Source organism: Hydra viridissima, unplaced genomic scaffold, assembly GCF_058129835.1.
Source record: "Hydra viridissima isolate aposymbiotic clone 2 unplaced genomic scaffold, HvirCarnegie_v1 scaffold_2, whole genome shotgun sequence".
NCBI lineage: Eukaryota > Metazoa > Cnidaria > Hydrozoa > Anthoathecata > Hydridae > Hydra > Hydra viridissima.
Window position 1 is genome coordinate 10,308,673 of NW_028324301.1, and position 219,563 is coordinate 10,528,235.

The 219,563-nt window shown below is 30.1% G+C and overlaps 15 protein-coding genes, 1 long non-coding RNA gene and 8 pseudogenes across 41 annotated transcripts; 12 read left to right on the forward strand and 12 right to left on the reverse strand.

Moving 5' to 3' along the window:
• Positions 1-287: 287 nt before the first annotated feature.
• On the forward strand, positions 288-21,417 carry LOC145196429 (S1 RNA-binding domain-containing protein 1-like). Of its 3 annotated transcripts, XR_016450235.1 has the most exons (19): positions 288-3,518; positions 3,756-3,867; positions 4,017-4,155; positions 4,246-4,345; positions 4,421-4,544; positions 4,692-4,815; positions 10,247-10,328; positions 10,432-10,589; positions 10,797-10,884; positions 14,594-14,695; positions 14,781-14,872; positions 14,971-15,053; positions 15,277-15,383; positions 15,562-15,763; positions 15,861-15,988; positions 16,106-16,203; positions 16,354-16,443; positions 17,634-17,736; positions 20,089-21,417. XR_016450235.1 is itself a non-coding variant. In XM_090080344.1 (18 exons), the coding sequence occupies exons 1-18, from the start codon at positions 3,265-3,267 to the stop codon at positions 16,880-16,882; spliced, it is 2,364 nt and encodes a 787-aa protein (XP_089936470.1). In that variant the 5' UTR covers positions 288-3,264; the 3' UTR covers positions 16,883-17,009. The 3 variants fall into 3 exon arrangements, 2 of the variants coding, with proteins under 2 accessions (XP_089936470.1, XP_089936471.1); XM_090080344.1 differs by lacking the exons at positions 17,634-17,736; positions 20,089-21,417 and adding an exon at positions 16,602-17,009; XM_090080345.1 differs by lacking the exons at positions 4,017-4,155; positions 17,634-17,736; positions 20,089-21,417 and adding an exon at positions 16,602-17,009 and having other exon boundaries at positions 3,160-3,518.
• Positions 17,648-18,800, reverse strand: LOC149891847 (uncharacterized). The gene is made up of 2 exons (XM_090080350.1): positions 18,293-18,800; positions 17,648-18,157 (listed from the first exon to the last, which is right to left on the reverse strand). The coding sequence occupies exons 1-2, from the start codon at positions 18,518-18,520 to the stop codon at positions 17,984-17,986; spliced, it is 402 nt and encodes a 133-aa protein (XP_089936476.1). The 5' UTR covers positions 18,521-18,800; the 3' UTR covers positions 17,648-17,983.
• On the reverse strand, positions 18,915-21,232 carry LOC145186802 (histamine H2 receptor-like). The gene has a single exon (XM_090080346.1). The coding sequence runs from the start codon at positions 21,230-21,232 to the stop codon at positions 19,883-19,885; it is 1,350 nt and encodes a 449-aa protein (XP_089936472.1). The 3' UTR covers positions 18,915-19,882.
• Positions 21,418-22,998: 1,581 nt separating the features above from the next.
• On the forward strand, positions 22,999-54,654 carry LOC149891848 (uncharacterized). 3 transcript variants are annotated; one of them, XM_090080348.1, is made up of 3 exons: positions 22,999-23,269; positions 47,875-48,949; positions 49,081-53,676. In XM_090080348.1, exon 3 carries the CDS (start codon positions 52,807-52,809, stop codon positions 53,662-53,664), a length of 858 nt encoding a protein of 285 aa, XP_089936474.1. In that variant the 5' UTR covers positions 22,999-23,269; positions 47,875-48,949; positions 49,081-52,806; the 3' UTR covers positions 53,665-53,676. The 3 variants fall into 3 exon arrangements, with proteins under 3 accessions (XP_089936474.1, XP_089936473.1, XP_089936475.1); XM_090080347.1 differs by having other exon boundaries at positions 47,875-53,676; XM_090080349.1 differs by lacking the exon at positions 22,999-23,269 and adding an exon at positions 41,799-42,049 and having other exon boundaries at positions 47,875-54,654.
• Positions 24,323-25,551, reverse strand: LOC149891849 (uncharacterized; annotated as a pseudogene).
• On the reverse strand, positions 24,323-40,502 carry LOC149891850 (uncharacterized; annotated as a pseudogene). Its single transcript, XR_016450237.1, has 2 exons — positions 40,012-40,502; positions 24,323-26,255 (listed from the first exon to the last, which is right to left on the reverse strand). The product of XR_016450237.1 is annotated as an uncharacterized LOC149891850 (transcript).
• LOC149891851 (uncharacterized) lies at positions 29,396-39,358 on the forward strand (annotated as a pseudogene). Its single transcript, XR_016450236.1, has 7 exons — positions 29,396-29,596; positions 36,064-36,212; positions 36,482-37,147; positions 37,313-37,503; positions 38,342-38,451; positions 38,681-38,878; positions 38,971-39,358. The product of XR_016450236.1 is annotated as an uncharacterized LOC149891851 (transcript).
• On the forward strand, positions 32,242-35,530 carry LOC149891852 (uncharacterized; annotated as a pseudogene).
• Positions 43,097-44,401, reverse strand: LOC149891853 (uncharacterized; annotated as a pseudogene).
• A 10,736-nt stretch (positions 54,655-65,390) lies between the features above and the next one.
• LOC145188576 (uncharacterized) lies at positions 65,391-102,795 on the forward strand. Of its 2 annotated transcripts, XM_090080732.1 has the most exons (28): positions 65,391-65,545; positions 67,372-67,478; positions 79,313-79,416; positions 80,123-80,312; positions 80,742-80,953; positions 81,043-81,209; positions 83,487-83,765; positions 83,951-84,216; positions 84,407-84,609; positions 85,336-85,556; positions 85,829-85,894; positions 86,002-86,130; positions 86,282-86,617; positions 86,747-86,920; positions 90,135-90,279; positions 90,484-90,575; positions 90,718-90,921; positions 91,017-91,237; positions 91,388-91,673; positions 99,238-99,401; positions 100,181-100,387; positions 100,486-100,621; positions 100,734-100,864; positions 100,953-101,286; positions 101,463-101,621; positions 101,846-101,905; positions 102,068-102,288; positions 102,577-102,795. In XM_090080732.1, exons 1-28 carry the CDS (start codon positions 65,500-65,502, stop codon positions 102,694-102,696), a joined length of 4,980 nt encoding a protein of 1,659 aa, XP_089936858.1. In that variant the 5' UTR covers positions 65,391-65,499; the 3' UTR covers positions 102,697-102,795. The 2 variants fall into 2 exon arrangements, with proteins under 2 accessions (XP_089936858.1, XP_089936859.1); XM_090080733.1 differs by lacking the exons at positions 65,391-65,545; positions 67,372-67,478 and adding an exon at positions 74,768-74,910.
• On the forward strand, positions 96,014-98,464 carry LOC149891854 (uncharacterized; annotated as a pseudogene).
• A 1,106-nt stretch (positions 102,796-103,901) lies between the features above and the next one.
• On the reverse strand, positions 103,902-105,323 carry LOC149891855 (uncharacterized). Its single transcript, XM_090078014.1, has one exon. It carries the CDS (start codon positions 105,267-105,269, stop codon positions 103,902-103,904), a length of 1,368 nt encoding a protein of 455 aa, XP_089934140.1. The 5' UTR covers positions 105,270-105,323.
• Positions 105,324-109,748: 4,425 nt separating this feature from the next.
• Positions 109,749-110,229, reverse strand: LOC145189767 (uncharacterized). Its single transcript, XM_090078015.1, has one exon. It carries the CDS (start codon positions 110,196-110,198, stop codon positions 109,749-109,751), a length of 450 nt encoding a protein of 149 aa, XP_089934141.1. The 5' UTR covers positions 110,199-110,229.
• A 1,332-nt stretch (positions 110,230-111,561) lies between these two features.
• LOC149891856 (uncharacterized) lies at positions 111,562-114,740 on the forward strand. 11 transcript variants are annotated; one of them, XR_016450197.1, is made up of 10 exons: positions 111,573-111,984; positions 112,172-112,321; positions 112,515-112,652; positions 112,774-112,795; positions 112,892-112,929; positions 113,019-113,081; positions 113,425-113,524; positions 113,657-113,846; positions 113,964-114,225; positions 114,430-114,740. It is a non-coding gene; the product is annotated as an uncharacterized LOC149891856 (long non-coding RNA). The 11 variants fall into 11 exon arrangements; XR_016450196.1 differs by having other exon boundaries at positions 111,574-111,984; positions 113,019-113,054; XR_016450198.1 differs by having other exon boundaries at positions 111,574-111,984; positions 113,019-113,047.
• A 948-nt stretch (positions 114,741-115,688) lies between these two features.
• LOC149891857 (zinc finger BED domain-containing protein 4-like) lies at positions 115,689-117,710 on the reverse strand. The gene is made up of 2 exons (XM_090078016.1): positions 115,894-117,710; positions 115,689-115,698 (listed from the first exon to the last, which is right to left on the reverse strand). Exons 1-2 carry the CDS (start codon positions 117,708-117,710, stop codon positions 115,689-115,691), a joined length of 1,827 nt encoding a protein of 608 aa, XP_089934142.1.
• Positions 117,711-126,956: 9,246 nt separating this feature from the next.
• LOC149891858 (uncharacterized) lies at positions 126,957-127,334 on the forward strand. The gene has a single exon (XM_090078017.1). The coding sequence runs from the start codon at positions 126,957-126,959 to the stop codon at positions 127,332-127,334; it is 378 nt and encodes a 125-aa protein (XP_089934143.1).
• A 314-nt stretch (positions 127,335-127,648) lies between these two features.
• Positions 127,649-133,478, reverse strand: LOC145180925 (uncharacterized). Its single transcript, XM_090080339.1, has one exon. It carries the CDS (start codon positions 132,947-132,949, stop codon positions 128,990-128,992), a length of 3,960 nt encoding a protein of 1,319 aa, XP_089936465.1. The 5' UTR covers positions 132,950-133,478; the 3' UTR covers positions 127,649-128,989.
• On the reverse strand, positions 128,017-128,986 carry LOC149891859 (uncharacterized). The gene is made up of 2 exons (XM_090078018.1): positions 128,872-128,986; positions 128,017-128,597 (listed from the first exon to the last, which is right to left on the reverse strand). Exons 1-2 carry the CDS (start codon positions 128,984-128,986, stop codon positions 128,017-128,019), a joined length of 696 nt encoding a protein of 231 aa, XP_089934144.1.
• A 2,752-nt stretch (positions 133,479-136,230) lies between the features above and the next one.
• On the forward strand, positions 136,231-175,523 carry LOC149891860 (uncharacterized). 3 transcript variants are annotated; one of them, XM_090078429.1, is made up of 19 exons: positions 136,231-136,374; positions 137,074-137,183; positions 141,626-141,729; positions 142,011-142,200; positions 144,724-144,932; positions 149,989-150,167; positions 151,555-151,833; positions 152,021-152,286; positions 152,546-152,748; positions 153,468-153,688; positions 153,887-153,967; positions 154,046-154,174; positions 154,507-154,842; positions 154,994-155,173; positions 163,975-164,119; positions 169,723-169,814; positions 169,964-170,167; positions 170,421-170,643; positions 170,782-171,061. In XM_090078429.1, exons 1-18 carry the CDS (start codon positions 136,329-136,331, stop codon positions 170,615-170,617), a joined length of 3,171 nt encoding a protein of 1,056 aa, XP_089934555.1. In that variant the 5' UTR covers positions 136,231-136,328; the 3' UTR covers positions 170,618-170,643; positions 170,782-171,061. The 3 variants fall into 3 exon arrangements, with proteins under 3 accessions (XP_089934555.1, XP_089934556.1, XP_089934557.1); XM_090078430.1 differs by lacking the exons at positions 136,231-136,374; positions 137,074-137,183 and adding an exon at positions 140,252-140,663; XM_090078431.1 differs by lacking the exons at positions 136,231-136,374; positions 137,074-137,183; positions 141,626-141,729; ... (12 more) ...; positions 169,723-169,814; positions 169,964-170,167 and adding exons at positions 171,478-171,641; positions 172,909-173,115; positions 173,214-173,349; ... (4 more) ...; positions 174,796-175,016; positions 175,305-175,523 and having other exon boundaries at positions 170,782-171,067.
• Positions 164,842-167,077, reverse strand: LOC149891861 (uncharacterized; annotated as a pseudogene).
• Positions 175,524-176,234: 711 nt separating the features above from the next.
• On the reverse strand, positions 176,235-178,652 carry LOC149891862 (uncharacterized). Its single transcript, XM_090080502.1, has 2 exons — positions 177,612-178,652; positions 176,235-177,089 (listed from the first exon to the last, which is right to left on the reverse strand). The coding sequence occupies exon 2, from the start codon at positions 177,068-177,070 to the stop codon at positions 176,645-176,647; it is 426 nt and encodes a 141-aa protein (XP_089936628.1). The 5' UTR covers positions 177,071-177,089; positions 177,612-178,652; the 3' UTR covers positions 176,235-176,644.
• Positions 178,306-181,028, forward strand: LOC149891863 (uncharacterized). Its single transcript, XM_090080501.1, has 4 exons — positions 178,306-179,836; positions 179,932-180,154; positions 180,232-180,349; positions 180,799-181,028. The coding sequence occupies exons 1-3, from the start codon at positions 179,378-179,380 to the stop codon at positions 180,324-180,326; spliced, it is 777 nt and encodes a 258-aa protein (XP_089936627.1). The 5' UTR covers positions 178,306-179,377; the 3' UTR covers positions 180,327-180,349; positions 180,799-181,028.
• A 4,939-nt stretch (positions 181,029-185,967) lies between these two features.
• On the forward strand, positions 185,968-215,024 carry LOC149891864 (uncharacterized). 7 transcript variants are annotated; one of them, XM_090078435.1, is made up of 29 exons: positions 186,203-186,335; positions 187,068-187,177; positions 189,520-189,565; positions 196,826-196,929; positions 197,317-197,506; positions 198,728-198,936; positions 201,899-202,077; positions 202,876-203,154; positions 203,341-203,606; positions 203,864-204,066; positions 205,166-205,386; positions 205,655-205,735; positions 205,861-205,983; positions 206,124-206,459; positions 206,596-206,751; positions 209,276-209,420; positions 209,798-209,889; positions 210,030-210,233; positions 210,326-210,546; positions 210,686-210,971; positions 211,313-211,476; positions 212,327-212,533; positions 212,634-212,769; positions 212,890-213,020; positions 213,112-213,445; positions 213,622-213,780; positions 214,003-214,062; positions 214,223-214,443; positions 214,821-215,024. In XM_090078435.1, the coding sequence occupies exons 4-29, from the start codon at positions 196,895-196,897 to the stop codon at positions 214,938-214,940; spliced, it is 4,758 nt and encodes a 1,585-aa protein (XP_089934561.1). In that variant the 5' UTR covers positions 186,203-186,335; positions 187,068-187,177; positions 189,520-189,565; positions 196,826-196,894; the 3' UTR covers positions 214,941-215,024. The 7 variants fall into 7 exon arrangements, with proteins under 7 accessions (XP_089934558.1, XP_089934561.1, XP_089934563.1 ...); XM_090078432.1 differs by lacking the exon at positions 189,520-189,565 and having other exon boundaries at positions 185,968-186,335; XM_090078437.1 differs by lacking the exon at positions 189,520-189,565 and having other exon boundaries at positions 186,232-186,335; positions 203,341-203,657; positions 203,817-204,066.
• Positions 190,038-190,941, forward strand: LOC149891865 (uncharacterized; annotated as a pseudogene).
• Positions 215,025-219,563: the final 4,539 nt, after the last annotated feature.

Here is a 219,563-nt window from a genome sequence, read left to right on the forward strand (position 1 = left end):
ACAAATCTCAAGGTTAGCAAATAATTCACTTCTCAACAAAAAAAAAACAAAAAAACAAAAAAACAAAAAAAAACGAAAAGAGAATTTGATTACCAGAAAAGAATATTACAAGAAAAGAATATTACAAGAAAAGAATATTTACAAGAAAAGAATATTTGGTGGAAATGGAACAGGTTTGCATTTTTATTGAAAAAAAAAAAATGAACGAATATGTTTAATGTGTGATGAAGAACTCAGGAATAAAACAGGGAATGTTAAACGCCATTACGAAACATAACAAATTTTTCTTAGGAACATCCATTAAATTCAAATTAAAGAAAAAATGAAGTTGACTTGCTCAAAATAGTAATTTACAATCAAATAAATTTTTAGTCTTTCAACAAATAATTAATTATTACAACAGAAACAAATTTTGATATATAATGGAACATTACAAGTCTAGAACAACTTTACCCTGATTGAGAATTCGTAAAGCAAATATTTGAACGCGGCTATCGTGTCAAAAAGTTTGTCCAGAGTTGCAATATATTTTGTACTTGTGAATCCGCCATGTAGAAAAAAAAGCAAACATAAGTCAACTGAAACTCTTATCAAACTTTTATTTACTACTTGCCAAGAATGAAAAGTTGTAATGAAACAATTTTCCCGTCAATCTACGTACGCAATTTATTAAAATATATTAGCAGTTGTATTAAGTAAAAATTGTATTGATGTTATATTTCCCCGAAAGTATAGTTTTGATCAAAAAAAAAAAGTTGAAAGATGTTAAGTTTTCTATTACATAACATTTTCATAGCTATTATCAATAATTTTGCTAAGAAGTCATTTTTCAGAGAAATTTTATAAAATTCCTTATTATAAAATGAACTCTAATCATGCTTTTATTAAAATTCCAAAGAAGAATTACCTTCAATAAGTATTATCAGGCATTTTGTTTCTACCTGTAACCAAATGTCACAAATAAATATTTTCTGATTTTAACTCCAGTTAATCAGCATGCTGGTTCTAACCATTAAGACTTCTTTTCTCTTCTTTTCCGACGAAAATTTCGATTAAGAGTAGATTGAAGATTAAATTTTTCTCACGCACGATAATTTTTTCCCACGCACGATATAATTTTTCTCACGCACAATATAATTTTTCTCACGCACGATATAATTTTCCATTCTGATTTATTGCCGCACTCAATTATATTTAAGGGCATATCATAAAGGTTGAAGATTGAGCAACGCAGATAAATAGTAGCTATTTAATCTCCTCGTTTGCAACTTTTTTTGACCTCAAAAAAAGCTCCACTATAATTCGTTAACTGGATAACTACTTGAAAACTGTCCTTTTTCAGTTTTTACCTTATGTTGCGCGGTTGTTTGGTCAGTCAAAGAAATACTCCTGGGGATTCTACTATCAAACTCATTTTGATCGGAATTCACAACAATTTCATCTGAAACCCGCTGAAATGTGCGTATTGCTTCTGCAAACGTTTTATTTTGTAATTTCCACCAATTTAAGTATAAAAACTCAATAAACATTAACGCAACCATTGTGTAGCGCGGAAATCATAAATCCAAAAATTTGAGCTATCTCAACCCAACTAACAGTTTATTGTTTTGAAAATAAAATCAGAAATCAAACCCAATCTCAAATATTTCTCATTGACATAATTATAGTAACAAGCTCCACATTTCATTTTTCATCGTTTACCTCGACAACAGTTGGTAAGAAATTTAAAATATAAATTTGGGCACGAATGAATTTCAAACTTTTTTTAGACCTAACTGTATTTTCATATGAATTTCTTGACAAATATCAAACACCAAGTTAATCATTAAATGTTATTTGCAAAAAAAGAGACTATTAAGGTTAGTGTCACTAATAATGAAAGAAAACTGCTTTGCCAATTACAAATACTTTTATTTAGATTTCTTAATATTACAGTGGAACACAATGAATTTGACTATAAAAACTCAGAATTTAGTTCTAGAATAGTTGTACTAAATTCTATTGAACTAATTGTTAAATTGGTCAGAGCAAGCTTGGTTATTACTTTAGTTTCTGCTAAAAATTTTTTTAAAAGAATTGAATTGTTCAATTTTAGTTTGCTAGAACAATTTTTAGGACGTTTAATGATGCTCTTTAAGTTATTTATTATTATTAAAAGAGTAGTAGAAGTAGAGAAGGCTTCCTTTTAATGGCTAATAATAACATGCATTTCAGGACCTATGCATTTTGTCAGGTCAAAATAGATCCTGCTTCTGACAAAACAAGCTAACATCTAACATGAATAAAATTTGATAATCTAACTTTTAAGCAAGGTTTTGAATACTTTTGGAAATGTAACAAAGTATTACATGTCTAAGATGGTAGATGTTTGAAATGGGGAGTCCATTTGCAATAGGTTCAGAACAGATAGCTTCCCATGCCTGGGTTTTTTCAGGATTGGTAACCTCTGCTGTTTTTGAGCTGTGAACTTGCCACCAAATCTTTCCATTGAGACTTCTTTGCGTTGTCTAATCCAGTCTGCGAAAAGAATTTTTTATGACAAACTCAATGACACTCGACCTGCTTAGGCATCTAATAGCTGCTGTGTGCCTGTCTTTATTATACCTTAGAAAAAAAAATTTTTTAAATTGGAAATTCTAAGATATATAAATATTGCCTTTGTGATGTCTATAACAGACATATCACTAAGGCAATTGTAGAGAAAAATTACTTAAAACTATTTAATGGTTTTAATCGTTTAATGAAACACTCATTACCTGGCCTTATAAAGTGATAAAGAATTTCTTAAGACTCGTAATATAAACGAAAGTTTGAAAGTTTAATCTTCTTGTGGTACACATTATGCATGAATTCGCTAATATTTTTGCCAGCAACTATTCACGATTCGAAAAAAAATATTTATGGTAGAGCTAATTTGGGGTCATCGAGTTTACGCCAATTTCGTCGGATCCGAAGAAATCATTGGTTTTATTTATTGTGGTAAAAGCCCTCATGTACTCCATGCGTCTGAAAATTTGAAGTTATTAGAGCCTAAATCAAAAATTTTTTATCCCTGCAAATACTTATTTTCAATTATAGTGTTACTAGTTCTAAATTTTTTAAATAAAGTTATTTAAGTATGATAAAGATGCAATTTTTTATATCATTTTAAGTTACTATAGCTATTTGATATTTTTAGAAATTAATTTTTTTACTAATGCTTCTGGCCAAATTCACGCATCCATTTTCAGAGTTTAAACCTCTTTAAAACCTTTAAAAAAATCAATGGCCAGTGTAGTATCATGGGTAGTTGATGAATTTTTAACTGACAATCTTCAAAGAGAAATTGAAAAAGAAAAAAACCCTGGAAGCTTTTCACAATTGCCTCAAACTGATAGACAATGTCAAGTAAAAAATGTAATTCATTTATTAGATCAAGACTTGACCATACCCTATATTGCTCGATATCGTAAACATGAAACTGGAAGTATGGAAGCAGGAAATATTCGAAAAGTTCAAGAAATTTATGAGAAATATAAGTGGGTGTTTTATGTAAATTTTTCTAGATATTGAATATTATTTTGTTTATTACTATTCTAATGTCTTTTGTTTATTACTATTTTAATGATGTTTTGATATTTTAACAAATCTTATAACTTACACTGACAAAAATATCTCATAATGATAATAAAAATAATGCCGTTTAACATTATAATTACTAAGTTATTACAATCTTTACTGAAGCATTTATGCAATTGTTTAAATATTTAATATAGAAATGTTAAAATTGAAGCTGAGAAAGTTATCAAAAAAGTTGGAAAAGAAGCATCTGAAGAATTTATTTCAAATATTAGGTCTGCAAAATCTATTGAAGATATTCAAGAGTTGGTAAAAATTTGATTCATGAATTCACATACAGCTTCAAAATTAGTTTACATAAAAAGTTTAAATGTTAAATCACACACACACATATATATATATATATATATATATATATATATATATATATATATATATATATATATATATATATTTAGTATGCTCCTTTTAAAAAGAAGCGAAAAGGTACTCTAGCAGAGAGAGCTCAAAGTTTGGGTTTAGATGCTGCTGCCTCAGAAATTTTACGCTATCCTGAAAAAGAACTATTATTTAAGAAGTATCTGCATAAATCAAGTGGTATCTTTTCTAAGTCCATTATACACTAGGCCTAAATTTGAAATACAAAAGAATATCTTTAATGCTTGCTAAACATTTTTTTTTCCCTAGAGTTAGCAACAGAACTTCAAATTAAGACTGGAATTATGCACATACTAGCACATCAGATATCTTTAGATTCAAAAGTAAAAGAAATTTTGGAGAAGGAAATGTGGGTTTAAAGTTAATTTACTGTGACAAGTATCATTTTTTATACTAGCAATTTGATTATTATATTTTTTTTTAGAAAATCTTGGAATATTTTCCTGTCTACAAAAGCATCTCAGAAAGGCATTGAAAATGATAACAAGAAACTTTATGAAAATTACTATAAGTTTAGCAGTTTGATATCTCGTCTTTATTCTCACCAAGTAACTCTTTTTTGATTTTTAATGTATTTAGTCAGGCTATATCTGTAAACAAATAGCTTGCATTAGATAGTAGCTATTTAATCCATTGTACATATATTTATATTATGCTAAATAATTTAAAATGATATATATTTGAATTTAAAAAAGATAATGGCAATTAATCGTGCCGAGCATCAAAAAGTCCTTTCAGTCAAACTTGAAATCAAAGAAGAGTGTAGGCAAACAGTTATCAATAAAATAATAAAGCTGCAGATTCCAAATAAGTGCTCAGGTATACGCTTTATATTTAATAAGTGTCCAAATATAAGCATAATAACACAAAGTAATTAAACTTACATGGTTATCATGGATCATAATAATGCCAACCTAGCTGATCCAAGAACGCCACTTTTATGGGGTGATAGCTTACACATCAAGTTACCTTATAATGCAAATTTTGAAATCTTTTTTTTTGTCTGCAGAAAAATAATTTCATTTAAATGTTCAAATTGAGTGAAATTTTGGCTTCATAGTGCGCCAATAAAAATACCTGTAGAATGAGACTGCTCTATGTATTTCGATAAAACTTGGTGCAAATGTTTCCTGTATCCACACCAAACTCTGGATAAAGTTTCAGTCAAATTGGTTAACTGGTTAAGGATTTATTTTTTAAAAAATTTTTAGTTTAAATTTTGTTTTTTTTAGCGCTTGTCTGGTTTTGCACCTCCCTATTTTTTTTGCAGATTCAGGGTGATCTTTGTCTGAAACAGAAAAAAATGGTATTCATTTTTATTTTTGACAAAGAAAAAGTACTTTAATTCGCATTTGAATATTCCATTTTTCCCATAAAAAGGCGCTTCTTTTATCTTGTGAAACTTTTTAATGTTAGTTTTAAAACTATTAATTCAAACCGCTGAAACTATTTACTTGGTTTTTACAAGTGCTAAGAAATATAAAGATTGGTGCAAGGTTTATGAATAGTTGCAAAGAATGCATAAAGTGGTTGAGAGAATTCCATTTGCTTGCTTCTGCAATGATTTGTCCCATTTACAACCTACAGTGTAGCCAACAACTGTACACATTCAGTGTAGATGGAAAAACCTTGAGATGTGCTGTGGAAAAGTGTAAAAAGACTATAAACATTCACAAAGGCAGCTTTTTTGAGAAATCAAAACTGTAGTTGTGGAAGATCATTGTTCATATAGGCTCGTAGTGCTGGCAAAAGTTGTGGACTATTGCAAGAAGATATTCAAAAAGAATTAGATATTGGATGCAGGGAAACTATTAGTGATTGGAACCAGTTTTGCAGTAATGTTACAGTAGATTACTTTTTGAATAATCCTGTACAATTAGGCAGCCCTGGCTGTGTTTTAGAGATTGGCGAATCTCTTTTTGCTCACCACAAATGTAACAGTGGCAGAATTGTAAGGCCAATGGATATTTGGGGGTTACAAGCCAACAACAAAGCAAAGTTTTTTAATCTCTGTAGCTCAACGTGATGTAGCAACTCTTTTGCTGATTATACCTCGATAGATAAGGCACTGAAATTTGGAGCGATATGTGAGGTGCTTATAACACTCTTGGAGCACAAGGCTTTCAGCATGTTACGGTGAACCACATGCTTCACTTTGTAGATCTGACAACAAACATGACAACCAATCGAAATGAAGCTATGTGGTGTTGCAGCCAAGCAAAGTTTAAAGCAATCTTTGGAATACGTAGATACATGATCTCAGCGAGTTCATGTGGTTCAAAACAGAGGTTTAAAGAGCATGCATTTTTTCTCATTTGGGATCAAGTTGCTACTAAATACCCAGTAAATTAGGTGTTCATAAAACTATTTGATAAACACAACTCATTATTTGTTGGTTCATTTTTTTTTCCATATTGTAGTGAATAAATTTAGTAGCTTTTCAGTTAATGTTACAATTTAAATCTTTTTTTTTTGTTCTTTGTATTTCTTAACGCTTGTAAAAACCAGGTAAATAGTTTTAGTGATTTGAATTAATGGTTTTAAAACTAACATTAAAAAGTTTCATAGTGGAGTTAAAAGAAGTTTTGTTTTTATCGGAAAAATGTAATATTCAAATGTGAATTAGAGTACTTTTTCTTTGTCAAAAATAAAAATGAATACCTTTTTTTTCTGTTTCAAACAAAGATCATTCTGAATCTGCCAAAAAAATAGGTTGTGTGGTGTGTGTGCATAACCAGACAAGTGCCCAATTTTTAACAAAATTGTTTAATTGCTACATGTGCTGTTTTCATTTTATAGACCAAAATATTGGTTTGCTATTTAAAGTGCCATTTGACTTACACATAGCGTGAAAATCACAGTATTTCCTAAGGTATAAACTATTGCCAAAATTCAAATAAACCCTAAAAAAAAAGCGCAAAACCTAATCAAAGGACTGCCAGAAAACAAAAAAAAAAAAGTACTAATGGTAAGTGGGGGCCTGCCAGATGCTTTAGCAAGTCAAAGAGTTTCTTCTGAAGATAATTCTTTATTGGAAATAACTCAAGATGCAATTTGTTCAGCTGCTTTGGCATCATTTGCTGCTAAAGATTGAGGGTTTCCCCTGTACTTTATTTGAGAGCATTAGTGTGGCAAACCTTTTCCTAAAGGACTGAGGCATATGCTGCAATGCACACTTGGTCTTTTTTCAATGGTGGTTTTCTCTTCAAGAGGATGTTTTTCTTATAGTTTTGAATTTTGCAAGTTCTTTCCCCTTTTGTTTCTTGCACAAAATAGTTCTGCATGATTCACAGAGTCTTTGTGGTACCTAAAAATCACTGATATTGATCTTGGTCTTGTACAGTTGGCATATTCAATCTATTTGGAAAACAGTAAGCTGTCTCATACATTTTTTTAGACAGAGCAAGCACACTTTCGATTTTCATTATGATGCTCTTCTTGATTTGGCATTGTGTTAATTCACTAAATCTAATTTCGTTAAATCAAAACCTGTCTTTTACAAAATGTTACCTAACTCTATGTTGGATAAAAATCCACTTAACATACTTACAATTATTTACATACTTATAATTATTTAAGTTAGTGATGCTTGTGAACAATTAATAATGATACTTGTTAACAATGACAATTTTTAACTTACTTACAACTATTTAAATTAATGATATCTTATTTTATGAGACAGTCCTACAAACGATTTTTACTGCTCTTCAAAGGACTATTCTTCCCTTTTTAGCATTTCTCTCTTAAAAAACTATTACACTTTTAGAAAACTTTTAATAGAGATTTTCTCTTTTTGTGCCTCTGCAATTATTTTTATAAAATCTTAACAAATTTTTTCTCAAAATAACCCTATCTGTAAAGATTAATTTTCGTCAGACTGGCCCTTCAAACTTTTTAGCATTCAGTTATTTTATCTAAGTTTTTTAAGTCAATTATCTTAGTTAATGTAACAAATATTTTGTTTTCTCAGTTTTTTTGTTTTAACATAAATATTTTTTAATTTCTATGTAGGAATCCTTAGAAAAGCTTTTCAATCATTTTTTAGCATTTTTATGCATTTCGGCAGTAATTTATACCTTAGGAAATGCTGAGATTTTCACGCTATGCAGAAGCCAAGTCAAACCACATGTTAAATAGCAAATCAATATTTTGGTCTGTAAAATGAAACCGGTACATGTAGCAATTAAACGCTTATAATAAAAATTGTTGGTATTGTATCGTAGAACACTCATGTAACCATTATTTTAAAAACAGTGACCGAATATCACAGTAATTGGTAATGTTTTGAGGTAAAAGTAGTAAAAAACTAATAAAATTTAAGCTAAAAAAATTAAATCCTTAACCAGTTAACCAATTCGACTGAAATTTTATCCAGAATTTGGTGTGGCTACAGGCAACATTTGCACCAAGTTTTATCATATTACATAGAGTGGTTCTCATTCTACATGTATTTTTATTGGCATACTATGAAGCCAAAATTTCACTCAATTTGAACATTCAAATGAAATTATTTTCCGCTGACAAGATTAAAAGATTTAAAAATTTGCATCACTAGGTACCTTGATGTGAGCGCTATCACACCATAAAAGAGGTGTTATTGGGTCAGCTAAATTGGCATTATCATGATCCATGATAACCATGCTTAATTGCTACTTTACATGCATTTATCAGAAAATGAAAATAAAAAATTACTCTCAAAAGGTTTTAATTTAAAGTATTTCATTCATTTGAGAATAAAATCTTATGAAATAAATTTACAGTAGAATACAAAAGTAACCGTACAAGTGCATAACTTGAGATTAATAACAAAAGTATCTGGGCAGAGCTAAAATGATAAAATTCCAATGCTTTTGTTGGCTATTATTTAATGTTTAAAAACGGTAAATAAAACATAAAGCATTTTTAATTGAAAAGAAGATTGCTTTGAATAAATTTTAAAAATGACAAAGTGAAAATATACTTTAGCTGTCAAACAAGCAGTATTGCATGCAATTTAATAAGGCACAACTACAAGAGATATAGCGGATCAGTTTGATATAGGAAAATCAACAGTAGGGGATATATATAAAATATGTAAGGAAAGAAATAACAATAGAATCTCTCTAAAGTCAGGAAGGCCTCAAAGTACATCTAAAAGACAAGATAAAGTTTTAATTCGTGTCATGAAAAATGATCCATGCAAAAATGCTGTCTTATTAAATGCTGAAATGAAAGAATTTTATAATGTAAAGTGTTGAAGACGTCCTGCATAGAAACCTTTTATTTCTATAAAGAATCGAAAAACACGCATGAGGTTTGCAAATGAACATCTGAATTGGTCAAGAGAACATCAGTCGAAAGTACTTTTTAGTGATGAATTTAAGTTTATGTTATTTGGATCTGATGGTATTAGATATGTTCGTCGATCAAAAGGCCATTGAAACGATCCTAAATACCAGCTACCAACTGTAAAGCACGGAGGTGGAAACGTTCTGGTTTGTGGTTACTTTAATGTCGGTCCTATCCATTTGATTGATGGCACAATAGATAAAAATATGTACAAAGATATTATTAAGAATCTTATGCTACCACATGCTAAAGACAAAATCCCTCAAGGATGGATATTTCAGCAGGACAATGACCTAAAGTACACTTCAACCCTTGTGAAAGACTTTTTCAAGACCAAAAAAATTTGATTAATGGAATGGCCTTCGCAAAGTCCTGACCTTAATCCTATTGAACATCTATGGGAACACCTCGATTGACAAATTTCAGGCCATAAACCATTAAGTAAACACGATTTATTTAAAATTCTAAAACAAGAATGGGAAAAATCGACAATTTGCTTATAAACCTGGTGTACTCAATGCCTTGTCGCTGTCAAGCAGTAATCAATGCCAAGGGTTTCCCGATGTTATGTTAAAGAAATTAACTTTAAATTACAATATTTTTAAACATTTTTAATTAAAAAAGTGTTTAAAAAAAAATCTACTTCAAGTATTTTTTTCTGCCCAGATTACTTTTGCATGCGCATATTTCAATAAAATAAACTTTTAGGAGTAGATTGCTTAGATTTAGTTGAAATTCATTTGTTTTTAGAATTGTAATCAATTTTTTGACATTCCAGTGAAAATTTGAAAGAAATTAGACTTTTCTTTTAAAATTTGTCTCAAGTTATGCGCTTGTCCAGTTACTTTAGCACACTACTGTATAGGTTTTTAGATATGTTTATATAGTGTGCTAAAAAATGAGTTTTCTTTATATTTTTAAGAAAGCTTTCAGAACTTTATACTTGAAACTGTTAATGATGCTTTTGTGAGGTTAATTGAGAAATCATTCCTTCTTCGCACAAGGTGAAATTTTGGGGTTTTTTAGACACTCCTTTGCTTATTGCTATTCTTTTTAATAAATTAATTTTTTGTTTCCAGGATAAAAAATCATTTTTTTTGTTTTCAGGACAAAATTAACTAAATCCGCCGAGAAGGAATCACTTGATGTGTTCACACAAAATCTAAAGCATCTCTATCTTGTTGCTCCAGTAAAGAATAAATTCATTCTTAGTATTGACCCAGGTTTTAAAAATGGCTGTAAAATTGCACTTCTAGATAAAAATGGTAACAAAGTTCTTTTCCTCTTTTTTTTTTTTCTTTTCTTTTCACAAAAATCTTTTTAGTTAATTATGTTTATAAGTGAAACTATTTAAATCAAATTACAAAAAAGAAGAAATTATAAATATTTTTTTTTTTTTTTTTTTTTTTACTATGTATTACCTTTTCTCATTATATTGCATTAAAATAAAAAAAACCCTTTTATTTGTTTAGGTTCTGTTCTTGAAACTTGTGTTATTTTCCCATTTAAAACAAAAAAGGATTCTACTCATACATTGTTAAACCTAATTAAAAAATACCAGTAAGTCTTTTATCCTTTGTTATGCACATAAATTTCTTTTTTAAGAGATTGCATCTTCAGTATTACAGTTAACTGTAATCATAAATTGTTATGCTGTAATTCACTATTGAAGGAGTTCTATGGGTGTGGCTTTGTATATAAATATTATATTATTTATAACTATATTATACTCTTGGACATTATAAAAAACGTATATATTCAGGTTTGTGAACAGAATCATTACACTTAAAAATATTACACAAGCTGTTTTGACAATGAGTGTCATTGTCAAGTTTGGAGATTTGATGTCTCAATATGATGGCTTCGGAAAATTTTCTGAGTCGATTTCGAAATTGGAACCTTTAGTGAAGCTTCAAAAAGAGATGATTTGGATGTAGCACTGTCATTATTCTTGTCAGGAGGGGCATTTGTCAAGTGTTGAATAAAGAAAATGTAAAAGAAGATTAAACACGAGAAATAAAAAAATTGAAAAATTGTTTGACCAGTAAATGAAAAGGTTATTATGATGAAGGGGACTTAAACTGCTGTAAACCACAGGGTTGCTGTTGGTGTAACTGTAAATGGAATTACCATTGGTCTAGAGTGCTTGATTGCCAAAATTGATTTTAGATTTCAGATGCTGCTTGGAATGGATGCAGTACAACTTCTTGGAGGTTTTCAGGTCAGCATGGTTTGCCACACCATTAAGTTTAATGTAAAAGAAATAAATGTTGGTACAACTGTAGCTTCTTCCCTAGCAACCAATTCAATTCATTTACCTGTTTTAGAAAAAGTGATTGATAAAGCAGAATTCAAGAATGGTAGTTGGTATGTATACTGGAAATGGCTGATAAAAACACCAACTTTAAAATCTCTGAAAGTATAAAAAGTGAGTATACAATGGAAGTGGAAAAATGAATAAAACAAAGGTGATTGATACTGTTTGAAGGGAAGTGTAATATTATCATTTTATTAATGGCAGTAGCTCAATGGAACAAATCAAAGGGGCATTTGGTGATGGACTGTTGTGAACTAAATTTATTTGTATCCAGTCACACTTCAAATGGTGTTTGCAGTAACAAGCTTTGCAGCTGGAGAAAGTTGGGAGAAGATTTAGAGATAATTGATATAAAAAAGGTGTATTTACAGATCTGTGTTTATGAAACATTGTGGAAATATCAAGTCATCAAATATGAAGGACAGCAATACTGTTTAATGCAGTTAGGTTTTGGATTGAATGTGGCACCTAGAATAATGACGAAAATTTTAATAAAGGTTTTATCTTTGAGCAGTGACATTGAGTCTGGAACAGACTCATTCATTGATGAGATCATTATTGACACTCATATAGTCTCAAGCCTTAAGATTTGAGAGCACTTGAAAAAATAGGGATTGGGCTCCAAAAAAACTTGTTGGTGGTTGTGTCCAGTGAGTGATAATGTTGTCAAATTAGTGAGTAACTTGAAGCAAATCACCAAACAGGACTGTTTGAAATACCTCTAAAGTAGGGGTGTGGTGTGATACAAGTTGTCTAGCTATTGGCACAGTTCTTGAAGTAGCTGGAAAGGTATTCAAAGATTGTTCATAGCTGAGAAAACAAATTATGCAGTTCATTTTAACCCAGCACATCTGGAAGCTGTGATCAAAAAACTTAACATCGTAAAAAAATGGAAATTCCAAAGTATTATTGTGATAATCGGTTTTGCAACTGTTTTTGGTTGGTTAAACTCTTTAATGATTGGAGACAAACCAATTTGTGTACGTAGTCTTGGAGAGCTACTCACTCATTGCTGCCTACCATATGTAGAAGGTCTTGTGAAAGAATGTAATCTAATAAAAAAAATTTATCTTGTAAAGTTGGCAGAAATTAAAGCTAATGCTCTCACTAGAATGCCTCAAAATTGGCTGCAATCAACCCATTCTGCTGTAGCAGCCAATATCTCACCAATTGACATAAAATATTTCCAAAATATTCAAAAATTTGGATCAATTGGACATTACATCTAATGAAATGAACCTACCTAGAAGAAAATATTTCCTGAGATGATTTGGAATCAGTCATAGGAAATTGTGCAAGATATCATTCAGTGGATCCTGCACCAATTTGTTGAGAAAAAGAAAATCTTGAAGTTGAAGTTGCATTGCCTTGTAATCAACATGACTCATTACAAATCTGAGATCTGCTTATTGATTATTAATAGATTCAATTGTGGTAAAAACAATGCAAATCGAATTTTTTTAAAATATCAGTAAAAACTAGTATTTACCAGTAATGGGATATCTATCAAAAAACTGGTAATCCGAAATTCTGATAAAATTCCCAACGATAATGATAAACAAAACTGAACAACAGTTCTTTAGTTACAGCTCTTAAAATTAGTGAAAACTGACCGGTTTCAAAGTTGAACATAAAGTATATGAATTTGAAAACCGTGGTTTGATTGTTTTATCTCTAAAAATATCTTACTTATTGTTTATGGAAAACTTATGGATGTTTAAATAAAATGTTTCAAAATCTTTTAACTATCCAAAACAGGATCTCTGATCATATGTGATCATAAGACAATTAAATACATTGCTACCAGGAGCAGTAAAGATCCATTAAAAAATGGTGTATTGGTATAAGATTAAGTCAAGAAAAAATACTGCAGAAAGATTGCTTTCATATAGAGGAATATTTTCTTATAAATGAAAGCCACACATAGTTTTTGCTGAAAATAACAAGGAAATTCTCCGTGCTTAGATGAAAGGACTAGGAATATTTGTGAAACCGCCCTTTTCAAAATGTAAAAGCAAGTGAAACAAGGGAAAAGATTCAGATGAAGAACAAGGAGCTACAATTAAAGTAGTTAGACTTCTATGATACAATTCCAACATCTGCCCTGCTCCCAAGATAAGTGACATGAGCACCAGTTAGACAGAAACAACTCATCATGAAAAGCTCAGACCCCAGGCAAGCAGCAAGAGTGGGAAAGTTCTCAAAAAAGTATATAGACTTTGTGATCTACAGATCAAGGGGTATTGAAGCTATAAACTATTAGGTGGTAATTCACTATTCATTGTGTTCGAAAGAGTTTGTGGGTATAACTATAATATTGTACTCTTAGGCATTACAAGGAATTATGTCTTAAAAGTATTTAATGGTATGAATTACTTGTTAAGATTGCTAATAAAGTATGGCAGAGAATTCTAGAATAAAGCTTAATAGTTGAATAAGTAATTGTAAAAATAACTTATGTTTTTCACTTTGCAATTTAATAAAAATTGCTTTATTATTAAGTTACTAAATAGAGAACTCAAACATAACTCAACAAATGCTAATGAATTATTTATTCAGCAGTGTGGAGCATAAAGCTAAATCAAATTTCATTATAATTTTGACTACTTATCTAAGTTCTTTCTGTTTTTACTTTTTTTGTTCTCATGTGTTTCTGAATTTTTTCCATTTAACAATACTAAGGATACAATTTTACTTATTTCTATTATGATCTATTCAGTCTGACATTTTTCGATTCTGAAATCTTCTATTGACTTAATGTAGCAGTCTGATTCATTTTTGTTCTCAATAAATGAATTAATTCATCACTGCTTCATTATTGAATTGATTCATCACTGATTCATTAATGAATTGACCCATCACTGTTTCATTAGTCAATTTCTTTTAGCATTTACAATTTAAAAAAAAAAAAAGCTTTTAATTTTTTCAAATGAAATTTTTCTCAAAATTTAGAGTTGAAGTTGTGGCTTTGGGTAATGGAACAGCCTGCCGTGAAACAGAGCAGTTTATTAGTGATTTAATTAAAGAAGAAAGACTTGTCAATTTGCATTATTGGTACTTGATTTTTTTTATTTTAGGTTTAGAAGTAATGAAAATAAACATTTTAAGTTCATATTAAAATTACTTTTTAAATCTGCAGCATAGTATGTGAGAGTGGTGCATCAGTATACAGTGTCACTGATGAAGCTAAACTTGAGTTTGGGGACATGGACCCAAATTTGATCAGTGCTGGTCAGTTTTGATTCATTTTAATTGAGTATCAGTTGAAAGGTTTTTATAAATGTTTACCAAAACTTATTCTTACATCTGGATTAATAATTTTTCGTTAGTCTCTATCGGTCGTCGCCTACAAGACCCTTTGTTAGAACTTATAAAGATAAATGCTAAACATACTGGAGTGGGAATGTATCAGGTAGAAACCAGTTTCATTTTTTTTTTTTTTTTTTTTGGTGATATACTGCCATCTAAAAAGTGCATTTTTATAAAAATGCTTATTAATGCTTTTTTTCGAACTTTCACTTTCTTAAAACTTTATCTAATTTTTTAAAAAATGTTTATTATGAGATGTTAATTGCCTATACTCTTTTTTAAGTTATTATGTAGGTTTATTGAAAATATGCTTTAATATTTAACAGCATGATATAAACACTGGTCTTCTAAACAGTGCCGTTAATGCAGTTATCGAAGATTGTGTCAGTTTTATTGGCGTTGATATTAATGCATGTTCAGCACGTATACTAAGGTAAGTTTAAAACTTTCTGCAAAAAAGTAAAATTTTCCATATTATGTATTTCATATGGCAAATATATATATTTTTTTGCCATTATAAATACTTAGTTTTTATACTGATATTAATAACAAGTTAAATCATGTTTGCTCGATAATTATAAATACTAAAAGTTCACTTTCTTATTTCTCAGGTGCGTTTCTGGTATCAATAAAAAACAGGCTGACGCAATCATCGAGTATAGAAACAAGCATGGTGGATTTATCAACCGTGAAGAATTGAAGTCTATCAAGGGAATCGGCCCTGTAACATATCGTAACTGTGCAGGTTTTGTCAGAGTAAATGTAAACCCTAAAAATGCATACAAGGCTCAAAAAGTGGAAGACGTTGATGCTGTGAGTAATTCGCTATAATTGTAAAACATATTTACGTTGTTTTACAAATCTCTTTTTGTTTTATTAAATATATTAATGGAAGTTGACACTTTTTAAGAATAATTCTTCAAGTTCACGTAAACGAAAGCAAAAAATGGATGATTTTGCTAATAAAAAATCTCGACTTGCCGTTGAACCGTTAGATAGAACATGGATTCACCCAGAACTCTATCCTTTAACCTATAAGTAAGTTTTTAATATTAATTTTGATGTTTTTAATAATTTTCTTTATTGTTTCGGACAAAAGCCGCAACATCAGAGGGAGAAAAAAAAAATTCTTAAAGTAAATATTGCATATCATAGTTTGCTTGGCCACTTGGGAGTTTCATCATCACTTATCGGATCTCATGATATAAAAAGTATTCTAGATAAAAAAGTTGGAACAGATGAACAATTTCAGAGTATGTTCATTCTTTAATACAAGTTCTGTATAGCAAAAGTATTTAAGTTGTTTTTAATTTTGACATTAAAGTGGACAAATTTTTCTCCAATGGTATCTAAAAACCTATATGCTGATTTTTTTGTTTTTTTGTTTGTATATTTCTTTACAGGAGTGCTCGATGTTTTACAAACAGATAGGGAAGTTTTAAAATTAGTATTAGAGGGGTTAACACAGCCTTTTGATTTCGATCCTAGAGAAGGTTGGTTGTTTTTATAAAACATTTCGACTGATAATATTTCATTTTAATATTACTGAAGTTTTTTTTATAATTTATTGTTTAATCATTCACAAAAACGAAATTGTGAGGGTTTAGAAAATATTTCAATTTAACCAGTTATTTTATTTGCCATTTCGTAGGTTTTGAAATCCCAATATTTAAAACCGGATTGACGTCTATAGCTATGTTAACGGTAGGGTGTTCGGTTTCTGGCGCAGTTAGAAATTGCACTTCGTTTGGAGTGTTTGTGGACATAGGCGTTGAGAGCGATGCTTTAATACCTAATCGGTATATGTTGCCAAATATTTTAGTTGGTCCAGGTGATCGAGTTGAGTGTACAGTATTAAGTATTGAAATGGAACGAAAAAGAATTTCTTTGTCTTTGACAAAAAAGCTCTCGCTGGAATTGTGTTTACAATGAAAAAAACTTTATGATGAATAGTTATCTTACATAACATCATATATAACGTAATTTATTATGAGGCATGAAAATATTTCTTTGGTAATAAAAAAGTATAAAAAATTTTTGTTGATATATAAATATCCTTCCCAATTTTTCCTTTCCCTTTGATCAGAAAGAGTTTATAATTAAGAAAAAGTCTTAAAACTTCGTCGTATTACAGCAATTCTGACTTCAATTTCTTCTGATATGATGTGTTCTGAAGACGGTTGTTCTTTACTATGAAGAGTGAGTATGTGATGCTGACCCTAATGTGAAACTGGGGACTATGAATAACACATTTAAATACACAATTCCAGGCGCATTTTTCCTCGACGTTTGAAACCTCGTATCCCTATAAAACCCTCTGGTTTTAGACAAATTGTGAGGTTCTCAAGCAGGTTCAGGTTATTATTATTTCCTAAAGTTTTGCGCGTTTTTAGTTTTAATCACCTGCTTTTGAGCATCAATAAAATCCATAGTTAAAAAATGTAAAAAAATATAAACAAAAAAAAAAAATTAAAACGGTTTTATTACTAATATCCCACTCCAATTCAATTTTACAGTTTTAAATCTTTTTTCAAACTCAAATTGTTAGCTTTAGGTCATGTTGTACAGTCTTGTGCAAATTAGTTGCATCAAAATAAAATATAATAAAAATCTAGGAAATTTTAAGTTTTCTAACTGTAATAAAATAAAAACTCATACACTAATATTTTGTGTGTCCTCCTAGTGCTGTTATGACTTTCAACACACTATTTGGCATGGAATCTACCAAATTATTACCAATGTTTTGGATTTCTGTGTCTTCAAACCAAATCTAAAGGATGGTGGTGGTAAGCTTAGTTTTAGTTGTGCAGTCATGTTTTCGCAGTCTTTTTTTACAATTGCCCAGAGATTCTCAATTGGATTAAGATCCTGGGGAGTTGCCAGGCCTTTTAAGTGTTTTAATATTATTTTTTACCATGAATTTATTGACTTTTTTGGATGTATTCCATTATATTCCGTTTCCATTTGGAAGCTCTTTTAACATCTCTGGAACTAAATGTGTTTGCAGAACCTCAATGTAAGTGTTAAAGTTTATCATGCCAGTAACTGGGTAGAACGTTCCTGGTTCAAAAGCAGAGAAAAAACCTTTTCTGGATGCTTGGCATATTGTCCAGTCTGTTCGGGTCGTATAGGCTCACCATCAGAACGATGGACAAACTGTGACCGCTGGCATTGCAATTCAAAATGTGGTTTATCCGAAAATAAAACCTGCAATCAATAAATAAACAAGTTAACTGTTATCAAGCCTTTTCAATTTTCTTGCCTCAATTTTTAAAAATAGTATCATTATATAAATATAATAAATAAAATAGCTGTAAATTTAACAAATACATTTTGTCTTACCCTTCTCCGATGTTCTTTTGTCCACTTTTTGTATTCTTTTGCCCACAAGAAATGCTTCTTCTTCATGACATTTGTAAATAATGGTTTTTTAAAAGGTTTTCTGGCAAACCTTCTGACAGCTATCATCCTCCTCCGCATAGTACTCAAGCAGACATGGATATCATGCGTAGCTAAATTATTCATTAGTTGGTCACTTGTCTTTTTCGGATTTTTGATACTCTCCAGCATCAGATATTGGTCATCTCTCTGAGGTCTTTCGTTTTCGACCACATTTTCCTTGTCTTAATGGTGATAAGCTGCCTGTTGCAATTTAATGCTTCTTAATCCGGTTAACTGTAGATTGGTCTACTGAACATAATGTGGCTATCTCCCGTTGAGATTTATCAGAATATTGAAGTAAAACTAATATTTTAAATCTTTTTCTTGGTGTAGTGTCCATCTTTGTTTATTTACTTTTTTTAAATTTATTTATCCTTCACAGTTAAATTATAGAAAAAGTAGAATAAATAACAAATAAAAAGAAAAAAAAAATGTTTGATGTAATTAATTAGCACAATATCATATTAAAATTAAGCTTTAGTTCAGAAATTTGGCGATAAATACACAAAAAAACAACAACAAATAATTGTTCAACACAGGCCAATTTCTTTAAATGTACGATATTTCTTTTTTGCAATCTTTTAAGCTTAACTTGTCATTTTTTACATTTAGACATTTAGATTTACAAATAAAGTTTTGTACTAATTAAAATATGGATTTTACTTATTAAATAACAAAGCTAAAAAGGTTGTGGAGTGACTATCCTGACTTGGGAAACCTGTCTCTGAGATTGGACATAAGCGTATACGACAAAGTTTAAATTTGCTTTATACCCCTAAAAATATCTATGTAAGAGCCTACCATGATAACACAGTTCTACGCTATTTTACATCAGCTTTATATCAAGTGTATTTGTTAGCAGTCCAAAATTACCATTAATAGCAACTAATAAATTATAAAGTTACTAGTAACTACGCATGATCGAAGAGTTAAATATTTTCGCAAATTGACTTCCCCAGATCGTCACAAAAAATTATAGCTTCCAAGTACACAGTAATACTTCTGCGTAAATCTAAAAAAGGAGGCGTTATTGTTATATTTGAAAAAGGGTTTTCTGCGGATACCCTTCAATGGTTGACGCCGCTGATAGATGGCAATCAACTGATGTTTTAAGACACGTTAAAAACGCTTGTTACTCGCGAAGGAATTCATGTTCTTTTATTAATAAAGTTTGTTTTCTTTCATATTATATATACAGTGCGCTTTATCTTTTATACAAGAAATAAAATTATTTATGACTTTAACTTTTTGCTATTTTAAATAATAACTTTAGGGTGGTAATCTTCGATAGAAATCCAAAAGGCGTCAAAATTCAATAAATATTTGATTATCTTAACTCGTCCATTCTTTTTCTAGTGTTATTACCTTTTATAAAGATGATAAAATCCTCATATAATGATAATGGTTTGTAAGGTGCTCGCAAACAAGAGGATTTTAGTTTTGGCTCTCTGATGTTTACTATTCTTTCCATGTAGTTTAATGCGTATGTTGTTAATGGTCAAATCTATTGCGAGGTTTTAAACTAATGGAATCAGTACGAGTATTTTCAATGACAGTATGACTTGAAATACTGCGATTTGATGTTGTTTTTGTGCTGAAAGAAGATGTCAAATACTTTGAGGTCTTGTTTTCTTTAGACTTATCTCTGCTTCTTGTAATTTTAAGGAAAGTTTTTATTACTTCGTTTCTGATTTCAGCATGCGAAACGGAATAAAGTATAGGATCAAGAAAGCAGTGGCAGTAAGACAGTAGCTTTGTCCATTTATATGAAATTATCACTTCGGCACTTTCACTTGTTAGCTGCAACATGAAAGAAATAAAAAAAGGTATCCAACATACTAGGAATACAACAATTAGTTTAACCAGCTTGATTGTCACCACCAATTGTTGACTTCTATGAGTGTTCGAAGAATTTGCAGAACTTTTTTTAGCTTTCCGAACTTCATAAATGATTACAACATATGTCGATATCATTATTAGTGTGGGTATACCGTATGCCAGAGCAAAAGAAATATATATTGCCTTCTGTTTTTCAATGACATAAAAATGTAAGCCATATATAAGCATTGTATAACCCCATACAAATCCCAGAGAAAAAATACATTTTACGTGCGTTACACTTTGTAAGTGAAAAAATGGTTTAAAAATGGCGATGCATCTTTCCGCAGATAAAACCGCTAAATTTGCAAACTGTGCATTTATTAGTATAAAATCTATGTGATTATACCAATTCGAAACAGAGTTGTATACATTTTTTGAAGCAAGTTGATAACCGTTAAACCAATTCTCTTGAGATATTACGAGCAAAGACAAATACATGGGTTGTGCGGAAAGTCCCAATAATAAATCAATCAGGGCCATATGAACTGCATAAACAACAGTGTTGAGTGATTTAAAAGGTTTAGACGTAGCGACTGCAAATAAGATGACGAAGTTCATGATAAGCGTTACGAGAACGATCAGAGCTCCTAGTATCACAAACAAAATGTAAATTCCATACTTTGAAAATACTGGATCTGCGTAGAACTTCCACGATGAGTAAGACAAACACTTTACGCTAAAGGTATATAAACCAAACTCATTAACTGTTTGGCATAAAAAAGAGGCGCTGGAATTTGAAATAAGAGTGGCTTCACAAAAGTAGTAAAAGAGGTTCTTGTTGGCAGAGCAATTAGGGGGCTGAGATCGAAGCAGAGATATAGTGTAATTTTCCAAGCATAAAGCTCTTTCCCCTTCAATTCTTGAGACAATTGAAAAAGGCTCAAGGAAATAGAGCACCGCGATTAAATTCTCATGCAAGCATAAATTTACAATTAATTTGAAAAACTGTGGTAAAGCCATTCTGTAGATCTAAGATGATAAGAAAATTACATTTTTAAGAACAAAACAGGTATATAAGTCTTTCGATATTATTTATTAGTTACAGGTTGGATAATATTCAAAGCTTTTGAACTCACAAGAATCTTTATCTTTCTCTGTTAGATATCAAAAGCAATCAAATAAAAAATCTTACTTTTTAAAAAAAATTATTTTTTCTTCTTAAAGATTTTGCTAAGCAACTTTTCTTTTTCTAAAGCCTTTGTAATTATTTGTGATAAATGTGATGAAAAACGTGTTTGCAACTTTCTGGGTTTCGATATGTTGCACACTTATGCAGCTAAATAAATTTTACATATTGATTAGGAAATTAATTGACTTAAAAAGAATAAAAGCTTAGAATCAACACGAACACAAAAACTTGAAAAAAAAAAAAAAAAAAAATTCTTAAAAATAAAATCATCAGCTTCATTTTGATGATAAAATGTATTGAAGATGTCGGTAAGCGCTGAGAGTGAACAAAGAAGAAAGCGAATAATAAGAAAAATAGTGTTTGTATGCGCATTATTCAAATATAGAAATATGATAATTAGCAACAATGTTCAAATAGGCGCTTTTTCGTGTTTCCTTTTGCTCTCTTTTTCTTTTTAGTAAAATCTTTACATCCTTTCACAAACAATTAGTGAAAATAATAACTACATTAACAATAACAATTAATGTAGTTTCAAACTCGTTTCAACCTTCAGCTGATCATAGTAAAATTTTTTGCTAAATAAAGATAAAGTACTTTGCGTTAGTCTAAAAACATAATGGACACCAATTATATTCCTTTTTAAACGACGACCTTTCCTCATTTGTAATAAAAAAGGAAGGAAGGGGGTAGGGAGATAGGTGAGTGCGAAGGTGCACTAGCGCCTTTTAGATTACACCTTAGAGTAATCAAAAATTAAAGATCAGCGACAGAACTTCTTTCGTACCTCCCCTTTTCTTCTTCTCTTTCCTCAATCATTATAACAAATTTTCAGCATTAATTTATGTTAACATTGATTTTTGGGTATTTTGGCACACTCTATCCTAACTGTTATTCTGTGAGATAAAATCTTGAGAAGACCCTGGCAACCAAACTGTCGAACGGTTTAATAAAAATCTAATAACTGTTATGTAACTAAACTTTACCCACAAATTCTAATAATTGATTATGAAAGAGAGTCTTATGCTGACAAAGAATCGTATAAAAATAAAGGGCAAACTTTCACAGTAAAACACTCTAATCTGATGTTGAAAGTCGAAAAGTATACAATAAATGCTCATACTCGCCATTTTTCTCATAGTTTTACTCGTTTTTTTAATCCTTACTAAAACTGATCTCCACACATTTTCAATTAAAAACAAATTTTATAACTAAAAAAATGTGGGGATCAGTTTTTTTTAACAATCAAGTTGCTAACAAATTATGAAAGGTGCAAGCGAAAAACAGGGAAGTTCAATTTTTATATCGCAGAAAAAAATTCAGATTTAAATCAAAATCCAGTAAAAGATATACATCTTCATTTAAAAACTTATTAATTAATTAAGGAACGGTCTGTTCAGTTCACTTGGAGTATACGTGAAAGGTCTTTTGAAGTTGTAATATCTTGAAGTGGCTGGGCTTGAATTGGGTGGTAGCAAAGAAAATGTTAATAATGAATCTACATTTAACTGATCTTTGAAACAACTAAATTTCTAATTAAGAATCAGAAAAGTTCGTTAAGTCAAAAAAAATTTCATCATTTTCTAATCTGTATTTATTTTAAAGTGCTTTTGACAAGTAAAACATTTGAAAATCACTGGAGTATTTAATTTGATGCATAAACTTTTTGCATGATGGTTTTATATGGCATGAAAAATGCTGAATATTTTTCATGAAGAATGCCGAATCTTTATAAGCTCGCGTTTGATTAAATTAAACCTATAGTTGTGTTGGTGAAATTTTGATGGTGAAAGTTTGATGGGCAAATTTTTCATTCAGCGGTAAAGATGAAAGTGAAGAGGTTACTTTTCCATTCAAAATTAGTTTATAATGTGAGTGAAAATTATTTTTTTGTTAAAATACTGAGACTTTCTTTTTTGGTTTGAGTTTGGTTTATGTTTGGTTTGGTTTGAGTTTTTTTTTTTTTTTTTGAGTTTGACTTGGTTTGAGAATTTTGTTTGAGTGTAACGTTTTGATAAGAATATCATATTGAAAACGACTATAAAATTTAAATACTTTTTTTTCGCCTTGAAGGTTAGCTTTTTTGACTGCCCAACAGTCAAAGAGATTTTGCTGATTCAACGTTAAAAAATCTTGCAAAGTGAAAAAAATCTTGCTGATTTTAAGAAAGAAGAGAGCCAACTACATTGTTCCACAAGAAGCAAACCAACTCTATAGTTCCTATTATAGCCCCATTACCTTCTCACTGTTCCATAATTTGGGGGTGAGTCATCAATGAAAACACCCGAAAAAATCCTTTGGAGAGATCAAAGTACATACCCATTGGATATCAGAACAAGTGATTTTAAAATCAATGATTTCCGTCCGTGAGAGAAATTTACATTTTAAGTTCTTTTCCTAAACCGGCTAACTTTGAGAGATTGCTTTTTGACAAATTTTTAACTTTGGCAACTATACAAAGATTTTTTCTTTCAAAATGTTTATTTTTTGAATAAATAACAAAGGAACAAGAACAGACCATATACATTAGGGTAGGTCGATTTTAATTCCGCATATTGCGTAATATTGCAGTAGTTGGAGACAGTTAAAATATGATTACTCTCAAAATTTGAGAGATTTTGGATGAAGAATCGCTTGCGGATTTAAATTCTAAGATTTGTAGGATTATGCGAAAAAACACCTTAAAAGGCGTTATATGCAAAAATTGACGTTTTCAATATGTTCATATTTAATCGTTTTTTAAAATTAACTGCATTTCTGAATGATTTAAGCTTATAATAATTTATAACACTTAAGCTAATTTTATAACAACTTTTTAACTAATTGAAGATTTAAAAAGTGAAACTTTTAATTTTATATTTACATAAGAATATCAAAATAAACATTATTTTTACAATTTAAAACATTTTGAACATGGTTATATATATTCAGGAAAACATTTTCAATTAAAAAATATCATCATAAGAATGGAAATAATGCCCTTTTGAAACATATGGTTTACGCATCTTCCTGCTAAGTAGTTTAGTTAAAATGCAGCTGTGTCGATTCTCGAATCCATAGACATATTGGGATGCTTCCGAGTCGGAAGTTCCGACACAAGTTTTACCGCTTGCTCAACACTCTGGGAGTGAGAAGGAAAGTCGGGGATTTCAGGTTCAACATTATTGTCAATCATATATTGGATTTGCTCAATTGAAAAGTTTTGTGTTGTTGGGGGCTCCGTAAATTTAGTATTGATGATGTCAACCAACTCATACCAATGATTAGCATTAAAATTAATTTCCGGAATTTTCTTCAAATTTACCACCTTGCATGGTTAAGCGGTCCAATTTTATAGGCAGCCCATTTATCAGAAACTTTACCAATACCTATTCCTTTGCAATATTCAAATAAAAGTCTTTGATCGCAACTAAGGTCTGTTAGTATTTCTTCTGGAATATATTTATCTACTATTGGGTTTTCAATACATTCAAAAAAAACTTGATTTCTATCCTGAATATTTTCAGCACATCTTTTACCAAGTAGACCACTGAAGCTTCTTGGCCCGGTTGTGTCACCATCAAGTTTCACAAAAAGAGCTCGTAACGGAAGTTCATTTTGATGTAAGGCGCATCCAATTAGATGTAGTTTTCTTTTTAAAAACTCTTCTAGTTTTACAACTAAGCCACTTATTGGTCCAGTATTGGTAGCAGTATTATCAAGAAGAACAGCTTGTATACTTTCCAAACTGTTATGTTCTTGTAAAACACTGAACGTTTCGGTAGCAAGAACTAAGCCTGTAGCACCAGTGACAGGAATCGTCCTATGAGTCAAATAATTTCCACTCGATTCTCCATCTTCATAAGTAAACGTGAGGTGATGTTCAGGTTTAATGCATTTCTTTAGTACTTCTCCTTGAGGTGAGTTTATTACTTTACTTGTTTTAGTTATCTGATCGAGCTTGCTATCAACCCCAAGACAAATTAACTGTTTTTTTTGTTCTGAGTCCACTAACGATTTTTACTTTTGACTTGGCCCTATCTAATTTGCATTTATCAATCAAAATATCTTTTATATCAACATCATTTTTCAGGAGATATTTTATGTCATATAGTAAAGCATTTGCAAGGGCTGCACCTACGTTTGACGAACACTCGTTTCTGACTAGTTCCATTGCAAATCTTGGAAGTTTAACTAAGTTGTATTTTCCAATAGGATTATTTATCGGTTTCCATTCACCTTCATCCTAAAAAAAATTAATAAAATAAAATACTTTTTGTTTCACCTACTACAAATTTTTCATGTATTTATAAAATATTTACCTCCGTATTGGTTAAATCACTTGTTTCTTCTTTTAAGTTTACGTGTCGTATGAGGGATTCATCTTCATCAACTTGCTTATGAGTTTTTTTTTTTCGTTCTTTATCAAGTCTTTGAATCCTTTTGACAGAAAATCTATCAACGGAAGAAAGTTGATATGCACCTTTTGGACCTATTTTATTCCTCTGATCACGAAGATAAGCTCTGTCTTCAAGAGGTACTTTATTACTTTGAGAGCAAAGGCATTCAATATGTTCTTCTATGCAATTTTCTTTATAACATGAAACTTTTCTGTCACTACAGGGAAACACATCTAATGAACAGGAACATGCAGAAATATCAAAAAGTTTGTCTAAGTTCGCATCAAGATTTCTTTTAGCGCTTGCTTTTCCGTGCTTGCGATTAATATCCTTAACTAGTACGAGAAGATCTTTAACTTTCCTATTAATGGATTTGTCCGTTATAAGAGGTAAACTTGGGTTTACTGTAGCCCAAATTGATTTTATGTTATTGCTTATTTGGTGAGTCACTAATACGATATCTGCATTTGGATTTATACACTCAAAAAAATCTTTCCTTGCAAATTAAGGGAAAAAATTTCCTTACCGATTTTTCCTTAAAAATTTCCTTTACCGTAGTAAAAAGTATTCCTTGATTTAAGGAAACTTATTTCCTTATGTCTAAATTAAGGAAAAACATAGGAATTGTTTGAGTAGGTACAAACGGCGGGGCGGGGCGGATCAGCGGAGCGGATCATTCAAGTGACATGGCACTTTTAATAGTTAAATTTCTGCTAACGAATTCAACCTGAACAAACATATTGCTAAATTTTTTTATGATGACTTTTTAGTAAATGGCTGTGCCTGTTTTGATAGGTAGCATAAAGCACCTTAAAATAGAGGTTATTGCAAATCTTATCGCCAAGAGCAATAATGAAGATAGAACAACTACACTCAACAATCCTAAGGCAGGCGAAGTTTATGTCATATAAGTGAATCATGAAAAAGGTTAGGCAGCAATATTTCAGTGCACTTGTATAGTATTTGTATTTTTAAAATATATTTGTATACTAAAATAGTATAATGTAGTAAATAGCATAGTTTTTGGATTATACTAGTCAAAATCAATTACGATGCCTAAAGTAAAGTTAGACTTTAAAGAAGTTATACCTGTAATCTACAATGTAGACTGTAGCCTACATGTAGTCTACAAGACTGTATATAGCTTTGTTTCTTTTAATATGTTTAAAGTAAAATCTAACACTACTTAGGCATAGTTTATCCTTTACTTAAGGCTATGCTATAGTAAAGCAAGATATCTTATTAATAAATATGTAAGGACTTCTAAATGTCATTTAATATTATATTGAATATTTTCAAGATGTCATTTAATATGCAACATTTTTTTGAAGCTAAAAATTGTCTTTCCTATTATAATTTATTTGAAGATTTATTTATTAGTGTAAAATGGCTCCATAACAAACTTACATGCTTGTGTCTATTTTATATTATGTCAGTGTAAGACATGCTATAGAAAATAATCTGCAGGTTTTTAAATGACCTTTTTTATACATGCTGTTTAAAAGTATCTGTGTTATGATTTTAAAATGTGAGCACCAATGTGCTTTCATTGTACTTGCCTAAAAACAATCATAAATTATAACAATATAGTAACTGCTATATTATTAAAAATATTATTATAATTTAGTAGTAGTATATAAAATGTGTATTATTATTATAATTATAATTATAATTTATTAGTAGTATATATAATTTAGTAGTAGTATATAAAATATGATTTAGTAGTAGTATATAAAGTGAGTTTCTAATTCACTCGCTGTTAACACATAGCTATGTGTTAACAGCGAGTGAATTAGAAACTCACTTTGACAACTCACTTTTGATAATATAGGTATGTATTAATAAAAAGAATAAAAAATTTAAACAAAAACTTCTTAGAAGACTTAAGACCAAAAGTAATTTTTGTTTAAATTTTTTATACTTTTTATTAGTATTAAAAAATTTTATTACTATTAAAACTCATTAAGTTAATTTTTTTAATGCTAAATATTTGTCTAATTTGTTCTTGAAACTGTTTACATTTGCTGGCAATGTTGGGGTGTTAGCCAGGAATATATTTTATGATAAACAGAAATATATCTATAATCCCGGTTCGAAGCCCTCATGTAACCCAAACTTCTAGCCCTAAAATGGGTGAGACATGTTTTCAAAGTTATAACTTTTCAAAACTTTTTTATAAAATTAAACTTATAATTTTGCAATCAAAATGAAATTATAATATTTTTTCTTTTTTTGATAGAGAATTATCTCTAACGCAGATAAGACTAAATTACCATGCTTGCTACTTTATTACTCCTGATTCTATTCTTTATCTCTGTAAGTCTCTATTAGTTATAGTACCAAAAAAACATAGAACTTACATCAATGAGGACCTCAAAGGTATTATTAATTAGTATGATTAGTCAACAAAAAGTTCAATAACATTGTTGGTTTAACAATAAACACAGATTAATTACTACCTAGGTAGCAATAAATTTATGTTTATTGCTGATAATAAAGTTAGATTAAGGTATTAGTTAACTTTATTATCATTCTAAATAATATATTGTCAATATCATTATTCAATTTATTTTAGATATTATTACATATATGTTCAACATAAATATTATTTATTAATATGTTATCATTCTAACTATATTATCAATCTAAATTTATTACTATATCAATCTTAATCATTCCACTAATACATCAAACTTTGCCATGTTTAAATTGACTATTTGCTTGCTTAATCGTTTATCTTAAAATAAATAACTTTTATGACAAATGCCCTGATGTTACTATGTAGCTTAACATGAGTGCAGTTTTTGCCCTCATGCTATGCACATTTTGTGACATAAGGGCAGATTCGTAAGATGAGAACATTCTGTGTAACTTAATATTGTTACGCAGGCAAAATATTGTAACATGAGGGGAAAATTTGTAGCGCCAGAGCTAGGCAAATCGTAAAATGAGGCCAACTAAGATTACTACTACTACCACTACCACTACCACTACCACTACCACTACCACTACCACTACTACTACTTAAAAAAAAAAAAAAAGAGGTATTGAATTTTGGAAACTTTAAACCCATTGGGAATTCTACAGTATACTCGGTGCCATTTGGCTAATGATTAGGCTAGCTAACACCCTGAATATGTTCCATAAATTTTCTGTTTTGTTTATAAGGAATTTGTACCTTGGTATAAACTTGGTTTGTTCTCAGCTGTATTTTTTATTATTACCTCTGCATGTTTTGAACTTTATTTGTTTGCTTATATTTTTGCTCTTTTTACTCAACAATTTTGGTTGTCCTGATTACTGTCACTTAATTTATATGATGTGAAGTTGTTCTCCATGTATAAAGCAATTTCAATAATTCCAGCAATTTCCACCTTTTTGCCTGCCATATCTATTTTTATTTTATACTGTGGAACCTACTAACTATACAATTGATGAGTTGTTAAATGATGCTCTTTTTAGTTCACACAAAAGTTTAAATTCTCCTTATTTGTTACCAAGTGATGTTGCATGTAAATATTGTGGTTGTTTATTGTATATGCAATGTATATGTGTGTGTATATATAAATATATATTATTATTATTATTATTTTTTTTTTTTAAACGATTGGCGGGCAGATGGGTATAGGTGGAAGCAAAATGGTTCCAGTAAAATTCCTCGGGCTTTGCCACTTTACACAAAGATCCATTTTGCCACAGTTATACCAACAGGAATTTCAAATGATTTCCAGAAGTTTGTGTACTGTGACCTGAGTCGGACAGATCTTGTTGTTATCCATTACATCGGTAACCACAACCTTGCAGTTTTAGTTCCTCATGGTAAATATATCTTGCATTTTGATAATGGTTTTTGTTTTTCTTTTAAAAGTTTTACGTAAGTTTACTACTAAATAAAACCTACTTTAAATAAAATCTTTTAATAATATATTTAATTAAAATTCATGTTGTGTAGCCCCCTCTCTTTTTCATTCCAAACTTTGCTTTGAGTTTTTTTTACACTGTCAAGTAACATTTTGTTTTTAAGCAATAAACATTCACTCTGGCTGATGACAACAGTAGGCGGATTATCTGATATAAATCGGCGGATCACGTTTTTTTTTTGTAGAACAATCATTAAACTTTACAGAATTTCATTTAAACAATAAAAATATTAGGCGAATCACTTAATATAAATTGGCGGATCACTTTGTTTTTTGGTAGAAATATCATTAAAACTTATAGAGTTAGACTTAAGCAATCAAAATATTAGGCGTATCACTTCATAAAGTTTGGCGGATCTCTTGATATAATTTGGCGGATCACCTTGTCTTTTTGTAAAACAATCGTTAAAATTAAAGGAGTTTGATTCAAATAATCAAAATATTAGGCGGATCACTTGATATAAGTTGGCGGATCACCTTGTTTTTTTGTAAAACAATCATTAAAATTAAAGGAGTTTGATTCAAATAATCAAAATATTAGGCGGATCACTTGATATAAATTGGCGGATCACTTGATACAAATTGGTGGATCACGTTGTTTTTTGAGTTCATAAAATTTATAAAATATTATAAACTTATATACTTTTTTTTGTCGTTTAATAAAATTGTAATATGCAAATTCCTTCTAAATATTATATCGTTAGTGAATTTAAACTATATCTGAATCGTTTTTTTAAATGAAATATAACTCGCTTTAGTAACGTTTAAATGATCTGCCCCGCCGTTTGTACCGTTTAAATGATCCGCCCCGCTGATCCGCTCCGCCCCGCCGTTTGTACCTACTCGAATTGTTTTAAGGAAATATGCTTCTATCGTATTCTATAAAAGCGTATTTCCAAAAAAAATGTGCGCCTTTGGTGTATTAGAGTGAAGTGCGCTGATATCATGAAATGATAAAGATACATTATACTTAAAAATTTATTAATTTACAAAAATAATTGTTATTGTTATTATTAGAAAACAGTAATTTGTTTCCCAATCGTCATGGAGTATTAAAAAAAAATAATCGAAGCTGGTGTAAATTATACCAGCTAGTTTAATTTTTTTTCTTTACTTTATGACAATTGGTAAAATAATTATACTATGATTATATAAAACCTACTTTCCTATGTTAATCTAAGGTTAAAAGTATACGTATAAACTTCACGAGAATATATAGGAATGCTTTGAATATATATATATATATATATATATATATATATATATATATATATATATATATATATATATATATATATATATCAAGTAGTTTAATGGTAAATTTTAATACATTTTAAAAGATTAACTTGTATAAACTTTAACAGATTAACTTTGATTCATAATTGAATCAACAAATGTTTTGAAGTTGATTTTGAAGTTTGATTTTAGCTCAATTTTTTGAGATTTTTGTTAAATTGGTAAGTAAATTATACTTTTAAGTACATTACTTTTGAAGTGAATGTATACTTTTTATTCATACTTGTTACAAATATAAGTTTTTTTTGCATCATTAAAGTGGAAACCCTCTCTCCCTCCAAAAAAATTTTTTTTGTGTAATTAATATTTTTCAAATTTAATTTCCTAATCATAAAGTAAGTTACAAAATTTACTGAAAATAGCTACTTTTTTTTCTGGGTAAAATGGTACCTGTAGCCAGTGCCAGAAAAATGTTGAAAGACACCAGCCAATATATCTAAAGATTTTAAAACAAAGTTCTAACAAATTTTGCATACTTATTCTTGTAAAGTTGGTATTTGATATTAGTAAAACAGATTTTTCATATGAATTTTTAATAGGCTAATATATTTAGACAAAATTGTGGTCAAAAAGTAACTAAATTTTGTGACTTGGTTTCCTGTGTTCTAGGATTTAATTGGATTACTGGACTTTATTTTATCAAAAATATTTCATTTAAATCATAGAAGACAACAAAATGCATTCATACTCAAAATTTTATCTTTTTACCACTTTTATTTTTTCAGATGTTGACTAGTGTCTTTTAAACCCTTTATCTGCTAAAAACAGCTTTTTATTAAAAAGGCTTGTATTTGAAAATGATATAAATATATATGCAAATTTTGATAAAATATAAAAGTTAAATGTTAAAATGCACTAGTTTGATATGAAAGATTCTAACTTATTTTTAACAAGGTTAATAAAGAGTATTCCAGTGTTTGTTTCTATTCTAAAGTTATATCAAATAATGGAAAATAAAAATACTTGAAAAATACAAAAAGTGATAATTTTAATAAAAAGGAAAGTGGTAAGATTTTAAAAATAACTTGTTTTTTTAATATTTTTTCCTTATGTAAAAAAAATTTTATTTGTAAGGAAATTTAAAAGTTAAAAAAAAGTGCTGTTGCTATTGTGGTTATTAAGAAAGCTAAAGCTTTATAAAATTTAGTTTTATAAAGATCTATAGCAAAATTTCAAAAATGATTTGAGATAGTAAATCTCTTATAAATTTTGCACAAATTTAAAAAAAAAATCTTTTAAAAACTTACATATTTCTGAGGGGTTTTCCACTTTAATCTTGACTCTTAGTTATAATTTTTGTTTTGGTGGAAACACTTTTTGTTTCCTGATAAACTGTTTTGAAAAATATGTTTTTTTACATTATTTTGTAAATATTTATAGTTAGTTTGATTGTTATGGACAGCAGCCTAAAACTAAGTTTTTATGAGTATTGAAAACAGTAAATACTAACTGTATTTTAAAGCTAACTAAAATAATATATTCAGCACTAATTAGTCTAGGTTTTTAAACTATTGTTTTGCGCTTGAAAAAGGTTTGAGAGGTTGTTGTTTTTTAAGGTCCATGTTAGACTGGATTTAAAAAAACACCATTCAGCAATAGGTTTATAAGTGGAACAAATTGCAAGTGAAAGTAGTTAATTCTAAACATTTAAATTAGTTAAAATCAAGTATGAACTGCTTTTTTCAGATTAAATAGGATTGATAATCATCAAAAGCTTTCAATCTTTATTTTTTTACCTCTGCAATTGCAGTTGAATTATTAAGTTAAAATATATTTTCATAATTTAACTCAGCAGCCCACATCATTTCATATATCACATCATTTCATATATCACATCATATTCTTTTTGGTGTATATTTTAAGAACAAATTAACAGTGGTTCTAGAATGACATTGCATTGTTATGTGTGCCAAAAGTCCTTCAGGTCTGTTAATATAATGTTGTGGCACCTAAAGCGTTTGCACACAATTTATCCCCATTCTGATGTTCAATGTGGACAAGGTGACTGTCCTAAAATATGCTCAAGTTTTTTCAATTTGAGATTACATATTGTGAAACACCATAGAGAATTATATGTAGGTGATTTTGCACCTGTACTATGCTCCTCCAGTCAATGCAATGATTGTGAAACAAACGAAATCCAAATAGAGGAAAAAACTATGACCAATATTGATTGTGATAATGTAAATGATGCAGTTTTTGGTGATCAAACTAGTATACAGGAAAGCATGCAGGGTTTTTTTATTGCATTCATTACTAAGTTGCAAGCACGGTCTAATGTTCTTTTGACAAATGCTAAATTTGTAACTGAGAATGTTCAGGAATTGCTACAAGATTCAACGCATCTTACAATCCAGCGTATTCAATCCATTTTTAAAGAACTAGGTATTGATGAAAATGTTGTCTGCATTCAAAATCCTTATAAAGATCTTGAAACAGTGTCTACTGCTATTGACAAAGTTGATACGGAACATAAACAGCTTGCTTATTTAAAGCAGCGGCAGTTGTACATTGAGCCACAGCCTGTACCTGTAGGAATTAGGAAAGAGAGTCGTAAATCAATTTTATCAGGCAATCGAGAAATGAAGAATGTTGTTGATACTGCTCAATACATTCCAATTGAAGTATTATTTGCACGTATAATTATTGAATGCAAAATTAATTCTTTAAGTTTAAATTGTAATAGTCATGCCAGTACTGATGGAAACATAACAGATTTCTTTGATACTAACACGTACAAGAAACATCCATTTTTCTCCAAATTTCCTGATGCTTTAGTTTTACATTTGTACATTGACGGATTTGAAACTACAAATCCACTCGGTCCACATATACAGATACATAAAATGGAGGGTCTGTACATGATGGTGCAAAATTTACCTTCCAAGCTACTTTCAAAAGAAAGTTCCATTTTTCTTGTGGGTATGTGGTATGCCCAAGATGCTAAAGATAACGCACTTAAATACGATATAATTCTCGCTCCCCTAGTAAATACACTAATGAAGTTAGAATCGGATGATGGCATAGATGTATCTGTGTGTGTAATCAAACAATAAAAGTAAGAGCAGCATTAGCACTATTCTCAGCTGATAATTTGGGGTACCATTCATTCTTTGGCTTCTTAGAAAACTTCAATTCACGCAAGTTTTGTAGATTATGTGAGGCGTCTAAAGATGAGAATCAAACAAAATTTTATGAAACTTCTTATGTTAAACGCACTAGGGAGTCATATGATGAATCGGTTAACTCGTTAGGTCAATTTGGGTATAAAGAGTCTCATACCAGTATTAAACACTGTTGCATTTTTAACAAGTTAAAGTACTTTCATGTGATGGAGAATTTAGCAGTTGATGCCATGCATGATCTACTGGAAGGCATTATTCCTCTAGAATTAAGTGATATTTTAGGCAAACTAAGTGATGATGGATACATATCTCTAAACGAATTTAATTTGTTGTTGACAGAATTTAGTTTTGGTTCTTCTGATGTTAATAGTCGTCCCACAACTTTTGCATCATTGACGCATTTCAAAATGACTGCTGAATGTTGGTGTCTAATGCGAAATCTGCCATTTATAATAGGACACAAAGTACCACGTGATAACCCTCATTGGAATTTACTTTTATTGCTCATGGAAGTTGTAGATATTGTTTTATCTCCAAGGGTTATTGAAGGTTTAGCAAAGTTATTTGTCACATAATAGCTGAACATCATCAAACTTATCTCAATTTATTTCCAGATAAGCACTTGACACCCAAACATCACTATTTGTTGCATTATCCTACAGCGCTCATTAGATGTGGTCCACCGTGTCAATATTGGTGCATGCGATTCAAATCTCGGCATAATTTTTTTAAACAAATTTCAAGGGGTTCTAATTGTTTCAAAAACATAGGGTTTTCATTAACAAAGCGTTCTCAAAGTGCACTAGCAATTGCGTTTCTTGCTCACTCTGTGTTCAGCAATCATACTGTTATTGGAACAACGAAGGAGAAGATTGTATGCTAAATTGAACCATGTGATATTTATCAGTTTTTGTGCAATAATTTTCTGTTATCAAAAACAGAGACAGTACATGTTGCACAATGGATTGAAGTTGGTCATTACAGAATTGAAAATACAAGTATAGTTGTGTGTGGTTTCTGTGATGGTATACCTGAGTTTGGTTATGTTGAATGCATTGTTTACCTTGGTAATAATGCATTTATGTTGTTAAGGAAGCTTACTGTTAACTACTTCGATAACCATTTTCATGGTTATATGATTGATTACAATCCCTGCTCAAAGCTTTTTAGCACTCAAGTCCAAGACTTAAAAGATAACATTCCATTAAATATTAATAGTGTCTTTTATGAAGGTAAAAAAATTAATTTTGTTAGTCCTAGATATGTAATCTTTTAGTCAGCCTTTTTTTTTTGCTATATTTTGTTGTTTCTTCACATTGACTGTTAAATTATGTTGACAATCAATATTCCCAATTTGTGTAGTTGGGATTTAAACTTAAATTTAAGTAGTCTTAATAATGAACCAAATATTGTACTGTATCAATATAAACCTTTTATATATTTGAATCTACAATTAAAAAACATGAATCTATGATAAAAAAAACCTTTTTTCAACAGGATAAGTGAATTAAATTTTATTATTGAGTTTATTATTTTTGATTCTTCTACTAAAACATCATATAACATGTGCAGAATTATGTGTGTTAAATTTTTTTTTCTGCTTTAATTTATTTTGAATCATTACATGCATTTAGCTTTCTTTATACAAAAATTATATCCCATGAGATAAACTTCTCTCAATAATTTAGTATACTAAGAAACAATAATAGTAATAATAATAATAGCAATATTTCTTTATTGGCAATAAAAACATACATAAAACATAACAGCTTGCAAAGAGTAAACAATCCAAGAAGTAGACTAATTACAGCTAATATGAAAATAAAATGATTTATAATTAATTTTTGTTAAACTTTTCTAATTTACAAATTTTATTAAAAATGCAAATAATTTACAACTTAAATTTGTTATTTACTAATAGGCTAATAGCTGCATTTTGTCTTAGTATGTCGGAAATTTGACATTGGTGCAGATAGCACTCTAAAGTTTGTGTTGGAAAGTGATGGATGTGAAATCGATCCGGAGGACTTTTCAATAGTGTTAAGGTCTGATATGTCGGTGGTTATACTCAAACCAAGCAAATGTTCGAAAGAGGCATTGTATTATATTTCATGTCACTGTGTACTATCATAATAATTTATCAGTATAACATTGTGTACAGGATGAAAAATGTAATGCTTTTGCAAAATCATCAATTGTCATGCACTTTCACATTACTTTTATAAAAGTTGTATAAATTGAAATGTTAATGCTTAAAATATGTTATTGTTTGTAGAAAATTTTCAGAAACTGTGTACTATAAATGCGAGTGAAACAAGTTTGTGTGTGTAAGCCATATTGTTATTGTATTACTGTTTGTCTAGAATGCACGAGAATGTCAATCCATAACAAGGGAAACTTCACCATCAAGATCTTTTGTCAACGATGAAAATAGCTATACTTCGCATGTCACCACTCACACCACTACATCTAGCAAGGCTAGTAACGGAGGCGTAACTGATGTCAATGAAAATACTCCTAATTCTTCTGCATCAGACATATTATCTAACCAAGTGTCTTTAGAGTCATTCTTGCTACAGCATCCAAAAACTAAACACCATATGATGAGATTGAAAACTGGAAGCTACGAAATATCTGAAAGACAAGCTATAACATATGTTACTGCTGCTAAAGTTGTTGACTGTTATGGGAATTATCCGCCGAAAGATAAAATGAAAATGGTTAGTACATTTCTTGCCGGGATTACAGGACTCAAACCAGAAGATTATTTTGAATAAAATCTCACAAGGGGTTTTTAGCTAAGTGCATTGAAAATGCACGTGCTAAGCATAACAGCAATGAAAAAAGATGGACTTGGACTCCAAAAGAGGAAAGGGATAAAACTAGACAAACTTTGGTACTAACTACTGGAGCACTGTCCAATTCACCCTCTACGAACTCATTGATAACTATAACTACTATTCTACAAAATGATGAGTTCATTTTCACAGGTTGCTGTCGAGGATTGGAGGAGTGTGAATTCTGTGAAGGTAATTACTATGACAGGCTCAAGTCAAAAATGTGTTAATATTGTTTTTAAATAACTGTTTAACTAATGAGTATTGCATAGACTTATTCATGTAGCTCATGATTTTCATTGAAAATTAATTACACACTGTGTTGCATAAAACATAAAATCTAGTTTTGATTTACAGGTATAGCAGGCTATGATATAAAAACCGAAATGGTCAAGTTAACCACCTTGTCTCCATCAGTGTTTGCTGAAGACCTCCTACTAGCAGCAAAAATAACGTTTTGTTACAGGCGAAAAAAAATTGAAGAACGTCATCCATCATATTTAGAATGTGTACAGCAAATGCCATGTTACTTATCCTTGCCACAAATGGTAAATATTTTCTAAATAGATATTGAAAAGTAAATAGAACCTTTTTCAGTAAGTAACTTGGTATTGATTTAGTTATCTATTTTTTCATTAGTAAGCCTATGTTGTAGAGATTTAGTGATCTAAGAAGTGTTTTGCATTAGGATGCATCAAAAGCCCCATACTTTCAAAAACAGATATGTACCTATTCTTAAAACTTTCTATTGGTTCTTACAAGTAACTTTTAACTCTGTTAAGTTTTTTCGAAGTCTAACAAGATTTAGGCGGGCCATCTTAAGTCTGAAATTTGCAACGAGACCCTAAACTCTGAAAAAAAAGTTTAATAATGTATATTGGATCTCAAAAGAAGCGAAATTTTATAAAAGTTTCAAAAATAATTATCTTTTTTTTTTATTAAAAGCACTATATTAAAAAAATTAAACAAAAACTATTAAAAATTACACTTTTTTTATTTTTTGTTTAAAAATCATAGCTTTTATGCAATAAAACATGAAATAATAATGTTTGTATAAAATATTTATTTATAAAATTCATAAAAAATTTTGCTTCTTTTGAGACCCAACATGACATTAACTTGAAAAAAATTTTTTTTTGCCTTAAGGGTTTCATTGCAAATTTCAGACTCGAGGGGGGCCCTTAAATCTAGCTACGCTTTTAAAAAATTTAACAGACTTGCTTGTTAGAACCAAAAGAAGTTTTAAGAATAGGTACATATCTGTTTTTGAAAGTATGGGGCGATTGATGCACCCTATTAGGCATATGTAATTTAAGGTTGACTTGTTAATAAAAATAAGTTGCATATTGTATAGTGAAACTAGTAGACTTATCGCATTTTTTATAGATGGACAGACTACAGCTACTGTGAAAGCATTGCTATACCTTTTGCCGATGACAGGAAAGAAGCGCCTAACTGCAAAGGAGTCGTTTGATTTGCTGATTGCATATGGAACGGTAAGCATTTTGGATGCCTTGTTATTCATATTTATTAAAATATAATGCCTTGTTTTCTCTAAAGTACATAAATCCACATTTGTTTTATATAGTCTTTATTTTCTCAAGTTAAAATAACTTAAAACTAATTTAGTTTAGTATTTATAGCATGAATTGTGAATATTTTAAATTTTTATGAAATTGGAAATGTCCTAATTCATATTACGTTTACTTATTTTTTTATATTTAGCCTGGCACTGGCAATTCTGTAGATGTTCCGCAAAACTTGGCTCATCTCAAGCGGTACCTTGAATATTCGTCAAATGATCTCAACAAAATCACTGGGAGAATTGTGACGGAAAAGTTTGCTTGGCTGGATTTTCAATTGTCGAATGTTTGGATTACATGTTTAAGATGTTTTGGATTTTTAATTTGGAGTATCCTAGCGGTATAGAGATGTTTTTTAAATTTTTGCAATTTAAAATATATAAATTAACTTTTGATACCATCAACAGTGTAGCTCGTCTTTTTCATCTATAGCTTATGCTATCTAGTGATCACCACTGATGATGTATGAAAGCATGGCATAGTTAAATGAATATAAGTGTCAACAAACTTGTATAATTACTTCAGTTTTGTTATTTTGTTTGCTCATCATGCTACAGATATTAGATTGTATTAACTTGAATATTTGGTTGTGTAAGTGGTCTTGTTTCATTGTATTTATACGAATATTTTACTTTTTAAGTTACTTTGTAAATTTCTATGCATGTGCAGCATTTATTACACTGTATTCACTTAAATTACAATTGGCTAATATTTGGCTGTACAAGTAGCTGTGTTATTTTGTGTGCTCTTGCTACAGTTATTACATTGTATCAACTTATTTGTATAATATTTAGTTGTGTAAACAATTTAGTCTACTTTAGTACTTGTAATCTTGTTAAAATTCTTGCGACTTGTTCCCCAATTAGTCATTACTATAGCAGCCATTTTGCTGTACACTTGTTACTTTTTGTGATTTGTGAATTTCTTTAATGCGCTTGATTTGATTATTATTTGGAACTTTGGTGCTACTCATCGTGCAACTATTTTGTAATATAGCTTTGGTATATGTTTCAAAATACTAACCAACGCTTTGCTTAATGACACAATTTTGTTTTGAATGTAAGCGATTAAAACAATTCTTTAATATTGATATTTGAAACCAGGAAATATGCTCTTAATTAGCAGGAATAATTGCCTTAATTATGTTCCATGTTGTCCGGAAATTAGCCTAAATTACAATCCTAAATGTGAGTAAAAATTGCATTAATTACACTCCTTAATGGCAGGAAAAATTGCCTTAATAACAATTCTAAATGTAAGGAAAAATTTCCTTCAAGTTTACATTCAGGAGAATATTTTTTTAAGGAAATTATTTACTTAATCATTTCCTTTTTTTAAGGAAATTTTTTTAAGGAAAACTATTTCCTTAAAATTATTTTTCCTTATTTTAAGGAAATCTTTACCAGTGCTGATTTTGAGGGATTATTTCCTTATTTTTTCCTTTAAATATAAGGAAATTTTTTTTTGAGTGTATGAACAAGGTAGTAATAGTACTGAATAACCTGTCTAAAAGTGCTTGGATCTGTTATTGATAATTCACATGGGCCACCACAATATTTTTTTTCACTTTTCATCCGTGTAATTGTAGCCTTTACTTTTGGCATTTCTCGTGGACTAATTATAAATGTAAACTGTATTAAAGTATAACACTTAGAGTCATGGGTAACAGCGTGACTTTTTAGTGGTGGTGAAAGCACCAAAAAAACCTAAAATATCTAAACTTACTATTAAAAATCGGCTTTGCTTAAAATTAAAGAAATAAAACCCTCTTGAAAAAATTTGGGGGCCCATGGCCTCCTTGTTTACAAAATGAGGGGGCCATGAGCCCCAATCATTTTCATTCAGGAATTTAGTAAAACCATTAGTTCCTCCGACTAAATTAAGTAAATCCATTAGTTCCTTCGAAAAGTTGCAAAACAAAAATTATTTAGTATAAATAGGTAAAAACATTACTCTAAATATAATAATCATAAGTATTTACCTTTAGTATTAAAAGATTTCTTTAATTTGCGATTTTTTTTTTGAACCTACTTTTTAATACTTTATATTTAATTTTAAAACCAACTTTTAAATACAAACAAGTTATAATACTTTTATATACAAACAAGAACTTTTAAATACAAAAAAGATTTGCAAAATTTAAACTTAAATGCGTGTAAACGATTTAGAGAAAATTTATTGGCTTCTTAAAACAATTGCGCATTTTAAGAAAACGTTGATTGGTTACTTTATTAATTCGAAACGAGATATTTTAAAACGAGATTATTATACTTAAAATAAAATATTTCAACATTTAAAATTAACAATTTAACTAAACTAGTCCAAAATTAAGACTTGAAATGGAAATCCGCAAGCCATTTTTAAACCAGGATACTTGAGATTTGGCAAAACCTCATTTCTAACCTAGACACAGTAGCTGCAACATTACGCAACTTAAAATTCAAAAAAAAAGCTAAAATCGACCTACCCTAATATACATACATAATGATTTTTATATATAAAATAATTTAAATAAAAATATGACATAAAAATGATTTTTACTTCAAGAATGACTTCTTAGAATTTTTTACTCTAACAGCAAAAAAGTCATTTTTTAAAATATTTCTAAACATGTTTACTGTTATAATCTACAACACAGTTAGCCAAATGAGATCCATATTCTGGGTGAGTCCTGTCTCTCTTGTACTGCTGCCATCTTTGAATTTATCAATGTGCTCTTGAAAATTGTCATCCAGTTCTGTTCCAAAGCAAGCTGTGACTACCTTTTCAAATTGTTGAAATGCTTCAACAAATGGAAGTGCTTCATTTACATAGGGATGGCAATCCCGGGACCCCGGGATCCCGAAATCCCGGGATTCTGTGCAAATTTTTGATTCCGTAATCCCGGGGTTTTTCACAAAAATTTCCCGGGATTTCGGGAATGTAATAAAAGAAAATAAAGATAAATAAGGATTAAGTTATTATCTTATTTTTACATTATAAAGTGTCTAGTAAATATATTCTTTGGTAAAATATTTGTTTCATAGCTATATTCTCTTTGCAATGATTTAATTTAATTTCAAATTTTCGGCTTCATTTTAATTCCAAATCATCGCAGAATTAAAGAGTTCTATCTGCTTTTTTCATATTATAAGAATTTAATAAAAGTTTTAATTAACAATTTCTAATAATAAAAAACAAAAAATTTAAAACATTTATAAATAATACTATCGGTTTAATTATGAACATAAATAAAAAAAAGAGTTATAATTTAAATTTAAAAAAATGACAGGAATAAAAACATATTAACTAAGAAAAATTGAAAGTTAAATTCTCACAACAGCAAAAATTAGATAGAACCCTGCAATTCTTATGCGACGAAATCTATGCGTGATTCTCAAAAATTTTTCAACAATGCACAGTGGGCCAGAATGCACTTTTACTGGACAAAATTCATAACTAATTTAATATTAGAGCTATATTCACTAAAATTAGTATGAGTACTAATATGATGTCTGCGCTTTTTATGAAGGTAATATTTTTTTATTTCGTTGCTATGGATACCTTTATTTTGCTTAGCAACAACCTACTTTTGTTATCTGCAGATATTTTATAAGTGCTATATTCACTAAATTTGGCATGAGTACCAATATGAGATCACACTTCTTACAAAAGTGATAATTTTTTAAATTTAGTTGTTATGGATACTTATATTGCTTAGTTACCGGATACTTTCCTTAGTTACAAAGTGGTAAATTGATATTTGAATATCTTATCGGATTTTTGACCCACCTATATTGAATAAAAATTGAGTATTTAGGTAAATAATGTTTTAGGAATAATAAAAGCAAAAAATAGTGCAAGAAAACGTTATCAATTTCAAATTACATCAAAAAATTATAAAACAATAATATCGTTTGAAGATTGTTTAAGTAATTGTAAAACATCTGAAGGAAATGCTTTATGATTTGTTTGGTGTGATGTTGATTTACGCAATGATGAAATAACAGGATCACTGGAAACTAGGAGTCTATTGATAAGATCAGTATTTGTTGCTTTTCTGGATGTTTTTCGGCTGAAATTTTCGCGATAAGATTTAAAGTCTTTATTTCTAGCCTCTTGAGCTTCCTCTGACATAAGTCCGATGGGTAATGTAAGGCTTTTAATTATGTCATGTCCATGTATCAATACTTTGTGAACTGATTGAGCCATGTAATACCATGGATAAAGGGACACATATAGTCTAAAAGTGTCAAAACAATAATCCTTGAACTTTAAGCAGTCTATTTCATATCCTGAAGAGAGCGTTACCAAGATAATGTAAAATCTGAATATAAGGTTTTGGTCAATACCCAGAATTTCAGCTGTTTTTTCATATGCTGCAAAAGCACGCCTTGAGGTATTGCCATCATTACTTGTTCCAGAACCACCACTTTTAGGGAAATCAACAACAAGTCCCATTTTGTTCATAAAATCAGTCTGAATCTTTTGTTTAGCTACAGATGCCTTTTCTTTGTGTTCTTTAGATCTTGCTTGCCACTTTCTTGTTTCTTTTTTATATGCAATGTGCAATAACATCTCAAAAAATCGAATGAAGACTGGAAAGACCATATTTGAACTCTCTGTTAGTATAATCTATATTAAGGATATCAAGACTATTCATATTTTTTGGAGAGACACCACACACTGAACAGCATTGGTATGAGTTATTTTTTTCAAATAATAATATTGTTTGAACCTTCCCATCAATCATTGTAAGTTCAATAATACAATTCACTTCAATAGAAGATCCGCAAACCTCTAATAAAATCATACCCAAGCTTTCTATCTCACTTTAAATGTACTGATCTTCTTCAATCACAGATTCCTTGGATTCCATTTTGTATGCAAATCTTATGGGTCTACAATAGGCTGTGGAGGACGACTTTTGATTTCTCCAAATAGGCACCTTTTCGTTGCTGTTGTTAAATCCAGTCAAATCCAATGGGACAAGACAAGTAATAAATAATGATTCTTCACGCTTTAAATCTCTGTTAATGTCGGGTTCTGATAAAACTTGTTTATAAATGCTTTGGCCAGTAGCACCATCAAAACCAGCCTTACACGTTAGTGTCATTGTTTTTATTGCTTTGTCGTTCAATATCAAGTGCCTTAGCACAGGTTCCTGAACTGCACAGATTCTTTGCAAAGTATGAGTCATTAAATCTTTTAAAGGAACTGAAGCTGAATAGTCCTCCACTGTTATGTTTGCAGGATAACATTTCAATTTTGCATCTCTGACATCATTGTAAGCGGGGTAGATGTTATATTCTTTCTCCAAGGCTCCGCTTCTAATCAATTGATAGGAAGCTTTTGTCAGACTTGTGTCAATTATTAAAGCCAGTGCTTCGTGTGCTGAATATTTAGTTGCTTTATCTGTATTTGATATATTTAAAACATTCTTGGCAGCAATAACAACAGATTCATCTCTAAATTTTTTATTAGCAGCAAAAAATAATTCATTGGATGAATGAGATTCAATTAAACAAGATACACGCCGTTTTTTAGTTTTATTAGAACTATTATCAAATGCAACTGGTTTTCGACCACGTCTACTTGCAGTTGGTTCATTGTCTTTTTTTCTGACAACTAAATATTCATTAAGCCAGTTCACAAACTTCTTTTCAAAATTTTTCACAGTATAGTTTGCAGATTTCCACTTTTTTTTATACAAGTAAACAAATCGTTGAACAGCATGTCTAAAATCAACGTCTTTAAAATCAGCAAATTTTGGCTGAATAAATTTTAATATATCTTCAGTAATATTTTGTTTTGAAATACTAAGATTGTTTTTTTGGAGAAAATTATGAATGTCTAAGTTTAACAAAACCATATCTAAATAATTATTGTAACAAGTATTTTGTATTTAAAAGTAAAATGTTATAATTTATATGCCGCCTGGACTACTAATACTTGTTAGTAATTAAGTTACTACAAGTGTTAGTAATTAAAATTAAAAGTAATTAAATTACTGTCAGTGTTAGTTATTAAATTACTAACAACTACCGAAAATATGTTGTTGCTATGTTATGCAAAGTAAGGTATCCATAGTAACCAAAAAAAGTTAACCTCATAAGAATTCTGAATCTCATTTTAATACATACCCCCAATATTGTGTATTTAGCGCAAGTAAAATACTGTTAAAACAACGTTAATGTAAAAATGAGTTGTTGCTATGCAAAATTTAGTACCATAGCAACCAAGTTAAAACATACATAAAATCTGAACGGGGATTTAAGGGGACGAGCAATCAATTAAAACTCGATTGAAGTATCATATAGCTCAAATAAATATAAGACAACACATGGCAAATTGTGGTAATTATTAGTTATTGTGCGGCAAAAAATAAGTTTCTTAAGAAATTTTTTTTTTTAATCTGTGATTTTCAAAGTATAACTGAGATAACATGCTATGACAAATTTATTTCACACATTGGTTTTTCTTATCTCTAAATACTCTAGAATAACATGTACTAATTTTTTGTTTCAAAAACGTAGATGTAATTGAAATATAACACAACGTTGATGTCACCGTTAATTACTTATTTATAATTTTTTTTTTTTAATTTTATCTCAATATTCAAATGCTTAGAGTCCTGGTAACTAAGGGATTTAATATAAATAAATTATCAATAGATTTCTCCTAATATATGTAGATACTAAAATTAAATAGGTTTTTAAGATTAGACAACTAAAATTTTTCCCATTTTGTCCACCTACTGGCCCACTGTCCAATGGTTTAAATTAATGATGTCAAAATACAGAAGGTTTTTTAAGTAAATAAGCTTTTTTTGCAGTTATTCAAAGTGATAATCATTTTCACAGTAACAGTAACAAATTCAGTTAGAGTTATAGATCTGATAAAGAAACGTAAGTTGAAATAATTTAAGAACTTTAGAACTTTAAAAAAAAATTGAACTTAAGTAAATATCATGACGAACTACGCTGAATTCAATAGCACAAATCTGATATGGAGACACTTTTTAAGAGGAACAGATGAAACAGCCATGTGCAAAGTTAATACATGCAAAAAAATATTGAAAATTGCTGGTGGTTCATCAAAAGGTCTACATTCCCATTTACTGTCTAAACATAAACTTAAAGCAACATTTCAATCGCAAGCACCAAGTTTATCCACGAGAGCTTCAAATTCGAAAGATTTAGAAGAAAAACCTCAAAACAAAAAGCTGAAAATTTCGAACTTTTTTTCAACAACATTGAAAAAAGAGGAAAATCTGTCTGAAGTGTTGGCACGTATGGCAGCAAAAGACGGTATATCATTTAGTACAATTTGTAATTCCATTGATATACGTTGCACGAGGTTATAAAAATGTCCCTAAATCACGTAATACGATCAGAAAAATGGTGTTAGACTACTACGAGCAGATTAAAAAGCAAGTTATAAAGGAAATAATTGATCAAATATCAAGAGGCTATAAATTTTCCTTAACACTTGATGAGTGGACTTCTTTTGGAAACTCCAGATATATAAATGTGAATGTACATGAGTTGAAAACCTATTGGAACTTAGGCTTGATTCGCATTTTAGGGTCTATGCCAGCAGAAAAGTGGGTTTCACTTCTAAAAGAAAGACTCCACAGCTTTAAAATAAACCTTAAGGATGATATCATTGGTATTACAACTGATGGCGCAAGCGTTATGAAGAAACTTGGAAAAATTCTAGAAATTGATCAACAATTATGCTTTGCCCACGCTCTACAACTGGCAGTTATATCAGTTCTTTACAAAAAAGACGCTAGTCACTCGAAAATTGATGAAAGTTTAGATGATGAAAACACTGTTTTTGAAAATTTAGAAAACAACGATGATGAAGACGATGATTATGAAAGTGAACATGTTTATGAAGAGGAAGATTGTACTCGAGATTCGAACGATTCATTGTTAATTAATGAAACATCTGAGGTTACAATTAAACATCAAATTATTGGACCTATCATAACCAAAGTCAGGAAAATTGTAAAAATGTTTAAAAGGTCCCCAACAAAAAATGAAAATTATTTACAAAAGTACGTAAAAATTGAGTTTGGAAAGGTCATCCATTTAATCATGGATTGCAAAACCCGATGGAGCAGTTTGTTGCTTATGCTTGAAAGATTTGACAAGTTAAAATATTGTATTAAAAAGGCATTTCTAGATTTAGAATTGGATTCCAATTTTGATGATTCAATTAAGATGAACGAAAACGAATATCAAACAATATCAGATTTAGTGGTACTTTTGACTCCCGTTAAAGCAACTGTGGAGGCACTTTGTCGACGAGACGCAACTTTAATTACAGCTGAAATTGCATTAGAGTTTATGTTGTCCAAAATAAAACAACAAAAATCCGAAATTGGAAAACAATTGTATGCCGCTTTGAGTCACCGAATAAAAGAGAGGAGAACACCATTAAGCAGCAGAGTTTATTATCTTCATAATGGCCAGGTTACTTCATCGAAAATCCCAGATGTTTTTGTACCAAATACAAGTGCCCAAAACAAAAAAATTATAATAAACCTGATAAAGCGTCTAAGCTCGGCAAATATAATTACATCAACAGACGTGAATAGTGATAGTGATGCTCAACTGAGCGAGGCTTTATCAAGCAAGGAGTGTGAAAATAAAATCAAAACTGTTAGTGAAGAATTAAACGCAGTTATGGAAAAAGAACTGGCAGCAACTCAAACACTACCTATAAGGGTAGAAAGTATAACTTCTAAAATTCAAAGAGAAATGTTGTTGTTTGAAAGTGGTGCTACAAGAGGTAATCATCTTCAAAAAGCATATGATTATATGCTATCTATACGGCCGACAAGTGTGGAGTCCGAATGAGCATTCTCAGCAGCTGGGTTTTTATGCTCAAAAAATCGAACGCGATTAAACGACGAAATGATTGACGCTTTAATTTTTTTAAGGTGGTACTTTCAAAAATGAATATAGTTCATGTATACTCATTTATATTCATACTATTTTTACTTATACTGTGTTATCTTTTTAAAGCATTATTTTATAATTTAAATTATTTAGGTTAATTAGTAAATGAATTATTTTACTTAACTAAAAAATGAAAAATGATTAGTTTATTGATAATATAATTGTATTATCAATAAATTAATCATTTTTCAGTGTTTAATGAGTACTTAAAAATTTGTTCTTCACAGGCTTCACCGCCAATAATTTTTTCAGCTTCCTAATTAATCCCGGGATTTCTCGGGATTTCCCGGGGATAAATATCTCAATCCCGAAATCCCGGGATTGAGAATGTCCGGGATTTTGCCATCCCTACATCTACAGCTGCTTTTTGAATTTTTTGTTTTAGAATATCAACATTTTTCAAAAGCTTGTGACAGTGTTGTCCATGAAAATGACCACCATGAAAGGGTTGAAGAGGTATGTTTAATTCCATAGGCCAATCCTTCCCATCTGGCCAAATGTTGATCAGATTCTTGTACAGATGGTTGACAACTCCCAACAACAAATGTAACTCCATAGATGGAATTGCTTTAAAAACTAGTGTCTCATCTGTTGCATTGAGCAGAGGTGTGTTGATGACATTTGTAAAATGCTTCGCACTCTTCAAGTCACTTCCTTTCTTAATAAATGCTTGATGAGCCTTTCTGATACTTCCAAAAGTTCTCAAGGAACCACAAGTGCCAAGGTTTGAGGAGTCAGCATCACACCAACAGCAAGGATGTCTGCTGGCAAGGGATTGAAGACCATAGAAAATGTTAGCTACTTTCATGTCACATGACAAGATATAGGAAATAGAATTAGCTCTGTCAGCTTCAAAAGGTTTTTGATCTTCTCATATGTCTCAGACATTTCTTCTGATAGAGCTGTTATTTGCTGTTTCTTTACTCCTGAATCCTTTAATGAAGAGCTGCAAAGCCTAGGAGACTTCAAAACAGGACTGTTTGGTGCTGCAGCTATCTGAAGAACACCCAAACTCATCTTTAGAAAGTCACCTCCACCATCTAATCCAACTTTTACAATGTGTTCTTCAGATACAGCTCTTGCTGATAAAACAAATTGCAATAGGTGACCAACATTTTTACAATGCACAACATCTCTTAGAGTCTCATTGGTTGAACATTTTATTTTAGAAACAGTAAAATGATCCTTGAGCATCTGTCCGTGTTGTGCAAACTTCTTAGCAAAATTTGGCTCAACAAGTCTTTGAGGGGCAATAGAGTTAAGAGTTGAGATAAGCTGTGTCATCTTATTATTGGACAGTCCTGTATTAAGTTGTACAGTTGCAAGGCTTTCAAATGGAAGAGGATCTCTGAACAGTCGAGTTGGAGTAGCTTTGCCTGAAATTTTAAGAGACTTAGTGCATAATCTAAAGCATGTGCATTTAATTAGTTCCATTAATGCAAGGAGAAATCATCAAATAGGTAAACCTTGCACAAAATAATAAGTACTTTCTTATCTAAGAGTTTATTCTTTCTGAAATTAGAATTTAAGGTTGAGTTTTAATGAATATTGGCACATATAAGAAACTTACCAAGTTTTAATGGTAATTTAGGTCCTCCACCTGATTGGCTGAGTCGAACTGTTCCATTTGGAGATGCATCTTGAGTCCCTAACACTGAAGATGCCACAATTTCAGCAGTTTTTGTGTTTGCTTTTGTTAGGGCAATCAGATTTGAACTTCTGGCTCCAGCAGTGCATTTATGGGGTAATCCTGGCCCAAGTAATGTTAGACATTTTGCACATCTTTTTTCAGTTTAGTTGACTTTTCATGAGTTGTATCAACTGCCAATGGAGATGGTGCTTTGCATTTTGTTTTACCAATTTGACAAATGATACAATCACAAGGCAGAGAGTTTCTTGTTTGTTGCTTCACAATGATTGAGTTAAAATCATAGAGCTTGGGAAGAGGCTTTGTTGATGTTCCTTTGTCTATTTTTTGCAAGTGAAAACGACAGTTTGTACACATGCCATATGGAAGGCGATCAACTGCAAAGTTTAAGGGTATAGGGCTATGTTTTGTCAATCTGTTAATGAGGAAAGGTGTTAAGCAGCGATCACTCTTTGACATGCAGAGAATGCAAACAGAGTTACGACATTCAGAATGAGTTTTTGCAGAATTCGGCATTTTCAATAAATTTAAAAGTTTTCTATGAAATATTTATGTCTCCTAATGTGAAAACAAAGTAAAAATGGTAAAAATTATCAAATGTTTAGGATTAACTGGAAATCAAAACAAAAGTAGAGTAGAGTAGGGATGTGGCAACTCTAATTTTAAGAAATGCATTAAATTATAGTTTTTAATTATACATACTATTGCTCAGAAATTCCTGTAAAATAAAAATGTTATTTTTGTTATCAAAATAAAAAACTACATTTTTAAAAAATAAAAAGAATTGAATTATAGCCAAAGTTGAAATTTTGTCAAAAACCCATCTCTCAAATTTAGCCAGTATAGGAAAAAACTTAAAATGCAAATTTCTCTCACGGACGGAAATCGTTGATTTTAAAATCACTTGTTCTGATATCCCATGGGTATGTACTTTGATCCCTCCAAAGGATTTTTTTGGGTGTTTTCATTGATGACTCACCCCCAAATTATGGAACAGTGTTCTCCTCGGTTGCCCTGATTTCATTTTTCTGTTAAAAATAAAGAGTTTGTGTCACCAAAAAAGATACCATTATTTGACCAATATTTCAATAGACTTTATTTGTTAAAAATCAGAAAATACTTATATACTTGTGTGTAGCTAAACGACTGATCTCATCATTCGATCTCTTTTTTCCAATACTAATGAAAGATTTTTGGTTTTTGAGAAGAGCAAATACATATAAAAAAAGCAACTTCTATATTCAAACTTATATCTTTAAATAGAAATTTAGATCGTAAAAATTGGCAAATCAGTATGGTATAATATCAATTTTCTCAACGGTTCTCATCAAAATTCTCAACGGTAATGAAATTCATATTTTTTATACAAGAAACCAAATCCTTTAACTCATTTTTTCAAACGTATCAATTCTTTATTATCTACCCATGAGTTAAACAAGTCTGGATATCCTAACCATTTAACCAATGATTTGCTCTTTGTTTTGCGAATGATTTTTTCAATTCTAAATATGTCTTGATGCGTCTTTTGCATTTCCTGTTCGTAAAAAGTGCCTTGAATTTCTTCACCATTAGCGTCAGTGATTTTATACGTGGGTGGATCCGTGTACTGAACTTTTGACACGGTAAAAACCTCTTCAGTCCATCTCGGCGTATACCCTTTTTCAAAATTAGACTTCTTTTTAGTGATTCGCACTTTGTCACCCATGGAAAATTTTGGTTCTTGTCTTTCAGTTTGCGTCTTTCCATACAGATTCATCCAAACCTTGCTCTTTTCTTCGCTGGCTTCAACTGATGTCATTTTTATGGAAGAGTGCTTTGTGCTGTTGTAATCTTTCACCATTTCATTTAAAACGTCAATGTATTTATTGGTGTTGTTAGCTAAAAAGTATTTAAACATTTTCTCTTTCATCGTTCTGTTCCACCGCTCAGCGACACAACTTTTTTCCTCTTTTTCAGTAGAATACAATTGCACACCCAGCGCTTTCACATGCTTGTTGTAAAATTCTTTTCCTTTGTCCACCCACATTTTGGTGCACTTTCTTTTTTCGAAAATTTTACTGAAAGCTTCAGCCACATCAAGACCCGTTTTGCTTTTTAAGGGTGCAATCCATCCATACTTTGAAAACACATCAATCACCATGAGCAAATATTTTACTCCGTTGTTGAATTTTGAAAACGATTGCATGTCTACCAAATCTGCAACCCATATTTTATCAATGTCATTCACAATCACCCTTCTTCTTTTAAAATGACGAATTACCGGTTTATGAAGCTCCTCTGCAAGCTGATCTGTCCATTTCAGACGACTCTCGGGAATTTCTTTTTTTATTGCTAACACCTTATCCGAATTTAGCTTTTGCTTTAATTACAGGAGAAATCAAATTTCTGTCACTTATCTCTTTTGACGTTGGGTTAGGAATAGAATTCATCTCCTCAAGCATCATTTGATCTGCCAAATTCCTATTTTGCTTGTCACTAAAATATTTATAAGACAAACCGTGATGTTACGCTGCATTGTCCACTCTGTCCACCGGCTTGCTACACTCCTGATACATGTCCGTGGAAGTCAATCTCTTGTCTAAATTTGTTTCTGGACCTGCAAAGTTCATCTCGGGAATATGCATTTCTCCTGGAAACTTGGCCCATGGAAGTTTGACTTTGCTTGACAGTTTATTAATTGACTCTACCAAATCACCTCCTTTTTTCAAGAAACAAACTTGCATTTGGTCGTTGTCGATGGAACAAACTTGCATTTGGTCGTTCCGCAAGAGTCACAAGTCCCTTTTAACATATTTCGATTATTTTTTGTCATCTCGTTTCTCATGTGAATGGTTCCTGTTTCTCTTTTACACTTGACGCAATACATTTTAAATACATAAAGAAATTTTTTTTTATATATATATAAAGATGGAAGTTATTGGCTTATCGTGGAACATCGGTAAAACCAAAAGAAACAACAACAAACTTTTCCCGAGAAGCATTCGAGGTATCATTGTTGGAAAGTCTGGATGCGGAAAAACAACGTTGCTTCTCAATTTATTGCTTAGACCGGGATGGCTCGATTACAACCGATTGCAAGTGTTTGGAAAATCCCTGTTTCAACCTGAATACAAAAAACTCAAAAGGTCCTTCGAAAAAAAATTACCAAAAGAAATCATACTCGAACTTTTCAACATTCAAAACAAAATTGAAGAATTAAACTGCAGTCCTGAATGTGTCATTGAAGAAATTTCTAAAAATTGGGAAGGAAAAACAGATACAGAATGTCAATTCTTTGAAACTGAAGAAGACGTTCCTGAACCTGAATCCTTAGATTCTACCAAAAACAATTTAATGATCTTTGACGAAGTGTGAAAAATATTACATCCGAGGAAGACACTCTAACGTTGACTGCTTTTATCTCGCTCAAAACTATGTCATGCTCCCTAGACAAACCATCAAAGAAAATGCTAATTTTATTTGTCTCTTTCCTCAAGACTCTAAAAACGTCGATCACATTTAAAGAGACCATGCTGCTGTAGACATGAGTAAGGAAGAATTTAAAATGTTCTGCAAGTACTGCTGTTCTCAACCTCATGGGTTTGCTGTCATTGATTTGTCTTCTAAAAAGAATCAAAGAAAATACCAAAGCGGGTTTAGCGATTTTTATTTTCCAAACGTATAAAAAACATGTCCGGATTTTATTTTATCGTTAAATCGAAAAAAGAAACTTCAACGGTAGATAGCAGTGTCATTAGAACCTACTTTGACGCAGCCATCGATCTTGACGATGGCAAAAAATACGAAATGGCCTTAGTGGGACTAGAAACTTATCGCACCTACCCCAATATCACCTCAAAAAATAACGTTTTCAGATATAGTCCTAATTTAGGATCAACCAGTTACACCATTTACATTGAAGAAGGGGCTTACGAAATAAATGAAATCAACGATTACCTGCAAAAAGAAATGAAAAAACAAGTCGGATCTCTATACAAAGCAGACGGAGTCATTCTGGGAACAAGCGATACTACTTCAAGATCTACTCTCACTTTTGGAAAACCTGGAACGAACACTCAATATTGGGTCGACTTTAACGTTAATAACAGCATAGCGTCACTTCTTGGATTTGATAAAAAAGAATACACTTACGTTGAGAAAAAAGAAGATCCTGTTGACCCTGATAAAGCCACTAGCGTTTTTGACTACTACGAATCTGAAAGCATTGTAAGAATTGAAGAACTTGCAGTCATTAGAGTCACCAACGACATTATTGGCTCTTCCTATTTAGATAGAAAAACGACAAACGATATTTACTCTTTTTACCCTGACGCTCCTCCTGGATACAAAATCAGTGAAAAACCTTTCCATCTCATCTACTTGCCCATTGTCGAAAACAAAATATCAAGAATGGAAACGCAACTTATTGATCAACATGGAGATTTAATCGACTTTAGAGGAGAAGACATCATTATTCGATTTCATGTCAGAGAACGAATATCTTCTGTATTGCAAGATCTATATACAAGCAGCGCTGTTGATCGATAAATTTTACATGTTAAACTTTTTTTCTTTTCTTTTAAAAAATGAGCAGCTATCGAAATATCAAAATTAACATCTCACAGGGTCAAGCTGATAAAATTAAAAAAGCCGTTCAAGATAAAACTGACGCTAGCATAAAACTCACTCATCAAGACTTAAATGGAGATCATGTTCTCGCTGTCACAACGTCTCAACTCAACAAAATTAAAAAAGCATACAGCAATGGAAAAGGAGTCACACTTAAACTCAGCAAAAGACAAGCTGCATACAACTCTAAAGTGGAAGTAGGATTTATCGGTGCATTACTCCCCTTATTAGGAATGATTGGAAGCACCATCGCCGCAAGGGTCGTTTCAGCTCTTGCCACTGGTCTGCTTGCAGGTGTTGGCTCTTCTGCCGGTTCAGCTATGGTTGACAAAATCGCAGTACGAGGAATTGTATTCATGAGCAAATATGGAAAAAGGGGAAAACTCGCTGCTGCCGGTTCTGGTTTATACTTAAGACCTTGGACTAAAAACAAACCCATTTACGGAGATGGGCTCTTTATTAAAAAAGGAAAAGGATATGAACCTATTGGCTCTGGTTTGCTGCTTGGACCTAATTCACCCTTCTCAAGCATTCCATTCTTAGGAGCAATTTTATAAACTTGTTTTAAAACGTTTTTAATGTTTTTAAAGAAATTACTACTCCAATTTTATCAGTAGACAAAAACATAAGCGGATTATCCTTCTCCACAAAAACATCCAACACGCTCAAAAATAAAACAATCTTTGAAATTCGATACAACTGGTCTAAACGATACACGCTGTGAACTTTCATCTCATCTGACAAATCCTCTACTCCAAATTTAAAACTCTCTGAAAAAATATCTTGAGTGTCGATTGAAAAAATAAACAACCCTTTTTCCCTTGTAACGCTAAATTCAGAAGTAGGCTTAATCATCCTACACATGTCGCTAAATCTCGAAACTGAAATTCTTCTTTTAGACGCTAAAAATACATACGAAAAATAATCAAGAAAAAACACATTTTGAACACTCTCTGTTAACACCTTAATGCTGTACTCAAAATTTTCAGAAGATTTTACATCAATTGTCAAACTTACTGGACTAAAAATCGATAAAGTCACCATGCTCCTACCTTTCATTGTTTAAAAGCCTTGCTAATGTAACTCTCAATGCCGATATTCAATGGCTCCTCAAAATCAAACACGTACTCATCAAACTGATCAGCTAAAAGATCAACTTCAAACATTAGATTAATAGTCGTCTTTGCTTTTAAATGAATCCCTTTTTTGCTGATATTCAAACTCACCATCTTCATATTATAAAACAAAAGATCAAATAAAGCTTCCAACTCACTTGCATGCTTTGTTCTCGCTAGTAACATTTTTTTTTATCTTAAAGATTATTTTATTTAAATCAATTTTCTAATTATTGAAAAATTTAGTCGTTGCCGTAAAATAAGACGGAAATGTACATCAATGCGTCAGAACTCTCATCTCTCTAAAAGGTGACACGAATATCAAAAATTAGCACGAATCAAAAACTTATGTATAGAAAAAGTACCAATGCGCCAGAACTCTCATTTTCCTATTACTAATGTTGGCTCGTTATCAGTCAATATCTCAGACAATGTTCCACGTACACAAAAAATAAGACGGAGTATTCAAACTATGGTAACACTTCTGTATGAACTTGATAATTGTCGCCGCAACGTGTCATTTGAAGGTCCGTAATCAATAACACTCAAAACTTGTCAGTACTATAATCCATGGCCAATCTCTCCCAGCTTCCTTCAACACCCAATTTTCCTTTTACCCACAGTATAGGCACTGGATCTATCGACTGACAAGGTTCGCAATTTTTTATCACGTTTCGAACATCGTTTTCAGTAGCAGTCGAAATAGTTTTACGAACAAACTTTAACGTTCGATTCACTCCAAAGTATCCAGTTCTTTATTTATGTATATCGGAAATAGATTCAGCTTTCATAACTGTGACTCCCATACAACAATTCCGACACTCTGCCACAGTCAGTTTGTTGAGCCATCTGGTGCGAACTCTTGTTAATGGGTCAGCCAAATTATCTTTACAAGGAATGAGTTTTACCTCAACGCTGACATTTTATTCTTTATTTAGTTGTTGCAACACGCTCAGTCTTCTTCGAATCAACATTTCACCCATCGTTTTTGATTTCAACCTTGATTTTCCAGTTAGAGCCTCAGAATACTAATGGAATACCTTCAAGGGATTGGTAAAAACAATCGTTTTATTCAGCTTCCACATCAGAGCCATATTCATTCCTAGTATCACAGCGTCTAAATCTGCCATGTTTATACGAACATTAGACGTTTCTTTTCGAAGCCTCCACAGTGGTTTCCCCAACTTGAAAAAGAGCACCAATCGCTAAAGAACTGGCATCGGCTCACACTTTTCCCTTATCACCACGCACAGCCCAATCACCACAACCAGGCGCAACGTTCCACCTCACACCTCCCGTTCTAATCACAAACTTCATCGTCCCAACTCTTCGTCAGACTGACAAATTTCCTTTTTAAAAGACTACAAATCGCTCATAGCCAACCACACTCCGGTAAATGTCCTACCAACTGTCCACAGATTTAAAACACTACTCTCCTGGTTATTTTTTGAAAAATAGACTTAACTCAATTCCCTCTGGACCACATCAGTTTGTAACTTTACGCACCCACAATCCCAACACACGAGACCCATTATCACCAATCTACTCACCTTCTTTACTCTCTAAACCATATTTCAAAAACTCCCTCTTGACACAATCAAGACTCACCACACTTTCATCAACAAAAATGTCATCTACATAACCGAACGTACCACTCTTCACTGATTCGTTTTGATCAATAAAGGCACTCACAACGGATTTCATGATCCTTGGCACAACATTCAATCCAAAACCAAGTCGTTCCAAAATATAGCTTTTAATTCGAAACACCATGGTTTGGAACGGCCGCAGAGATTTATTAATTTTTAGTTGAAGACAAACCTTGCGCAAATCAATGATTGCTGGTTTGTTAACCATTCTTCTCCATTCTCCAAGCTTTTCAACACAAATCTGCATCTCTCCTATATGCTTATATGAAATCGTTAGCTTCTCTCCAGTCCAGAACAGGTCGGATTTTGTTGTCTTTGTTTCGCTGAATGACAGCCATTAAAAGAATCTGCCCTATGGGCGGCCCCAATTCATTTTTGTTATACTCTAACAACCATTTCCGATCAATCCAATCCTGCAGCTCGTTTTTATAGTCTGCATTAGTATAAGATGGAATTCCGTACTGTGCCACTTTATTATACAATCGGTTGAGGCCTTCTCCATCTCTCCATTTCCATTTGACTCTCCATTTAGCACCATTAAAAACTACTTCATGATTTTTCTTTTTAATTTTCTTGACTTTGTCCATGTTCGAAACTGCTGCCCCAGAATAACTCAACCCAAACTTCACTTTTCCCAAAGGAGAAATGGATACTCCTCTTAGTAATTTAATGGAACTCATTCCGAGCATCATATCAACTCCAAACGGTACGAAATCCATAAAAATAACTTCATCGCGTACTTTAATGCCATCAATCTCAAGAATCACAACCACTGATCCATTGCACTGATGAACCTTTCCTTCAAACGCTTCTACCTTTAGAAAGTTTGAGTATCTGCATTGACTTTTGGGCAGTAATTTTTTATTCAAACCTGTCTTCAAACACCCCGTGTCTACCAAAGCTGTCGCTACCATACCTTACTACACCGTTGTTCAGGAGCGAGGTAGCGCATATTCCTCGCTCCTGCAATCGTTTCCCTGCATTTTCCAACATTTCGATGCAATGTGTTCTTCCTCACCACATTTAAAACATCTTAAAAGCTTCGGAGACAAGTTCTTCGCAAGCGGACAGTTCTTTGCAATAAGGTTCAAACCTTTTCAGCGGTAACATACTAAAGCAGTTTTTGTGGCATGGCGTCTAGATACAGCGCCAACAGCATCACTCTCATTCACATTTTTACAGTTAAAAGAAGCTCTCACTCTAAGTAACATTATATCAATCGGGTCCACAACGGCTCGAAATCTTGATGATAAGACTTCTGGCAAACCCACAACAAACGCCAAACACACAGACTCCTCTGATAATTTAGCATGATGGGCTAATCTTCTTAAATCAGCCAAAAACACGTCTGCTTTTTCTCAGTCACATAATTTTCGTTTTGTTCTTATGCAGTGTAGACATCTATAGAAAACACCGCTAATAACACACGCTCGACTTCTACATCTTTGTATCTTTCGCAGTTTAAGCATTGTACACTGCGTAAACAGCTTCTCTGAGAAGAATTGGAAAAACTAGTTCAAGCTTAAAGTTCTGAATTTCAGCAATCACTTTCGTTAGTTGAATTCAGATAGCAGCATCCGAAGTGCCATCATATGTTTCAAACATATCAAATAATCTCATACTTGGTTCCATGGCCCGGTTAGCTTGCAGTTTTTTCTCGCAATAAACAAGTCAATATTAGCAATAATCTTCTCTCCTAACAAAAAACTCTTGTTTACAAATTTTTTCCCTCATTTATACCATTTACTCTTCCTAAAATATCCTTCAAAAACCGCCATTAATTAACGTAAACACTTATTTACAATTTTTTGGTTTTCACAAGTAAAAACTATTAAAGCTATTTAATCCACAACGTAAATAAGTCTAGGACTTTCCGCAATGAAATTACAGAAATTAATCTTCCGCCCTCCTCATCAGAGCTATCCATTTCTCATCCAGCAGATGCAAATTTCCTTTAAGGAAGAATAGCTTCTCAAAGTTATCAGCCGTCAGGGAGGATCTTTTTGGCCTCAAAATGTCTGATCCCCTACTAAAGAGCTTCTCCACGGCCGCAGAAGAGGGCAAAGGGGTATTATATTTTATAATCATAGCCAACCAGCCTCTTCTGTGGAACTGCGGGAACTGTTCAAATGAGGCGTGGGTCCTGCTGTTGCCCCTGACCCTGTTCCATCAAAGATTTTCTCCGTGTCCTCTTCAGGTGGCCCTGAGTGGCCACCATATCATCATTCCTAATATAGTTGAAAGGGTTATCTTCAGCACCTGCTATCACTTAGATTCCGCTAATCTCCTCAACAGGTCTTGCCTTCATTACTGCCTCAGTGATGATGCTTCTCTTGATGCCGCCCTTCATCAGTATGTTTATGTACCCAACAACTCCGAGCTGGAAGTGGGGGTGGAGAGCTGTGAGAAGGTTCTTATCACTGAACATATACTCAAACCTTCTCTTCAAGGCCATCCAAGGGTTGTTAGGGTACTCCAGCAGCAGGGGCAGTTTAAGGATTTTTTTTTTATATGCGAGATCAAGGTTTTGCGCCCCCTATTATAAAAAAAGGTGTAATCATTTAAAACTCTAAAAAGTATTTTTAGGGTTTAATATTTTTTAAAATTTTTAAATAATAAGATGAGTATATTTGTATGTGATTGTTTCTTAAAAATTAAATGAATAATCAAATATATTTTAGTAGAGTAGGTTATATAAATAAACCAATAATTTTTCACGACAGTTGTAATAAAAAAATCAAAATAAAATGATATGCGTATCATTAACTTATCATAAAATGTGTTTTCGGTAAATTGCGCATGCTTATTAAAACCCCTAGAATACATTACAAAAGTAATATCCTATTAAATGTTTACCGTACATTACTTAAAAATTGAATACATAATTGAAAACTTCTTTCTCCAGTGGCCACTGACACGGGGAGGGTAAGCAAAATTCTCAGTGCTACATATGCATTGGGAAAGATATCAAATTTTAAATCTTTATCAATTGACATCTTTAAAACTTAAAAAAAAAAAAAGAAAAAAAAACGTTAGCTACGGCAGCGTGGCGCCCCAGAAAAGCCTGCGCCCTATGCGACCACCTAATTCGCATAGCCCTTGCATCGGCCCTGTCCAGCAGGTAGTTGATAAGATTCTGCCTCTCTACGATGCTATTGTTATTCTTCAAGACTACCACCTTGTCCTTCATAAGCTTGATGGTGGGCAGGAAAATTTCCATGTAAATCTTTTCCTCAGACTATAGACTTTCAAGGCAATCGGCAACTGGGTTCATAATCTTGCAGTACTGAGCCAGCAGAGCCTATTCAGTCTCATAGAAAGGCAACTGGTTTTGCTTGCGCATGATGATGTTCAGCTTCTCTCTCTGATCTGGTTCCTCTAGCACCTGAAAGAGCAAAGCACAGGTTGTAGTATGAATTCCAGTTGGTCACACCTGGAGTTGGTATTTTCCTGCCAATGATTTCCTTAATCTGGTTTGCCACTACAATCTTCGTGAACGGCGCCATCACACCAAAGTTCTAACCTGGTAACTTAAAATATTTAAATTTATTTAGTAATTTCTTTATAATAAGTTTAAAGTATAAAGCATTACTAGCTATAACTAATTCAAAAGTTAGGATTTAAATTCTGAATACTGGGACCTGTTCATTGTTAGGTAGGTATGTTAGCTACATAGACAGCATAGTTACCAGGGGTGTAACTAGATTTTTTTTCCACAGAGTGGGGAGTAACTTTTTTTTCCTAACCTACAGTAGCCTAGCCTTGCTAAACCTTTCCTAATTATGATTCGCTAAGCCTAATCTATCCTACCTTAGCTTAGCCAAACCTAATTCAGTTCGGAAAAACATTAGTTCAGTTCGGAAACGCAGCTAAAACTAATGAGTAAAAAGTCACCTTGCTAACATCTACTGTCTCCATTAAGTTGACTGAGTGGGCACAACAGCGGCGGTGAGTGGACAGCTCCAGGTAGGTCTCTTCATCCACCATGTGCTTCAAGGCATCCTCCACCTCGATGGGCTTGAAAACTGCCTCGTCTTATTCATTGTCAGTCTCAGGATCAGAATCCTAGGAATGTTTTCATATAAAAAATGAATTTAGTACAGGTTAGGTACCTCGGCAATAAAAAATATATTTTACTATTTAAAATTTACCAAAAAACGAAATTAAAAGTCATGTTCAGATAAACCTACTAATAGAAAACAATCCCTTTCATGTAACTTTAAACATATTCTCTAACATTGTCTCATTTTTAAAAAAAGTATAAAACCCATCAATCATTATTTTTCAAATAATTAATTATTTATTAACTCTTACATATACCGTACAATCTCACTAATTCAAACTTTATGGGGAAAAATAAAAGTTAAAATTAGAGAGATTTTTGTATTATAGAAAGTCGACTTTTCTTATGTGTATTATACGGTGATATATATCGGAATCTTCTTAATTCGAAAACCTACATAGTTCGATTGTTACTAAGTAAAAACTGAAAAAGGCGCAAAGAGAATATGGCATAATACTGCGAAACAAATAAATACACTCAAATGTCGTCGTCACAATGTCTGAATTTAAACTTTTTAAAAAAAACAAGATTTGTTTCATATATAAATATTAGGAAGACGGAAATACGGAATTTGGATGGTCCGATAGTCGAAGTCAGATGAATATTTTTTTAGTCCAATAGTCCAATACTATTTGCTTAGTTTGATAGTTATCGAACTAAGCAAATTCTAAGTAGGTACCTAAAAGATTTATCTTGTTTCAAAAGTTTACCTCGTCCAGATCCTATTGAGATTTTACACACCGGTTTGTAATATGTTCAACGGGTTTAAAGTTTTTCGAGTTATTGCAAATAAGATTCTGATTTGTTCAGCTGAGGCTGTGGTTAAGGCTTCTCCTGTTAAAGACTATAAATCTCCTATTAAAGAATATCAATAAGAAGAAAGTTTTGTTTTTTAAATTGTTATCAGTTTGACAAAACTGCAACTGTGAAATTCAGTTGATGGATGTTTAGTTACCGACCGAAATCGAAATCTTAGCCGAAACCGAAAGTACCGAAATTTCGGTTAAGCCGTAAAGCTGTAGCCGAATCCTAAACTGAAATTTCGGCCGAAACCGATACAGCCGAAATTTGAAAAAAAATGTTAAAAATTCCTGAACCTTTTATGATCACCAAGTTAAAGCAAAAAAAACTATTTTACATATATCTAAGCAATCACCATGTACTATAATTTAATAAAAACTATGTCAAAAAAAAAAAAAAAAAGAATATATCTAGACATTTTAATAATTAAAGTGAACAATTGAAATTTTTCTCTGCAGAATAAAATTTTTTCTATGTTTTCTGGCAAAAGTCTGTTTCTTTCATTTGAAAGAATAACTCCAGCAATTGAAAACAACCTTTCAACTTCGGTAGATATTGATGGAGGTGTAAGGAATCTCTTTGCTACTTTTGCCAAACCAAACTTTGCTTTTAATGTTGTTTTACTCTTTCCAAAACTCTAAATAGCATGAAGATGTTGGGCTTTCTAATTACTCTTTTAAAACTTCCTTAGCCAATTTGGAAGTTTGATTTTTGGACCTTGTATTTTGTGACTGTGCAATGATATTTTGCATCATTAAAGAAAACCCAGTGTTCTCAATAGACGTTCTTTTCATCCCAGGAGTAGTTTCATTTCGGCTCAAAATGGAAGTGTCTAATTCCAAAAAAACTTGTTTTTCAGCAGATTGAAAGGCTTCTTGGGATCTAAAGAAGTGGTGTTTGAATCTGGGATCAAGAAGTGTTGCTATTGCAAAATGATCAATGGTTTCTAAGTCAAAAAAACCTGCCTCCATTACTTTCTTTAAAGCATTTTTCATGCCAATCACTTCTTCGTTATCAGAGGGAACTTTAAATGACTTCAGGATAGTTGTCACAATTGGAATAAATGCACTGATGCAATTATCCTTTCCAGAAAGAAATTTGGTGGCTTCTTCGAAAATTGCTAAGATGTTTAATAGCTTTTCACACAGGTTCCAATCGTGTACAGTGAACTCAATGCCGCTGGAAGGACGGATTAGCTGTGTGGTAGCAATTGCTGATTCGTGTACAGTGAACTCAATGCTGCTGGAAGGACGGATTAGCTGTGTGGTAGCAATTGCTGATTTCAAGTACAGAATTCTTTCAAGCATGTAATAAGTTGAATTCCAGCTTATTGGGGCATCTTTTTTAAGCCCGAGTCTGCCAAAGTTGTACATTTGAACCTCTTGTTGTTTGTAAAGCTCAGCAAAGAAGGAGTTTGAATAAGAAGCATGAGTGCAAAGCTTTCGTTATTTTTCTATCAAGTTTACAGCTCTCTGGAGTGAAAAAAGTTCTTTTTTAATCACTAGTTGAAGTAAATGATTTTGACACCCAGCATTGTTTCTTAAACAGACTGTGATCTTGTCCTCTTTCACAGCATTCTCAAGTCTTTGAAAAATGTTTGAAGCAGAATGTTTTTCATCAAGTTTGGGACATGACAGGCAGATTTTAATCCACTTCCATTTGTCTTTTGAGATATTGTCAACCCAGCCAGGCATTGTAAATTGCAACATTTCAGTCCTCTACCGTTTTGTTCTGATGTCAAATAAGGTAGTGCTTTTTTTTTTACTTGTAAGAGGCTCAGGTTGATCTGAAGTTTGGATAATTTCAGGACTGCTGGTAGTTGTTAATAAAGCTTTTTCAGTTAGGAGTTTTTTTTGAGAAAGCTATGGGTTTTGAGTAAGTTCTTAAAAGAGATTAAAATACGCTAAATGGATTGAGATATTTTTTAGTGTTGTTACGAGTTTGAATTTATTCGACTGTCGACTAAATCGATTTTTGTATTTTTTAAAGTCGACTAAAATCGACTAATACATTTTTAAAATCGACTAAGTCGACTGAAAGTTGATTTAGTCGAATGTTTGAATAAAAAATTTTATCATACTCCTATACTTTAATATTGCTTGACAATTCACTTTTTAGATGGTATGAAACAAATAGAACTTTAAGAAAGTAAACAAAAAACCTAGGTGATATGTAATACTGTTGTAATAATACATGGTGTTATAACAACATTAAAGTGGCACCTTAAAGGAATTGAAATTGTATCAGAGAACAAGGTTACAGAGGTAGGAGTAGTTCAAAAGAAACCTTTCTTAACTGCAAAACAAATGAAACGTCAATAAGAGTTTTCAAAGAAGTAACAAAAACTGCCGAAATCAGTAAAAATATTTGTGATCGAAGGAGTAAAAATACAATCGAAGGAGTAAAAATCGCCTCAAATCTTTAAAAATCGGTTGGAGTCCAGAAAGTGTGGTAAAAAGAAAGAAAAGCTTGTGAGTTGAGTTGTTTGCGAGGTTCTATAAAGGAGGAAATGTTATAGTTTGGGGTAGTAAGAGTTGAAAAGGAGTGAGAATGATATTGGTATTCTGGTGTATACTTAAGATTTTTTTTGTTTAGATTTTACCTGATTAGTACAAATATTTTGGTCATAACCTTAAAAAATGATATTTTTTTAAAGAGTGCATTTATATTTTTTCTATACTGTATGTCTATTAACTTATGTCTATTAGGTAAAATTTTATTTTTATACCGCCGCACTTCGTGTGTTATTTTGCTTACAACTTCACCGTCGAGTCCAAGTTGGTCTGACGTCTGCCGGATATAATTGATATCTGTTAAAAAGATGTTGTTCCTACATTAATAATAGTTAGATTATAATCGTAAAAAACCAGCAATATTTATCATCTTTTAAAAAGAAAAACGTCAAAATGAAATATTTTATCCACGAAAAATTCTTCGTGCGGTGTACAGGTGTTGAAAACTCTTCTCAAATCTTAAACTTAAATCCAGCGGGTCATACACATACCCATATTTTTGCATAGTTAAGTCAAATTCATATAAAAGTTATCATTTTGCATCTTTTGGAAATTAAAAAGTGAAAATGGAAATTAAAAAATAAAAATCTGTATTTAAAAGTACTGAACACAATCTCCTAGAACTGCTTAAAGTTAAATCGCAGAATTTGATGTCTGTTCACTTCAGAAGTCCGTTATTCGGATGCTTATTTGATATATTGTTAAGAAATCTGGAAAGAGATCAGGTATTTTAGTTAGCAAACTAGAGAAACTTTTCATACCAAGTGAATGTGTTTACAAAGTTCAAATTATCAAAGGACTAACACCATAAAAAAAAAAAAAAAAAATTAACTTAATAGAATCATCAACCCTTACACTAAAAAGAAAGTTCAGTTTACATTTTTAATACTTTTATTGTTATTATGTGCTTTTTTTCTTTCTTTATTATTCTAGAAAACTTGGTCTTGATTCTGATTTTTCTTCGAAGCATTTAACTTACATTCAAGACAATTGTGAGTTGTTAAAAGTTAGATTACATAATACAATTTATCCACTCAAACAATTTTATTTCAAACAGTTCTCAAGAAAATCTTTGATTTTTTTTGCATAAAGGCTCCCAGTGGTATACTTAATTGATTAGCACTTTGGTTTTGAACCAATTGAAAGAAATTGCATCAAAAGGCTTGCTTGTTTGCAGTTCTCAGTTTTTTCATACACTTTTTTTTTCATATAATAACTCTATATAAGTATATCAGCTAACTTTATATATAAATTCAATAAAAACATATCAGTTTTTAACTTTATATATTGTTTTAATATAATTATGCTTGGAAGTTAGGATATTAATAGCAATTATTGAAATTGACAACCTCGCGGCTTAAGAGCTTAAAAACTTTATGACGTTAAAAATCGAAAAGTGCTTTAAACAAGTAAAACATTTGAGAATCACTGAAGTATTTAAGTTGATGCATAAACATTTTGCTAGATGGTTTTAAATGGCATGAAAATGCTGAACATTTTTTATGAGAAATGCCGAATTCTTTTTCTTAAGTGCGCGCTTGATTAAATTGAACTTTTTTGTGAGTGAGTAATTTTAATGTTTTAATGGTCAAGTTTTTCATTCCGCAGTGAAGATGAAAGTGAAGAGGTTACTTTTTCTTTCAAAATTAAGCTTATTATGTAAGTGAAAATTGCTTATTGGTGAAAATATTTTTTCATATTTTAAAAAATTAGCTTTTAATAAAATATTTTTTTCAAGTTGCTTACATTCTCTTTGATTTATAACTCTTTGTTTGAGCTCGTTTTAATTAGTTTATCATGATGAAAAAGGATGATGAAATCGGAATACCTTTTTTTGACTTGAAGGGCAGATCTTTTGACTATCTAGTATTTGTCAATGTGATTTGAATGATTAACTCACTGAGATATCTTGGATGCTAAGAAAGACACAATAAGGACAGTCTTAAATACAAAATGCGCAGCTCCAAAGATAAAATAACTTACCTTTTTAAAATTGTAGAATGTTCAAAGTATGACATTCCAATAAATCATAAAATGTTTAAAATATTTTATTAAATTATGAAATATCTGAAAAATTACAAAATATCCTAAATCTGAAGCTCATGCTCAACATGTAAGAGAGTATTAATTGGTATCACAATTTACTTAATGGGATCTCTTTGTGTATTTATTAACATGACTCAAAAAAGAGAGTGGATATCAGTGAGTAAATTTACATTTATTAAATATATTCAATTACTAAGATCTATGAAAAAACCATTAACATGGCGGAATGTTATGTATTTTTATTCTAAACGTTAATGAAATAAAAGTTAATACATCAGGCAATAGATAATCGGCATTGAATCTCGTTAATCGCCTGGAATCGATACCATACCTTACAATATCAATATCGAGATCATAAGATATTAATTATGAAGGTATCAGCCATATCGGTATTGCTTAGATACCGATGGTATCAATTGGTATTGCAGCTTCAAATCGTTTCCGTAATTTAATTTCTCATCTGGTATCGTTATTTCAACTAAATCTCGCGTTATTCGAAGTTATTCATCTAACTTCAGGTGTATAAAAAGTTAAAGTTTGAGCTAAATGTTGCTAACACTTTAAAATTTGAGCTAAATCTTACTGACATTTTGGTACGAGAAAGCAGCATGCATTTAACTGCCTTTCCTTTCAAGTGTTGCAAGATTCTGGTTATCAACTCCATCAACTTCTGCATCATTAAAAAGGGCTTTTTTTACTTGTGGCCTCGGATTCACTAATCGTGGATACAATCTCAACAGTGAAATGGTAGATAAAGTTATTTTTTTTATACAGAACTACCCCAATTTTAGGAACCATGTCAATTTAATACCCCATGGAACCAGCATGGTGGAAGCAGATTTGTCAGAGCCAATATAAATAGAAGAAACTCCTCAAATACAAATAAAAAATACAACAAAGAAAAGAAGCAACAAATGGAAGATAGCTAAAGTTTTCAAGATGGTTAAAAATATTTTCTAAACCTCTAAAAAGTTATCTTATTTGTATTTTGTTCATAAAAAGTTAAAAAATTCACATTTTCAATTTTTTTCTTTCCAATAGATACCATACGATTTTTTTATTCATGAAACAAAAAAAAGCAAAACAAAAAAAAACATTAAATAGTCTTTTTTTGTTTGAATTATAATATAATTAAAGCATTTTGTCAACATTTGTTAACATTTTGTCAACATAAAAATAAACATATAAAATTTATTCGATATCACACGATATTGATATCGTGAGAATAATTACCAAGAAATAAAGATACTAAGATATAACTAAACAACTTTTCTCTGCAATTGATTAATCTTTAAGCATTAAAAAAATCTTTTGATCTTTGAAAAGAACAAATACATAAATGTAAAAAAATATCGAAAGTAACTTACATTTAGATTTATACTTTTAAATTTAAGTTGTAAACAGACATGGTGTATACAGATTTTTTATTTCTTTTCTAGTGCTTTATGTATCAGCATACTCAGGAGAATCAGAATACGCGGATGAATTAGAGTCAGAATTATCAGGTGACTCCAGAAGCATTGACAAATGTATGCCAATAAATAAGGTGAAATTTTTTCTTCATATATTGCTTTGAGCGTGGTTTGGTTATTTTATGTTGGAATGTGCGTTCAAAATTCTTATCTGCAATTTTTGTTTTAAGTATTGCCTTAAACTTAAAATTTCTTATCTGTAAACTTCGAAGTTTTGCACATAAATAGAAAAAGTTTCGATTCCAACAGAGTTTGGATTTTGCAATCAAATACGATTAAAATCGGGTGAAATACAGACCCCTCAACTTAGTTTAATTATTCAACAGAATTAGCTCTGTGTTAATTTTGTTTAAATTTAATATACGACTGCGCTGATTCAAAGATTTCTAGTTATTTTTAGCCGCAAACTCTTAAAATAATTTGCTTGATTACACTAAATGGTGAGTTTCCACTCATCCATTTTTGCTACGGGAATAGGAAAGGGACGGGAAAATTAATCACATGAGCGTGCGCAGTTTGTAATCTAATTTTGAAAATTAATCACTGCGCATGCTCAAGTAATTAATTTTCCCATCCCTTTTCCTTTCAAAAAATGGGCTTGCAGTCTTTCTTTCAAACGTGTGCTATACATACGCTTAGTTGGTGTAAGTAGCCTATTTTCATTTAGTTGGGACAAGCGATCAGCATATAGTCTAGCTAGATCACCTAGTTTGAAGATGGGTGTGATACCATTCTCTGATCTTGTTTCTTAAATGTAAATGAACAACTGAGCAAAAGCAATACCATATTCACAGTTAACTTCATTTTCTACTTGCTGCGTTTTAGCACGCATGTGTCAATCAAAAGTACGTTTTTTGTTGTACATTTAGCGTAATACTTAGCCTCTTGAGCAATTAAACCTGTGTCGCTCAACTTGGTCAATAATGTAGAATCACCCAAGGAAATAGTACACTCGCGGACTTTAATATCCAGATCCGTGGTACAGACGCTGTGCAATTAGTCTTTTGACTCACTGGTATCACAAATTAAACAAACCGGTTGTGTGTAAACCAAATTTGATTTTCTCATATCACTTGACATTGATAGCATGAATGAACTGTGCTCAACATTAAGTGCCTGGGCATCATTTAAAAAGGATTCATCTTCTGCAGCTAGGGATACGCAACGAAGACGTTTAGCTGCTCGATTGAGTTCAGTAGAATAGTAAAACATTCTGCAGGGTTTATGCCACTTAGCTTTGTTCGCAATCAAAGTACTTTTAAAGCCATTGCCATCATCTAATCACTGAATATAAAATCCAGGCGGTAGCAAATCTGCCTGTACAAATTTTGGTAAAAATTCGGCAAGTGATTCGTGACTTGTCAAAAAATCTGAACGCTTAGGATTAGCGGGGCATATCAATTTGTTTGCAGAGGTACTTTGGCAGAAAATACACTTTGCCCAGTCAATCGGATTAGGTCTGTCGAAAACCTCATTCTCCGTAGAAATCGCTTGGCCATAATATATATGTATAGAAGCTTAGGAATAATATATATACATACATACGTATATATATATATATATATATATATATATATATATATATATATATATATATATATATATATATATATATATATATATATATATATATATATATATATATATATATATATATATATATCAACGCATTATAGAAAATACCTATAAACTTACTTTTAATCGATAAATATTTGTTTATCTATTTTTCAAAACTTTTATATTTTATTTGTGATGTGATGTGTTTTTTAATCTTTATTTTTTAAGCGTTTTTTTAAAAGTGCAATATGATTGGATAAATTTAGAATATGCGGTAATTATACGGTAAGTTATTAAAAATTTTTTTGCTAAAAAGAAATATTCCGTGAAAAGTGACGTAATTATTCTTTATCTTTCTCCAGCTCATTTACCATACCTTTTTGGTAAAACTGGAGGTGCCACCATATCTTAAATGCATTGGATACTTACTTTTTACATCTAAAAAAAGTTTCATGCTTTAATCCACTCTTGCACAATTGTTATGCTAATCTGCTTACATTACAGTTGTTCAATCTCAGTTTAATCTTCTTGATCGCTTTCTCGTTAACCTGCATTTAGTGCTCATTCTTCAATATTTTTAACGGTGTTCGCATTTCGCTGTTGTTCTTGAAAAAATTTCAAATTTTATTGGAAATTTCAAATCAAATATTGCTGAGTTGATAATACCTCCCAGCGGCAAAGCAACATTCTGCCGAAAGGCCAACTTTTTTTGGTGGCAACCGCCAATGACCGCGGAAAAATGTTAGCGAAAGATTTCCGTCCCTATCATTTTGCTAAATAATTGCATTTAACTAGTATTAAAATTGTTAATTACAACATTCCGAAATAATTATACGACAGACATTTGATTTCTAAAAAAACATTTAGCCGTATCCTTAACAACACAAAACTAAAAAAATCAAGTTAAAAACACAGTACTGTGGTGTTTAAGTTCATTAAAAAATAATTAATTATCTTTATTTACTCTTAAACGATATAATTTCCTATCGCTTTCAAGCAGTGAACGACCGAATCCGAAATTTGAGCCAAAGCTGAAAGTACCAATTTTTCGGTTTATTAAAACCGTAACTGAAACCCAATCCAAAATTTTGGTTGAAATTTTGGCTGTAACCAAAACAGGCCGAAACTTGAAAAAGAATGTTTAAAATTCCTGAACCTTTATGACCGCCATATTTAAGTCAAAAAAACTATTTTACATATCTCTAAGCAATCACCATTAAACATAATTGAAAGAAAATAGAATATGTCTAGACATTTTAATAATTAAACTTAACAATTGAAATATTTTCCAGCAAAACAAAATTTTTTTCCATGTTTCCTGGCAAATGTCTGTTTCTTTCATTTGAAAGAATGTCTCCAGCAGTTGAAAACAACCTTTCAACTTCTGTAGATGTTAATGATATTGTAAGCAATCTCTATGCCACTTTTGCCAAACCAAACTTTGCTTTTAATGTTGTTTTTTGTTCATATTCTTTCCAAAACTTTAAACAGCATGAAGATATTGGGCATTCTAGATACTCGTTTAAAACTTTCTTTGTAAATTTGGAAGTTAGATTTTTGGGCCTAGACTGTGCAATGATATTTTGCATCATTAAAGAAAATCCAGTGTTCTCAACAGAGGTAGTTCTCATCACACGAATAGTTTCATGTTGGCTCAAATACAAAGTGTCGATTTCTAAAAAACAAGTTTTTAAAAGCTTGGAAGGTTTTTTTTCATCTAAAGAAGTGCTGTTTAAATTTGGAATCAAGAAGTATTGTTATTGCAAAATGGTCTGTAGTTTCTATGTCAAAAAAACGTGCCTCCATTGCTTTCTTCAAAGCATTTTTCATGCCCATCATTTCTTCGTCATCTGAAGGAACGTCAAATGACTTGATAATAGTTTTCACCATTGGAATGCATGCGCTAATACAAAAATTCTATCCAGAGAGTAATTTAGTGGCTTCTTCGAAAATTGCTGGGATGTTTACCAGCTTTTTAGACAAGTTCCTATCCTGTGAACTCAATTCCGCTTGAAGGACGGATGAGCAGTGTGGTAGCTATTGCAGATTTCAAGTACAGAATCCTTTCAAGTATGTAATAAGTTCAATTCCAGCGTCTTTTGACATCATATTTGAGCCCAAGCCAGTCAAAATTTTTCATTTGAATGTCTTGTTGTTTGTAAGAACTCAGCAAAGATGGAATTTGAATAAGAAGCATAGTGCAAAGCTACCGACATTTTTCTATCAAGCTTAAATCACTCTGGAGTGAAAAAAGATCTTTTTTGATCACTAATTGAAGTGAATGATTTAGACACCCAGCAGACTTGTGAACACACAAGTTCCTTGAAAGCTGCTTTTATATTTGCCGCATTGTCTCTTAAGAAAATTGTGATCTTTTCTTTTAGCTCCCATTCTTTCACAACATTCTCAAGTCTTTGAGAAATGTTTGAAACATTATATTTTTCATCAAACTTGGAACATGACAGGCAGAACTTAATCCGCTCCCATTTGTCGGAAATGAAGTGTGCCATCATGCCCAAATATTAATGATGAAAAGATGCCTAAGCGTCCGGATAGATGGAAACTGTTTCAGCATTTTTTTTGTTAAGCATAATTTTTGTTGTAGGCTTAATCTTTTCATAGGCGAAATTCCCACCCAACAACAAGTCGTCTTAAAAACAAATTGAAGACGTCTTGAAATTGGTCTTAAAGTTGTCTTAAACTGGTCTCAAATGATACACAGTAAGTCTTCTTATCTAAGACGTCTTAAAGTTGCTTTATTTAAGACATCTTAAAGTTGTCTTAAACTGGTCTCAAATGAAACACAGTAAGTCGTCTTAACTAAAACGTCTTAAAGTTGTCTTAATTAACACGTATTAAAGACGGCTTAAACTTGTCTCAAATGAAACATAGTAAGTCGTCTTAACTAAAACCTCTTAATATTATCTTATTTAACACGTATTAATGACGGCTTATATATATATATATATATATATATATATATATATATATATATATATATATATATATATATATATATATATATATATATATATATATATATATATATATTATCTTTCAGTCTCGTGCCAATTTAACATAAATATATATATTTATATTGTATTAGAAGGAGACTGGAAGATGGTGACAGAAAATAGAAAGGTGTGAATGTATGAACTATCCAAATGCAATAACTAAAAAAAGAGACATGATTTACTATAGAAAAATACTTCACAGCATCCAGAAAAAAAAAGTACATGACTGTAAAACTTAATATTTAGGTGATGCTGGTGCGTTTTTTAACACACCCTAAATAAATTTATGGACTGTCTTCTCCGATTCCTTCGTCTTTCGGACAGCTTCTAAAAAGAGAAAATTAATGAAGCAATAAAAGGTCAAGAAACTCATTGTTTTTTTGGAAAGCAGCGTTAGAAGACACTTACCAATTATACATTTATAAAGGTGGGTTTCTTTAAAATTTCTCTGTCTGCCTCTCTGTCTATCCATGTTGAAATTTATCATCAGCGAACAATGTAATTTCTAAATTCGATTAGTTTCTCAGATATCTGTAAAATATGTGCTTGTAATAACCTAGCCATAGGCCCTTTACGGAAATAGTTCAAAATTCTTTTGAGTAATTAGTTGGTCTTTTGCATATAGTCAACGCAGAAATCCGGAAACATATATAATACCAGTAGAAACATATATAATACCAGTAATGATAAAATAGACCTGTAAGGATAAACTTAAAATGACTAAAAATAGTATAGCTAAATATAAAAAAGCTTAGATATACTTTTTTATCAAGATCTAATTTCATTCAACTCTTTCGTCCTTCATTCGCCAGCTTAGTCCTTCATTCACCAAGCTATTTTATAATTCATGATAATTATAAATTTAAATCATTTTTGATAATGCAAAACCTTTTCAAAAATGATTTAAATTTATAATTATCTTACAAAATGCGGCAGATATTTCATGTTTTCGTTTTTCATATTTCATATATTTTTTCATTTATCATAAAAAGCACATAATAACCCATTAGTTTTTGTCAAATAAAATTAAGATTATATATAGCTGGTAAATCATATTATGTTAATATTAAGTTCTTAGTTATTCTTGCGGTTTGCCATAAATTGGCTTTGCTAAATTCTTTTAAACTGTGACAAATTATTTTTGCTTTCTTTTATTCATTTTGTTTAAGTTATATATATATATATATTGCACACGATTTTTTGAGCCGTCGTTAATAGGTGTTAAATATGACAACTTTAAGACGCTTTAAATAAGACGACTTACAGTGTTTCATTTGAAACCAGTTTAAGACATCTTTAATACCAATTTCAAGTCGTCTTAAATTTGTCTTTAAGACGATTTGTTGTTGGGTGGGAAACGTCCATGATTAAAGACATCTTAAACTGGTTATTCCGAAAGACGTCTTAAGCTGGTTATTCGGACAGACGTCTTAAACTGGTGTTTCCTACAACCGTCTCGTTAAGATGTCTTACGGACGTCTTAAACTGGTAATTCTGACAGATTCCTTATTAAGATAAGTTAAAGACGTCTTAAACTGGTTATTCTGAAAGACATCTTAAACTGGTTATTCCAATAGACGTCATAAACTGGTTGTTGCAACAGACGTTTTGTTAAGATGTGTAAAAGACGTCTTAAAATGGTTATTCCGAAAGACGTTTTGTTAAGATATTTTACGGACATCTTAATCTGGTTGTTCCGACAGACGTCTTGTTCAGATGTCTTACGGATGTCTTAAACTGATTATTCTATTAGACGTCTTGTTAAGATGTCTTGCGGACGTCTTAAACTGGTTGTCAGAAGACGTCTTAATGAGATGTGGAAAAGCCATCTTAAACACGTCTTTAACTAGTTGCAGACGTGTAGACGAGTTAAAGATAAGTTACATATGTCTTAAAGTCGTCTCATGTTGGGTGGGTTGAGCATGCTACGGTAGTATTTCTCACTTCTAATGTAAAAGTGTGGTGTAAAAACTGCATGATGGCGTAAAAATCTCGGATCATTCACGATTGACCAAGGCTGTAAGTCGATGACCATTATTTCAAATATAGATCTATAAAACCTCAGACCGTTTTCGGAGTTTGAATCAATTTTTGAGCCATTGTCAATCCAGGCAGGCATTGTAAATTGTAATATTTCAGTCCTCTGTCGTTTTGATCTGATGTCAAATAAGGGTATTGTTCTTTTTTTAATTGTAACTCAAGTTTATCTGAAGTTAGGATATTTTCAGGACTGCTGGTAATTGTTAATAAAAATTTTTTCAGTTAAGAGATTTTTTTGAGAAAGCCGTGGGTTTTGAGTAAATTCTTAAATGAGTTTAAAATCCGCTAAATAATTGAAGTTTTAGATTGAGATATTTTTATATTGCAGACATTGCAAGTTGCGTATTTGGAATCACTGGCTGTTAAAGTAAAATGTTTCCACAAATAGCTTTTCTTTCGATTATTTTCCATGGTAAAGTTAGCAGTGAAAAAGTTTTGATGAAATTATTGATTTGGTTACTTCACTTAAATGTTTGTTCACATAAAGAATGATTTGAGAATACTTGAATCCATTATGTAACGTGATTTCAGTTATAATTACTAGAATTGTTGTAATTAAAAATTGATTTACTCACAAACGATTACAATTAGGAAGTCGTCATATTTAATACTAAATTAAAAACAAGTATTTAAATATTAAAAAAATCTTGTCATAAAAGTTTCGGTTCATTTCGGTAGTGGTTTGAACCGAAATTTCGGCCGAAACCGAATAAGTAAAAGGTTGTTGAAGAATAAATTTCGGTTTCGGTTTTAGCAGAAATTACAGCCGAAGCCGTAAGTTTCCGTTCACTACTCCTAAGTTAACAGGATGGTTAACAGGATGGTTAGATGGTCAGGATTTTGGAAAACTCATTAAGTCAAGAATGAATATGTGAACAAACTGTACTTCTCACAGGTTCTGCAATTTTAAAAAAACATTGCGGTTTTCTAAAAATTAAAGTTAAACTCTAATTTTTTTTTTTAACTCATGTGCAGTAACACATTATGTAATATGTCGTCGGCTTACTATCAAAACCTCCAAGTCCGATTTTTTAATTTTTGAAGTTTTGACTTAAATTGGTTGGTTTTCTTAATGCACAGCTCTATGCAAAATTTGTGTATTAATTATTAGTAATTACACTTATTAATGAAACTCAATTTAAAAAAATCAATTTGTGGGTCTATTGTATTTATTATTAGTTTTTTGTGTCTCCTGTAAAATTTGTAAAAAAGGACATAGAAGGTATTGATAGTAAGCCGACGATGTAAAAATATTTTATGATTATTTATTACAAATGGCTGATTGATTAATCAAAAAACTGGTAACCAAAAATGCTTAAAATAAAACAGTCATCCCCAGGTAAAGAAAGTTCAATCATTGAGCTTAAGAAGATTAGATGATCTAAAAAAAGACTTTTGCTACTCAGTTGGAAGTATCCTTATTAGCTGGATCTTGTCGTATAAAAAAAAAATATGCAGCTGATAATATTACCAGCAACTCTATTTGCATCAAGTTAAGTATCAAATTATTGTAAACCGTGCTATAAAATGATAACCTAATAGGTAGTTATCGTAAATGAAATCTATATATAGTCGCTTTTTTTAAAACAGAAGACCCTCTTTCCTACTTCTATACTTCTGAAAATCGTTTCAAAGGAAGGATCAGAGTGACACTTGTTCATAAACTTATCAATTAGAAATTTAAATACTTTAAATCCTATTACACTGTCGCAGTTCGAAGTCATCTATTTCAATAATATTTATTATATTGTGCTATAACAGCACATCAAATGGATGTGCTGCCGAATTTAAATCATAAATTTGATACTTCGTCATGCTTGATTATTTTTTTTCGATTTTAGATTGTTAAGGAAAAAAAAAGTTTTCTTTTTAATGGGAAATTCATAAAAAGCAACTGCAATTTTTTTCTGGTCAAACATGCTTGACCAGAAAAAACCAGGCCAGAGTCTTCAGTGAGAAAGACAAGGAGGAATATTTCAAGATTGACTAATATTTGATAAAGGGAAGTAATAACTTGTTTTTTTGTATGAGTTAAAACCACTGTTTTTTAACTAAGCTACATAAAAAAGTTTAAATTGTGCTAATTCTTTACATTTTGTTATTTTAGTTTAACGAAAATCCAAGTAACTGAAACATTAGTAGCAGCTGTTGCAGCCCACACTAAATCAATACTTGTACAATGATAATTGTTTTTTAAGTTCAACCATCTATTTAAATTTTAATAGGAAAAAACCAACTGATAGATCTCATGGGGAGAAACAAGTTTTAATCATCTCAAAATATGATTTGCTTCAAGAAAAAAAGAAGAAATCATAATTAAAACATAAAACATTACAGCATTTTGATGGCTTGATAAAACACATTATTAGTCTATTTATAAACTTTTGAATATCTAGCTGAAGTTTTTTGAAAGTCAATTTGCTTTTTTGTTTTTGCCTGTGAATCAAGTAGTTGTATTGATTGTGTGTGGGTCTTCAATAAGTGGAAATAACCGATTCCCTACTTTTATTATTACGCTACTTAAGAAGTAGACAAATGTGTTTTCAACCAATTTAGTTAAAATACTAAGAAATATGGTTCAGCTATGTGAAATTCGTTTAGTTCAAGATATATTACTTGCAATCAGAGCTCCATTTACTATGCAGGTTTCAAAGTTTTAGGATATTTGTTAATTAATCCGCAAATTAGATATCAAACTTTAAGATATGAAATTTGTGGATTCATTACAACTTTTCATTTTATAGACAAGATAAACAGGAAATGACAGCCAAATTTTGCACTTTTTCAGTGTTCTAAAAGTAAAAAAAAAGTAAAAAAACATTTATTTACATATAGACAACTTTTTGCTGCTATAATGTTAAGTATAGTACGAAAAGACACAACAAAAAAAAATTTAATCTAAAAAATACATAAACTGAAAATTTCAATCTTGATGAACTTTTTTTAATATCTTTAAAGTTGAACAAACAGGGGAAACTTACTTTTTCTCCCTTTGAAGCTTTTCTGTGTTGTAAGTGTTATATGGCAGCCAAAGCAAGTCCCAAACGGAACTCATGGTATCACTAAAATCAATTGATACTGGAAGGACTGCTAAACTTTTTTATTTAAAACTTACTAGTTTCATGCATAGAAAGCCAACAGCTTCTTAATTTTCTTCGTGTGTTCTTACTAGAACCATTTTTCAACGTTTAATGAAATGAAAAAAAAAATAGATTGGCTTATTCATTTTTGAAAAGAATTACTTCATTTCGGATTAACATGTTTAACATTGAGTTGTCTAAAATTTAAATTCTATTTTTTTAAATCAGGACATCATTTGTGAAAGAAGTAACGTAGCTCAATATTTGGAACATCAAAAAAGATATAGTTATAAAAATATAGATTAAATCTATCATTCACGAAATTATTTGAGTCAATGTTATTTTTAATTTGTCCCATTTTTCTTTTTGCGCAATACTTAATATCATAACAACTATATGCTACCAATAATGTCTAACAATCTGATATTTGTTTTAAAAACTTAACTTATTCATTGTAAAAATGAAAAAGTTTGAATGTCATTTGCTGCTTATCTTGTCTAAAGAATAAAATTTTTTGAAACAACTTTCTCACATATTCTAAGAGATTAAATTTGAATTAAAGCATATATTTGGTCCACTTTGTGTAGCTTAATATGCTACCAAAAGACTCGGCTGCTTTTTTTTAATTGTCAATAATATCAAAAAAAGTCAGAAATATCCAAAATATTTCAAATTATTAACAACTAAAAACTTTTAACTTCTGGGCTACCTAATATCATGTATAGAATGTATAGAAATAAATTATATTTTAATTTAAATTATTCATTTACTTAAAATTTAAATAAAAAATAAAACAAAAAAAAGTTGCAACGAATACCGAAATTACTCGAAGTATTTGACTAGTTTTTTATACTAGTGAATAAATATTTAAAAATCTGTCCATGTGCCATTATTCAATTTACCAAATGCACTGAGAATAAATACCTGACTTAGAAATCTATTACTAAAAACCTGAGTTAACGTTAATTCTCCTGCCCTTCTCTCAAAAACCTTCTTTTTTTACTAATAAGGTGTTTCTTTAAGTTTGTCATACAAAAAATAACTATTTAAAATACAAAATATTAATAACAAACATAAAATACAAAATAATTATAAACTATTTAAAAAATTAGAATGTTATTTTCAATAAAAAGTTATAAAAATTACAGACCAATGGCTTTGTTACAATCATTACATACTGACAGTATGGTTACATACATCTGTCTGCTATGAGCACTCATGAAAAAAATCACTGAAATTTTATCTTTTTCTGGCAAAATTTTGAGACAGAAAAAAAATCGTTTGAAAGTTACTTTGAAAAACAGAAAAATCAAGTACAATGGTGATCAAGCATCTATTAAGTCAGCTTCAATAGATAAGTTAAGCAAAAAATACCTGTAGAACCTGATACATCAAATGATTTAATTATAAAATACATGAGCAAATAATGGGAAAATTTTAAATCCATGACAATTAAACAATATCAAGAGAAAAATTGTTTTTTAAAGCAAAAAATAAGTCAAATATTGTGCTAACATCAAAGGCAAATACCAAAAAACTGTTGCATTAAATAAGCATCAAAATGCATTATTCAAGAGTTTCAAAATACTCCTACAGTAATTATGGTTGATATTAAGTTGATATTAAGGTTGATATTATTGATATTGAGAAATTCAATTCAAAACATTATAGGTTCTTTTACAAATGTGAAAGATTTTCTTTATCTAAAACAACTTGATCTTGTTAGCACATGATCAAACAAAGAATCAGTTTATGTTGTTCAAGTTTAAGCTAGGTGGTCTTGCCTTTTTGCTTTAATATTTACTTATCAATTAATTGCAACAAATGGGTTTGAGCCTCTAGTTAAGTATTTTGGTCAGACGTACATCAAAGAAAAATACTAAAGAAATAAATCTGATTAAAACTTATGCTTGCATTCATTTACATAAATCTATTAGTTTAAATTTCTAAACATAAAAACATGCCAATGTTTTAATGAATAAAATATTAAATTAAATATTCAGTTCTTTTATTTTCTTTTATCAGTATATTTTTAAACAGTTGATAATTTTTAAAGAGATTAAATAACAGGTCTAAAGATTTTCTTAAAGCCAAAAAATTTTAATTTGTTAGTTTGCATTTTCAATTAAAAGCAACCTTGTGGTTGCATTAAAAGTAAAGATAAAAGAGTTTCACTTGCTGTTCAACAAAGTTATAGCTGATATTTTTATGGTTTAGAATAAGAAAAATATTCGGTTTGGTAATCAATGTACACTTGAATCTTTATTTCCCACATATGTTGGACAAATGGATTTAACTTCTAGTCAGTTTTTAACTCCAAAGTAAGCTATATATATTTCATTTTTATTCTTTAGATTGTATTGATAATCAATTCTATTTTAACTTGGTTTGTTTTGGTGAAGCTTGTTGCCCAACTAGTTACTTAAGTCTTATTGAGCCAATACAAGAAAATTTTTGCAATTTAAAATGACTTAATCATTAAATCACACTGTTATATATCATAATTAAAACTATGTAATTTAATTATATAAATGCAACAAAAATTTTAAATTTTTATTTTGAGTTTCTGAGTAAGACACTAGCTAATGATCCCAGCTATAATAAGTATATAAGCTAGATTTTTATTATCTTAAGAATTTTTTCTCTCTGATTCTCCATGTTAAAATCCCAATTTTTTTTTTTAATTTCATGTGTTGATAACATTAGTTACTACAGAAATTTATTTTTTTCATTTTGATGAAAAATTGTTGTTTAGAAGTTTTATGAATCTTTTAAAACTTACAGTTCAATAAAATAAAAAGCTTATTTTCATATCATTCAATGTAATTAGAACCTTTTTTTTTTTATCTTTTTTTTATAAATTTCTAATGGATTTCTTAATACACTCAATTTAGTATATGGATATATGTTCTGAAATAGTCCTTAAATAGAAAATAAAATACAATTATCATGCTTTTAGTATTAAGTAAATAACCTTATAATTATCCAGTTTTGTCTTCATGCTCAACAGCAACAATTTTTTTTTAGGAACTTTCTGTGCCAATCTCTTTTGAATGAAAGAGAATCAAAGACGTTTAACTGCCTTGCTGAGAGTTTTTTGATTTTACCAGTTGATCAAGGAAACATGAGAATTAAAAATGTAGCGTTAACGCTGAGAGTGAAAGATACAAGTTATAAAAATATGGAAATTAAAATGAGAGGGAGTAATGAATCTCAGGTAAGAATTGTTGGTAAGAATATCTTGATTCATGTGGGGATGATAAATAGTGTTGGAGACTATTTAACCATAAAAGTATTAGTTTTAAATGATTTTTTTGAAATGATAAGATATTGATATTTTTGTAATTAACATGATTATTTAGAAAATTGATAAATTGAAATTTATTCATATACTTAAAAATTACCTAATCTTCAATCTTCGTTTTGAAACTAGTTGCAGTTTCATATTTAAGTTTTAAGCATCAATTTTAAGCATTAAATTTTAATGGAATCAGTTTTTTTTACATAGTCTTCAAATATCTCTAAGACAAAGTCATTAAATTTGTTTACAACCAAATAATTTATTTTTTTACAAATAGTTTATAAACTTTGATTATTTGTAATTGCTGAAAAAAAAAATTTTTTTTAACTCAGAATTTTTTTTCAGGTCTTAAAAAATGCTGATAGCTATGATCTACAAGTTAATCTCTCTCTTGTTAATATTCAAATAGAAAACTTTTTGAATCAACATTTTAAAGTTGAATATGCTAAACTAAAACCAAATTATAACAAACTAGATGAACTTTTTCCAACTGACTTCAATAACGCTAAATTGTCAGCACTGCTCAACCCTTACCAGTATGTTGAAGTTATACTTTGGTAAGTTGAAATTTATTTTGGTATAAATGTTTTTTACCATGTAAGTAGTATGAATTGGTTTAAACATTCTGGTTTATTATGATTGTTAGGCCTGATGACAGCTCATTCTTTGTCCTCCAAAAGTTTCAAAATTCATCTGAACATTCAGCAGGATATTTTAAAGTCATTACAACTGATAGTGATAAAAAAATTGTGCAATTCAAGCAGAACTTTCAAAATAAGATAAATGAAGAATTTCTTAAAAATTCCCCTGAATGTAAGTATGTTAAATGAAAAATAATGTGTTAGTTTTGTAAAAAAAATTACTTCATAACTCTCAAGACTCTGCTCATAAATTCTTTTTTTTTTCTTTAGTTATAAATATTTTTTCTATAATAAAAATAAAACATTATTAGTTATACTTTAATTTTTATATTAGTAAAATAATTGTAACAAATATTTTATTCTAATTTTCTAAACGAAACAGTTTCTGTTTGAGTTGACAGATTTAAGTATTGAAATAAATTAAAGTTAATCTTATCTGGGATTGCAATTTATGTAATTGTTTTCAAAGACTTAGATTTATGTAATTGTTTTCAAAGACTTAGATAAAATTTGTAAAGTTTTTTTAGTCTGTATATTTGAAAAGGGAAATCTTTTCCTTTGGTTTTTTTTTTCTATCTTTGTAATAAGTTTTTTTATCTTCTTTAAAAACAATATATATTAAAGCTAATAAACAAATGGGAATTTGTTCGATATATTGCCAAATAAATGCTGATAAATATTTTCAGAAAAATTTAGCTGCAATTTCATTAAATATTTTTCCTACGTTTATGTTTTGTAACCATTTGAAGAAAAAAAAAATTAATTAAGAGTGTTAAAAAAATGTAACTTGTTATACATACTACTATTTGTGCATTGCTGCACTCCTGACATAAGAAAGATTGTTCCTCTGTCATATCCTCACCTCAAACAAGAATTAACTTATTTAAGACTAACTAAGGTGGGATCCTCTCTCGGCAGACCCAAATGAACCATATCAGAAGTTGCCCAAAACTGACCCTATCCTGCAAATGCTTCTCTCATACATTTTGTGGGTCTGACGTAGAGTGTTTCATAAAGTAATAAGAAGCAGGCACATAATTACTGCAGAATTTGAAGAAAAAGGACTCTAACAGGTGCTGAGAGAGCAAAATGTGAAGTTCTCTATTAGCTCTCTAAATTTGCCAAACAAACCTCCAAGATATAATCATTTCCTTAGAGTTGAAGTACAAAGATTTTCATACTGATTCAGAGATTTTCATACATAGACTCAGAGTGTTTTATTACTAACCAATAAGAAACAGCCAAATAATTACTTCAGAAATTGAAAAAAGAGGACTTAACAGAGGATGATAGAATGGGAATGAGGACCCAAACATCCCTCCTACAGATTATCATTTCTCCAGAGCTTTGTACAACTTTATGAAGAACAAAAAATTTTTTACTGAAAATAAACTTAAACAGGAGTTCTTACCTTGCCAGAACAGATTTTTGGGAAGGTGATTAATGTAAATAATAATCCTTTTTGTATTTAGATTTTCATATTGAACATAAACTGAAACAGGAGTTACAGTTTATGTTCAGTATGAAAACCCTTTTAGTTAATGTTAAGGATGAATTTCTCACCCTCCTAGAAAGGTGACTTTGAATAATAAACAATTGAATTCAAAATATAGCAGACCTTATCAATGGGCTATTTTTTTCTGAATTGTTTTTGACAGACTTAAAATTACTCAATAATTTTTTTTTTATTACATCTGACACTAAGCATGTCTTTCATTCTTGATTTGGTAAATTTTAAATGAAAATCTTCTCATTTATACAAAAAATAATATAAAAAAAAGCAAATACTTCATGCAATCCTTTTACACTTTCCTCAGATACATTTTTTTCTGTGAAGGTTTTAATTACATGACATAAATTAAACATGCTTGGTTTTAGTCATGTCACTTAGTTAAATCCTTTATCACTAGCTAAATAGTGTAAGTGCATATTGATTTTTAAAAGTATTGGTGAAATTTATATGTTTTGTGTACATCTTTAAAGGAGGATCTTTAAACCTAAAACATATAATTTATAATTAGGGTGAAATAAAAATGTTCTTGTGAGAAGACGTCAGTTCTTCTTTTGTAAAAAAATAATATAAACTATCAAAACCTTATTAGCTATTATCCAAAGTATGTGCCATTATTTGTATCAATCTTGTAAACTTATGTTTACCAACTAGTGCAGCTATGTAGGAGTATATTTTTCCACAAAATTTGTATTATTTATCTATTTGTTGTAGCAGTTTTCTTTTGTCTAAATTAATGCTGCAGGAAATTTTGGGATTTAACTATTTCCCTGTTTGTAAATGTCAGTTAAAATGCATAATTGGTTGTTATTCTCAGGTTTTTTTAAAAGTCTCAGAGGATCATTTTCAATTTCCACATGATATTTTTTAGAAATTTCATGCACATTTTAGTTATAAACAAATAAAAGTTAGTTGTTGAATGTTTTTTTGTCATGTTAGGTTTCTCCTCTTGCACATCAGAAATTTCTATGATTATGAGCAGCAAACATCGCAATCTCACTCAAGACTTTATAACAGAAATGAATACTGTGATAATGCCTAAAGGAGCAACTTTACGGTGGCGTCAAACAGATCACAAATCTATAAAATCAGTTTCTCTAGACCAACGTGGTAATGGAATTGTTGATAAATTACCAAATGAAATAGGATATTCTGCTCTATTTTCTCAAGAAGGGGGGATGTTACCTATAAAAGTTTATTCATATGATAATATAACAGGTACTTCATAGACATTGTTTTTTCTCAATTTATATAAACAACAAAACCGGTTTTTTTTGGTAGTTTAAGTTTTGTATATAATTTTTTAAATGCATTTACTGTATTAAATGCTCATTTAACAGCTCTTTATGTTTGTTATTAGATTTTTTGAGCACTAAGTTTCTAACGGTTTTTTTCTGTTTTAGGATCGTTTTCAGATATTATTAATAATTTCCTAATGCCTTCTACAACGTTTGATAATGAGCCTTATAAATCTATTTTACAAAAAAGAGTAGTGTTTAAAGAGCTTGTTTTTAATGAAAACAGTGTTTCACTTAATTGTGAAGTTGACGAAGATTGGAATATTGTTAACAACTTGGTTAATTTGAGAGGAATGAATTTAACAGTTGAACTGAAAGACAATAACCAGTTGGTTTCAGGGAAAGGAGATATCTTAGTTTTAGGAAAAATGGTGTGTTGCTTTCTATATGACTTAAACACAACAGTATTTTTATGAATTTTCTGTAGTTTTTTTGTGCAAAAGTTGTAGGAAAATGCTTACAGTTGTAGATATTTGCCTTTAATATATTTATATATACAAGGGTTAAAATTCAAAGCAATTGATGAAAGTAGAATGTTTTTTAAATACCTAAACTATTTAGGTCGTTGCTAAAATAAAAAAAAGTGGCGATGGATTCAACCTAATTGGTGATTTTAGTGTTAACAACATGAATGATTTGACATCAGCTGCCAGAAATGTGTCTTTTTTTCCTGAAAATGAAAACCATAAGAACTTTGAACATTTGAAAAATCTACCTTTGTCATCCTTAAATTTGGCTACAGCATTGACTTCTGATGTTTTAGTGTGAGTAAATAATATTTTTTTATTTGCATACAATCTTTTTTTTTCTGACCTTTAACAATGACTTCCACTTACTTTTGCAATGTATTTGACATTAAGTTAACAGCTGTAAGTCAACACTAATGTTCAAGAGTTTCTGTAGCTTTGTTTTTATACTCTTCAATGACAGAATATCTAAAAGATTGCTAACTAAAGGCAAAACAGTTAAAAAGAAAAAGTTCTACATACTTAATGATACTTAGAGCCCTGCAAAATTCCCTATCTGATTTTTTTTAGTTCTCCAGCTTGCTATTGGTAAAACAATTGTTACAATAAATGTGATTGCTAATAATTCTTTTTGTTGACTTATAAAGCAACCAGCTCTAAACTTCCGTACAAAACTTTTTCATTTGCAGTTTTATTGATGCCTAAACCTGTCAGCCTTTCAAAAGAGTGCGCTAACAAAAGTTTATTTGTCACTCACTTAAATTTTATGAAATCAAAAAGATTTCATCTGATTTAAAGTTTATGAAGTTTATAAATGTAATACTTTTATAATCTGAATGATGTACTAAAGTATAATGGAAAAAATATTTAAATGAATATTATTAATCTTCTGTTGAGTTGTTTATAAAATAATGAAACTAAAAGCTGTTTTGTTTGCTAGAGGGAAATAAATCAGCATCTGCAATGTGGTGTTCACAAAGTTTATGTATTGTTATAATTTTACTGTATTATTTTTAAATCAAGGTTTAAAGGTGCTTCATTATCATATGCAAATGCTGAAAGTAGTGGATCTCCATCAAGCACATCATTAGATATTATTGTATATAATAAAAATAGTAACAATCTGGATGAAGCAAGAATGTTTGTTAAAATTTGCCAAAAAAACGTCTTGTTTGAAAAGTTTTTTGAAGAAGTTTTGAATGTTACACTGGAGGGGGTTCCTTGGTTAGCATTTGAAAATTTGTGTGAGTTTTTGATTTTATGTGCTGGAAATTTTTATTCATCATATACTTAACAGTTCTAAAAATATGTTTTAAAACAACTTTTTTCTTATATCTAAATTAAAGTTAGTTACTGCTTGCATGGCTGCAGTGTCTTTTATGCATCAAATCAGTATCTAACGAAGTAAAAATTGAGAAACCTTTTAGATTGAAAAAGTTTTTTCCTCTACTGTTTTACCTACATTAATTTGTCAACAGCACTTTTTACTGCATTCATTATTTTAAAATTATTTCAGGTTTTATCATTGCAAAAGAAAAGAGTAATATTAACACACCAACATGGGTAAAATTGGCAAATCCAGGTTTTTACATAACCTTTTTTTTAAAATTTAACAAAAAAAATGTTTAACTACAGCAAAAGTAAAAAAACTTTTTAAAAACTATGAAATGTAAAAATACTTTTTTTTAGGAATTCATTTTTCTGGAAGTATTTCATTTCAACAATCTAACTGCGAAAGGGAAGGTCAAAATATACAAGATATTTGTTATTTTATTCAAAACAACTCTGAAATATTTTCTACTTTTGGTAAAGGAAAAGGTAGGTGTTTTTTTTAGTGTGCAAAAAAAAACAAAACAGTTGTTTTGAAACCTATTATGTATTTTTTTTTTCAGTATGAGCTCAATTATTTAACTAATTACATAATTTTAAGTACCTTTATCTATTATTTTGTTAAGTACCTTTTTTGTAGGCAGCATCTCTCAAGCATCATTTGAATTTATTGCAAAAAATAAACTTCCTAGATCAGAATATGAATTAAAAGAAAATCCAAATTTAAAAGTTAAAAATCCTTTTATTCGTTTGAAAGAAGTATTTCAAAAGACGTATGAAACTGTATCAGAAAATAAACCAGTGTCTTCAGTCAGTCGTCATCACAAAAAGCATACTAAGCATCATAAAAAACAAGAAGTGCAATCAGTTAAACAAGCCAATGCTGTTAAAAAGCCAGATATTATACGAATGATTGGACTATCTGTTGAAGGTGGTATAGAGTATATTGACTCAGCTATTAGCTTAAGTTCTGAAGGTACTTTTTTTTTTTTTCTGTTACACAGTGTATTCATAGATAATTGTTGCTTTTATATTGATTATTTCTATGTTAACCAATAGTTATGTACAGTTATTTTAAATTTCTAAGGGTTTTAAACTATTTTAGGTATAATTACAAGCTCTGATTCTGGTCAACTTGTTCTTAGCTGTGAAGATACTGAGTTTAACTTGACTAGAGAGTCAAGTTCAGATGTAGAGAGTCAAAAACCTGACAGAATTGTGACGTTTAAAGCATACCAAGGAAAAAGTATTGCAAAGAATAATGTTTTCTCCATTTTCGGTAAAAATTTTAAACTTAATCTTCATATTTTCTTTTATCTCATTCGAGAAGTGTAAAAGATTTTTTGTAAATGATTTAGCTTTTTTTTAATATGATCAAGACTTTTAATCTTTTTTTGTAATTGATATGGTAAAGGTTTTAAGTAAACTTCAAACATGGTTTGAATTCTGCCATTTTGATAATACCAATTACACAATATTACCCTATATGAAAGTCATGTTAAATATTTCTGGTTTGTGTTAAAGTCTACAGTAAGTTGTTGAAGTTTTTTTGATATTATCTCATCTACAGTAAAAAATGAAATCAAATTTACTGTTTTTTTTTTTTCTTTTTTTAATTTTTCTGCTGCTTTAAAAAATACTATAAAGTTTTTTATTAAAATGTTTTAATACTAACTAAGCACTTTTCTCATATTTTAACTCCCATGTTTCTTTTTATTGTGACTTTTGAACACTATAATGCTTTCCTCGTATTAATATCATCCATGACACTTGTACAACAACAAAAGTAATTTATGTAATATTTATGAAAGTCAATTTGATTGATATAGTAAATATCAGTTATATATTGTTCATATACAAATCAGCGAACTTCAAGTTACTCTGAACATACTTTTATGCAGGTCTTCTCTTTGTCACCCACCCACAATAAAAGTGTTTGTCTCATGAAGCCTGCTTTTTATCCACATTAGGATTAAAAGCAGACTTCATGAAACATTGTGCTGCATCCAACAAAAAATTTGCTAAGCATTCCATGTAACCATTTGCCTTTGAAGCACTTTTTCATTGCAAATATTTTTTGGTGAAGCCTTTAACTGTACTCATCACTTACAATACCCATATTAAGATAAAAAGTCTGTGTGTGACATCAGGAACTGTACTTTCAGGAACATGTTGCATTCAAGAGATTTGTATGGTAGTAGTAAATCTTGAACAGTATTAACATATTTTGGAGAACCAAAGTTGCCATAAAAATCTGTGTTAATTGAACAGAATGCCTTTCAAGCAGCCAATCAAGTGCTATCCAATGTGTGCTGAAAAATGTTGTCATTATTTAGCTACCTTATGTCGGAAGATGGGGTGGTCACTAGCTGGGTAATTGAATGAACCTAATAATTTGGTTATTAAGAAATTTTAAAGTGCTAGGACTAGAATTGGCTGTCAAAAATATTTTAACCCCATGTCAGGGAATGAAATTACTGAAACTTTTTGCAGAACAAGCTAAATGGTGTTGAGTTTACAACACTATGCCCAGAGATTGAGATTAACACACATAATTAATGCTTGTGACTAACATGATTACAAGGAGTTCCTAGAATTGTCAGTTAAGTGTTCATTGTTTAGCTGTGTTTCAAGCAGATTTTGCTAAAACCATTCCAACTAAATGTTAAGAATATGTTGAGTTAGCAGGTTGTAACAAAATGCAAGTAGAAGTCTTTTACTTCTGTTGCTTACTTTCAATAGTCTTGTTAGTATTTTGCTTCTGATTATTCGAAACATTCAAGTATACTAGTAATTTTTTATTGACCAGATAATAGCTATTCTCATTAGAAAATGCTTTCAAAAGTTTACAAACTCAGTCTGAGCAGCCAAATTTCTAAAATTTTGAATTCAACTATCATCACAAATACTTGTTTGAAACCAGGAACATTTGGTGCTCTTTTTCTAAAACAATCCAATGGTGAAATTAAGAGACCAGAGTCCAACATGTTTGGGAAATAACTTAACCATCAATTTTTATCAATTATTAATATAGACTTTTTTTTTGGAAGTATTTTAAATGCCAATTACTCCTTTTCTAGAATGGTTAGCTAACTAAAGTAATGTTTTCATGAAAAATCATGAAAACTAAATAGATTTTGTTTCTTTAAGGTTCTCTCTCTTTTTGTTTCAGTTACTTAAAAGCTTTGAAATACCTGGTGTGGTGTCTGCTTATAAAAAGTATTGTTAAAAAGCTCAAAAATTGTGATGAATTTTTTCAGGCATTTATAAAGTTTTTAAATTTCTTGTTTACAAAATTTTCTTTTCAACTAAAAACTGCTTAGAATCTTTTGTAATTGCATAATGACACAACTTTAAGATGGGGCTCTAACTATTAACAGTACCACTATTATTGGTTTTATAGTGGTATAAAAACTGTTTTATGAGTTTAATGTCTGTTAAATACTTTCTTTGTTTACTGCATATTTATGATTTATAATTTTTTTTTCTGTCTTTTCACCGAGTTACAAAGGTTATTTCATGTAATAGATTCTTCACTGAGTAATAAATTTTTTCACTGGAAAATAGTTTGTTAAATTGGGTAATAGTTTCACTAACTAGAATACATTTTTACTATGTAATGGATTATTGAGTTGAAAAGTTTGAGACCTGAGAATAAGATTACCCACAAATGTCATTTTTCATGTTAAATGTTGGCCTTTTCTTAGTTTTACAGAGCCGCTTGTCCTGAAAATTTCCTCACCCAAATTACTAAAGATTTTAAGTTAATCTTAAAATACCAGCCATTTTTGCCAAGAATATTTCCAGAAGATTTAGAAGTTTAGACTATTAAGGACTTTAAGTTCAAAATGCCAAATTTATTTTGCAATCTATTAGTCTTTTATCTTAACAAGCTCCTGATAAACCCTTATGTTTGTTAAGTTAAATAGTTATTGTGCAGCAAACTTTCTTATTTAGCATTAAACACCTGAAAAGTGACAAACAACGTAATTTGCTAAAACGTATTTCTCAACTAGAACAGTTTCCCTGCTATATATAAATAATTATGTAATGATCTGAGTCCTAAATATTTTGCTCTAAGTTGAGTTTCCCTGATGCAAAAACCAATAACTCTATAAGTTTTTAAAAGAGTTAATTTCCTATTATCAAAATTAGAGTTGAATAATTTCCTAAAAGTAATAAATAGGTTAGAATCAGTTACATTTTTATTCTTAAATATTTTTACAAACAGTTTTATAGTTCTTTATATACAGAGAATTCTTAAAAAAAAAAAGTTTGGTTCCTTATGAAAAGAATCTTCCAAAAGTTCTGCATGGCTTTTTTAAATTTATTTTTTCATGTTTCAAAAGAGCTTTTTAAGACACTTTTGAAGATAAACTTTTGTTCTGTTTCAGTAGAGTTTTTAAATGTGTTATAAGTGTAAAAAAAAATGAAATACTTTTTATGGTTTTTGATAAGTAAAAACATTATATACGTCTTTATTTATTTATTAGATTTTGCACCTCAAATCTCGATAATATTCAATGAAAGAAATTCAACTTTTCTGAATGGACACTTGTCCTTAAACTTGGCAAATGTTTCAGAAACCTATTTTTCAGCATTGACTAAATCATTTGAAAACTTTAAATCAGTACTAATGTGAGTTTTTTGTTATAATTTATATTTATATTTTAAAATTTTGCTATAAAAATTTAGTACTATGATATTAAATATTTTATAACTTTGTGCTGTATGATAAATTTATTTAAGAATATATATATTTATATATATATCATGCATGGAGTTATAGATGATGTCATATTATTTAAATTGTTGTTTATAGAAGTTTAATTTTTTCTTTAGAAAATTTCAATTAGAAAAATTTTATGAGGAAAGCTTCATATTTGCTGGTCTTAATTTTCATAATTCATCTTTACTGGTTTGGACTGCACAAGGCTAGAAAATTGAATTTTTTATTTTTTATTTTTTACAATAGAAGCATTTTTTCTCATGATACATTTATGATAATTGAAAGCTTAATAATACACTTTTTACTGTAAATAAGATTTGATTCACCAAAGGGTAATATTTATTTAGATTCTGTAATTGTTGATGCTAGCAATCGCACTGCACGAGCTTCAATTTTAACTTTGTTTGGGACTGCAAATCGATTTTCTAAAGCAGTTGATTTCAAGATGGAAATAAAGCGATGTTTTTTAAGATATGAGGAATGGCTCCCAGTATTAAATGTTTCTAATGGCAATTTTAAAATGTTCCACAAAAAAGATCGTTCCAAAGGCCGTAAGTGTAACTTTTGTTGGAAATTTTCTGCTATATTATTTATTACTACAAGTTTCAAATGTGAGAATTTTAAAATTATTTCCTTTTTTTTTTAGCAAAATTAAAGTTAAACTGGAATTTTTGCCAAAAAAATTTTGCGCCTGTTTTGACTGGATCACTTGAAATAATAGGGTTTTCTAACAAAACAATTCTTCCGATAGAAAGAAATGGTCACTTCAAATTAGAAAACAAAGTTATGTTTTTTAATGAATCAAAAAGCTTTGTTCTCCTCCAACAGGAAGATGAATTGACTTCTTTTGAAGCTATTAATCCTTTAGTAAGAAGCACTTTAACTATACAGTAACATAACATGTGTACATAATGATGCTGTTTTCTTTTTTAAATCAGTTTATCTTTTTTTTTTCAATGATGATATACGTGTCTTTAAGCAATTAAATAAAGTATTTCAATCAATAATTTTATTTAGCTTCATGTAAGCTTGATTGATGAAAGTTATGGGGATGAATCTCACATTGTAAACACAGTGGAAAGCCATTTCAAAAGTTTAGCTGAACAATTTGTTAATGCATATAGTGGAACTTTTTTTTTGCTGCAACAAAAAGCAGCTGAAGATCTTTTGTATAATCCTGCTAAAAGTGCTGCAGATGCTTTAGAGCCAGTAAGCAACATGATTGAAAATCAAATTTTAAAGTTAAATGAGATCAATAGCGTTGCCAGTCAAGATTGCATTGAAACATGCAGACAAAGTATAGGTATTTGGTCATGAAATTCTTTTTACTTTTAAGTGGTTTTAATTTCTTTTAATTTTTGTTATTTTCTCTTTAAGAAATTAGAAAGTTTTATTATAAAAAAATTCGACAAATTCTTAGAACATTTTTCAACTCCTTTTGAAAAAGTCAAACTGGTTCATAAAACACTATTTAAATGGCGCATGATCATTACATTAATTAAAAAAATAAATATTTGTGTTTAAGTAAACTTAGAAATATATATATATATATATATATATATATATATATATATATATATATATATATATATATATATATATATATATATATATATATATATATATATATATATATATATATATATATATACACAGTGGTTTTCATAAATTTAGAAGCACTCATATTTGAGAATAGAAATTTTTAGTTTTTTAAATGAAAAAAGATTTCGGTTTAGTTTTCTTTCTATTTATTAGATAAATACATACAGAATACAAATTATAAAAAAATTTTACAAAAAAAATACAAATACTAAGTAATATTTAGCTACAACTACACGATATTAAAAAGTTAAGACAAAAAAAATAATTCATAAATTTAGACGCACGATAGATTAGGAGGCGTAATTTATGAACCAATCAATATTTTGTGTATCCACCTTTTGCTTTAATACAACTAAAAACTCTTCTAGGCATAGACTCAACAAGATTTTTGCACATCGCTTCTGGGACCCTATACCAGGTATCCTTAAGGACGTCTTTCAGCTGGCCAAGTGTGGAAATTTGAACCTTTGCCAATTCACGGTCAATCCAAGCCTAAATGTTTTCAATCGGGTTCAAATCAGGTGAGTATGGTGGCCACGGTATTGTCTTGATATTATTATCGTTAAACCACTCCTTTGTATAGTATGCAGTATGTGCAGTAGCGCTTTCTTGTTGAAGTTTCCATGGTTTATCATTGAGCATAAGCAGGTCAGTTGATGGAATTAGGTTGTTTTCCAGTACTTCTACGTATATTCTGGAGTTAATTCTTCCGGTGTATGTTTGGCACATACCAACACCTTTGTAATTGAAGCATAATCAGATTCCTATTCATTTTTACTGGTTTGGACTGCACAAGGCTGTACAAAGTGGAGGAGGCCCAGAGTCTCCTCCACTTTGTACAGTCGGTCTAATGTACCTGGTGTAATAATTTCCGTTAGCTATTCTTTTGACTGTTATGTTAGATTTGCAATTGATAAGCTCAAAGTTACTCTCATCACTCCACATAATGTTTTCAATTGTTCTATTTCCCGATACCTTCTTTCACGACACCATTTTAGTCTCCTTTGTTTATCATATGGATGCAGGAGCGGTTTCTTCAAAGCAGAGTAGACTCAAATCTTACATTTGATAAGTATTCTGCGGACTGTGGTTTGAGAAATAGATGTATTTCGCATTGTATTGAATTCTGTGGTCAATTCTTTGTAACTAATTCTTGGATTAGCTCTGACTGCTCTAAAAAGGGCTCTATCGTCCTTTCTGGTGGTTGACAAGGGTTTACCTGGCCTCGTTTTCTTGCTGGCACCACCAGTGTGAAGAAAGTTTTGCTTCATTGTCCGAACGCATTTCTCAGAAACTCTAACCTGGCAATTTCTCTATTACTTTTGGTTCCTTCTTTGATGTGAGCAATAATTTGCCTTCTTTCACCTTGAGTGATACGTCTTTTGCCCATTTTTCGCGTCTTTTTAGTGCAAAACTAAGTTAGCTTTTGTTTATTTATTAAATAATGATTAACTAATTCCAGGTAAGTCATATTTGCATAAGGTTTTTTGACAAAATCAATTAATTTAGGCCTATTAATGAGAAATATGGGAAAAAAACTTCTAATTAACTATCAATTAACAAGATGTAAGACTTTTTAGATTGTGCGTCTAAATTTATGAATAAAATAAAGTCAAGCTTATCAACTAACGTTTTTTTGTTAATTGGTATAGAATGAGTAATAAGCCTCCTGTAAAAAAATTAAGGTACTCTAATAGAGTTTCACTTCCTCTATTAAATTATATATCAAACATAGCGGTAACACTTTTATTTTATTTTTATTTTAAGTATTTTCTTACATATATGTAAAAAAAAAGAGTGCGTCTAAATTTATGAAAAACACTGTGTGTATATATATATATATATATATACACTGCCGCTCACGGAAGTTAGGACAATGGAGATTTTTTCAAAAAAGCAATATTAGCATGTAATTACGTTATAGAATTTTTGATTTATATTAATAAAAGTTATATTTTTTATACATTTTCAATATAAAATATATTATTAGTCAGTTTTATGTAATAAAAATTTACAAAAACCATTATAATAATTAAATTTTCTTTTCGTCAAAAAAACCACCCTTTGATTTAATAACTGCTTTAACTATTCTCGGCATTCTTTCAATTAATTTTCTAATTGTTTCTTTCTGAATATTAATCCATTCCTGTTCTATAATGTTCCATAAATGAGATTTTGATGTTGGACATACAGTTCTAATTTTTCTATCCAGTTCATCCCAAAGTAACTCAATGGGGTTGAGGTCTGGGCTTTGGGGAGGCCAGGTCATTACACGTAATACATTTTCAGCTTTTTTTGATTCTAAATAATTTCTACATAACAATGCAGTATGTTTAGGGTCATTATCATGCATCAGAATAAAATTATCTCCGATTAATCGAAGTCCCGAAGGGATCGCACTTGTTTCCAGGATATCTCTATAATGTTCTTTTCTCATTATACCATCGATTTTACGCAAATCTCCCACTCCACCCAGAGAGAAACAACCCCAAACTATCACAGAGCCTTCACCATGTTTTACTGTTGGAACCAGACATTGAGTTAGCATTTTTTCTTCAGCAGATCTTCTGACGTAAACTCTTCGCTTATTTCCGAAAACTTCAAATTTTGACTCATCGGTCCAGAGTACTTGTTTCCATTCATCCATCGTCCAATTTTTGTGGAACTGTGCCCAACGGAATCTCTTCTGTCGATTACCTTTTCGTAGATATGGTTTTCGGATAGCAACACGACCATGCAAATTAGCTTTTTGCAACCTTCGTTTGATTGTACTGACAGAAACTTTTTTTTCTCGATCACAGTTGAAAATAGCTGTTATTTGTGGAGCAGTTAACATTCGATTACGTTTACTGATGACTTTTATACGACAGTCATCAGTTTTTGTTGTTATGCGAGAAGGACCTGGACGATTTCTGTCTTCCAAACTTCCAGATTCTCGATATCGACAAATTGTATAGCTAACTGTTGATTTACTAAGATTTAATTTTTCAGCTATTTTTCTAACTGTATAGTCTTCTTGAAGCAAAGTGAGTATTGCTGCCCTTTTTTCTACACTTATTGGCTTACCTTTAGGCATATTTTTTTCAATATTTTGAATTTACACTAAAAAAAATAAATTTAATTACACCTTTTTATATATTTTTAAAACACTAACACAAAATACACAAAATATCTGCATATAAAAACTCAGTAAACAATAGAAATACTAGTTAAATGACAAACTTAAAAGATTTGAATCAATAATGTAAAATACAGGTTCATACGTGAATTTAATATGTTTCTGGGTTCTCTGTTTATTAATTTAAAATTTTTTTACTTTTTTACTGACTTTTACTTGCGTGTACAATTTATGTTATTTTAATGTATTTACATTAAAATAAACTTAATTTAGAACTTTTTTATACAAGTTTTATTTAACTTGATTAATTTTTATATAAACATGAACTTTACTAATATAAGTTAATAATTTTATAACGTTATTACATTTTAATATTGTTCTTTTGAAAAAATATTTTTTGTCCTAACTTCCATGAGCGGCAGTGTACATATATATATATATATATATATATATATATATATATATATATATATATATATATATATATATATATATATATATATATATATTAGGGTGTCCCAAAAAAAAAAAAAAATTTTCCTTTAGTTTTGTGTGTAGTTTTGTCCGTTAAAAGTGAAAATAAGATGATTTTTGGAAAATTATAAAGTTTGACCCCCGCCCCGCCCTTCTTTTAAAGTTTTTACCCCCTCTGCCACCCTTTTTTTCAAAATTATTTACTTATAAACTGTGATTTTAGGCTAAATATATAAATGTATTATTGCAGCTAAATATGTTTTGTATCACTATTAATTACTATTATAATTCTAATCTATGTATCATAGCTTATTTAGTAAATGTAATTTGTTTCAATTCAATGACTCTCAAAAATTACTAAATAATATTACTCGCAATGTTTGAGATGAGAAAATTTTTTATGATTTTTTGTTAATGTTACATACATTATTCAAATAATTTATAATTACTTTTTATCTACAGATATAATAGCATATATAAAAAATATTCGATCAGTTTTGAGGAATAGTAAATTGAGGAAAAAGGATGAGAAGTTTGATAATATTATTGGTAAATTATTACCTACCCTTGAAGCAAAGATATATTGTCAACTTCCAACAAATGGAGATGTTGTACGCCATTATCTTTATCTTACAAGATTTGATTTGAAATTAACTGGTAAAAAAGAAGTTGCATCTGTAGTTTGGGAAAAAGTTAATGTTTTTTGGAAAATGGCCGGAATTCCAACAAAACAGAACAAAGACATTGTTAAAATGATATTGCATCTGATTCATCTTAGAGAGAACTTGATTAAAAATGCAAAAAAAAAATGTTATCAGCTCAACTTCTCAGTTTTACTAATAAACTGTTATCGTTGTTTGATATAGCAGCATCAAATGCAGAAAATTTGATAAGAAAAGATACCTCGCGTAGTATCAATAGTCAGATCTCAGATATAGATTTTCTCTTAGATCAGCATTATTTTAAAAAGCAATTTTCGGACCCATTAGATAAGAGTTATGCTATGAAAGTGAAAAGAAAGGAGGAGAAAGAGAAACATAAAATCAAGGCTATTAAAAAAGAGAAATCTAGAAAGGAAAACATAAAAGAAAAAAGTTTCAATGTATTGGCAGCATTTGATAATGAAGACAAAATTCATAATAAAAATAAAGAAAGCTAGACAGAACAAAAAAATCAAGATATTAGAACACCCTAAAGTTTCATTAATGGCTGATAGGTTAAATCTATCCAACAGAGAAAGATCTGGGATCATTTTAGCTGTAGCTGAAGCATTAGGTCACAATTTAGATGAAACATCTATCTCAAAAAGCACAGCAAACAGATCAGGTAATCAAATTCAACAGCAAGTTTCAAATGATATTAAGAAAACATTCATTTCACCCATGTACTCTTCCATTCACTGGGATTCAAAGCTGGTATCTGAGGTCGATGGTAAAGTGGAACGTTTGGCTATTGTGGTAACAGGAAAACCAAGTGCACCTGAAGGGAAATTGTTGTGTGTATCCAGGATTCCTGATACAACTGGGCGAAGTCAGGCAGCAGCTACCATAGATGCTGTAAAGGCATGGAAACTAGAAAAAACGCTTGTGGCAATGATATTTAACACAACTCCATTAAATTCAAGTTGGATAAATGGTTCTGCAAAGTTAATTGAAGAACACTTTAATAAAAAGATACTTTGGTGCGCCTGCTGACATCATATTTTTGAAAGAGTTTTGTCTTCTGTTTACTTAAAAGTTTTTGAAGAATGTAGATCTCCAAATTACGAGCCATTTAGACACTTTAAAAATGAGGTATGACCTAAACTTTCATTAACTTCAGATACTAATTTTAGAAAAATAAAAATCGAAAAACCAGTATTAAAGACCAAGCAAGCAGAAGTAATAATTTTTTTTTCTAGTTTACTTAACCGGAAATCTCGAAAAATATTAAGAGGTGATTATCGAGAATGTTATCAACTTGCTTTGCAATTACTCAATCCAAAACAAATATACAGTGGCACAAACCTGGAGTCTTCCATCATGCTAGATGGATGTGTACAATCTTGTACACATCAAAAATGTTTGCTTTTGCTGACCTGGCAGAGTATGAAGAAAGTTTTATAGAGAAATTATCACGGCTTTGTAAATTTGCTTTACTTTTTTATGTAAAAATATGGCTTATGTGCACAAGCACAATCGCTGCCCCATTTAATGACTTGGAATTCTACAAAGAAATGCTTATTTATAAAAAAGTTGACAATGATGTTGCTGTTGCTGCCCTGGAAACATTTAATCGGCATCTTTGGTATTTAACCGAAGAGATGTCCCCTCGTTAATTATTTTCTGATAAGGTATCTGATCGTGATAAAACTAAAATTGCTAAAAAAATTCTGAAAAATATAAAAGAAAACTGTGAACATGATATAGGCTTTCCGCAATTTCCACTTCTAAACCAGAGTACTTGTTTGACTGATTTAATTGGACCAAAATCAAGCAACATTCTAAATTTATTGGGATATCTAAACAAGGACGGTGGTTGGTTGGCAAAATCCCCAAAGTTTTGGCAAGCTAACACAAACTTTAAATACATGTTTGAGCATATCAAATCACTGAGATCTGTAAACAATACAGCAGAACGAGCTGTTGAACTAATTCAAGACTATGCAACATCTATTACAAAGATGAAGAGCAGAAAGAATTTCTTTTACGTGCAGTAGAACACCATCGAAAAGTTCTTTCTCACATAAATAAACAAGCGATTCAAAAACTTAATTTTTGAAAATATGCTATAAACAATCTCTTTTTTATTACACCTTTAAAATATTGTTATTTTGTTATTATAATTTTAAAAAAATGAGATTTTGAATTTTTTAATACTTATTCCCATTGTGCTTTTACATAATAAATTTATACCAATCATTTCTTTGCTTCTTTGTTTAATAATTTAGTATTTATCAAGTTTTTTGTTTTAATTAAAAATTATAATTTATAAAGTTCCATATTTAGCCAGAAAAAAATCATACGGCAAGGGTATTATGAGAAAGGATGGGGGGATGGGGGGGGGCAGTATGGTCATAAATCAGGTGACAATTTATTTTTAATAGACTTTTATTTTTATTTATTACAAAACTATTTGAAATTATAGTAACAATTACTTATATTGGATATAAATAGTAGATATATAAAAGGAGTATATTAAGGATTTTTTTGGGGCAAAAACACTTTAAAGGGGTTGAGAGGGGGTCAAATATGAAATTTTTTTGAAAATAACATTTGATTATGTTTTATTAAACAAAATTACACAAGAAAATTATAAAAAGTGCAATCATAGTTGATTATCAAAAATGATTTTAGTCCTATTTGTCATTTTTTTAGAAAAGAAAAACACGAAAAAAAGAGCGGCGGGGGGGGTCAAATATGAAATTTTTTTACTTTTTTTTTTTTTTTTCTTGCTTTTAGTAGATAAAAATACATATGAAACTGATTGAAAATCTAAAAATAGTTAAAAACTAAAAAAATTTATGTCATTTTGGGACACCCTAATATATATATATATATATATATATATATATATATATATATATACACTAGTATAAATGTTGTTAAGCTTTTTTTGTCATTTTATAAACTATTTTTTAATTTTTTTTTAAATTTTATTTTCACTATAACATTTTAATACTTGTTTTTTCCAGTGAAAATTCCTGGTATTGATGTTCAGCAGAATGCTGAAAACAATGTTATTTTCAATTTGAATCCAGAAGATAAGGAGGCAGTTAATGTCACATGTATTGCTGATTGTGAAATTAAAAAAAGTGTTGTAACCAAGGACTATGACTATAAGGTCAATGAAATCAAGGTACTATCTCTACCAAGTATTGATAAAGAAACTTGTTGGTGTTATTGTTGATGGTGTTGTTTAAAAACAACATTTTTTCTGTTGCTTTTTAAAAGTCCTTTGGGGGGGGGGGGGGGGTGTTATTTGTTTTATTAGAAACAAAACTACTCTCTGGTTAATGCTTTAAACCTTCTATTTAATGCCCTTTTCACCTTAATTTCAAGTATTTTGTGTTTTAATCAGATTCGTTATGTTTATCAAGTTGATGTTAGGGGAGGGGGAGGGGTTGTTATCAAAGTTTTGATAATTTATCTAATTACTGTTTTCTTTACTATTAATTACAAAGTTACGAAATATAAAAAGAATTCTTAGTTACGAAAGGTAAATAACTAAATAGAATTTTTCAATAATTTTTAAAGTTGGTTGATCAAGTCAGTAATTATAAAATTAGTTTAAATTTAATGCCGTTATAATGTTTTCTATTCTAATGATGAGCTTCAAATTTGATAAATCTTTTACCAGAGAAAGTTTACAGTTTTAAAAAAATCAAAACATCTTTTTGGTTCTTCAAAAGCTAAGAACAAATAAATACTTTCTATTACAAATCTTTATGATCAAATCAAAAGAAGAAAACTATTTAAATGCCTAAATGTCGATAATGCATTTATTAACTCGGTTTCTTAGCTTGTACACATTTTTATTTATTGTAGCTTTCTTTTATACAAATGCATGTAAAGAATTTAAACGCATTAAAGATAACTTCCTTTTTTCATTATTTACTTGAACCTTTTTTTTCAAAGAAACTTCTATTAATCTTTGATCAATTGGATAGCCAAGTCAAAGAAATTCACAATATATACACAAAGTATGAATCAGTAACCAGATTACATACTCAACGTTTCAATAAAGAAAAAGTTAAATATGATAATCTTTCAGTTATTATGGATGGAATTAACTCTATACACAGTCAATTTTTCAGAATAAGCAAGTTTGAAATTAAGGCAAAAGTAAGTAATAGATATCCTTTAATGTTTTTAGAAAACATTTTTCTATTTTTTATACCTAACTTAATGATTACTTAAAAAGAGGAACTTTTCTTTTTAAGCTTGCACAAATTGTTATGCAAGGGGACAACTGTGTTGAGAACTTCCAAGCTAGTTATACAATGTTTGAACAACCAGTCCGGAACTTTCAGTTATGTCAATGTTTTAATGGAGAGTATGCCACATACTTTGCAAAGAGTAAGTTTCAGTTGACTTGTTTTCTTTTTGTTACAATTTGGGACATTTTCATTTGATGAGCAAGTTTCCTCAATTAAACTCATACATAATATGTTTAAAAAATATTTTTTAGAGGTAGCTGAAAACTATTTCGGAAATCGATTTGATGACCTTGATGAGTTTTACAAATTTCACAGCAGCTATGTAGCGAGTCAAGAGGAGAATCTTAACCTACTAGAGACTTCATTAGTAGATTTCTACAAAGTATGAAGAGTTTTTTAGTTGCATAACAGTTTTGAACTTTAAAAGTTTTCCTTGTGATGTGAGAAGCAGTATTACATTTTTGTTTTAGAAATATGAAAATGCACCAGTACAATCTGCTGAGCAGTCCTCTGACCAGCGTTTTGTTGTTGAGCACAAAGGTTCTCAGCATCATTCGATCGCCAAAGACTTAACTGATTATCTAAGTAGGCAAACTTTGACTTTTTATACGCGATCACTTGATCTACCACAAATAACCTCAAGAAATCGTGCTCTATTAGAAGAGAATCAAGTCACAATAACCCGTAGCATGAAAACAAAAAAGGCTTTTTTGTATAGTTCACCTTGGGCAGCTCTAAGTGCTTTTGATCCCGAAAGCTCTTTCAAAAAAGCTGAAGTGGTTGTGCGAGCACTGCCGTCCAACAGTAAGAAGTTACTTATAACTTGCACTTCAATTCTTTGATGGTGTTTATTAAGGTGTTCTTACGTTTTCGAGTTTATTCATTGAAAATCATAAGTTATGCATTATTTTAATAAATTCTGTCAAAGTCATCTTTTAAATTACACATAAGGTATGAATTTAAACTTCATTTGTCTTCAGAATCTCACTGTAATGCCGTGACCGAGGCTGGAAATCAATACGTTGATTTGTACAAAAGCATTCGTTCGATTTCTGACTCTTACAGTCAGACTATTGATCAATTGAATGGAATCTTTCAATCAATGCAGAGAGAAACTAGCGCTTTAAAGGAAAAAAGAGGTTTACCTTTAAGATTTGTTAAAAAAGGTCTTTTTCTTTTATCTAGTATTGACATAATTTAGATCTTTGGACCTCCTATCAGAACAATATTTTGTAAATAGAAAAACTTTTCTTTTTTTCTGGAATGTAGAATATGCATTAAACTACTCATGCTTTATTACTCATTTGTGACTTCATTTCAGTAGCACGTTTTTTTAAAAAAGTTCTTTTTGTTAACTTTAAAGTTGGCACGTCAAATGAAACAACCAACGATCAGTTATATTGGATCAGACAGTTAGAAAAAGGTGAAGAGAGCTTTTCGTGCTTTTTTTTTGCTAACTTTTCATGTAAATGTTTTTTTCGTCTGAAAGATTCAAAAAATACCTTGGTATAGGAACTCTTCTTTGAATTAAGGTCTATTTATTTTCTGCTTTGAGTTCTCAACTCTTCAGACTTGAATGTTTCAGGCACACAGTTTTTTTCGGATTTGATAAAAAAGAAGCTATCGAAGTACAGCGCTAACGCTTTAACTTCGTTTAAGTCAAAATTTGAAAGCGCCTTAAAACGGAACGGAGTTCGAAATATCAACAGATTTGTTCGACAGTTAAAACAACAATTGCAATGGATTCGGACGTCTTCTTCAACTAAAAGAACTAAGGGATTGACTGCAGCTTCTAAGTTATCCGATGTAAGTTTGTTTTTGTTTTAAGAAGTTTATTTTTTAAGAGTTTGAGCGTTTTTCGTGTGCTACCACAGGATCTTGAAGAAATTGGTTTAAGTTCTATGTCCTTTGTATCATAGACATAACGTTTATTTTTTTCAATTATCTGATTTTTCATTATGTTGTTACATTATCGTAATTTAATTGGAACTGCAAAAGTATGAGCATTGAGAAACATCTCAGTGATGGTATTATTGCTTTAAGGTTGTCTTTTTGATTTTTATTTCAAATGTGATCTAAGACTTTTTATTGCAGGAGATCGTGGCCCTATTTAAAAATCCCAAGCTAAAATTAGATGAAGCTACCAATCGTATTAAAGTGATGGAAACCTATGTGACGAATATTAATGGAATGGTTCGCACTTGCAGATCTTAAGAATTGGTTTTACATAACTTTTACATGATTTAAAAAAGTATGCATAGAATGTAGCTTTGTTTCAAAATAAACAAAAAAAAAAAAATAGAAATCAATAAACATTTTTTTCTCTATTCTAACATTGTGTTGAGTTTGTTTTCTATAACAGGAATTGAAAGCAATGCTAACTCACCTACAATAACATTGTGGAAATAAACAATTTGTTGCATTGATTCTTACCTATTTGTGTGTGTCAAATTGACATTTGCGGTTAGGTTCTGCAAGTTACTATGTTTTTGAATATTCTCATTTTTGATATCTGCTAAATTTAGCCCTTTATCATTGCTTATGAACAGATCCTCGTAAATCATCCAAATATGAAATGTGTTCAGAAATACCTGTTAGGTGGTTGTTGTTAGACCTAGAGACTCTTTAAATGCATTACATTAGCAATCTTCACAAAATGATAAACTTTTTGAAGGTTTTTTTTTTTGCAAGTTATTATAAGTTTAATTGTGTCACTGCTTTTTAAAAACATTTCTAATTCTTTTTTAATTAAGACCACGAAAAATGATTTTCAGTTTTAACGTATCGTTAGCAGGAGATCACTTGTCATTTAACAAGCTTAAAACCTGGTCAACCTGAGCCTGTATCATGCAAGGTGTAAAATACGTAACAGAATCATTTATGATATATAAGATTAAACAATATATAAATAATATGTAACATAAGAATATATATTAATATATTTGCCAACCATACGGCGCATTAAATTAATGTCTTTTGGATCAGGGAAGTTGATATTAGAGTTCAACTTTGTAAAATATCACTTTTTCGTATGTCAAAGATTTCTTGCATTTGCGTGTACGTTAGATTTAACGCGATTTAATTTGGTAATTTTTATCTTGAAATATGAGTTTTTTGATCCCGAAAAGCTCTATTTTAGTGTATAGCATGTTTTTGTTTGATTTTTTAATTAAGTTTCATCACTTTTATCTTTTAAGATTTTTGCGCTGCTTTAATGTATATATAATATAGTACAAAATATATGTAAACAAAATAATAAAGATTAATTTTGTGTTGATAATTTTGACACTAAGTTACTATGTTTGGTTATATTTAGTATATAACATAAAAAAGTGTAATTTTAAATACGACATAAGTATTCATACACTTTGAATTATTTAGAGCTGTAAGTTTACTTTTTGATTTTTGTTGCTGGTAAGTTATTTAATTTTGTCAACGTAGTTCCATAAACGAGGCATTACAGATGCACGAACAAGATCTCCTTCTGCAGATTTAACTGCATTTCGAAGTGATGGCAGTAATTGCTTGCAAAACACACTCATTGGCCAAAATGAAACAGTAGCATGTAAAGTATTCTTCACATAATTTAGTTTTGCTTTATCAGGTGCACTTGTAGCATAAACTCGAGCATCTGAAATTGAAATACGCAAAACATCTTGAAGATCATTATTTCTTTTGATCATAGTAAATGCAGTTGACCATCTTGTCGGCATACTTTGTAGGCAAACAAGTTTAGACTTTTTCAATGTCATTTGATGTTCTAACATCACATGCTTTAAAACTTGCTTCTTTCGAAAGAAACCAGACACTTTCTTGTGTTGAAGGTGGTTAAAGTGAATAGAGAGAATCTTAAGTATATCTGTAGCCAGGAGTTCGAGTGCATGTGCCCCACAGCCATAACAAAAAATTTCTGGGTGATCATGTTGTAGCAGCTTCCATGCCTTTGTCATATTTGATGCATGGTCATATATAAAGGCAATAGGTTTAACATGAACTTCCTTAATTACAGAGTTGGTAATATTGTATATATATTCTGCTGAATGACGGTTGCATTTGGGATGAAATGACTTGAGAAATATTGGTTTTGGAGTAGAAAGAAGAATTTGTATATAATTATCATAACAAACATCTGACCATCCATCATACATCAAAACACACCCAAGAGACTTTTTTATCAGAATTGCATTTTCACTTTCAATCCGTAAATGCCACAATTTTAGCAAAGGCCCTGCAAGTTTATATCGAGATGGCGGATTCCAAGCAGGTCTTAGTTTTTTAAAAAACTCTATCCATAATGGATTATCAGTCATCGAAAATGCAGTTGCAGTTCCATAGATTGCTTTTGCAAAAGTTATTTCTAAATCCTCTAGGTGTTTCCGGTCACAAGTATCCATCCAGCGTTTTATACCAGGTAAATTATGACCTGATAATGAAGAAGATCTTGGAAAAAGTTCTGTAGCAGTTGCATCTACCGATAAAGAATTCAAAACAGATTGACTACTAGCAGAAGGCATTACTAGAGAAAAATCTACTCGATCACGAAAAACTGTATAACTATTATTGCTTACTATATTTTTATTCTCGTTATCAAGATCTTGGTCGTCTTCATCTTCAGTTGAACTAACAGCAATTTCTGCAACTAGTTCAGTTGACAATAAACTTCCTTTTATATTAAATTTCTGTTTGACATCATTTGTTACATTTTTACAGTTCTTAACTAGGTGCCGCTTCATCCGAGTTGCATTATTTACAAACTGCTTCCCACAGAAGATACACTCACCCAGCATTTTTTTATCTGTGATTTTACATTTGAAATAATTCCACACAAGTGTTTTCTTATTATTCACCATTTTTTTATTTTAAAATAAATATATATATATATTTATAACAACATACAATTATATAACAACATACAATTATACTATATATTATTATAATATATAACAACATACAATTATACTACAACTCTTTATATATTTATTGTATACAATAAATATATAAAGAGTTGTAGTATAATTGTATGTTGTTATGATTATGAGTATGCTGTTATGATCAGAACTCATTTAACTGACACTGCCATCTTATGCGCAGAGTTTACTAGAAAATTTCAAAATTTACCAGGGGGTAAATTTTCAAAATTTTCCGGTAAATTTACCGGTAAATTTTACCTTCGCAACACTAACAAATACACAACAAAATAAAATGCTGTCTAAAGAACTTAAAATGATACTAGCAATAAAGATCAGAGAAAACAAAGAGGTTCTTCTTGGGAACTTAGCATGTTTTAATTAGCAAACTATTTAAATAAAAATATGTATAATTACAGTTATATATATATATAAATGTGATTACATGTAATATATATATACATATATATATATATATATATACATATATAAATATATACATATATATATATATATATATATATATATATATATATATATATATATATATATATATGTATATGCATATATATATTTACAAGTGTTGTTATAGTATAAGTATGTAATATATAGCATATATTAACATAATATAAGTATGTAATTAATCAATCATATATTTCTAACTAAAGATTTTACATTCAAGTTTACACACAAATAGTTATAAACTAATTTGGAGTAAACTACTAATAGTGCTAATGATATAACAAGGGTTATAATAATGGCAATTTAATCATTATATTCAAAAACATTAGCAACAGCAGAGATATATAACAATATATAAAATTAACAATGATAGAATGATGTAATGTATAGTATATATCAATTTTATATATATGTAATATATATATATATATATATATATATATATATATATATATATATATATATATATATATATATATATATATATATATATATATATATATATACAGTATATATATCAATTTTATATATATGTAATATATATATATATATATATATATATATATATATATATATATATATATACATATATATATATATATATATATATATATATATATATATATATATATATATATATATATATATATATATATATATATATATATATATATACAGTACTGTGAATATGTTTTAGACCACTAACATTTTTTCAAAAAATCCCGGAGAATTCTTCTCTAATATTTAAGTTTGTAGCTCTATACTATAAACTTATTAAAAGATATGTATTTCAGACAAATACATGGAACAATAACAAACTTTTTAATGTCGAACTTCATAAAAAAACTCTTAATATCTACTATGTCCTCCTTTTGCCTTAATCACAGCTGATATTCGCCGGAGAATAGATTCATACAAATTAGTTTTAAAATCCTGGGGTATGTTGTGCCATTCTCTTTGAACTACTTCAAAACATTCTTCAGCATTTCGGGGAGCATGTTCGACCTTCTTTTTGTCCAGGTAATCCCAAATATGCTAAATTATATTCAAATCTAGACTCTGGGGAGGCCGGGTCATCAATTCCTGTACTCCTTTCTCTGCCATTTCATTTAAATAATTTTTTGCCACTCGGGAACAATGCTTTGGGTCATTGTCCTGCTGCAGAATAAAATTATGAAATATAGTCTCATTGCGGATGATACAGCATTAAGCCTTAGGATATCCACATAACGTTCCCCGGTGAGTCGCCCCTCAATTTTGATCAAATCAACTACTTCAGATGAAGATAGACAGCCCCAAACTTGTAAAAAGCCTCCTCCGAGTTTAATAGTAGGGTTTAAAAACTTGGGCTGATAGGCTTCTCAAAATTCTTCTTCGAACATATTGGCATCTTTTTGTTCCAAAAAACTCGAATTTGGACTCATCGGTGTACAGAGCCCGATTAAACATTTCCTGGGCCCAATCTTTGTGTTTTTTTGCATATTTAAGTTGTTTTTCTTTATTGCCACGCCGTAATAATGGTTTTCGCATTGCAACACACCCTCTTAATCCCGATTTGAGCAGGTGTCGTCGAATACAAGAAGAGCTGAGTTACTGTGTTAATGTCCTTTGCCAACTCGGTCGATATTTTTTTCCTATTTCTTAAAGAAAGGGTTTTTAAATATTTTTTGTCATCTTTTGTTAGTTTAGGAGGTCTAACACTTTTCTTTCTATCTTCAAGAGAGCCAGTTTCTCTAAAATTTTTAATGATTTCTGTAACAGCAGTCTTTGAATATCCTGTTTTGGACAAAATTTGGAGCTGTGAATAATCTTCTTCGTGAAGCACAATAACTTTTTGTCTCTTTATTAAAGATATTTTACTCATTTTATTAATCTAAAAATGCAAACTAAACATTTAAAAAATGAAAACAAACATTTAATTTGTCGAAAAATGCAAACTAATAAATTTGTTTAATTATTTTTAACTATTTGTTTAACTGTGTTCATAAAAAATAACAATTTTTTTAAAAATGTACCAAAACCCATAATTATTGTACTAAATTCATTTTACGACTTCACTTTATACTGTCAAAAACAAAAAATGAAGGAGTATGAACCCGAATCAGTTTAAACCAGTTTTACTTTTATTTCTTATTTAGATGAACGCTTGGTTGGTAGTTATTATGACACATCGTTTTAATAAATAAACAAACAAATCCTTTATGTTCCCTCATCAATTTTGTTTATTTATTCAAAATAATATACTCTTTCAACTTTTCTTATATATTATTAAAGTTAAGTATGCTTTAAAAAAATTACATAGGAAAAAAATTGTAAATATGACTAATTACACAAGTGGTCTAAAACATATTCACAGTACTGTATATATATATATATATATATATATATATATATATATATATATATATATATATATATATATATATATATATATATATATATATATATATATATACATATATACATATATATATATATATATATATATATATATATATATATATATATATATATATATATATATATATATATATATATATATATACTTTCAATAGTTTTATTAACTTAAAGCACTAACATTGAAAATAGCTTCTCCTACACTGTGTATAATACAATAAATTGTGTTGGTAGAGATTCCATGACAGTCTCTGAGAACATGAAAAAAGACATTTGTGCCAATAAAATGAAGAAATATCATTATCTGGAAAATATTACATTCAAGATTTTAATTTAAATATCATTATCTGGAAAATATTACATTCAAGATTTTAATTTAAAAATCCAGAGAACCTAATTTAAATGCGGATAAAGACAGAAATAGCTTAAAACAGATAAAAATAAAACATTAATATTAATTTTATTTTATTTCATGAAAATTTAAGTGTAAACCTATTCTGCTGAATGATACATTCTGAAACATTCGCCGATACATAACGGAGGTCTATTTTCACAAACAGCACATTCATATCGTGTTTCTTTACGTTTTATTTTAGAGCACTCTACATGGTTTGGTTGGGAATTTTTTCTTTTCATTCAATATGATACCATTTGTTCCGCCCTATCTACTCCTGACATATATTGATTGTAATCTTTGATAATGTTGGGTTTCATTGTCTTCTCTCCTCTTCAGTTTGTCACTTCAATCATTTGCAACGAATGCATTTTGCTAATCATTAGCACGTCTCTTTTGTCTTTCCATTTAGCAACCACTACACCCTCTCTGCTTCTGCTTATAACGTCTCCCTGTTTCAGTTTTGCTTTTGTACACTCTTTTGGATTTGACTTTCGGTCAGTTCTTAAAGTACCACAAATATATGTTTTTTGATTTATCATGTGCTTTGTTAATTCAAAGGAACTGTAAAAGCTATCGGTGTACAGTTGATAACCTTTTCCCAGAAATTTTTCCGTTAAATCTAAAACCATAGCTCCCGTTTGACCCAACAAATGTTTATCGAGAGTTGTCTCGCCAGAGTAGATTTTTACTTTTAGTACAATAACATCTGATTCGCAAAGCTCATAGAACTTGATACCATACTTATGTCTTTTATTTTTCACATAATGCCTGAATACAAGACGTCCCTTCCAAAGCATCATTGACTGATCAATTGATATATTTTTATTAGGACAGTAGATGTTATTCATTGCATTATTTAAGTGATCGAGAAGTCCAATAATTTTACATAAGCGTCCACTACCCGAATCTTCATTGTTAATAAAATGCCAAAACAGTAATATTAGTTGGAATTTATTTCGTGACATTATTCTAGAAAATAAGGGAAATCTATAGAGACTGTTCTTAGACCAATAGTGTTCTAAAGATGGCATTTTGACACACCCCATATGAAGAAGAACTCCAAGGAACTGCCGCATATCTTCTGAATTTATTGGTTTCCAATCTTAAAAACGTGAGCTTCTTCTGAGGGGACGCTGCTTATTTATTTCTTGCGTTGCGTAGCGATTAGTTTCAACTACCATAGTATTTGTAAGCTCTTCTGTAACAAATAGTCTAAAGAAATCTAATGGTTTCTTGCTCTCCATGTATATCTTCAAACTAGGATCGGCAGTAAATTCAATTTGTTTTACAATATTCGGCTTATCTTTCCATTGGTTTGAATTTCTAGATGGACCACCCGTTGTTCTAGCTCTTTTCGGCGGCATTAAAAAATCTTCTGTAGTGGCTGCTAGATGAACGTCTGTGTACTGATTGTCATCACTTTCTTCAGTGTTATTATCTTCAGAACCTGATTCTGATGCAGTCAAGCTCGAAGACGTAGTAGTATAAGCGAAAAATGAATCCGAATCTTTAATATCATCATCTTCACTATCCTCACAATCTTCCATTATCATATGTGCTAATCCAATTGTGGAATATCTGTGTTGAGCTAATAGGAGATAGATAAATTTATAAATTATCTAAAAGAAATTACTCATCTATAAAACACATTAACTAGTATACTGTGTAAAAAATTCGAAGTGCTCACTAAAATGTTTTTTAATGTATTAAAAAACATCTTATTGTGTACTTCAAATTTTTTTTCACATTTTTAATAACATACAGTATAATGTAGTTATCAAATATATTTTAGGTTCTAGTCTAAAAAACACAGCGATTTAGAATCAAGAAAACAAAATATAAATTACCTATTTTACTCATGATAACTGCCAATGTGCATGTGCAAAAAAATTGAAACACTATAATAATAATACATCAAATAAGGTACATTACCACACCTTTTCAAGATGTAAGTGAGAACTTGAAAGTTGTAGTTAAGAAACGTAAGATATAATTGAGAAATGCAACATGTAATTTAGAATTCGCATTATGTAATTTAGAACATGGAAGATGTAATTAAGAAACGTAAGATTTAATTTAGAACATGAAAGTTGTAATTAAGAAACTTAAGATGTAATTTAGAAGATGAAAGTCGTTATTGAGAAAATATAATATATATTTCAAATTACATATTGCAATTTCTTATTTACATGTTGGGTTTCTCAATTACATTTTAAAGTATCTTAATTACATCTTACGTTGTGTTTCTTAATTACATCTTACGTTTCTTAATTACAATTTTCAAGTTCTCAATTACATCTTGAAAAGATGTAGTCACCGCAATGAGTTATACTCATTACGGTGTTACGAGTACTTCGGCACTGTAGAAAAAAAATTCCTTTCCCATTGCCAAGCTACGAGAATACTCGTAGTGTTTTTTTTTTTTGTCAGTTATATTCAGAATAAAAAATACTATAGAATTATTTCAGATTAAAAACATTTTATTTATTGAAATGTTGATATCTAGCCTTGGCAATGAAAATGAAACCACGTAAAACAGCCTCGGCAAAAATTAATCATTGTAAACATTATGGCTCGGCAAAGAAATAACGCATAGCTTAAAATAGCTCGGCAGCGAACGTGTTAAGGGTCCCTTCGTGGTTCAGGGTATTCTAGGGGCGAATTTTCTCAAACAATTTTTTATCAAAACTAAAAAATAATTAGCTTACATTTCTTTTCAGCAAAAAATTAGTATATTTTTGATGATTTTTTAAAGTTAGGGTGTGTTTAGGGCAGATCCTAATAAGGGGTGGCTTAGAGATAAACTCAGGCTAGCCCGAAATCGGCTTTAATTTTCTGGAATTTTAAAACTCGGAAAAAAACGATTTAACAGAACAATTTTGAACCATTCAGAAAGAAACTCCATAAAGCGTATTTTGACGTTGTTTCCTTAAAAAATTGTAAATATAGTTTGAGTGGCTTTTTTTATGATAGTAATTAAGATATTCTTACGGATTTTCATAAGTATAAGTTGTATACAAAACTTAAGTAGAGAAGAGTTTTTTAGTATAAGAGGAAATGTAGAATTACACCGTTGTGTTCGCTACGAGAAAGCTACATGGTTAGAAAATAGATTTGCTTCAAACATTTTTGTCCATTCATATAGCTTCTAAGTATTGATAGACATTAATCATGATGATAAATTTTTATTTAAACTATTTTTAATGAGTTATTTAATATAATAAAGATATAATCCTATAATAGCAACAAAATATTTGTTGTATAATTTAAAAATGGTTTCAAGAACTGAAAGAAGAAAACGTCGTAATCAACTTGATATTTTTGTCTCAAGATGAAAAGGTAATACAGCAATATAAATAGGTAGCTAATAATCTTGATAATTTAAAAATATCAAAGTAATTATAGTACATTGTTGCTTTTATCTCATCCTATTTATAGACTATCAGACAAATATCTGACTGCCTTTTTTATCTAAACTTTTGTAACTTTTTTTAAAAATATTTTTGGTCAAATATATTCATTTTAGGAGAATCTTCCAAATATATGACGCAGGGTGAGCCTGTTGTAGAGGAGGAGAATATTAAAATTGGTAAAGACAACTTTGATAGAAGTGTGCCTACTATTTTTGATGGTGCGACTGGATTATATGTATAAATGGAGCACAAAAGCAATGAATGTAAATTAGGATTTCTTTTGTTTAATCTAAATTGTTAATTTTTGAGACTAATACTCACCAAACACATGCTACAAAAAAGATTGCTGTCAGTTTTTTTACTAAGAGTAATTAGTCAAACTAATTGAACAAACTCATACACCGCTGTACCTTACAGTGCTAAAAGGCCTATATTTAAAAAAATTGTTTTTTTCAGGTAAAGTTTCATTAAGAGAAAGTCATGAAAGTAAAGAAGAATCCAAGTGTCATTTTTTATCTCTTCATATAAAGCTGTTATTTCTGTTTGAGTTTGAGTGAAAACAAAATTTGAATGTCTCAATCTCCATTCCCACATGTAAGTTATTAACATTATCAAATTTCTTTAATGTGATTTTAATCATGCATAAATGTATGTTATCAGTTGCTAAATATCATTGTTAAAGTAAATATCATTTAATAATATGATTTTTATTTAGTACATCTCTTAATTTATCTGATGTAAGTAAAAGTTACTTTTCTGCTGTTAATCGTGATGAGATGATTTATTTGTTTTTATATGAAAGTGTTTTGTTGTTACGCTTTTTTTTTTTAAAGGTTTTCAGTTTTCAATTACCTGGATTGCCCAGCCAATTGTAAGTTTTTGAAAATTGGGATCTAGTTATATATTTTAGGTACACAAAAGTTTGATTGTGTTTTTTAATTTTTTAATGATTTCATATAGGTTTCAAGCATTCCACGGTTAGATATACAGTCAGTTGTATGCTGTAAACTATTTATTGTTCATGTATAGGTTTTCTCTTAATCTTTACTGCATTTATAGTAATACTATTTATATCTTGGTATATAAGGCCACCATGCTCTAAAACCCTAGGATATAAATAATAATGAGATTTGATATGAATCTTAAGGTCCACATGTAGGAGTACATATGGCCCAAGGAATACATGTAAAATATGTATTGGTGTACATATCCATTTTATTAAATTAAATTAGAAATATATTTTTATGTCAGTTAAGTATTAGTTTTATAATGGTACAAAACTGCTTTAGACTTTATTTTTCAAAGGGTAATTATAAATTGTTAAAGTTATATAAACTATTGAAAATAATATTTGTTGTGACTTTAGTTAAGTCTCCATGATTCTTCTGATTCAAGTTTACTGCGTATACATGGTAGTATGCTTGGGGTTTGCAGCTGACTTAAAGTTGAACCATTTAGTGCACAAGGTTTGAATGTTTTGTATTACTAGGGGTAAGAAATTATTCTATAAAATGTTTTGGCATATGAAATTAATGGCAGTAGTATAATATTTTAAGTATAAATATGTAGTATATTGTTTATTATGGTTATCATAACAGGACAGTTTCTTATGAATATGTTCATTCTTCGTGAACTGAATATAAGTTGACCAATCTTGAGCAAAGACAGGGAAGATTGGAGGCATGTGTTGCTAGTGATCTTGTTGATCAGAATATCTGTCATACATAATTTCCTATCTTTACTTCTCTGCAGCAATATTCTGAGATTGAAAAGCACCCAAATAATATGGTAAGTTTTTATCAATTTCTGATTATGTAAGAATAGCCATGATGTGTTGCTCTTGACAAGGGAACATAGTGTGAATGATGGTGTAATATATTTAAGTTGTTAACTGATCTTTTTTAGTTAGCATTGATGAAGAGTGAAGGAGGGTTGACTGTCTATGAACAATTTCAAACAAATTGCTGGTGCATGACAGCAAAATATCAATAAGCTTGGAACACATGGGAAGCTGAAGTTTTTGATAGCCTGGAAAATCAGCGTAAGAAAATCAGCGTAAGAAAATCAGTGTAATCTACATCTACTGTGAACAATTGTACAAATATGAATCTGTTTGACCGTGAGTCAACAGTTTCACTTGTGGTGTTTGGCTTAACAGTAAAATAAAGTAAATCTATTAATATCTTTTTATATGTAGATATAATTTATATTGTTAATGCGGCTATATCAAACAATACAATCTCTAATACATGTGAATCCATATATTTAGGCATAACTATATTAAATGGTTATATAATTATAGATTTAAATGACTATTTATTTACATATTTTTTCTCTTTTTTTTTATAAGTATTTATTTAAATGTTTATAGTTTCAACTGTTGACATTTTCCCTGGCACCACGTCTAAAAAGATAGAACTGAAAGTAGCATGATTTTTTTATAACGCCAGGATCGCTCTGGTGGTCGTCTGCAGTGCTGTAAGAAAAAGACACTTGAAGTTTCGATTGAGGAAGAGAGTAAAGACGACGACTATGAAGGAAATAATGACGACAGTGAAAACGAAGACGACAGTGAAAACAAAGATCCTCGACAAAAAAATCAAAAGACTTAGAAAACACTTTTATAAATAAAGATATGTAATGATGATTTATATAAATATTTTTAAATAAACTGTGTTAAACTATTGAATATTACTAGTTTAAAAAAATAACCACGCTTTACTATTCATACAGGATAAGTAGTAAAGCGTGGTTTTTTTTTGCCGCTTTAGGGCTAGCCCTTAAGGGACCCTGAAATTTGGCGCGGACATTTTCATAAAAGTCCCTTAAGGGTTTGCCCTTAAGGGACCCTGAAGTTTTTTTAAGGCGGGTAGTATAATGTTGTAAACCAACTTTAAGCCTAGTTTCTAAAAATCTAATAAAGCTCTTGGGACTCGATACTGCTCTCGAAAAACGTTGTCAGAAACATCTTCGTTAAAAAAGAGGCCATTTAAACTAAAATGAAATTGAAGAACAAAACAAAAATATAATTTCTGCGCCTATTTAATATGATTTCTGATTTTATTCGATAAAAAATCATTAAAAAAATCATCAAAATTTAGAAATGGCAAGTGATATTTTAAACAGCAACCTTTCAAGGCAATCGGTGGCGAAGCTCATTTTCTGCAACTTCGAAATCTAAGTCTTCATCCGAAAAAATTAAATCATGTTCCTATTTTAATTTTACACAGTTTTTTTAAACACCAAATACTAGAATGTAAAAATATTTACAAAAATAGAATAGACAGCACAGCCTACTTAACAACTAATAAAATTTATTAAGTAGGCCTACTTAATAAAAATTAAAAAAAAATTGTTGTTTTCAATGACGTATTACGAATAAAAAAAGTACGTGAATTTAAGTGACGTATACGTTTTATGCTTTATAGTAGTGATCGACCGAAACCGAAAGTTGAGCCGAAACCGAAAGTACCGAAATTTCGGTTCAGTAAAGCCGTAGCCGAAGCCGAAATTGAATTTTCGGCCGAAATTTCGGCCGAAGCCGAAACCGAAACAGCCGAAATTTGAAAAAAAAATGTTAAAAATCCCTGAACCTTTTATGATCACCGAGTTAAAGCAAAAAAAACTATTTTACATATATCTAAGCAATCACCATGTAACATAATTTGATAAAAACTATAATATGTCAAAAAAAAAAGTAGAATATGTCAAGACATTTTAATAATTAAAGTTAACAATTGAAATATTTTCTCTACAGAATAAAATTTTTTCCATGTTTTCTGGCAAAAGTCTGTTTCTTTCATTTGAAAGAATGTCTCCAGCAGTTGAAAACAACCTTTCAACTTCGGTAGATGTTGGTGGAGGTGTAAGGAATCTCTTTGCCATTTTTGCCAAACCAAACTTTGCTTTTAATGTTGTTTTTTCTTCATACTCTTTCCAAAACTCTAAACAGCATGAAGATGTTGGGCTTTCTAAGTACTCGTTTAAAACTTCCTTTGCTAATTTGGAAGTTGGATTTTTGGACCTTGCATTTTGTGACTGTGCAATTATATTTTGCATCATTGAAGAAAACCCAGTGTTCTCAATAGACTTAGTTTTCATCACAGGAGTAGTTTCATTTTGGCTCAAAATGGAACTGTCTAATTCCAAAAGAACTTGTTTTTTTGCAGCTTGAAAGGCTTCTTGGGATCTAAAGAAGTGGTGCTTGTATCTGGGATCAAGAAGTGTTGCTATTGCAAAATGATCAATGGTCTCTAAATCAAAAAAACGTGCCTCCATTGCTTTCTTTAAAGCATTTTTCATGCCAATCACTTCTTTGTCATCAGAGGGAACTTCGAATGATTTCAGGATAGTTGTCACAATTGGAATACATGCACTGATGCAAGCATCCTTTCCAGAGAGCAATTTGGTGGCTTCTTCGAAAATCGCTAAGATGTGTACCAGCTTTTCACACAGGTTCCAATCCTGTACAGTGAACTCAATGCCACTGGAAGGACGGATTAGCAGCGTGGTAGCAATTGCTGATTTCAAGTACAGAATTCTTTCAAGCATGTAATATGTTGAATTCCAGCGTGTTGGGACATCATTTTTGAGTCCGAGCCTGTCAAAATTAATCATTTGAACCTCTTGTTGTTTGTAAAGCTCAGCAAAGAAGGAATTTGAAAAAGAAGCATGAGTGCAAAGCTTTCGACATTTTTCTATCAAGTTTACAGCACTCTGAAGTGAAAAAAGTTCTTTTTTAATCACTAGTTGAAGTGAATGATTTAGACACCCAGCAGACTTGTAAACACACTGTGGTTCTTTGAAAGCTGCTTTTATATTTGCAGCATTGTCTCTTAAGCAGAATGTGATCTTGTCCTTTAGCTCCCACTCTTTCACAACATTCTCAAGTCTTTGAAAAATGTTTGAAGCAGTATGTTTTTCATCAAACTTGGAACATGACAGGCAGAACTTGATCCGCTCCCATTTGTCTGAAATGAAGTGTGCCATCATGCCCAAGTACTTATGATGAAAGGATGACCAAGCGTCCAGAGAGATGGAGATAGTTTCAGCATTTTTTTCGTTAAGGATAACTTTCGTTGCAAGCTTAATCTTTTCATAGGCTGGATTGAGCATGCTTCGGTAGTATTTCTCACTTCCAATGTCAAAGTGTGGTGTAAAAACTGCATGATGGCGTAAAAATCCCGGATTATTCACAATTGACCAAGGCTGTAAGTCGAGGATAATCATTTCAAATATAGATCTATGAAACTTAAGACCTTCTTCGGAATTTGAATCAATTTTTGAGATATTGTCAACCCAGCCAGGCATTGTAAATTGCAGCATCTCAGTCCTCTGGCGTTTTGATCTGATGTCAAATAAAGGTATTGTTCTTTTTTTAATTGTAAGAGGCTCAAGCTGATCTGAAGTTGGTATATTTTCAGGATTGTCGGTAGTTGTGAGTATTGCTTTTTCAGTTAGGAGATTTTTTAGAGTAAGCTGTGGATGCCGACTTCTTAAATGTGATGAAAGTCCGCTAAGTGATTGAAGTTTTGGATTGTGGGATCCACGAGATATTTTCAAATTGCAGATGTTGCAAGTTGCGTATTTGGAATCACTGGCTGTTACGGTAAAATGATTCCACAAATAGCTTTTCTTTCGATTATTTTCCATTGTAAAATTTAGCACTGAGAAACTTTGATTAAATTATTGGTTTTGGTTACTTAACTTAAATGTTAACTTATTTAAAGAATGATTTGAGAATAGTAACTTGAATCAATTATGTAACGTGACTTCAATTAAAATTTCTACAATTGTTATAATTAAAAATTGATTTACTAACAAACGATTAAAATTAGGAAATCGTCATGATCCCACTCTAAATTAAAAAAAAGTTATCTAGACTTTTAAAAAAAATCTTATAAAAGTTTCGGTTCATTTCGGTTGTGGTTTGAACCGAAATTTCGGCCGAAACAGGAAAAGTAAAAAATTGCTGACGCAGAAATTTCGGCTTCGGCTTCGGCCGAAATTTCGGCCGAAGCCGAAAGTTTCCGTTCACTACTTTATAGCAATGGCCGAAAAAAATACAAACAGCGATAAATTCTTCGAGTTTACGAACTTTTTTTCGTAAAAAAAATTTACGTGAAAAATAGCGTTTTTACGAAAGATTTTTTTTCTCGAAAAAAACTTCGAATTGTTTATAGCATTGGCCCCTGGACTATTTGGTGGCCAAGTTAGACGCTCAATATTTTTGCTTTCGAACCCTTCAGAGAAAGTTTTAGCCCTGTGACATGGTGTATTGTCTTGCTGAAAAATGAACGGAATGCTTTGGCCAAGTGCCTCAATATGCGGTAACGAGTTGTTATTTAAAATATCGACGTAATAAATAGAGTTGAGTCGACCATCAAATATGTCATGCAGCACCATATTCCAACCAACCCGCTACTTTGTTTTGTTCTTTGAAGATACAATCGAGATTATATTTTTTTGAAGGCTGGCTGCGAATCATAATTCGGTTTTTTCGGTTATCAACCTCGATATTCATCTTATCACTGAACATTACGGTCCTCTATTTTTGTTTAGACCATCCTTTGACGCTTTGGCAAAATTCCTTTAGCGTTTTTATATGTTGTTGGTAAGTCGCGGTTTAACTTCCTGGTGAAAATGTACCACTTTATACACGATCTTCATAGGAAATAGCTTTTCTGCTAATTTTTTCAAAAGAAATGAATTTTTTTTTTGTTTGAAATTAAATACTTTTTTTAAAAGTACTTAAAAAAAATTAATTTTTTTGAAATACTTTTGTTGGTTTTTTTGTAATGACTCAGGTCATTAATATAATATTTAAACAAAGAAGGTTTTTCACAAAAAAAAAAATATTAAAAGAATTAACACATAATATTTAATCTTTATTTTTATAGGTTCTATTAATTTATTTTCAAAAAAAAAAAATTTTTTTTCTCTTTTCTCATGTTCTATTTAATGTTTGAAAAAAAAAGAGTATTTTATTATCTTTAGAATAAAAGTTAATTAAATTTATTTGAAATAAATATTTTTTTTAACTTAATGGTTTTTAACTTTTTCACAATACTGTATAATAAAAGCAAAGCAGCGGTAAAATCAATAATAAAAAAATATAAAAAAACTGAAAGTGTGCAAAATAAAGCACGTTCAGGCCGTCCACCAAAAACAACATCTTGAGAAGATTAGCTTATTTTACGTGAAGAAGAGCGAGAGCCTTTATTTCTTGCCAGAGCTATTAAAGTGAAACTAAATGTGAACGTTTCTTAACGAAAAATACAACATAGACTTCGCTCTGCAGGGTTTTATGGATCCCGTGTCACAAAAAAAACCTTTTATTTTGAGAAAAAATAAAGCTAAACGCCTTTCCTTTGCAAAAAAAGTACTTTTCAAAGCCACTAGATTTCTGGAAATCAGTTTTATGGTTTAATGAAAGTAAATTCGAACTAAAGAATTTCAAAAAAAGACCAAATGTCTGGAAAAGAAAAGGAAAACCTATAAAAGCACAAAAAAACTATAAAAGCAACCATCAAACACGGAGGTGCTAATGTACTTGTTTGGAGCTGTTTTAGTTTTAACGGAGTTGATAACTTTGTTCAAAATGAAGAAAAATTAACAAGAACTGGATATGTAAATTATTTGCGAAACAACCTTATGCTCTTCGTACTATTTGGATGACAAAGTTAGTAGGGATGAGCATAGTATCAACAAACAAGACTTCTTTTTTGCTTTGGAGACAGTTTGGCATAACATTCCTCCAAACTATTTAAAAACTTAATTAATAGTATTCCTCGTCGCTTGCAAGCAGATAACGATGCTCAAAGACTTTATGCTAAATATTAATTAACCATAAAACAAAAAACTCGGATATACTTAATAAAACTTAGGTATGAATACTTTTGACCCGTCCTAATATCTCAACTTTTAAATAATTTTCTTTTTTTAAAAAAACAAGATTTAAATTTGCAAATATTATAGTTAATATTATTTATAGTTGTTACAACAAACATTTTTTTAAATTTCAATTAAAATTATTGAAATCAATTTGGTTTTTGTTTTATTGCTACAACATCTTTTATGATAGGGTATGAATAATTTTGTCGCATACTATATTGATTAAAAACGTCAGGACACATCAATAAATTAATTTACATTTCAAATTTCGAAACCTTAATAACAGCTCATAATGAAGATAAATTAAACTAAACCCGAAAGTAAAAGAAAAAAAATGGAGTTTTGAAATCCACAAATTTGCATTTTAGGAGTGAAATATCTATTTTGGTGGGAGAATATTAATTTTGAGAAAACTAGATACTGTACATAATTCAGTGAGAAGTTATTAAGTCCTCGAAACGGTTCTACAGAGTTTAAAAAATTTGTTTGTCGTTCGAACTAGGATACTAGGATCGCACAATCTTCAATAGCTGAAAACAAGCCATCTAGTGATATTTACAAAAAAACTCTTGGTGATTTCGCCAACCATTTAAATATTGAAAATAAAAAGTTCTGCATTGTAGATACAGTTCGTTTTCTAAGCAGGGTTTTACAGAACCTCGATGTTTATTTTTAGCGTCAGTACAAGTTGCATTACATGTGTCGAAATATTTAGAAGTCGAACTTTTGAAGCTTTACTTTTTCACTTCGAAAATCGAAATCAAAGTTTTGAAAATCGAAACTTCAAATATGAATGCTTCGACTTTGAAATATCGATGCTTTGACTTCGAAAGTAGAAGTCGAATATCGAGATTCAAAGTTCGAAGTCAAAATTCATTTAAGCCAATTCGGAAATTTCCAAAATCTTTTCAAAGTTTTTCAAATTTTTTTCAGTATATGAGACAATTCAAAGTTTCAAGTAAGTATAAGTAAATTTATATGTTTTGTAGTTGAAGCATGGCGGTGCTAAGTCATCTAAGTGGCAAAAAGTAAAATATATATATTTTTACACCAAAAAGATCTAAGTGCCCATGCCAATCTAATGCAGAGAGATCTAGCTTGAGAAACTTTAAAAAATAAACTTGAGAGAAAAATAGAAAGTGAAAAAAGTTTAAGAGGAGATGCGTACGAGATCAGTAAAACAAACAGGAATATTATTAAAAAAAAAATATTAAATAAAATATATTAAAAAAAAAAACCACCAACAGGCGGGCTATTTATAATTACTTTTTGTAAATTTGTAGTTTATATTAGAGAAAATACTTACGAATTTTTCGCGAACGTAGTGATGAAAGATTAAAAATATGTGCGTTCGTAAAATTGTAAAATTGAAACTCCGACGAGTAATTGATTTAATTCGTAACTTCAAGTAGTTTGCTCGAAAAGTTTGTTATTGTTTACGTAAATCTATGAATTCGCTCAAAATTTCCGTTATAAAAAAACTACGAGAACCATCAATTAATTGATTACGATCCTTTGTCATTAAATTGTCATAAAATGACTGACTATACTTATGATAACAACTATCAAAGATTTTTCTACAAACCCATTCGTTACTAACGTACTATTAAATAATATTATACACATACATTAGAACAGTTTTACTTTTATTGAAGCTGTCATTAAAAACTTAAAGTTTTAAACTATGCAAAAAATATTAAACTTGTTTGTACATATTTCTTCTAACAAAAATCACAACTTGTCATTTGACTGCCTTCGGTAAGTCGTATCTTCTCAGTTCTTTCCTGGCTGGTGTTCTGACACGCTCCTCTGTGGCTGAGTACTAAGACTGAATAGTGTTTTGAGTAGCAATTGCTCCTTTTTTAGTTTCATCGTCTACCTCTTCTCTGAATCCGAGACCTCAGTGTTTCCTTTCTCTTACGAGTCGTCAAATGAAACTTGATGATCCTCATTGACCTTACCAAACCATCACCATATGAGGGGTCTTGACATATTAATGACACCAGGACTGCAGAACTTAAGTTGAAAAAAATGCAGTCAAATTTCGTAACTGACGAATATTTTAGTTTACGAATCGTAAATAACGATTAAAATACCAATAACAAAAAATAAATTTTATTATCAATATCTCAATAAATTCAGTAAACTTACCAATACTATAAAAATTACCAATAAAATAAGTCTTTAAAAACTCTTTTTTTAAAATGAGAACTGATCTAGTTATATGGAGCATAGTTTTGTAAACAAATAAAATTATATAAAATAAACCATTTATTTAAAAACCCATATCGTTATTTACGAACTTTAATGCAAGTAATAAACGAAAGTTTCGTAACTGACGTAAAATACAAATTATTACGATTGAATCTTACAATTAATTCCATTAATTATAGTATGATAGTAAATTTCGAATCAAACAATGAGGTTTTTTACGAAAAATGAAATTACTTTCATCGATTTTCGGAAGATCAGAATTTTCCTCATTCGCAATTAAACTGACGCAACTTCGTTTAATCGCAATCGTAAATCTCTTCTTTAATTAATATTGTTTACCTATTTATTTGACGTTCTCGTTTGAATTTTAGTTTCTCATTTTTTTAATTTTTTAAATTTAATTTTAAGTTTGTAACTGTAAGTTTAGTTGCACATGAAAAAAAAAGCTCTTTGATGTTTTTTACAAGTTGGGAATCAATCAATAGGGAAGCTTTTTAAAGGCACTAATGCAAACCCTACCTGTCCAAAGACGTCCACACGGAGATTATGATGATCCAAAGGATAGCAATCAACTATCAGCTTCAAATTTCTTGTTGGTAAAGAAGAACTCAAAAGAGTATGAAAAAAACTATTCTTTGGATTTTTACAATCAGCCTCCAAAAGGTGACCTCTTGCCAATAAAAAAAAAGCTGGTTTAAACGAAGTGTAAAAATTAAAAATGTATACAGTATTGGACAAAACATTTGCAACCAAATAATGCTAATTTAGTTTCTTTATACAAAAGTGCTGCATTTTTTCAATTCAGAGAAATAACTATGTAACTGTTTAGAGACAATGTTCTTCAAGTTTTATTCATCACAAAGTTCATTATTTGTACACGAAAATTAATAAATTAATCAAAAGTATTAAAAAAAGTTGATTTCCTTCTGGACAAAACAAGTGCAACTCGACAAAATGTTGAACAAGCTGTATTTCGCTATCAATATTTCGTGGCGAATCCTTTGTTGTCGATCACAGCCTTGCATCTTCGAGGCATAGATTCGATCAGGTGATCAATGAAACTTTGTGGAATCGCTGCCCAGGCCTTTTGGATTTGTTCAAACAGTTGATCCTTATTACGAACACCTTTATGATTAATTCTGCGGTTGACGATCTCCCACAGGTTTTCGATAGGACTGAGATCCGGAGATTGAGGCGGCCAATCCATCACCGATAGGTGGTTGTCTTGAAACCACTGCTTGACTACTTTTGCAGTGTGTTTCGGATCGTTGTCTTGTTGAAAAACCCGTTTTATTAGCATATTCCATTCAGCATGAGGTAACATAACATCTTTCACGATATTTTTATACATGAAACGGTCCATTATTCCATCGTTTCGATGTATTGGATCTAGACCGTTAGCAGAAAAACACCCCCAGACCATTACATTGCCTCCACCATGCTTCACGGTCTTATGGCAGTAACGTAAATCGAGGCGTTTTCCGGCCGGTCGACGTACACGGCAAATGCTATCGCTCCCAATGACGTTGAACTTCGATTCATCACTGAACAGGACAGTTCGCCATTTCTGCACATTCCAGTCAATATGAGATGTAGCAAACAGGAGTCTTTTCTTCTGGCTTTTTAGTGAAATCAGCGGTTTCTTTGCAGGGCGTCGAGAAAACAATCCGGCTTCAACAGCACGTCGTCTGATTGTTCGGTCCGATAAAGGCAGCTCTAATTGCTTTTGTATCTCGACTAATGATATCCAGGGATCCTTCTTGACGGATCTGACGATCATAGAATCCTCTCTAGAAGTGGTGGAACGCGGTCTTCCACCTTTGTTATCTGCTGCCAACTTCCCCGTAGAACGATATTTGGAACATAGTCTTGATACGGTCCATTTTTTCACGCGATATTTATCACAAATACTTTTTTGTGACATTCCACTTACGTAATCGCCAATAATTTTCTTTCTTAGCTCCAATCCAAGACTGTAAGGAGCCATTTTTGCTCTTGAAGTCATAAAAATGATAAAAATAAATAATCACGCTTCTCAAGGCTTACCGTGTTACATTTACCTTGTGATGATACAATAATGCTCTGTGGAACACAACGTCTTGGTTGGATGTGGACTGTATTGATGTAATGAACAATTGTTGTATTTCACTTCTTGTATTGATGTTCTTCGATAAAACACTTTGATAAAACTCACTTCGATAAACTGTTTTGATAATACTGACTGATTGACTTCCATATACTGACTGAATTACATGTCGATTTACATGTCTCTTATATAGTAAAATGAACCTGTGTGAACCTGTTCTGGAAGATTCTAGATGCTACTTTTCGATGCTTCTGGAAGCTTCTGGATGCGTCTTGATGCTTCTGAATGTTTCTGGATATTTTTGGATGCTACTGGATGCTTCCAGATGCTTTTTCTGGAAACTTCTAGAAGCTTCTGCATGCTTCTGCATGCTTCTGGAAACTTCTGGAAACTTCTGGATACTTCCTTTAATTATTAAAAAACTTCCGTGACATTTTGACACGACACATTGACACGGACCAGACTTAAGAAAATGAAACAAACGAAAAAAGTTGCACTTGTTTTGTCCGCTGCAAAATGGCACTGGTCAACGAAATTCTGCCTGTGTGTTGTCACCTGTCAGCTGATTGCTCATGTCATGGCATGCTATGACTCCAGACTCCTGAACTGTTTGCTGTGGTAGTATAGTTCGTTTCGTTTTTAAGACGTAAAATTAGGAACACTTTTTAGCATTGTTCGATGTTGGTTGCAAATGTTTTGTCCAATACTGTATATATGAATGCAAAAATTGAACGTCTTCCGGGTATACTACCAGTTAAAGAGAAAAGGACCTCCAAAATATAATGCAGTATTTAGTTGAAGAAAATAGGTTATATTTTGAAAAATTTTAGACGTCTTAACTTTTTGACTTTTTGTGTTAACTGTTATGATAAATCGCACTAAACATCTCATATTGCAAGCAACAGGTGTAGCTACACGTCAGCAAAAGAAACATGATTTAATGTTGGTTTTGAAAAAAATTAAAAAAAGTCCATCTCGGCTAGTTAAAACTAAAAAAGCTTTATTCTCACTAAAAAAAAGAAACGGTACTTTAAACTGCTTAAGAAACATTAGAACTAATCTTGGATTCCAATATAAATAAGCAACAATATCAAAATATTAGAGATGAAGCAATTATCAGAAATTGTAATTTGTATCCAGATTACAAATAGAGTTGGAAATGTAAATCGGCATGTGGACGAGATGGTATCTCCGTTTCCGATATCGTTGAGCAAGTACCATCAAAAAATTTATTAAACATCCGATGAGACGCTTTGTACAATTGCAAAAAGAAGTGATTTCTCAGCACATGGAATCATTTAATACTAACAAAAATAGTGCAGAGGAAATATTTAGTTTGTAGGTGCAAATATATGTAGGTGTTAATGTTTGTAATTGTTAATGCATTAAATGTGTGAAAATGACGTGTGTAAAAAGAGAGTGTTTTTTGTAAAATGTATTGATTAGCAGTCAGGTGTAAAAAATATTATCAAGTTCAAAAGTAAAAAGTGACTGTTTGTTGTCTCAGGGAAAGTCTAAATAATTCCCCACAATCTTGTGATTCAAATTTATTTGTGACAACTGTTATACCACTTCGTTTTAACTCGAAAAATAATCAGATCTTATGGAACAATCGCACTCTGCAATCTGTACGGTTTTCTAGACCATTAAAGGTAAAGAAATTCGAAAGGAAATTCGCTGAGCACGTTTTAAAAGAAAATCATGATATTGACGATACACACCTGACGGAGAAGAAAACCTAATCAACAAGGGGCTCGCCCTCCTATACCCAGCGGGCACAAGAACGTTCTATGTATGTACATTGTACGTCCAAATGTTGTTATTCCGTTCTCGGACTAGAAATGAGCCATCAAATTTTTTTAAATACTAATTCCAAAATAGCAACTTAACTTCAAATATATATATATATATATATATATATATATATATATATATATATATATATATATATATATATATATATATATATATATATATATATATATATATATATATATATATATATATATATATATATATATATATATATATATATATATATAGTGAATGTTAGTAAAAAAACAAAATTTAGCATTATCACCTATTTTCTATTTTCACATGAAAATTGAGGATGAGACAGTTTTCTATTTTCACCAAATGAGGATGAGACAGTTTTTGAACAGCATGTATTTGATTTTTCTCTCCTTACAGAAAAATCAACATCGCTTGGTTCTACAAATGTTTCATCTTCATTTGATAACTTATGCTCAGAGAATAGTCACAATGAATTATTGGAGAGTATAAGTATGTCAAACAACATTTTTTTATGTGATAATGCATACTTAACTGATGGTTATTATCCGAACAGTAGTGAATCTGACATTAACATTACAGATTGTTACAGTAGTAATGATTCTAATGAGGGTGAAATGCCATCATTAAATAATGAGCTTGCTTAATGTGCAATTAGAAATTGTTGGACTCGTTCATCTGTTAGTGAACTTTTATCTATCCTTCGTGAAAACAGTTCTTCTCTTCCTAAAGATGCAAGAATTCTTTTAAAAACACCAAGAAAAATACCAATAGAAAGAAAATGTGGTGGGGATTATGCATATTATTGAATATATAAAGGAATTAAAAGTGTTCTAAGTGAAAGAAATGTTGTTGGTAATATTATCAAGTTGTCAATAAATATTGATGGAATTCTTCTTTTTAAATCATCAAGTATGCAGATCTGGCCAATTCTTGCATGCTTTGATAATTCTGATATTTTTATTATTGCTATCTTTTACGGTGATCATAAACCAGATAATATTAATGAATATTTGTTAGATTTTGTTAACGAATGGAATGAGTTAAGTCACACTGGCATTATGTTCAATGAAGACCAGCTAAGCATAGAGATTAAATCTTTTGTTTGTGATGCACCTTCCAGAGCCTTTTTAAAGTGTAAAGTCCCTCATTCCATTTATTATTCCTGTGAAAGGTGCATTATACATGGAACACATGAAGGAAGAGTAGTATTTAATGAAGATGAACATTTTCAATTGAGAGATGAAATTACTTTTGAACAGTTTCTCACTTTTAATTGGAATTGGAATTGATTGTGTTTATTCTTTCACACTAGATTACATGCGTCTTGCATGTTTAGGTGTAATGCGTTGCATCTTGGATTATCTGAAAAAACGACCAGGTGGGAAAATATCTGCAGCTCAAATTTCAAAAGTATCTCAAGTATTGGTTGGTAATAATGATGTATACAGAGTGAGTTTGCTCGGCAACCAAGAAGTTTAAATGCCTTGGATAGATGGAAAGCGAAAGAATTTAGACAATTTTTGTTATATACTGGTCCAGTTGCATTAAGTGGTATATGTCGTAATACTTATACGATGTAAAGAATTTTATTTATAACTAAGCGTGCTAGAGAGGTCTTTATTTCTTGTAAGAGAGAGAAAAGTAACAAAATGCTCGTTTTTATATAATAACTAAAATGAAGCGTGGGAGGCTTGAATGACTGCGCGATTGCGCGCAACATTCCCCGCCCAACATTAGTTTTTAACTAAAAGTTCAATGTCATTTTCATCGCAAAATTTCACTTGGATAACCTTTTCGTCCATTGTTTTATATGAGGCTTCCAATAAATATAGCTTGTTTATAGGTCGTTCGATGACAATTGGTTTTCCATTATAAACGTACCTAATTTCTGCTGCTCGAGTTTGCTTGTCATGTGATTTGATTAATTTCTGTACTATTCCAGTTTTCCACAAACCGCGTTTAGCATTTGGGTCATGAATTAATAAAGTCATTTAATGCAACTTGATTTGTACCGTTTCTTTTTTTCTGTTTATGATGTTCCCTTAGCTCTGTGATATATTCTTCTCGCCAGCGCTTCCAATAATGATTTAGTACACTCTCAATATATTTACTACGTGTATCTAAATTGTATTCTATTAGGTCTTCCTTTATTGCCTTAAAGTTCATTGTTCTACCATATAACATGTGATTCGGTGTTAATGGAGTGTCTCCAGGCATTTCGTATGTAAATGTAATTGGGCGATTATTAATAACAGCTTCAACTTCGGCTAATATGGTCAGAAGTTCTTTGTATGTAAGGCGGGCATTTGCTATTACTTTGCGGAGGCAACGTTTTGTCGAAGCAACAAGTCTTTCGAAGAATCCTCCCCACCAGGGCGCAGCGGCTGCGTTGAAATGCCATGATATACCGCGAGATGAAATGAAACCTTGAGTAAATTTAGATATGAATTGTGAGCCGTTATCGGAAATGATTTTAGTAGGCGCGCCTCGTTTCGCTATAAACCGTTGAAGACTTCGTACACAAGATTCTGCTGAAAGATCTGGAACGAGATCTAAAAACAAAGAGCGTGTAGAAGAGCAAGTATATAAAAAAAATCCAGACTTTATATAAATTATTGCCCTCAAAAATATTTTTAACGTATAATGGGCCTGCGTAGTCAACACCTGTAAATTTAAAGGCGTGATCATCATTAAGTCTGCTTAAAGGCAAAGGGGGGGGGGGGGCTTCAGGGTACGAGTAAGGTAGTCCTTCGAAACGCTTGCACAAATGGCATCTTCGAATAAGCCTTTTAATATGATTTCTAGCTTTCGGTACCCAAAACATACTGCGTAGTTGGTTTAAAGTTTCTTTAACTCCATTATGCATGACTAATGAGTGATGATAGTAAATAACTAAGTCTGTAAATTCTGAATCACGCGGTAAGAGGATAGGATGTTTCATATCTTACGTAATCGATGCATTTTTTAGTCGTCCATAACATCGTATAACACCATCAACATTTTTTAAATTTAGATCGTGTTGAAGCTGTTTATAATTTTTTGAATTTGTCAAAGTTTTTTGTGTATATTGAATCCAAATTTTTAACGCGGCTTCAATTTCTGTCGAATCTAAGGTAGATAAATCTAAATCTTCTTTTGCTTTTTTCTTCTTTAGGTTCTTTATGAATCTCATTACTAAAGCTGTAGTACGTAATAAACTTAAATAGTTGTTAAACCTTTTGATGTCAATAATATCTAGATTAATAGGAATGTCGTTTGTAATTACATTGGTTAGATATTCGTCTAACATAATCATAGGTTGACTTGTTAACTCAAATTTCGGCCAATCTTTAGGATCATTATGTAAAAATGAAGGTCCATTAAACCAAAGCTTGTAATTATGTAATTTTGCTAGAGTTGTACCTCTTGATAGCATATCTGCTGGGTTGCAAACAACTTCTTTAAAATTAAAAATCGGAGAAAGTTCTTTTAAAGTAATAGACATAGTTTCTGCTAGTAACAACGCAGCCCTTAATTCTAGACGAGGAATAGTACTTTTCTTAACTTGAGCAATTCTAGATTTTGCTGTAATTAATGAACAGTGGTATTGTTTATCAATAAAAGAATATAATAAAAAGAGACAACAGTCGTAAGCATTAAGACTGGCATCACTAAACCCATGTAATGAAATGTCCAGAATTGGATTATTAGAATGATTAATGTACCACCTTGGAATAACGATGTTTTGAGAGAAACGGAAATCATCAACAATGGTTTGCCACACCATTAACAAATTACCCTCAAGCTTAGTGTCCCATCCAATTTTGTTCAAACATAGTTCCTGAAAAAAGATTTTGCACCGTACTATTACCGGATTTATCATACCAAGTGGATCAAAAATGCTAGCTATGAATCGTAATATTTCCCGTTTTGTTGGGGTGATCTTCGTGTCGGTTAACTTTGATAAATCAAATGTTATTATGTCACTTTCTTTGTTCCAATTTAGACCTAATACTTTGGTAGTGCTAAGAGGCTGAAAGCTTTGTTCATTTATTAAATTCTCTAACTCTTTACAGTTCGATTCAAATTTTCGTAGATTGAAACCTGCATCCTGGAGACGACATTTGGCTTTTTGATAAAATTCAAGTGCTGTGTTTATGCAATTAGCTCCTGTAATGAGATCATCTACGTGTAATGAGTTAATTAGTTTGTGAACAAAATTTGGATCGTTGTTTAAGTATCTTTCAGCATGTGTGATTAGTGTTGCTGAAAGGAGAAATGAAGATGATGTAACTCCGAATAGTACCCTACAAAGTCTGTATGAACTAATTTCTTTCATATGAATGTTGCCCGTATTAATGTCGTTGAAATCTTTGAACCATAAAAACCGAACATAATCACGATCTAGATGAGATAATGCTATTTGTAGAAAGGCTTTTTCTATATCTGCTATACAGACAATCTTTTGGGCACGGAAACGTAATAAGACGCCATAAAGGGATGTTGTCAACGATGGTCCTGCGTACAGACATTCGTTTAAAGATGGACCTTCGGCTGAACTACTTGCATCAAAAACTATTCTTATTTTGCTTGTAACTTTATCCTCTCTTAAAACAGGTCGGTGGGGTAAGTAGTGTACCTGGCCTAGATCTTTAGCATTTTCGATTACTGGCTCAATAACACCTTGTAAAAATTGATCTTTTAAAATGTCATTATAGGATTGGAGGAGTGTCTCATTTTTACTTAATTTTTTCTGCAGGCTCTTAAATCTTTCCATACATAAGTCATAATTGTCACAAATTGGATGATGATCTATCTTAAATGGTAGCCTAACACTGGATTGCTTTAGGGTATCATTGTATTCAATTGTGTGGCGAAACCTATCAATAACCTCAATGTTGGAATCATCAAATTCCCCAATCCCCCAAACTGATGCCATGGATTTTTTCACTAAAGACTCTGGAGAATGAGATGATTCTACTAACATGACATGTGCAGTGTTAACACAACTACCTGACTCACTATTTTCAAATACTTTTTTAACAAAAATGGGACCACTTAGTAAAAAACCTAGTTTAGATTTTAAAGCAATAGGATCATTGTGGTAGCCTCTAATGGTTGTATTTTCTACAAATGACCAATAAAAGTCAGCTCCAATCAGAACATCTACTTTAATACTACTACTTCTCAAATTACTGTCTGCTAACTTAAGATTATGTAAGTGTCTATACTTTTCACTAGCAAGATTTATATATTGTCCGTTAAGAGGAGAACATATATCTTTTACGTAGCAAACTATTCGTATTGTGCGGCCGAATAGACATTTAATTCTTAACTCAACTTTTTCTAAGATTTCTGTTGTATTGTTGTTACCAAATGTTTTTATACATATTTCCTTAGTACCTAATGTTTTGACTTTTAATTTTGAATGTAACTCAGGTGATATATAACTTAGCTGAGAGCAATTGTCGAAAAGTATTCTGCAATTATGTAAATTGCCATCGTTGTCCAAGACTTGAGTTGATGCAGTTTGCAGCAAAACAGATTGTTGACCTTCAGATGTAGCTTCTGCAACTGAGGTCAATTGTCCTTCAGATTGATTATGATAAAATTGATTTTGTAGGTTAGAATTCTGTGTATCGATACATAATGCAACATGATGATGATGTCCACATTTAAAACATTTTATTTGAGATGAACACTGTTTACTTATGTGTCCACTTCCTAAACATTTGAAGCAAAGTTTTTTATCACTAATGGTTTTCTTTCTTGATTGAATATTCGTAACTGATCGACAATATTGTGATTTATGTGGCTGGTCACAAAATAAACATTTATTTAGCTTTTGGAGATTTCTTGGATTGTTTCTTTCAAAATAGGAAGCTTGAACTGTTTTATTTGAATAGGAATTGTACCGATGTGGTATCCTGTTAAATGAACTAGATGAATGAATTCGATTTGATTCCCTATTATCTGCACTAGTGTGAAATATTTCTGTAGTAGTAAACCTGTCTGATTTATCTAATGAGTTAGTTAATGCTTGTTCTCGCGCACGCAATTCAGTTTTTAGAAGATCAACTAATAATTTAACATCCCAGCTGTCATTGTTATTAAATTGACGGTTGACAATTAATGTTAGTTCTTCTGGTATCTTTTCCAAAATTACTGGGATAAGGAGAGGTCCGTACATATTGCTATTAATACCTAGGTTCTCGAGACTTCTTACTTGTATTTCTAAGTTGTCAAAAAATTGTCTTAACTTTTCAATTTTACTAGTACTATGAATTTTTTCTAATGACAAGAGTTTACGCATATGTGATGATATAAGAGCTTGCTTATTGTCATATCTTCGTTTAAGTATTTCTAATGCAGCCTTGTAATTTTCGTTTGTCAAGGCGAGACCGGTTATAGAGGCTAGTGCAGGTCCCTGAAGTAAGTTGCGTAAGTAAGTCATTTTTTGGATGTTAGATAAATCATCATTAAGATCGATTGCACAATTAAAGTTCTCTATAAAAGTTACCCAGTTTTCTGGTCTGCCGTCAAATGGTTCTAGTTTTAAAATAGGAAGTTTGATTGTTTTATTTTTAGAATTGCTTGATAAACTTAAAGAATCGATTTTGGGATCGTGTTTTTTTAAATGCCTGTTAATAATTGAAAGCTCGTTCTTACATAAGAGTGTAAATTCTGTGGATGATTCTGCGTCCTGTTGTAATTCATCATCATCTTCAATAAGTAAGGAAATTTCTTCATCCAATTGAATAACCTTAGTGAATTTCTCATTAATAGTGTCGCGAATATCGATTAAAAGTTGATATTGGTTTTCGTCATTGTTATTAGATAGAATTTCGGATGATTTTTCAAAAAGTTCATTTAATAATTTTATATTTACCGTTCTAAGTCTACGTTTTGATTGCAGGTTTGACATTTTGGCAAAATTAACAAACTTTATAACTTGATAATAATAATAATCTTGTATCTGAACTGTATGGAGCGTGATATGAATCTAATAATCAATCACGAGCAATTGTAAATCGAAATGGCTCTTTATATACAACTAACTTTGTAATGGCAAATCAAAATTACTTACAATAACGTAAAAATATCGCCTTAATGCTTTAAACTTTTTCTCTTTTTTATCCTTTTATTTTTTTTTTTGTTTTTTTTGTCGCTGCGAATAAATCGCTGTAAAATATTTCAAACTGTCTTTTAATCGAAACGTGAAATACAATTAAAAAATCAATCAAGCAGAACACTGTCCACAAATTATCTAAAATCTCAAATGGCACTTAAAAAAGGAAGAACAAAAATAAACGTAACTTATCCTTTTTTATCTTAGTCATCTGTGCTTTATTCAAAGATATCTCTCTCCGTGGGCTCCATGTCGTAATACTTATATACGATGTAAAGAATTTTATTTATAACTAAGCGTGCTAGAGAGGTCTTTATTTCTTGTAAGAGAGAGAAAACTAACAAAATGCTCGTTTTTATATAACAACTAAAATGAAGCGTGGGAGGCTTGAATAACTGCGCGATTGCGCGCAACAGTATAGTATAAAAGAAGTTGTATGAACTTTTTTGGTCCTAAGTATTGCAATAACCATATTATTAGAGGATGAAAACCATCTACATGTTCCATATTTAGATTATGCAAATGATTTGCTAAAGTATTTTGTGAATGAAGCTAAACATGTATATGGGAACACATTTATAGTCTATATTGGGCATAATCTTTTGCGCTTAGTTGACGATTGTCGTAATCATTCATGTTCTCTTAACAGAATATCATGTTTTCCTTTGAAAACATTTTTCAAAGAATGAAAAGAAACATACGGAATTCTTCCAACCAATCTTTGTTACTCCAGCTCCATCAAAGCAGTTTAACATATCATTGTTTCGCACCAAACATTTGTCCAAAAAACATTAAGTTGTAGAGATTTTCAAAAGAAATCTGTTTGTTTCAATGAAAAAAGAGGTTTATCAATATTTCCTGCACAATAATGAAAGAATTTAATTTTAGATTTTTTCTGAACTTGATATGTAGATCTATAAATTAGTTTACTTATATAAATAGTTGGGAGAAAAACTTCTTTTTATGTCTAAAACTCTTTTACATTTGTTTTTATTATGATAAAAAACCGCTTTAGCTTCTATTATAGTAAAATAAATATGTCTTGGTGCAGAGCAGTATGGCTGGAAGGGTCAGTTGAAGAAGAGCTGAAAATCCCCTTCAGTGTGGATTGAAGGAACTCCAAATGAAAGGCAGTTTGTGTGATGGCCTGAAGGTATTAATGTTTTAAAAGCATGTAAACAGCAGGTAACACCTCAGAGTGATTGGTTTTGCTCTCCGCTCCTTAAGGAAAAGTGTCGTCATAGTAAGTATTGTGTCGATCAACGTCGATTAACGTTATTTCAACGTTGTTTCAACGTTGTGTGCTTGCTGGGACCTTTCTATAAAACTTCTTTTTCCGCCTCTCTGTATAATTGTAAGCAAATGTATAATTGGTAAGTGTCTTCTAACGCTGCTTTCCAAAAAAACAATGGTTTTCTTGAGCTATTATTTTTTCATTAATTTTCTCTTTTTAGCAACTGTCCAAGCGTCATATCCAAAAGAATCGGAGACGACAGTCCATAAATTTATTCAGGGTATGTTAAAAAACGCACCAGCATTACGAAAATCTTATTAAAAATATAATCATGTACTCTTTTTTTGGATGCTGTGAAATATTTCTATAGAAATCATGTTTCTTTTTTTCATTTATTGCATTTAGATAGTTCATATTTTCACACCTTCCTACATTCTGTCACCACCTTCCAGTCTCTTTCTAATACAATATAAATATATATATTTATGTTGTATTGGAAGGAGACTGGAAGGTAAGAAATGTATATATACATATATATATATACAAGTCTGTATATATGTATGTATATACATATATATAGACGTCTTTTTTAGCCGTCATTAATACGTGTTAAATAAGACAACTTTAACACGTTTTAACTCTTGCCTCTGCATAGAGTTACAAATAATTGGCACACACAGAGCCTCGACATACACATACAAATTAGCATTTCTATGTTTTACCTTAAGTTGAACAACATCGAGCTTTTTAACCCTGGAATTATTAAATTGACCGAATGTTTTTATTATTACAGATGGTTGCCTTATTGTTTTTGATGTCAATCTTTCATATATATTCTTAGTAACATAAGACCTCTGACTACCGCTATCAAATAATATTCTGAATACTCCACACTCACTCTCTGAATTAAAAAACTTAGCCTTCCCTTTCTGTAGTAAAATACTATCAGATGCACCTACAAGAGTTGTACTAGTTTGGGTTTGCTTTTTATTGCAAATAGAAATGTGGTGTATTCAATTGCATTGAAAAAATGAATAGTTAGAATGACAAAATTTTGAGTTATGACCTAATTTTAAACAGATGAAATATCTCTTTTTCTTACAGTGGACTCTTTCATTAATTTAGTTCATTGAAAGAGTAAGCTGTCTTAGAAGATAATTGTTATAAGCGAATAATCAAAAACGGATATCTAAAGTGCAAATTAAAAAAAAAAAAAAGACTTAGTGGATGCTATTCGACATTCTATCCCCCATTTCGGTTCTCTTGGTAATCGAATATACATGGATGGTCTTTTGAACTTCTTAAAGTGGCTGGGTTCGAATTAGTAGTGCTAACAGAAAATGTTAATGTGTTTTTCTTTTGAAATATTGAAGGGAGAAATAAAATGGTGAATCTACATTTATCAGTAATCATCAAACAACTAAATTTCTGATTAAGAATTAGAGAATTATTATGTCAAAAAGTTACGTCATTTTCTAACCTGTACCCGCATGATTTTTGCAACTGAATATTAGCAACTCCTTAATTTTAGAGCTTACCAGACAGTAACATAAGTAACATAACGTTGGAAAAACATTTCATATCAAGTTAATGATTTTACGAAGTTCAAATTATTATGGGCTATAACCACAAGGAAAACAAGTCTTTTAAATGTTAAAAGTTATTACCTGAAATCGACCTCGCGAGAATAAACAATGTTTTAGAGGATAAAAACCTAATGGCATTTAGAGCCAAAAAATGCTTTTGAGAAGTAAAATTTTTGAGAATCACTGAAGTATTTAAGTTGATGCATAAACTTTTCGCATGATGGTTTAATATGGCATGAAAAATGCTGAACATTTTTCATGAGAAATGCCGAATTCTTAAGTACGCGCTTGATTAAATTAAACTTATAGTTGTGTCGGTAATTTTGATGGGCAAGTTTTTTATTCAACGGTAAAGATGAAAGTGAAGGGGTTGCTTTTCCTTTCAAAAATTAGTTTATTATGTGAGTGAAAATTGTTTATTTTTTAAAATACTATTTTAAAATACTTTTTTTTGGTTTGAGTTTGGTTTATTAGAATACATTAAGAATACCGCTTTTCGCACTGAAGAACATCTTTTTTGACAGCCAAGCAGTCAACTTGTTTTGGATGATCAACTGCTAAATCTTGCAGATTTTAAGAAATCAGTCAACTATATAGTGTCAAGCAAGCCAATTATATAGTTCTTATTATAGCATCATTACGTTCTCCTCGGTAGCTCTGATTTCAATTTCCTGTTAAAAAAAAGAGTTTTTGTCACGAACAAGATTCCGCTGTGTGACCAAGATTTCGATTGACTTGAATGAAAAATCAAAAACTACTTATATACTTGTGTGTAGTTAAACGACTGATTTAGTTATTAGATTTCTTTACCAATACTAATGAAAACAGTTTTAGTTTTTGAGAAGAGCAAACAGTTTTGGTTTTTGAGAAGAGCAAATGCATGTAAAAAAGCAATAATGAAAGCAATATTGAAAGCAATATTGAAAGCAACTTTAATATTCAAGCTTATATCTTTAAATAAATACTTAAATGTAAACGTGTACTAACCATTATAGTACAATAAATTATTTGTAATACCTGTGCTTTTATTTGAATTTTTAATTATTAGGTATTGGCTTTAATTATCTCATGGTGTGTACAGACTTTTGTTTGTTTTGTAGTGTTTTATGTATCAGCATACTCAGGAGAATCAGAAACTGCGGATGATTCGGAATCAGAACAATCAGGAGATTCAATAAGTACGGACACGTCATGTGAGCCGATAAGTCAGGTAAACTCTTATGTTATAGCTTGCTTTGAACACAGTTTTATTAATGTTTGAACTGTGCTTTAGGGTATGCTGAAGTCAGTATAGTTTATTAAAAAACAAAATTTATGCTTATGAAATGATGTGTACTAATTTAAAAACTATTTTAAGGCAGACTAGTTTTAGACACTTTTTAATAGGAAAATGATAACAAAGATTCAATTTTAAATATTAATGGAGTGCAATAAAATTACATATGTTCCTATGATACCGCTGATTATCAAATGGTTTTTTTGTATTTCTTCTTCATCTATCAAAAATTACTTCACATAATCAATTTTGATGGTAATGTATAAAAACATCTATATTTTATTTATTCCAGCGTAAAATATGGAAATATCTAACTTATAATATTACATTAAATATATAAATAATATTAAAATTTTTTTTTTCAAAGCGGGAGAAATTACTTTTTACACATATCTCACCCAAAAAAATGCTTCTTAGTTTATTAGAACTTTCTGAGTTTATTAGAACTAGAAAATACTTTATTCCCAGTGAGCTGCCTACAAATTGATCAAGTCAGACGGCAATATCGTTGAAACAACAACAAAAAAAATAAATACAATCTTCACCAAGTAACAAATCTAACAGAAACCATGCCTAGGATCTTATTCTACTAATTCTAGTTCAACAGAAAAAAGAAAATGCGTTTTTTAAAATTCAATTGATCTAGAATTAGTAAAAGTTTCAACCAATAACAACTACTGGGGAGAAACTACTTTCGTATAGAACAAAAACTTTTTGGGAAAAATTAAAAAATATTGTCAGGGGATGAACCAAAGATGAAAGACAAAGTGTATATAAAAGTCGATAAAGCCATCAAATAAATGATTTAGTAAATAATCATACCAAGAGTCATATTAGGTTGCTCATTACAAGTATGAGAGTTATTTTGATGTGGACAAGTAAATATGACCCAACTGATTTTTTTTAGATTACCTTGAGTTGCTCTTAAGGTTCTATTTGTTATTTTATTATTTTCCTTTAAACAATTTTTGACACAAATGTTAAAGGTCGATCTGAGGATGTTTGATCCGTTTCACATTGCTTCTCAATCGAGAATTCTTAAATTATCCTATTATAAAGGAAACTGTGGCTACTTTATTTCCCAAGAACCCAGTTAGGGCCTTGGTATGTACATTAAGAAAATATGATAATCTTGCTAATAACTTGTTATTCAGCAATAATGCATATGACCAAAACTTTGCGGTAAACCAGATTCCAAATTTAAGTGGTACTAATGTCATATATTCAAGTCAGACCACTCGTAAGCTAAGCATAGCAGCAACAACTCTCCAACAACTAATATTTGAAAAGAGCGAAGTGTAAGACCCAATATTTACTCTCTTTCAAAGAAAAAGTGTCACCATTTAAACTGACAACTGTTTTAATACCTTTTGTTAAAATTCACAAACTAAGTACTGCATGCATTGTTGAACAAGTGACCAATCCAATCCATTAATTTATAAATAAACTACACTTAATATCTAATTTATATTTGTTTAAAAACTTCATTAGAATGTAATTTCTGGGATATTTATTTAACAGCAGAAAAAATGAAAAACGTGTAATACACGACACGTGACTATAATTTTGGTTACATCTAAAAGTGAAACTTTGATTATTAAAACGTTCCCTGATAAAAACTAAGAAAATAGGAAATACAACATAGGTTTCATTTCTCCTCAAAATACGCGTCAAGTAATAAAAAGAAAAGAAAAGAGTTGACTGTGCACTATTCCATTAAAAACTCCGATTAAAAGTTTGGTTTTTCGATTTTGACTCTGTAACTTTGATTGCTTCAACTATATGTAAACTTTATATCCAAATATTTTGAAAATATGCGTTAAACTGCAAACTTTGAAAAGAAAAAATGTTTTACTTTTATATCGAAAAAAAAAAGAAACTTTACATAGCAATTTGAAACCTGCACAAAATTAACCTGAATCACTAAAGAAAAAACGTCTAAAAGTGAATTATTTCCGATTGGTAAACGACCAAAAATCAGTTTGTAAAGAAATATTTTTGTAACGTTTAGAAACTGATTTCATGGTTTTCTCCACTGCACTGAAATTTTCGACAATAACTATCAAAATCAGTGTAAGTTTAAAACTAAATAATTGCAAATTCAATTCGTTATTACAATGTATTTCTTAATAGAGCAATGCTAAACTTACTTTTAAAATCTTAATCGTATAATGAAACTTCTATTAACCAAAAGTGGATATAATTTTTGATATTTATTTTGATTCCCTGTACTTTTTTATAAGTTACTTCATGAAGTATATTTAATGAGCATTGTCTCAAACTGAGATTGAAAAAATTCTTTTTTTTCTTCCAAGTGTTGCTTGTGTCCTTTTAGAAAGTTTGTTAAAATTAAAATCTAAACCCAAATGGTAAATATTTGTATTTTATTATAATATTATTATAATATTACAATATTTTATTATAATATTATTTATTACAACTTTTGTAATTTCGAAATAAAATCACAAAAAGTACATAATTTAGATTTTAAATTAAATTAGAAATCTACGCCCTTGTTGATCTACTCATTTGGTATATATATACATTTTTTTGGGCCAACTCTATTTTTAACCGAGCAGATTTGATATTTATTTGATTTTTATTTGATAAGTGATTCATTCAGATATGCATTAGTTTAATGATACGGCTTTATTTGAATAAATATTCGTTTCTTATTCTTTCTACAATTTAATTTTTTTTTTATTACCTATAAGACCAAAAAGTCTCACATCATGTAGTCTTCAAGTCACAGTACTACGATTAGGATCAGCTAGGTTTCATCCTTTTAATTTGTCCTGCCTTTGAAAATTTCTCTCATGAGTTTTGCACATGTAAATATAACCATAGCAATATAATAAATACGTTCAAAAACATAACTAAAGTTATTTAACTATAATATTTTGTTTTCTATATCTCATATTAACATTTTATAACGATAATAAATCATTTATCTTTTTTTAAACAAATTAGGGAATGAAACGTTACTGGCCGGAACCTTAAACACTCCAAAGTCGATCTCGGTTAATATACGTAATTAAGCGACAAAAACAATTATTCTAATGATTTCCCCGAAATGTTAAGATTTTTAAATTCTGCCAAAAATATTTAAAAAAATAAAGAAAGAAAAAAAAAAAAAAAAAAAAAAAAAAAAAAAAATTGAGTTTCCATAATTGTTAAATGTATATAATAATGGTGATAGAGTATGGTGCTACAGATACGTCTTTTCGCTATGCTTAGTACAATGTTCATCAAGAAAATTACTGAAATAATAAGAAAAATTAAAGTTAATTTTATTAATTGCTGGAAGTTTAAGGTTAAAAGCAACAGACATGGTGACTGAAAGGAGAAAATTTGAAACACAGCTTCAATAGGTGAATTACGGAGGATAGATGTATCCAAATTTAGTTAAACAAGGTAAAAGGATAAATCTTATGAGTGGTTAAATATTTTTAATCTATGACAATCAAAAAAGTATATTTAGAATAATCTCTTAAAGAAAAAAATGCCTGAAATATTAGTCAATTAGTTCTTTTTAGATGGAAGATTAAAGGGGTTGCACCATCTTTATCCTATCAGTTGTATAGCATTTGTGCAGCTCCTAATAGATTAAGAGTGTTATCTGTGTAGTTTCCAGTCATTAAAGTCAGAAGGAAGCTACAGAGAACTATTGCATATGTTAGGCAAAAAATGCAGTAATTTAGCTTGATGAACTTGTCATTTAACCTTTATATGTCAAATCCCTTTGATAGTGTCTTAACAAAATATTGCATTCATTTGCCAGCAATTGAGTGCAATATTTTGTTAAGACACTATCAAAGGGATTTGAATCTTTAGACAAACATTCTGATCAAACATGTCTATGATGAATAGAAAAGGGTGGACAGAATTGAGACAGAGGAGAACTGGGACATCCCATGTAGCTGCTCATTTTTAAAGCCAACCAAAGTTTTGTAGACTATTTTCTGCATTCCTTTTCTTTTTTTAAATAGGTTTGATTGAAGCCAAATAGTTTTCTCCACCCTCCCCTACCAAAGAAAGACATCAAAATGCATATCTTTTAAACATATGTATAAGTCTAATAGTTTAAATGTTTGAATGTGTAAAATACTCTTTAAAAATAAAAAAAATTATATTTTATTTGATGCCGCAAGACAAATTCAATTTAGTAAGAAATTATTTTAAATTTTGTTTGTAAACTATTTAAAATTTGATAACTGCCATGCAGTCATTTTGAAAGTTCTTCTCAACAACAAAAAGTTTTTATGTAAATTTACATTTTATTTTTGTTAAAAGCAATTTTCATTACAATATAAATAAAAGGAATATAATTTCAGTTGATATTCATGGAGTTCAGAATTGATATTTTTATGCATTAGGATGGGGAAAATATTCTGTTTGGTGAAAATTGTTCCCTTAAATCTGCTTTTGGTAAATATGTTGGAGAAATGGATACAGATTCAAGTCAGTTTTTACATCCAGAGTATGTTATGGGTATTTCATTTTTAAAGTTTATGCTATGTTTTGTTCTTTTATTTTTAACTTAGTTTACTAAAGCTTATTGTCAAATAAGTTGCTAATATCAGGAATGGGTTAAAAAATTTTAAATAGTTTTTTTTCTCAGATTGTTTTTTATAATGTTAAATTTCTTAATGTCTTTTCTTTAAAATCAGAAGCATGCATAGCCATATATAAATAGAAAAGTTGAAGCTTTTTTCAGATATATTAAAAAAAAAAAAAAATATCAACAATTTTATTCTTTAGAACATTGATGTGCACATCTTTTTCAAAAGAGGGGGAATATAAGAAGTTTAAGTGCGCTTCCCAGAGCTTTACAATTTTGTCTCCTGGAGAAGGGAATGAGAGAATTAATGATGTAGAAATGACACTCAAGACAATTGACACAAACTATAAAAGTATGGAGATTTTGATAGAAGGAAATCATAATGCTAAGGTAAGGGTTAACTTTTTGATTTGCATCAGTATAAACTTCCTAATCTGTGTAAGAACATTAAATATTGGTGGAGTTGTTTTTGATAATAAAAATGTGTTTTTAGTATTTTTATAATAAACTCATGAAATCAAATTACAAAAATTTGTAAAGTCAAAAAATAATGTATAATCTGATAAAGTTATCTTATTATTTCTGTTAATATAATTGTCAAAGATTAAATTTGCAGATAAACTGCCTGATTTAAACCTCTTTAAATGAAAATCTAACAGCCATTTAAACTGCTTGATCAAGTTTAGGATCACATAGTAACTCTAGATAGTTACCTATTTTTCATTCAAATTTTAATGTGCAGCAGCTATTGTGTTGCATATAAGCAAAAAGTTTGTGTTGCATATATGCATTATATATATATATATATATATATATATATATATATATATATATATATATATATATATATATATATATATATATATGTTCTTTTTTTTAAAAAGTTTAATAATACAGGGAGCACTGTACCCTGTATTAAACTTTTTTAAAAGTAACCAAATCATGATTTTGAAAAATGGAATTTTCTCAAGAAATACTCGGGTTTGAATTAAACCAACTGCATTTTAAAACTGGATTAATTCTTTTTGTTTTACTCAATGAAATCACCTTGCACATCAAGACTGCTTCATTGTTACCATGGAGACTTGTACAGCTATTGATGATTGCTTCCTTTGACAAGGCCTTGAATTTTTTCTTGACCCTGGTGCCAATCTCCTCCTTGGTATTGCATAGGAACTTGTTGGTCTGTCTTTGTGTCTCACACAAATATCTTTGACATTGTGTCCTACACAAATATTTCTATAAGGTTTAAGTATGGCAAGTTTAGGGTTTTGACTCACTCAGCCATTTTAATGAATTCTTTGATGTATGGTATGAAGCATGGTGTAGCCCTGGTAAAGTATGCTCTATTTAGACCTTGAATTACTTGTCTGTATCCACCCTTTACCTTTCCTTGCTTGATTTTAAATTTTTGTGTGAAATAAATCAGAGTGATAGTTTAGTTTATAGATTGAAGGAAAAAAAGTTAAAAAAATATCAGGACAAATATGTAATAAATTTCCATCACCATGCAAATTTATATAGTAAGTTCAGTACAAAAAATGTTTACTAAGGAGGGCATGATGTTACCCTCTGAGGAGATGACTTTAAAGACCATGACAGTAGCTAGAACTTATGTTTGTAAACAATCATTGTTCTGGTTGTCATTTTTATGGTTCTAGCAGTTATGGTTCTGTCATTTCCATGGTTCTAACTTATGTTTGTAAACAATCATTGTTCTGGTTGTCATTTTTATGGTTCTAGCAGAAACTCTTTTCATAGAAGAAGAATTAGATAATCAGTTTAACTTTTAAAGCCACTTTTATTTAGCTTTTCTGGTTAGCAGCTAACTCTTTCTCATCTTGCATGATTTAAACTTTAAGCCTTCTGTCAAACAGGTCCTAATTATTGACTCAGACCTTCCCAAGTTATGAGCAAATGAACTTATTGACTTACCAGGGTCATTGTCAATTATTTCTTAGACTTTAGCTATGAATTCAGGAGTTCTGAGTCAATCAGGCTGTTGCTTGTGAGTTAATTTCTCAGCTATGCCTTCATAGTTACCTTATGACTCTTCAACGTTTTTTCTCATTCTCCAAACCCACCTTTTGTTCACTTTAAAGAACTATGCAATACTGGAATTGTCATGTCCAACATGAATTGCAATTAATACTTTTTTTGCCATGATTGTACTATTAAAAAGTTATTTTTCGAATCCAATTTAAAAATTATGTCATGCAGGCTACAAGCAGTGTGTTTGAAATAACTTTGAAGTAAAATTATTAAAAATACTGAAATATATATATATATATTTCAGTATTTTTAATTACTGTTTATGTGGTTTTTTTGGTGTTATTATTGTTTACAACACTTGCAGTTAACTAAAATTTATTAAATAAATGAAAAATAATTTTGTTTTCATCATTAAACTTTATTACATTAAAATGCAAATGTGTTACAAAGAATTGGATTTTACATACCAAGTACAAAGTTGACCTTTTTTAAATAGTTAAGGGCCTAGAAAACTGAAAACTGATGATTGATTGTACCCATGCTTTCATGCAATAAAGTACTCATCAATTCTGAACTAAATAATTATTTCCAAGAATATATTTTAATAAAAAAAGAAATCTTTTACATTTGTTGTACATAGTTCCTAAATTAAGCTTTTTCATCATGCCAAGCTTATGTTCTGTTAAACCATTTTTTTAAAAATAGCAGTGCTTTTTCCATTTAATATATTTTGATTACATTTTTAAACTTGAAGTCTTATATTTCAAGTTTTTCTTAAATTTTAAAACTACATTTAAAATAAGTGTAGAAAGTTTGACTAAAAATATTGTTGATTAAATATTAGAAGTAATTATCACAAATAATCAAAACTTAAAAGTTATTGAAAAAAAAAAGTTTTAAAGTAAAATAAAATTTTTTCAGGTCTTAAAAAATGCTAGTAGCAACGATATACAAGTTGATCTTTCTGTTGGTAATATTCAAGTAGCAGATTATTTAACGCAACATTTCGGTGTTAATTATGCTAATCTTAAAACAAGCAACACATTAAATGATCTTTTTCCATCTATGTTAAATGAAGTTAAATTGACAGCATTGCTTAACCCTAATCATTATGTTGAAGTTATATTTTGGTAAGTTGATATTCATAGTTTGTTTCAAGTATTGTTAATGGACATTAAACAATTTTATTTAGAATGATTTAAAATTTTATTTGAACTATTAGCAAGTGTCTTTTATTTGATTCATTAAGAAGGGTGTTTAATTAGGCTTAAAAAAAATTATTCCAAATCATTTTTATAGTATATCTTAAACTACTTCATAATCATAATTTATCGTTAGTCGTCTTCATGTTTTTCACTGGCTATACATATACAACATGTTTTTAATGAAAAATAATGTAATTCTATATAATTACTTGATTATTAAATTGCTAAAAAAAAGGGGGATTTGTTTTTTTGTTCACAATGTTTTACCTATCTTGTTAAAAAGGTTTTTAATAACATTTTTGTGGAGCAAGCAGTAGGTGAGTTATATGTACAACATGCTTTGATTACAAATGTAGTGTTGATAAACTGTTATATTATTGAAATTTCTTTATTGTGTTAGTTCATTTGCCAAGGACTAAAGTTAAACAGTTTGTGATCAAGTTAATTCAATATGTTTAACAGCAGGGATTTGAATATTTTGACTGTTTCACTTTAGTTCACTTTAATGCTGCAATAAGAACATTTTGTATTAGGTTGTTAATGTGATATTTAATTTTAAACCATCTTGTTTTAATCATCAAAAAATTTAACCTTTAATCATGAATATGAAAGCAGAGCAAAAGTTCATCAAGCAATCCAATGTTTGTATCCAGGACAGATTTTAGTATGGGATTTACTGCTTGAATTGCAGTCTGAAAGCAAGAGAAAGAATTTACTGTCTGAAAACAAATCAAAAGTAATTTCCTAAAAACAATTTTCAAAACAAGTCTATAAAAACTGGCTTTTACTAAACCATCTTGTCATTAAGTTAGATTTCATAAAAAACATCAACCAGGATTTGCTGCACAGAAGTGTATGTATTTGTGAAGCTTATTCTCTGTATGCCCATGCTTTCCAGAATTTCTTTAGAATTGTTTGAATTTATGAAATAATGACAAAAACTCTTCTGATATTAATACTAATAATCTCTATCCTGTTCTCACTTTCATGAGGTTAAGCTTGTTTTTGTTTTCTTTTTTCTTTTCTTTTTTTAATTTAACAAATCTTTTTTTTTTCTTGGTCAAGTTTCACTTTCTAGTAATTCATTAAAAAACAGATATAAATACATGCATTAAATTTTAACATTTTTTAATGTAAAGTTTTGAACATGCTGTTTTAAAATAAAATTATAGTTAGTAATAAATCCTGTTTTTATCTTTGATACTTTTTCTGATAAAAGTTTTCAACTGTTTTGCAGCTTTTATTCTTTTTATCTAGCTAATCACACTTGTGCTTGATTTTTAAGTAGGCACCATCGATTCGGTTTGTAAAATCTGCAAAAAGCCAATCCGATTTATTTTGCGGATTAAAACAGTCAGTTCGTAAAAATTTTTCGGATTAATAATCCGAAAATTAATTTATGAACCACTAGCAAATTTTTTTTTTTGCGGATTCACTTTGCTGTTCGGATTATCAATCCGAAAAATTTTTACGAACCACTAGCGGATTTTTTTTTTTGCAGATTCTCTTTGCTGTTCGGATTATTAATCCGAAAAATTTTTACAAATCAATTTAACTTTAATTCGCTTAGCAAATTATACGAATCGCATTATGTTCGCGTCACCATTAAATGGTGTGGTCCAAAAAAATTACGTTTTTTACTATAAATAGTGGATTTCTTTTTTATTTTCAATCAGTTCTATTTGGAAATCTTAACCTACAACAATTCGTTCAACAGATCAAGTCTACTATTCTTCACCTACATTTATTACGGTAAGCCATTATTATATTATTTGATTTAACAGTTAAGAATATTTCAAACTGAATTTTTGCGTTTTTTTTTTTTTTTTTTTTTTGTGGATCGAATTCCTTTGCGAATTATTTCGCTTTGCGGATTGCTTCAATTAGTGGATTGGTCCGATAAAATTTATATTGTTATATTTCTTCTACTTAAATATTAACAGAAATAAAAATAGAAATAGAGATAAAAACTAGTTTGAAAAATTGTTACGCTCATTTCAATAATTAAGGCAAATAATTAGTTCTTTTATTGAAAACTTTATGCATGCCTCTAAAATATCATTTATTGTTAAGACGAATATTAAGGAAAATTTTCAAATAACTTAATAAATAATTAGTTCTTTTTCGGAAACTGTTTGTATGCATCAAAAACGTTTTATTAAGGCAAATATTAAGGAAATATTGAGGCAAATATTTCAATAAAAAGTCCGTAAACCGAAAATGTGATTTGATCCGTGTTTTCGAATTTTTAATCCGAAAAGTAATCCTTATTAACAATCTGATCCGTTTTTGTGGATTTTAAATTCAATAAATAATCCGAAATATTCGTCCGATCCGATATGGCAAACTCAATCCGATTCGTTTCTTTTTTTTTTTATTTCACTTTTTTTTTCTTTTCAGATGCCTAAGCTGTCTAATATTTGGGAATTCTTCAACAATGTGGAGGAAAACAAGGCAAAATGCAAGGCCTGTGGCAAAATATACTTAATCAATAAAAGCACCACAAGTCCTTTAAGGAACCATTTGAAAAGAGTCCACTTGAATTTATATAAACAATTAGAAAGGAAAGACAAGCAAAAATTAACAATACCAGACATTTTTGATGAGCTTACCTCTGAAGACTCAGATTTTGAACAAACACAAGAAAGAGGAAAAAAGAGGAGATGTCAATAGACACAAAAAGATACACCAGCATTGCCACAGCCTGGACCAAGTGGAACTTGTGGCACTTCCAACACACAGACATGGCAAGGCAGAAAACAGGCTACCAAACCTGAATGGGAAGTTACTGACATCAATCAACTAAGAGCTGTTGTTGACATTACTAAATGGGTGATTGAGGACACTCAACCATTTTCTATTGTACAACCATTTTCTACTGATGCATTCACCCGGATGATGAGAACTGCAACCAACGGTCAATTCAGAGCCATTACAGCGAAGAATATTTCTACAAAATACATTCCTCTCCTTTTTAAATTCATCAAGGAACAACTAGAAAACATTTTCAATTCAGACAAGTCAAATCTTGATGGAGTGGCCTTTACATCCGACGTGTGGACCGCTGATCACACCAATTTGTCTTTCATGAGCCTTACACTCCACTATATAGATTCAAAGTTCCAATTAAAGCGCTTCTTGGTGGAAATGTCCTACTTCCCCGAACAACATACTGCCGACAATATTGCAAAGAAGCTCAATGAATCTATCAACAAACTGGAACTTGATTTTGGAGTCAAAACCTGGATAACAGTCGACAGTGCAGCTAATGTCCAAGCAGGTGTTAGGAAATCAATTGGGGTTCAAAGTGCAACTTGGTGTGTCGACCACTGTCTAAATCTAGTTGTCAGTGGTGCTGTCGATGATAAAAGATGTCCAAAATGGTCAATTTTCAACCAAAAAATAGCAAAATTAGTAGGTCACTTCAACCAGTCCTCTCAAAAAGCTATGACTTTAGTTAATGCTGCCAAAGCCTTAAATAACTCCAGAACGAAGTTAGTACAGAGATGCCCCACAAGATGGAACTCTGACCTCCATCAAATGGAGTCTGTGGTGGATTTTCTTCCGGCGATGCATTCTTTAAAGAATCCGAACCCTACTGTTTCTGGAGGTTGTAAGTTGACAGATCTTTTACCAACATCAGAGGAAGATTAGCAAGGGTCAATGATCAAGCCAAAAACCGAGGTGTCATCAGAGCTTGCTCACTATTTCAGTGAAGATCTAAACAAAAGATTCAAAGGGGAGTTGATGAATATTGAATTCTCTATAGCTTATTTTTTAGATCCTAACAGCAAGGGCATGTGCTTTGTGGATGAGGGGGAAAAATTTGAAGTAGTCAAAACTGCAGTAAAAAAAGCTATGGAAGAACTGTCAAAAAAAGAAATTTTGGCTAGCCAAAGCACTCCTTCCCCTTCAATGTTGGATGATGAAGATGATGACGACTTTGATTTCACTGAACAACTGAGGAAGAAAGTGTTTGGTGCAGGTTACATTAATCCTGGAGGTGAAACAAGCACCAAGAAAGCCATTTCTGCTGAAATTGAGGGGTATTTGAATTCAAAACCAGTTCCAGCAAATACAAATGTACTGGAATTCTGGAAACAAAACCAGTATATTTACCCAATTATGTCAAGGCTGGCCAAAAAAAACCTCTGTATACCTGCTGCATCATCAACATCTGAAAGAGTTTTCTCAACAGCAGGGAATATATACAGCTCTAGAAGAACCAATCTTTCAATCTCAAAGGTTGAGATGTTGGTTTATATGAAAGAAAACACTAAGCAACTCAGTAAAATTCAAGACATTGTGTGGCCAGGAAATGAATTTGGAAAATGATTAACTTTCAGTGTGATTTTGACTTTTTTTTATTTCTTAACAAGGAAATCATTTCGTTTCATTGTATATTTGAATATTATTAATAAATAAAAATGAATCTTATTTCAAAAGCTTTTTTTATTCTGAATCCGTATAAATCCGTAAAAATAATATCAGTTCTGATTCCAATTTGAAAAAAATTTTTCAAATTGCAATCCGATCCGAAAGTATCGAATCGGATTGCAATCCGAAAAAAAAATCCGAAAAAATTTTAACAAATTATTTTCTGATACATTATTTTCGGATCAAATCAATCCGTAAGTAATTTGAACCGTTTAGCATAGATAATTCGGTGCACAATCCGCAAACCGATAAACAGTAACGAATCGGCGGTCTCTATTTTTAAGTTCCTAATAAAACACTTTGAACATTGAAATATTTTTGTTTCAAAATTAAATATTGCATAATTAAGTCTTTTTATTATATAGTTACTTGATTTATAAATTGCTGATAAAAAAGGATGATGGTTTTTTTTTGTATAGTATCTTTCTTGTTGAAAGTTTTGGATAATTCTTTTTTGATAGGAGAAAATAGGTGAGTTAAGTAGACCAAATTTTGTTTTAATTTTGTTTGTTTTAGTATAAACATATTGTTTTACTATTGTTAGGGTTGATGACAACTCATTCTTTATCTACCAAAAGCTTGAAAACTCATTTGAAGCTTCAGTAGGATTTTTTAAAGTAATTACAACTGAAGAAGACAAAAACCGGCTACAGTTCATTGATGAAGAAATAAAATCTAAACTAAACAAAAATTTTCTACAGTACCAAAATGAATCTCCTAAATGTGAGTATGACTACTGAATTATAAATTCATAAATAACCATGTCAGATAATCATGTTTTAGTTTGGTTACTAATTAAATGAGTTTCTTTTCGAATATTGTTAATGTAAAAAGTAAACAATGGTTAATATTTCTTAAAAAATGAATGTCGCACATCAAAAAATTGATAATCTAACAAGGGTATTTTTTAAGCTACATTCCCTTTATGTACTATTTTCAAAACAATTTTTTTTTATATAAAAATGAACTTTTTATTAACTTAAGTAAATGTAAAAATAAAGGAATAATTTGAAATAAAATTAAACATTAAGGACATAAGTAGAAAAATTAAAAGTCTAAAAAATTGTTGCGCACTAAAGTAGCATGAAATTTCTAAAAACTAAGTAGTTGAAAGTCATGATCTGCAGTTTTTTTTCCATGAAAATGAAAGCAGTTACTATTTCCCTTCTTATAGAATTTTTTTTGCTTATTCATCACTTTTATAATATCTCACCAAATATCTAATTTAATAGGTACTTCCACAATCAGTTTCACTGATGATGCCATAGTATTAGGATTTTTTTAGGGTTAACTTCTGAAATAGCAACTTCAAGAGTCAAATGTTTTGCTTTATCAAATCTTGAAGGAAAACATAAACAGTGGCAGATGTAGCAGCAAGAGATATGTCAAGTTGAAAAGATGCTAAATTCACCTCTTTGCAAACCATTCATAGTTTTTTAACGATGCATTATTAGTCAATTTTTATGTTGTCATTTTAACTCTTTTGGTCAATTTGACCCCAATTTTGATCTAATCTCTTTGAGATCTGAAGCAGATAAAATCATATTGATCTTAACATCCATACTACTGAAGCATAGATTGCAGGTCTCAGTAGGACACAAATTTCTTTTACTGGTAGATAATATCTATTATGGTAATCTTCATCTTTAAATTATAACGATGTTAAAATTCTAATATCGTTAGAATTCAAAGATGTAATCTGCTTGGAACTATCAAACTCACTTATCACATCCTCACCTCGGATGAGAATTAAGTTCTTTAAGAAAACTAATGATAAGAGCGTGCCCAACTGGTCTCAGATGAGCCATGCCAGAAGTTGTCTAGCTGATCCTCATCTGCATAAGCTTTTCTTGTGTATTAGGTGAGCACTCCTCACCCTCCTAGAACTAAAAGTTTTGGGAGAGAGGATTTAATCTCTAAAGGATAGATTTAACTGTTTTTCTGGTTGCACATGTTAGTTAAAATACATAGTTGCTTGTTTTTCTCAGATTCGTTAAAAGTTTTATTTTCATTTTCTAGTTGTTTTTTAGAAATTTCACTTAGCTTTTAGTTACAAACACACACAAGTTAGGGTGTTAAATGTTTCTGTTATGTTTTTCTTTTATTTTAGGTTTCTCCTTTTGCACATCAGAAATTCCTATGATTATGAGCAGCAAACATCGCAATCTCACTAAGGACTTTATAACAGAAATGAATACTGTGGTAATGCCTAAAGGAGCAACTTTGAGGTGGCGTCAAAAAGCTCACAAAGCTATAAAATTAGTTTCTCCAGACCAAGGCAGTAATGGAATTGTTGATGCATTACCAAATGAAATAGGATATTCAGCTCTATTTTCTCAAAAAGAAGAGATTTCATTTGTGAAGGTTTATTCATTTGATAATATAACAGGTAGCCTCATAAAAGTTGCTTCTTTTCAAGTTTTATTTTCTAAAAAACTATTTTTTTTGGTAGTTTTAGATTTGTTTACATTTTTCTGTTTCATTTATTGTGCTTAATGCTCATTTAATAGCACTTTAGGTTTTAATACATATTTTTTGAGTACTTAATCTTCTAACAGTTTTTTTTTCTGTTTTAGGTCCATTTTCAGATATAATCAACAATTTCTTAAGTTCAAGTAAAAAGTTTAGGGAAGAACCTTACAAATCTGTTTTAAAAAAAAGAGTAGTATTTAAAGAGCTTGTTTTTAATGGAAACAGTGTTTCACTTAATTGTGAAGTTGATGAAGATTGGGATATTGTTAACAACTTGGTTAGTTTAAGAGGAATGAATTTAACAGTTGAACTGAAAGAAAATAACTGGGAGGTTTCAGGGAATGGAGAGGCCATAGTTTTGGGAAGAATGGTGTGTAGCTTTCTGAAGTTTTAAAGACAAAAAAGCTTCTATGAGTTTTTTGTATCTTTTTTCTACAATATTTGTAGAAAACCATTTGCATGAAAATTGTTTTTAAAAAATTATGGTAAATTGCTAAAAATATATTTAAAAACAGACAAGTAAAAAAAAATATATTTGATAGCAGCAGCAATTTTCACAAAGATTAGCATTCAATATAGTTGATGATGAAATAAAAGTTTTTTTTAATTTGGCAGTTTAAACTTTTTAGGTTGTTGCTAAAATAGAAAAAAGAGACGAGAGTTTCAATCTAGTTGGTGATTTCAGTGTAAACAACATAAGTGAATTGACATCAGTTGCTGGAAATGTTTTATTTTTACCTGAAGATGAAAACCACAAGAACTTTGAACATTTAAGAGTACTGCCTTTATCATCTTTACTATTGGCTACAACATTGACTTCAGATGTTTTAAAGTGAGTTAGTAATATTTTTTATTTGCATACAATCTTTTTTTCTGACCTTCAATACTGACATCCACATGCTTGTGCTGTGCATGTGACATTAAGTTAATAGATCGAAGTCAACACCAATGTTCAAGTATTTCTGTTGCTGTTGTTTTATACTCTTCAATGACAGAATATCTAAAAGATTGCTATCTAAGGCTATCTAATTAAAGAAAGTAGTCCATTCTAAAGAATACTTTGAGCCCTCCTGTAAAAGTCCCTGATTTGTTGAGGCTGTTGTATCGTTTTATTTCTTTAGCTTGCTACTGGTAAAGCAATCATTACAGTATATGTCATTGCTAATATTTCTTTTTGTTGATTTATCATGCAACCAGCTCTAAACTTCCATACAAAACTCTTCCGTTTGCAGTTATATTGATGTCTAAACCAGTCAAAAAAGTGCACTATCTAAAGTTGAGATATAGAAGATATATATGTGGTTGCAAAAATATAAAATAAATATATAAAATATTTAGATAAAAATTAAAACTTTGAAAATTTACCAAATTTGTCACCCATGTAAATAAAAACTAAATGATTCTAAATTAGAAGGAGGTTTTTCAGACTATGGAAGTCTGCATTCATACTTAAATTTTTAAGACTCGCTATTATATATCAGCTGAACCTTGTCCTGTTAAATTATTAATTATTTTCTGTTATAATTTTATTGTAATTATTTTTAAATCAAGGTTTAAAGGTGTTTCCTTATCATATGCAAGTGCTGAAAATAATGGATCTCCATCAAACACCTTGCTAGAAATTATTGTGTCTAATAATGGTGTTAACAACCAATATGAAGCAAGAATGGTTGTTGGAATTTGCCAAAATAATGTCCTGTTTGAAAAGTTTTTTGAAGAAGTTTTGAATATTACACTGGAGGGTGTTCCTTGGTTGGCATTTGATAATTTTTGTGAGTTTTTAATTTTGACTGTTTGTTCAAGATAATTTTCTACAGTCCCTTTTTGTAATCAGTATCAAAATAAAAATTAAGAAATCTTTTAGATAGAAAAAGAGTTAGCAATGTTTTTTCCTCTACTGTTTTACCTATATCGTTTTTTTAACAGCACTTTTTAGCAAAGCCATTAATTTAAAACTATTTGCATTTCAGGTTTCCTTATTTCAAAAGAAAAGGATGATAGTTTGAAACAATACTTTGACACACCAACATTGAAAAAATTAGCAGAACCAGGTTTTTATTAAGTCTTTTTTTTTCTTTTTTTCTATTTTATTTAACAAAAAAACTAATGAAAAAATACTTTTACCTTAGGTGTTCATTTTAGTGGAAAAATTTCATTTCTAAACTCTAAGTGTGAGAAAGAAGGTGAAAACAAACAAGATATTTGTTATTTTATTCAAAACAATTCTCAGATCTTTTCTACTTTTGACGAAGGAAAAGGTAGGTATTTTTTGTGTCCAAAAAAAAAAGAAAAACTGTTCTTTTGAATATTATGCTGTTTTTTTTCTGCATGAACTCAATTACTGAATATAAATTAACAAAGTTACTTTATAAAGTAAGAGGTAGGTGTTTTTTGTGTGCAAAAAAAAAAAAGTTTTTTTGAGCATTCTTATGTTGTTCTTTTTCAGTATGAACTCAATTGTTATGTTGTTCTTTTTCAGTATGAACTCAATTGTTATGTTGTTTTTCAGTATGAACTTAATCTGAACTAAAGTTATTTTTAATGCCATTAGCTGTTTTTTTTTTTTTTTAAAAAAATGTGTTTTTTGTAGGTAGCATCTCTCAAGCATCATTTGAATTTGTTGCAAAAAATGGGCTTCATAGATCAGAATATGAATTAAAAGAAAATCCAAATTTAAAAGTTAAAAATCTTTCTATTCACTTAAAAGAAGTATTTCAAAAGACCTATGAAACTGTATCAGAAAATAAACCAGTGTTTTCAGTCAGTCGTCATCACAAAAAGCATACTAAGCATCATAAAAAACAAGAAGTGCAATCAGTTAAACAAGCCAATGCTGTTAAAAAGCCAGATATTATACGAATGATTGGACTATCTGTTGAAAGTGATATAGAATATATCGACTCATCTATTAGCTTCACTTCTAAAGGTACTTTTTATTTCCTCCTTTTTGTGGTTCACAACTTATTCATCTAAAAGTAGTTTCTTTATAGATAAGTTTTATGTTTACCAATTGTTATTTGCATCTTAAATTTCATCTCATTTTATCTTAAAGTTCTGAGGGTTTAAAACTGTTTTAGGTATAATCGCAAGCTTTGATTCTGGTCAACTTGTCCTTAGCTGTAAAGATGCTGACCTTAAGTTGACTATAAAAATAGCAACAAGTTCAGAATTGGAGATTGAAAATCCTGACACTATTGTGAGGTTTAAAGCAAGCCAAGGAAAAAGTATTGCAAAGAATAATGTTTTCTCCATTTTTGGTAAAAGTTTTAAACTTTTTCAATCTTCATATTTTTTTTTTTATCTCATTCAAGAAGTTCAAAAAAATTTTTTATAAATGATTTAGCTTTTTATTCAATACAATCCAAATTTTAATCATTTTTGTAACTGTTTTGCTAACAGTTTTTAACTAATTGTTGTTTTGAATTCTACTTTCATGATATTAACAATTTCACAATGTTATCAAGTTTAAAGAAAAAGAGGAACATAAATATTATACAATACCATATATAACATATTAATACCATGTTAAACACATATGCTATATGAAACATTTCTGTGTTAAAGTCTGCAGTAAGTTATTTAAATTTTTTCTGATATTATGTCATCTACCATATAAGATAAAATCAAATGTTCTATTATCATTATTTTTTTTTTAAAGCTTACCTGCCTTTTTAAAAAATATGATAAAATATTTTTTTGAAATGTTATATTTTTATTCAAGCTCTTTTCTTGTTGGTTGTTTAACTTGCATGTTGAGTGTTGTCATGACTATTGTGATAAATCTTGACCTATATTATACTGGCATTTATACTATCCATGACACTGTAAAACAAAAAAGTATTTTTGGAATTATTCATGAATGGCAATATCTTTTTTATAGTAACTTGGCTTTGCAGATTTCATGTTTGAAGTCTTTTTTAAGCCATCACACACCCTTTTTTTAAAAAAAGACTACATACTTTAGTAAATTAACATTTTTCAGAAAAATAGCTACAAATTAACAAAGCTAGTGAATTTCTAGCTTGCAATAAAGGCACACACCATGACATAACTGTTATAGCACTGGTTTTGCTTTACAATCATAAAGTATGTAAATGCAACAGAACAACATGATGTGCTCCACATGATAGTTTATGTTTATAATTCTATGTAAAGAAAAAAATTATGTTTAACAAAATTATTACTTACATATTACACATTTTCAAATTTCCAAATTTCAAACTGCTCTGAGTGTATTGTAACACAGGTCCTTTTTTTGTCACCATGCTACATCGAGCTTTTGAAAGCATTTCAGAATAGATTTTAAAATGTCTATTCTTGGTTCTTGCATTTAGTATTATGCAAGAATTATTAAGTAATTGGCAAACTACCTTCCTTATATGCTTATAGAGCAATTAAAATATGTCTCATAGTAAACATTAGTCTGGCCTATCATTTAGAAACAAAATATGATGTAAAGAAAAATAGAAAGACAAAGTTGTTATGATTATCATGTAAATTATATGAAAGTTGTTTCAAAGATCAAAAATCTTAAAAGTTTTAAATTACAAGATAAAGCATTTTTTATAACCAAATATTTTAACTCCAATAGAGATCTTTTCAATTCAGAAGCAGTATATTTTAATAAAAGGCTCTATTTAATGGGAATCAAAAAATGGTACTTTTTCAAACAAAATTCTTTTTTGAAGAGCATTAATCTTTTAATCAGGTTTACATACAGATGTATGCTAATGTAAAATGTATTGTGAACAAACAATTATCTTGAACAGTTGAAAATAAATATGCTTCTAAAGATTTTACAGGGAAAAAAAACATCAATATAATAGTTTAAACAGTAGAACTTGAAATATTAAATTTGAATGCTTAGCCATTTAAGGCTAAATTTAATGTCATGAAATTTTTTTTTAAAATCATGAAATATAATTGAAACTGAATACATAATATAATAATTAAAAAAAGAAAAATAAAATGTTAATAAAATAGTTTTATCAGCATTAACATTGTTTAGATAACATGTTTAAAATTGTTTAAATAAGAGTTTAATTGGATAGTAACATAATAAATCCTATTATAGCTCGACATTTAATCTTGTGATAATAAATGTATTTTAACATTTTTTTGGGTACAGCAACTTCAATGTCTTCTGTATTTACATGACAGCTAATATTCACTAAAACTCTCACATTATTTTAATAAAGCATAATAGATCAATATTTTATGCAGAAATTAAAGTTTTAAAAACTTTTTATGCAGAAATTGAAGTTTTAAAAAAAAGTATTTTAACATTTTTTTGGGTACAGCAACTTCAATGTCTTCTGTATTTACATGACAGCTAATATTCACTAAAACTCTCACATTATTTTAATAAAGCATAATACATCAATATTTTATGCAGAAATTAAAGTTTTAAAAACTAAGGAAAATATCATGTGAAAAGCAAAAGATGTGGCCTAGCTCTCTAAAGTTGATTAAAGTAAGAACTAATATACATGGTGACAAAAACTAAATGGCTAAACTATTTTCTGATTTAAACTTATGAAGTGAATGAAATTTAAAAAACTTGTATGAATAACAATACCATAGACCTTTGGTAACAATATATTTAAACAGATTTGAAGTGGCCATCTTTAATATCAATCAGAGCCTCAAACATGTCTTGAAATTTTCAATGATAGATTGAAGGGTTTTGGGGAATACAAGAATTTCTTCAGGGCTGCTGATTTTGTGTTAGGCTTAGCACAAGCCCTGGATGCCAAAATTGATGCCGCATTGTAGCCAATTGGATTGAGTTCTGGTAAATAGGGCAGCCATTCAGCTGTGATAAAACCTGAAAAAATGGGCATTAAAACACTCCTGTGTCATTTTTGTTTTGTGGACCTGAGTAAAGTATTGTTGAAATGTAGTTTATTTAATTCTTGGTTTAAACAAACATTCTTGTTTAAACTGAGTATTTTCTAAAGTCAGCTGGTTGAATGCTTTTTGGTTTATTTTAGTTTAAAAAATATACCCTGATTGTTAATTAAAATTTTAACTGTTTGCTAAGTAAAGAAATTTAAGTAAGTTAATAACTGCATTATAGTGCAATAATAATATGAGAAACTTATGTGTGGCACCCTTAATTGATAGAAAAACTTAATAAGTAATGATCTTTGTTTAAGTGACCTTGGCAAAACTTGCAAAATTGTTCAACAATTGAAAGTATTTAGATGAAAAAGAAATCATCTAGTATACGGGAGAAATTTCCATTACAAATGAAAATGAAAAGCATTAAGGTGCTTAAAAAAATAAAATCACTTCTTCACTCAATGATGCTTTTGAATTACTTAGCAAATTTCTTTTAATTGCAAAAAAATTACAAAAAATGTTTAAATAGTGATCTTTATTTAGCTGTACTTCAGGAGTAATTTCCTAAAACCATTTCAACTGTGATAAAATTAGGTTTAGTCAGCAAATTGCAGCAAAATTCAAATAACGATATTTAACTTCTTTTTTAACATTCTTGTAAGTATATTGGTTCTGATTATTCAATTCATTCAAGTATAATAGTAGTTTTTATTGACCTGATGCTAATTGTTCTTGTTTGAAAATGCTTTCAATAGTTTACAAATTTACTCTGAGCAGCAAAATTAACCATTGAACAAGTTAAAGAGACCTTCAACAATACATAATTCAACAATCATGATAAATGTCTGTTGGAAACCAGGAACATTTTGTGCTCATTGGTTAAAATAAATCAATGCATGGGTGTCTAGCAAGTTAACTAACCATCAATTTTTATTAATTATACTGGTCAACAAAAAAATACTTTTTGAATGCACCATGAATCTAAATAGCTTTTTCTAAGCCAGTTTTTTGCGCTGATTTCAAATCTGTTTTCAGTTTTCTTCTAGCACGTCTAGTTCTTGAGATATTTGGAATTTTAATTTTCGGACATTCTGTACTTTATCCCAATACATAAACATTGATAAACATTCAATATTTCAAGCACCACTTAAGTTTCTATACAAATAAGTCAAAGTCTCTGTGACTAGGTTTATTCGTAAACATTTATACACATTTAATAGTTTAAAGACTGTTGACTAAAGCATATAAATCACTTAAAATCTCTGTGAGTATGACTTCCTTTTGAAGACTTTTTTTGGTTCATCATGATAAAGCATCCAACAGTAGTCAGCTAACATGCTTTCATTCCAGAATCCTTGGTAACGCTTTTCCATCACTTGAATATCTTGGTGGAATCGTTCACCTTGTTCATCACTCACAGAGCCCAAATTTTCAGGAAAAAATGCCAAATGCGAATGCAGAAAATGCATTTTCAATGACATACGACAGCCCACTTTTTGGAACGAATCGAGTAGCTTTTGAATACAATTTTCATATTCACACGATTTGCGATTCCCCAAGAAGTTCTTACAAACCCATACAAACGCTTTCCACGCTTCTTTTTCATCGGAAGTAAGTGACTTTTCAAATCCATGGTCTTTCAAAACCTCTCGAATTTGGGGTCCGACAAAAACGCCTTCTTTGAGTTTCGCTGCACTAATTTTGGGAAATTTTTCAACCAAGTATTGAAAACCCGCAGATTCAGTTTTACCTAATGCTTTTACGAAGCTTTTCATCAAACCAAGCTTGATGTGAAGCGGTGGCAAAAATATTTTGTCTAGATCAACCAGCGGAATATGGTGAATGCTGCTTACACCGGGTTCGTATTCAGTTCTCAACATCCAATCACGTTTTACGTAATGTTTGTTCACAGCACGACTATCCCATAAACAAAGAAAGCAGCAGAACTTGGTAAACCCTGTTTGCATACCCATTAACATACCAATCACTTTCAAATCACCACAAATGTTCCACTGGTGAGTTTTGTAATTAATAGCGTCTAGTAATATTTTCATATTTTCGTGAGTTTCATTCAAGTGTACGGAATGAGCGATTGGAATACATGGCTTCTGATTACCAATATGCAACAACACGGCCTTCAAACTCCTCTTGGATGAATCAATGAAGAGGCGCCAATCACGAGGCGAATGCACTTGGGATAACTTTTCAAAAAGACCATTGACATTATTGCAATAGCACAAGGGTCCATCAATGGTGAAAAACCAAGATAAATCGTTGTTGCGCTTTCGAAAGTGGGATACTTTGACACCAACTGCTAACAAATTCTTTTCTTTCAGTCTTGACGCTAAAAGTTCAGCTTTTTCCTTGGAAAGATACAAGTCTCTAACCAAATCATTCAGTTCACCTTGTGTGAAAACTTTGGGCTCTTCGCCGTCAATATCTGGATCAAAGCCAACATCAGTCTCATCTTGACGTTCAACATCAACAACACATTCCTCTTCAACAGAGTCTAATCCATCAGCTGGTGGTACTGGAATGAGCAGGGTGCTGTCATGAAGAACAGGTCTCATGGCCGAATCCAAATTCGGGTACACAATTTGGTGCTTATTTTTCGACGAAAATCCAGCAGTATTAACAGTGCAAAAATAGCAGTCATTGAAATGATCTTTTGGTTCCCTCTAAATCATCGGTAGAGCAAATCGAAAAGAAGACCTTCGTTTGTTGATCCAATCTCGTAATAAACTGCAACAACTATAACAAGCCACATGTGGTGCCCAAGTTTTATCTTGATCTCCCAAAGGACAACCAAAATACAGCTTGTAAATTTTCGAGATTTCTGGAGTGATTTTCTTTCGCTGCCCTGACAATGTAAATTGCCCACAAATGTAGCAAAAAGCGTCTGGCGAATTTTTGCAATTTCTAGGCATTATATAAGTTAATTTTATTGAAATAATTACCCTGAAAATAAAGAAACATTAGTATATTTCACACTTAAACTATATATTAGTGCAAAAAACACACATACATTATCTCAAGATGCAGACATGCTGGAGAAAAACTAAACACAGATTTGGAATCAGCGTGAAAAACTACATCTAGTAAGCCTAAAATTAAAGCTGGTGCAAATTCATTGTTGACCAGTGTTATTGGTATTAACTTCTTTGGAAAAATTTAAATGCAAAGTTCTCCTTTTGCAAAATGATTAACTAAACTAACTGAAGTAATAATTTACAGAATGAGTAACTTACAAAGCTTATTAAAGAAGCATTTTCATAAAAAATTACAAACCTAGAAAGACTTCCTTTCTTTAAGTTTCTCTCTTTTTTTGTTTAAGGCATTTGACAGCTTTAAAATACTTTTTGTTTTCTAAGTAACGTAGTTATTGAGTTGATTCCATTTGTTTTATAGATATGTCCAATAATTTGAGACATGAGAATAACATACCTGTATATTCACATATTGTCATTTTTTATGCTAAATGTTGATCTTGTCTTCTTTTTACAAGACTGTCTTGAGAATTTCTATACTCTAAAAATTATAGACTTTAAAATAACCTAAGTATTATGCAGCTGAAAAGTTAATCATGATGAGGCCCTCAATTACATGCAAGCACAAAAAGCTTTATAGGGGATGATGTTGCTAGAAGGTAAAGAAAGGTTAGTTACCTTTTTTAATAAAATTTTTTTTTTTATTTTACTGCACAATATTACCATTCAATATTACAATAATGACTCTGGAATAGTAGAACAGCTCTTCAAAGGATTGTACTAATTACTGAACTTTCTAAGCTACAGTGGCATACTTATGCTGGAATGGACTAAAAATAACTTATAAAGATTATTATAATTATTGTTGTGTAAGTTGATAATGGAATGAATACTTCACTGAGGCAATCAAAATTTGTTTATTTTAAAAAAACCTGAATTCCTCATTAAAATTATCACATGTTTTTTGCTTAAAGTTTTCTTATTTTGTTTTAGTTTAGACCACAGCAGTGATGAAGATTCTAGTGTGGTTGCAATAATTGATGGCGCATATCTATGTAATGGATTTAAAGGAACAAAATTCATCGATCATACTATAAGTAATAAGTTGGATCAGTTAAATCAATTTCAAGTAGATTCTTAGGCTTTTTCAGATAATTTATCGCAGTGTTATGGATGTGTAAAAACTGTGGATACAATCACATAGCACCTCACAAGCAACATAAGTACACTATGTAAGCTTGTGGGATGCTAAGTGTTTGTAATTGTACAGGGAATGAGTACTTACATTACTTACTTCAAGTACACTATGTGAAACTTGCTGTGCTCCAGTGAATGAAATAGTGGTGATAAACAGGTACAGGCAAGGGTCATAACTCATCAATACACTGGCAAACCTCTATAGATCAATACTGGAGTTGTCATCAATCCAAATGGAAGTGTAATGTTTGTCCTACTACTTGAGATAGCATCTATGGAAAGCAACAAAGACAAAACCAACCTCTGCATGTAAACAACTACATGAAAAGAAAATGCTAGAATAAAGCAAGCTGAAAATCCTAACAAGAAGAAAAAGTGTTACTTGTATTGCTTAAATGTTGGCAGAGATATAATAAAATCTAAAAAAAATTTAAGTTTGAGTACAACTTAAAAGTATATCATACCTTATCACTGGACAAAATATAAACTAGCAGGTCTATCTAGTACCACACGAGCAGGGCAATAAGTAAACACTTCATTGAACAATGTCATGGATCCCATATACCAGCTCAGTAATTCATTCCTTAAAATCAAAAGTCTATATTGTTTAAACAAAGAAATGAATATCTGTGAAGAAATTTAAATATTACAAATGCAAAATGTTTAGAAGGTGGTATCCAGCTTGGGAAAAGAAAACATGTATCAAGATATTTCAATCATGAATTAAATGTTCAGATGTCTAAAAAAGATTGGTTTGTGCAAAACATTTAAATTGAATCTGAACTCATCAAATATTTTTTCTTTCTCAAATATACATATGTAAATATGTATTTTTATATTGTTTATATCATAAAATTATTTAAAATGAGCTATCCAGTTATTATAAGGATGATTTGTATCGAATAGGCACATCACAGATATCAAAATGTTAAAATACTAGTTTACACTTTATATTAGCTGTATTTTAAAAGATAAATTCATATTTTACCAAACTGAAAAGAAATAAAACAATGGTTTTTATAAAAAATTACAAAAAACAAAAAAATTATTTAGATTACATTTTGGCAAATGATAATGTAACCTTTTACATTGAAATAAATCAAGCTTTCTACAGTATTAATGCAAGGTATTTGTGTAAATCATAGAGATTATTTATATTTACCTTTTTTGTAAGTTTTGCCATTTTTTAAAAGTGTTATAATGAATACTCCCGACACACAGAATTCTAAAAGATTAACAACTTTAAGAGAAATACCACCACCTACTAATAATACAGAATTTTTTAAAACACAGAATTTTTTAAAACACAGAATTTTTCAAAGTTTTAGAAAGGAAAGAACAAAAGAAACTTTAGAATAAAAAACAACAAAAGTTGTTTGTCAAAAAAATAAAGATAAACCAATTTCCTAGATGCATGTATGTACTAAATGCAGAAAAAGCTAAGAACATAAGGTTATCCAGCCTTTTAAACGTAAACAGGACAAAGACTATGGTCTCTGTCCCATTCACTTTTAAAAGTCTGGATAACCTAATAATGAATATCTAAAAAAGTTGCAAGAGAATCATTATGTTGAATATAACCGTATTATTATCCAATTTTGTTATTATTATGATATTATGTTTTCTATTCCTTGTGTTAGGTTAAAGCAGTTGTTTAACATAACTGTTAAAAAATGTTATTTTTCCTTAATATATTGCTTTCAATTGTGTTTTCCTCATACAAAGTGAAATCTACAAAAAATGTTTTACCACCAAAATTTTAAAGTAATTTTTTTATGAAAAAAATCTACCAAATTTTCTGCATGGTTTTTGTTTTTAAATTGATTTTATTTGTTTTAGCTTGCTTTTCAATGGTCATAAGTTGCATTCTCTTGTTTTAAAAAAGCTTTTAAAAATTACATGTTGTTGCACTTTCGTGTGCTTGTGTGTTTTGTTTTGGTAAAATATTTAGAAGTGTAATAAGTGTAAAAAATGTAGTACTTTTTAGCATTTTTTGATATTAGATGAAAACATACTTTTTTATTTTTTAGACTTTGGACCTCAAATCATGATATTATTCCATGATAGGAATTCAATTTTTCTGAATGGAAACTTGTCCTTAAACTTGGCTAATGTTGCAGAAACCTATTTTTCAGCATTAACAAAGTCATTTGAAAATTTTAATTCAGTACTAAGGTAAGTTTTTTGCTTAAAGGTTTTTATTTAAAAAATTTGATTTTTTAGTGTCATGATATGAAATATTTTGAAAATCTGTAGTGTTATGAGGGCTTTCTTACTTCATTTTTATACATATGCATATATATATATTAGGGGTAGTCATTTTGAGGCAATTTTTGAAAACAAAGTACATACCCAGCTAAAGTTGGAGCAAATATGCTAAAACTTAGTCAAAATTTTTTTTAGGTCAATCGGGTGACTTTTAAGTCCCCCTCAAGACTAAAGTTGTTAAGAAATTGTACTTCAAAAAATGAAAAATAGGGTATGTTCAGAGTGTTTGAGGGGGATTTAAGTGAAAAAATTATTTCCATTTTTTTTTTTTTTTTTTTTGTTATTTGTTATCTATATTTTCATTTTAAAAGGGTACGCCATCATGTTTTTTACATATTTTTGGTTAAAACGATATGTATGAAAGGAAAAAATGAAAATTTTACGTTACACAAGAGGTTATGAAATCAGCAAATTATGTATTTTCATACTTAAAGTTCATTCAGATCGACAGCCACAAAAATTCTCGCTTAAATCAACCAAAAAAACAAACTGTTTTGAACTAAACAAGTAATTTACCATTTAATAAAAATCTTTACAAATGCTATCAAGACAAAAATTATGCATTAATTGAAATAAGTATTTTAAAATGAACAACAATTTCCTAAGTCTACAATTTCCTTTTCTTCAGTTTAGAGAGTGACATCAGGCTTTCTGATTTTTTGTAATATCACTTTTTCCCACACCAAAAACCTTGAAAGTTGACCTTACTTTGTTGACAGTTAAAAGTCTGTTCTGCTTGTCATCTTCATTTTTGTATCTTTGCACAAACTGCTGCATCATTCCGATTACTCGTTCAGAATGATAATTGACAACAATTAACACTTTGGCAAAGTTTTCAAAATTCTTAAACGAGGACTGGGTGTGCCAATATTGGGGTGGAAGTGACAACCAGTCTCTCACTCTCTGATTATTCAACCCTACAATTGAATAAATTAAATATGAAAACTCATTAACCAAAAGAGAAAGGGTTGGTACCTTCATATTATTTATGATAATAATCTTGTCTATTCGATCTTAGCTTCTATGTTTAAAAAAATCTGGATTCGGCATTTGGAAGGAAAGCAAAGCATCTGCAATGGCTGTTTTTTTATCCTTAGAAATATTTTTATCCAAAAGAGCCAAGGGAATAATTGTTGAATCAAGATACCATGTGTACTTATATAGAGATGCTAACACAGCGTCTACTGCCTCCGGATTGGAGCAAACTTTCTTATACTCATTCATCTGAAAGATTGCATCAAGATCAGACGCAGGAGATTGAATTGCTTTATGTGCTTGAAGGTACCACCTTAAGTAAAAATATACTATGAACTCGCAGATGAGTTTAAGTCTTTGTGTAGATTATCATTTTCTTGCACAAATGTCAGTTGCTTGCATAAAAGCTGAAGTTTAAGGTAGTATAAACTCTTGCCTAAAAACCTAGCTTGATGAACAGTTCCAGTTTTCTTTAATTTGAAATGTGCAGAAGGGGATAAATACTGCATGGTTAGTTCAGCCAACTCTCTTCGGTCATTCCTCATATTGCATTTTTTAGTAATATAGGTCTCACAGTAATCTAAAGTTTTCCTTGCAGCTTCCTTCAAAACTGTTCCTTCCACGGTTTTCCAATCAAAAGAGGTCAGGTTATTTTTGTTGTATTTGAATTTAGGGTTCTCAAACATATGTTTGAACTTTACGAATAAAGGATTTTCAGGCCCTACGGTATTCTCTTTTATCACTGCTTTTTAGAAATGAAGCTCAATGATATGATGCCTACATGCTAGTAGAAGAAGGTATTTGTCTACCTCTCTTGCAAGCCTAATAAGTGATCCTTTCTTAGAACCAGTATTACTTGAAGTTGTATCAAAGCATACTCCGCATACTTTTGAAATGAGGTCATATTCTTCTAGTATTTTCATGATTCCTATATACATATCTTCACCTGAAGAAGACGGCAAGGCAGGTACTCCAAGAAGATGTGACACCCTCTCAATATCAACGAGCACAGCTAATCTTTCATTCTACAGTCTTTTTCCATGATTCATTTCAAACAAAGTCTTTTCGTCAAAATGAATTATACAGAGATAACGGCTTTTTTCCACGGTCTTCTTTATATCTAATTTAGCAATTTCTGCAGTATCCTTGGCAGTTTTTTTTATCTTCCTTAATGCTGTTGAAGCACTGGCTTTGCATTTTGCGATATCAACTCCATAATCTTGAAGAATTGCTCCAGTTACTTTTTGTAAGACATTGGGGGAGATATCATATGCTGCAGCTAAGATAGATACATTTCCATCAAAAATATTCTTTGAGACTTTGGCAGTAATGTTACAAACATCTGATTCCAAACTTCGGGTTCAAATTCTGAATCAGAATCAGTGCCAGTGTCAGTAAAACTCAAGTCTAATTCTGAGGTAGCGTCAATCTTAGGAGATTCGTCTTCTAGCATTGTCCTCTTCCTCACACCTTCAGAAACCTAAAATTTGTTTTAACATAGTGTATGTGTATTAACAAATAATGTATGTTAAATTAGCAAATTTTAATAAGAAAGGTCAAATTAACCCACTAAAAACAATATAAAACCTTTTTGCTAAATTTTCTATCTTCTGATCCCAAACTAAAATGTCTCGATCCTTCCTGGTCTTCCAAAAAAGTTGAATCATCGTGCTTATCTTTATCTGAGCGTTTTTTATCCTTCCTAATTTGGTTCTTTAAATCTGTAGAACCAATCCAAAACAGCTTTTTCAAAAATGAAATGAACTCCCCTTGATTAACCTTGTCTCTAGCTGTTCTTCTGTATTTATTTCTACTCAAATCAGAATACTTCTTGTCCGTCTTCATTAGGTTCTTGATAATATTTTTATCTGACATTACTTGAAATCCCGCTTTAAGCAATGGTCTTTTAATTAAGCCTAAAATGCATTCACAATCATCTACTTCACATCTCTTGTAATGCAATTTCAGGTACAATTTGTTTATAAAAACTCTTAGTGACTTAAAAATACAGTGCAGGATCTTCAGCACATTTTCTTCTGCATTATTTGTAAGAATTTTTTTATCGTTGTCGATTTTTATAATCTCTTGCGTAACGTAAAATTTTCATTTTTTCCTTTCGTACATATCGTTTTAACCAAGAATATGTAAAAAACATGATGACGTACCCTTTTAAAATGAAAATATAGATAACAAATAACAAAAAAAAAAAAAAAAGGAAATAATTTTTTCACTTAATTCCCCCTCAAACACTCTGAACATACCCTATTTTTCATTTTTTGAAGTACAATTTCTTAACAACTTTAGTCTTGAGGGGGACTTAAAAGTCACCCGATTGACCTAAAAAAAATTTTGACTAAGTTTTAGCATATTTGCTCCAACTTTAGCTGGGTATGTACTTTGTTTTCAAAAATTGCCTCAAAATGACTACCCCTAATATATACAGTAGCACCTAAGAAATTTTTAAAAAAATGCACATTTATATAAATATAAGTAAATAATATTGAGTTTTTATTAAATTAAACTAAGATATTCTTTTAAATAAAACTATATTTATTTTAGTTAATGATTTCGTTAATAATATAATTTTTTTATTAATATTTATTAGATGGTTTCAACTCGTATCATTTTTCACCCACTTATAATGTTTGCTCATTTATTGCGGACAAGGATCAACACTAGAAATTGATTACATCAATCACTGTACTATTTAATTATTTTGTTTAAATTTATTATCGTTAAATATTTTTTGATAAATAAGAATGTGGCGAAGAATTTTTAGTTACTGTTGAGTTCTCGCGTTAATTACAGATTTTTTCGTCTAAAAAAAATTTTTTTTTTTCAAAAGTTTTGTTTTATAATAAAATTACTTTTCAGTACTAATAAAATGCCAAAGATATCAATAAATGACAGAAATCGCATCATTGTTTTACATGAAGAGGGCTATAGTCAAGTTAAAATAGCCAAATGTGTGAATTGTTCACGAGTCTCAGTTCAAAAAATAGTTAAAAAATATAATGAAACTGGTGATGTAGTGGATAAAAAGAGGTCTGGTCGTCCCAAGAAGTTAAGCCTATGTGATGAACAGTTTTTAAAAATAACAGTGCTACGAAATCGCAAGAAAGTAAGCGCAGAACTCGTTCAAGATCTTAAAAGAGCTAGTGGAACTTTAGTACATGCATCTACTGTGCGACGATCTCTAATAAAATCTGGATTAAAAGGCTGTGTAGCTATTAAAAAACCTTTACTACGCAAAGGTAATAAAGAAAAAAGATTAAAGTTCGCCAGAGAGCACAAAGAGTGGCAGAAAAAGCAATGGGACAAGGTATTGTTTACAGACGAATCTAAATTTCAAATATTTGGGACGAATAGACGTCAGTATGTTAGGCGAAGAAAGGGAGAGGCATTGAAAGAGTCATGTCTAGCATCAACTATCAAACATGGTGGGGGGAATATTCAAGTTTGGGGGTGTATTTCAATAAAAGGGGTAGGGGACATTGTTCGAATAACAGAAAAGCTTACAGGTGAAAAATATAAAAATATTTTACATAATCATACTGTGCCTTCTGGACGACAACTGATGGGGGATTATTTTATCCTACAACAGGATAACGATCCCAAACATACTTGCAAATTAGTTAAAAATTGTTTGTCAAATCTGGAAGAGGAGGGAGTGCTTAAAACCATGTCTTGGCCTCCTCAGAGCCCTGATTTGAACATAATCGAACATGTGTGGGACTACTTAGACAGAAAGAAGATGGAAAGGTTGCCAAAGATTGTAAATGAACTTTGGAATGTTCTAAAAGAAGAATGGTATAATATCCCCATCACATTTATTGAAAATCTGTATAAAAGTATAACTAAAAGGCTCCAAGATGTTATTGTAAATAATGGTGGTCGCAATAAATATTAATTAAGTCTCTATGTATAGTTATAAATTTAAATGTTTTTAATAAAACTTGTATTATATTACACAATTTAATAAAAAATATGTTTGTACATATATCTTTGTTTTAATTTCATTTTGTTTGACATTTTATCTTGAATATATAAAAATTCTCTTAGGTGCTACTTTCTTTTGCACAGTACTGTATATATATATATATATATATATATATATATATATATATATATATATATATATATATATATATATATATATATATATATATATATATATATATATATATATATATATATATATATATATATATAGACACACACACAATTTTAATAATTTAGGATAATCTGGCTAACTTAATGAAGAATTATATACATTAATTCTGTAGTGATTAAATGGTTCAACATAACTTTTTACAATCCTTACACCTGGGTAGGCCTGTTAGGTGGTGTGCTGCTTTTAATGGAGCATTTATAAGAAGCTCCCAACTTAATGTAAGAATTAAGAAAAAAAATAGTAAATTACTTATGAAAATACCTTTTTTTAAAAATTGTTCCTCTGCATGATTTATGTATAAACTTATAGTTGATTCCATGTTATTCAATTGTTGTTTATAGAAGTGTAATTGCTTCTTTAGAAAATTTCAATTACAAAGCTTTTACCAGGAAAGCTTCATATTTGCTGGTCTTAATTTTCATAATTCATCTTTACTGGTTTGGACTGCACAAGGCTAGAAAATTGAATTTTTTTTTTTTTATTTTTTTTTTAATATAATAGAAACCTTTTTTCTCATGATACATTAATGATATTTGAAAGCTTAATAATATACTTTTCACTGTAAATAATATTTGATTCACCAAAGGGTAACATTTATTTAGATTCTGTAATTGTTGATGCTAGCAATCGTACTGCACGAGCTTCATTTTTAACTTTGTTTGGAACTGCAAATCGATTTTCTAAAGCAGTTGATTTCAAGATGGAAATAAAGCGATGTTTTTTAAGATATGAGGAATGGCTCCCAGTATTAAACGTTTCTAATGGCAATTTTAAAATGTTCCACAAAAAAGATCGTTCCAAGGGACGTAAGTGTAGCTTTTTTTGCAATTTTTCTGTTTTACTATCATCTATTACTTCAAGTAATATGTAATTTTGATTTAAGTGTAAGTGTAATTTTCTTTCTTAATTTTCAGCTTTTACATCAAATCATCTGTTTTACATCAAATCATCTGTTTTAACATTTAACTTCAAGTTTCAAATGCTAATATTTTCTGCTCTAATATTATTTATCACTTCAAGGTTCAAATGTAAAAGTTTTAAAACTATTTCGTTTTTTAGCAAAATTAAAGTTGAACTGGAATTTTTGCCAACAAAGTTTTGCGCCTATTCTGAGTGGATCACTTGAAACAATAGGGCTTTCTGATGAAATAACTCTTCTAACAGAAAGTAATGGCCTTTTCCAATTACAAAATAAAAATACTTTTTTTAATGAAGCAAAAAGCTTTGTTCTCCTCCAACAGGAAGATGAATTTTAACTTCTTTTGAAGATATTAATCCTTTAGTAAGTAATACTTTTATTTTAAAGTTATATAAAATGTATATGTAAAATAGCTGTTGCTTTTTTTATATCAGTTTTTTTTTTATATCAGTGTATCTTTAAACTATTAACTAAAGTGTTGCATTCAATATATTTATTTAGCTTCATGTAAACTTGATTGATAAAAATGAGGGAAATGAATCTCACATAGTAAACACAGTTGAAAGCCATTTCAAAAGTTTAGCTGAACAATTTGTTAATGCATACAGTGGAACTTTTTTTTTGATGCAACAAAAAGCAGCTGAAGATCTTTTGTATAATCCTGCTAAAAGTGCTGCAGATGCTTTAGAGCCAGTAAGCAACATGATTGCAAATCAAATTTTAAAATTAAATGAGATCAATAATGTTGCCAGTCAAGATTGCATTGAAACATGCAGACAAAGTATAGGTATTTAGTTATGAACTTCTTTTTACTTTTAAGTGGTTTTAATTTCTTTTAATTTTTGTGATTTTCTCTTTGAAAAATTAGAAAGTTTCATTAAAAAACTATTCAAAAATTTCTTAGAACATTTTTTCAATTCCTTATGAAAAAGTCAAACTGGTTCATAGATCACTATTTGAAAAATTTTTTATACACAAATTTTGCATAGTCATTACATTAATTAAAAAAAACAAATTTCTTTATTGAAATGTACTAAGAAATATGATGTAAATATACATCTTTATATTATGATATAATAAACATATATACTAACATAAAAGTTATTACCTTTGTCACGTTATTTATGTACTATTTTTTTATTTTCTTAAAAGTTTTATTTTCAATGTAAAATTTGTTTTAATGTTTGCTTTTTCCAGTGAAAATTCCTGGTATTGATGTTCAGCAGAATACTGAAAACAATGTTATTTTCAATTTGAATCCAGAAGATAAGGAGGCAGTTAATGTCACATGTATTGCTGATTGTGAAATTAAAAAAAGTGTTGTAACCAAGGACTATGACTATAAGGTCAATGAAATCAAGGTACTACATCTACAAGAAATAGATAAAGAAATTTTTTTTTTGTGGGTTTTAATGCTGTTGTTGTTTAAAAACCACATTTTTGCTGTTGCTTTTAATCTTGTATTTTTCAAGAAAAGTTGGAGAAAAACATATTTTTTTTATACATTATAATTAGCCAATATTCTGTTCATAACCAGACCATGTTTCTTTTTATATTATACATTTTCAGAAATCAACTTATTTTGATTGTAAATTATATCTCAGTTGCTGATTAAATATTCTTTTGCTGTTCATACCACAGCCTCTTTCAACTTTAAAAAATAATATAGGATTGATAGCCCTAGGTTATCTATAAAACTGGGATGTGCAAGTTTTTCTTCCAAGTGCACAACTTCATGAAACTTACAAAATATTTTTAAATTAAAAACAAGTCATTTGTGCAGTATTGTTTTTTGTTTGTTTTTTAAAAACAAAATTGCTTTCAGCTTAATGTTTTAAATTTGATATCCTATTCATCTTGTTAATAAATTTGTCAACTTAACAGCATTTCAAGTATTTTATGTTCTAATCAGATTAGTTGTGCTTATCAAGTGAAGTTGGAAAATGGGGAGTTGAGATCTTACAATAAATTAAGTTTTTGAAACAACAACTTTAAAAGAATAGTTTCAGGGACTATGGGGTTATTAACAAACTTTTGATAAACATCTATTTGGTCATTTAATCTGTCATATTCTCTGAGTACTGAGTTATGAGGAGTAAATAACTAAATGAAGTTTTTCAATTAATTTTAAAATTATTTAATCAAGTCAATAATTAAAGCATTACAATTTAAATTTAACATCAAGAATGAATATTTGTTTAAAAATGTTTTCTATTCTAAGGATGAGCTACAAATTTGATGAATCTTTTAATAGAGGGAGATCACAGTTTTAAGAAAATTAAAATATCTTTTTGACTCTTCAAAAACTAAGAACAAATAAATACTTGGATAGGAATAACATTTAGAGTTAAATTGTTTTCTATAGGTTTTAAATTTCCATGATGAAGTCAATAGAAAATAATCATTAAAATCCCTTGATTTCAATAGTTCATAGCTTAACCTGGTTAATTTTTACTTGTTACAGCTTTTTACATATATATATATATATATATATATATATATATATATATATATATATATATATATATATATATATATATATATATATATATATGCATGTAAAGGATTTATATGCTTTAAAGATAACTTCCTTTTTTCAATATTTGCTTCAACGTTTTTTTTTTAAAGAAACTTCTATTAATCTTTGATCAATTGGATAGCCAAGTCAAAGAAATTCACAATATACACACCAAGTATGAAACAGCAACCAAATTACGTGCTCAACGTTTTGATGAAGAAAAAGCTAAATATGATGATCTTTCAGTTATTATGGATGGAATTAACTCTATGAGCAGTCAATTTTTCAGAATAAGCAAGTTTGAAATTAAGGCAAAAGTAAGTAATACATAACCTTTTATGTTTTTAGAAAACATTTTTCTATTTTTTATCCCTAGTTTAATGATTACATAAAAAGGGGAACTTTTGTTTTTAAGCTTGCACAAATTGTTATGCAAGGGGATAACTGTGTTGAGAACTTCCAAGCTAGTTATACAATGTATGAAGAACCAGTCCGGAACTTTCAGTTATGTCAATGTTTTAATGGAGAGTATGCCACATACTTTGCAAAGAGTAAGTTTCAGTTGACTTGTTTTCTTTTTGTTACAATTTGGGACATTTTCATTTGATGAGCAAGTTTCCTCAATTAAACTCATACATAATATGTTTAAAAAATATTTTTTAGAGGTAGCTGAAAACTATTTCGGAAATCGATTTGATGACCTTGATGAGTTTTACAAATTTCACAGCAGCTATGTAGCGAGTCAAGAGGAGAATCTTAACCTACTAGAGACTTCATTAGTAGATTTCTACAAAGTATGAAGAGTTTTTTAGTTGCATAACAGTTTTGAACTTTAAAAGTTTTCCTTGTGATGTGAGAAGCAGTATTACATTTTTGTTTTAGAAATATGAAAATGCACCAGTACAATCTGCTGAGCAGTCCTCTGACCAGCGTTTTGTTGTTGAGCACAAAGGTTCTCAGCATCATTCGATCGCCAAAGACTTAACTGATTATCTAAGTAGGCAAACTTTGACTTTTTATACGCGATCACTTGATCTACCACAAATAACCTCAAGAAATCGTGCTCTATTAGAAGAGAATCAAGTCACAATAACCCGTAGCATGAAAACAAAAAAGGCTTTTTTGTATAGTTCACCTTGGGCAGCTCTAAGTGCTTTTGATCCCGAAAGCTCTTTCAAAAAAGCTGAAGTGGTTGTGCGAGCACTGCCGTCCAACAGTAAGAAGTTACTTATAACTTGCACTTCAATTCTTTGATGGTGTTTATTAAGGTGTTCTTACGTTTTCGAGTTTATTCATTGAAAATCATAAGTTATGCATTATTTTAATAAATTCTGTCAAAGTCATCTTTTAAATTACACATAAGGTATGAATTTAAACTTCATTTGTCTTCAGAATCTCACTGTAATGCCGTGACCGAGGCTGGAAATCAATACGTTGATTTGTACAAAAGCATTCGTTCGATTTCTGACTCTTACAGTCAGACTATTGATCAATTGAATGGAATCTTTCAATCAATGCAGAGAGAAACTAGCGCTTTAAAGGAAAAAAGAGGTTTACCTTTAAGATTTGTTAAAAAAGGTCTTTTTCTTTTATCTAGTATTGACATAATTTAGATCTTTGGACCTCCTATCAGAACAATATTTTGTAAATAGAAAAACTTTTCTTTTTTTCTGGAATGTAGAATATGCATTAAACTACTCATGCTTTATTACTCATTTGTGACTTCATTTCAGTAGCACGTTTTTTTAAAAAAGTTCTTTTTGTTAACTTTAAAGTTGGCACGTCAAATGAAACAACCAACGATCAGTTATATTGGATCAGACAGTTAGAAAAAGGTGAAGAGAGCTTTTCGTGCTTTTTTTTTGCTAACTTTTCATGTAAATGTTTTTTTCGTCTGAAAGATTCAAAAAATACCTTGGTATAGGAACTCTTCTTTGAATTAAGGTCTATTTATTTTCTGCTTTGAGTTCTCAACTCTTCAGACTTGAATGTTTCAGGCACACAGTTTTTTTCGGATTTGATAAAAAAGAAGCTATCGAAGTACAGCGCTAACGCTTTAACTTCGTTTAAGTCAAAATTTGAAAGCGCCTTAAAACGGAACGGAGTTCGAAATATCAACAGATTTGTTCGACAGTTAAAACAACAATTGCAATGGATTCGGACGTCTTCTTCAACTAAAAGAACTAAGGGATTGACTGCAGCTTCTAAGTTATCCGATGTAAGTTTGTTTTTGTTTTAAGAAGTTTATTTTTTAAGAGTTTGAGCGTTTTTCGTGTGCTACCACAGGATCTTGAAGAAATTGGTTTAAGTTCTATGTCCTTTGTATCATAGACATAACGTTTATTTTTTTCAATTATCTGATTTTTCATTATGTTGTTACATTATCGTAATTTAATTGGAACTGCAAAAGTATGAGCATTGAGAAACATCTCAGTGATGGTATTATTGCTTTAAGGTTGTCTTTTTGATTTTTATTTCAAATGTGATCTAAGACTTTTTATTGCAGGAGATCGTGGCCCTATTTAAAAATCCCAAGCTAAAATTAGATGAAGCTACCAATCGTATTAAAGTGATGGAAACCTATGTGACGAATATTAATGGAATGGTTCGCACTTGCAGATCTTAAGAATTGGTTTTACATAACTTTTACATGATTTAAAAAAGTATGCATAGAATGTAGCTTTGTTTCAAAATAAACAAAAAAAAAAAAATAGAAATCAATAAACATTTTTTTCTCTATTCTAACATTGTGTTGAGTTTGTTTTCTATAACAGGAATTGAAAGCAATGCTAACTCACCTACAATAACATTGTGGAAATAAACAATTTGTTGCATTGATTCTTACCTATTTGTGTGTCAAATTGACATTTGCGGTTAGGTTCTGCAAGTTACTATGTTTTTGAATATTCTCATTTTTGATATCTGCTAAATTTAGCCCTTTATCATTGCTTATGAACAGATCCTCGTAAATCATCCAAATATGAAATGTGTTCAGAAATACCTGTTAAGTGGTTATTGCTTATCAACAGATCCTCGTAAAACATCCTAATATGAAATGTGTTCAGAAATACTTGTAAGGTGCTTATCGCTAGACCTAGAGACTCTTTTTTTAAATGCATTATATTAGCGCTCTTCACAAAATGATAAACATTTTGAAGGTATTTTTTTGGATTGGATAATGCATTACTAAATAAATTTTATCTATAAAAAAAGATCAATTAACTGGTTTAACTAGTTATTCTTTATTTTGTATCAAATTAATATAAGAAACTTTGTTTAACAGACATAATAGCAGCCTAATAGTGGTGGTGAAACTTAATGGTGGTGGTGAAACCAGGGTATTGTTGTACTTCTTTGTCCCCATCGCTGCTCATTCTTTTCTTTTTGAATTTACTGTTAAAAAAAAAAATTAATTAATGGTTAGAATGGATGTTGTATAACAATATAAAAAACAACCAATAATAACAATTAAAAACAACCAAATAAAAAAAAACTTTATTTTTGTGATGCTGAGTCGTAGAGAGGTACTAGAGGTTGAGCTGAATTGTCACTTGTGCGGCGCTTTTTGGTGCAATAAAACTCAGCACCTTTTACATATCGTTTTGGAATGCATGTTTGACAAAGCCGAGCCTTAAATTTCAAATTTTCACACTGATGCCATTTCATGTATTGACTTGTTAAAGCTTCGCCTGAAACTTTACAGCACTTTTTTATACTTCACTTGGTTTGCAGCTGTTATTGTTGTTGGAGTTGCTGTTGTTGCTTGATTTATTTCCTACTCGTCATTAAAGCTTAGCTTATGTTGTTTTTTAGCTTGCTTTGCTGCGTTTTTGCTCTCAGCATCTTTCAATCTTTTGAGTATTTCAGGTTTTCTGAGACACTCCCCATCGAACCTTGGTTCATCTTTATTTTTTTTTTTTTTTGTGTGTCAATGTGTTGGATGCAAAACATTTGTTGCAAAGCTGCTGCAAGCAATTGGGCCGATTGCAATTGTTTTTCAACCTCTTTTTGAATTTCCTTTTGAATAGCCGGAGTTACTAGACTATTAAAGGTTGTTTGCAGGCGAGTTGGCTTTGGAGGTGACTTTGAAGCTGATGCTATGCAACACCTGCTGATGCTAGATGTTGTTGATATAGATTCAGATAGCAGTGGCTGAGATGGTGTAGTTCCTGGTGCTAGTCGTAGTTGTGGTACTTTCACAGATTCTGGTGGTTGAGATGATGAAGGCTCAGGTTGAGATGACGGTGTTTCAAACGTATTAGCAATTTGCATTTTTGATTGATCGATTTTACTGATGTCAAGTGGAAACAAGCCAGTATTCTGAAATGCACTAACTATTTGGGTGCGTGTAAAAACTTCACCAGAGCTAAAAAGTTTTGCTTGCAGTTGGCTAAAACATTCTTTTAACAAGTTGCTGAACTTTGTTTCTGCGTAAAACTGTTGAAGTAATATGCGGCAAACTCTTTTGAAATGACAATAAACACCGACATCTAGTGGCTGCAGAATGTGTGACAAATAAACTGGTAAGCAAATTAACAAGATATTGTTTTTGATACAAATAAGTACGACCCGATAGGTGACATGTTTTATATGTCCATCTACAACTAAATTATGAATGCCTATAATTGAATAACTATAATTAGATTTACTTAATTAAGTAATTAATTGATTAAAGTAAACATTAAACTAATTACCTGGAATTTTTTTAATGGCAGGAACATACACGCCAGTGAGCCAATTCACAAATTGCTTATCTTCCATCCATCCGGATGGAGATTTGGCGTATACGGCATCATCGGGACCATTTAAGCACCAATTTCTGTACAGGCGTTTTTTTTTTATTTAAAAATAATATATGGAGCAAGACGATTACCAGCAGCATTGATGCAATTTCCAACTGTATAATGGATTTTTTCATTGTTGCCAACCTATTTCAATGGTTGTTTTGCACCACGCCGGCAAACTATATGTTGCTTGCCTTGATCACCAGAAAAGCCAATTTCATCAAAGTTCCACAAATGACATGAAGTACTTTCATTTATTCCTGCTTCATTGAATTCTTTTTGCAGTGTGTTGAAATACTTTGCAACTATTTCTTGTGTGCAAGAAACGGCTCTGAGTGATGAAATATTGCCAATGGCCCTGATGCTTAACTTATGACTCCACTGGTTTATGAAAATCTTATACCAATCTCTCCCTGGTGTACCATTAGGAAACAAATGAGATTGACCTTGGTGTTGCAAATAGTCGGTAACTAGTGTGATGACGTCATTGTAAGTTCTACCAAAGCCCCAATCGGATAATTTGATTAGAATATCTACCAAAGTTGATTCAAGTTGTTGCGACAATCTCGTGTTTGAACCACTCCGAATTGTTTCACCTATGCTGTGGACACGCCAGTGAAGAGTTGCTACTGGTATGCTGAATGATTGAGCAGTTTTGTTAAGTGAAAATTCACCACTTTGTACTTTGGCCACTGCAAGCGCAACTTGCTCTTCGGTGTATGGTTTTCTTTTTTCTTTAAGAGCAACTTTTTTCAAGGCATATTTTATATTAGAATAGATTTAACACGAATTGATTTAAAATTTATACAAAAGAATCATAGAGATTGATTGGTCACTTAAGATTTCATTAATAAAAGCCGCATTTAACAAGTGAGCAATTAGCGTATTCAAGCCCACATGTCTTTGTTTTCGTTTTTATTTCATAGCTTTTTTCCCTAAATAGCAAATTTAATTTTGAAAAAAGATTCTTGACCAGCGCAAAATGTTCTACCAGCATACTTATTAAGTTTATTAATATCAAATTTAATTTCCGAGAGTTTTATGTGCATTTTTAAAAAAAAGAAAAAAAATATCATCACGCATTCAAAAACTTAAAAAATTATCAAAATAACTTTTTTTTTTTAAATTAAAATTTGATGTCATCTTCATTCAGAAAAAAATCCTCTACAACATGATCAAAAAATATTTGCAAAAAGTTTATTCAATAATTAATTAAGAACAAAAGAATAAGCATAGTCATAACTATTTCATTCCACCCTCTATTTCATTCTACCCTGTTTTACTATATGTATTGCATATTGTAAATACTTCTAATTTTAGTTAGTTAAATTCAATATTCCTTTATGTTCTTATTTTAGAATGCCGATAAAGTTGCTTTAGAAATTAAACTTGATGAACTGAAAAAAAAGAAAGTTTTAATGGCACAACTGCAAGAAAGAGCTGCAGGTGTCTTTAAAGTTATAAATATCTACATTTGTGCGTGCGTGCGTGTGTGTGTGTGTGTGTGTGTGTGTGTGTGTGTGTGTGTGTGTGTTTGTGTGTGTTTACAGGGAAGGAATGCAATCGAAATAGTAAGTAAAACTTTGAAATGTTTTTAAAGATAATTTATGCGTCGTTGAAAAATTTTAAATGCTCTTTCATGGATGCTCTTTCAACTTCTCACTACAATAGAGACATCCATGAAAGAGCATTATAATATGAAAAAAGTGAATTATGTTTTCTATTTGCCTATATTGTTTCTTAAATGCTTTGAATTTAATAATATTAGTTTTAGTTGTTTAACTTATTTGTCTTAATGACTTTTTTAGGGATTATTTGTGTGTTAAGTTCATTAGGAACATCAACCCAGGACTTACCCAATGGAGTTTTGCAGTTAAACAAGCTCCATGATCTATCTTCTCTTACACATCATATACCAAAAGTGATAAAAAGTCTTACTTCTAATTCAAATCAATATTCAGATTTATTAAATGATTCTGTTGAATTAGAAAATGCACATTACTTCAACGTAACTCAAAGTTTTCTTTCATCTTTTCAGAAGTGGAAGGCATCCAGCAATTCATTTGGGTCTAGTAGTGTAACCTCTCACACTTTCAACTCTTCTGATATGTCTGATCAACTTAATGATTCATTTAACATAAATAGTAATGCCTTTAATGACAGTCTTGTTTCTAAATCAAATCTTACTGAAACGCATGTTTGTTTATCCATTCCAATCTGGAAAGAACCTAACTACCCAGATGGATCTAGTAGAGTAAGAATTTTCATGTTGCAAAATTTATCTATTTTTTTTGTTTATATATTTAATTATATGAATTATATTCATACTAATTTCACTTTGTAATTTAGAAACAATTAGTGCCAGGTCAAAAAATATACATCGACCATGTAAAATTCAGCAAATGTAACAAATCGCATGGTACAAATAGATTTGTAAACGATCTTTTTGTGGCATTGATGGGAAACACAAACTATCTAAGAAGTGTCAGTTTTTCCGGTATGCAAAGTAATGTTTACTCAGATAAAGTAGTGAAACCCAAAATTTGTCAAGAACTTGTTGATGGTGTTGTTGGTAAATAGTTATAGCATTTAAATTTCTTTATTAAACAAGAGAAATCAATAAATAATTGAACTCTTTTGTATTTTTAGCCTTTGCCTGTCAGATACTGGGAGTCTCATCAAAGGATGTGCGAACAGCAATCAAAATGAAATTAAATACTGGATCGAAAGTTAAGAAGAGTTAAAATATGAAAGATGTTATAAGAATGTACATATTGTATTTCTGTCTTTTTTTATTATTTTATATATAGTCATTTGTTTTAAAAGTTTATAAATACACTTTTTCTTATTTTTTTCTCCCAATAGCAAATATTCCTTACATGTAATATGCAGGTGGTTTATAAAAAGTCTATGAAATCGCTATAGGTAGCAATTTTATTGTCTATAATATATGTAATATGTAATAAAGACTACAATCGATGGAATATATTCCTTCGATTCTATATACTCTCGAAAAATACGATCTATAGAAACTTCTATAGACTTTCTGTAGTTAAAATTCTATAGGCCATGTTTCAAAAGCCTATAGAAAATAGTATTGATCTTTTTTATAAAAACTTCTATTTAATTGCATATTCTATAGATTTTTAGTAGTTGAATTTCTATAGGCAATATGTTCCAAATGTCTATAGAAAAAATGATTAATTTTTTTTATAGAAAATCTATACAAATTTTGTCTTGGGTCAAAACATCAACATGGCGAAAACGAAGCAGGTAGTAACAGCTAGGAAAGTTATGACAGCGAAGAAGGTAAATACAGCGAAGAAGGTAATGACAGCGAAGAAGGTAAAGACAGTGACGAAGGTAATGACAGCGAAGAAGATAGTGACTGCGAAGAAGACTGTGACAGCAATGACGACGAATACGAAGACGATGATTTTGAAGAACTGATTTTATTGAATCGGACAGTGAAATATAATTGAAACTCGCGTGATTTTTCAAAGATAAACTAATTTTTTAGTATTTTTCTAAAATACACATTAATAAAAATACAAAAAATATAATTATTTCTATATTATATTTTATTCATATACTTATAACATATTCAGTACCTTATTTGTAATTTTTACTTATAACATGTTTGTAATTTTAAGAAATAGAAACCGCTAGTTATTTTGTGATTTAACAAAAGTTATTTATTTATGTCAAAAAAACGAGTCTCAGAAACCAAAGTGCACTGACAGCTGCTGGGAAACCCTTTCACTGGGAAGTATCTTCTTGCTATATGGTAACATTTTTGCAAAAATTTCCCATAAATTTAGGATGTGGTTGTTTGAGAAACCAGGAGGGGCAGACCTGATTTTTGGAACCTGTATGTTTCTAACTTAATTTCACTTTTTGAGATTCCGTCCCTTAACAGAACTTCTTCAGACACCTCCAATGCTACTTTTTTAGCTTCATTTAATTCAAAGTTAGACCCAGTCAGATCAAGAGAAGCATTCCTTATTTTGGAAACGAACTCCTGCTGGGTTAGAAGCTAACTTACCACCCTGGTCTTGAGCCTGTCCAAATCATCATACTTCTTCACCAGCTCACCCTTGAAAAATGGGTGAAGAATTTTATAAAATATTTGATATTAAAATAAATTACGTTTCGTCTTCAGAATCTCATTGTAATGCCGTAACCGAAGCTGGAAATCAATACGTCGAGTTGTACAAAAGCACTCATTCGATTGCTGACTTTTATAGTCGGGCTGTTGATCAATTAAATATAATCTCTCAGTCAATGCAGAAAGAAACTAACGATTTAAAAGAAAGAAATAAAGTAATTAAATTTGAGCGAAGCCCCAATGTTGAGTAGTTGCATAACTCTTCTCCGGTCCTATATCCGATCAGAAATTGTTTTTTGTTATACAAATATTCTTTAAACTTCGAGTGCTCCAAGCAGATTATTATTTTTTAGCGGCAGAATATTGTCCCCTGTAGAGATCGGCCTTCACTCATTCGCAATTTTGTTTTTTTAACAAATATTTTTCATTTAAGTGGGCACATAAAGATAAATAAGAATTGGATCAGACAGTAAGAGGTGAAGTGAACTTTGCGTTCGAATTTTTTTTGTTAGTTTTGCATACCAAACTCCTAAAATCTATTTAAGCATCATGTTTATATTTTGAGTTTCTACGTTCTTGAATCTTTCTGGCGCCTATTATTTCTCAGCGTCAATCAATAAAAAGCCATTCACTTTCAGCACTATAGCTTTAACTACATTTAAGTAGAAGCTCGAAAGCGCATTAAATCGAAACGGAGTTCAAATCAACAGATTTGTTCAACAGTTAAAAAATAATTACAATGGGCTCTCCTCAACAAAAAAAATTGAAGAATTAACAGCAGCCTCCAGGTTGTCTAATATAAGGTAACTTTAATTGTTGCAACTTGTTTTAAAAAAATAAGCGTTTTCCGTGACTTGCTAAAGACTTTGAGGAAGATTTGATTAGCTAAAGGTTATATATACACAATCAAGTGTATATTATCTTACATAAACTTTAGCTAGTCAAATAGCGGAGCTACTTTATTTACATCACGAAACCCAGCCAAAAATTAGTTCGCGAAGCCCTCAAGCAGGGATTGTCCGTAAATTAATTGTTCATTGATTTCTGGCGACAATGATTTGCTGATGAATGTTATGAAGAGGTCAGTTGTCCATTTTTTCTTACGTATGTCATGGAATTTAGTATAGTGTTGTGACCAAATCTAAAAATTGTTACTAACTTAACTAAAAAAACCGTTAGTTTAACTAAAATTATTCGACTGACATTTTAGCGTAACTAAAATTAGTCGACTGACATTTTAGCGTAACTAAAATTAGTCGACTGACATTTTAGCGTAACTAAAATTAGTCGACTGACATTTTAGCGTAACTAAAATTAGTTGACTGACATTTTAGCGTAACTAAAATTAATCGACTGACATTTTAGCGTAACTTAAATTAGTCGACTGATATTTTAGCGTAACTAAAATTAGTCGACTGACATTTTAGCGTAACTAAAATTAGTCGACTGACATTTTAGCGTAACTAAAATTAATCGACTGACATTTAAGCGTAACTAAAATTAGTCGACTGATATTTTAGCGTAACTAAAATTAGTCGACTGACATTTTAGCGTAACTAAAATTAGTCGACTGATATTTTAGCGTAACTAAAATTAATCGACTGACATTTTAGCGTAACTTAAATTAGTCGACTGACATTTTAGCGTAACTAAAGTTAGTCAACTGACATTTTAGCGTAACTAAAATGTCAGTCGACTAATTTTTTAATTTGCGAAAAATATTTTATTTACTGTTAACCAAAAAATACTTTCTTAAAAATCTTGTTATGCGTTGAGAAGTGGTTTGAGCACCATGTTTTTAATTATAAATTGCTATAAGTTGCAATTTTTATCTGCAGGGCATCTATTTCAAGGTTCGGTTTTCAGAGTTTTTTAGATTTTTGGAGAAAGCTTTGCGACATATACATTTTGTAATAAAACTCTTCTAATTAGTCCCCCCCTTGTTATTAAGTACTTGTTTTAAATTTCAATGAAAAGCGGTTCAGATCTGGATTTTTTAAATTTCTAATTAAAGTGAATTATAAATTATAAAACACATGTGAAATCAATCAAAAAAAAAAAGAAAAAAAGTGGTGCCATGATTTTGAAAGGAGTGTTATGTGCAGAAGCGTTTTCGGATTTCCTTTATATAATACCTGCAATGATTTTTTGAGAAGTAATAATTCGTAATTTATTTCGTTCTTCAATCATAAAAACGCAGATATTTACAATGACAACAATAAGACAATAAACAGTAAGGCAACTAATGTTTTTTATTATTTCAATATTGTATAATTGAATATATATCTTGTTCAACTCTCAATTTTGTTTTTCTTTTAAAAATTGTTGTTAAAATGCTAATAACGAATTATGTTTTCGGCATAAAATATCAGCTGATTTTGACGGAGTTTTTCTGCTAACAAACCAATTTTTATTTAATTTAAAGAAAATTTGGGGCAATACTAGGTACAAACAAAAAAAATTTATTACCTAATTGTCACAAATTATATAATGTATTTTAAATTTCTTAAAAATAATAAACTTTGATGAATGTCTTTAAATTAATTTATTTATCATATTTCATAATAAGTTCCTATATTTTCATGGTGTAGGTTATTCAGTGTTTTTTTTTTAGCACTAAATCTTGTTTCAGTCAACTAATTTTAGTTAGACTAAAATATTGGTCGACTAATTTTAGTTACGCTAAAAAGTTAGTCGACTAAGTTTAGTTTGACTAAGAATTTAGTCGACTAAATTTAGTTAGACTAAAACTAACATTAACTTCCACCCCTAATTCTGTATGTGTCATGTATGTGTCATGTATGTGTCATGTATGTGTCATGTATGTGTCATGTAAGTGTCATGTATGTGTCATGTATGTGTCATGTATGTGTCATGTATGTGTCATGTATGTGTCATGTATGTGTCATGTATGTGTCATGTATGTGTTATGTATGTGTCATGTATGTGTCATGTATGTATCTTTAACTTCTTATGTATAAAGAGGGTAAGATTACTATTGTTCCAATTTAGTCAATATTGCGTCTCTATGATCGCATCAGTTTTGTCTAAAGCATCCGTTCCACTTCAATTTTTGCCAGAAACTGTAAGAATAAACCATGAGTATTGAGAATATGATTATTGTCTCATACCATTTATTGGTAAACATAGAATTTTTTGAAACAAATTTTTTTTGTTTGCTTCGATGCCTGTTTCAGGTTGGATTTGTTTCACATTAAAATGATACCTGTCTTCTCCTCGCAGAAATATTAATGGACATTTGAGGGCACCATTTTAAATGTATGCCTCTGCGATGCGTAGTAAGCCATATCTTCTTCGTTTTACAATAATGTAACGGCTTGTGTTTGGATTGTCTGCGTCAGAATCTTACACAATTGCAGTTTCGTCTATCTTAAGTGCATTAAACCGACGTTGGTGTACTTTAGTTAGTCTCTTTCGGCTGGAATTATAACTTTGTAATCATCAGAAATCTTTTTGGAAGAGTGCTGTTTTAAATACTTATTTAAAACATGTACCAGAAAAAATCAGTGCGTGTTCTGATGTGATGTTTACGGTAACCGTGCATTATTTTTAATAGCTAATTATTTGAAAATGTCATTGTACTAGTGTTATTTAAAATTTACACAACTCTGTTATCAAAGCAATTAGTTTTAGTTAAAATATCATTAAATCAAGATAAGATGCGAGAAAAAATTTTGCATTTTCTTGCTGGTGTATCAATTAAAACCATTTCTATAGAGTTGCAGATTGCTTTGATAGATGCAGATAGCATTTTAAGGACACTTGTACAATCAAAAGGAAATCTTAAAACGGAAGAAAAAAGGTTTTGTTTGACAAGATCTTCTTAAAAAAGTGAAAGATGCCTTACATAGAAATCCGGAGATTTCTTTTCGAACGTTAGCGAATAAATTTAAGACAAGTGCTTCTAATATACAAAGAGTGAAAAGAAATTGAGGCTGTAAAACTTGTAAAAAAAAAAAGTCCCTCGTCATTAAGAAAAGCAAGAAAATGTTGCAATTCGTCGTTTAAAGCTGCGCTATAAAAAATTGTGGTAAAAAATCTTGTTTAATTATTGATAATGAAACTTATTGTGCTGAATATTTCCGATCTCTTCAAGGACACCAATATTATTGAGCAATTAATTAAAAGAAACTGAATTCCAAATACAAATGCATTGAAAAGCAAAAATTTGCGAACAAATTTTTAGTTTGTCAAACAATGTATGAATGTCGTGAAAGAAGTTCTTGTTTTGTGAATACGGAAACAATTAACACTGAATTATTCATCAAAGAATGCCTTAAGAAGCGTCTTTAAGATCTCATTATTACCTGATATCAACAAAACAATGAACATAACAATGTCTTAGAGGATAACAATTTAATGGCATTCTGAGTTGGAGAATGCTTTTGAAAAGTAAAGCATTTGAGAATCACTGAAGTGTTTAAGTTGATGCATAAACTTTTCGCATGATGGTTTTTATATGGCATTAAAAATGCTGAACATTTTTCATGAGAAATGCCGATTAAATTGAACCGATAGCTGAGTCTGTAATTTTAATGGTGAAAATTTGATGGGCAAGTTTTTCATTCAGCGGTAAAAATGAAAGTGAAGGGGTTGCTTTTACTTTCAAAAATTATTTTATTATGTGAGTGAAAATTATTTATTTGTTAAAATGTTAAGACTATTTTTGGTTTGAGTTTGGTTTATTAGAATACAATTAGAATACCGCTTTTCGCACTGAAGAACAACTTTTTTGACTGCCAAGCAGTCAACGTGTTTTGGATGATCAACTGCTGAGAATGAGCAGTGAACTTGTTTTGAAGATAAACTTGCAGATTTTAAGAAAGAAGTGAGCCAACTATACTGTGTCACAAGAAGCAAGTCAACTGTATAATTCCAACTACAGCGCTATTACGCTCTCCTTGTCAGCCCTGATTTCAATTTCCTGTTAAAAGTTATTTCTTAAAAGTAAAAGTTATTATTTAAAAGTAATTTCCTGTAAAAAGTGTTTGTTTCACGAAAAAGATGCCGCTGTTTGACCAAGATTTCGATTGACTTTATTTGCTGAAAAATCAGAAAATACTTATATACTTGTGTATAGCTAAACAACTGATCTAGTTATTAGATTTCTTTTCCAATACTAATGAAACAGTTTTTGTTTTTGAGAAGAGCAAACACATATTAAAAAAAAAACATTGAAAGCAACTTTTATGTTCAAACTTACATCTTTAAATAAATACTTAAATTGTAAAAATATATAAAAATCAGTATAGTACAATAAATTCATTGTGATACCTGGTGCTTTTATTTGAATCTTTAATCATTAGGTGTTGGCTTTAATTATCTCTTGGTGTGTACAGACTTATTTGTTTTGTAGTGTTTTATGTATCAGCATACTCAGGAGAATCAGAAAATGCGGGTGACTCGGAGTCAGAATTATCAGGAGATTTAATAAGTATTGACACATCATGTGAACCAAGAAGTCAGGTAAGCTCTAACCTTACAGTTTGCTTTAAACACAGTTTTATTAATGTTTGAACTGTGTTTTAGGGTAAGCTGGCATCAGTGTCGTTTATTTAAAACAAAAATTATGATTTGGAAATGATGTTTTTTAATATAAAACTTAATTTTCAGGCAGATTAGTTTTAGATGATGGTACCAAATATTTTACTTTTAAATATTAATAGAATGCAATAAAAATACAAGATTTGTTATTTTCTTTATGTGATTTCAAATAATCATAGTAATAAATTAGTGATGCCAGAAACAGGACATAAAATTAGAAAACAATTCTACTTTTAGTATTTCTGAGTTTATAAGAATTGTAAAATACCTTATTTCCCAATTAGCTACCATTAAAGAAATCAATTCACACGGGAATATTATTGAAATAACTAAAAGCATTAAATGCAACTTACACCAAAGTATTCTGACAGAGACCGTGCCGAGAATCTGATTCCATTAAGTCTAGCTCTATTGAGAAAAAAGCAAATGCACTTTTGCATAGAACCACTTTTGCATAGAACAAAAACCCTTTGGAAAAAAGTAAAGAATATTGCACGGGAAGAAACAAAATGGAAGACAAAAGAGCATATTAAAACCCAAAAAAGTGATCATATAAATGATTTAATAAATAATCATAGAAGTCAAGCCAGGTTCCACACTCTTAGTATGAGAGTATTCTTTACGTGGACAATAAATCTTGAGTTTCTCTGAAAATTCTAGTTGGTTTATTCACTATAAACATTTTTTGACATAAAGATGAAAGATGAACCAGAGGAGACATAAAGATGAAAGATGAACCAGAGGAGACATAAAGATGAAAGATGAACCAGAGGAGACATAAAGATGAAAGATGAACCAAAGGAGACATAAAAATGAAAGATGAACCAGAGGAGACATAAAGATGAAAGATAAACCAGAGGATGCCCCGTTTCACATCGCTTCTCAACAGAGAGTTTTTTGAAACTATCCTATAAGTGTAACAGAAATTGTAGCTACCTACGTACCAAGATCCCAGTTTCACTGTAAAATATAAATGTGCGTCAAAAAACCAAAATCGATTTTTCAGACTGGAGCCAGATTAAAATCTATTTCGGTTTTTTGAAAATCACAAATAATTCGTTTTCAAAAAACTCAAATAAGTTTTTTGAAAAATCAATATTAGCTTTGTTTAGTCGATATTTCAACAAACCAATATTTGCATTTTGATAAAAATCTACCGGTTACCGTATTTCCCATTTGTAGAGAGTTTTGAATGTTATGAAAAAACAAAATCTAAATCCCGAAAATATAGGCGCGTACTACACACGCGTATGCTTGCTAGAGTCAATTACTCGCACGAAGATAAATAGAAGCAAAAAGTTTTGGGTTTTTCAAACCAAAACGCGCACATATACTAATTAAAATAAAAGATTTGAGTTTAAAAAACCAAAATAACGTATAACTTTATCTTACGATTCTATGACCGAAACAAAAAAAAAGAAATAAGTATTATTAGCAAAAATTGCTTTATTTTGTTATTACGTCATTAAAAAAGACGAAACACAAGGGGGAAGTGGTTTTCCATTTTTCAGATTTGTGGTTTTTAAACTAATGCGTTTAATGAAACTAATATTTTCAGGTGTTGTTTTCTGTTACTTCTAACTTTACCTCAAACTCGACCAGTTAATTCATTTCAGATTTGAGATGTTCATCTTCATTTCTGATCAACTCTTTGGTTTCTTTTTGGTATTGGAGATTTAGGGGTCTATAATAATGTGTAATAGAAAGCTTCTTATTCAACCATACTGCTTCCTTCATAATGGTTAACTTAAGTGGAAAAAAGCTGTCTGAAAAAAACTTTGCTTGTTAACTTGGACCTCTTCAATACTTGTATCAGTAAGTTTTTGTTTATACATACTTCAGAGACACCATCACAACCCCCTTTAAAGTGAAGTACCCCTTCAAACTTTTCCCCACTCTAAGCAAATATTCTAATAGAGTTTTGGCATTCAGTAAAAGTTAGTCTCCTTTTCGGAATATGGTTAAATATACACTGAAGAGGAGTTAAAGCAGATATTTCTGTCAGAAATACAATCTCAGGATAACATTTCTGTCTTTCATTCTTAATTTCATGAAGTAAAGAATAGATATCTGCATTCTGTATTATGGATGAATTTCTGATCATTTGATATTGTTCATCGGAAAAATCATATTGAATTTAAAGCTTAAGGCATCTTCAATCTTCCGTTTTATTGGAAAACTAACCTCTATGCTTTTAACTTTGCCAGGATTTATAGTAGGCTGCAGTGAAGATCTTAACAAAAATTTTTTTTTAATTGTTTTAGTTAGCCTGGATGTTGGAAAGTTGTGAATAGTTATCATAAATGTTGGGTAAAAATATTATTTGTCTATTGTTTCGTCTTGAGGTGCCCCAAGCCTTTTTAAAATTACGAATATTCGGTTTTTTATTTTTGTTTATTAAATTTTGAAATTGTTACAACTTTTTTTTTAGAATTTTAACTGGCCTAGGTGTTGATACTGTTGATTGTTGAATGTTGATTTTTGTGAATTAACATCGTAAATGTTATGTTAAATTAATATTTGTCTACATTGTTATCTTGAGATGCACGCAAAAGTTTAAAAATTGTGAAAATATAGCTTTTTTCCTCTTTTTTTTTATTTAAAAAATGTAGCGCTCTATAATATTAATATTTTCTCAGCATTTGTGTTTGTGCCTCCATCTGGTGAATCAATTTGAAGTATTGCATATACAACATTGAATAAATATTAGATATTCTATCAATTATTATAAATATAATACAGTTTTGGAATATCAAGAATCGACTTTCAACGAAATAAGAAAATGCCGACTCAGACTCGAAATCAGAACATTTGTCCTGTATTTGGCAAAACTAAACGGATGAGTAAAAATCTTTTACCAAAATACAGGGATATTATTAAACACTTTATGCTAGTGCGACAAGAACTGACTGATGGACAAGCCAAAGAAGCAACAGTTAATGTAACTTCCAACAAAGTATGAGAAAACTTGGCACAGAGGATCAATACCGGTTACATCACTTCAGCAAATAGTGGCGAAAATAAAAGATGATCATGACAAATTCAGGACTTTAATGAAACCTTGCAAACAAAGATCCAAAGATTCAAACTATCTGCATAAAATTGAATTATTCAAGAAAGACTCGGATCGTATGTTTGATATTGCAGCGTGTAAAAGTAAAGATCTTTCAACGTGCACCTGTGAAAAGATTCGTAAAGTTCCAATCAATGAAAGAGTATTCCTTGTCGATCAACGAAATGAAAGAAAAATGATGATAGGCAATGTTGAAATTTAAACCGACAAAACAACAAGAACGGAAACTGAAGAGAAAACATACAGATGCATCAAGAATGTTGAATTTTAAATGTGCAGTCAGCCCGAGTGCTGGAAGTTGTGTTTTGAAACAATATTACAGTTCTGATGAATGTGATGATGCTTCTGATTTAATTCTGTTGGAACATTCAGATGACGAAGAAACTGAACCTATAACAGTGCCACTACAAGCTGATACATGTTCGTCAAAAACAAACTCTCAAATGCGACACCCGCTCCCAGTATTAGCTCGTGAATGGGATAGATAGGGAGTATCGGATTGTTCAGCTGCAGCTATAGCGTCAGCTATTGGGGTTGATTTTCGTATTATTAATGAATAAGATTCGTCTGTGGTAATTGATCCAAGCAAGATTCGCCGAGAAAGACAGAAAAATAGGAAAAGTTTACAAACTGATGCAATAAAAAAAAGTTGAAGGGTTGTATTTCGATGGCCGAAAAGACAAAACCAGAAATCAAATTATGAAAGGTGATAAATTTTTATCCAGTAACAGAAACAGAAGAGCACATTGTGTTAATAAAAGAACCTGATTCGCAATACCTGGGTCATATATAAACATAAGAAGGAACATCACTAAATTTAACAAATAAGATTGTGGAATTTTTAGATAAAAATGAGATTGATACAAGGACATTGGTAGCAATAGGTTGTAATGGTACCAATGTTAACACTGGATGTTGTGGTGGCGTTATTAGACTGATTGAAGAACATTTTAAGAAGTCGATACACTGGTTTAAATGTTTACTACACATGAATGAATTACCGCTCAGGCATCTTATGATGGCGTTACACATGGACCAAATTCATTTTCTGGCCCAATCGGAAAACAGTTAAAAGAATGCGACATGCCAGTAGTAACCTTTCAACCCATTGAAGGTAATGTTTTGCCAAACATTGATCCAAACGAACTGAGCACAGATCAGAAGTACCTACTTGAAATATGTCAAGCAATCAATAGTGGCCAATGCAGCAGCGATTTGGGCAACCGTAAACCAGGACCAATGTGTCATTCTCGCTGGTTAACAACCGCCAATCGGATTCTTCGATTGTATATTTCAAAAGAATGTCCAGACAAACACTTGATAACACTTGTAACATACATAGTAAAAGTGTATGCACCTATATGGTTTGAAATAAAGTCAAAATCGTCATGTACAGATGGAAGTCGTCATCTTTTTCAGATCATTCATTATACCAGATACTTGTCTACGAATCTGAAGAGAATTGTTGATCCAGTAATACAAAGAAATTCTTATTTTGGTCATCCTGAAAACCTGCTGATAGCAATGGCAACAGACGAAAGACCACACATTCGTCAACTAGCTCTAAGACGTGTGCTTGCGGCAAGATCCAGCAACAATAAAACAGATACTGAACCTAGAGTGTTTAAGGTGCCGTTGCTAAACTTCGAAGCACAAGATTACACAGAAACAATCAGTTGGTCATCAAACAAACGCACAGAACCGCCAATGTTTCAATCCTTTCCATCCAATCAACTTGAAGAAAACATTCGATCTTCAAAAATGTTACAATTTCAATCATTTCCATGCCACACACAGGCCGTTGAACGGGGGATTAAGCTTGTGACAGAAGCGTGTACTGCCGTGTGTGAACCCCAGCGTGACGGTTTCATTCGTGCACGAAGAAAATCACGTTTAGCCATGAAAGTGTTCAATACAAAGTCAGATTTTTGTTTAATCAAATAACTGTTTATGACTGTTCGACGTTGGTAACATTAAAATAAAGAATTCAAGATTTAGGGCTGTAACTAAACAAAAAGATAAAACTGTTATAGTTCTACCTCTGCATTTTTTTAACTTTTAAAATTGTGAAGTTTTAAACTACTATGAAAATGTTGATTTTAAAAGTATTAAGGCTTTAAAACTGATTTTATTTTCAAACTTAATTATATAATTATAACTTAATTACATAATGCTATTATGGAAAATGGTGTGAAGAACTACTTGTTGCATGCATATTGCATAATGCATAATTGCATATTGCTTATATTGGATACAATGCATACAATGTCATACATTGTATACGTATAGCGTCACCTATAATTTATGATTAGTTGAAGAAAAAAATAGAAAAACTAGAAAAATGCCATATATGTGCATATCATATCTTTTATGATTTGATAACCTGTTTTAGACACAGGCAATAGCATAACAAAATTTAAAAAAATATATATATTTCTTTTAAATATCATATTTTACAAAACAATATTAGTTTAAAAAATTTTTGGGGCACCTCAAGATAATACCCTAAAGAACTAATATTTTAACGCAGTGCTTTTAGTATCAGTGCACAACTTTTGCACACCCAGGCTAACCAAATCTATGAAAAAATTTTTTTCACTGCAGCCTAATTTATAGTACTTTTTATGACAAAAACAAAATCTTTCTTGGTTGGATCACCAGAGGCTTTCTTATTGAAGCAAATATCCATGCTTCAGCAGGATGTTCAGCCTTGGTAACCTTAAACAAGATAATATTTAATAGTTAAGTGATAAACTACTTTTTGAGTTGGTTTGAATTTCATAGATTTATTAATACCTTAGATCTTTTGCTTCTCTCACTTATATCTTCCAAGTCCTTGTTCTTTCTATCTGGACCTGCAGCAATGTTTTTTCTGTTAACACTTTTTTTCTTTATCCAACCACATTTGCTCATGTGCCAGAAGTCTTGAGAAGGTTATTGAATGTTTCAGCAATTTAGATTTGAATTTACATTTAAACATTGATAGAGCTCTCTTTAGAATTATCATTTTAAGTTCATGAATACATCCATGGTCTAAATCCTCCAATCTATGAAACTCAAGTAGAAGAGCCTCAAGTAAGTTATCATGATTAATTCCTAACTCTTGAATGATAGGAACTAAATGTATTTTCATGATAAATTTAAGCAATTAACTATTATTCGCTATTTTGTACGTAAGCTTTATTTTTAAACGTATAATTCAGGCAGTAAGCAATCAGATTATGCAACTTTTGGTTTTTGAGATTTGAAATTTAAAATGTTTTTTTTGAGAATGAACTTTGGAATGTTTGCTTTTGAGTCATGACAAATTACCTCTGTAGTGCTTATGTAGTGTGAAAAATGTATGAAAAACTAACATGAAATTTTACATTTGACTTTTTTTAAAAGGTTGTATATTGAATTGGGCCAAATTCCGGGAACTGATTTTTTTACGTTAAGTAAGATGAACTGATTTTTTTAAATTAAGTTACGATGAACAAAATATTTTCACTAGTCATACTTTTGATAAAACTCTAACCGCGTCAGACATGTTTTACGCTTCTCTCCTCTGAAAACAGATCTGCCGAAACCGCCCGCAAGTTAAAGAATTAAAACCTAGCAAATCTTAATCGTAGTATTGTTATTCGAAGATTGTTTGATCTGGGACATGTTTATCGTATGGTATGAAAAAACCATTAATCAGTAAGAAGAACAAGAAAGCCCGGTTAAAATTTGTTAATAAGGATTATCAAAAATAGGAAAAAAGTGGCTTTCTCAAACGAATCTAATTTGAATCTTTTTACTAGTAATATTAGACAATTTAAAACACGATGGAGGAAGTGTGATCGTTAGCGTTAGGGAAACTTTCTCTTCATAAAGGAGTCGGTCCACTGCACAGTAAGTCAAAATACAAAAAAACTGGCATACCCCCCACACCCCCCCTAAAAACAAAACAAAAACAAAAAACAAAAAAAAAAACAAAAACAAAACAAAACAAAACAAAACAAAAAAGCAAAAAACAATTGCTTGGAACTTATAAATTGAGATATGATGTAACTAATACAACCAGAAGACTGAAACTATTAGCTTTTTGATAAACTTTTGAGGTTTCGCCTATTTTCACCTTTTTCTGTGACCTTTTATTTTAATTGATTTTATTGTGAAACTCCCGCACAAAATGCTCGTTTTAGTATCACACTTTTAATGTTGATACGTGTAAAAACAGTTCAAACTTTGATTTGAAGACATATTTTTACGATACTAAGAAACTATAAACAATATTTTTGACACTATATTTTGATTTAAGTCATTCCTAAGATCTTGAAGAAAGTGCCCTAAAATGATTTTTTTTTTTGAATTTGTTTAACCATGAGATCGGTCGAACAAGTAACAGATCCCACTATATTCCATAGTAATTTTAATATTGTCCCATTAATAGGTGTAAATGAAAGCAGAAAAAAAACAAAAAACATTTCCCTGAACTTGCCCCAATTTAATATACGACCTTTTAAAAAAAAGTCGAATGTAAAATTTCGTATTAATTATTTTTCACATATTTTTCACACTTCATTAGCCCTACAGAGTTAATTTGTTTTAATTCAAAGACCAACATTTAAAAACTCATGCTCAAACAAATTGTGCTAATTTTCAAACCTAAAATACCAAAATTTGTATGATTTGACGGCCTACTGCCTGAATTAAACGTTTAAAAACAAAACTTGCGTACAAAATGACAAATAATAGTTCACTCTTACATTATGAAAAGAATACATTTAATTCCTATCATTCAAGAGTTAGGCATTAATCATGATAATTTACTTGAAGCACTTCTGCTTGAGTTTAGTGGATTGGAGGGTCTAGACAATTAAAATATTGATGAACCTGAAATAATGAATCTCAAGAGAACTTTATCAATTTTTAAATGTACATTCAAACCTAAATTAATGAAACATGCAAGAACCTTCTCAAGACTTCTGGAACATGAACAAGCCTGTTCGGATAAAGGAATAACAGTTACTTTAACAAAGACTTTAGAGTTGGTCCAGGTAGAAAGGATATGGACTAGGAAAATTCAAGTGAGCGAAGAAATCTGAAGTTGTAATAAATCAATTGAATTCAAACCCTTTCATAAAAAAGTTTTCTCACCTAAATATTAAATATTATCTTGTTTATGGTTGGCAAGTTGGCTCAACATCCTGCTGAAGAAATGGCATTAGCTTCAATAAGAAAGCCTTCTGGAGATCCTACCAAGAAAAATTTTGATGTTTTTTTAAATAAATGAATAAGAAACGTTACTGGCCGGAAACTTTATTACTAAACTGTAGATGTTGGTAACTTTTCGTTAATATTCGTCAAAAAACCGAAAAACATAATGCTGATGCTTACAAAAAAATAAATGTCCCAGGAGTTTCCCCAAACTGTTTAGATTTTTGATCAAATTTATGACAACAAAAAATAAAAAGAATAATAAAAAAAGAGTTTTAATAATTGCTCAATGTGTTTAATAATGATGATAACAGAAAGATCTTCTTGTTAAGCTTAATAGGATGTTTATCAAGAAATTTTCTGAAGTATCATCAAGAAAAATTGAAGTTAATTTTATTAACTGCTGGAAGTTTAAGGTTTAACATAAAGGCACGGTGACCTGCTGAAAGGCGAATTCTGGTTTAATGCAGCTTCAATAGATAAAATGTGTAAGGAAAATGCATCCAAATTTACTTAAGCACGGTACATGTACAAAGCATATAAGTGATGATATTTTTTTAAATACTTAATCAAAAAAGTATGTTTAGAATAAGTGCTTTTAAAAGTAAAAAAATCCCTTTAACATTTGTCCAACAGTTCTTCGTAGAGGGAAACTTTAAGGTTGCACCATCTTTTTTCTATCATTTGTATAGCATTTGTGCATCTCTTGATAAATCAACAAGGTTATCTGTGTATTTCCTTGTCATTAAAGTCAGAAGCAAGTTAGATAAAACTATTGTATAAGTTAAGCAACAACTACATTAACTTAGCCAGGTGAACTTGTCATTTTACATATATAATACCCTTAGTAATTTTAATTTTACCTTTAGTAATTGAATGTAATATAATTTTTATAAACTAATTTCTGCATTAATCAACTTTTTTAAAAAACAGGTTTAATTGAAGCCAATTAGTTTTCTCCACCCTCCAAAGAAAACTTGGTCAAAATTCATGCTTGGAAACATGTATATAAATCTATAAACTTAAATAAATCTCAGACATTTATTTAAATTCAACCAATGTAAAATTTTCTTTAAAAATTTTAAAAATTTGCACTTAACCTGGTAGAAAGCATTTGAAATTTTGTCAGTAAACTATTTAAAATTTGATAACTGCAATGCAGCCATTTTGAAAGTTCATCTCAACAACAAAAGGTTTTTATGTAAATTTGCATTTTAATTGTGTTAAAACCAGTTGTGATTACAATATAGATTAAATAAATATAGTTTCTATTTATTTTCATGAGGTTCATAATTGATGCTTTTATGCATTAGGATGGGGATATTATTCAGTTTGATGAAAACTGTTTCCTTAAATCTGCATTTGGTAAATATGTTGGAGAAATGGATTCAAATTCTAGAAGATTTTTACATCCTGAGTAAGTCATTGTTATTTCTCAGATTGTTTCTTTCTTCATGTTAAGTTCCACAATGGCTTTTTATAAAAATCAGAAGTATGCATAACTGTATAAAATAAAGGTTTTCTTTTTCCAAGACAACCTTTCACTCTATTAATACTAAAATAGTACTGATCTGTAAAAAAGATCAGTACTATTTTAGTATTAATAGAGTGAAAGGTTGTCTTGGTGTTACTCAATATATTTGTAAATTTTTTAATATATTTTCAATAAATAGATTTAAAAAAAAAACTTAGTTGTTAAAAATGTTTTTGAATATCTCTTTATAGTAAATAAATTACAATTATCCTGTTGTTAATATGATTTTTTTTTCTTTGCGTATTTAATGTTAACAATTTTATTTTTTAGAACATTGAAGTGCACATCTTTTTCAAAAGAAGGGGAATATAAGAAGTTTGAGTGCACTTCTCAGAGCTTTGAAATTTTGTCTCCCAGAGAAGGGAATCAGAAAATTTATAATGTAGAAATAACAATCAAGACAAATGACACAAGCTATAAAAGTATGGAAATTATAATGAGTGGAGATCAAAATGCTAAGGTAAAAATTAGCTTCTTGATTTGCATCAGTATAATTTTCCTTATCTGTGTAAATAAAATAAAGATATAAAAAATAAAGAGTCTTATCTTATAATAAAAAGTTTGATTTTAAAAAAGCTTTTCATATTTTTATAATAAACTCATGAAATCAAATTACAAATATTTGTAATTTGATTTCATGAGTTTATTATGCTATATATTTCATGAGTTTGTTATGCTATATCTTTGTAGTTACATTATGACTCTTTAACCTCTTTTCTCACCCTCCAAACCCAGCTTTTATCTACTTTTAAGAACTTTGCATTGTCTGGAATGTGTTTGTAGTGAATTACAACTAACACACTTTTTTTTGTGCACTTGTGATTTTTGAATTCATTTTTTGAAGCCAATTTTAAAAAATCATTTCAACTTTGTTATGTGGGCTACAAGCAGTATGTTTGAATTTTATTGTTAACTAATACGCAGGTCTTGTAATATTGTTTTTCTAAATACATCTCACATACTTTTAATGTTTATCTTTAGTTTTATAACAGTATTTGAAACAAAATCTACAAAATTTTACAATAACTTTGTTGTAAAATTAACCAATCTTGTGAAATATTAAAATATATATAAAAAATATATCTTGTTTACTATTTATGTTGCTTTTTTGTTATTAGTTTTTTACTTAATGGTTGCAACAGTTGCATTTAACCAAAATTTTTTAAATAAATGAAAAAAGAATTTTCTTTTGGTTGTTAAATTTTATTATATTAAAATTTAAATGTTTAACAAAGAGTTAGTTACTGAATTTTACATAAGTACAAAGTTAACCTTTTTTAAATAAGGCCAGAGAAAAATTACAACTGATGATTGATTGTACCCATGCTTTCATATAATCATGTATTCATTAAATCTTAACAGAAAAATCATTTCCAAGAATATATTAATAAAAAAAGAAAGCTTTTCATTTGTTTTGCTTCACTAAACTTTTTCTTCACACCAAGCCTATGTTCTGTGAAAGTATTTTTTAACAAAAGTAATGCTTTTTCATTTAATTTATTTTGAATAGAGTTTTAAAATTGAAGTCATTCTTGTTTTGCTTAAACTTTTTAACTGAATTTGTAGAAGTGTAGAAAGTTTGACCAAAAAAAATATTTTTGCTTTAAAGATATTAAAAATAGTAATTATTACAAATAATGAAAGTTTATAAAATTTATTGAAAAAACTAAAATTTTTTCAGGTCCTAAAAAATGCTAGCAACAACGATATACAAGTTGATCTTTCTGTTGGTAATATTCAAGTAGCAGATTATTTAAGGCAACATTTTGGAGTCACTTATGCTGATCTTAATACTAGCAACATATTAGGCAACCTTTTTCCATTTAATTTAAACCAAGTTAAATTGACAGCAGTACTGAACCCTAATCATTATGTTGAAGTTATATTTTGGTAAGTTGATATTCATAGTTTATTAAACAATTTCATTTAGTATGATTTAAAGTTTATTTGATTCATTTATAAGTGTGTTTGGTTAGGCTAAAAAATTATTATCCTTTTTATATTATATCCTTACATCCTCTAAATTATTATAGTATATATCCTTTAAAATATTTTTTTAGTGTAAACTACTTCATAATCATTACTTATCTAAAACTAATTCATAATCATAAAGTTGCACAAAAACTTTTTTTAAAAGTCTTGTCTCCTAAAAACCTTTAGGTGATTGTGACATACCTACAGGTTATGCACAAACATAGTTTTTGTTTAACTGTATCACAGAGGAACTCATTTATATGTTTACCTATTTAATCATGTTTATATTCTTCATAAGCCATTAAATTCAACAAAATTAAAAATATTTTGCTCCTGACTTTCTTTTGTATTCAACTGCTGGTGCATCACATTACAGTGTCCAACAGTAGCCAGTAAACTTGATGGATTTTAGTTCCCCTGGTATTGTCTCTCCATTGTAGCAATGTCCTGGTGAAACCGCTCACTGTGTTCATAATTGACAGCACTGTGTGAATCTTGAGTGACATGTTAAACTTCAACTTAGTTTGACACTCTGTAATTGCCAAGAAAATTGTGAACAATGTTTTTGAAGGCTTTCCAGGCAATTTTTTCCTGGCCAACTAACAGCTCTTCAAACTTGTCACTCATATCATATCTGATCTTGGGACCAAGAAAAATGTCTTCTTTGATCTTCATCTCACTTATTCTTGGAAACATCTTAAATAGCAAAAACCTTCACTTTCTTTGTTCAATTCTTTGTTCAATTCTTGGCTATTTTAAGTACAATTGAAACAATTGTACTTAATATAGCCAAGTTTCAGTCCCATTAATAGAGCAAAGATATTCTAGTTGTACCTGCTATACTGGATGTGTTTGAACAACAGTTCCATATTCTCATAATTTCCTTCATGTGTGCTGCGTACCCAACAGGTACTGGCGAATAAATCTTGCCATTGTGTAGCAAAACAGCTTTCAAGTTTTTTATTGACAAATCAATGAAGAGATGCCACTCTTCTGCATTGTGATCACAATGCAAGGTCAAGAATAAACCTTCAATGTCACAATAGAAACAGAGACTATTGACTTGTGCAAAAAATTTGGTTATATAATAATGTTGGCTTATAAACCTGGTGACAGCAGATACCAATTTAGAAACTCGGTTTTTGCTTTTGGCAGACCCAAATCTCTAACCAATCCAAATTGTTCAATTTTGATTGTGTTATCAGATGTGGATCTCCTGATGAACAGAGTTCAAAATCTGGCTGGTTTTTCTATGGTCCAATCCTCAGATGGTTTTGGAATTGGGAGACTGTCATCATGTGGCACAGGTCTCATTGCTGAAGGCAGATTAGTATATTTAATTGACTTCTTGCTTTAGGCAGAGAAACCAGATAAATTAATCAAACAAAAATAACAGTCTGTCACATGGTCTTTTTGTTCTTGCTGAATCATTAGAACAGTAAACAGCATATTCTAACAAGTGCCTCTGAGCCAGACTCTTAGATTGACAGTGCATGTTGTACAGCAAATGTGAGGCACCTATTCTTTGTTTTTGGTCATTGATTTTGCAGCTGAAATACAAATGAAAAGCTTTCTTCACAAGAGTAGTTATGGAACGTTTTTGAGATGCAAATGTATATTTGCAACAGATATAGCAGTATATATTGCAACTATTACAACATTGATGAGGCATAGCTAGACAGCTAAATGCCTATAACATTAAACTTACTGTTTTATTGATACTGACACTGTACTTCACTAAAATGATGTACACATACACACTAGCTTTCTGATATAACCAAATATGCAAGCCATCTTCATAACATGCTAAGAAAGCGCCCATCTCATTCTGACTTGTCCAGGCATGCCCAACATGTCATATTTTCAAAGAAAAGCTTCCATCTTGTTCTGATTATACATGCCTTGACATCCTCAAGCTGCTCAAACTGTTGCTGATGAGTCACTTACTGGAGTGATATGTTTGGATAAAAATTCAAGCAAAAATGATGATAAAACTAAAAATTTCTCTTAAACAGGGTGTGATACTCATATTTTGATGTGATATTCATAATCAAAACACAAAAATTTATATGAAAAATCTAACATTGTTCAAGCTGCAAAAACATTGTTGCTCGATGTAATTACTGAGTTATCTTCATATTTTAGGCCAGCTGGCAACATGAATTAAAAGCACAAAAGTGTATGTAGTTGTGAAACTTATTCTCTGCATGCTTTCCAGAATTTATTTTGAAGTTTTTGAATTTTTGAAATATAGTCAAATATTTTTTTGCATATAAATTCTCTTTTGTTCTATCTTTCATGAGGTTGGGGTTAATCTCTGCAATCTGATTTTGTTGATTTTTTAATTATTTTTTCTTATATAAATCTTGTTTGTTTTTCTTAAAAATATAAACATGATAAAGATCCATTTTCTAGTAATTTATGCAACAAGTTCAAAGATATGCATTAAATTTTAATGTTTTATTGTATGCATTTAAATGTAAAGTTTTAAGTTACTGCAGCTTTAAAGTAAAATAGTAGTAAGTACTAAATGCTGTTTTCATCTTTTTATTCTCATAAATTTTTTCAGTTATTTTGTGGCTTTAATTCTTTTTATCTACTGAATGAAACTTAGTTGAAAAGAGTTTCAAAGCTTGTGCTTAGTTTTTAAATTCCTAGTAAAACAACTTTAAATAATTCAAATATTTTTATTTCATAACTTGATATTGCACAATTGTATCTTCTTGTTGTATAATTACTTGATTTATAAACTGCTGATGAAAAAAGATGATTTTTTTTTAATAGCAAACAGTAAATTAGTTAAGTAGAACAAATTTTGCTTTGTTTTTTTTTTGTTTTTTTTTTTTTTAATATAAACATATACTTTTAATATTGTTAGGGTTGATGACAGCTCATTCTTTATCTTCCAAAAGCTTGAAAACTCACTTGTAGCTTCAGTAGGATTTTTTAAAGTAATTGCAACTGAAGAAGACATAAATCGACTGCAGTTCATTGATGAAAGAATAGAATCTGAACTAAATGAAAATTTTTTAAAATACCAAAATAAATCACCAAAATGTAAGTATGGTTAATAAATCATAAATTCATAATTAATGTTAAAAGCATTTCTTAATGACTCCAAGAGTCAGATAATAATGCTTTAGTTTGATTAATAATTAAATCAGTTTCTTTTTGACTTAACAGACATTTTTTGAAAAAACTTTACACTTTTAATATCAATAAAACTTCTTTTTTTTTTTTTTTTGTTATGTTTAAGTTGCATTTTAAATATTTGCTTTAAAAGGTTTAGGTTAATAATGTTTTTACATAACCAAGTCTACGCTGATGAATATGTTTAACAATGGTTCTGTATTAGTTTTATTTCAAATATTGTTTTAAAACATTTTTGCTATTCAAGGTTCAAATGTTTTAATGGAAAAATGATAATTGTAAATGAAAAAATGAATACTGCAATAGAGCATAAAAAGAGGCGTAATATTGTAAATGTAAAAAGTAAACAATATAATATTGTAAATGTAAAAGGTAAACAATGGTTTGTTATATTTCTTAAAAAATGAATGGATAAATGAAGGGATAATAAGTATATTCTAAAAAAAAGTTTACATGAATTATTTCATCTGTTTGTTGCAGCAATATTTGCTTGAACTAATGCTGCATGATATTTAGGGATTTAACTGTTTTTCTGGTTGCACATGTCAGTTAAAATACATAGTTGCTTGTTTTTCTCAGATTCATTATAAGTTTCATTTTCATTTTCTACTTGGTTGTTTTTTAGAAATTTTACTTACCTTTTAGTTACAAACACATACAAGTTAGGGTGTTGAATGTTTCCATAATGTTTTTATTTTATTTTAGGTTTTTCCTCTTGCACATCAGAAATTCCTATGATTATGAGCAGCAAACATCGAAATCTCATTCAAAACTTTATAACAGAAATGAACACTGTGTTAATGCCTAAAGGAGCAACTTTGCGATGGCGTCAAAAAGCTCACAAAGCTATAAAATTAGTTTCTCCAGACCAAGGCAGTAATGGAGTTGTTGATGCATTACCAGATGAAATAGGATATTCAGCTCTATTTTCTCAAAAAGAAGAGATTTCAGCTGTGAAGGTTTATTCATATGATAATATAACAGGTAGCCTCATAAAAGTTGCTTCTTTTCAAGTTTTATTTTCTAAAAAACTGTTTTTTTTGGTAGTTTTTGATTTATTTACATTTTTCTGTTCCATTTATTGTGTTTAATGCTCATTTAATAGCACTTTAGGTTTTAATACATATTTTTTGAGTACTTAATCTTTTAACAGTTTTTTTTCTGTTTTAGGTCCATTTTCAGATATAATCAACAATTTCTTAAGTTCAAGTGAAAAGTTTAGTGAGGAACCTTATACATCTGTTTTACAAAAAAGAGTAGTGTTTAAAGAGCTTGTTTTTAATGAAAACAGTGTTTCACTTAATTGTGAAGTTGATGAAGATTGGGATCTTTTTAACAATTTGGTAAATTTACGAGGAATGAATTTAACAGTTGAACTGAAAAACAATAACTGGGAGGTTTCAGGGAATGGAGAGGCCATAGTTTTGGGAAGAATGGTGTGTAGCTTTCTGAAGTTTTAAAGACAAAAATACTTCTATGAGTTTTTTGTATCTCTTTTCTAAAATTTTTGTAGGAAAGCATTTGCATGAAAATTGTTTTTAAAAAGTTATGGTAAATTGCTTAAAATATATTTAAAAACGGACAATTAAAATTGAAAAAATCGGGTGGCAACTATAAACAAGGAATAACTTAACTAAATGTAATAGATAGTAAAATCAAAATATTTTTAAATTTAGCAGCCTAAACATTTTAGGTTGTTGCTAAAATAGAAAAAGGAGACGAGAGTTTCAATCTAATTGGTGAATTTAGTGTTAACAGCATTGGTGAATTGACATCAACTGCTAGAAATGTTTCATTTTTACCTGAAGATGAAAACCACAGGAACTTTGAACATTTGAAAACTCTGCCTTTGTCATCCTTACTATTGGCTACAAGATTGACTTCAGATGTTTTAAAGTGAGTTCATAATATTTTTTATTTGCATGCAATTATTTTTTTCTGGCCTTTAACACTGACATCCACATGCTTGTGCAGTGCATGTGACATTAAGTTAATACCTGTAAATTATACCAATGTTCAAGTATTTCTGTTGCTTTGGTTTTATATTCTTCAATGACAGAATATCTAAAAAATCGCTATCTAAAGGCAAAACAATAGTGAAGAAAAATAGTAAGTCCATGTTAAATGGTGCTATGAGCTTGCTAAAACTCGCTGTCAGATTAGTTGAGTCTTTTGTATCTTTTTTTAGTTCTTCAGCTTGCTGTTGTTAAAATAATTGTTACAATAAATGTGATTGCTAACAATTCTTTTTGTTGATTTATCATGCTATCAGCTCCAGACTTACACACAAAACACTTCCTTAGCAGTTATTTTTGATGCTAAAACCAAGTATTTCAAAAAGAATATAAACTTAAGGTGATAAACTGAAAATTTGGAACAAAAACAAATTTGAAAATTTAATAAATTTGCCACCCAAAACTAATTGAATCTGAATTCTAAGGAAATTATTTGTCAGGAAGTATAAATTCGTATTTAAATCTTTTGAGACTCCCTATTAAATATCTGCTGAACCTGATTTGAGGTATGATCAGAGGTCAGTCTTGTTAAAGATAGATCACCCTCAAGGTGAGACCTATATCCTTTACTTTGAAGTCACAATCATTCATTAAGTCACATCATTGAAGTCACAATCATTATTCAAATAAAAACAAAGAAATGTTTCCATTTGTTACATTATTTAAATTTAAAAGAAAGTGAACTTCAATATCACTCAATTAAATTTTATGAAAAAAATAAAATAAAAAATTGTATCTGATTCAAAGTTTATGATGTGTATAAGTTTAGTGCTTTTATTATGTGAATAATGAACAAAAATGTAATTAAAATTTTATTTAAATGAATATAATCAAATTTTCTATGGAGCTGTTTGCATAGGAATTATATTAAAAAGCTGTTTTGTTTGCTAGATTAGAGGAAATTAAATGAGTATCTGCAATGAGGTGTTCACAAAATTTATTTTCTGTTATAATTTTATTGTAATTATTTTTAAATCAAGGTTTAAAGGTGTTTCCTTATCTTATGCAAATGCTGAAAATAATGGATCTTCATCAAACACATCATTAGAAATTATTCTGGGTAATAAAATTGTTAACAACAAATATGAAGAAAGAATGGTTGTTGGAATTTGCCAATATAATGTCCTGTTTGAAAAGTTTATTAAAGAAGTTTTGAATGTTACACTGGAGGGTGTACCTTGGTTGGCATTTGAAAATTTGTGTGAGTCTTTAATTTTATATGCTGGAATGTTTTATGCATGTTACATATTTATTTGTTTTATAAAAATGTTTTATGTTTATCTTGTATCTTAACTATGCTTACATGGCTGCAGTCCCTTTTTGTAACAAATTAGTATCTAAGTTACAGTTAAGAAATCTTTTAGATAGAAAAAGATATATGAATGTTTTTTCTGCTACTGTCTTACCTACACCATTTTGTCACAGCAATTTTTACCACAGCCATTAATTTCAAACCATTTACATTTCAGGTTTTCTTATTGCAAAAGAAAAGGATGGTTTTTTGAATAAACATTTTGACACTCCAGAATTGAAAGAATTTGAAGAACCAGGTTCCTAATTAAGTAACAGTTTCTAATAAAATGAAATCCTTTTTTGAAATTTAAAAGAAAAATGTTAAATATAACAAAAGTAAGAAATCTTTTTAAAAACCAACTGTAAAGAGACTTTTTTTTAGGTATTCATTTTAGTGGAAAAATTTCTTTTCCAAACTGTGAGAAAGAAGGTGAAAACAAACAAGATATTTGTTATTTTATTCAAAACAACTCTGAGATCTTTTCTACTTTTGGCGAAGGAAAAGGTAGGTGTTTTTTGTGGGCAAAAAAAAAAAAGAGTTCTTTTGAAAATTGTTTTTTTTTTGGTATGAACTTAATCTAAATTAAATTTTTTTTTTAATACCTTTAGCTGTTTTTCTTGTTTAAAATAATATGTTTTGTATAGGTAGCATCTCTCAAGCAGCATTTGACTTTATTGTAAAAAATAGGCTTCATATATCAGAATATAAATTAAAAGAAAATCCAAATTTAATAGTTAAAGATCTTTCTATTCACTTGAAAGAAGTATTTCAAAAGACCTATGAAACTGTATCAGAAAATAAACCAGTGTCTTCAGTCAATCGTCATCACAAAAAGCATACTAAGCATCATAAAAAACAAGAAGTGCAATCAGTTAAACAAGCCAATACTGTTAAAAAATCAGATAAAATACGAATGATTGGACTATCTGTTGAAAGTGATATAAGATATATCAACTCATCTATTACCTTCACTTCTAAAGGTACTTTTTATTTCCTACTTTTTGTGTTGTACAATATATTCATTGAAAAATTTTGCTTTTACAGATAATAAGTTCTATATCAACCAATAGTTATTTGCAGCTATTCAATATTTTTGAGGTTTTAAAACTATTTAAGGTATAATCACGAGCTTCAATTCTGGTCAACTCGTCCTTGGCTGTGAAAATGCTGAACTTAATTTGACTATGGACAGTAAAAAAACTGACAGTATTGTGAGTTTTAAAGCAAATAAAGGAATGAGTATCGCAAAGAACAATGTTTTCTCCATATTTGGTAAAAATGTTAAACTTCATCAATCTTCATTTTTTCTTTTATCTCATTCAAGAAGTTTGAAAGACTTTTTATAGCTGAAAGATTTTAAATCTTTTTTTTTTTTTATTGTTTTTCTAAAAGTTTTTAACTAGTTGCAAGTATATGGTTTCAAATTCTGCTATTATGATATTTACAACTACACAATATTGTTAAGTTTTAGGAAAAAGTGTTTCTTAGTATAACTATTATACAATGCTATACATAATGTATCAATACCATATTAAATATTTCCATATATACCATATCAAACATTTCTGGTTGTTCTGCAGCAGGTTGTTGAAATATTTTCTTATATGTCATCTAGCAAAAAAAATAAAATCAAATTTTCTGTTTTTCCTCTTTTTCTTTTTTAAGCTTTTCTACCTTTTTAAAAAATATGATATAAGAAAAACAGCTGCATGGCTAGTGAATCTCTATCCTGCATAAGAGCATGCACCATAGCATAACCAGTAGAAAAAGTCTTTATGTAACATTAAAAAATAAACTTTAAGGGACGTGTTGCAGCAAATTCTCAAACAGTATCCATGTACCTTGGAGAATGATGTTCCCAAGAAAATCTGAACAAATTGAATAGAATGCTTTCCAAGTAGTAAATTGAATTTCGCCCAATGTGTATCGGAAGTTGTCATTAAGTAGCTGCCTAATAATCAACCTACAAAAATTCCCTCATTGATTTTTTGCCAAGCTCACTGCAGAAAATTTCTGAATCAGATATTTGAAGGCCACACTTTCCTTATCTAGGACCTTTACTAGCTGCTAAATCAAATCTAGTTTTATGTGTAGATAATTTAATTCAAATTATCACTTTGAAAAAAATCTGAACTCCTCATTTAAATTATAACAGGAGAGAAACAGTACATCTGCAAACAATTAGACAATTTATTCTATGATAGTGGACTGTTTGTTTTAGTTTAGAACACAGTAGTGATGAAGATTCTAGTCTGATAGCAATATTTAATGGCACGCAATTATGTAATGGATTTAAAGAAACTTAACTCATCGCCCATAAAACAATTATTACTTTTGATTTGTGTTAAAAAAGTTTAAACATATCCTGAGGCTTTTTCAGATGACACATTGCAGCCCAATCAATATTTTAAAAGCTGCGGATAGAAACACCTAATACCTACAATCAATACGAGTACACTATGTGAAACTTTTGGTGTGCTAGTTGTTTGTAATTGTGCTCCAGTGAATGGGAATAGTTATGATGAACAGGTGTAGGCAAGTATTAGAACTTATCAACTCATTGGCAAACTTCTATCTAAAAAAAGGAGTTGTTATCAATAAAAACAGAAGTGTGAGAATAGTAAGAAGTTAAGACAGAGTGTCAAATCTTATGTCACCATAGTGAAATCAGCTAAACATGCAAAATAATGCATTTGGATCATTTTTGTTATAGATTTGAGTGTTTGGTTAATGTTTGTCAAACTACTTAAGATAGCGTCCATGGTAAACAACCAAGACAAAACAAACCTTTACATGCAAACAACAGAGTGAAAAGAAAAGGCTTGAATAGGCAAGCTGAAAATCCTCACAAGAATAAAGTTGTATTACTTCTGAAAAGAATTTATCTTTGAATATTCAGTGTAGATGAAAAGGTATCATAACTTATTGCAGGGTAAAGAATAAACATCCCATACCTCACCAGTGGCGCAATCTACATATTTCTACCTATACCTCACCAGTGGGGCAGCTTACCTATATCTACCTATACCTCACCAGTGGGGCAAAAAAAATCAAGTATGATTGATTAATGTCATAGATTCCAAATGCCAGCACATTTATTCATTTGCTAAAATCTATATTGTAAAAAGGTCTATGTTGAAACAAAAAAAGAATATCTATTTTGAACTTTGAGTTCTACAAAAATGTTTAAAGATTATGATTCATAATTTTAGAATGTGGGGTACATCCAGGGAAAAGAACATAAGCGTCAAGATATTTTTAACCATGAACTAAAAAACAATTAAAATGAATCTGAAGAAAAAAGAAAAAAATTGAGCTATTTCTGCATAGTCAGATTTGAATTTTTTGATTTTTCTTATCAGGAAAGTGTGTAGATTGTTCCCTCCAAAGTGTTTTTCTGGTACTCTTAAGAGTAATTATTCTAAGTTCTAGATAAGTGTGGTGTATTTTTATTAAATATCCTCATTGGAATTATTTATGACTAAAAAGGTTTCTTCACTGCTTTTTTAACTGACAAATTACAGGAATCAGAATTTTGATTTTGTAATGTATATGTTCTGGAATCAGATACATACCCTCTGGAATCACAAGATCATAGGTCCATTTTTGACAATAATGTTTTCAGAAAACTTAGAAATTTAAAAAATATAATTGCCTATAGTATAAATTGCCAGATTTACTTTAAAATCTATTAGTCTTTTACCTTGATAAGCTTGATAAGTTTTGATAAACCCCTATGCCATTTCAGCTAGGAAGTTATAGCACAGAAAACTTTGTATGTTTTTTTCTTTTTTAGATTTTGGACCTGAAATCACAATATTTTTCCATAACAGGAATTCAACTTTTTTGAATGGAAACTTGTCCTTAAACTTGGCTGATGTTAAAGAAACCTACTTTTCAGCATTTACAAATTCATTTGAAAACTTTAACTCAGTGCTAAAGTGAGTTTATTGTTTAAAGTTTTTGTTATGATTTAGTTTTTTAGTGTCACGATGTAAGATATTTTGTAAACCTGTACTGTTATTATATATTTTGAGAAGCTAACACTCATTCAGTTTTAATAGAGTTTTGATTATTTAGAATAATCTGGCCAACTTAATGAATAATTATGTGTGGATTTTACTTTGATGTGCTGCTTTGAATGGAAAAATTGTAAAAAACTCCTAGCTAAATTTAAAAACTAAAAAATAAAGTAGTTAATTAAGAATGTAAACATTTTTCTTTTAACAATATTTCCCCCATATTGATTCATGCATGGAGTTATAAATGATTCAATCTAATTCAATAATTGTTTATAGAAGTTTAATTTTTTCTTTAGAAAATTTCAATTAGAAAATTTCTACGAGGAAAGTTTCACATTTGCTGGTCTTAATTTTCATAATTCATCTTTACTGGTTTTCACTGGACAAGGCAAGAATATTGAATTAATTTTTTTTTAAAAAAAAAAATAGAGAACTTTTTTTTCATGACATAAATTATAGTCAAAAGCTTAAAAGTATGCTTTTCACTGTAAATGTATTTTGATTCACCAAAGGGTAACATTTATTTAGATTCTGTAATTGTTGATGCTAGCAATCGCACTGCAAGAGCTTCAATTTTAACTTTGTTTGGGACTGCAAATCGGTCCTCTAAAGCAGTTGATTTCAAGATGGAAATTAAGAAAAGTTTCTTAAGATATGAGGAATGGCTCCCAGTATTAAATGTTTCTAATGGCAATTTTAAAATGTTCCACAAAAATGATCGTTCCAAGGGGCGTAAGTCTTTCTTTGCTAATTTTCTGTCTTAATATTATTTATTAATTCAAGTTTCAAATGTGAAAATTTTAAAGTTGTTTTCTTTTTTTCAGCTAAATTAAAGATAAACTGGAATTTTGACCGACAAGTTTTTGCAGTTAATCTAAGTGGATCACTTGAAATAATAGGGTATTTTGATGAAATACATCTTTATATGGAAAGAAATGGCAAATTCAAATTACAAACTAAAAATATATTTTTTAATGAAGCAAAAGGTCTTGTTTTCCTAGAACAGAAAGATAAATTATCTTCTTTTGAAGATATTAATCCCTCAGTAAGTAACACTTCAATTTTATAGTTATTTAATACGTATATATAATATAGCTATTGTCTTTTTATATCATTTACATATATATATATTTTTGCTATCTTTGAGCAATTAAAAAAGTACCACAATCAGTATTTTTATTTAGCTTCATGTAAACTTGATTGATAAAAATGAGGGAAATGAATCTCACATAGTAAACACAGTTGAAAGCCATTTCAAAAGTTTAGCTGAACAATTTGTTAATGCATACAGTGGAACTTTTTTTTTGATGCAACAAAAAGCAGCTGAAGAACTTTTGTATAATCCTGCTAAAAGTGCTGCAGATGCTTTAGAGCCAGTAAGCAACATGATTGCAAATCAAATTTTAAAATTAAATGAGATCAATAACGTTGCCAGTCAAGATTGCATTGAAACATGCAGACAAAGTATAGGTATTTAGTTACAAACTTCTTTTTACATTTAAGTAGTTTTAGTTTCTTTTAATTTTTTTTTAATTTTCTCTTTGAAAAAATTAAAATATAAAAAAATTCAAAAATCTCTTCAAACTTTTTTTACTTTCTCATAAAAAGTTCTAACTATTTTAAATTATTTGTGTTGAAATATGCTAAGCATTATGATATAAGTATACATATTTACATTATGGTACAATAAATATATATATACTAATATAAAAGTTTTTAAGATTGTCATAACATACTATACATACTATTTGTAACTTTCTTAAAAATTTTTTTCTCAGTGCTACAGTTTTTTTAATGTTTGCTTTTTCCAGTGAAAATTCCTGGTATCGATGTTCAGCGCAATACTAAAAACAATATCATTTTTAATTTTAACCCAGAAGATAAGGAGGCAGTTAATGTCACATGTATTGCTGATTGTGAAATTGAAAAAAGTGTTGTAACCAAGGACTATGGCTATAAGGTCAATGAAATCAAGGTACACCTCTGCAAAGTATTAAAGACAATTTTATTATTGTTACTGTTATTAATGTTGCTGTTATCTAAAACTGACGTCATCTGTGAAATATTGTTTTTTTTTGTAAAGAAAACTTCTTTTAGCTTAATGTTTTACACTTTCTATTCGATGTCCTATCCATCTTGTTAATAAAATTATCAACTTAATAATGTCAATCAGATTAGTCTTGCTTATCACGTTGAATTAAATTAAAAAATGGAGAGGTGAAGTTTAAGAAGGAATTAAGCTTTTCAAACAGTTTTGAAAGAACAATTTCAACAATTGTTTGGTTGTTAACCAAGTTTTGATAAACATCTAATTTCTAATTCAACTTAATATGGTCTGAATTCTTAGCTATGAAGATTAAATAACTAAATGAAGATTTTTATTTTTAAAACTGTTTGATAAGGTCAGAAATTAAAGAATTACAGTTTAAGTTTAACATCTATAAACACGATATAAATTTAATACTTAAATTTAATTTTCATTTAAATAACAATTCTATTTTAATGAGGAGCTTCAAATTTGATGAATCTTTTAATAGAGGAAGATCACTGTTTTAAGAAAATCAAAGTATCTTTTTGACTTTCCAAAAACTAGATAGGAAAACAATCAGAATTAAATTGTTTTCTATAGGTTTTAATTTTCCATGATCAAGTCAAAAGAAAGTAATTATTAAAATGCCTAAATGTAAATAGTGCATAGTTAAGCTTGGTTGTTTTTTTTTTGTCGCAGCTTTTTTTTTATACATATGGATGTAAAGAATTTAAATGCTTTAAAGGCAACTTTATTTTTTCAATATTTACTTCAACTTTTTTTTTTTTTTTTAAAGAAACTTCTATCAATCTTTGATCAATTGGATAGCCAAGTCAAAAAAATTCACAATATATACACAAAGTATGAAACAGCAACCAAATTACATACTCAACGTTTTGATGAAGAAAAGGTTAAATATTATAATCTTTCAGTTATTATGAATGGAATAAAGTCTATGAGAAGTCAATTTTTCGGAATAAGCAAGTTTGAAATTAAGGCAAAAGTAAGTAACCTTTAAAATACTTAATGTTTTAAGGAAATACTTTTCTATTTTTTATCCCTAATTCAATAATTACAAAAAATGGGGAATTTTTGTTTTTAAGCTTGCACAAATTGTTATGCATGGGGACAACTGTGTTAAGAACTTCCGAGCTAGTTATACAATGTTTGAACAACCAGTCCGAAACTTTCGGTTAAGCCAATGTTTTAATGGAGATTATGCCACATACTTTGCTAAGAGTAAGTTTCAGTTGACTTGTTTTCTTTTTGTTACAATTTGTTACAATTTCATTTGATGAGCAAGTCTCAGGAGTTTTTTCATTACTCATTCACTTAAAATGTTTAACATATTTTTTTTAGAGGTAGCTAAAAACTATTTTGGAGAACAATTTGATAATCTTGATGAGTTTTACAAATTTCACAGCAGCTATGTAGCGAGTCAAGAGGAGAGTCTTAATCTACTAGAGACTTCGTTAGTAGATTTCTACAAAGTATGAAGAGGTTTTAGTTGCATAATAATTTTGAAAAAACTTTTGAAGTTTTCCTTGTGATGCGAGAAACAGTATTACATTTTTGTTTTAGAAATATGAAAGTGCACCAGTGCAATCTGCTGAGAAGTCCTCTGACCAGCGTTTTGTTGTTGAACACAGAGATTCTCAGCATCATTCGATCGCCAAAGACTCAACTGATTATCTAAATAGACAAACTTTGACTTTTTATACACGATCACTTGATTTACCACAAATAACATCCAGAAATCGTGCTCTATTAGAAGAGAATCAAGTCACAATAACCCGCAGCATGGAAACAAATAATGCCTTTTTGTATAGTTCACCTTGGGCAGCTCTAAGTGCTTTTGATCCCGAAAGCTCTTTCAAAAAAGCTGAAGTTGTTGTGCGAGCACTGCCGTCCAACAGTAAGAAGTTATTTATAACTTGCACTTCAATTCTTTGATGGTGTTTCTTAAGGTGTTCTTACGTTTTCGAGTTTATTCATTGAAAATCATAAGTTATGCATTATTTTTATAAACTGTGTGAAAGTCATCTTTCAAATTATACATAAGGTATGAATTTAAACTTCATTTGTCTTCAGAATCTCACTGTAATGCCGTGACCGAGGCTGGAAATCAATACGTTGATTTGTACAAAAGCATTCGTTCGATTTCTGACTCTTATAGTCAGACTATTGATCAATTGAATGGAATCTTTCAATCAATGCAGAGAGAAACTAGCGCTTTAAAGGAAAAGAGAGGTTTACCTCTAAGATTTTTTAAAAAAAAGTCTTTCTTTTATCTAGTATTGACATAACTTAGATCTTTGGACCTCCTATCAGAACAATATTCTTTAGATAGAAAAACTTTGCTTTTTTTCTGGAATGTAGAATATGCCTTAAACTACTCATGCTCTATTACTCATTTGTGACTTTATTTCAGTAGCACATTTTTTTAAAAAAGCTCTTTTTGTTAACTTTAAGTTGGCACGTCAAATGAAACAACCAACGATCAGTTTTATTGGGTCAGACAGTTAGAAAAAGGTGAAGAGAACTTTTCGTGTTTTTTTGCTAACTTTTCATGTAAATGTTTTTTTTCGTATGAAAGTTTCAAAAAATATCTTGGTATAGGAACCCTTCTTTGAATAAAGCGCTATTTATTTTCTGTTTCGAGTTCTCAACTCTTCAGACTTGAATGTTTCAGGCACACAGTTTTTTTCGGAGTTGATAAAAAAGAAGTTATCGACGTACAGCGCTACCGCTTTAACTTCGTTTAAGTCAAAATTTGAAAGCGCTTTAAAACGGAACGGAGTTCGAAACATCAACAGATTTGTTCGACAGTTAAAGAAACAATTGCAATGGACTCGAACGTCCTCTTCAACTAAAAAAGCTAAAGGGTTAACAGCAGCTTCAATGTTATCTGATGTAAGTTTGTTTTTGTTTTAAGAAATTTATTTTTTAAGAGTTTAAGCGCTTTTCGTGTGCTCCACAGAGGCCCTTACGAAGATTTGATTACGAAGACTTTTTATCTAATCAATTAGGTTACACTTTTAGAAAGATTTAGGAGCACAATTGACTTTACTTTTGATTACAAATGAAAATTCTATTTTCAAAGGATTAAATATTTTCAAACTTTAGATGCTTTTAAGAAACTTTGTTTTGAAGTATAAAATTTGTTTTAAACCAATTTTATGATATCTTCATCAAAATGTGAGCATCGGAAAACATCTTAGTGTTCATATTAATGCTTTAAGGAAATCTTTATGACTTTAAGTTTAAAAAAAATTTTTATTTTATTCCAGGCAATAGTTGCCCTGTTTAGCAATCCAAAGATGAAATTAGATGAAGCTACGAATCGTATTAAAGTGATGGAAACCTATGTGACGAATATTAATGGAATGGTTCGCACTTGCAGATCTTAAGAAAAGGTTTGATATAACCTTTAAAAATGTATTCATGGAATGTAGCTTTGTTTCAAAATGAACAAGAAAACAGAAATCTATAAATATTTTGTTCGCTATTCTAACTTTGTGTTGAGTTTATTTTCGATTACAACTACAGAAACAACACTAACTGTGCTAAAATAACACTGTGGAATAAGCAATTTGTTGCATTGATTCTTTCCTATTTGTGTGTGTCAAATTGACATTTGCCGTCATGTTCTTCAAGCTACTAAGTTTTTGAATATTCTCTTTTTGATATCTGCTAAGTTTAGCCCTTTACCATTGTATATCAACAGATCCTCGTAAAACATCTAAATAGGAAATGTATTCAAAAATACCTGTAAGGTGGTTATCGTTAGACCAAGAGACTCTATTTTTTGAATGAACTATGTTAGCAATCTTCACAAAATGATAAACTTTTTGAAGGTTTTTTTTTGGATTGGATAATGCACTACTAAATAACTTTTATGTATAAAATAAGGTAATTTAACTGGCTTAATCAGTAAATACTTTTTTGCATCAAATTAGTATTAGAAATAATATTTCGCGGACACAATTGCAGCTTAGTATTAGGGATTGAATCAAAGTGTTGCGGTACGTTTTTATCCTCATCGCTCCTCATAATTTTTTTTTATTTCAAACTTAATATATATATATATATATATATATATATATATATATATATATATATATATATATATATATATATATATATATATATATATAAGGACTCATATGGTGTATCAACGTGATTGCTCCTGCTTTTGTTGGTGTCAGGGTTTACTGATGTAATGATTTTTACATGTTACAACAAACACTTATACAACTTTTTATTCAAAAATACTTTAATGCAATAATTGTTATATTCAAAACTAACCGTAGCATTTTCATAAATGATGGCATCTAGATGAAAAAGAAATCACCTATTATATGGAAGAAATTTCAATTGCAAATGAAAATGAAAAGCACCTCAAAAAAGATAAAATCATCATTTAATAATGGGTATGAATTTAGGAAATTTCTTTTGAATGCAAAATAAATACAAGTAAATGTTTAAATGATTATCATCATTTAGCTTCACATCATGAGCAGTTTATTATACCGTTGCTTGGTTTAAATATTTTGTAAGTATTTTGCTTCTGATTATTCGATCTATTCAAGTAATTTAGTATATTTTTATTGACCAGAAAGTTGCCAATCTTGTTAGAAGATGCTTTCAAAAGTTTAAAACCTTAGTCTGAGCAGCCAAATTAGCCATTGAAGAAATTAAAAATGCCTTTAACAAAGAATTCAACAATCATCACAAATACCTGTTGGAAACCAGGAATTTTTAGCGCTGATTGCTTAAAACAAATCAATAGTGTAGTTTAAGAGATTAAAGTCCAGTATCTTTATTTAATTTCAAACTTATGTTAATTATTAGTATAGACTTTTCGGAAAAATTTTAAATGCAAAGTACTCCTTTAAAAAAGCTAACTAAAGTAATATTTTCATGTAAAATTACGAAAACTAATTAGATTTTTTTTCTTTAAGTTTCTCTTTTTTGTTTCAGTTATTTGACAGCTTTAAAATGCTTGAATAAATGCTGTGATGTCTGCTTATAAAATAGTGTTAAAGGGCTCAAAAATTATTATTAAATCTTTTTTTTAAATTTCGTGATAAATTTATTTTCTTTTCAGCTAAAAAGCTGTTTGAAATTTTCTGTAGGGGAGACCGGGGCTAGTTGATTACAGTTTTTTCTGTGCATTTCTGGGTGAACTTTTTTGAAGATATCAAACTGCAGTTCAAAAGAGTATGAATTTGGCAAGCATGTTAAAGTGTCAAACACTATTAAAAAAAAAAAATTGGTGGCCCAAAAAGGGCCTCCAAAACAAAAAGAAAAAAAAAACGTTAACATACCCCGGCCCGGGGTAAGTTGCCTATACTCTTAGGGTAAGTTGGCAAACCATATAAGAAGAGACCATTTTAGCAACACTAAACATTTATTTCAAGCATAGCCACCGAGAGAAATTTCGGGCCCTGGGGAAGCTTTCTTAAGGGGCCCTCATTATGATCAATTATTTACCCAGGACCTATAGAAGCGTGCTCTGGTCATTGAAAATTAAAAACGAAAGTTAATTAAATCTTTTAAAAATCAAAACTATTTAAATCTTTAAAAAATTATTTTAAAAAATCATTTGTACACACACGGGGCCCCGGGAATCTTCCTCGTTCCCCCCCCCCCCCCATCTCGGCGGCCGTGATTTCAAGTGCATCTTTTTTATGCAAACTCTGGATAATTTGTATCTAATAATTTTTTTGACCTTAAATTTTATTGCCCTTAAGTCGATCGAATAGACTTTCCTTCTATAAAAATAGCATCAATAGCATTTTTTGTAATATTTTTAGAATTTTCAACCCTGTCTAGTTTTCTTTTACAATTTCATGTCTGAAGATCTGCAGTGTTATATAACTTTAAGTTTTAAGTTGGCACATGTTGCCAACTAGATCAGCGATCATTGTGCTTATTAACCCCAAAAGCATTTTGCTTACAAAATGACCTATAAATCCCCAAAAACGCGAAATATTGGAAACACAAAATGTGACTAGTTAGAGTGAACCATACAACACCTACAGCTATTCGAGTTTATTTGTAGCTAATGCTATTGCCTTTTAAAATTGAAAAATTAATAAAGTAACAAAAGTTACTAAGTTAGTAAAAAACACAAAAATTGCTATAACTTCTATAGCCAACTAGCCCCAGTCTCCCCTAAATGCATTGTGACACAATTTTTAGTTGATTCGAATTTATAGCAGTACCACCATTATTACTTTTGTGGTACTTTTAAAGCTGTTTCATTAGTTTGATATCTGATGAAACGGCTTTGTTTTTTCTCACATTTATTTTTACACTATTATTTGGATATTTTGAAATTTTTAAGAAGAATATTTCTTTTATATTCAATTATTCCATAATCTTTTCTTTGCAATGTAACCCTGCAGAAGCCAAAACTTCTGTTCGGAACTCTGTCATCATTGAAATCAAGAGCTTGTCATAAATTTTTGAAATTCGAGATGATGAAATCTGTAAGTTCTCTATCATATTTTCATGCACAAAATACATACCTTCGACAATCTTGATGACTTGAAAAGGAGGCATTTTTAAAAACCAGGAAAATATTGCGACAGCAGTAGCAGAGAAATGCGGGTTCTAGCTCATTGGGGTTTTTTTCATACTTATGAGCCAGAATCGGCATGCGTTTTTTGTTGACTTACCTTTTTTTAAAAAAAATTTGTAATGATATTTATTTTCTTTTCTTGTCGCAATCTGATAAAATAAGATATGATAAAATTTTCTTGTCGCAATATGTAATGATATTTTCTTTTCGTGTCGCTGTAATGATATAAATTTATTTTCTTTTTATTGTTGTTGTGTTGGTCGCAATCTGTAAATTGAATTAAAAAAGAATTTGTTTTTAAAAAAATGTTTCTAGCGAGAACGAAGCATGTAGGTGAAATGAAAGCGTTGTTTAATCTTTTGTTCAATAATATGAAGATGGTATTTTTGAGCATTAGTAAAGTAGGAATTTGTGTGAAAACAAAAAAACCATTAATTTAATGTTTGAAGTGAATCTTTTTGCAGATCAGATTGAGGAGTATGTGTTTGATTTCGAGGAGCCGCTGCATGTGGGTATTGAGAGTTATATCAGCAAGGCGTTTAAAACGATGAAAAGTGACAGCGCGGTAACGCTTTCGATTATTAATCCGGGAAATTTGAAAATTGCCGTGAGATCTTTAGACCAGTTTGAGTATAATATTAAGGTGGCGACGGAGAGCGTTCAAAACGTGGTTTTGTTTGAGCGTTATTCTTTTTATGCAGAGTCTCAGAATAGATTTTTGGTTTCGAGATTTAGCGATATGTGTAAGATGATAAAGCCGTCCTCGGAATTTAGAGTGACTAAGAAGAAAGGGGTGTTGACCTTTTCAATGGAGACTCTGGGTATTTTTTCAAAAGAATTTAAATTTGGAAAAGAAAATGAGGATAAAATGGAGGTTTATATAGTGCATCGATCGGAGCAGCTGTATCGAATTTCAAAGATGGTTTTATTTTCGAGCGTGATTGACGTGTTTGTGGAGAAGGACGAACCGCTAATGATTTCATCCACTGGTAAAATTGGAACGGTGAAAGTGTATTTTCTTTGAAAACATTTCAGTGTTTTCAAAAATGTATGCAGGCTCAAAGAATGGCGCCTAAAAAGGGGATGCTTGAAAAGGGTGAATTGGGTCCGAGCAGTAAACCAGAACCGACAGATTCGTATCCTTTTCCGCTTTTTAAGAAGACTCCATCTCCACGAACATTTTTAGACCAAGGTCTTAAGTATAAGCCAGATCCAGCTGCGGTTAATTTCATTCCGGTGCCATTTTTCTTTAAATAGACATCGCCACGTCCAACAATTTTATCAACCATGGCAGAACAGGCAGAAGAGCTCACGCCAGCAAGCAGACCAGTATCAAGAGCTGGAACGACTCTTGTGGCGAGAGTGCTTCCGATCATTCCTAATAAGGGAAGTAACGCACCGATAAATCCTCCTTCTATTTTTGCGTTGTGCATGAGCTGGTTTT

Coding starts and splice junctions, on each gene's coding strand:
- LOC149891847 (XM_090080350.1), bottom strand. CDS start 18,520: ATGCTGGAGAGTATCAAAAATCCGAAAAAGACAAGTGACCAACTAATG. Junction 18,158..18,292: donor CAAAAGAACATCGGAGAAGG/GTAAGACAAAAT, acceptor TATTGATTGCAG/GTTTTATTTTCGGATAAACC.
- LOC149891855 (XM_090078014.1), bottom strand. CDS start 105,269: ATGCTGGGTGAGTGTATCTTCTGTGGGAAGCAGTTTGTAAATAATGCA.
- LOC149891857 (XM_090078016.1), bottom strand. CDS start 117,710: ATGGAAAATAATCGAAAGAAAAGCTATTTGTGGAATCATTTTACCGTA.
- LOC145189767 (XM_090078015.1), bottom strand. CDS start 110,198: ATGATAATGGAAGATTGTGAGGATAGTGAAGATGATGATATTAAAGAT.
- LOC145196429 (XM_090080344.1), top strand. CDS start 3,265: ATGGCCAGTGTAGTATCATGGGTAGTTGATGAATTTTTAACTGACAAT. Junction 3,519..3,755: donor GAAATTTATGAGAAATATAA/GTGGGTGTTTTA, acceptor TATTTAATATAG/AAATGTTAAAATTGAAGCTG. Junction 3,868..4,016: donor TTGAAGATATTCAAGAGTTG/GTAAAAATTTGA, acceptor ATATATATTTAG/TATGCTCCTTTTAAAAAGAA.
- LOC149891863 (XM_090080501.1), top strand. CDS start 179,378: ATGACTTTTTTAGGGATTATTTGTGTGTTAAGTTCATTAGGAACATCA. Junction 179,837..179,931: donor ACCCAGATGGATCTAGTAGA/GTAAGAATTTTC, acceptor TTTGTAATTTAG/AAACAATTAGTGCCAGGTCA. Junction 180,155..180,231: donor ACTTGTTGATGGTGTTGTTG/GTAAATAGTTAT, acceptor TTGTATTTTTAG/CCTTTGCCTGTCAGATACTG.
- LOC149891859 (XM_090078018.1), bottom strand. CDS start 128,986: ATGAAACATCCTATCCTCTTACCGCGTGATTCAGAATTTACAGACTTA. Junction 128,598..128,871: donor AACTTTAAACCAACTACGCA/GTATGTTTTGGG, acceptor CTTTGTTTTTAG/ATCTCGTTCCAGATCTTTCA.
- LOC149891848 (XM_090080347.1), top strand. CDS start 52,807: ATGTCCGGATTTTATTTTATCGTTAAATCGAAAAAAGAAACTTCAACG.
- LOC149891862 (XM_090080502.1), bottom strand. CDS start 177,070: ATGCAAATTGCTAATACGTTTGAAACACCGTCATCTCAACCTGAGCCT.
- LOC145188576 (XM_090080732.1), top strand. CDS start 65,500: ATGAAAGTGAAGAGGTTACTTTTTCTTTCAAAATTAAGCTTATTAT. Junction 90,576..90,717: donor ACTGGTTTGGACTGCACAAG/GCTAGAAAATTG, acceptor ATATTTATTTAG/ATTCTGTAATTGTTGATGCT. Junction 101,906..102,067: donor GATCAGACAGTTAGAAAAAG/GTGAAGAGAGCT, acceptor TGAATGTTTCAG/GCACACAGTTTTTTTCGGAT.
- LOC145186802 (XM_090080346.1), bottom strand. CDS start 21,232: ATGGCTTTACCACAGTTTTTCAAATTAATTGTAAATTTATGCTTGCAT.
- LOC145180925 (XM_090080339.1), bottom strand. CDS start 132,949: ATGTCAAACCTGCAATCAAAACGTAGACTTAGAACGGTAAATATAAAA.
- LOC149891858 (XM_090078017.1), top strand. CDS start 126,957: ATGCAGATCTGGCCAATTCTTGCATGCTTTGATAATTCTGATATTTTT.
- LOC149891864 (XM_090078432.1), top strand. CDS start 186,290: ATGAAAGTGAAGGGGTTGCTTTTACTTTCAAAAATTATTTTATTAT. Junction 198,937..201,898: donor TATGTTGAAGTTATATTTTG/GTAAGTTGATAT, acceptor TAATATTGTTAG/GGTTGATGACAGCTCATTCT. Junction 214,063..214,222: donor GGTCAGACAGTTAGAAAAAG/GTGAAGAGAACT, acceptor TGAATGTTTCAG/GCACACAGTTTTTTTCGGAG.
- LOC149891860 (XM_090078429.1), top strand. CDS start 136,329: ATGAAAGTGAAGGGGTTGCTTTTCCTTTCAAAAATTAGTTTATTAT. Junction 153,968..154,045: donor GAAAAAATTAGCAGAACCAG/GTTTTTATTAAG, acceptor CTTTTACCTTAG/GTGTTCATTTTAGTGGAAAA. Junction 170,168..170,420: donor AAAAGATCGTTCCAAGGGAC/GTAAGTGTAGCT, acceptor TTCGTTTTTTAG/CAAAATTAAAGTTGAACTGG.